Source organism: Nyctibius grandis, chromosome W, assembly GCF_013368605.1.
Source record: "Nyctibius grandis isolate bNycGra1 chromosome W, bNycGra1.pri, whole genome shotgun sequence".
Lineage (NCBI taxonomy): Eukaryota > Metazoa > Chordata > Aves > Nyctibiiformes > Nyctibiidae > Nyctibius > Nyctibius grandis.
This window is the reverse complement of record NC_090694.1, coordinates 15,021,222-15,309,579: the sequence shown is the minus strand read 5'-3', so window position 1 is coordinate 15,309,579 and position 288,358 is coordinate 15,021,222. Positions and strand designations below refer to the sequence as shown.

The 288,358-nt window shown below is 46.8% G+C and overlaps 2 protein-coding genes and 2 pseudogenes across 5 annotated transcripts; 1 reads left to right on the top strand and 3 right to left on the bottom strand.

Annotated features, from left to right (window-relative positions):
- Positions 1–35,294: 35,294 nt before the first annotated feature.
- On the top strand, positions 35,295–36,781 carry LOC137675679 (myogenesis-regulating glycosidase-like; annotated as a pseudogene).
- A 31,566-nt stretch (positions 36,782–68,347) lies between these two features.
- LOC137675678 (myogenesis-regulating glycosidase-like) lies at positions 68,348–71,149 on the bottom strand (annotated as a pseudogene).
- A 15,583-nt stretch (positions 71,150–86,732) lies between these two features.
- LOC137675677 (sperm microtubule inner protein 6-like) lies at positions 86,733–89,144 on the bottom strand. Its single transcript, XM_068421848.1, is given in 6 exon segments — positions 86,733–87,025; positions 88,255–88,329; positions 88,455–88,584; positions 88,587–88,671; positions 88,794–88,865; positions 88,965–89,144. Coding segments are annotated over 6 exon segments (648 nt in total). The 3' UTR covers positions 86,733–86,919.
- A 23,873-nt stretch (positions 89,145–113,017) lies between these two features.
- LOC137675689 (protein FAM219A) lies at positions 113,018–245,431 on the bottom strand. Of its 4 annotated transcripts, none has more exons than XM_068421859.1 (6): positions 245,273–245,431; positions 162,606–162,705; positions 119,079–119,181; positions 114,819–114,899; positions 114,394–114,448; positions 113,018–113,176 (listed from the first exon to the last, which is right to left on the bottom strand). In XM_068421859.1, exons 1-6 carry the CDS (start codon positions 245,330–245,332, stop codon positions 113,018–113,020), a joined length of 558 nt encoding a protein of 185 aa, XP_068277960.1. In that variant the 5' UTR covers positions 245,333–245,431. The 4 variants fall into 4 exon arrangements, with proteins under 4 accessions (XP_068277960.1, XP_068277961.1, XP_068277962.1 ...); XM_068421860.1 differs by having other exon boundaries at positions 113,018–113,173; XM_068421861.1 differs by having other exon boundaries at positions 119,079–119,176; positions 162,649–162,705.
- Positions 245,432–288,358: the final 42,927 nt, after the last annotated feature.

The window sequence follows — 288,358 nt, the reverse complement described above, 5'->3', positions numbered from 1 at the left end:
ACGATCACTTCCCTAGACCGGCTGGCTACACTATTCCTAATAGAGGCCAGGATGCCATTGGCCTTCTTGGCCACCTGGGCACACTGCTGGCTCATGTTTAGCCGGCTGTCGATCAGCACCCCCAGGTCTCTTTCCGCTGGGCCGCTTTCTAACCACTCTTCCCCCAGCCTGTAGCGCTGCATGGGGTTGTTGTGGCCCAAGTGCAAGACCCGGCACTTGTTCTTGTTGAACCTCATGCCGTTGGTCTTGGCCCATCTATCTAACCTGTCCAGATCCCTCTGTAGGGCCTTCCTACCCTCCAGCAGATCGACACTCCCACCCAGCTTGGTGTCATCTGCAAATTTGCTGAGGGTGCACTCGATCCCTACATCTAGATCATCTATAAAGATATTGAACAGCACCGGCCCCAGAACTGAGCCCTGGGGAACACCGCTAGTGACCGGCCGCCAGCTGGACTTTGCCCCATTCACCACCACTCTCTGGGCTCGGCCATCCAGCCAGTTTTTAACCCATCGAAGAGTCCACCCATCCAAGCCCCGGGCAGCTAGTTTGTCTAGGAGGATGCTGTGGGAGACAGTGTCAAATGCCTTACTGAAGTCTAGATAGACTACGTCCATAGCCCTGCCCTCATCTACTAAGCGGGTCACTTGGTCATAGAAGGAGACCAGGTTGGTCAAGCAGGACCTGCCTTTCCTGAATCCATGTTGGCTGGCCCCGATGCCCCGATTGTCCTGCATGTGCCGTGTAATGGCACTCAGGATGATCTGTTCCATCACCTTGCCTGGCACCGAGGTCAGGCTGACAGGCCTATAGTTCCCTGGATCATCCTTCCGGCCCTTCTTGTAGATGGGCGTTACATTTGCTAATTTCCAGTCAGCTGGAACTTCTCCAGTTAACCAGGACTGCCGGTAGATAATAGAGAGTGGTTTGGCAAGTTCATTTGCCAGTTCCTTCATTACTCTGGGGTGAATCCCATCCGGGCCCATAGCCTTGTGGGTGTCCAACTGGCACAGCAGGTCACTAACCGTCTCCTCCTGGATTACGGGGAGTTCACACAGCCCCCCCGTCCCTAACTTCAGGCTCTGGGGGCCGAGTCTCCTGAGGACAACCAGTCTTGACATTAAAGACCGAGGCAAAGAAGGCATTGAGCACCTCTGCCTTTTCCTCATCCCCTGACACTACACTACCCTCCTCATTCAGCAAGTGGTGGAGGCTCTCCTTGACCCTCCTTTTGCTGTTGATGTATTTGTAAAAGCTTTTTTTGTTATCTTTGACTGTAGCAGCCAAATCAAGCTCTAATTGAGCTTTGGCCCTTCTAATCTTCTCCCTACATGACCTGGCAACATCCCTATAGACCTCCCAAGTTACCCGACCCTTCTTCCAGAGCAAGTAGGCTCATTCAGAGCAAGAAGAAGAAGGTCATTCTTCTTTACTTTCTTGTGCTGCTACAGAATCCCACATAAATAAATAATAGTGATTTCTTCTTTAAAGAACCCAAGGAACTTACAGAATAAAAGTCTGGAACTGCTCTGACTTCTCTTATAGGCATATTTTGGGATCTTTTCCCCACTCCAGCTCCACCTCACTTTCAGTAACAAAAAAAAAAAAATAAAGCACACATGCCACACCTACATAACCACATCCACTTCTATCTCTAAGCCTGCCTGTTCTGCCTTTTCCTCTCTCCACTATTTGTGGCTCTTCCATTTTGCCTTGTATTTAAAACAAGATCCTGGGAAGCAAGACTGCATTGTTGTTGCTGGAAGGGTGTGTAAGCATTTTTTTTGACACTCAGTAGTAATGTAGAGACCTAGACCTCATTAATGTAGAGACCTAGACCTCTTTCCTCAGACCTATTTCTTGGGGTTGTTTAGTCTGGAGAAAAGATGACTGAGAAGAGGCACAATTACAACCTTCATATATGTTAAATAGCTGCTACAAGAGGAAGTAAACTGCTCTTTTTGTCTACTGCAGATAGCATCACAGTCACACTCAAATTATCAGCGAGGTTTAGGTGAGGTACTAGGATTCCTCTGAGCAAAGGCAAACAACTCGAATGGAATCATCTCTACCTGGGCTAGTCATCCCAGGCTCCCTTTGTAGTCAATTACAGGACAGAAGTGCTTTGAGGGGCAAATCCATCTGACCTAATTTAGGTGACTCTGCAGAATGGCATGAATTGGATCCCAAAAATGACTATTTCTTTCTAATGACTTCAAAGATGACAAGCTCACCTGTGGATACGTCCATTGCAGACATCTACCTTTGCCCAGATTAACACCAGACAAGAAAAGCTTTCTAACACTGAAGGGATGTATTTGATTGCCAAACTCTTTCACTGGAAATTTTTACAAACAAATTTGACAAACCTCTCACAGACATGGCTTAAGCGCTCTCCCTGGGAACAGAGAAAGGACTGCGAAACTTCTCAAAGTCCCTTTGAACCCTATCTTCTGATTTAATTCACAGCCACCCACTAACTCAACATCTGTTTGCCTCCTGAATGTCCCTGAGCTCGACTTCCTCATCAGCCCTGAGTACTCTCGCTTCTAGTCTTACCTTCCAAATGTCCTGTTGGCTGTGTCTTTAATTTGGATTTGGACGATAGCATGAGATTGAGAGGAATCCGAATTGACTCCAGTAGCTCCTGTGCTATGTGTCACGACTGGGTCAGGGATGCAGCAGAATAATATGGACACCTCTCTGCACTGACTCGGAGTCAGGCAATTAGTCCACTTAGTAACTTTACTGTTACTAGATACCCCGCTTCACTGACTCAACACCAGGCGGTTAATTCATTTAAAGAGCTTTATTATCACACTTGTCATTGTCCTTAAGCAAAACAACCTTAAACAGTCTCGCGAGCTCAACACACAATAATGCAAATAATAGCAACACACAATAACACAAATAACAGTGGGGTAAAATACAAAGCTCTAGCAGGGAAGGGGACCATACGACCTGTCCAGTAGTCCGATGCAGCTGTTGATATGGCAGAAGCGAGGTTCGGCGTAACGGGGTCTCAGATCAGCTGAGAGGGAGCTCCAAAGAGTGGTTCCCTCGGTCAGATTTTATACCCTCAAGTTACATAACTACATATGTGATGTGGTGATAATCCCTTAGACTTTTCAAATGCCCACCAAGGTCTGGGTGGTAAAACAGGGTTGGTCCTTACAGATAAACGGGTAGTGAAAGGGGAAGAAAAAGTCCTTGTGGTTCAGCAAAACCACACACACACTGCTATATTCATAGTAAAGTCCGAGGAGGAGAGACAAGAAACACTACTACCCACTCGCAACCACACTATCATATTTGTGTAATGTAGTTACAAGTAGGCAGCAGTGGCTCGACCTCAGAGCACTTATTTTCTGGTATATGTTTCAAATGTGACAGGCTCTTGACATGAGTTGAGGCCGCAACTTCTGGTTACAGATAAGCGACGGAGGAGTGGTGGAGGCATCCTTATCGTGGTCTGCACAGTAAGGGTGGTTGTGCTAGGCAGGGAGAGGCTACCCAGCCTACGCCCGGTCCCACTTTCCACCTGCACAATTACGGCATTCCCTGTCTTCAGCAGGCCTTTAGCATAAGTACAGACCACAGCTTTGAGGTCTGGGTCTCACACTATGTTCTTTTCCCCCTTCAAAAATCACCTTTAAAATAAGTGGGACAAAATCCAAGCAAATTGTAAATAAAACCATAATCTCTCAGAAAGATCTTGTCCTCCTAAGATGAGGTTACATTAGGAGGAATGAATCATTATGGCCTTGAAATTTGGTGCAAGACAGATGTTAGACTGGATCCTTTCCAATGTTTCTTTCAGAAAGTTAAGAACTTAAGAAGTTGTTGCATCACACATGCACTCTGATTTGCAAAATATACAAACTATAAAATTAAAAACAAATCTATGGCGGAAATGAAAGAAAGTAAGACTGAAGACATAACCTAAGAGACTCATGGGATTGACTATTTGTTGTGTTCTTTTAAAATTTCACTTTCTCATATAATAGATGGGTACTGTTATCCAGGAAGTTACACACAACATACAAAGTGCCAAAACCTTTCTCCATCACTAAAAGAAATTATGCCAGAGTAAGGAACAACGTTAAAAGATCAATTATACTCAATACATCTATAAAATAAGAAAACAAGGAAGAGAGGCAAGGCAGAAGGGCAAAGGCTCCTTCAAGATACAAATCTGAATAATTCTCTTTTGCAAACTTTTAAGGACTATCGCAGGAAGTCTAGCAGCAACTGCAGCAGGACGTTCATAACAGTCATTAATTTCGTTTCTGGTTGTAAGAACAAATTAAAATATTATCTAGCAAAATCAATATGTTCTCAGTTGACAGCTGTGCATTATTCATGCCTTTCAGTGGCCAGTTCTCAACCAGCAACCTAAGCTGCAGCTCCTGAGCATTATATTAGTGCTAAATGCAGATAATTTCTGAACCAAAGCCAACATCAATGAATACTGAATAACTAGGGATGTATTCAAGACTCTTCCCATATATCTGTTGCAGACTATTCAGAAGCTCTGATCCAAGCTAGTGACATTTCTGTGTTCAAAAGGGCCTGTGGACAATATAAAATTAGTTTTTGCCGAGATACCTGTGAGAATGAAGTCATTTAATAGCTCTTCCACATGTGGAATGTGATAATCAACCAGAGAAAAGGAGGGAGACTCATGGGTTGAAACTTAAACAGATTTAATAAAATATTAAAACTCATATCAATACTAATGTGGCACTTAGTGCCATGGTCTAGTTGACACAGAGGTGTTAGGTCAAGGGTTGGACTTGATGATCCCAGAGGTCTCTTCTAACCTAGTTGATTCTGTAATACAAAAGACACAAAGTTACACTCAGCCCATATAGTGGTAGCAAGTCACTCCAGTGATCACAACCATTAAGAATAAGCAAAGAGCCCCCAGCAAGCTTTCCCATTTACAGTGAATGTGACATTAATGTTATAGAATACACCTGTGGGCCAGCCTGAGTCAGCTGCCCTGGCTTTCACTGCTAATGGCATTGATTACCATACCACAGCTGGCCACAAACTGAAACAAAATGTAACAGAAAATTGATTCTATAAATTTTATCCCTGCGAAACCAGGACAGCTACTTACTGGGGAGAGGCACCACTGTCATTCATTTATTTTCAGAGCTGAAGAAGTATTTAATTTATAATATGCACCACTAACATTTCACTGTTAAAGTGACATTAGCAGTGCATTTCTGCTAATTCAGGAATATAATAATGCAGGGAAGTAAATTATCATGTTTACATTTTAGAGTTCCTGTCTCTCTTTAATCTGCATCTAGGAAGTTCAGACTGTAAGTTATATTCTGTTCAACTTCCCAAGATTTTTGCACAGGATTTTAAAGCAGCTCCCATAGCCAGAGTCAGAGTCCAGAGCAACTCTGCTATGAATAACACAGAAGTAGTAAGCATTACAGTATATAGGAAGAATACAGACATGATGCACGCAGGAGGAAGTTTAATCTTCCCCTTCAATGACATGTAAGATAGTTAATGGACATGCAGATAATATAAGGACACTCTTTCTTCCTTAGTAAATTGGTTCCTTACATAGCAGGTTACACTACCTGCTCCTTAAAGACTGTTTTGGAGAAAGGGAACACACATGCACAGAAATAGGTGCTTCCTTTGTGAACAGATGTTCACTTCCCAAGGCAGAAAGCCTCCCTCTTGAGCCCTCCAGTGTGTTCTCAGGATAGTGCTCTCAAGGCTGCTAAAGGCCTCCAGCTGACAGGTAATGTTCCTTCAAGATCACTCTGAAAAGATTTCACTGCTGAGACCTTAACTGATCGTTATTTTATTTAGAGATTGCAGACCACAGTGATTTTTTTTATACCAAGTATGTACTGAGTTGTGTCCTGGTTTGGCCTAAACCAGACCAATTTTCCTTTCAGTGATTTTTAGTTTCAGCTAAGTCTCTTCTAAGTAACTGCACTTTCTGATACTAACTGCATGTTTTGCAGACAGTGTCTGCTTCTAGGACTGATAACGCTCAAAGTTTATAGTTATCACTGAGGCACCGGTAGGGATGTTATGCAGAAAGGCTCTTGCTGTACTTAGTCTTAGAGAAACCAAGGTCACTGCTAAATTCCTCACTGCTTACGAGTGAGGAGCCGAAGGGGGGTCGCACCTGCAGGGAGGAGCGGACAGGACACGTGACCCAAAATTGACCAACGAAGGTATTCCATCCCATACACGTCATTCTCAGTATAAAGCGGGGGGATCACGAGGGTCTCGCCCTTCTCTTTCTGCTACGGCCGGTGTCCGAAAAGGACTCTGTCTGTTTTCCTGCTGCTCCCGATCCCGATCCATGCATTCCCGAATCCAGCTCTCGACTGTCACTAGGCCCAGCCTGGGCCTTCTCAGAGCCTGCTCTGCAGTGCCGGTGGTGACATGGCCGACATCGGGGGAGCTCGATCTTGGTTTTGTATATATTTATATATATATTTGATTATTCAAATATTATTATTATACTCTTTTTCATTATTATAGTTTATTAAAACTGTTTTAACTTTCCAACATGGAAGTCTCTCTCCCTTTTCCCTTTCCCTTTCCCTTCGGGTGGGGGGGGAGGGTTAACAGAGAGCATCTGCCACAGGTTTAATAGCTGGCCCAGCTTTAAACTGCGACAGTTGTCCTGATTGCCATTCCAGATGGAGCTCCTGTAGGCGTATACATCCATCCGAATGAGTCTGGGGCTGAGGTGCTACTACTGAGGCTGATGGCAGCATCACCTGCAGAGGTGCACTCCAGTTGAGTCACTGGGCTGCCAGGCAAAGGAGCTCAGGGAGGGGGTGAGCAGACTGCCCAAACTGGCTTCACATAACCTATGGGAATGTGTCTAGTGGGGGGTAAGAGGATCACCCCCTTTCAGTGGCAGAGAGCTGTTTGGTTCACTCACTCCAGCTAGTGAAACCATAGTCTTGGCTTATTCCAGATTGCTCCATCTTTGTCGTCATATCACCTTAAGATTATAACAGCAATGAACATAAAATGCCAAAGAGGTCTCAGGATACAGCTCCACTGCCCTTCAAGCCCATCTAAGTTGAGGTTACTGCGTGCCTACTTCTCCTTCCCCATCCTTGCTTATACAAGCACTGAACCCACAAGTACGATGTGAACAGATTCAGGGAACTGAATCCGCCAAAAAAGAAATACTACAGAACAAATTATTTATTCCCCGCTACCTTAAAAGACTTTTTAGCTGGCTCAGTACCCCCTGGTTGAAGAGAAATGGGTAAAAATATAGGACTGTAGTGAGCATAGTGAACAACTTCTTGCCAGTTTAGATTGCAGAATTAGCTCACCATAGTGTCAGATTAGACCAATGCCAGTGGAGGGGACGCAGCAGGAGGGACAGAAAAGTTAGGGAAAGCTGAGAAAAAACAGTGGTATCTCTTGGTGCCACTACTGGATTAGCTATAATGTGAATTGTACCTTTAGTGATTATTACACAGCAAGCTACAAGCTTCATTCTTTTTCACTTTCCTTTTCTTAAGAGCATGGTACTCTCCGTCTCTGCTAACGATACTTGGAGATTTTCAGTAACAGAATGTGTCCTGGTTTGGACTAAAACAGAACCAATTTTCCTTTCAGTGTTTTTTCTTTTCAGTTAATTTTCTTCTAAGTAACTGCGCTTTCTGAAACCAACTGCATGTTTTGAAGAGAGTGTCTGCTTCTAGGACTGATAACACTCGAAGTTTATAGTTATTACTAAGGTAACGGTAGGAATGGTATGCAGAAAGGCTCTTGCTGTACTTATTCCTAGAGAAACCAAGGTCACTGCTAAATTCCTCACTAATTACGAGTGAAGAGCCCTAGACGGGTTGCACATCTGGGGAGAAGCGGACAGGACAGGTGACCCAAAATTGACCAGCGAGGTATTCCATCCCATACACATCATCCTCAGTATAAAGCGGGGGGATCACAAGGGTCACGCTCTCTTTCTGGTGTGGCCGGCATGCAAAGAGGACTCTGTCCGTTTTTCTTCTGCCCCTGATCCTAATCCGTGCGTTCCTGAATTGAGCTTCCATCTGTCACTGCGTCCAGTCCGGGACTTCCTGGAGCCTGCCCTGCAGCACCAGTGGTGACCTGATCGTCATCGGGGAGCTCGATCTTGGTTTTGTATACATTTGTATATAATTAATTATTTCCATTATTATTATTATACTCTTTTTCATTGTTATAGTTTATTAAAACTGTTTTAACTTTCCAACCCATAAGTCTCTCTCCCTTTTCTCTTTTCCTTCCCCTTCTGGGGGGAGGAAAGGGTTAATAGAGAGAATCTGCCATAGGTTTAATAGCCAGCCCAGCTTTAAACCATGACAGAATGCTCCATTTTGATAATTTTCAGCATGGATATGTAATCCTTTCCTTCAAAGATTCAAAAGTGTAATTATATTAAAGCTTGTTACTTTGCGTGAAAATAAGATCACTCATGTAAAGCCACCATCAATTTCCCATTAATCAGGAAGTATGTAATTATGATTAAACTGCTAAGCAAATATAAATCAATAAAATAAAAAAAAATCACCAGGTTATTAATAATTTCTATTGCCCTGTGAACTGTTGTCCTGGTTTTGTGGGGATAAAATTTATAGGATCAATTTTCTGTTACATTTTGTTTCAGTTTGTGGCCAGCTGTGGTATGGTGATCAAGGCCATTAGCAGTGAAAGCCAGGGCAGCTGACTCAGGCTGGCCCACTGGTGTATTCTATATCATTAACAATCAAGTTCACTATAAAAGGGAAAGCTTGTGGGGGAGGGGTGGGGTAGGGTTCTTTGGGCTCTGTTCTCTTCTTGACAATTGTTATATTTGGAGCAACTTGCTACCACTTTGTGGGCAAAGTATAATTCTGTGTGTTTTGTATTACCATTGATATTGGTTTCCTTATTTTATTAAATCTGTTTAAATTTGAACCCATGAGTCTCCCTCCTTTTCCCAATTTCCTTTCTCAGTTGGGGAAGGGAAATGGGGTGTGAGGGATTGGACTGGGCTGCTGGCGGCCCTGACCTTGAAGGAATCAGCCTGAACCGCAGGGAGCACCGGACTGGATGTTACCACAGCAACCGCAATCACAATAGAGAATTGCAGAGTGCATAAGGTTCCACTGAATGCCGCGGGACCCATTGGAAACGGGTTAAGTGCACTATTACTCGGACGTTCTAGTGTAACCTTGCAAGGTCTATTTGTTTTACCAGGATTTATTGATGCAGACTATATGGGTCAAATTTGTGTGATGGTATGGACTCCTCCCCCCCGTGTCAATTTCCGAAGGTAGCCGGATCGCGCAGTTGATTCCTTTCCGAGCGCAAGTCACTTGTAAACAGAATAAGATCAGAGGGGAGGGGGGGGGTCGGTTCGACAGGAATGCCACAGATCTTTTGGGCTCAGAGCATACAGAATACCCGCCCAACTTTAACTTGTATACTCACCTTCACCAAAGGAACCCCCTCGACAATACAGGTGACCAGGATGATTGATATGGGAGCAGATGTGACTATCATATCTGCACGTATATGGCCTCGATCCTGGCTCACCTGCTCGGCTGGGTCCATGCTGGCAGGAGTAGGTGGTGCGACACAGAGTGTCCAGAGCTGATTTATGGTGCAAGTTCGGAGCCCTGAGGGTCAGACGGCAACAGTGCGACCCTACGTGATTGATGTCCCCTTGAATTTGTGGGGATAGGATGTTCTGGGACAATGGGGAGTGGTCATTGGTACACAAAAGGATTTTTAATAGGGACCACTGTTGTGGAGGGTGCACAGAGACCAACTCTGCCTCTAACTTGGCTAACAAAGACCCCCGTTAGGGTGGAGCAGTGGCCCCTTCCTGAAGAAAAGTGTGTAGCCCTCCAACAATTAGTGGAAGAACAAGTAGCACAAGGTCACTTAGAACCTTCCCATAGCCCCTGGAACACCCCTGTGTTTGTGATTAAGAAAAAGTCAGGTAAATGGCAACTACTGCAGGATCTGCGGAAAGTAAATGACGTGATGGAGGGGATGGGAGCCTTACAACCAGGCACGCCCTCTCCGACTATGATCCCACGAAACTGGGGCATTTTGGTTATTGATCTGAAGGACTGTTTTTTCACCATCCCTTTACATGAAATTGACAAATGCAAATTGGCTTTTTCAATACCTAGTAGGAACAACATGGCGCCCTGTCAACGATATCAGTGGACGGTATTACCGCAAGGCATGAAAAACAGTCCCACAATATGTCAATGGTATGTAGCAAAGGCGTTGACACCACCACGGGAGCGATTTCCACAGGTATACTGCTATCATTACATGGATGATATTCTTGTGTCAGCTGCAGATAAAGCAGAACTTCAACAAGTATATCCAGTTCTGCGGCAATCATTGGCCACTTTCGGGCTGTATATAGCACCGGAAAAAGTTCAGCGGCAGGCCCCATGGAAGTACTTGGGAGTTAAGGTCTTGGATCAGACAATTGAGCCACAATCCATCCAATTCTGAGTAAACGTAAAAACCCTGAATGATGTGCAGAAATTATTAGGGACCATCAATTGGGTAAGGCCGTACTTGGGCCTCCTGACTGCTCAATTGAAGCCGCTCTTTGACCTGTTGAAAGGAGACACTGATTTGATGTCTCCCCGGTCACTGACAGTGGAAGCCACCTTGGCTTTAGAGGAAGTGGCCAATGGTATGCGGCAGAAAAAGGTACATCGTGTGGATTTAGAGACGCCAGTAAGTTTATATGCAGCCATTGCCAACTATCATCCCATGGGATTACTGGGCCAGTGGAATGAGCGCTGGCAGGATCCGCTACGCGTTCTAGAGTGGCTGTTTTTATCCGTTCAACCATGAAAAACAGTGAGCGCTCGGATTGAGCTGATATCGAAAATAATCACGAAAAGGACGCACACGATGCGTTCAACTCAAGGGCCGAGACCCTGGTCAACTGATAATTCCCATTGAACGCGATTATGTAAGCTGGTGTATGGCAAACAGTTTACCATTTCAATTGGCCCTGGAAGGATTTGAAGGGCAGGTATCTTATCATCTTCCCAGTCACAAATTATTACAAGCTCATTCAGAGTTACAAGTGATTCAAAAGCCGCTAGCAGCGGATAGCCCAGTACAAGGCCCCACGGTCTTTACTGACGGCTCTGGAAAATCGGGAAAAGCAGTAGGTACCTGGTATGACGGAAGGCAATGGCAGGAATTGGTGCATTTAGTACAGGGATCACCTCAATTGGTTGAACTTAGTGCTGCCATTGTTGCTTTTAAAACATTTTCGCATTGTGCTGTAAACATTGTTACGGACTCTGCTTATGTAGCAGATATTGTGCAGCGTGTTGATCGCGTGCTACTCAAAGAGGTAAACTCCGAACAATTATTTTTGTTACTAAAAATGCTATGGACTGTAGTGCACCGATGTATGCATAGGTATTATATCTTGCATATTCGCAGCCACACCGGTCTGCCAGGATTCATATGTGAAGGGGACGTGCGTGCCGACGCTCTCGCAGCCCCCGCTTGGACCCCTCCAGTGCCAGACCCAGTTCATCAAGCGTTTCTGTCTCACCAGTTTTCACCAAGGGGATCGGGGGCAGCAGGAAAATGGATGGAGTCCTCTTCGGACACCGGCCATAGCAGAAAGAGACCGAGACCCTCGTGATCCCCTCGCTTTATACTGAGAATGACGTGTATGGGATGGAATACCTTCGTTGGTCAATTTTGGGTCACCTGCCCTGTCCGCTCCTCCCTGCAGGTGCGACCCCCCTTCGGCTCTTCACTCATAAGCAGTGAGGAATTCAGCAGTGACCTTGGTTTCTCTAAGAACAAGTACAGCAAGAGCCTCTCTGCATAACATCCCTACCGGTGCCTCAGCGATAACTACAAACTTCGAGCGTTATCAGTCCTGGAAGCAGACACTGTCTGCAAACGTGCAGTTAGTTTCAGAAAGTGCAGTTACTTAGAAGAGACTTAGCTGAAAGTAAAAATCACTGAAAGGAAAATTGGCCTGGTTTAGGCCAAACCAGGACACCCCATTTCTGCATAAACTCTGCAAACTATTCAGAGCAATAGGCAGGGCTATTATCAGTCTTAATTTGTTCTGGCTGGCCCATTACTGCAATAGCTCGCAACAGATGTTTTTTAACAGCCTTAGCCATCATGGAGGTCAGGGCTGTAGCCCACATGTGACCAGAGCAGGTGTCAATTGATACATGGATATATTTGAGTCGGCCAAAGGCAGCATATTCGGTGATGTCTGTTTGCCAAATCTGTCTGGGTTGGAGTCCCCTGGGATTTGCTCCCGCAATCTGTAACACAGGTATTCTAGCACAATTAGGGCAAGAAGCTATAATCGCCCTTGCATCAGTCTTTGTCAATTGGAATTGCGATTGCAATGCTGCTGCAGATTGGTGAAAAAACTGGTGAGATTGCTGAGCCTCTGTTAATTTTGCCTGCGGGGATCTGTCCACCGGAAACGTGGATACCAACTGATCGGCTCAGGAGTTTCCTTCCACCAAACCTCTGGGTAAACTGGTATGGCTTCTAATGTGGGTGACAAATACTGGGTGTAGACGGTGTTGCATTTCATGCCATAGGTCGAAAAAGGCTTTGAACAACAGTTCATTGGCGATATGGCGAAGCAACGATCGGTGTATGCGTTTCACAACCCCTACCACGTATAGGGAATCCACTACCAAATTTAAGGGTGCTTCGTGCCACTTTTGTAAGGCCAGGAGTACAGCTTGTAATTCTAAAACCTGAGCAGATCCTTCTGCTACGATGACATGTTTTCTCTATTCTCCCTGTTCTTGCCAGACAAATCTGGCTTTTCCGGTGCGGCTACTTGCATCGGTAAACACCGTGCTTGCTTGCAACAGCTCACTGACGACAAGAGGCTGTTCTTCCAGCGATATGTGAATTTTAAAGATGGGGTGTGACGGATAGTGATTGTCAATCTGCATCGGCGTGTTCAATAGGGCTAAGGACATAAGTTTTTCTCGTTGACATACTTCTGGTAGGTAGTCGAGGCTGATTGGAATAACAAGCTTGTCAGGTGTTCGTCCAGCCACAGCTAATAGCCGTGCAGTCCCTTTGAGAATGACTTGAGCGATAGCTTCCCACCTTGTAGTGATAGTCTTTTTACCATGAGAGGGTAAAAACACCCATTCCAGTACTTGAAGTGGATTTGACTGAGATGGGTCCCATTGTCCTAATATGCCTGACACTTCAAGGTCCGTGTTATAAATGTACAAGTCCACGGGTAATTCAGGCACTACTCGTGAAGCACAAGACAAGGCAATCTTTTGAGTTATTACTTGCAGTGCAGATCGAGCTTCTTCTGTGAGCTCGCGGGATTCTTGAGGTGCAGAATCCTTCTGAAGCATTTCAAGGAAAGGTTGAAGGTCTGTATTAGTGATGCCGCAGACAGTCCTTATCCACTGAATGTCTCCCACTAATTTCTGTACATCGCTCAGGGTCTTTACATTTGCTCAAATCTCCAATTTCTGAGGTCGAACAGTGGATTCGGTAAGCGATATCCCTAGATATTTCCAAGGTGTTGACAGCTGCACCTTTTCCGGGGCTATGACCAAGCCCCACTTTTCCAGATCCGACTTCAATTCTTCTACCACTTCTCTGGCGATGGTTCCCTTTTGACAAAATAGCGAGTCATCCATATAACGATAAATCAGCATTCCCTCATGCGTCTTTCGAAATTTCTGTAGAGCCAGATCCACGTACCACTGACAAATTGTTGGAGAATTCTTCATACCTTGTGGCAGTACCACCCAATGATACCTCTTCGCTGGTGCTGCACGATTTATGGAGGGAACTGTAAATGCAAATTTTTCACAGTCGTCCAGATGTAAAGGTATCGTGAAGAAACAGTCTTTGAGGTCGATCACGACGATATCCCATCTTCGTGGTAACATAGTAGGTGTAGGGAGCCCTGGCTGTAACGGACCCATGTCTTGCATGACAGCATTAACAGCCCTTAAATTTTGCAGTAATCTCCACTTCCCTGACTTTTTAGGTATTGTAAATACAGGCATGTTCCATGGACTTGTTGAGGGTACTAGATGACCTGCATCAAATTGTTCTTGCACCAACTCCTGTAAGTGTGCGAGCTTTTCTTCGGGTAGCGGCCATTGGTCCACCCAGACGGGTGATGTTGTTAACCAAGTAAGCTTCAGTGTAGGTAAAACTTGCGGATGTAAAGCAGCTTGTGTCGCACCATCGGCGTACTGACCTCTCCCTAATAGTGCGTCAATCGATGCCAGTCTCAAGGGGTCCCCATCAGCTCGGCGTACGTTCTCAACAGCAGCTATCTCCAGCTTTTGCTGCCACTTTTCCAAAAATAACAGGTATGCGGTGGGTGGCAACATCAGTTCGCCAAGAGCGTGTATGTCCACTTGTGTTAATGTTTGTTTTTTAAAGAATGATGTTAGCAACTGCATCACATGTTTATTGTCCATTCCGTACTGCATCACCGCTTCTTGTAACTGCTTCACAGTTTTCCAATCAAACGGTGCCCATTGACGACGATCTCCTTGTGTGAAAACTGGCATTGCGGTGATGCTATGTGGCAACATTATTCCTTCGATGGTAGCCTCTCGAATGACGCCCCACCATCATTGCCCTGGATCATAACCGGGTAATGCTTCAGGCCGTGTATTCTGTTTGTCACCAGGATCGTCGGAATCTGGAGTCTGGCAGTGGCATAGATGGGGCTCGAGCTCCCCCTGCAGGTCTTTGAGTGCTATTCGCTTGTCGAGGAGGGTCAGTCAGCCGGCGCATGCCCGAATGAGAAGACGATGGCCCGCCCAGGCCACTCCCATATCTATCGCGTAGGTACGCGTCAGCTGCTGCCTCCTCCCACTCCCCGTCCTCGACACACCATTGCGCCCATTTCCGGATTCTTTCCTCTTTGTGCTTTAGCTCTGCCGGAGTTAGTTCCGCTTCCGCTGGCGGACCTTTCTGCTTCTCGATAGCCTGTCCAAGAGCCTCTAACCTACTAGATATCGCCTGCGAGGCTTTATTGTAAGTGAGTTGCCGTGATGTCTTACTAGCTCCTCCATCTAGCTTCTCCATTTTTTTTAATATTTCCTGCATTTGCTGTTCTTGTCGCTGCAGCAACTCTCGCAAAGGCGCATGACTGTCCGCTTCAGGAACGGCGTCTGACTCATTTGTTTCTACTTCCATGGGAAGGGGTACAGTTTCAGGATTCGCCGGCGGCTGTTTGCCCCCATCATCCTCCGGAGGGGGTGCCGAGACCCCAGATGTCGCCTCCGGCCCCATTTCATGAGGCATTAACGGGGCTGACGGGACTGTTGATTCTCCACCCCAAAACTCTACCTCAAGCGCAGGGTAAGTGGCGGGCACCGAGCCTGCGGGGGGGGTGGGAGGGGGAAAGGGTATCGGTGAGTCCTCATAGGGAGGGGCTGCCTCTACAGGGTCCGCCGGTGACCGCTCTTTTTCCTCTTGTTTTGTTAGTGCTTTTTTGAGAGCGGATTGCACTTTCGCCTCAGAGGACATAGCCTCCAGCATATCCCTCACTTTCTTCCAAGATGTAGCTAGCTTTCTAGCCTCTTTATTTCCCACCGTAATTGAACTCCAAAGTTCTTGCCCTAGATCGTCCCAGCAAGCTGCAGAAAACAATTGATCGGTGGTTTTTGGCAAGCCTCTTCGCTGGCCCCATCCCAGCAAAGTTTCTACTTCTTTTCTTTTTATCTCAGTCTCAGTTTGTGCGGCTATCTGCAGAATACATTCCACCGCCACCTTTTCCAGTGCAGATACTGCACCACCCATCCTGCCGTTAATCACGTAGGCCTACGATTCCCGTCTCTCTCGAACGGCCCGGCTTACCTCCGCCGGCACGGCAGTCACCCTTGCGTTTTCGTCTGGTCCCCCTTCTTCTCCATTGTGAAGATCACGTCGGGGTCACCACAATGTTGGGGTCCATGCGAGGAACGGACTACAGCACACCAATATGATGCTCTAATAGTCACTTTATTGTAGTTAACACAGCTCTTTTATAACGTACATACTTCCTTATCTCGCGATCACGCCTTAGGCTATTGGCTGCAAGCACTGTGCACGCTCTGTCCACATGCCACTTCTACTGTTCTGATTGGATACTTGCTATGAGCCTAAGCAAGGCCACATCCTTATGCTTTCTTGCTGATTCATGCTCTTACATAACAGTGTACTCGTATGTTCTCTCTATAGTTCTTCCACGATCCAGGCCCCAACACACATCTACAAACCAGGCAGTCTAGAAAGACATTGGATGAAGGCAGAAGGGACTCTCATGTGACTAGCCATAGCAACAGGTGCAATTTGCTGTGATGGCCTGAAGTTATCATATTCTGCCATGAGCAAAAAAGCAGCCAAATGTCTCTTCTGAACAGGAGGGGAAGCTGTTTCTGTGTTGGGCCTGGCAGGCTGTTTCCACCTCCTGCAGAGGGTCAGGACCAGATAGAAATGAGAAGATGCAGTGGCAAAAGGAGGAAAGCTCCCCATGCAGATGGAGCTTGTTGCAAGACGTTGTCCAGTAAGATCACTTGTAGGAACATTATATTGAATCTAACTAAAGCAAGCAGCTTGAGATGCTTTTGGGTATGGACAAACAAGACCCTGAATAAGTGAGCAGGAGCAGACTTGAATGCAGCCCAGCAATAACTCCTTCTTATGAAAAAATCATCTTCCATCCAAGGGAGCAAGTCCCTCTCTGCTGCCAGCACAGGAGACCAGCCCAGGGCCATGGGATGAGGAAATTAAAAACAGCTGGAAGACACTTGCTGTTGTAAGAGGGGTGTGATGACCCAGATGTGTTTGGTTAAAGGCAGGAAATCCAGATGTGCACAGAGAAGCAGTGAGATTGGCACTCTGTTGTCTATTTTGCCTGACTTCATGCCCAAGACCAGCATGGCAAGTGGTGAGATTCGGGTTTTTTTGCAAAACAAGCTGTTGACCGGAACCAAAATTAGCTTTATTTTGCCCTGGTCCTCCCTCAGGCTATGACCATGCTTACTTGGATGTAAAGTTCAGGGACACAAACTTCCATGACAGGTCAGTGGATGTGGCCAATCTACCTATGGAGAGGAGGGAGCAGAACAGGTAGAACTGGAGCTGAGTGAGAAGCTACTTGGCAACTGGGAGCTCTGGGTTTATGGGAGCACAATTTCCATCACTTTGGACAACAAATCAGCTCTTATCAAGCTGTGTCATTTTTATAGAGAAGTCAACAAAGCCTACTGGTAACTGCCAATAATTAGCTGGCGAACAACTTGTCAGTGCAAGTACTCAATTGCAAATACTTCTTGGTCTGCACTCAGATTACTTTCCAGTAGCATGGCTCTCCAAGAGTAGTTCCCAGCTGTTGCTTCTGGCAACCACATTGGCCTGTGTTTTTTTCCCAACCTTTGCTGGTTTTTTAAGAATATCTTGCTTTTGGCTGACCAACAAGGCTTCATAGGTTTCTACATTACTCCGAGGTCCACTTTTGACCAAGTATATCAGCAAAGGCCTCCAAGGGAGCAGAGCAGCCATAGGAGAAGGAAGGTTTTGGCATGGAAAAACACATGGGTAAATGGTGGGAAGCAGGGGAGGTTGGTGAGGTCAACACAAAGCTGATGCATGTGGGGAAAACCAGTCCCTGGGGGGATATGATGGAGGTCTATAAAATCCAGAGAGGCCTGGAGAGGATGGGCAGGGGCTGACTGGTCCCAGATGGGACACGAAGGGAAGGCTCACAGCATGCAGGAGGTGGCTCTGCACACAGGAGCCGTACAACCTTGCTGCCGGAAGAGCCTGCGCAAGCCAAGGGAGGAGATCTGATAGCCACTGAAGAGTTAAACACACCAGGGTCAGGAAATCCCCTGATCAGAAAATAGTTGGAGGCTGGAAAAGTATATAGAGGAGGAGAAGTATCAATGAGCTTGGCCTTTCTGCCTCTTCCATGTGAGATGCTTAGGGCTGCCTTAGGAGAGCAGAGCATGCGGGGTCAGGGAGCAGCCAGCAGCACACATGGGATCAGGGAGGGGGGAATCTAAGCAAGCACCTCTGTCCTGCTGGCAGCCTTAAAACTCAGCAGCTCCAGGCAGGACGGGATGGAGAGGCTGCTGCAGGGGGAGATCAGCCCCAAGCAAAGAACATGTTTGCTCTCCTCTCTTCGAGCTTGCTTTGGGCATTGCCAGGTATCGGGGAGATAAATTCCTTTCTTGCAAAACAGTTGTGTTTTTATTAGCTGTCTAGCTGAAATGCAGCAGCTGATTGTGCAATTGCACCAAATGCATTTCACTGGAAAGGAAAAGAAGTTTGCTGGGAAACATCCTATGATCCTCCTTAATTTACTAATAAAACATAGCCATGGAGCTCCTGCTGTGTGGCAGCAGTAAAGAACCACTTTCTTCTAACACTGAACAAGATCTTTATTAGAGCAAAGAGAAAGAGCAAGACCCCGAAGGCTGTCCTGCTCTGCTGGCATCCCACCATGGTGTCACCTCCAGGCCCTAACCAAACCTGCTAGGGAAGGAGCAGCTGGGGCAGGGAGCAAACAGCAGTTGGGAGGTGGCTTAGTGCCTGCCTCTCCCCCAGAGCAGATTTATTCACCCACTCCTCTTAGCAGTTTAAAAGCACTTTATAAAAGGGATTGGGATGATGCCACGGTGTCCCTGGCCAAGCATCCCAGCACCTTGCCAGCCTGTCCCTCACTCTCCTGTACCCCTGCATTTAACCCTATTTTAAATGCTGCCTTGAAATGTGCCTGCAAGCACTTTTTTTACAGCTGAGGGGTTCAGAGCTTTGCAGCCCAAGCAACACTTCAGCAGGAAACTGGGTTAAAACCCAGGAGGCAGTTTGCTTCCCAATTTCCAGCTACCCCAAAGGAGAAGAAACTTACCCTCAAGCCAGGGAAGGAGGAAAATACAGCCCAGCCTCAGCCTGAAAAGCTCTATTGTCTACCAGCACGGGGCGGGGGGGGGGGGGGGGGGGGGAGGAGGAGAGAGGAGCCCCCCAAGCCTCTTTCCCTCGAGGAGTGAAAGGAAGCTCGCTTTTCCCCCTTCCTCTGTCATTCGCAGCAGAAAAACCTGCTGGGAAGAGAAAAACTTTTGTCTTAGCTCTGGAGACTTGGCAACGGGATTATCAGCAAAGGATCAGCTTGGAGACGTGGTCCGGCTCAGCGGCTATCCCTTAGGAGAAATCATATGACGAGCCAAGATGTGGGGGGGACACTGGACCGAGATGCTCACAGCCACCAAGCTTGGCTCCTTAGCAGCTCCCAGCAATGAGCACCAAATGCTAAGCAGGCCAGCGGGCTGCCTTCACCAGGGCTGGGAGTGGAGGAGGATGCAGGGCTGGCCTGGCAAGAAAAGGCAAAATTCTGCAGGATTGCCCGGAGGGGCATGGGATGCGTCTGATGAAACCCTGCACTTGGCCGTGCCATCACAGGCTCGTTTTCTCTTTAGGGAGAACTATCCCCGCCAAGATGAGTTTAAGCACTATTACAGGTCATGGCAAAGATAAAACCCTGCAAACCAGCTGCGGGGGCCCCAGAGCCAGAGCTTGGATGGGTGATGAAGTGGGGGGAGCTGAGCTCCTGGCCCGCTGTGGGGGTCCCGCTGCAGGTCTGCCCTGACGTTCACCCTGAGCGTTGCCCAGGGCAGGTTTGGTTTATTCAGACATCAGTTTGGGCTCTGCACAGCGGGAAAACCACGCATCCCTCCCCAAGGGACAGCAGCAAAGGCTGTCAGGTGAAACAGCAGCAGGGGAAGCCAGAGATATAATTTTGCTAGCAAGGTGCTCCCATTCAGCCACATCCTCTCTGTGCTTGTCTGTTCTTCCTGCTTGCTGGGGTTATTCTCACATGGATATATCATTGTGGTGGGTTGACCCTGTCTGGACACCAGGTACCCACCAAAGCCACTCTATCACTCCCCCTCTTCAGCTGGACAGAGGAGAGAAAATATAATGAAAGGCTCGTGGGTCAAGATAAGGACAGGGAGATCACTCAGCAATTACCATCACAGGCAAAACAGACTCGACTTGGGGAAATTAATTTAATTTATTACCAATCAAATCAGAATAGGGTAATAAGAAATAAAACCAAATCTTAAAACACCTTGCCTCCCACCCCTCCCTTCTTCCCAGGCTCAACTTCACTCCCAATTTTCTCTTATTCCAAGTCTCCTCTGCTCCTATTGGGGCCTTTTTAATTCTGTCTTTAGGAAATCCAAGTGTACTATTTTAGCTGGACCATCCTTAATCCCATACTTTTAGACTCTTTCAAAGAAGTGCAAAGAAGGAGACTCGCTAGCGCGCATCTCAGTCCCCAAAGAGAGACATGCACAGAGCGCATGGTCTCCCTCAGCATCTTCCACTGGGAATGCAGCTGAGTTCACTTCATTTTTCTACATTTATGTTTACCTGCCAGCATGGGTGGGCCTCTCTGTTTCCTTCACCAGGGTAGTGATTCCAGCTTTTTGAAGGGTATCCTCTTCCTTCAAATAACCTATTCCACCTGCTGTTAAGCCACACTGACTTCCTTGCCCTAAGGAAAGGAAGGAAAGGAAGGAAAAGTCTCTAACTTTTCTTCTAGAGGGCATGTGCTGATGCTCCCCTTCCAATGTGGTGTCCTGAAGCAGCTCCGCTCAGCTATCCCCTGGGTCCAGTGCTATCACCTCCAGCTGGCTTCAAGGGTGACGAGGGGTGCCGCAGCGCAGAGTCCTCCCTTGGGGCACTGGACAGGAGGTCTGCTCCATCCAGAGGTCTGCTTTATCTGAAGATGCAACATAACACTGTATCCAAAGGCAAATCCCTTTTTTCTGGCTTGGACAATCCCTTAATAAGAAACAGGATGTTCAAGCTGCCACTGAACTCCCCACTAGTGCTGGATTGAGGAGAGCCTAACCCAGAAACCAATGCTGTTTTTAAGCCCTGGAGAAAAATGGTCAGTCTAAAAGTGATGTGTCAGCACAGACCAAAATTAATTAGCTTAACATCAGCACCTGAGATTTTTAGGGTTTCAGGACACCACTTTGGTCTTATTTCTTATACATGCAGGAAAGTATTTGCATATAAAATTGCTCTGTAGCCATTAGAGCCCATTCTTCCACAGTGCATTGGCTTGCTTACAGCATGGCGTAGCCTCATGTGTAGGGATACTTTCTCCAAATTGTTTCCACAGTTTTTCCCAGGCTGCCCCTAGGAGAGAGCAAACTATTTTCCAGCTGTGGTCTCTCCCACGTGGAGCAAGATAGTCCCATAATTGTTGGCTCTTGGTCACATAATTTCCATGTCTGATTAGTCCTTGCTTGCTCCCGTGGAGCATCCTTGTTCTTGGCTCCATTGTCAGTTTGATGGGTGCATTGCTTTTTCCTCTTCATTTTGCAGCTCATGGTGAATTTAATCATAGTGAAGTGATGAGCAAGTGAAACTTCATCTCCTGATGGGGACATGGTATTATCCACCACATCTTCAAACACAGGGATCACTCGCCAGACACCAAAATGCAGCCCTGTCTGGTGTGGGACAGGTGCTGCTTTCTGGCATGCAGCATCTGGAAGAGCAAGCAAAGCTGAATATTTCGCTAGCCTAAAACCCGAGGGATTCTGAGGAACAGCACAGTCATCCATTAGGCTTTCACCCCAGCCTTAGAGCCAGCAAGACTCTTTACAAGACTAGGGACATCAGCGAGCAGCTTAAAATCTGAGCTCAATCCTGTACCCTCAGTGTTGTCCCAGGAAAACTTGCACTGAGTCCCTGGGGTGAGGAGGGTTGGGGCTCGGGGGGGTGTCTCTGTTCAGTATTTTAGGGATGAAATCTTCCTCTCTCCTTGGGCAACCTCCTTTGGGCATAAGCGCAAATGCTCATTAGCTTTCTTTTCATCTGCCTGGCCTTTTGCAGGTTTTTCCATCTGGGTGCCTGGTTCAAAGTGCTTGTGAAAGGATTGTCTTCTGCCATCCTGGGTAATTTCGGAAAAACTCAGGGAAGTCTCTCTTGCTTATGACTGGGCTGAGTTTCAGTGGTAAGACCCCTAGCACATACCTCTTTCTGCTGGCTGGCACTAATCACGATTCATTCCTCCATCCACATCCGCTTTGAAGGTGGGCTTTCATTGCCCTGGTTGAAGGCGGATAAGTGCCGAGGCAAGCTGAGGGGTCTGGCTGTCATGGGGTTGTCTCTGCAGTGAAACCTTTGATTGCAGCGAAGCCCTTGTATAGGAAAATAACCACAGCAAAGATCCTGTATCTTCAAGAAGGGATACAGAAGGCAGAAGGGATTTTTACATACCAAGACTCTCCTGTGGCTGGGAAGTGGAGACAGTTTGGGATAAAGTAGCATCTTCAGAGATGCCTGGGTTAGATGTGGTCCTCACAGCCCTGCTCCCATGTGAGCAGCAGGCTGAGACTGTGGAGAGCCCAGAGCAGATGCCCTCAGCCTGCCTGAGAGGCTCATCTGCTATGGGTGGATTGATGCTGTAAGAAGTCCCATGGGGACAGGTATGAGATAACTTGCCCAGGACCCATTGCCCTGGCAGGGAAGTTGGCTTAACCCATGCCTGAAGCATCCCTCAAGGACCTACCTGCAGTGTTTGATGCTCACAGTAGGTCTCTGGCTTATTCTCACAAGCAAATAGCAACCGAGAGTGGTTTCCCCTCCTAGGTGAAGGTCTTCAAGCTATTGAGCCTCTTTATCTTGCTGCTGTTGCAGGCAGCTCCCAAGGGCTCCCTCTCCAAGCAGAGCCTCTAAGTGGGGCAAAGCCCAGCTCAGACCCAAGTCACTCCCTGGCTTAATCCTTCACCTGGCACGAGCCTAGCTCACTGACTTCATTCAGAGCAGCATGAGATGAGAGCACCTTCCCCCCCCCCCCCCCCCGTTTCCTGTATTTCCACTGTCCCCCAGCCCACTCAGCAGCTGCAGCATATGATGACCTTTTCTCCTGTTGCCTGTGCTTTGCTTATTGCTCTCTGGTTTGCTTCTTCATCAGGGGAAGTCATCTCCAAAGCTCCCTGGAGCTCCTCACAAGCACTGATCCTGACCCGACAGGTCAGGGGACACCCAATGACTAGTCACCCTGCAGCCCTGGGACCAGCCTGGCAGCACTCCCTGGGTTTCAGCCCAGGCCACTGGCTCGGCAGATAGAGCTCCTTCCCAAGGATGCATGCAGAGCAGCTCTTGGCGTGCAGTGGGATGCTGTGCCAAAATGCTGCTCACGTCATCTAAATACACAGAAAAAAACAGTGAGCAAACCTCCCCAGGGCCCCATTTAGCAATAAATTCCCCATACAATGCCTGCGTGTGCCAGGCTGCTATGGGAAATGAGAGCTGACGGGAAGTGCTTTGGGTGTGTTTTCTGTTAAAAAGGTCCCATTTGAAACAGTTGAAAAGGGCTCGGTAAATGGTTAATCAGTTCTTGCAGAGTTTGACAGAGCAATAGTTTGTTTATGACCATGACTTATAGCTTCCTATGGCGCTTTCTGCTAGAATGTGTTGCATACTCCACCTGTGAGAGCCTGATAGTGACTCCTAAGTGTTTGATAACCCTTTATAAAAGGAATCTTAATATAGAAAACAATCCCTTTATTTAACAATAGAATTGTTTTCTGATGGGTTGTTTGACAAATGATGCTGTCCCTGCACCAGCAGGCAGGTAAACGCATTGGAAAGGCAAAAGTCTGAGGATTCAGGTATCACATATCTGGGACACAGACTGAGGCCTGACAAACTTGTGCCACATGTGCCAAGAGATCAGCAGGTTTGCTGGGGATAGATTTGGTCTGGAGGAGGCTCCGTGGGTAGGTGCACGATGGGGTTTAGGCATGTAGCTTCCCTTCAAGCTGGCTGACATGCGTTTCATCCCTTGAAGTCCTTGCTTAGCTCTCATTTAACTCTAAGAGGGTCTAAAGTCACAGCTCATTTTCTGCATGTCACGGTGCCAGGTATATCAATGTTTAAGCCGTGCATGCTAAGGGCTGCTCAGATCTAGGAACAACTAGGGGAATGATGGGGCTGGACCTGTACCAGATCAGCATCTGATAAACCAGCCCAAATATAACACAAGAGTGCCCGTGTCCCTGGGGCATCTGGCTTTCAGGGCACTCCGGGAGCATTCGGCCTATCCTTGGTTGGATGTGGTTGCACTTTGCATGGGTTAATTAAATATTCACTGGAGCAGAGAGGCTTTGTGAGGACCACTTAAATATTGATGGAAAAGGGATGCTGTGATGCCATAACCCCGTGGACAGAGCAAGGAAAAGGCTGGATCCAGGCTCTGGGTCACTGATGTGCGCCCCTTGGCAGGACTCCTTCTCATCGCTCCAGGGCAGCTCTCAGGTTGCCAGATTGGCCAGCAGATGTTTGACGTTTTCTTGAGACATAAGCCTTGAAGGGCAGGAGCTCGCAGACTCAGAGACCCCCTTACCCTGGTGGGATCCATCCTGGGAATCCCAATTTCATCCTGCTCTGCCTCCAGATGTGCCAGTGCCTGCTCGGCCCACCGATCTCATCTCCCACGTCGTACCTCTCCTCTGCAAGGGGCAGGGCTGGGGTACCAACATCATGCAGCATCCCACCGTGAAGGAGGGAGAAAACCCCAAAAAGCACTGGGGACATGACAACTTGGCCCAGGAGCCCTGACTTCCTTGTATACCATCTTTCTAGCACTGATCTTCTGCCCTCAGGGTAAACTGAAGAATTCAAAGTGATTGCCAGGGAGAGAAATCACATGTGTGTGCATAGAAATCTGGGAAACTTCCTGCACATCCTTTATTCTTGTAGGGTTTTTGGAGTCCTGATGTCCATGTGTTTGTTTGGGTTTTTTTTATGGTGCTGTTGTTTAATATTTAAAAAAAAAAAAGAAAAAAGCAGAAGTCCTGAAAAACCTATTTCCCTCTCCTTTTCCCTTCCTTTTTTTTCACTCTGGAAAATGGTGGGACTCATCTTAAAGGAGAGTCCTGTCTCCAGGCTGGCTGGGAGGGTGAAAGGCAGAAGGAAGAAGGAGGAGGGAAGCTCCAAGGGTGGCAACCGAAGACTGATCCAGCACATAAAAACATCTTCAAAGTGAAGAGGTTGTTTTGCAAAAACACCAGGGTTTTGCTGGAAATCACCTGAGCTGGAGCTGCAAAGCCGTGTCAGGAGCCAGGCCAGCACCAGGGAGGCTGCCAGTTCTGAGCACTTTGCAGCTGGCAGAGCACTCCCAGTGCACATGCAACCCAACCTGCTCCCCAAAACTGTCCCTGTCCCAGATCACCATCTCTTTGGGGCAGCAACCACCTTCCTTCTTTCACCCCCCACCCCAGCCAGGGCTTGCCCAGGAACACTTTTCTCCGACTCTTTTTCATGGCAAAGCCTCGCTCACCCCAAGAGCGCATTAAAAAAACTAACCGATCAGCTCCTTTGGGTGGTTGGGAGGCTGCTGCGATTGATCCCAAACACAGTGACCTCTGGTATTTTTAATGGCTCCCTGGGCAATTCATCATCTCTGTATATTTAGATACTGATGTTAAGGTGGCACGGGTAAATATGCCCGGCATGTATTGCTGGGCATGACTCAGATGAGCAAGCTGGCTCTTTTTCCTCCTCTCCATACAGGCTGCTTCTGCAAATTTTTACCCCATCACATCACACAGACCCCCAGGATGGGGCCGGGAAGCCTGGTTGCATGGAGCATGTTGACTCGTGCTGCCTGCCTCAGTTTGCTCCACCTGTCGCTTTTGTTGGCAGCTGTGAGCTGCACTGTGCCAGCTTGGTGACGCTTGATGCAGCTGGGATGTGTGTCATCTACTTGTGCATTTCTCAGCAAAACAAGGTTTTCATGTGGTCCTGGTCTTGCAACAATTTCAATTTAACATCCCAATCCCAAAACTCTGTGCCTAAATATCTTCCACCCCCTGCCATTGCACTGTAGCCTCTTGCCTGGCATAAGGCAGATGCGTGTCCTGGGAGTTACAGGATCTGAATTAGGATTAAAAAATGCAGATGCAGGGAAACATCTCTTTTTCCCCTGACAAGGCAAGAGGGGCTGTCTCAGGGTGATGGCTCCAGGATGGGCAGCAGGGCAAGCAGCTGAAGGGCTCTGCTGAGCTGCCCTGGAGCAGCTCAGCGCCAGCCACAACATGTGTGCGTCCTGATGTCCCCACGTCCCCATGTCCCCACTGCAGCTGAAGGTGTAAAGTGCAGGGAGATAAAACATGATTCACCGGTTGGGTCCCGGAGCGGGGGTGGGGAATGGCAGACAGAGGCTGGACACTTCAGCGCAGCATTTCCCTGCCTGCATCCGATGCAGAGAAGTCATGGACAGGTGGGGAAATCCAGCAGGGAGTATATTTAATACAAAAACAGATCAGCTTGTGACGTCCCACTTGACTGTTCAGGTACCAGTCCTGTTCCCTGGCCCCATTCTCCTCTGGTCTCCTGCCTGACTTTCATCCCCTCAACCTGGTTCAGCAGGATGCAGTGGGGCTGCAGCCAAGAGATGGTCACGGGAATCCTGGCACAGCCCCGCTCCAAAAAAAGCTCAGCCCAGCTGCCCATGAACAGGCTGCCACCGCACAGAGCAAAGCAAGACAGAGCTGCAGAGCCAGGGAGGCTGCCAGGCTGCAAATGGGAGGAGAAGAGCTATAACTACTAGGAAGATTTAATTAGTTTTTGCTGTTTATAACCCACTGTTTCATAAAATAACACTGCAGAAGTGAGTGTCCAGGCTTTGGAAAGGAGACTCTGACCACCTTCATGCAGCATCTTGGATTTTCTGTCCACCGGTTGGAGAAAAAAAATTCAGCAGCAAAGTGTCTAACCAGGCATTGATGCTGCCAAGGAGTCATGGAAATTCTGTTTACTCACTGCATAGGAAAACATGGAAATGCTCAAAAGGGAGATGATAAAGAAACCTGTTTGCCCAAAAATGTCATGCTGGTGAAGCAGAAGCCTTCCAAGGAGCTGAGACCCATGCTCAGGGCCATCGTGCTGGGCCTCATCCTGTTCATTGCCACAGTGGTGGCCTGGTGCTACTACATGGTGACCCTGCAGAAGGTGGAGCAGTTAAAGACGGAGCTGATGGACCTGGGAGCGGATGGCTTCATCATCGGGGGGTGGGGGAGGTGGTCTTCAGGGGGGTGGTCTTCAGGTATTCATCATCAGGGGGGTGCACAGGGAGGTGGTCTTCCGTCTGGCCTTCCGCTAGGGCAACCTCAACCCAAAGTTGTGCTCACACAGAATCACAGAATGGTTAGGGCTGGAAGGGACCTCTGGCGATCATCTAGACCAACCCCCTGCCGAAGCAGGTTCACCTAGAGCATTGTCCTGGTTTGGCCTAAAACAGACCAATTTTCCTTTCAGTGATTTTTACTTTCAGCTAAGTCTCTTCTAAGTAACTGCACTTTCTGAAACTAACTGCATGTTTTGCAGACAGTGTCTGCTTCTAGGACTGATAGCGCTCCAAGTTTGTAGTTATCACTGAGGCACCGGTAGGCATGTTATGCAGAAAGGCTCTTGCTGTACTTATTCTTAGAGAAACCAAGGTCACTGCTAAATTCCTCACTGCTTACGAGTGAAGATCAGTAGAAGGGTCGCACCTCCAAGGAGGAGCAGACAGGACAGGTGACCCAAAATTGACCAACGAAGGTATTCCATCCCATACACGTCATTCTCAGTATAAAGCGGGGGGATCACGAAGGTCTCGCCCTTCTCGCCCCCTTCTGCTATGGCCGGCGTCCAAAGAGGACTCTGTCCATTTTCCTGCTGCCCCCGATCCTGTTCCGTGTATCCCTGAATCCAGTTCCTGTCCGTCGCTGGGCCCAGTCTGGACCTTCCCGGAGCCTGCCCTGCAGTGCCGGTGGTGACGTGACCGACATCGGGGGAGCTCAGTCTTGGTTTTATATATTATTTGTATATATTTAATTATTTCCATTATTATTATTATACTCTTTTTCATTATTATAGTTTATTAAAACTGTTTTAACTTTCCAACCTGTAAGTCTCTCTCCCTTTTCCCTTTCCCTTCTTGTGGGGGGGGAGGGGGGTTAACAGAGAATGTCTGCCACCGGTTTAATAGCTGGCCTAGTTTAAACTGTGACAGATTTATTGGCGCTCAATGTGGGGCTCAAGAGAAGCTCCCACAGGTTGCTCTGCTAAGTCGAATCCCAGATCCGGCGGGAGGAGACCCGGATAGCTTAGTCGAGAGAGTATCAGATTTCTTCCTTTGAGATTCACGAGGGGTTGGAAATTCAAACAGATAGCTAACATGATAATGTCGTTTTTGAGCACAGTGTTATCTTGTCTCTTTATAGAGTTTCCTTCACAGCTGACTATTGCAATGCTGCCTTACCTGCCGTATGCACTGTGTTATTGCTTGCTTCTTATTAATGTTTACGTGCGGTTTAGCAGTGGGCGCTGGTCGAAAGGCATCATTTTGGTATGGGGTTTGATACTGATTTATGCCGTGATAAACTGGGCTGTTACTATTCCGATCTCTTATCTCTATGACACAATGATGGGCAGCTTTAATCGCGAATCAGTAGCAGTGACTTCATCTGCGTACTCCAGGCGTCGTTTAGCTGATTTTGTTAATAACAGCACTTCCAATTTTACTTTGGGAAATGGTACTCTTTTCTGCCACACTGATGCCGCTAGATTTTGAGAATTTCAGATGTGTTTTGGGCTATCTAAATGGCATGTTCCTATTTTTGATTTTTCTGAATGTGTTTCAGGTGTGGTATATAATTAATTATTGGTGCAGGTGTAGGTGTTACTTAGCCATCTCAGCCACTACATCTACTCAAAACCCGGCAATACGCACCACAGCTGCTACACCCCCCAAGACAGCCACTGCATCTACTCAGACCTCTGCAGCGTGCACTGCAGCCACTACAGCCCCCAAGATGGCCAATGCATCTACTCAAACTCTGACAACAGGCACTGCAGCCACTGCAGCTCCAACAGCAGGCATTGCAGCTACTCCAATTCCAATGACAGATCCTGCAGTCACTGCAACTCCGACAACGGGCACTGTAGTTACTTTAACCTCAACGATGGGCACTGCAGCTACACCAACTCTGATGTCTGCCACGGTGATTCTACCCCCATCTGCTCCTGGTGCTCAGTGCAGATGCAAGTGCTCTGTGCCTACTTCAGGACCAGAGGACCAATCCGTGCCAGTACTAATCGCCCCTGTAACCAGGAAGAAATACCAAAAGAAATAAGCTCATGAAGTGAAGGATGATGACGCAGAGACTTCTAAGGCAGAGCCATCACCTGACATAGGTGAGGGCCCTTCTCAGGCAGAGTCAGGGCCTGACACAGATGAGGGCCTTCGTGGTTGTCTTTTTAAAGCAGATCCATCACAGAAGAAAGGTCCTTCTAAAGCAGAACTATCACAGGAGGAGGACTCGGACGTAGAGGTAACCTACCACTCCTTATCCCCGAAAGAACTGCAAAATATAAGGAAAGACTTTAGTCGTTATGACGGTGAGCCAATTATTACCTAGTTGCTCAGATGCTGGGATAATGGGGCGGATAGCATGACTTGGATGGTAGAGAAGCCAGACAGTTGGGATCCCTGTCCAGAGACGCTGGTATTGATAAGGCGCTTGCGAAAAAGTCAAACACTATCAGTCTCTGGAGGCGACTCTTGTCAGCTGTAAAGAGCAGGTATCCCTATAAAGATGATGTTATGAGCCACCTAAGCAAATGGATCACTATAGAAAAAGGTATTAACTACCTTAGAGAACTATCTGTGCAAGAGATCATTTATAGACACCCACAGGACATTGTAGATCCTGTAAATCCTGATGAAGTGGAATGCAACCGATCCATGTTCCGGAAGGTTGTGAAGAGTGCTCCACCGACATATACCCATACATTGTCAATATTGGTCTGGGGAGAAGATGCTATGGCACGACCTAGTGTGGGTAAAATGGCTAACTGTATGCGACAGTATGAAGATAGTATTTCTTCCCCACTGCAGGCCCACATCTCGGCTGTGGAAAAACTGACTAAGGAAGACAAGGACTCATTTAAACAACTGTCAGACAAACTGTCCAGGATCGAGAATAAACTTGACTCTCTACCTGCACAGGCCCGCATTGCAGCCATCAGGAGAAAACGCCCTCCTACTGGACCGGCTCAAAGGAAACGGAACACATCACGAGGTATCCTGTGGTTTACCCTGCGTGATTATGGGGAGGACATGAGCAGATGGCATGGACAACCTACCAGTGCCCTACAGGCACGAGTACGTGAGTTGCAAGCTAAAAGAAATAACAGAGAGAACTTTCCTAGGAGGACGGCTGCTCCAGTTACCAGTGAGCAGGACTCCAGTCACAGTAGATGGGCCTCAGGTCCCTATTTTCCAAATGTGAATTAGGGGAATGAAGGTCCAATCCCCATGAGCAGCACGAATCCATTCCTTAATTAGGGGGGCCCTGCCTCCAGCCAGGTGGAGGAGAGGGATAACCGAGTTTATTGGACTGTGTGGATTCAATGGCCTGGCACATTAAAACCACAAAGGTATCGAGCCCTGGTAGACACTGGTGCAGAGTGCACCCTAATGCCATCGGATCATAAAGGGACAGAATCCATCAGTATTTCTGGAGTAACAGAGGGTTCTCAAAGGTTATCTGTATTGGAGGCAGAAGTGAGCCTAAATAGGAATGAATGGAAAAAGCATCCCATTGTAAATGGCCCAGATGCTCCATTGTCCTGGTTTGGCCTAAACCAGGCCAATTTTCCTTTCAGTGATTTTTACTTTCAGCTAAGTCTCTTCTAAGTAACTGCACTTTCTGAAACTAACTGCATGTTTTGCAGACAGTGTCTGCTTCTAGGACTGATAGCGCTCCAAGTTTGTAGTTATCACTGAGGCACCGGTAGGCATGTTATGCAGAAAGGCTCTTGCTGTACTTATTCTTAGAGAAACCAAGGTCACTGCTAAATTCCTCACTGCTTACGAGTGAAGAGCCGCGGGGGGGGGTTCGCAACTGCAGGGAGGAGCGGACAGGGCAGGTGACCCAAAATTGACCAACGAAGGTATTCCATCCCATACACGTCATTCTCAGTATAAAGCGGGGGGATCACGAAGGTCTCGCCCTTCTCGCCCCCTTCTGCTATGGCCGGCGTCCAAAGAGGACTCTGTCCATTTTCCTGCTGCCCCCGATCCTGTTCCGTGTATCCCTGAATCCAGTTCCTGTCCGTCGCTGGGCCCAGTCTGGACCTTCCCGGAGCCTGCCCTGCAGTGCCGGTGGTGACGTGACCGACATCGGGGGAGCTCAGTCTTGGTTTTATATATTATTTGTATATATTTAATTATTTCCATTATTATTATTATACTCTTTTTCATTATTATAGTTTATTAAAACTGTTTTAACTTTCCAACCTGTAAGTCTCTCTCCCTTTTCCCTTTCCCTTCTTGTGGGGGGGAGGGGGGTTAACAGAGAATGTCTGCCACCGGTTTAATAGCTGGCCTAGTTTAAACTGTGACAGATTTATTGGCGCTCAATGTGGGGCTCAAGAGAAGCTCCCACAGGTTGCTCTGCTAAGTCGAATCCCAGATCCGGCGGGAGGAGACCCGGATAGCTTGGTCGAGAGAGTATCAGATTTCTTCCTTTGAGATTCACGAGGGGTTGGAAATTCAAACAGATAGCTAACATGATAATGTCGTTTTTGAGCACAGTGTTATCTTGTCTCTTTATAGAGTTTCCTTCACAGCTGACTATTGCAATGCTGCCTTACCTGCCGTATGCACTGTGTTATTGCTTGCTTCTTATTAATGTTTACGTGCGGTTTAGCAGTGGGCGCTGGTCGAAAGGCATCATTTTGGTATGGGGTTTGATACTGATTTATGCCGTGATAAACTGGGCTGTTACTATTCCGATCTCTTATCTCTATGACACAATGATGGGCAGCTTTAATCGCGAATCAGTAGCAGTGACTTCATCTGCGTACTCCAGGCGTCGTTTAGCTGATTTTGTTAATAACAGCACTTCCAATTTTACTTTGGGAAATGGTACTCTTTTCTGCCACACTGATGCCGCTAGATTTTGAGAATTTCAGATGTGTTTTGGGCTATCTAAATGGCATGTTCCTATTTTTGATTTTTCTGAACGTGTTTCAGGTGTGGTATATAATTAATTATTGGTGCAGGTGTAGGTGTTACTTAGCCATCTCAGCCACTACATCTACTCAAAACCCGGCAATACGCACCACAGCTGCTACACCCCCCAAGACAGCCACTGCATCTACTCAGACCTCTGCAGCGTGCACTGCAGCCACTACAGCCCCCAAGATGGCCAATGCATCTACTCAAACTCTGACAACAGGCACTGCAGCCACTGCAGCTCCAACAGCAGGCATTGCAGCTACTCCAATTCCAATGACAGATCCTGCAGTCACTGCAACTCCGACAACGGGCACTGTAGTTACTTTAACCTCAACGATGGGCACTGCAGCTACACCAACTCTGATGTCTGCCACGGTGATTCTACCCCCATCTGCTCCTGGTGCTCAGTGCAGATGCAAGTGCTCTGTGCCTACTTCAGGACCAGAGGACCAATCCGTGCCAGTACTAATCGCCCCTGTAACCAGGAAGAAATACCAAAAGAAATAAGCTCATGAAGTGAAGGATGATGACGCAGAGACTTCTAAGGCAGAGCCATCACCTGACATAGGTGAGGGCCCTTCTCAGGCAGAGTCAGGGCCTGACACAGATGAGGGCCTTCGTGGTTGTCTTTTTAAAGCAGATCCATCACAGAAGAAAGGTCCTTCTAAAGCAGAACTATCACAGGAGGAGGACTCGGACGTAGAGGTAACCTACCACTCCTTATCCCCGAAAGAACTGCAAAATATAAGGAAAGACTTTAGTCGTTATGACGGTGAGCCAATTATTACCTAGTTGCTCAGATGCTGGGATAATGGGGCGGATAGCATGACTTGGATGGTAGAGAAGCCAGACAGTTGGGATCCCTGTCCAGAGACGCTGGTATTGATAAGGCGCTTGCGAAAAAGTCAAACACTATCAGTCTCTGGAGGCGACTCTTGTCAGCTGTAAAGAGCAGGTATCCCTATAAAGATGATGTTATGAGCCACCTAAGCAAATGGATCACTATAGAAAAAGGTATTAACTACCTTAGAGAACTAGCTGTGCAAGAGATCATTTATAGACACCCACAGGACATTGTAGATCCTGTAAATCCTGATGAAGTGGAATGCAACCGATCCATGTTCCGGAAGGTTGTGAAGAGTGCTCCACCGACATATACCCATACATTGTCAATATTGGTCTGGGGAGAAGATGCTATGGCACGACCTAGTGTGGGTAAAATGGCTAACTGTATGCGACAGTATGAAGATAGTATTTCTTCCCCACTGCAGGCCCACATCTCGGCTGTGGAAAAACTGACTAAGGAAGACAAGGACTCATTTAAACAACTGTCGGACAAACTGTCCAGGATCGAGAATAAACTTGACTCTCTACCTGCACAGGCCCGCATTGCAGCCATCAGGAGAAAACGCCCTCCTACTGGACCGGCTCAAAGGAAACGGAACACATCACGAGGTATCCTGTGGTTTACCCTGCGTGATTATGGGGAGGACATGAGCAGATGGCATGGACAACCTACCAGTGCCCTACAGGCACGAGTACGTGAGTTGCAAGCTAAAAGAAATAACAGAGAGAACTTTCCTAGGAGGACGGCTGCTCCAGTTACCAGTGAGCAGGACTCCAGTCACAGTAGATGGGCCTCAGGTCCCTATTTTCCAAATGTGAATTAGGGGAATGAAGGTCCAATCCCCATGAGCAGCACGAATCCATTCCTTAATTAGGGGGGCCCTGCCTCCAGCCAGGTGGAGGAGAGGGATAACCGAGTTTATTGGACTGTGTGGATTCAATGGCCTGGCACATTAAAACCACAAAGGTATCGAGCCCTGGTAGACACTGGTGCAGAGTGCACCCTAATGCCATCGGATCATAAAGGGACAGAATCCATCAGTATTTCTGGAGTAACAGAGGGTTCTCAAAGGTTATCTGTATTGGAGGCAGAAGTGAGCCTAAATAGGAATGAATGGAAAAAGCATCCCATTGTAAATGGCCCAGATGCTCCATTGTCCTGGTTTGGCCTAAACCAGGCCAATTTTCCTTTCAGTGATTTTTACTTTCAGCTAAGTCTCTTCTAAGTAACTGCACTTTCTGAAACTAACTGCATGTTTTGCAGACAGTGTCTGCTTCTAGGACTGATAGCGCTCCATTTGTAGTTATCACTGAGGCACCGGTAGGCATGTTATGCAGAAAGGCTCTTGCTGTACTTATTCTTAGAGAAACCAAGGTCACTGCTAAATTCCTCACTGCTTACGAGTGAAGAGCCGCGGGGGGGGGTTCGCAACTGCAGGGAGGAGCGGACAGGGCAGGTGACCCAAAATTGACCAACGAAGGTATTCCATCCCATACACGTCATTCTCAGTATAAAGCGGGGGGATCATGAGGGTCTCACCCTTCTCGCCCCCTTCTGCTATGGCCGGCGTCCAAAGAGGACTCTGTCCATTTTCCTGCTGCCCCCGATCCTGTTCCGTGTATCCCTGAATCCAGTTCCTGTCCGTCGCTGGGCCCAGTCTGGACCTTCCCGGAGCCTGCCCTGCAGTGCCGGTGGTGACGTGACCGACATCGGGGGAGCTCAATCTTGGTTTTGTATATTATTTGTATATATTTAATTATTTCCATTATTATTATTATACTCTTTTTCATTATTATAGTTTATTAAAACTGTTTTAACTTTCCAACCTGTAAGTCTCTCTCCCTTTTCCCTTTTCCTTCCCCTTCTGGTGGGGGGAGGAGTGTTAATAGAGAGCATCTGCCATCGGTTTAATAGCCGGCCCAGCTTTAAACCGTTACAAGCATGTTGCACAGGATCGCATCTAGGCGGGTTTTGAATATCTCTGGAGAAGGAGGCTCCACAACCTCCCTGGGCAGCCTGTTCCAGTGCTCTGTCACCCTCAAAGTAAAGAAGTTCCTCCTCATATTCAGATGGAACTTCCCATGTTTCAGCTTGTGCCCATTGCCCCTTGTCCTGTCACTGGGCACCACTGAGAAGAGTCTGGCCTCATCCTCTTGACACCCACCCCTAAGGTATTTTTATTGATGAGATTCCCCTCTCAGTCTTCTCCAGGCTAAACAGACCCAGCTCCCTCAGCCTCTCCTCATAAGAGAGATGCTCCAGTCCTCTAATCATCTTTGAAGCCCTCTGCTGGACTCTCTCCAGTAGTTCCTTATCTTTCTTGAACTGGGGGGTCCAGAACTGCACACAGTACTCCAGGTGTGGCCTCACTAGGGCAGTGTAGAGGGGGAGGAGAACCTCCCTCGAGCTGCTGGCCACACTCTTCCTAATGCACCCCAGGATACCATTGGCCTTCTTGGCCACAAGGGCACATTGTTGACTCATGGTGAACTTGTTGTCCACCAGGACTCCCAGGTCTTTCTCTGCAGAGCTGCTTTCCAGCAGGTCAACCCCCAACCTGTACTGGTGCTCCAAGGAGGGTGAGATTTTGAGCTGCACGTGATCGGGCAGGGAGGCACTGAACTTCATCCAGACGGTGAAGCCCAAAGACACAGTGATGTAGTACCATGCGCGCTGGGAGGAGCTGGCAGCTGGCCTGGTTGTGGAACACACCATGTTCTGGGAGGATGCCCACTGGTATGGGGGCTCGGAGATGAGCACCCAGCACTGGCCCATCCACCTGGCCAGTTACCAGGAGCCCATGCCCTATGTGATGAGCATCCTGGAGCGCTACTGGCTCTCCTCCAAGGCAGCGGCCATCAAGATCAATGACTTCATGCCCTTCTGTCCAGGCTTCAATGCCACTGAGCGTGCCCTGTTCTTCCAGGCTCGCTACAAGGACTTGCCCTACAAGCCCCTGCTGGGGCAGCAGCCCTTCCCCAAGCTCAGCTACCGGGTGTGCGTGGGCTCTGACATCACCTCCATCCACAAGTACATGATGCACAGGTACTTCAACAAGCCCTCCAAGATCCCTGCAGAGAATGCCTTCCACTACCCCATCTGGTCCACCTGGGCCCTCTACAAGAACAATAGCGACCAGGATAAACTCTTGCAGTTTGCTGAAAACATTAAGAAGTACCGTTTTAACTGCAGCCACATTGAAATCAATGACATGTACATGCAAGGCTATGGGGACTTTGACTTTGACCCCATCAAGTTTCCCAACGTGACAGAGATGTTTGCAAAACTGAGGGAGGATGGGTTTAAGGTCACCCTATGGATTCAGTCCTTCATACACACAGATTCCTCAAATTTTGGGGTGGGGATTGAGCATCAGCTGTTTGTCAAGGAGCTGTCGGGGTGGCTGCTGGCCATGGTGGAGTGGTGGAACGGCATCAGGGCCATCCTGGACTTCACCGGCCTGGGACTGGTTCCAGAGCTACCTGCGCCAGCTCTGCCACAGGTACGGCATCTCGTCCTTCAAGTTCAACTCAGGTGAGACCAGCTACCTGCCTAAGCAGTTCAGCACCTTCCAGCAGCTCTAGGACCCCAGCATATGGTTGCAGCACTACACTGAGATGACCATCCCCTTCTATGAGCTGGCCAATGTGCGGGTGGGCTACCAGTCACAGAACATCTCCTGCTTCATGATGGCAGATGTTATTGCCCAGCCACTCTACATGATCTTTGAAAGGTCATGGAGAACAGGAGAGGTGCGCAGAGCACTTGTGGTCTGCGAAGTCCTAGAGGTCCTCCAGCCGGGCTGCAAGGCTACAGTGTAGTGTTAGAAATAGTGTTTTTGGTAAAAAGGTGGATGGAAAGGTGACCTGGTTTGGACTAGGACAGACTTTTCAGTTAAGTTTCTTTTAAGCGACTACTTTCTGAAGTTGACTACGTGTGCCTGTTGCCATGGGAACTAGGGTCCCTGTTGGGTCTCTTTGTTCGACAAAGGAAGGGATCATAAAGTGTCCCATCTGTGGAGAGGGGTGGACAGGACAGGTGACCCGAACTGACCAACGGGGTATTCCATCCCACCCATGTCATACTCAGTTTAAAGCTGAGGGACCACGAGGGTCGCGCTTTCTTCCCCTATGGCTGACATCCTGGGAAGACTCTGCCCGCCCTCCTGCCTTCGCTCCTGAACCCTGTTCCTGCTGCTGCCATGTCTGGTTCAGGACTCCCCAGTGCCTGCCCTGCAGCATCAGCAGTGATGTGATCATCATCGGGGGGAGCTCAGTAGTGGTTTTGTATACAGCTCATTATTTATGATACTTTCTTTTCCTTGTTTTTGTTTATTAAAACTGTTTTAACTTTCCAACCTGTAAGCCTCTCTCCCTTTTCTCTTTTCCTTTTCCCCTCTGGGTAAGGAGGAGGTTAATAGAGACCATCTGCTGTCCATTTAACCACCTGCCCAGCCTTAAACGGTGACAATATTATCGGCGCCCAATGTGGGACACGAGAGGAGCAGCCCCAACCTACCGGTCCCCCGAATAATTTGCATTTCGGCTCCGGTGTGGGGAGACCCGGACAGCTCAGCCAAGGGTGCATCCAGATTTCTTCCTTTTCGAGGGCTTGGAAGTTAAAACAGTTTGCAACATGCTGATGTCTTGTCTTTGTTGCTGGGCACAGTTCTTGATCATGTTTTCATACAGTTTTGTTCTGAGTTAAGTGTCCTAATATTGCCTTACCTGCCCTACGCATTGTTTACTAGCATTTACATGTGGGTTTGTCAGTGCTGGGGGCTGGGTGAAAGGCATTGCTTTGCTTTGTTATGTGTTTTAGTGTCTATCTATCTACTCTGTGCTAAAGTGGGCCATTATCACCCTGATCCCTTATCTGTATGCTACAATTGCAGCTGGAAATGCGAGTCAATAGCAGCAGCTTTAGTGCGGCACTTTGGGCACCTCCTGTCCACCATTGTTAATCACTACACTTCTAATTTTACCTTGGGGAATCATACTTATGATATTCTTAGCTTCTGGAGATGACTCCTGTCAGTCATAAAGACCAGATATCCCTTTAGGGATGATATCGTATGCCGCCCGAGGAAATGGACCACCATGGAAAAAGGTATCAAGTACCTAAAAGAACTGGCTGTGCGGGAGATGATCTATAGTGACCCACAAACAGTTGTAGACCCTGATGAAATCCCATGCAACTGACCTATGTTGCGGAAGTTGGAGCAGACTGCCCCATCAAATTATGCCCACACATTGTCAATATTGGTCTGGGGAAGAGAGGGAGAGATACCAACTGTGGGTGATATGGCTAACCAAATACGACAGTATGAAGACAGTCTCTCCCCTCCCCTACAGGCTTGTGTCTCAGCTGTGGAAAAGCTAACTAACCAGTCTGAGAATTTATTTGATAGATTGTTTGACAGGTTGTCTGAGATGGAGAATAGATACTACTCGCCACCTGCTTGGACCCGTGTCGCAGCAATCAAGAGAAGACGCCCTCCCACAAGACCAGCCTAAGAGAAAAAGAACACGCCTCAAGGTGATCTGTGGCGTACCCTATGTGAATATGGAGAAGACATAAGCAGATGGGATGGAAAACCCACTGCTGCCCTACGGGCACGAGTACGTGACTTGCAAGGTAATAAAAATACACAAGGGTTTTTTTCTAGGAAGGTGGCTGCTCCAGTTTCTAGTGGGTGGATCTCCAGGCAGAGTAGATAGGATTCTAATCCCTCCCTACCAGGCACGAGTAAAGAGGATTAGAGGGGCCCTGCCTCCAGCCAGGTGGAGGAGAGGGATAACTGAGTTTACTGGACTGTGTGGATCTGATGGCCTGGCACATCAGAGCCACAGGAGTATAAAGCCCTGGTAGACACCGGCGCACAGTGCACCCTAATGCCGTCGAATTATACAGGGACAGAATCCATCAGCATTTCTGGAGTGACACGGGGATCTCAAGAGTTATCTGTATTGGAGGCCAAAGTGAGCCTAACCGGTAATGAATGGAAAAAGCACCCCATTGTGACAGGCCTAGATGCTCCATGCATCCTTGGCATGGACTGCCTCAAGAGAGGGTATTTTAAGGGCCCAAAAGGGTATTGATGGGCCTTTGGTATAGCAGATGTAGAGACTGAGGACATTAAACAGCTGTCTACCTTGCCTGGCCTCTCAGAGGATCCTTCTGTTGTTGGGTTGCTGAAGGTTGAAGAACAACAGGTGCCAATCGCTAACACAGCGATATACCAACGAAAATGTCACACCAACCAAGACTTCCTGATCCTCATTCACACACTGACTCGGCAGCTAGAAAATCAAGGAGTGATTAGCAAGACTCACTCACCCTTAACTATATGGCCAGTGCAGAAGCCTAATGGAGAATGGAGACTAACTGTAGACTATCGTGGCCTAAATGAAGTTACGCCACCGCTGAGTGCTGCCGTGCCAGACATGCTAGAACTTCAATACGAACTGGAGTCAAAGGCAGCCAAGTGGTACGCCACCATAGACATTGCTAACGCATTTTTCTCTATTCCTTTGGCACCAAAGTGGAGGCCACAGTTTGCTTTTACCTGGAGAGGTATCCAGTACACCTGGAATCAATTGCTCCAGGGGTGGAATCACAGTCCTACTATTTGTCATGGTCTGATCCAGAATGCACTGGAAAAGGGTGGAGCTTCAGAACATTTGCAATACGTTGATTATATCATTATATGGGGTGACACAGAAGCAGAAGTTTTTGACAAAGGGGAGAAAATAATCCAAATTCTTCTGAAAGCTGGTTTTGCCATAAAAAGAGGCAAGGTCAAGGGACCTGCCTGGAAGATACAGTTTTTGGGAATTAAGTGGCAAGATGGGCGTCGCCAGATCCCGATAGAGGTGATCAACAAAATAACAGCTATGTCCCCACCAACTAACAAAAAGGAAACACAAGCCTTCTTAGGCGTTGTGGGTTTCTGGAGAATGCATATTCCAGATTACAGCCAGATTGTACACCCTCTTTATCAAGTGACCAGAAAGAAAACTGATTTTCAGTGGGGCCCTGAACAACAACAGGCTTTTGAACAGATTAAACAAGAGATTGTGCATGCAGTAGTCCGTACGGGACAAGATGTTAAAAATGTGCTCTACACCGCAGCTGGGGACAATGGTCCTACCTGGAGCCTCTGGCAGAAAGTGCCGGGGGAGACTCGAGGTCGACCCCTAGGATTTTGGAGTCGAGGATACAAGGGCTCCGAGGCCAATTACACTCCAACTGAAAAAGAGATACTGGCAGCATAAGAAGGAGTTAGAGCTGCTTCAGAGGTAATTGGTACTGAAGCACAGCTCCTCCTGGCACCCCGTTTACCAGTCCTAGGCTGGATGTTCAAGGGTAAGGTTCCTACTACTCGTCATGCAACTGATGCTACATGGAGTAAATGGATTGCATTAATTACACAGAGGGCTCGAATAGGAAACCCTAATTGCCCAGGAATCTTAGAAGTGATCATGGCCTGGCCAGAAGGCAAAGACTTCGGAATGCCACCAGAAAAGGAGGTGACACGTGCTGAAGAAGCCCCACCATATAATGAACTAACAGAGGATGAGAAGCAGTACGTCCTGTTCACCGATGGATCCTGCCGTCTTGTAGGAAAGCATCGGAAGTGGAAAGCTGCTGTATGGAGTCCTATACGACGAGTCACAGAAGCCACAGAAGGACAAGGTGAATCGAGTCAATTCGCAGAGGTAAAAGCCATCCAGCTGGCTTTAGACATTGCTGAACGAGAAAAGTGGCCAAGGCTGTATCTTTATACTGACTCATGGATGGTAGCAAATGCCTTGTGGGGGTGGTTAAAGCAGTGGAAGCGATGCAACTGGCAGCGCAAAGGTAAACCTATTTGGGCTGCTGAACTGTGGCAAGATATTGCTGCTCGGCTAGAGAAACTAGTCGTGAAGGTACGTCATGTAGATGCTCACGTACCTAAAAGTCGGGCAACTGAGGAACATCGAAACAACCAACAAGCAGATCAGGCTGCTAAAGTGTTCAAAATAGATTTGGACTGGGAACATAAAGGTGAACTATTTTTAGCTCGGTGGGCTCATGACACTTCAGGTCATCAAGGGAGAGATGCAACGTACAGATGGGCTCGTGACCGAGGGGTGGACTTAACCATGGACTCTATTGCACAGGTTATCCATGATTGTGAAACATGCGCCGCAATTAAGCAAGCCAAGCGGTTAAAAACTGTGTGGTATGGGGGGCGGTGGTTGAAATATAAATATGGGGAGGCCTGGCAAATTGACTGTATCACACTCCCTCAGACCCGCCAGGGTAAATGTTATGTGCTTACCATGGTGGAGGCGACCACTGGATGGCTGGAAACATACTCTGTGCCCCATGCCACTGCCCGGAACACTATTCTGGGCCTCGAAAAGCAGATCTTGTGGCGACATGGCACACCAGAGAGAATTGAGTCGGACAATGGGACTCATTTCAAAAACAGTCTCATAGACAACTGGGCCAAAGAGCATGGCATTGAATGGGTATATCACATCCCCTATCATGCACCAGCCTCTGGGAAAATTGAACGATACAATGGGCTGTTAAAAACTACCCTAAAAGCAATGGGGGGTGGAACCTTTAAAAACTGGGATAAGCATTTGGCACAAGCTACCTGGTTAGTTAACACCAGGGGATCTATCAATCGAGCTGGCCCTGCTCAGTCAGACCTTTTACATACAGTAGAAGAGGATAAAGTCCCTGTGGTGCATGAAAGGAATCTGTTGGGAAAAACTGTCTGGGTTCTTCCTGCTACGGGCAAAGGTAAACCCATTCATGGGATTGCTTTTGCTCAAGGACCTGGATGTACTTGGTGGGTGATGCTGCAGGATGGTGAAGTCCGATGTGTCCCTGAAGGTGATCTAATCCTGGGTGAGAATACTTAATTCTGAACTGCATGATGTTAATTGCTGCATAATACTAACAGTGTTCATAAGTGTCTTTCAGGTTGAAGCAGTGGTGATGAGACTGGAGCTAGCTGCAATTGGCATCCAGTAACCTCCTCGAGACTGACATCTTTAACCTGCAACCCGTGGGCACGAACTGTGACAAAGCTCATACCATCTCTCCTACCCTGGGAGACTCCTAGCCAGATGGAAACCCACAATCCTGAACTAAATGAACTTGATGAACTTTTTGCATAAAGATGAATCATAAACTAGTGATATCTGTATATATTTAAAAATGAAAAGGTAGTGGTGATCTCAGTATGACGTGAATGGGGTGGAATGTCCTGGTTTGGCCTAAACCAGGCCAATCTTCCTTTCAGTGATTTTTACTTTCAGCTAAGTCTCTTCTAAGTAACTGCACTTTCTGAAAGTAACTGCATGTTTTGCATACAGTGTCTGCTTCCAGGACTGATAACGCTCTAAGTTTGTAGTTATCGCTGAGGCACTGGTAGGGATGTTGTGCAGTAAGGCTCTTGCTGTACTTATTCTTAGAGAAACCAAGGTCACTGCTAAATTCCTCACTGCTTACGAGTAAAGAGCCGAAGGGGGGGGTCGCACCTGCAGGGAGGAGCGGACAGGGCAGGTGACCCAAAATTGACCAACGAAGGTATTCCATCCCATACATGTCATTCTCGGTATAAAGCGGGGGGATCACGAGGGTCTCGCCCTCTTTCTGCTATGGCCGGTGTCCGAAGAGGACTCCGTCTGTTTTCCTGCTGCTCCCGATCCCGATCCGTGCATTCCTGAATCCAGCTCTCGACCATCGCTAGGCCCAGCCTGGGCCTTCCTGGAGCCTGCCCTGCAGTGCCGATGGTGACGTGGCTGACTTCAGGGGAGCTCGATCTTGGTTTTATATATATATTTGTATATATTTGTATATATTTGATTATTTCTATTATTATTATTATTATACTCTTTTTCATTATTATAGTTTATTAAAACGGTTTTAACTTTCCAACCCGGAAGTCTCTCTCCCTTTTCCCTTTCCCTTTGGGGTGGTGGGGGAGGGTTAACAGAGAGCATCTGCCACAGGTTTAATAGCCAGCCCAGCTTTAAACCGTGACAAGGGGCGACCCTGGCTAGATGCCAAGTGTCCACCAAAGCTGGTCTATCGCTCCCCCTCTTCAGCTGGACAGGGGAGAAAAAATATAGTGATAGGCTCATGGGTCAAGATAAGGACAGGGAGATCACTCAGCAATTACTGTCATGGGCAAAACAGACTCAACTTGGGGAAATTAATTTAATTTATTACCAATGAAATCAGAGTAGAATAATGAGAAATAGAAACCAAATCTTAAAACACCTTTCCCCACCCCTCCCCTCCTTCCTGGGCTCAACTTTACTCCCAATTTCTCTACCTCCTCCCCCCGAGCGGCACAGGGGGACGGGGAATGGGGTTGCGGTCAGTTCATCGCACAGTGTTTCTGCTGCTCCTTCCTCCTCGGGGGAGGACTCCTCACTCTCTTCGCCTGCTCCAACATGGGGTCCCTCCCACAGGAGACAGTCCTCCATGAACTTCTCCACTGTGAGTCCTTCCCATGTGCTAATTCTTCACAAACTGCTCCAGTGTGGGTCCCTTCCGTGGGGTGCAGTCCTTGAGGAATGGACTGCTCCAGTGTGGCTTCCCCATGTGGTCACAAGTCCTGCCATCAAACCTGCTCCAGCATGGGCTCCTTTCTCCACGGGTCCATAGGTCCTGCCAGGAGCCTGCTCCAGCATGTGCTTCCCACGGGGCCACAGCCTCCTTTGGGTGCATCCACCTGCTCCAGCGTGGGGTCCTCCACAGGCGGCAGGTGGGTATTTGCTCCACCATTAACCTCCATGGGCTGTGGGGGAACAGCCTGCCTCACCGTGGTCTTCACCATGGGCTGCAGGGGAATCCCTGTTCCGGTGCCTGGAGCACCCCTCCCCCTCCTTCGTCACTGACCTTGGTGTCTGCAGAGTTGTTTCTCTCACATATTCTCACACCTCTCTCCAGCTGCAGTTGCCGTTGCACAGTAACTTTTTCCCTTTCTTAAATATGTTATCACAGAGTGCTACGCTGTTTGGCGCAGCCTTGGCCAACGGTGGATCCATCTTGGAGCCAGCTGGCATTGGCTCTATCTGACACAGAGGAAGCTTCTAGCAGCTTCTCACAGAAGCCACCCCTGTAGCCCCCCCACTACCAAAAGCTTGCCATGCAAACTGAATACAACCACGACAGTCATTTTTGGTGCCCAACATGGGGCATGAAGGATTCAAGATAACGACATAGTTGATTGGAATGTGCTAGATCAAATTTATAGTTGTTTTTGCTGTTTAGCTATTAATCAGTCGGCTTCTGTGCTTGCCATGGGGCTTGTTTGCTTTACTGTATGTTAGAGTCTAGTGCTCATTAGCGGCTGCTTTTTGCTTTTGCTGCTTGCTGTGCTGCTTATCATCTTACTCTGCTGTGCCTGGGAACATTTTGATAACAGCAATGCCTCATGCGTTGATTATGGGATTCAATCCGGACAGGGTAGCAGTAACGAGAAGTATCAAAATGCAGCTTTTGAGAGGAGCACCTGCCTCACTAAAACCCTTGATTATATCAGCAGTCACAAATACTACTGGTAATGTAGGTGCCCTAGCAAATACCTTGGGGGAAACTGGGGCTGTAATTTCAGGACCATCTGTGTGGGTGGTGAATAAAGGAAAGCCACCAAAGCCGAAAGGAGTTACGTCATGGGTGACGAGTAAACAAATGTGGAATGATCTTGTATAAGCCAGTGTACCGCAATCAGAAATAATTGGGATTACAACATCAGAAATGTTTTGCCGATGGCAAAATTTAGCGCCTACGCAAAAAAGCCAACTGCCCCGGCCCCACCACCAACTCCATACCCACTTTCCACCCTGCCTGCCACCTCAAGGCAAGGCACTACCTGGCAAATGCCAAAACAGCAGAAATGAAGGTTTGGCAGATCCCCCAAAATTGCTGCCACTGTAGTCTCTTACTGTGAGGGGGACCGATGCCCCTATGTTCCTTTAACTATAAAGTGGTGGTCTGGCGAGATTTTACATGTATTAGCTCTGCTGGATACTGGAGCTGAAGTTACTGTATTACATAGTAATATTAATAATAAAGAAGCCACATCACAGATCTGTGGACTGGGGGGAAATCTGACCCCTGCCCTCTGAGCTAAGTTTACCTTAACAATAGGAAATGCCACTCCATTTACCACGACAGTGTTAATTGTCCCAACTAAAGAATATATCTTGGGTATTGATGTGTTGGCAGGATGAACAGTTGAAACTTTAAATGGTCGCTTCTGCTTCAGAACTTTGCAAGCAGGATTTGCTATTTGATCTATAACTGTCTTGCGTGGATTCCCGAAGTGGGATCCTGTTGTGCTGCCTGTGCCTGCCAAGGTGGTAACTGTAAAACAATATTGTATTCCAGGGGGGGAGGAGGAAATTACTCAAACCATTCAGGCACTTCAACAAGTGGGAATTGTTAAGGAAACCATGACTGCTTTTAATAATCCTATTTGGCCTGTTCGAAAACCAGACAGCACTTGGAGAATGACTGTAGATTATAGAGAATTGAATAAAGTCACCCCCCCTCACTTGCAGTTACAGTACCAGACATGGTTACTCTTAAAGAAAAAAATCAGCAAAAATTTACAACCCTGGAAGGTGGTGATAGATCTTGCTAATGCTTTCTTTTTGATAGCCATTACATATTTATAAAGCATGTGCATATATTTGTACGCAGCTACATTTAAGGGCATTATATAGGCCATGGGGAAAGATAAAACAGGGTCAATGGGCCTTGAATACCTGGCAGGTCGATTACATGGGCCCCCTGCCCTTGTCGAGAGGGTAGCAATATGTATTCACTGCTGTGGATACAGTGTCAGGACTGTTTTTTGCTAAACCCACCAACTATGCTAATCAACATAACACAACTGAAGCACTAGAACAACTCATTCATCAATACAGACCTCCTCACCAAATACAAAGTGACCAAGGAACACACTTTAGTGGACATAATGTCCAAGACTGGGCTCAAGGGCTAGGCATAGATTGGATATTCCACATTGCCCACCATCCCCAAGCTAATGGCTTGATTGAAAGAATGAATGGGATGCTGAAGGAGCAACCAGTACTAAGACTTTACAACACTGGAGTTCACATCTTACTAAAGCAGTTTTTTTGTTAAACAGCTGGAATATTCATAATCAAACACCCTATGAGCATATCACAACACCTCCAGTACAAAACATGGTGAGGATTGAAATTCTTCCAGATGGTATCTCTCCCAAAATACTAACTACAGGGGAAATGGAATTGTTTACACTGCCAGATTGCATGATGGGACCACGACCTATTAATCTAGATGTGAAGATTTATATAATAACCCCTGAGAATGCTGTATGGTTCTGTACCCCAACTTCTCCTCTTATTTTATATCCTTTGTTGATATCAGATTCTCGAGTTCTTATATTTCAGGTATCTTCGACAAACACCTGTACCTTATCTAGAGGAGATAGCATTGGAACAGTGTTATTGGTGTCACAAACTCAACATAGAATTGAAGTTCAATCTGAAAAAGCACAAGCCGTAGCTCTTCAATCTGTGGGCAATTACCCCACATCAGGTTATCAAACCCGGAGTGATATTAGCTGAAGGAGCTGGAGCAATGGCGTATGTATTACTGGAAGGAGATGACACTCCTGTTTTCCTACCTTATCACAGGTTGACTCATCATGCTGTCCTGGTTTGGACTAGGACAGACTTTTCAGTTAAGTTTCTTTTAAGTGACTACTTCCTGAAGTTGACTACACGCGCTTGTTGCCATGGAAACTAGGGTCCCTGTTGGGTGTATTTGTCCCACAGAGGAAGGGACTGTAGAGTGTCGCACCTGCAGGGAGGGGCGGACAGGACAGGTGACCCAAATCTGACCAAGGGAGTATTCCATCTCACCCACGTCATATTCAGTTTAAAGCTGAGGGACCACGAGGGTCGCGCTCTCTTCCCCTATGGCCGACATCCTGGGAGGACTCTGCCCATGCTCCTGCCTTCACTCCTGAATCTGGTGCCCGCCTGCTGCCGCGCCTGGTTCAGAACTCCCCAGCGCCTGCCCTGCAGCATCAGCGGTGACGTTGTCGTCATCAGGGGGAGCTCAGTAGCGGTTTTGTATATAGTTCATTATTTATTATACTCTTTCTTTTCCTTGTTATTGTTTATTAAAACTGTTTTAACTTTCCAACCCATAAGTCTCTCTCCCTTTTCTCTTTTCCTTTTCCCCTCTGGGGAAGGAGAAGTTTAACAGAGAGCGTCTGCCGTCCGTTTAACCGCCCTCCCAGCCTTAAACAGTGACAAAAGGGCACCTAGAAGCCTGTGAGATAGCTTTAGGCAGCACTGTTGAGCCTGTCCCGGACATGCAGGGAAGGCTTGGACCCATGGAGAGCCACCCACGTAGATCTGCTCTTCAGCATCATCCCTTACATCCTCCCAACAGTTTTACCTTTCTCTTAGCTGGAGCATTGAATAACCACGGCCATTTATGCCCTAACTACAGCATTTAGAAAAATAAGGGCACTCTATAATCTTACTCTTTTATTCATATAGTTAAATAAAAAAAAAAAACTTTGATAATAAAATCCTTTCTTTTGAGGGGAGGGGAAGGAGGACCATGTGTCTAACAGGGAATTTCCTCCATGACCTTCCTGACAGTGCCTGAAACTACTATGAGGGGATTGAAGGCACTCCTCTGGTTGCTCCCATCATTTTCATAATAAAGGGATACTAATGGGAATGTGGGGCTTCTCTTCATGCAGCCTCAGCCCTTACTAGCAAGGGATGCAGCAAGTGGCACAGCGAAAACAGGGAAGAGAAGACACACAACATCCCCTGGTCGCACTAGGATCCAGAAGAGGGAGTGGGGCCATGGGAGGGAACTGAACCAAGTTCTTGCCCACCTCAGCTGCTGTGGACTTGAGGCACAGGACCATGTCACCCTGTGTCCCCTCCAGAAGCCTCCAACAGCAACCCCACCTCCACCACCGCAAATGATGCCTGAGGAAGGCCCTTAAATCTCCCAGGGAGAGAGGAGGGCTGCTTCAGAAAAACCCTCAACAAAATCATCACCTCTAACTGTGACCTGAGACAGAGATGGATATTAGCTTAATTTCATGGTAGATGAGAACATTTCTGCGGGTGCAGTGAGAACACCCGCTAGTACAGACCCATCAGTGCAAAAAACAGTGTTTTCCACCCACTGGCAAGCCAGCTAGCAGCAAACATCACTGTCAGTCCAAGACATGTGCCACTTGCAGGAACCTGCTATTCCCGGGGAAGCGCCGCATGTACTTTTTGAGAACTGCTTTGCTTCAGGCAGTCTTTCTGCCAGCAACAAACCTGAAAGCTCATCTGTCCTTAAAAACCAAAAGGGTTGATATCAACAGGATAATCATGTAACGAAATGGGGCCATAAAGGCTTTAAAAAGACTAATTGGGCACACTGGTATGGATGGCATGCTGCTCTAGGAAAGGCAACATTGACACCCAAGGCAAAACACACAGGCAAGAGCCTTGCAGTGGACGTTAGGTGGGCGAGAAGGTGGGATGCAGCTGCCCCAGCAAGCGATACGCAACCCATACAGTTAAAATATCTGGACATCACTCGAGTAACCTGGCCAGCCTAGTACCTGGGAAAGTGGGAACATGGGGCAAGTGTTAGTCCAGTGCCACACTAGACCAAAGGGGGAAAAAAATATATGTGTTTATATATATGTATTTCTAGTTTGTTTTCTCCTCTTAAAAAAGTCCTTTTAAATATATTTGCCATATTATAAAACTTAAGGCAGACTGTGCTGTAGCAACCCTCCCATGTCACACAACCCCATGTCCAGCACTGGGTGCTCCCACGAGACTGGAAACGCTCCCACTGGCACTAACCAACCTTCACCTCTGTGACGGACAGAGTATGTATGCCCTAAACGACTTGTTTTACAACTCTGGCCAGAGGAAGAGATTAAGTCCTGCGGAGGCAGAACAGTATCTTTTCTTTGGGGCCAACATACATGTGCAATATCTTTGCAACATAAAGGCATCAACCACGCTTGTGCAGAAGTGGGGTCATACAGTGGACAGCACAACTATGGGGGATCACGACCACCAGAGACCCCTGGGGGACCACCGACTCATTTTGAGAACAATCTAAGACTACAAATGTGCAGGCATCCCAATTAGCATGAGAAGCGAAGGGAGGGGGGAGACAAGAGGGATGTTCCCACCCTCTCCTATCACATGCAAATGAACTAAAGTATTTAGAACTTCCCGCCCACCTGCCATCTGAGGACTGATCCTGCAAGCAATTTACTGGAGGATCAACTCTATAAACAACTTACGTCGCTGGATCCAAGTGTTACCAAAAATAGTAACCAAGAAAACTCTCCAAACCAAACTTAAACACTTAAGTTACACAAAGGGGGCCTGTCCTTTACTAAATCGTTTAAGTCTTTGGTATCAATCCCCGATCTGGAAGTAGTTAATATTCTTACTACTTCCATATATTTTTCTCAGTGGTTCTCTTAACACAACCCATGCAGATTCCTATAACTATAATTATAACTACATAAATTATTCCTTCTAACAATGTGGCTAACCATCCTTTTAGAGACCATCCATCTAACTCTTGAAGGATTTTGTTGAGCCAATTATTTTCTGCTGCATCCCTGATTGCTCTACTGTCTTCTGCTACTTTTCTCATTTTATCTAACTGTTCTTGCAGATTATCAGTGATGTTTGGGATGTGGATACAGCAGTGTTCTTTGTCTAACTTAATATATCCACACAACCCTTGTTCTTTAACTAATAGCAAGTCTAAGGCTAGCCTATTTTGTAAAGTCGTTTTAGTATTAGCTTGGACCTGTTTATTAAGAATTTGGAATCCCTTTTGAGTGGCTCTTGACAAAGTTTCCACTTGCCAAGTCAAATTTTCTACTAACATTTGATTTTCTAAAGCCATTAGTCCTGGTAATAGGAAACTTTGAAATCTCCGTTCAAGTTGTACTGCTGCGGAATGCCCTGTCCAAGTATCAAGGTCTTTTTCTGGTTTAGTATCTCTTTTAATTTGTCCCCAATATCAGGCTTTGATTGGTCTCTCTTTCCATGTAGGACATAGGGTCAACAATCCTAAAGTTACTTGCCTAGTTACTGTACTAAGCCGTAGTCGGCTAGTCGAATATGCATCCGATGTGACCCATGTCATGTAACCTGGGGACAGAATTTCCTGTCTACAATTTCCATTTGAAAAATTTTGTTTCTTGCAATGTTCCATTATCATCAAAGTAGAATTTAGGATTGATATTTTACTATGATTTAAGACATTGAGGCACCTCCAATTGGCTCTGCTAATGTTATAAATAGGCTTCGTGCACCAATTAAAGCACCAATCTATATTTCCTGTATACTTCCAATATCCTTACAAAGGTCTGGTCCAAGTTTTGAGTTTTTTACCAAGGTAAGCACATTCCGGAGCAGTGGTCACATTAGGTGTTGTATTATTACAAACACAGAATTCTGGAAATGTTGCTCCTAATGATGGAAAACTTATATATCCCAGGTTAAGTTGTCAACAAAGACCACAATCTCCCCTTCCTTTAGGCATTATAGTTACATTATTAATTTGCAGAGTCCTGTAAAACATCACTACCTCTTTGTCTTCACTTATTTTCTTTATCTAAATAATAGGAAGCGTTAACCCATTTAAAGGCTTCTGTGATGTTATCACATGCTTCCAATAAAGATGAATTTATCAGTATAATACCCCATGGGATAGGTTGACTAGCTGAATGAGGAATTGGGATACATGCTGTAACACTGGTAAGATTGCTCATTCTACTGAACCCTTGTATCAAAGTTAGAATTAAGTTTTCATCTACGTCTGTGTTGGCCTCTCCATCAACTTCTGCACTTCCTGACATCACTGCAAGAGATACAACCCAGAATTTTGCGATTCCCGAGTTAATTTTAAGCTTAAAGGTCCTTCTTGTTTGACAGTCCATTCTGGTGATGTAGCTGGTTTGATCCTGTTGTGATGTATCCATGGAGTGACTCCTTCGAGCTTGACAGCTGTGTAGGTGATGAGTAAAACCTGGAAAGGTCCTTTCCACTTCTCCTTTAACGGTTCGCCTGACCACGTCCTCAGATACACCCAGTCTCCAGGTTGGTATTGATGCACAGGCACGTCCAGGGATAATGGTGCGCTCACAGTGACGTACCTGTGGAGAGAGGACAGAACCTTTCCTAGAGAGATAACATATTCTTTCAGGTAATGCTTCCCTACGATTTCAGGATTAACTCCTATTTCTGTCACCTGATAGGGTTTACCATAAATGATTTCAAAAGGACTAACCTTTTCTGTAGTTTTAGGATTCGTAGCAAAGCTAAGGGTAAATCATCTGGCCGCTTTATCTGAGCCTCTTGGCAAATTTTACTCATCTGTTTCTTTAAGCTTTGATTCATTCTTTCTACTTTCCCACTTGATTGAGGTCTCCATGGGGTATGGAGGTCCCATTTTACTCCTAACACTTCAGGTAAATTTTGAACAGCCTCTGCTATGAAGTGTGGGCCCCTATCTGAAGATAGTCCTATAGATGCCCCAAATCTCAGTATTATTTGCTTAAGTAATACTTTTGCTACTTCTTTTGCCTTATTGGTGCGACAAGGGAAAGCTTCCAGCCAGCCTGAAAAAGTATCTATCATTACTAAAAGATACTGATACCCATTTTGCCACAGTAATTCGGAGAAGTCTATTTGCTGATAGTCTCCTGGACTGCTTCCTCTCTTTGTCACCCCTAGAAAAGGTCTTCAGGGTAAGTGAGGATTGTTCTTCAAGCATAATTCGCATATCTTCACTATGCTTTTGGCTATCCCAGTCCGCATTGTCTATTGGCATGTCTTTCAAGTCTGCTCTGCTGGAGTACGTCTGCTCCATCATTTGCAAACAGTCATGAATTAATTCTTCTCCACCAGGATCAGTACTTAGAAAGGTTGCTGGATTCAGGATCATGGTTACTTTCAGCTCCACATCATCTTGCCCAGAAGAATGGCTTGATATTTCAACATCCTCCTTGGTGACAACCAGTGTCCTCCTTTTTGTTCTAGAACAGTTGTAACTGTATGGGGCACAAACACAGTTAGCTTTTGCCCGAGCATCAATTTTTGGGCCTCTTGGATCAGTAATACTGTAGCTGCCACTGCTCGGAGACATGCTGGCCATCCTTTGCTGACATTGTCTTGTATTTTTGAAAAGTACCCCATAGGTCTTTTCAATGATCCTAGTCTCTGGGCCAATGCTCCTAAGGCAATATATAGTCTTTCATGTACAAATAGTTCAAATGTTTTTTCTAAATTCGGGAGGCCTAGAGCTGGAGCACTCATTAAGGTCTCTTTCAATTTTGCAAATGCATTTCTGCACTCCTGAGTGCAAACAAGGAGGTTTCCTTCCCTTTGGACAGCTTCATATAAGGGTTTGGCAATGAGTCCAAAATTCATTATCCACAGACAACACCATCCAGCCATCCCAAGAAATGCTCTAAGCTCTTGTTTCAATTTGGGTTCTGGGATTTGACAAATAGCCTCTTTTCTTTCGGTTCCAAGACTATGCTCGCCCTGGGAAATTGTGAACCCCAAATATGTTACTTCCTGCCGGGCGATCTGTGCTTTTTCTTGCTTCTAGTTTAATTGGGTACTGCTTTCGTCTTACTCGTCTGGCGTCTGGTTTCAACTGAATGATTACTGTTTCTGCCGCTCGGGATTGTCCTGGTGTTCCTGAAGCCCATACAAGAGGTGTTACAGCATTTTCAACTTCTGGTATCTCCTGTAACTTGGCTTCCTTCTGTAACATAAAAACTTGGACATCCAAAGCTTTATTTTCAGGAACACGGATTTGGATTTTCCCTTTTGTAAAAGTAATTTGTGCATTCAATTTACTTAATATATCCCATCCTAATAGCAATCTGGTATATAGAGAAATTGATGGGTTAACACCCTTTTCCCAATTCCAAAATTCAAAGGCTGGAAAAATGGCCAATTTTCTTTCTGCCCTGTGGCACCAATAATTGACGTGCTTTGATTACTCAAATTACCCTTGCATGTTTCCAGGCATTTTCTAATATTTTATCCCATGAGTGGGCACCTGCCCCCTCTAACTTCTGTAATTTCCATTTTATGTCTGCACTAGATTGTCCCATAAAAATGTGGACCAACAAGACAGCATCCACCTCATCTTCTGGGTTCAAATCGGTATATTTTCTTGCAGCCTCCATTAGTCTTTCAAAGAAAGAAGAGGGATCCTCATTCTTTCCTTGAATGACCTGATATAATTTAGACCAGTTCTTTGACTTTGGAATAGCATTCTGGATACCATACAAAATCAATCATTGGTATTCAGTTAATAATAATCTTCGAGCAGGGACATTGGGATCCCAATTAGGGTTATTGGGAGGAAAATGATCCTCTATCCGCCCTGCTTGTGTAGCTTGAACATGCACTCATTCTGCCTCCTCTTTAGCCTTGGCCATAATAATTCTTTCCTCGTAAGACACTAAGTTGTTTAAGATAACCTGCAGATCTTTCCAATCTGGATCCTGATTTTCAACTATAGTTTCCATAACCTTTGCTACCCATTCGGGGTTCTCCCTATATATGCTTGCCATCTCTTTCCAAGCCTTTAAATCCGATACTGAAAATGGCACCTTTACCCAAACTGGTTCATCCAGTCCTACTGCTTGCCCGAGAGGGGCTTGTATGTTAATTATCCGAATCACTATCCCTTTATTCTCTTTGCCTTCTGTTCCCGCCCACAGCATCTCCACCAGGCAGCACCTGGCTGGCGAAGCCCACCCGCTTGCCCTGCGCCGCCATTTCCTGCTCATTTCTCCTTGCATCGCCTGCAGATGCTATGTGCCAAACAACAACGCTTAGGCGCTTTCTTATTCTCTGCCTCTAGTGCCAATACACCACTTTAACTTGCAATCAAACCACATTCCTTATGTACATGATAATTATCCCGTAATGCAAAGAACAAATTCACATACGGCATCTCATCCCACTTTCCTCTGTGTCTACAGAACAACATTAATTGCAATACTGTATTATAACTTATACATGCACACGTTCCACCTCCTCTCTAGCCTTGGCCAAAATAAGTCGTATTTCCTCGTAAAACACAAAGTTGTTCAAGATAATCTGCAGATCTTTCCAATCTAGATCATGATTTTCAGCTATAGTTTCCATACCCTTTGCTACCGGCCCAGGGTCCTCCCTATATACCTCTGCCATCTCCTTCCAGGACTTTAAAACCGATACTGAAAACAGCACCTTTACCCAAACTGGTCCCTCTGGTCCTACTAGTTGCCTGAGAGGGGCTTGTATATTCTGAGCATTTCTCTGCCTAGTCCTACCTGCCACTGGACTGAAACCTTCCTCGTTGGAACTATCCGAATCACTATTCCTTTGTTCTCTCTGCCCTCTGTTCGCCTCCCTTTCACCCTGTGCTGCCATTTCTTGTTCACTTCTTCTTGCCCCATTGCCCCTTCTCGGTCCGACCTGCATCTGAGGCGCTTTCTTATTCCCTGCCTCTAACACTAATATATCACTTTCACTTGCCATCAAACCGCATTCCTTACGCACATCATAATCATCCCGTAATGCAAAGAACAAATTCACATACGGCATCTCATCCCAATTCCCCTCTCGTCTACAGAACAACATTAATTGCAAAAATGTGTTATAGCTTATACACCCGTTCTTTGGACATTTCTCCTTATCATCTAGGATATACAAAGGCCACCGCTGATTTCAATATTCTACAAGCTGCCTCTGGGTGAGAGAATCTCCCCCCCACCACCTTTTTCCAATGTTTCAATATACATCCTAGAGAAGATTTTTCAGAATCCCCCTTCCACCGAGGGTTTTTTACCCGTTGTAAAATAATATCAGAACACAAAAGCAGTGTTAAAGCACACAAAGAGACAAAAACAATGACTTAACACAGACACAAAAGCAATGACTTAACACAGACACAAAAGCAACGACTTAACACAAAATAACAAGACGCTGGGGACAGCCGCAACAGCGGCGGCAGCGACTGAGGTCAGTGCGGGGCGAGGCGAGATCGGGCTGTACTGGGCGGTTTTCATACTTTGGGCCCCCCGAGCAGCAGCCCCGAGCTGCTTTCCCCTGGACCCAGAAGTTCCCAGCAACGAATCGGGGGGGGGGGGGCGTAACACCACCCCCTGTCGATTGGGTGATAAAGAGCCTCTGGGAGGAGAGAGACTAGTCCCTGCCCAGAGGGGAGAGGGAGAGTCAGCAGTGACTGGGTGTGTCCCAGGGCGGGGGAGGCCACAGCCGTTTGCAGCTCGTTAGGGAGGGCGCTGACTCCCTCCCAGCGCACAAGGCGAGGAAGGTGCCAAGGAGCTGTGAACCAGCTAAGCTGTGAAGGTGCCAAGGAGCTGTGAAGCAGGGGTGTCACCAACAGGTATTTCCCAGCTCAGTGAAAGAACAATGGTCTCCACCCGGCGGAAGAAGATCAAAATGGATGTGGGAACCCAGACAGAACTCCCACGGAAGGAGGCAATTGTGCAGGTCACAGGCTGCAGGGAATGCTACAGTGTCTCTGTGGTGACAGGGGGCTGTGTGCGCTGTGAGCAGGTAGATGATCTGCTCGGCCGAGCGTCACAGCTGCAAAGCCAGGTTGAAAGGCTTCAAGCAGAAGTGGAAAGGCTTAGGAGCATTGGGGAGGCTGAAATGGAGATAGACTGGTGGAGCCAGGCTCTGCCCTCCCTGCAACAAAAATGGGAGCACCTGCCAGAGAGCTCCCAGGATCGAGGGACCCCTGTACTCTGCCCCTCTCAGGTGGAAAACAATAACCTAGAGGAGAGGAGTGAGTGGAGGCAAGTCTATGGCTGTGGCAAAAGGCGAGTGCCCTCCTTGCCTACCTCGCCTCCACAGGTGCCTCTGAGAAATAGATATGAAGCCCTAGTGGAATACAGCCAGTCCAATGGGGATGTGGTGGAGAGGCAACCTATATCAGAGGTCCCACCACAGTCAGAAAAACCTGACAGGCGTATAGCTACCTCCTCCACAAGGAAGAAGAGAAGAGTTTTAGTGGTTGGAGACTCCTTCCTAAAGGGATCTGAGGGCCCAATATGCAGAGCTGACCCCCATCACAGGGAGGTCTGCAGCCTGCCTGGAGCCCGAATCAGGGATATCACCAGGCAACTCCCCAACCTGGTGAAGGCCACAGACTGCTACCCCCTGCTGATCTTCCAGACAGGTGGGGAAGAAGCTGCATCCCGTAGTCTGAGGGGGATGAAGAAAGACTACAAGGCCCTAGGACAGTTGGTGAAAGAGTCTGGGGCACAAGTTGTTTTCTCCTCCCTACTTCCATTTTCAGGTGATGACGTGGGATGGAATAGTAGGATTCTCTCTATAAATGCCTGGCTACGAGACTGGTGCTACAGGCAGGGCTTTGGGTTCTTTGATAATGGCTGGTTTTATAAGACACCAGGCGTGACCGTAATACATGGGAAAGGTTTATGTCGTAAGGGCAAAACGGTTCAGGGACAGGAATTAGCAGGGCTCATTCGGAGAGCTTTAAACTAGATTCGAAGGGGGATGGGGTAGTAGCTGGGCTTGCACCACTGGGGCAACGCTCTAGTGTTGAGGTAGACCAGGAGGCCTCCCATCCCCCTGGGGTGAAATCGGTGTGCTCAGCTCGCTCCCTGAAATGCCTGTACACCAATGCACGCAGCATGGGGAATAAAGAGGAGGAGTTGGAAATCCGTGTTCGGTCGGGGGGCTATGATCTAGTGGCAATTACAGAGACTTGGTGGGACACCTCGCATGACTGGAATGTGGTCATGGATGGCTATGTCCTGTTCAGGAAAGACAGGCCGCTAAGGAGAGGTGGTGGAGTTGCTCTTTATGTGAGTGAGCAGCTAGAATGTATTGAGTTCTGTCCAGGGGCGGATCAGGAGCGAGTTGAGAGTTTGTGGGTGCGAATTAAGGGGCAGGCTGTCAGGGGTGATACTGTTGTGGGTGTCTATTACAGGCCACCGGATCAGGATGAGGAAGGTGATGAGGCCTTCTACAGGCAGCTGAGAGCAGTCTCTCAATTACAGGGCCTGGTTGTCAGGGGGGATTTCAACTACCCTGATATTTGCTGGGAGGCCTACTCAGCCAGCCATCCTCAGTCCAGGAGGTTCCTCCAGTGCATTGATGATAACTTTCTGATGCAAATGGTGGATGAGCCAACTAGGAGAGGAGCGCTGCTGGATCTTATCCTCACTAACAAGGAGGGTCTGGTTGAAGCGGTGAAGGTTGAGGGCAGCCTTGGTTGTAGTGACCATGAGATGGTAGAGTTCAGGATCTCATGTGGCAGGAACAGAATAGCTAGCAGAATCACAACCCTGGACTTCAGTAGAGCCAACTTTGGTCTTTTCAAGCAATTGCTAGGGGAAATCCCATGGGACAGGGTACTAGAAGGTAAGGGGGCTCAAGATAGTTGGTTAGCATTCAAGGACTGCTTCTTCCGAGCTCAAGATCAGAGCATCCCAGCAGGTAGGAAGTCAAGGAAGGGTACCAGGAGACCTGCATGGTTAAACAGGGAACTGCTGGGCAAACTCAAGTGGAAGAAGAGGGTGTACAGATCATGGAAGGAGGGGCTGGCCACTTGGGAGGAATATAAGTCTGTTGTGAGAGGATGTAGGGAGGCAACTAGGAAAGCTAAGGCCTCCTTGGAATTAAACCTTGCAAGAGAGGTCAAGGACAACAGAAAGGGCTTCTTCAAATACATTGCAGGTAAAGCCAACACTAGAGGCAATGTAGGCCCACTGATGAATGAGGTGGGGGCCCTGGAGACAGAGGATAAAAAGAAGGCAGAGTTACTGAATGCCTTCTTTGCCTCTGTCTATACTGCTGGAGGCTGTCCTGAGGAGCCCCGCACCCCTGAGGCCCCAGAAGAAGTCAGGATAGAGGAGGAATCTGTCTTGGTTGATGAGGGCTGGGTCAGGGACCAATTAAGCAACCTGGACGTCCATAAATCCATGGGCCCTGATGGGATGCACCCGCGGGTGCTGAGGGAGCTGGCGGAAGTCATTGCTAGGCCACTCTCCATCATCTTTGCTAAGTCGTGGGCAACGGGAGAGGTGCCTGAGGACTGGAGGAAAGCGAATGTCACTCCAGTCTTCAAAAAGGGCAAGAAGGAGGACCCGGGTAACTATAGATCGGTCAGCCTCACCTCCATCCCCGGAAAGGTGATGGAACAACTTGTTCTTGGTGCTGTCTCTAGGCACATCAAGGATAGGGGGATCATTAGGGGCAGTCAACATGGCTTCACCAAGGGGAAGTCATGCTTAACCAACTTGATAGCCTTTTATGAGGATGTTACCCGGTGGATAGATAATGGTAAAGCTGTGGATGTGGTCTATCTTGGTTCCAGTAAAGCGTTTGACACGGTCTCCCACAGCATCCTCGCAGCTAAACTGAGGAAGTGTGGTCTGGATGATCGGGTAGTGAGGTGGATTGTGAACTGGCTGAAGGAAAGAAGCCAGAGAGTGGTGGTCAATGGGACAGAGTCCAGTTGGAGCCCTGTGTCTAGCGGAGTCCCTCAAGGGTCGGTACTGGGACCAGTTCTATTCAATATATTCATTAATGACTTGGATGAGGGAATAGAGTGCACTGTCAGCAAGTTCGCTGATGACACAAAACTGGGAGGAGTGGCTGACGCGCCGGAAGGCTGCTCAGCCATTCAGAGGGACCTAGACAGGCTGGAGAGTTGGGCGGGGAGAAATTTAATGAAATATAACAAGGGCAAGTGTAGAGTCCTGCATCTGGGCAAGAACAACCCCATGTACCAGTACAAGTTGGGGACAGACCTGTTGGAGAGCAGCGTAGGGGAAAGGGACCTGGGGGTCCTAGTGGACAGCAGGATGACCATGAGCTAGCAGTGTGCCCTTGTGGCCAAGAAGGCCAATGGCATCCTGGGGTGTATTAGAAGGGGTGTGGTTAGCAGGTCAAGAGAGGTTCTCCTCCCCCTCTACTCTGCCCTGGTGAGGCCACATCTGGAATATTGTGTCCAGTTCTGGGCCCCTCAGTTCAAGAAGGACAGGGAACTGCTAGAGAGAGTCCAGCGCAGAGCCACGAAGATGATTAAGGGGGTGGAACATCTCCCTTATGAGGAGAGGCTGAGGGAGCTGGGTCTCTTTAGCTTAGAGAAGAGGAGACTGAGGGGTGACCTCATTAATGTTTATAAATATGTAAAGGGCAAGTGTCATGAGGATGGAGCCAGGCTCTTCTCAGTGACATCCCTTGACAGGACAAGGGGCAATGGGTGCAAGCTGGAACACAGGAGGTTCCGCATAAATATGAGGAAAAACTTCTTTACGGTGAGGGTGACCGAACACTGGAACAGGCTGCCCAGAGAGGTCGTGGAGTCTCCTTCTCTGGAGACATTCAAAACCTGCCTGGACGCGTTCCTGTGTGATATGGTCTAGGCAATCCTGCTCCGGCAGGGGGATTGGACTAGATGATCTTTCGAGGTCCCTTCCAATCCCTAACATTCTGTGATTCTGTGTGATTCTGTGACTTGAACCCCTTATACCATTTTCAGTGGGACTCTAACCCACCCCTTCAGTAGACTGACTGTTTCCCATTTTACAAAGTTTCAAAATTAACACAAATACCCAAACAAAGTTTCACAGTTATCACGACTACAAATAAATCTGTCACGGTTCAAAGCCGGACTGGCTATTAAACCGGTGGCAGATGGCAAACGCTGTTCGCCCCCCACTTCCCCCCTCTGAAGAGGAAGGAACCGAGCAAAGGGAGAGAGACTCACAAGCTGGAAAGTTAAAACAGTTTCTCTTAGCAACAATGAACATATGAATATATGTACAAATACATACAAAATCAATATCCAACCAAAATCCAGACTCCGGGTGTCCCCGTAGTAGCGTACGGATTACCACAATTGTGCACACAAAGTTCCAATACCAATAGCTTAACAACACGTACTTAATTCAGATACGACTTATTTGTAAGCAACCAATGTTTATGACCAAGTTCAAATACTGGTACCCATACTTACAACCAATGTCTTTAATCTCCCAGATAGCTGTCACGGAAACTCACCCGACCAGGGAATCGGAGGGCCTCCCCGAAAATACTCCGGTGCATGCTGGAGTCTTCACGATTCCTCTGGTCCGCCGAGACTCCCGAGAGCTGGTCCCTTTGTGGTCGTCAAATTCTGTTACCGGAAAAAAGTAACCAAGAAAACTCTCTAAACCAAACGATAGTTTAGAAAGCCGACATTGGTTTATTGCAGCGCTGGGTGCATGGGGGATCTCTCCTCCTAGCATGCACACCCAGGGACAAAAGCACACTCATTATATACATTATAGAAAAATGAATATTCATACAATTCCAAGAAAAGCCCACCTATTCCAAGTAATCTTTTGCATATGCTAATATATTATATATTTGTCTTTGCGCATGCTTACTAAATTGGGGAAGGGGTCTTGGGTGGGCTCTGGGGGTCGCTAGTGGTTGTAATCCCCCCATAGTGATGCTGTCCGCTGCATAAACCCGCTTCTGCACAAGTGTGGTCGAGGCCTTTTTGTTGACACATGCAGGTGGCTCCAAGGAGAAGATCCTGTTCTGGTTCCTACAGGATTTATCTCTACTCCTGGCGCCAGAGCTATGAATCAAGTCATTTAAGACACTACAAAGATGTTGTTCACAGTCTTGCTTATCTCTGGCCCTTCTTTGTAATTAGTGAGGAATTTAACAGAGACCTTGGATTCTCTAAGACTAAGCGCAAGCAAGAATCAGCGATGACTATAAGTGTTATCAGTCCCAGAAGCAGACCCTGTCTTCAAAACATACCGTTAGCTTCAGAATGTACCGTTGTTATAGCTGAAAGGAAAATTGCTGAAAGAAAAGTTGATTCTGTCTAAAGGTTACACAGAGTAGGCCTTTTAGGACTTACTTTGAGGCTTGCTTTTACTAAACAGTGTGGTATCATCTTCAGAAGGGAGGAAGATATTAACCCTCAGAGGGATAATGATGAATTCAAAAAATAGGACCCCCTTGGGGGAGTCTGACATGGGTGATTCAAAAAATAGGACCACCCTGGGGGAGTTCCCTGTGGATGATTCAAAAAATAGGACCACCCTGGGGGAGTCCAATGTGGATTGTATTCCTCTCCTAGAGAAACTGGGGAGTTACAACGCTTGCCCTTCTCCTCCCGGTATGACCTGGGCACATAATAATTGGCACGATCCCCAGGCTGTAGCGGACCAGATTACAGTCTTGAAGGAATGCAAAAACTCAAGCCTGAAACAGGGAAAGCGCTGGTCTATGGTGTTTTGGGTGCTGCTCTAATGGTTGCCCAGAAGGAAAGGCAAACAAATCAGCCAATGGAGCGTGAAACAATAAAATCTTCACAAGACCTGGTTAAAGCCATACAGGAACAGCTAGAAAGTGAAGGAGAGCAATTAGCTGCCGAAAGGGCAATTAACTGCCGGCTCCACACCGCATTAGCCGAATCCTTTGAACTAAAGGGGCGGGTTTATCCATAAAAAAGGGAAGCACAATTGCGCCCCTTGATTAAAACTGAGACAATGAATGATGGGTAGGGGGGAGCCCAAGAAGTCACCACTCGTATGGTCCCCTACTCCCCTACAGATTTGGCAAAAAAAATCAGGAAAAATATTCCTGGAGACCCCAAGAAACAGAAACTGAAGATGTCTGGAGAGTGTCCCTCACAAGGGGAGACCGCATCTTGCTGAGGGAGGATGAGGCAGGAGGGCCGCAACAACCCTCTCTCATACAATATGCAGCAGACCCCCATAGGTTCCGTTCTTTAATTAGGGGACTGCCCGATGTCTTGATATGTAACTGGGATAGGGTTAAGGGACTGGGGCCACCCCCAAAAGGTAATCCCCCTGAGAGACCCAGCTGCCCAGCCCCTTCAGCCCCTCCCAAACTGAAACTGACCGGTTTGAGCAGTTTGGAATTGGGAAACCTGTCAACATGTATGCATGAGTGGCCACCTACACCCATGGCAAAGAGCACAAGATCAATATGTAGTAGATTGTTCCTTCTTTTTAACACCTGGGCCACAGTGGACAGAGTTTCTTTTTCCCCTTTTCTTCCAGATTCCTTGATAAAAGGCAAAGTGCTTCCTGAGGAAGATCTATCACAAATGCTGATATTAGGCCTATTAATCACTTGTGTAATCATTTGTTCATGTATCTTTATAAGATGCATTTATCATTATTGCACAAGGTGTTTTGGAGAGGGATCTTATGTATCTTGCTAATCTTGTTTATTAGTTATGTAGATGGTGGAGAAAAAAATTTTAACCTGGTGTAGGACTTAATCAGAAGGGGGGGGGGGGGGGGCAAATCAAGATCTGTGTATCTTCTTGTCTCAATTGCCTGAAGAAGGATTGCAATTCTTCCTAATACCAGTAATGTTGTATTACCATACACAACACTACTACTTCGAAGGAGGAAGCTCATGCGAAGATGAAGAACACTGCAGACCAAATGGCTGAATTATTCCAATCAATGCAACTGAAAGACTGGTTTGATGGACTAGCTCCTGGATCACATCCATATTAAAATTTCTGGGACTCAGGGGGTGGGGAAAATGGTTGACACACATTGGAATCACTTTCTTGAGTGGGATTGTATTGATGATGACAGGCAGGGCTCTTGTGCAATGCATGATCATCCGATTATTGTCTTCTATCTCCTCTCTTTCCTCTCCCTCTATCCGCTATGTAAAGATCACCACTATTGACAAGGACCTAGAACTACCAACCAGCCCAGGTGACCTAAGGGACATAAAAACAAGTGTTTAAGTCACAGGGTGGTGTGACAGACAGAGTATGTATGCCTTAAACAACTGGTCTTGCAATGCTGGCTGGAGGAGGGAATGGGTGCTGCAGAGGCAGAGCAGTACTTTTGTTATGCCTTGAAGAACTTTTCTCACAACTCTGGCCAGAGAAAAAGACAAGGCCTGTGGAGGCAGAATGGTATCTTTTCCTTGGGGCCAACCTACATGGGCAACATCTTTGCAACATAAAGTTATCAACCACATTTACACAGAAGCAGGGCATCTTAGCTTAGCCCGCACGCAAGGCTAAACAATAGCAGTTTTTCTCTCACCCAATGTCGCTTCCCCAACTGAGGAAGGGAATTGGGAAAAAGAGAGGGAGACTCATGGGATGAAGTTAACCAGATTTAATAAAGTGAAGAAAATCAGTAAAAATGACAACACAAAACAGACAAAAATATACTCATCCACAAATCACTGGCCAGTTGTTCCATGAATCACAACAACGAACAAGGACAAAGGGAGGAGAAGCAAGGAGAGCAGGAAAACCCCCACCTCTTACCCACTTACTCCATGTATCATCAGTTGCATGATGTGCAGAGGGGGTCTGTCCTTGAAACATCCAGTTCAACACTGGCAATCAGGGCGCCAGGAGGAGCTGTGTCTCAGTGCCAATTACTTCTGAGGCAGCTCAAACTCCTTCATAGGCTGCCAGTATCTCTTTCTGTTGGAGCATATCCTCTGTATCCCTGGCTCCAAAACCCCAGGGGTCGACCTAGAGTCTCCCCTGGTGCCTTTTGCCAGAGGCTCCAGGTAGGGCCATTCTCCCCAGCTGCGGTATAGAGGACATTCTTTACATCTGGTCCTGTCCGGACTGGTCCAAGGGCCGCTGCATGGACTATCTCTTGTTTAATTTGCTCAAAAGCCTGTTGTTGCTCAGGGCCCCATTTAAAGTCATTCTTCTTCTGAGATGCTTCATAGAGAGGGCTCACAATCTGACTGTAACGGGGAATGTGCATCCTCCAGAAGCCTACTACGCCTAGGAAAGCTTGTGTCTCCTTTTTGTTAGTTAGCAGTGACATGGCTGTTATTTTGTTAATTGCGTCCATTGGGATCTGGCAGCAGCCATCTTGCCACTTGATCCCTAAAAACTGGATCTCTTTTGCAGGTCCCTTGACCTTTCCACTTTTGATGGCAAAACCAGCTTCTAGAAGGATTTGAATGACTTTTTCCCCTTTCTCAAAAACTTCTCCTGCTGTATCACCCCATACAATGATGTCATCAATGTACTGCAGGTGTTCCAGAACTCCATCCTTCTCCAGTGCAGTCTGGACCAGTCCATGGCAAATGGTGGGGCTATGCTTCCACCCCTGGGGCAGTCGATTCCACATGCACTGGATGCCCCTCCAGGTGAAAGCAAACTGTTGCCTACACTCCACTGCCAAAGGAATGGAGAAAAATGCATTTGCAATGTCAATAGCGGCATACCACTTTGCTGCCTTTGACTACAGTTCATAACGGAATTCTAACATGTCCAGTACTGCAGCACTCAGCAGTGGTGTTACTTCATTCAGGCCACGATAGTCCACAGTTAGTCTCCATTCCCCACTGGAATTTCGCACCAGCCATATGGGACTGTTGAAGGGGGAGCGCATTTTGCTGATCACTCCTTGGCTCTCCAGTTGACGGATCAGCTCGTGGATGGGGATCAGTGAGTCTCTGTTAGATATTGCCGCCATCGGACCATTGTAGTAGCCATGGGCACCTTTTGCTCCTCAACCCTCAGCAGCCCCACAATAGAAGGGTCCTCTGATAGACCAGGCAGGGTAGACAGCTGTTTAATTTCTTCCGTCTCCACGGCCGCTACACCAAATGCCCACCAGTACCCCCTCGGGTCCTTGAAATACCCTCTTCTCAGGTAATCTATGCCAAGAATGAATGGGGCATCTGGGCCAGTCACAATAGGGTGCACCTGCCACTCAGTCCCAGTCAGACTCACTTCAGCTTCCAGTACAGTCAGCTCTTGGGAGCCCCCTGTCACGCCAGAGATACAAATCAGTTCTGTCCCGTTATAGTTTGACAGTATGGTGCATTATGCACTGGTGTCCACTATAGCCCTATACTGCTGTATCTCTGATGTGCCAGGCCATTGAACCCACACAGTCCAAAAAACACAGTTGTCCCTATCCTCCACCTGGCTGGAGGCAGGGTCCCTCTAATCCTGAACATAGTGTTCATTATCAACATCTCGGTTCAAGCGGCTCACATAGATTCGATCCCCATTATTCACATCTGGTAAATGGGGATCCAAAGCCCATCTACGCTGTCTGGAAAGCTTCCCATTGGAAACTGGAGCAACAAATCTCCTGGAAGAAGCCCCATTCCTAATCGGTTCACCTTGCAACTCACGTACACGTGCCTGTAGAGCCGAGGTAAGTTTTTCCATCCCATTTCCTCATGTCTTCTCCATGGTCGCACAGGAAAAACCACAGGGTGCCTTGTGATGCATACCATCTCTCCCGAGTAGGTCTTGCAGGGAGACCCTGTCTCCTGATGGCTGAGACATTCTTCGGTGCAGGTGGGGAATGGGGTCTGTTCTCCATCTGGGACAATTTGTCCAACACCTTACCGAGCATTTCTGGGGATTCGGTAGATGGTTTTTCCACAGCAGAGATGCTGGTCCACATGTAGGAAACGAGAGTGTCTGCGTATTGCTGCATACAATTATCTATATCACCCACCGCTGGTGCATCGGCATCTGCCCAGCTAAATAACACTAATGAGCTGCCATATGATGGTGGCACGGTCTGTACCCACTTGCGCCACATGGGTCCGGTAACTCGGAGCGCATCTGGATCTACTGGTATCTGTGGGTCATCCAGGTCAGCAAAAATCAGCTCTCGCACAGCTATTTCCCTCAGATTCTTAACTCCTCTCTCAATGGTTGTCCACTTGCCTGGGTGGTATATGACATCATCCCTAAAGGGATACCTGTCCCTTACGCTTTGCAGGAGTCACCGCCAGAGAGCGAGGGGCTCTGCACCACTTGCAAGACCCCTATCAATACCTGCTTCTCTAGCCATTGGTCCCAGCTGCTTGGCTTCTCTACCATCTAACTTGAGACCATCAGCTCCGTTATGCCAGCAGCAGAGCAACCAAGTAACAAGTTGCTCGCCTTCATGATGGCTGTAATCTCTATATATGTCTCACAGCTCACTCAAGGATAGGGATCAAGTTGTTACCTCTGGCTCGGCCTCCTGTGATGTCCCTGGTTGGCCATCACAACTTGCTCTTTTTGTGGTTTTCGCCTTCTGTACAGGGGCAACTGATACCAGCACTGGTCGAGTCCCTAGGTTAGCTGCATCACCCATCACTGGGGGCTGATTAGCTGCAGCCCTTGTTGCCAAGGTCTAGGTCATCGCAGCAAGTGCTTCCTGGAGTTGGGTAATCGCAGTGCCCAGTGCAAAGATCTGAAGAGCCTCTGAGGTAGCCAGGGTGCCTGCTGTACAGACTGGCAAGGTCCAAGTATCTGCAATTCCAGTTGTGGGGACCAGGGCAGCTGTGGTGTCTGTTACAGTGGTTGCAGCAGCCGTGCTATATCTGCCTTTGTACCAATGTTCAAGTGAGAGCAGGAACTGAACAACATTCAAAAGGCCTGACAATATGAGCATGGTGGTCAAGACATCCCACAGGTATTCAGAATTTTCAAAAGCCAGTGAGATCTGCTTTGAGGGAAAAAGAACATACAGGTTGCTCATTCCCATTCCATAGAAATCAGAAACAGTCCCACTTCCAAACAAATTTATAATACCATAAACCAACGCCAAAACACATAGCAGACTAATACCTTTAAGTCCATGCCCAGAAGTGACAAACCACACAAAACCAGTAACAAACAACAGCCAAACCACACATTTGATTAGCCATCCCAGAAGTGACTGTAAAACCAAACACCAGAGAATTCCACCCAGTGGCCCTGCTACTGACACCAACATGATGAAGACTCATGCCAAACACAGTCAAATCTGTGAAAACTTCAACCCTCCAAGCTCTTAGATCAGAAGTCTATGGTTCTCCCAGGTGATCTATTTACATTGGGCACCAAATAAACTGTCCACATTTAGCCCACACCCAGGGCTAAACAATAGCAGTTTTTCTCTCACCCAGTGTCCCTTCCCCAAATGAGGAAGGGCATTGGGAAAAAGAGAGGGAAACTCATGGGATGAAATTAACCAGATTTAATGAAATGAAGAAAATCTATAAAAATGACAACACAAAACAGACAAAAATATACTCTTCCACAAATCACAGGCAAGTTGCTCCAGGAACCAACGACACGACACGACACGACACGACACGACACGACACGACACGACACGACACGACACGACACGACACGACACGACACGACACGACACGACACGACACGACACGACACGACACGACACGACACGACACGACACGACACGACACGACACGACCAAGAAAACCCCCCCACCTCTTTCCCAGCAAACTCTCTCTTTTATAGTGAGCTTGATGTCAATGATATAGAATACACCTGTGGGCCAGCCAGGGTCAGCTGCCCCGGATTTAACTGCTGAGGGCCTTGATCACCATGGCTGGCCACAAACTGAAACCAAATCCCAGTGAAACCAGGACACAGGGTCATATAGCTGACACTGCAACGATGGGGGACCACCAGAGACCCCTGGGGGACCACAGACTCATTTCGAGAACTATCTAAGATTACAAATGTGCAGACATCCCAATTAGCATGAGAAACGAGCAGATGGGGGAGACAAGAGGTACATCACCATCCTCTCCTATCTTGCATGCAAATGAACTAAAGTATTTAGAACTTCCCGCTTGGGACACCAGTGCCCTCTGCCCGCCACCTGAGGACTGATCTTGCAAGCAATTTACTGGAGGAGTGACTCTGCAAGCAATTTACCAGAGGACCAACTCTACAAATAACTTATATCGCTGGATCCAAGGGTGGTGATATCTCTTTCTCTCTTTCTCATATTCTCTATCCTCTTTCTCTTTTCCCTTTCTCTCTTTCCTCAGTGCCTTAAGAAACCTGAGACACTTATGACCATGGCGTTTTCCCTGTAGTAATAAATTGTTCTTATTTGCATCCCAGTTATTTGGTGTCGTTTCACCTTAATTTGCTCCAAGAGTTTCACGAACTAGTTGCAACCAGGTCATAACAACCTCTTGAAATCCTTGGGAACTGAAAAGGTATTAGGTTTACTATGTGTCTGCAGACAGACTGACAACTCTTTCCTGACCTATACAGAGAAAATTCTGCCTACCGTAATACAACTGGAGTGTTCCACCTGCCTGGAATTCAAAAAAAAAAAAAGATCACTCCCCTCCAAAAAAAAAAATATTACCCCAAGGACAGTGAAGTCTAATTTCCTTCCTCAACACCAGACCCAAACAAAATGTGCAATTAGAATTATTATTTGTTACAAAGTCCTAGGTAAGGCATGATTATCCCAAAGCTGATGGAGGAGCCTGTTACGAAACCCAGAGGAAATAGGTGACATCATCCAGGTCGATGGGATAGTCCATGAGCAGCACTGGAGTCTTCTCAAACAACTCCCCCTTGTAGCTGCGCCACTTACCTGCTGGTAGGTAGACATCACATTCCTGCTTGCCCATCTCCAGGACAGATGCCACCATGAGGGTGTCCCTGATGAGGAACTGGGAGTCGATTCTGTGAGCAGCCTCGTCGCGGGGTGAGATCCACCAGATGGACTGGATGATGGGGTTGCCTGTGTCGGTGACCTCCCTGGCCAGCGCCAGCAACAGCAGGGCCACCAGTGACTCGTGGAGCTCCATGAACTTCTACACAATTTCCACCACCTCCTTGTTGTAGATCCAGGGCAGGATGGAGAACTGCGTGGAGGGCATAAAACCCGACATCTCCAGCCAGTGCACATATAGCTCCCGGTCCAAGATCTCCACCGCCCCATCTGTCTTATTGGGGAAAAAATTCCCCCCAATCATGTCAGCGGATATGAAGGATTACCCCAGCATGCTGATGGTGAGCACTGTGGGGATGAGGGACTTGAGGTCAAGCTCGTAGCCCCAGAAGGAGTTGCGGTCAATGATGCGGAAGAAGCAGGAGATGTTCTGCGAATGGTAGCCCACCTGCACCTTGGCCAGCTCATAGAAGGGGATGGCCATCTCAGTGTAGTGCTGCAACCAGATGCTGGGGTCCTAGAGCTGCTGGAAGGTACTGAACTGCTTAGGCAGGTAGCTGGTCTCGCCTGCGTTGAACTTGAAGGATGAGATGTCGTACCTGTGGCAGAGCTGGCGCAGGTAGCTCTGGAACCAGTCCCAGGCCGGTGAAGTCCAGGATGGCCCTGATGCCGTTCCACCACTCCACCATGGCCAGCAGCCACCCCGACAGCTCCTTGACGAACAGCTGATGCTCAATCCCCACCCCAAAATTTGAGGAATCTGTGTGTATGAAGGACTGAATCCATAGGGTGACCTTAAACCCATCCTCCCTCAGTTTTGCAAACATCTCTGTCACGTTGGGAAACTTGATGGGGTCAAAGTCAAAGTCCCCATAGCCTTGCATGTACATGTCATTGATTTCAATGTGGCTGCAGTTAAAACGGTACTTCTTAATGTTTTCAGCAAACTGCAAGAGTTTATCCTGGTCGCTATTGTTCTTGTAGAGGGCCCAGGTGGACCAGATGGGGTAGTGGAAGGCATTCTCTGCAGGGATCTTGGAGGGCTTGTTGAAGTACCTGTGCATCATGTACTTGTGGATGGAGGTGATGTCAGAGCCCACGCACACCCGGTAGCTGAGCTTGGGGAAGGGCTGCTGCCCCAGCAGGGGCTTGTAGGGCAAGTCCTTGTAGCGAGCCTGGAAGAACAGGGCACGCTCAGTGGCATTGAAGCCTGGACAGAAGGGCATGGAGTCATTGATCTTGATGGCCGCTGCCTTGGAGGAGAGCCAGTAGCGCTCCAGGATGCTCATCACATAGGGCATGGGCTCCTGGTAACTGGCCAGGTGGATGGGCCAGTGCTGGGTGCTCATCTCCGAGCCCCCATACCAGTGGGCATCCTCCCAGAACATGGTGTGTTCCACAACCAGGCCAGCTGCCAGCTCCTCCCAGTGCGCATGGTACTACATCACTGTGTCTTTGGGCTTCACCATCTGTTACGACCTGGTCGCAACTAGTTCATAAATCCCTTGGAGTAAATTAAGGTGAAACGACACCAAATAACTGGTATGAAATTAAGAACAATTTATTAATACAGGGAAAGTGGCATGGTTGTAAGTGTCTTGGGTTTCTAAAGATGCTGCCAAAAGATAGAGGGAAAAGGGAAAAGAGAAAGAGGATAGAGATTATGAGAGAGAAGGAAAGAGATATCACCACCCTGGGATCCAGCGATGTAAGTTGTCTGTAGAGTTGGTAAGCTGCTTGCAGAGTTGCTCCTTCGGTAAACCGCTTGCAGGATTGGTCCTCAGGTGGCGGGCGGGAGCACGCACCAGCATCCCAAGTGAGAAGGTCTAAATACTTTAGGTCATTTGCATGCGAGATAGGAGAGGGTGGTAACATCTCCCCTCTCTTCTCGCTTCTCATGCTAATTGGGACGCCTGCGCTTTGTAGTCTTAGATTGCTCTCGAAATGAGTCAGTGGTCCCCCAAGGGGTGTCTGGTGGTCGTGATCCCCCCTAGTTGTGGTGTCTGCTGTATGACCCCGCTTCTGCACAAGCGTGGTTGAGGCCTTGCAAAGTTGTTGCACATGTAGGCTGGTCCCAAGGAAAAGATACCATCCTGCCTCCGCAGGACTTATCTCTTCCTCCAGCCAGAGTTGTAAATCACAACAATTAAGGCACAGCAGGGGTATTGTTCTGTTCCCAAGACCCTTATCTCTTGCCAGACTTGCAGGCCTCTGTAGTACACATACCCTCCTCCAGCCAGAGTTGTCAAACAAGTTGTTTAAGGCATACAAACTCTGTCCGTCACACCATCTGGATGAAGAAGTTCAGCGCCCCCCTGCCTGACCGCGTGCAGCTCCAAATCTCACCCTCCTTGGAGCACGACTCCAGGTTGAGGTTGCCCAAGTGGAAGGCCAGATGGAAGACCACCTCCCCATGCTGGTTCCTGATGATGAAGCCATCATCAGTATGGCTTCAGTGGTGTCTCTGCGCCTCCTGCTAAGCAACAGCCGCCTGCCGTTGGGGATGCTGCCTTTGTGGCAAGATGGCAGTAAATTCCCTGTAGCGTCTGGCTGTTGGATATGGACAGCCCCGGCCAGGAGGCAGCTCATCCTGTGCCAGTACTTACCTGTCCATTGCCTCCCGGGAATCCCCACCTGTCACCCAGCTCTGCCACAGATGGATGTTTAAGCACATAAACAATAAGCGCTTCTACATCTCCACATCCCCGGCAGCTTCGTCCTCTCCATCGTGCAGGGGTGTTTCGGGGCTATGAGCTGGCTGTGCCCCAAGCAGCATGTGTCTGCAGGCAGGAGGAGGGGACCCAGCGCGTCACTGGCATGTTTTTTCAGGCACCATGACGTAAGCATGTGCAGCCAATCCTCCAGTCGGGGCATGACAAGGCAGCGGGGCCCAGACAAGAGGCAGCTGCTGCAGGCATCGCAGTGGCATGAAGGGCACGAGCTTCGCTGAGCCTCGGCTCCTGGAGTCACGGGATTCGGGCTCACATCTTGTCTCCCTGCCAGGGGGAGCAGGAAGGGATGGCGAAGACTTGTCCCCACCTGCATTCACAGCCTCTCCAGAATTGGAAAGCAAAATAAAAACCAACCCAGGATTTTTTTTTTCCTCCCCTAGTCTTGTGATTTTAAGCAGAGTCATGATTTAGCAGAGTAATGAGGCTGTCTTGAGAGAAAGGAAACAAGCAGCCCTACTGCTGACGGCTGGTTCATAAGCCAGGATTAAACAGCACTGAGCACCCAGAGGATAAACCCCAAATGCAGGGGGTGGGGCATGTGAATACAGAGCTCATCTGCAGAGCGCAGACACACTGCCAGGACCTCACTCCATCTGCAAGACGGGACAGGATATTTGAAGCTGCAGTATTAGCTTTGCCCAGCCTTAAATACTTTCACCTATATTGTAGGAATTGGCACTTTACAGCCCAGTTATGTCTCTTAAAGCTGCCAGTGTCAAGTGATGCTCCAAACCCATTTAGACACCTCATCCAGTGTCTGACCATAAATACAAAAAAGCTGCAGGGAATCAATTCTGGCAGCAGATGACTTAATATTTAACACACCTGACAATTCCCCCTTTACAACATCATCTTTCTTTGTTCTTCACCCTGTGCTAATTAACAAGATGAAGTTTTAATAAGCTAGGTTTTCACTTTAACCCTGCACACTGCTTGCAGTGATGCCAGGTCATGACTAAACCATGACCAAGGGCTCTTGCTTTCCCCTGCACAGAGGCACATCACGGCACCTGAGTTTGTCCGAGCCACTAAGATTTGCAAAGACTTTAAAAAAAAGTGAGCTCTCCTGGTCCACCCATATTAAAGCACATTGGACACAAGGGAGAGAAAGCTCCGGTGCTCTCCCTTACAGGACATCTCTCTATCCACCTCAGCCATGTTCTACAGCCCCTGGGGGAGCAGGAGGCAGCCTGGCCCTGAAGCTGTGGTCCATGGGGTAACCCAGAGCCCAGCAGCTGTTGCCGCTTGTCTGCAGCAAGCTCCGTTCGGTTGCTGGCTGGCCTGAGGCTATCCGCACCCCAGGGCCATTGAGCACTGACACCAATGTGAGGATGCAACAAATGGCGTTTATTTAACTGCGTAACAGCCTTATATAGTCGTCTTGTCCCGTACGAACTCGCGTGATACTTGCACTTCTTGCTCCTTTCACCACACCTACCTTTCCGTTACAACGCGAGATTTTCCGGTCGCCGTACCCTAATCTACCTACATTTCCCCCTCCCCATGCTTCAAGTCATGCGAAGTAAAGCGTACTGCTGATTCTGGTGCCTTGCGTCAAAGCGTAAGCGTAACTAGCGGTGAAAACATCCTAAAATAGAAAAACCAAAACATGTTAGGAGAATAACTCTAACAACAACAGTAACAACTATTATGAGTTTGTCCCAAGAAAACCAAGACATTAGCCATCCCCAGACACTAGCTCCGATATCAGCTAGCCATTGCCATTTAACTGGATCCTCCTTAGCTATTTCTACCAAGCTATGCGCTGCCTCCTGGAGGATTACATTACGTTCCTGGATCTGTTAAAGCTAACGTAAAGACTCCACAGCGCCTTTCCAGACAGGGAAAGACAAGAACTCCCCTGCATAACAGTTCTCATCAGTTATTACCTCGCCATCATCCAGTTCCACTCTCAATGTCCCTACGTCCCTCTTCCTTCATTGAGACAATCAACTGCCTCGTCTCTCAGGTTTCAGGAAGATGCCCATGGGTTCTAGAGTGCCGAATATGCACCACCCATATGGCTTTCTTGGGTAGATACATTTGTGAACAGTACCATTACATAATAATAATACTAACGGGTGCTGCAGACAAAAAGGGAGTATCCCTTATATCTATTTCATCCACAACGAGGGAACTATTTACAGTAGTGTTCCGCCCTGGCTGGAAACGTTCCCCCCAGAGCTTTGGTCCTCGACAGTACCATGTCTGATTATGTACCCGAGCCCAGGTTCTCCAGTAAGATTCCCCTGCAACTCCTGAGATGCAAAGCAAAAGCAAGCTAATCATGAGCACATTGTTCAAAGCTTTTGTTTCACTCAGCAACGGTCGCCGTTCCTCATCTTTCTTGGCGCCCCGCTGCTTCACCAGACCCTCTGTGCTGTCAGGACACCTCCTTTCCGAAGGTAGAGGCTGATGTTGCTTCGGCTTCCCCCACAGGTACTCCTGCAAAACATAAAGCTCGGACAGCGTACATATCACTTCGGGTTAGGATTTTGTTTTAAATCAGGATGCAAACAGCGTGTAGGGACCCACTGTATAACATCATCCCGTTTGATGGCGGCATACCCCCTCCCGTGATGTAGCAGCTCCCAACCTGTTTCCCACTCCGCTGTCCCAGGGAACCGAACCTTGACTGGGGGGCCCACTTCTGGCACCCCTGGACCCCAGTGTCGCTCAATTGGGGCACGCTCTTGGTCTCCCCGGGCAAAATGATTTAAAGAATAAAGAGCGCGATGTAAAATGTGAGATTGGTAGTTGACAGGAATTACGTCTGGGAATCCTTCCCCCTCCCCAAGAATCTTAATTCTGTGTTTTTGTTTCTTACTCAAACCTGGTTCCCTGTGTCTCGCAGAGCCCAGTCAGAGAATCCCAGCCTTGGTTACCCATAAATCCTGCTCTCTGTTGTTGAGCCACAAAGGTTGTATTGACCATTTGTTGCACAGTTTTCTGCAAACATGCAAACAAACAGGGTAACACAAGTAGGATAATGCCTATTATAAACATTCCCATAAGCAGACTCTATCTACAAAACATGCAGTTTACTTCAGAACATACTGTTATTCTCTATTATTCTAGCTGAAAGGAAAATTACTGACAGGAAAGCTGATTCTGTTTAAAGGTAACACAGATCAGGCCTTGTAGAGCCTACTCTGAGGCCTACTCTTGCTAAACCGTTGCTAAACCATCCGGTATCAATTTCCCCCTTTTGGAAGTAGTTAGATTTATTATCTCACTACTTCCATATACTATTCTCAATGATTGCCTCAACACAACCCACGCAGATCCCTATGATAATTATAATCACAACTACATAAACTATTCCCTCTAATAATGTGGCTAACCATCCTTTTAGAAACAATCCACCGTACTCCTGCGCCTGTAGAGACAGAAACATAACCTCGACCCATTAGTAATAGTTCCCCTGGTCCCAACCACTCGTTAGTACCTGGTTCCCTATACCACACTTTGCCTTTGTTTTGCACATAGCTTGCTCCCTGTCGAACTGCCTCCCAATGTATTACAATTGGGGGTCGCTCCTTATCTCCTGCTAAAGTTAAATGGTTAAGTACATAAACAGCTTTTGCAAGTCTCTCAGAAGGTTCAGTTTCCTCTCCCCCTTTTTGTTTTTGCAGAAGCTGTTTCAATGTACTATGAACACGTTCCACAATCGCCTGACCCATAGGCGAATGAGGAATCCTGGTGACATGTGTAATACCCCATAGTTGACAAAATTGACGAAAAATTTATGAACAGTATGCTGGTCCATTATCAGTCTTAAGTTGTTGTGGAACCCCAAGACTTGTAAAGCAAGCAAGTAAATGTCGTTTGACATGACGACCTGTTTCCCCAGTTTGTGCTGTTGCCCATATTATATGTGAAAACGTATCAACAGATACATGAACATATTTGAGCCTTCCAAATTCTGCAATGTGAGTAACGTCCATTTGCCATAGTTGCAACGCACTCAGTCCTCGAGGATTTACCCCTATTCCAATTCCCATGCCAATTTTCTGACAACTAGGACAAACACTAACTAATTCATGTGCTTGTGCCATGGTGAGGTGAAATTGTTTCGCTAACATTTTCTCTGATTGATGAAAGAATTGATGGGATAGGTGTACTTGTTCAAATAAATTTGGTGATATTTGCGTATAGGATACAAGTGTGTCTGCTTTATTATTTCCAATGCTCAAATCTTGATCAAATTGATGACTACGAATGTGGGTGACAAAATAAGGTATCTCTCTGAGGTTTATTGCTTGATGCAACTGTAGCAAAATGGTGTAAAGTCGCATATTTCTTATTGGTCGTATAAAAGCTCTTTCAATTCGATTTACAATGCCTGTTGCATAAAGAGAGTCTGTTACAATATTTACAGGTAAATCCTTCCATTTTACAAAAACCTGATATATCGCAAAAAATTCAAGTGTCTGCAATGAGTCCTCAGTAAATTCCTGAGAATTTACAATGTTTCCATTGTCCATCCTCTTGCCAGGTAATAACTGCTGAATGTGATCGCTTTCCTGCATCAGTAAAAACAGTTAGTCCAGTCATAGGTATCTCTGATCTGATAGGTTTTTCTTCCCAATCCTGTTTGCAAATAAACTGTAGCTTTTTATCTCTTGGCAAATGTGTTAACAATTGTCCAGTAAAGTCCTGTAAGGCCATTTGAAAAAGAGTTGACTGATTTGTTAACCACTGTAGATATTCCTTTCTGATAGGTAAATAGATAGCATCTGAGTCTAGTCCGGTAATGTCTGTAATCCTTTTATGCACTTTGACAAGCAATTGTGCTATTGCTTCCACTCTGGTACAAATTGTTGTTTTAGGATGAAAAAACAAAGAGTCCACTCGAGCATTGCCTTCTGCAATAAACCCAGGCAAATTAGTATGATTTCTTACATGTAAAACATAAAACAATGCAGTTCGGATTTGAATTTCTTGCCACAGAGCTCGCAGCAATTCAAAAACACACTGATTACATATATGCTCTATAACAGATCTATCCAATTGTTTTATAATGCCAGCTACATGTGCTGAATCAGTAATCAAATTAAAGGGAATGGGAAAATTCTGAAATATTTTTAATACAGCTCGTAATTCTACCACCTGAGGTGAACCCTTTTGTTGTACTACCATAGATTCCCACTTGCCATCAGAATACCAGACAAGGCCCACCTTGCCTGTGTTCCCAGATCCATCCGTAAAAATGGTAATTCCATCCACAGGAGTGTCTGCGCACCACACTCCTGTGGCAATTGGAAGTTCCACACTCAATTTTATAACAGGATGGGAGGGCAAGTGGTAAACAACCTGTCCCGAGAAATTCTCCATAGCTGTTTGCAAAGCAAAGCTATTAGCCATACACCACTCAAAATATTGAGCTGCAATAGGAACGGTCAGTGATGCAGGGATCTCTGGCCATAAGCTCCCGACATCGCATCCGTCCTTTGATGAATAATCTGTGCCAATAGCTCTGTAACGAATTTGATCATTCTGAATTCCATTGACCAATTATTGCATACAGAATTTGCCTATCAAACAAAGTGATAATTTGTATTTCCTGATTCAAATCAATATGATGTACAAATTTGGAATGTAGCCTGCTTTCTATTTCTGTAATCAGTTGCTGTATCTCTGAAGTAGTGTGTCGTGGTGCTGTTAAAGTTGTGTCCCCTGTTAATAACTGGAATAGAGACTGCAATTGTGACAACGTAAGCCCCAAGTACGGCCGCAGCCATAACTTGAGCCTTATGTTCCACAGTACCCACTTTTGCACATGCCTTTATCATAGCATTCAAATCTGTTTTTCCAGGTAAAGCTTCAATGATCTTTTGACAATCAGCATTAGCATTATCCCTGTTTGCCACAGGTCCAAGGCTTGGCAGCCGCACAGGTTAACCCCGTGTGGAAACACCAGTCCTGCGCTCCCTGCGGTTTGGGCTGCGAGTTAACTGCATAGGCCTGGAACTGGTTGGGAAGATTCATTTGTGTCAGCACACAGTTCCCCCGCCCTGCATTCTGCAGCTGGTTGTTATCAGCTGACCTTGAGCATTATACTGAGACCTGCACAGCTTCACAAGATGCCCCAGCTTCCCACAGCAATGACACATCAAAACAGTTATCTCTCCCACTCAGCTTCAACTTCTTAAGGCAGTTTTTCTTAAAGTGACCTTCCTGTTAGCATGTATAACAACGATGAACTACCTTAACTGCCGCCGCAAAAGTTTTTGCTAAATGCTCCATCTGAAATGTGGTGGTTCCTACTTTCTCACAAGCATCCATTAGCTCAGTTAAGGTGGGGTTACGATTTGCCATCCCCGCAGCAACCCCTCTGCAGTCCTCACCTGTGTTGTCCCTCGCCAACTATAGTGGCAATGCTTCTCCCACAACCCTCCAATCCAACAGTTGCCAAATATTTCCTCCCTCAGGACCCGCACCCACAATCACCGGATATGCCCGTGGAATTATAACTACTAATAACACATCTCGAATGACCCCTTTCCATTTTACTCCTCTCCCCCGTATACGCGGGCGGACGCTGATTCTCTCCCTCACCTCCCACATTACCAGATGGACGCAGACCTCCCCCCCAGCCCTGATCTAAAGGTGGAGTAGGGAGTTGCAAAGGAGGTTGAGGTGGCCCTAATATTTGTCCCGAACACAGAGGGGGGTTTTGGGGAGACATAGTCACGTGTCCCGAGGCGTTGGCTGTACGATGCTGCTGCAATTCCGTCTTTAATTCTTCCAGTCGTCTACCAAGCTCTGTCATGTCAATTTCGTGTCCATTTCGTGATGGTAACAGTCCTTTAAGTCCTTGTGACTCTGGTACTGCTGACTCTGTAAATGGCTAATCCGGTAAAGGTGGGTACAAAGCATGTTTACCCTCCTTCTTGTCCTCCTGCTCAGCCTCATCCGTAGAGAGATCAATGAGAGGAGGAGGGGGTTTCGGAGGGGGTTTCGGCCAAGTCTCCTGTTCAGCGTCTGAATCAATTAGTCCAAATCGAGCTCGTGTTTTAGGGCGCACTATCAGTCCTGATGGACCTGTATCTATTTTACTCGCTCCCCACTCCTCAGCTTTTTTCGGAGCCGTCCGTACAGACGGCGATAAAGGAGCTGCCACCGGTACAGCCACCGGGGCCGTGGGAGGTGTTGGTCCTGCAAACAGTGAGGGGGTAGTAGACGTCTGCGGTCCTAAAGCCATAAAAGCTGAATGTGTGACTTCTCTCTCTGCTTTTATTCCTTTTAACACTTCACTAACCAGCTTCCATGTAGCAGACAATTTAAAGGCTTCCTTATCACCACTTGACACCGCATTCCAGAGAGTCACCAATCTTCTCCCATAAAGGCACTTCAAAGACATCATTAAAGGTTGTAAAATGTCCTTTATCTTTTGCCCAAAACAGTAACTGCTTTAACGCAGCTTCGTCATATTTAATTCCTCTCTCAGAGAGTATATGTTGGAGGAGTTTCACCACTGCCACTTCTGTCTTGGTCAGGGTAGACCCCATGTAAACACGTCCGAGCCGCATCCCATGTCGCCCAGTCCTCCCGCGCAGCCCGTAGCAGCCACAAGATAACTCCCCATGTTTTTAATTCTTTGGCAGAACCCGCTGCCATAGCTCGCTCAGCGAGCTGCATCGAGCACCGCTCCCAGGTATTCGGCTGTAAACAATCAGCCGGTCCTGCCACCGCCCCCCCCCTTTAACGAGACGGTCCACACACTGGGCTACGTCTTTCGATTTCACAGAAATCTTAAATTCCCCGCCCAGTAACGAAATCACCTTTATCAAGGTTTCCATGGTTCGCGAACCCACTCCGACCGCCTGCGGTCCGCCAGCCCAGCAATCACGTCGGGATCACCACTTGTTGCCACTTGTCTGCAGCAAGCTCCGTTCGGTTGCTGGCTGGCCTGAGGCTATCCGCACCCCAGGGCCATTGAGCACTGACACCAATGTGAGGATGCAACAAATGGCGTTTATTTAACTGCGTAACAGCCTTATATAGTCGTCTTGTCCCGTACGAACTCGCGTGATACTTGCACTTCTTGCTCCTTTCACCACACCTACCTTTCCGTTACAACGCGAGATTTTCCGGTCGCCGTACCCTAATCTACCTACAGCAGCCAGCTCCTCAGCACCTGTGGTGGCCCCTGTGGCTCTCAGAGAAGCATCCTCTAAAACCACCCAGCTTGTGCCCAACCGTGGTGAAAGCAAAACACCAAATACAAGCAGTTCCACGTGCCAGCACACTGGGACAATATAAATCTCTGACAAAAAAAAGAAACGAGAGCGATGACTACAATTTCATCACTCCCACCGAAGGAGTCAGCATCAGGCAGGGATGCGGCCCAGTGAGGCTGGTCCAGTGGGCGGGCGTATGAAACCCCAGGATGAGGCATCAGTCCATGAACAGCTTATTTCACTTGCCACATGTGATATATAAGATCACAGAATCACAGAATCAACCAGGTTGGAAGAGACCTCTGGGATCATCGAGTCCAACCGTTGCCCTTACACCACCATGTCAACTAGACCATGGCACTAAGTGTCATGTCCAGTCTTTTTTTAAACACATCCAGAGATGGTGACTCCACCACCTCCCTGGGCAGCCCATTCCAATGTCTAATAACCCTTTCTGTAAAGAAATTCTTCCTGATGTCCAACCTGAACCTCCCCTGGCGAAGCTTGAGGCTGTGTCCTCTTGTCCTATCGCTAGTTGCCCGGGAGAAGAGGCCGAATCCCACTTCACTACAACCTCCCTTCAGGTAGTTGTAGACTGCAATAAGGTCACCTCGGAGCCTCCTCTTCTCCAGGCTAAACAACCCCAGCTCCCTCAGCCGTTCCTCGTAGGTCAGACCCTGCAGACCCTTCACCAGCTTGGTCGCCCTCCTCTGGACTCACTCCAACACCTCAACATCTTTCTTGAAGTGCGGGGCCCAGAACTGGACACAGTACTCAAGGTGCGGCCTCACCAGTGCCGAGTAGAGAGGGACGATCACTTCCCTAGACCGGCTGGCTACACTATTCCTAATAGAGGCCAGGATGCCACTGGCCTTCTTGGCCACCTGGGCACACTGCTGGCTCATGTTTAGCCAGCTGTCGATCAGCACCCCCAGGTCTCTTTCCACCGGGCCGCTTTCTAACCACTCTTCCCCCAGCCTGTAGAGCTGCATGGGGTTGTTGTGGCCAAAGTGTAAGACCCGGCACTTGTTCTTGTTGAACCTCATGCCGTTGGTCTCTGCCCATCTATCTAACCTGTCCAAATCCCTCTGTAGGGCCTTCCTACCCTCCAGCAGATCGACACTCCCACCCAGCTTGGTGTCATAGAATCAAAGAACACAGAATCACAGAATGTTAGGGATTGGAAGGGACCTCGAAAGATCATCTAGTCCAATCCCCCTGCCGGAGCAGGATTACCTAGACCATATCACACAGGAACGCGTCCAGGCGGGTTTTGAATGTCTCCAGAGGAGGAGACTCCACAACCTCTCTGGGCAGCCTGTTCCAGTGTTCGGTCACCCTCACCGTAAAGAAGTTTTTCCTCATATTTATGCGGAACCTCCTGTGTTCCAGCTTGCACCCATTGCCCCTTGTCCTGTCAAGGGATGTCACTGAGAAGAGCCTGGCTCCATCCTCATGACACTTGCCCTTTACATATTTATAAACATTAATGAGGTCACCCCTCAGTCTCCTCTTCTCTAAGCTAAAGAGACCCAGCTCCCTCAGCCTCTCCTCATAAGGGAGATGTTCCACCCCCTTAATCATCTTCGTGGCTCTGCGCTGGACTCTCTCTAGCAGTTCCCTGTCCTTCTTGTACTGAGGGGCCCAGAACTGGACACAATATTCCAGATGCGGCCTCACCAGGGCAGAGTAGAGGGGGAGGAGAACCTCTCTTGACCTGCTAACCACACCCCTTCTAATACACCCCAGGATGCCATTGGCCTTCTTGGCCACAAGGGCACACTGCTAGCTCATGGTCATCCTGCTGTCCACTAGGACCCCCAGGTCCCTTTCCCCTACGCTGCTCTCCAACAGGTCTGTCCCCAACTTGTACTCATACCTGGGGTTGTTCTTGCCCAGATGCAGGACTCTACACTTGCCCTTGTTATATTTCATTAAATTTCTCCCCGCCCAACTCTCCAGCCTGTCTAGGTCCCTCTGAATGGCTGAGCAGCCTTCCGGCGCGTCAGCCACTCCTCCCAGTTTTGTGTCATCAGCGAACTTGCTGACAGTGCACTCTATTCCCTCATCCAAGTCATTAATGAATATATTGAATAGAACTGGTCCCAGTGCCGACCCTTGAGGGACTCCGCTAGACACAGGGCTCCAACTGGACTCTGTCCCATTGACCACCACTCTCTGGCTTCTTTCCTTCAGCCAGTTCACAATCCACCTCACTACCCGATCATCCAGACCACACTTCCTCAGTTTAGCTGCGAGGATGCTGTGGGAGACAGTGTCAAACGCTTTACTGGAACCAAGATAGACCACATCCACAGCTTTACCATCATCTATCCACCGGGTTATGTCCTCATAAAAGGCTATCAAGTTGGTTAAGCATGACTTCCCCTTGGTGAAGCCATGTTGACTGCCCCTAATGATCCCCCTATCCTTGATGTGCCTAGAGACAGCACCAAGAACAAGTTGTTCCATCACCTTTCCGGGGATGGAGGTGAGGCTGACCGGTCTATAGTTACCCGGGTCCTCCTTCTTGCCCTTTTTGAAGACTGGAGTGACATTCGCTTTCCTCCAGTCCTCAGGCACCTCTCCCGTTGCCCACGACTTAGCAAAGATGATGGAGAGTGGCCTAGCAATGACTTCCGCCAGCTCCCTCAGCACCCGCGGGTGCATCCCATCAGGGCCCATGGATTTATGGACGTCCAGGTTGCTTAATTGGTCCCTGACCCAGCCCTCATCAACCAAGACAGATTCCTCCTCTATCCTGACTTCTTCTGGGGCCTCAGGGGTGCGGGGCTCCTCAGGACAGCCTCCAGCAGTATAGACAGAGGCAAAGAAGGCATTCAGTAACTCTGCCTTCTTTTTATCCTCTGTCTCCAGGGCCCCCACCTCATTCATCAGTGGGCCTACATTGCCTCTAGTGTTGGCTTTACCTGCAATGTATTTGAAGAAGCCCTTTCTGTTGTCCTTGACCTCTCTTGCAAGGTTTAATTCCAAGGAGGCCTTAGCTTTCCTAGTTGCCTCCCTACATCCTCTGACAACAGACTTATATTCCTCCCAAGGGGCCAGCCCCTCCTTCCATGATCTGTACACCCTCTTCTTCCACTTGAGTTTGCCCAGAAGTTCCCTGTTTAACCATGCAGGTCTCCTGGTACCCTTTCTTGACTTCCTACCTGCTGGGATGCTCTGATCTTGAGCTTGGAAGAAGCAGTCCTTGAATGCTAACCAACTATCTTGGCCCCCCTTACCTTCTAGTACCCTGTCCCATGGGATTTCCCCTAGCAATTGCTTGAAAAGACCAAAGTTGGCCCTCCTGAAGTTCAGGGTTGTGATTCTGCTAGCTATTCTGTTCCCGCCACATGAGATCCTGAACTCTACCATCTCATGGTTACTACAACCAAGGCTGCCCTCAACCTTCACCGCTTCAACCAGACCCTCCTTGTTAGTGAGGATAAGATCCAGCAGCGCTCCTCTCCTAGTTGGCTCATCCACCATTTGCATCAGAAAGTTATCATCAATGCACTGGAGGAACCTCCTGGACTGAGGATGGCTGGCTGAGTAGGCCTCCCAGCAAATATCAGGGTAGTTGAAATCCCCCCTGACAACCAGGCCCTGTAATTGAGAGACTGCTCTCAGCTGCCTGTAGAAGGCCTCATCACCTTCCTCATCCTGATCCGGTGGCCTGTAATAGACACCCACAACAGTATCACCCCTGACAGCCTGCCCCTTAATTCGCACCCACAAACTCTCAACTCGCTCCTGATCCGCCCCTGGACAGAACTCAATACATTCTAGCTGCTCACTCACATAAAGAGCAACTCCACCACCTCTCCTTAGCGGCCTGTCTTTCCTGAACAGGACATAGCCATCCATGACCACATTCCAGTCATGCGAGGTGTCCCACCAAGTCTCTGTAATTGCCACTAGATCATAGCCCCCCGACCGAACACGGATTTCCAACTCCTCCTGTTTATTCCCCATGCTGCGTGCATTGGTGTACAGGCATTTCAGGGAGCGAGCTGAGCACACCGATTTCACCCCAGGGGGATGGGAGGCCTCCTGGTCTACCTCAACACTAGAGCGTTGCCCCAGTGGTGCAAGCCCAGCTACTACCCCATCCCCCTTCGAATCTAGTTTAAAGCTCTCCGAATGAGCCCTGCTAATTCCTGTCCCTGAACCGTTTTGCCCTTACGACATAAACCTTTCCCATGTATTACGGTCACGCCTGGTGTCTTATAAAACCAGCCATTATCAAAGAACCCAAAGCCCTGCCTGTAGCACCAGTCTCGTAGCCAGGCATTTATAGAGAGAATCCTACTATTCCATCCCACGTCATCACCTGAAAATGGAAGTAGGGAGGAGAAAACAACTTGTGCCCCAGACTCTTTCACCAACTGTCCTAGGGCCTTGTAGTCTTTCTTCATCCCCCTCAGACTACGGGATGCAGCTTCTTCCCCACCTGTCTGGAAGATCAGCAGGGGGTAGTAGTCTGTGGCCTTCACCAGGTTGGGGAGTTTCCTGGTGATATCCCTGATTCGGGCTCCAGGCAGGCTGCAGACCTCCCTGTGATGGGGGTCAGCTCTGCATATTGGGCCCTCAGATCCCTTTAGGAAGGAGTCTCCAACCACTAAAACTCTTCTCTTCTTCCTTGTGGAGGAGGTAGCTATACGCCTGTCAGGTTTTTCTGACTGTGGTGGGACCTCTGATATAGGTTGCCTCTCCACCACATCCCCATTGGACTGGCTGTATTCCACTAGGGCTTCATATCTATTTCTCAGAGGCACCTGTGGAGGCGAGGTAGGCAAGGAGGGCACTCGCCTTTTGCCACAGCCATAGACTTGCCTCCACTCACTCCTCTCCTCTAGGTTATTGTTTTCCACCTGAGAGGGGCAGAGTACAGGGGTCCCTCGATCCTGGGAGCTCTCTGGCAGGTGCTCCCATTTTTGTTGCAGGGAGGGCAGAGCCTGGCTCCACCAGTCTATCTCCATTTCAGCCTCCCCAATGCTCCTAAGCCTTTCCACTTCTGCTTGAAGCCTTTCAACCTGGCTTTGCAGCTGTGACGCTCGGCCGAGCAGATCATCTACCTGCTCACAGCGCACACAGCCCCCTGTCACCACAGAGACGCTGTAGCATTCCCTGCAGCCTGCGACCTGCACCATTGCCTCCTTCCGTGGGAGTTCTGTCTGGGTTCCCACATCCATTTTGATCTTCTTCCGCCGGGTGGAGACCATTGTTCTTTCACTGAGCTGGGAAATACCTGTTGGTGACACCCCTGCTTCACAGCTCCTTGGCACCTTCACAGCTTAGCTGGTTCACAGCTCCTTGGCACCTTCCTCGCCTTGTGCGCTGGGAGGGAGTCAGCGCCCTCCCTAACGAGCTGCAAACGGCTGTGGCCTCCCCCGCCCTGGGACACACCCAGTCACTGCTGACTCTCCCTCTCCCCTCTGGGCAGGGACTAGTCTCTCTCCTCCCAGAGGCTCTTTATCACCCAATCGACAGGGGGTGGTGTTACGCCCCCCCCCTCTCCTGATTCGTTGCTGGGAACTTCCGGGTCCAGGGGAAAGCAGCTCGGGGCTGCTGCTCAGGGGGCCCAAAGTATGAAAACCGCCCGGTACAGCCCGATCTCGCCTCGCCCCGCACTGACCTCAGTCGCTGCCGCTGCTGCTGCCGCTGCTGCAAATTTACTGAGGGTGCACTCAATCCCTACGTCTAGATCATCTATAAAGATATTGAACAGCACCGGCCCCAGAACTGAGCCCTGGGGAACACCGCTAGTGACCGGCCACCAGTTGGACTTTGCCCCATTCACCACCACTCTCTGGGCTCGGCCATCCAGCCAGTTTTTAACCCATTTAAGAGTCCACCCATCCAAGCCCCGGGCAGCCAGTTTGTCTAGGAGGATGCTGTGGGAGACAGTGTCGAATGCCTTACTGAAGTCTAGATAGACTACATCCACAGCGCTGCCCTCAGCCCTTAAAGATACACAGCCATTAAAGATTTTGGCATCTTTGCCACTGTCTTTTGGTCCCACAGCCCAACTCCTGCTGGTACAAGACGTGCTTCATCTACCACCCTATCAACCCAAGCTCCATGGGTGTTAATCTCAGTCCTGCTCATCTCCATCCTCCAAGACAAACCTCCCTACAGCAGGACCCAGCGTCCCATTTTGCCCCCCTCCCTCCTCTCTTAAAAGAACCAATTCAGTGCTTTGGGAGCACTCAGCATTTCGGATGCTGATGCAAGCTGAAACCTGAGCCCACCCCAACACCCAAGTGCTACAATGTGATATGGGGAAGAAGTCGGAAGAAACTTAAGCACAGCCCTCCGGCATGGCCCCTGTGATTTTCCAGCCATTGAGTCACCATGAAATTCCAGGTACTGTCAGCTCCAGAGAGCAGCGGATGGCTCATGGAGCAGGGCTGGTGACTCAGGACCCCAAATTTCCATCTGTATCCAACAGTGCCAGTGATGCTGGACACGCTTGAGCCAAACACAACCATCAATCCCTTAAAATGCTTGCTGGCAGCTCTTCCATGTACGCATCTGGCCATGCAGACACAATCCCCCCACCCTTGCTGGGCTGCGGGTGCCTGCTCTGCCAGGTCTTGCCCTTTGGGGATCACAGGTATCCCAAGAGGGAGAAGGAAAGAAGGATTTGTGCCTTCTCAAACAGCTCTGGCCGCTGGCTGCTGCTGCCAGCACTTGCTGATGGAGAGACTGTCCCAGAAACCACTCCAAACCCAGCCCGGCACATTGCACAATGTGCTGCGTAAACCCATCTGCTTAAGTTTTCACTGCCAAACATCTGTCTAGCTGTAAAATCTGAAGCTGCACTTTGCAAGCAGAGCCAGGGACACATTCTCCGGGCGGCAAGACCCTTACCCATCACAAGAAAAACTTGCGCGGCCCTTAAATCGCAGAACGTGAAAGGCTTGCGCTCCAAAGGTCAGGGTGCAGGTTTGCACTGACACCCCCCCTCCCCACGGGCCTTTGCGAGCAGGCAGGCACTTGCCTGCTCCTGCTGCCGGCTGCAGCCTGGGGTCTGCAGGACGGGGCACCCGCCTCCAGCCCCCACGCCCCTCCGGAAGCCCGATCATCCCCCTCATGCTGGGGGATGCACACCCCAAACCTGCCCCGGAGGTTAGCTATATCCAGCTATTCCTGGATAATTCGGTAAAAGCAATCACACCCTAAGCAGCCCAGAGTGAAGCTGACAAACACAGGTATCAACAACTGCTTTTATTTCTGGCTCTGTTCCTATGCTCTGAAAGCTTTTCCTTGCATGCTTTCTTGGTCTCCAGCTTGCAGGTGGTAGCAGGACACCAGCCACTGAGGATTGTTAAAGTGCACACTAAGCCAGCAGTCGCTAAAGTTTATCCCCCTTCCCTGGGGACTTCCCCAGACTGTAGGAAAGGGTCCGAGGGAAACGGTTGCTCAAGCCAATTTTAATGAGAGCCCATCTTTTCTCTTCACCAGCGCCATGGGGCAGAGTAAGCCTTAGAGGCAAACTCGGAGTGGATGGTGTAGCTGCCTCTCTGGACTCCTCCTGTCTTCTTGAAGTGGCTTGTGTCCCACCTAAGAGAGGAGATAAAGTTATCAGCCATGGGAGGATGAAACTCCGGTGAGGAAGAGCAGAAAACCTGCTTCTGGCTGCCAGCATCGCTTAGGGGCAAGCAGCAGACACACAGCTGCCCCCATCCACTTTGGGGTGTGTCTTTGGGTGCTGAGACCAAAGAAAAGCCTGGGCAGAAGAGCTGAAGCTCCCTGGCACTGCCATCTCAGCAAGCTGCTTCCAGCAGGTCTCCCACCCTACAAACACTCATCCTTGCACTGTCATTTTCCTAAAACCTTCGTTCACAGAGCCATGCAAGTCCAAGCAAATCTGCCTGTTTCTCAATGGAGAAGACCTTGAGAAGCATCTCACTGAGGCTCGGGCATAGGGACGTCTATGGGGAACCCAGTGCTCCCTGTTTGTTCTCGTTGTTTGGTTTTATTTTCTGGGCTCAGGAATTTAAAGCCAATTGCACGTTTCCTGCAAGCCTGAAGCCTAATTTTGGACCGTGGGGGTTGATGCAGTAGCAGAGTGATGACTAAGCTGGTTGAACAGCCTTTCCCAGGGCTGTTCCAGGAAAAGAGCTGCCTCAGCAATGGAGACATCCTACAGGTAAACACATGGGGATTAAAAGATGCTGCCAGACCTGCAGCAGGTGAAGGACAGGGCTGATTACTGTGGGAAGAACAGTGTGACCAGAGAACAGGTTCTTGGATAAGAAGAGCAAGCAACGATGATGATAGAAAATACAAGAGCAGCACAGGAGACACTGATATGGCCCCAAAATCTGAGAGATGCTAAGCTACATGCACTCAGGCTTAGGGGTGCCAGCAAGATTTCAGGTGCTATACAGTCCCAAGGACTGCAGGATAAGACCAAGCATAGAAACACCTGCCCTGGGAGTAAATTTGGTGACTGCTTCTCCGCGGGTGGCAACACCACGCGCCAGAGCCCAGCATCATAATGGCATCCTGCCCTCACCAGTCATGTCCACTTAGCCTGCGAGATGCCGGTGCAGTGGCTGCATCACTGCCTGCATGGGCACCATGATGGAACCCGTTACTCCTCGGGGTCTGCAGTCCATACCATCGCCCCCAGAATAACCCTCTGAGCAATTTTGCGTGAAAACCTAATGGAAAGAGACCTAGTGGCTGGCTGGTGTTAGGAAAAAATAATAGACTTTTCCTCCCCCGGGGCACCCTGCCTGGAGCGCTCCCCCCACTGAACCTGTCTGCACCTAGGGCTTGCGTACAGGGAGTATGGCTTGGGGTGATATGTAGATGCACAGACCATTGCTCTGGGGCTGTAACTACAGCACAGGATACTCCTGTAAGAGATAGAGGAGGTAGGGTGAGTGGTGGCCCCAAGGACGAGGGGGGGTGTCATGTCCATCCCAGCCCAACCCATCCCATCCCATGGCAAGCCACCCCAAGCAAGGCAAGCCATCCCAACCTTACAGCCCTCTCTGCTAGCGTGTGAAGATGCCTTCTGATGGCGGGGGCCCCATTGATGTAGTAGTCCATCCCTCACAGGCAGTAGTGGCACCCAGAGCAGGGGCTGTAGTAGCCCTGGAAGGGTCCTCACCCATCACGGTGTACACAGGCTGCAGGGACAGTGGCAAGAGTTGCGACAGCCTGCGCAGCATGTCGGTGGCCACCTCCCTCTGCAAGCAGAGGGATGGAGAGGGTAAGGATGAGGAGGAGCAACCAGCCTGTCACCTGGACAGCTGCTGGCACGGCACAGGCACAGCTATAGCTGACGCACAGGGGCAGGGTGAGGGTAGTTACCAGATTGATTGAGGCAGGAGAGTTTTGGGTGTCACGGCATGGGTATGCTGCGCAGGAAGGTCTCCATCCTTGTCTCCTGCAAGGAGTGATGGCAAACCTTTGCAGGATTGCCACCCTTTCACTGTGGAGCCTGAGGTGCCAGCAGTTTGGGGGGGCAGGAGGGGCTGGACCCTACCTTGGGCAGGAGGGGGAGGTAGGAGGAGTGCTTATTCCAGGCTGTGCTGTTGTAGGGACCTGTTCTCCAGGTGATGTATTTGTCCTCGTTGACAAAAACTGTGTTGTACTTCTCTGCAACACAAAAGTGACAGGCAGGGGTGTCCTGTGGTGCCAGGGTTGCGGGGGATGGCTGGAGCATCCCGACTGTTCCCCCTCTTCCTGAAATGCAATGCTGTAGGGGCCTGGACCGTGGGAAAGTTATAGAGAGAACATACCAGTACACTGTTATGTAACAGCATGAGATAGCAAGAAAGTATAGGGATGTGGCTTGCTTAAGTTTATAGTAAGTATCCAATTAGAACAGTAGAGGTGGCACGCAGCCAGATTATGGACAATACTTGTAGCCAATAGCTTAGTGTGTGACCGTTACATAAGAGAGTATGTAGGTTATAAAAGTGTGTGTTAACCAAAATAAAGAAGCTACTAGAGCACCATATTGGTGTGCTGTAGTTCTTTCCTCACGCGGACCCCAACATTATGGTGACCCCGACGTGATCATTGCATCGGAGAAGGGGGACCAGACGAAAGACGCGAGGGTGACTGCTGTGCCGGCGGAGGTAAGCCGGGCCGTCCGAGAGAGGCGGGGAAGCTGTCCGAGAGAGACGGGAATCCGTCCGAGAGAGGCGGGGAAGCTGTCCGAGAGAGGCAGGAGGCCGTCCGAGAGAGACGGGAATCCGTCCGAGAGAGGCGGGGAAGTCGTCCGAGAGAGACGGGGAATTGTAGGTCTACGTGATTAACGGCAGGATGGAGGGTGCAGTATCTGCACTGGAAAAGGCGGAGGTGGAATGTATTCTGCAGATAGCTGCGCAAACTGAGATTAAGATAAAAAGAAAAGAAGTAGAAACTTTGCTGGAATGGGGCCAGCAAAGAGGTTTTCTAAAAACCACCGATCAGTTGTTTTCTGCAGCTTGCTGGGACGACCTAGGGCAAGAACTTTCGCAATTAGTCACGGTGGGAAATAAAAAGGCTAAAAAGCTAGTTAAATCTTGGAAGAAAGTGAGGGATATGCTGGAGGCTATGTCCTCTGAGGCGAAAGTGCGATCCGCTCTCAAAAAAGCACTAACAGAACCAGAAGAAAAAGAGCAGTTACCGGCGTACCCTGTAGAGGCAGCCCCTCCCTACGAGAACTTTCCGATACTCCCCCCCACACTCCCCCCGCGGGTTCGGCGCCTTCCACCGCCCCCCCCTCCCCGCCCCGCGGGCTCAGCGCCTTCCGCCCCCCCTCTCCCCCCCGCAGGCTCGGTGCCAGCTGTTTATCCTGCGCTTGAGGTAGAGTTTTGGGGTGGAGAATCAACAGTCCCGTTAGCCCCGTTAATGCCTTATGAAGTGGGGCCGGAGATGACATCTGGGGTCTCAGTACCCGCTCCGGAGGCTGCCGGAGGCAAACAGCCAACGGTGAATCCTGAAACTGTACCCCTCCCCATGGAAGTAGAAACAAATGAGTCAGACGCCGCTCCCGAAGCGGACAGTAACGCGCCTTTGCGAGAGTTGCTGCAGCGACAAGAACAGAAAATGCAGGAACTATTAAAAAAAATGGAGAAGCTAGATGGAGGAGCTAGTAAAACATCGCGGCAACTCGCTTACAATAAAGCCTCGCAGGCGATATCTGGCGGGTTAGAGGCTCTCGAACAGGCTATCGAGAAGCAGTTAGCTCCGCCAGCAGAACCGGAACTTACTCCGGCAGAGCTAAAGCACAAAGAGGAAAGAATCCGGAAGTGGGCGCGAATTTGTGTGGAGAACGGAGACTGGGAGGAGGCAGAAGCTGACGCGTACCTACGCGGCAGATTTGGGAGTGGCCTGGACGGGCCGTCGCCTCCCCAGGGCGGGACGTCGTCTTCTCGTTCACGCATGCGCCGACTGACTGACCCGCCACGGAAAGAGCATAGCACTCACAGACCAGCAGGTGGAGCTCGAGCTCCATCTACGCCAATGTCAGACCCTTCAGATTCCGATGATCCTGGTGATGAACAGAATACACGGCCTGCAGCATTACCCGGTTATGATCCAGGGCAACGATGGCGGGGCGTCATTCGAGAGGCTACCATCGAAGGAGTAATGTTACCGTCTAGCATCACTGCAATGCCAGTTTTCACACAGGGAGATCATCGTCAATGGGCGCCGTTTGATTGGAAAACTGTGAAGCAGTTACAAGAAGCAGTGATGCAGTACGGAATGGAAAATAAACATGTGATGCAGTTGCTAACATCATTCTTTAAAAACCAAATATTAACACAAGTGGACATACGTGCTCTTGGCGAACTGATGTTGCCGCCCACTGCATATCTGTTATTTATGGACAAGTGGCGGCAAAAACTGGAGCTAGCCGCTCTTGATAACATACAACGGGAGGAGGGGGATCCCTTGAGAATGGCATCGCTTGACGCACTGTTAGGAAAAGGTCAGTACGCTGATGGTGCGACACAAGCTGCTTTACATCCGCACGTGTTACAACAAACACAGGCCTTAGCATTGGCTGCATTGAAGGAGCTGCCAAATATAGGGACACCTAAGCCCCCTTACATGACGATCAAACAGAAGGCGGGTGAACCTTATATGCAATTTGTTGATCGCTTAAAAGACGCCATTGATGCATCGCCGAATTTATCCTCTGAAGCTAAGGCCGCGGTCGGGAGGGATTTAGCAGTCATGAATGCAAACACACAATGTCGGCAGATTCTTGCCACCTTGGGAAAGACGGCCACATTGGCAGAGATGGTTGAGGCTTGTAGCAGAGTTCCAATACTGCAAGAGGAGGTGGAAAAGACGCGGATTCTTGCTCAAGTCCATACTGATGCCTTAGCCGCAGTTTTCAAGCCACCATGGAAAACAGGGAAAGAAAACTGAGGTTTATCCGGGACAAGATGCTACCAGTGTGGAGAACAGGGACACATGAAGCGGAATTGCCCCAAGAAAAACATCTTAAACCAAAGGGGCAACCCCAGAGGATCTGCTGGGCTTGCAGATGTGTGCGAGCGCTGCGACAAAATTGGGCACCAGGCAAAGGACTGCCGATCAAGTTTTAGAAAAGATGGAACCCCGTTGCAGGGAAACTGGAGAAACAGCGCCTGGGGACGGGGCGCGATGACACCACAATACCGTCCAGCAGCCTACCCCACTCAGGCTGTCTCTCAGAGCTCTCAGCTTCCACCAGAGGAAGTCGATTTGGAGTCGAAGGAGTCGATTTGGCCGTGGGATCAGATGTAACAATCACAGATGGCGCCGTACATGTAATTCCCTCAACCGTTAGTGGACCTTTAGGCTATGGACTCAGTGGGTTGTTATTAGGAAGATCATCAGCTACCAAACAAGGTCTTCTGGTACTACCAGGCGTCATCGACGCGGACTATACCGGACAAATTGGAATCATGTTGCGAGTATTAAACCCACCTGTGACGTTGAAACAAGGAACTAGAATCGCTCAATTAGTTCCGTTCCGTTCCAGCGTTCCTAGAGCCGTTGACAACGCCAGAGGGGACCAAGGTTTTGGTTCCACTGGAGCTCCCACAGTCGCATTTGTGCATGAAATAACTGCTGCCAAACCCTGTCGAACAGTTAATATCAGAGGACCCAGACACATAACGTTAACCGAGAAGCAGATGTTGTTGGACTCTGGAGCTGATGTTACCATAGTTCCTCGTGCGGCCTGGCCAGAAGCATAGCCTCTTGAATCAGTTAATACCGCTGTGGTCGGAATCGGAGGTGCTTCACCCACACATGTAAGCACTTGTTTTGTAACAATTGAGGACTGTCAGGAGAAAATTACAGCTCGAGTTCGACCGTATGTGTTACATACCACTATTTGGATTCTGGGGCGAGATGTGCTTTCGCAATGGGGATGCTTTCTCCAAACGCCTTTTTAGAAGCGGCCATTGTGGCGAGCAGCACCCGACCTACACTGAAGCTTACTTGGTTAACAACATCACCCGTCTGGGTGAACCAATGGCCGCTACCCAAAGAAAAGTTCGCACACTTACAGGACTTGGTGCAAGAACAACTTGATGCAGGTCACCTAGTACCATCAACAAGTCCATGGAATACACCTGTATTTACAATACCTAAAAAGTCAGGGAAATGGAGATTACTGCAAGATTTAAGGACTGTTAATGCTATCATACAAGACATGGGCCCGTTACAGCCAGGGCTCCCTACACCTACCATGTTACCACGAGGATGGGATATTGTCGTGATCGACCTCAAAGACTATTTCTTCACAATACCTTTGCATCCGGACGACTGTGAAAAATTTGCATTTACAGTTCCCTCCATAAATCGTGCAGCACCAGCGAAGAGATATCATTGGGTGGTATTGCCACAAGGTATGAAGAATTCTCCAACAATTTGTCAGTGGTACGTGGATCTGGCTCTACAGAAATTTCGAAAGACGCATGAGGGAATGCTGATTTACCATTATATGGATGACTTGCTACTTTGTCAAAAGGAAACCATTGCCAACGAAGTGGTAGAAGAATTGAAGTCGGATCTGGAAAAGTGGGGCCTGGTCATAGCCCCGGAAAAGGTACAGCTGTCAACACCTTGGAAATATCTAGGGATATCGATTACCGAATCCACTGTTCGACCTCAGAAATTGGAGATTCGAGCAAATGTAAAGACCCTGAGCGATGTACAGAAATTAGTGGGAGACATTCAGTGGATAAGGACTGTCTGCGGCATCACTAATGCAGACCTTCAACCTTTCCTTGAAATGCTTCAGAAGGGTTCCGCACCTCAAGAATCCCGCGAGCTCACAGAAGAAGCTCGATCTGCACTGCAAGTAATAACTCAAAAGATTGCCTTGTCTTGTGCTTCACGAGTAGTGCCTGAATTACCCGTGGACTTGTACATTTATAACATGGACCTTGAAGTGTCAGGCATATTAGGACAATGGGACCCATCTCAGTCAAATCCACTTCAAGTGCTGGAATGGGTGTTTTTGCCCTCTCATGGTAAAAAGACTATCACTACAAGATGGGAAGCCATCGCTCAAGTCATTCTCAAAGGGACTGCACGGCTATTAGCTGTGGCTGGACGACCACCTGATAAGCTTGTTATTCCAATCAGCCTCGACTACCTACCAGATGTATGTCAACGAGAAAAACTCATGTCCTTAGCCCTATTGAACACGACGATGCAGGTTGACAACCACTATCCGTCACACCCCATCTTTAAAACTCACATATCGTTGGAAGAACGGCCTCTTGTCGTCAGTGAGCCGTTGCAAGCAATCACGGTGTTTACCGATGCAAGTAGCCGCACCGGAAAAGCCGGATTTGTCTGGCAAGAACAGGGAGAATGGAGAAAACATACCATCGTAGCAGAAGGATCTGTTCAGGTTTTAGAATTACAAGCTGTACTCCTGGCCTTACAAAAGTGGCGCAAAGCACCCTTAAATTTGGTAGTGGATTCCCTATACGTGGTAGGGGTTGTGAAACGCATACATCGATCGTTGCTTCGCCATGTCACCAATGAACTGTTGTTCAAAGCCTTTCTCGACCTATGGCATGAAATGCAACACCGTCTACACCCGGTATTTGTCACCCACATTAGAAGCCATACCAGTTTACCCGGAGGTTTGGTGGAAGGAAACTCCCGAGCCGATCAGTTGGTATCCACGTTCCCGGTAGACAGATCCCCACAGGCAAAATTAACAGAGGCTCGACAATCTCATCAATTTTTTCACCAATCTGCAGCAGCATTGCGATTGCAATTCCAATTGACAAAGACTGATGCAAGGGCGATTATAGCTTCTTGCCCCGATTGTGCTAGAATACCTGTGTTACAGATTGCGGGAGCAAATCCCAGGGGACTCCAACCCAGACAGATTTGGCAAACAGACATCACCGAATATGCTGCCTTTGGCCGACTCAAATATATCCATGTATCAATTGACACCTGCTCCGGTCACATGTGGGCTACAGCCCTGACCTCCATGACAGCTAAGGCTGTTAAAAAACATCTGTTGCAAGCTATTGCAGTAATGGGCCAGCCAGAACAAATTAAGACTGATAATGGCCCTGCCTATCGATCTGAATCGCTTGCAGAGTTTATGCAGAAATGGGGTATTACACATGTACGCGGTATTCCATATAATTCTACAGGGCAGGCAATTGTGGAACGTGCGCATCGCACATTAAAAGAGCATTTAGAAATTATTCGAAAACAGGGGGAGATGGGACCACAGGATGTGCTACGTAAAACATTGTTTGTATTAAATTGCCTAAACCCTAAGCAGAATTCGCAAACACCACCTGCCATAGCTCACGGGCAGGGAAATCAAAAAGACTTCAGTAATACAAATGTACCAGTAAGGGTATTCATCCCAGAATCAGGCACTTGGGAAGGGCCAAAGCAATTAATAACCTGGGGCAGAGGGTATGCTTGTGTCTCCACAGGAAATAACTGCCAATGGATTCCAGCCAAATGGGTGAAGCCGTGGCTAGATGAACCAGCCGACGCTACAGGACCAGACAACTCTAACACCAGAGGCCTTGAGGAGGTGTGATCGCCGCCTTGCACGTATCATCTGGCCGTGACTCCAGAATCTGAATCCAGAACGGAAGATGCGGGAACATCATGGGTTTTTTGGACGAACTGGTTGGGTGGTCTGGGAATTGGAGGGTGGATAGCCAGCCTAGCGAAAGGCTTGGCGCAAGTATTGCTATTCATTTTGTATTGGTATTCTGTACTATAAAAGGTTTTGCAGGGAATGATATCAAGAACCATTGCCATTTATATTAAGAAAGAAAGGGGGAGATGTAGGGGCCTGGACCGTGGGAAAGTTATAGAGAGAACATACCAGTACACTGTTATGTAACAGCATGAGATAGCAAGAAAGTATAGGGATGTGGCTTGCTTAAGTTTATAGTAAGTATCCAATTAGAACAGTAGAGGTGGCACGCAGCCAGATTATGGACAATACTTGTAGCCAATAGCTTAGTGTGTGACCGTTACATAAGAGAGTATGTAGGTTATAAAAGTGTGTGTTAACCAAAATAAAGAAGCTACTAGAGCACCATATTGGTGTGCTGTAGTTCTTTCCTCGCGCGGACCCCAACACAATGCCATGGGGCCAGAGGGCATGTCAGAGGTGCTGCTCCCAGAGTCCTTGTTAAGGATCTGTGATGGAGGTGACACCCACTGCTTCCAGCCCCTAGGTCACTCATCCCTGCCCACGAAGCCTTGGTCCCTGGAGGCTATGTTGTGGAAGCCCATCAGCCTGCAAACAGCTGTGCTTTACTTAAAGAGCAAAGGATTCACTTAAGAACACTGCATTGAGAATAGTTCTTGCTTGCTTTTAAGATAACGGAGCTGTGACCAGTTCACAGGGCCCTTTGAGGCATGAAACAAGTAAACATGTGTTGAAGGTCAGTTCTGAACACAGAACTGAAAACAAGGAATGGTTGTTGATGTTTTGAGCCCAGAACACTGTGGCTCTTGCCAGGATGGGTGATGGGTGCTTAGCGTGTGAATGTTGATGTTATCTTGAACTGCATAGTCCGGCTCCTGCTTGTAGCATTTAAATAGGGTAGTAGAATAACAATAAAGGTCTTTGGTCTTTGCTTCCTTGAGCAGCAGAGTCAGTGCCTTCTTTTCAGTTCGCCGCACTATGGTGTACCAGGAGGGTGTCCCCCAGGCAGCACCTACCACCGGGGGTATTTAGGGGCCACTGGGAGAGTGAGCCCTGGGGACCTGCAGACATCCCTGGGACCCGGACAGTCTCAGTGCAGGGATGGGGACGGGCGGCCATGGCAAAGACATGAGTGCAGATGCTGAGGGAGCGTCCCTTCACCACTGGGGGGGGAACACAGGATGCAAAAGGGGGGATGAACAGAGCCGCTCCCACTAGCCTCAGCCCCCCATTCCCATGGCCCATGGGGACATGCCCTGTGTGATGCTCGGGGGGGGGGGGGTGGTTGTGACCTCAGCAGTACCTTCGGACCTGGACAGCCAGCAGGGTTGATGGTATTCCTGTAGTACTCTTGCATTGCTGCCTTAATCAGCTACTTGGGCTGACCTTGGCTCACCAGATTTTGCACGGGGGGCATCGTTAATCCCTAGTGACAGCAGCGAGTGGGGAGAGATGCCTGGGCCATGTGGCAGTGCCTGCCTTTGCGGGTGTTGGGGCACATGGTGACGCTGATTACTGGGCAGGGTCTAATGCTGGAGACCCGCCACAAGTGCCAAGCCCCCCTTCTCTACAATGGGTGGTCATGGGGGTTGTAGCAGCACTGTGATTCCCTCCCCCGCCCAAAGCTTCCCACTCACCCAAAACTGGGGGATGGAGGATGGCCAGGCATCGCCGGCTCCTTCCCCCTGCACCCAGGTATCTGTAGGCATCTGGGCGCTTTGCAGAGCGGGAGATGGGGTGGGTGCACCGGGGCTGCCAGGTATGGGGCCAGCAGAGGTTGGGAAGGGAGTTACAGGATGAAGCCAATCTCCTACAGCTGACAAAGCCCAAGAGGGCTGGGGTCTTGCAGGGCAGACAGGTGCCCTGGTTGCATGAGCCATTTCTGTCCCTGCACAGTGGTGTCATCCCTCTCCATGCTCTCTGCCGTCTCCCTCATTGTAATGCACAGGCTAACGAGGCTGCAAGAGATGAGCTGCTTTGCAGTGTGCTTCGCATCAGAGCCTGCATGCTTGTTAGCCCATGTGGGGAGAGCTGCATGTCCACAGCATACATGCAATGTCCCACGGACACCACCACGGACCCCCCCCCAATGAGGCCACGGCTCAGGGATTCCTCCAGGACCAGGGCTGGGAGAGGTGTTGCAGTGCTCAGATTTCTCCCTGAGCAGCCTGTTCCAGTGCTCTGTCACCCTCAAAGTAAAGAAGTTCCTCCTCATATTCAGATGGAACTTCCCATGTTTCAGCTTGTGCCCATTGCCCCTTGTCTTGTCACTGGGCACCACTGAGAAGAGTCTGGCCCCATCCTCTTGATACCTGCCTCTAAGGTATTTGTATTGATGAGATTCCCCTCTCAGTCTTCTCCAAGCTGAACAGACCCAGCTCTCTCAGCCCCTCCTCATAAGAGAGATGCTCCAGTCCTCTGATCATCTTCGTAGCCCTCTGCTGGACTCTCTCCAGTAGTTCCTTGTCTTTCTTGAACTGGGGGGGGGCCAGAACTGGACACAGTACTCCAGGTGTGGCTTCACTAGGGCAGTGTAGAGGGGGAGGAGAACCTCCTTCGAGCTGCTGGCCACACTCTTCCTAATACACCCCAGGATACCATTGGCCTTCTTGGCCACAAGGGCACATTGCTGGCTCATGGTGAACTTGCCCACCAGGACTCCCAGGTCTTTCTCTGCAGAGACGCTTTCCAGCAGGTCAACCCCCAACCTGTACTGGTGCATGGGGTTATTCCTCTTAAGGTGCAGGACCCTACACTTGCCTTTGTTGAACTTCATGAGATTCCTCTCCGCCCAGCTCTCCAGCCTGTCCAGGTCTCGCTGAATGGCAGCACAGCCTTCTGGTGTATCGGCCATCCCTCCCAGTTTTGTGTCATCAGCAAACTTGCTGAGTGTATACTCTGTTCCTTCATCCAGGTCATTGATGAATAAGTTGAACAAGACTGGACCCAGTACTGACCCCTGGGGAACACCACTAGCTACAGGCCTCCAACTAGACTCAGCACTGCTGATCACAACCATCTGGGCTCTGCCATTCAGCCAGTTCTCAATCCACCTCACTGTGCACTCATCTAAGCCACACTTCTTGAGCTTTCCTATGAGGATGCTATGGGAGACAGTGTCAAAAGCCTTGCTTAAGTCAAGGTAGACAACATCCACTGCTCTCCCCTCATCAACCCAGCCAGTCATGTCATCATAGAAGGCTATCAGATTGGTCAAGCATGATTTCCCCTTGGTGAATTCATGTTGACTACTCCTGATAACTTTCTTTTCCTCCACATGCTTAGAGATGGCATCCAGGATGAGCTGTTCCATCACCTTTCCAGGGATGGAGGTGAGGCTGACTGGCCTGTAATTGCCTGAGTCCTCCTTCTTGCCCTTTTTGAAGACTGGAGTGACATTGGCCTTCCTCCAGTCCTCAGGCACCTCTCTTGTTCTCCATGACCTTTCAAAGATGATGGAGAGTGGCTTGGCAATAACATCTGCCAGCTCCCTCAGCACTCGTGGATGCATCCCATTGGGGCCCATGGATTTGTGGGTGTCCAGTTTGTCTAAGTGATCTCTAACTTGATCCTCCTCAATCAAGGGAAAGTCTTCCTTTCTCCAGACTTTCTCACTTACCTCCAGGGCCTGGGACTCCTGAGGGCTGGTCCTAGCAGTAAAGACTGTGGCAAAGAAGGCATTCAGCAACTCTGTCTTCTCTGTATCCTCCATCATCAGGGCACCTTTCTCATTCAGCAGTGAGCCCCCATTTTCCCTTGTCTTCCTTTTGCTGCTGCTGTACTTGAAGAAGCCCTTCTTCTTGTCTTTGGTGTCCCTTGCCAGATTTAATTCCATGTGGACTTTAGCCTTCCTCGTCACATCCCTGCATACTCTGACAACCTTCCTATATTCCTCCCAAGTGGCCTGTCCCTTTTTTCCACATTCTGTAGATTTCCTTCTTCCATTTGAGTTTTGCCAGAAGCTCCTTGCTCATCCATGCAGGTCTCCTGCCCCCCTTGCTTGATTTCTTTCTTACTCATAGGGATGCACTGATCTTGAGCTTGGAGGAAGTGATGCTTGAATATTGACCAGCTCTCATGGACCCCCCTACCTTCTAAAAGTCATCTCTCCTGAAGTCCAGGGCTGTGATCCTACTTATTGCCCTGCTTCCTCCACGCAGGATCCTGAACGCCACCAGCTCGTGGTCACTGCAGCCAAGGCTACCCCCCACCTTCACATCCCCAACAAGACCTTCGTTATTAGCACGAGGTCTAGCAGCGCACCTCTCCATGTTGGCTCCTCCACCACCTGTGTTAAAAGGTTATCATCAATGCTCTGCAGGAACCTCCTGGACTGTGGGTGCCTGGCTGTGTTGTCTTTCCAGACTTCCTCTTCCTGATCAGGTGGCCTGTAGTAAACACCCACAACAGTGTCACCCCTATTAGCCTGCCCCTTAATTCTTACCCATAGGCTCTCTACTCGTTCTTCATCCACCCCTAGGCAGAGCTCAATACATTCCAGTTGCTCTCTCACATAAAGGGCAACTCCACCTCCTCGCCTTGCTGGCCTGTCCTTCCTAAAAAGTACGTAGCCATTCATGACAGCATTCCAGTCATGCGAGATATCCCACCATGTCTCTGTGATTGCAATAAGATCATGGCCCTGCGACCGCACATAGATCTCCAGTTCTTCCTGTTTATTCCCCATGCTGCGTGCATTGGTATACAGGCATTTCAGAGAGGTAGTCGAGCATGAAGGTTTCCCAGGAGAGGTGAAAGAGGATCCACCACATCTATACATACCCTTGAGGTGTTTGGCCTTCTGGTTCCCATCTTGGGAGGCAGCTAAGGAACATTTCTCACTGTTCTGATTGGCCTGGCTTATTCCCCCATTGGAAGCAATGGCATGAGCGTTGCCACTCTGGACCCCACCCCTTGAGTCCTTCAGTTTAAAGCCTGCCTCACCAAGTTGGCCAGCCTGCTGCCAAAGATTCCCTTGCCTCTTCTAGACAGGTGGATCCCATCCCTCCCTAACAGGTTATAGTTGTCAAAGAGTGTCCCATTGTCATAAAAGCCAAAAACCTTCACGACAGCACCAGCCATGAAGCCAGAAGTTGATTTCCACTATACATCTATTTCTGGCTGCCCCCTTTCCTCTAACTGGTAAAATGGAGGAAAAGATAACTTGGGCACCAGTATTTTTCACTTGCACCCCCAGGGTTTTGTAGTCTTCCTTGATTCTGCCCAGGTTCCAGCTCATGGTGTCATTCGTGCCCACATGAAAGAGTAGCAGTGGATAGTAGTCCGTTCTCTTGACAAGTTGTGACACCCTCTTGGCAACATCTTGGACCTTAGCACCCAGAAGGCAGCATACCTCTCGTGACTCTCTGTCAGGTCGGCAGATGGGTGCCTCAGTGCCCCTTAACAGAGAGTCACCCACCACGAGCACTCATCGTTTCTTTTTACGGTATCCACTGTGTGCTGCTGGTACGGTTTCTCTTTGTGGATCTTGATCATGGGTATCTATAGCTGTTAATGCTTCATATCTGTTTTTAGTCGTGATACTGGAGGGTGGAGACTGAAGCAGAGTCCTGCTTTTGTGGGTCACCAGGGTCCAAGGTGCCTCTTTCTCAGTGGTGTCCTCTAATGGGGCATGGTACTGATACCACCCATCTCTGCCTCAGCTCCTCTAATACTGCGCAGCCTTCTAACTGTTTCCTGCAACTCAGCCACTTCACGTAATAGAACATCAACCCATGCACACCTTAAGCAGATACTTACCTTTTCACCAGGGGAAGGGTTGGGGCACTCATTGCAGCCTACCGCCTGTACTGAAGTCTCTTTCCTTACTGGTTCCATCTGGGTGGAAGCATCAGACTTCACAGAGGCTTTCTCTGCAGAAATGCTGGTTTTGGCTCTGAGGCGAGTGCTCACCATTATGGCAGGGACCTAGCGCACTTCCCTGGGCTGTGGACCTACAGGTGGTTTGCAGGGCCCTCCCTGCGCGGCCTTCTGCACAAACTGCCATGCAAACTGCCGCGCCACGCCCTGGCTGACACACCATGCTCTGGTGGCTGGTGCTCCCTAGGCCGCCTTTTGTAGGAGTGGCCACACTTGTCTGGCAACGCCCACGCCTTGTCAGCGACTCTCCACGAGAGCTGCTGGCTTCTGGCGGGTCTCTCCGCTGCCCTGGCGTTTCCCTGCCTCAGGAAAACCCCCTGTGCACCAAGATCTGCCACTCTGCTGCAGGACGGGCCGGCTCCGGAGCAGCTCCCCTCGGCAACTGACTGCTAGTTTCTGTTCATACCCTCTCACCACGGTTCGCTTCAATGACAGTCTGGCAGGCTGGTTTTCATATGTATGCTTTTTAATATTAATTCTGTTATACTACACACAACCATTAACAATGATAAATATTGCAATGGGAATGTTAAAAAAATATTATACGTTTCATGTTTTTCAAAAAGCCCCACATTTTAAAATAAATTAATGCATAAAACTGATGGTAGAAAAAAAACACAAAACAAAACAAAACAAACACAACTGATCTGTTTAAGGCAATACTCTACGTGGACTGGAACAGAAGTACAACAGTGTGCTACATGTTCTGAACAGGAAAAAAGAATGGAAAAAAAAAAACCATACAAGATGCAGATTGATGCTTCGGGAGTGAAAAAACTCCCAAACCCAGATAATAAAACCAATGGCCAAGTTAAGTGCAGCATTAATACGCTCTGCGTGTCAAATGATTATCAGGTTCCTAACATGGACTAAAGTCAAGCTACAACAAATTTATCTTCCTAATTAAAAGGTTATTCAGGTCAAACCCTACATTTAACTCTACTTTGCATTTGGCTGTTTCACTATATGCAAGGACAGCTGGAAACTCATCTCCTGCTCCGAGATTAATGCAAAGGTTGGGAGGTCTCTCCTTCTGAAAGATATTTCCATTAAATACATCCAAAAAGGATCTCGCTTTCAGTGACCCCCAAATGCCTCCTGCCATCCCCTCCCCTGGGGCACCAGGCACCACACGAGGAAAGGAGACCTGGGAAGTATTTGCTTGGGTTGAGTTTTTTCCAAGCTGAGGACATGAAATGGAAGTGCAGTTTTGATCCAGACTCTGAGGAGTGCTGTTTCCTTGTCTGCCAGAAATGGCTATCTGGAGCCTGCTGAAAGCACTTTGCCAGCATGGGAGAAACCTAGCTTGTATCCAGGCTCTGGATACAGCCACGGTGTTTGCTGTTAAGGTTGGTGTGAAGCTCCATACCTGCCTGGACAGCCAATTAACCTCAATTATTAATGCAGCCCAGAATTTGGCCACTGGAAGGTGGACAATAATCATAATGCCAAAAAAATCCCCTTCTCCCTCAAAAAAGAAAAGAAAAGGAACAGTACCCACTTCCTGCCAGCTTTTCCTGGTGGATCCCCATTAGCTGCCACCTACGCAAGATCGGCAGCACCAGATCTCACCAGCATTGACCCAGTACATTCCCAGTAAGGTGCATGTCTGCAAGGTGCTGCCAGGGGGCAAAGAAGTTTCTTGGGACATGGTTGGAGCCTCTTGTACTGCCCTGCTAAAGCACGTGGGGAGGCAGCTATGGTACACGAGGAAAGAAATCCAAGTGGAGTTACTAAAAATTAAGACTTGTTATGGCCAACAACTGTCCAGACTGCCTTAGGTTCAGGTGGGAGAGAGGGATGCAGAACTGGGCTGAGAGTCACTTTGGTGCAACTGCCTCTGATGCTCATCAATAGTGCATGGGGGGGGTGTGAAGACAATAGCTGCTTTGAGAAAAGAGGAGTGGAAGGAGGACGTGTGCAATATAACAAGGCTTGTGATTCTAGAACTAGCCACTGGACATGGATACCGATGTTTACCTGTGACAACTAGCTATCCTTCTATCATCACTGCTGCTTCCCCCCCTTCCTGGTCTGATTCTTCTTCAGTTTGGGAAGCTGTGGCAGTTTGACATGATGGTCAGCACTGACTCTCCCATCCCAGTCCCCACAGCACACATGGTGATTCAACTACAGGATGTACAATGAGGTCTAGAAGTTGCATGTTAGGCACAGATCAGCTCTGCATGCAAGTGGTGCCTGCTTTCAGAACCCTTCAGAAAGCTATTTAATGGTGGCTCATTTCCTTCTTTATCAAACTGAAGGTTCAATAACCCCCGTGGAAGGGGTAAAAATGGTTAAAAATGTGCAAAAAGGGGGAGAAAAAAACCTTTCTGAATTTTCTCCCCTGCAAAGACTTCATCCTCTGCAAGAGTCTTTCTCCCTGCACAACTACAGCCCTACCAGCACATCTCACAGTGCCCTGCCCCAGCATGGCAAGGGCACAGCTGACAGGCTTCCCACCTGTGCCTCTGCTGCGGGTCTCCAGTCTATTTGCACATGGGCTGGCAGGCCTGAGACCTGGTGTTTGGGTCCCAGATCTCCTGCAGTGCTGAGGGTGAAGGCGGCTGGCTTGGCTTGCTGGATCACACCAAGGTTTTACACTAGCCTGGCTAACCCTCAGCCCCACTGCCTTCAGGTGAGTGAAGAGAAATCCCAGCCTCTGTCTCACCCACCATCACAGTTGGATCTCCTGTTGGTCTGATGTTTGCCTTGAGTTTGTCTCAGGAGAGAGCTGCTATCCCAGCTTTTCCGTGCAAAAAAACTGAGCAGAGAAATCAGTGAGCTGGGGATGGAGATGAAGGTGATAAAAAACAGAAGGGTTGTTGTGAAGAGAGCTTGTCCAAGTTTTCCAGCTCTCTCCATGGGTCTGTGTTACATCTCCCAACAAACTTTATGTCTCCCAAATCACGGGGACTTGAGGAAGGTGGGTAACAAATGGAGTCGCAGCTCTTTTGTGATCAGTGCAGAAGGGAGAAGGCAGCCCAGGTGGAGAGCAGTTCTTCCCAGTGAGCTCATCTGGGGCAGCTGGATGGGCAACTAGGGGAGAAATGCTGCTCTGGGAGGGCAAACATCTCGGCATATAATGGGACTTATCTCAGCATGGCCTTTTGGTGGCCTTTTCCTGGTGCCTACTGTGCTGGTTTCCAGTGACATGTCTGAGACAGTCACATTTTAATGAGGCTTCTTTTGTACCTTCCACTCCCTGATGCAATCCTACCACCTGTATCACCATTTGTTACTATGGAATGGATCCACAGACCAGGCACAACCAGTGAGATGGGCTCCTTCCAGGAGCAAATCCATCTTTTGCTGGAGCAGCTTTTTACAGAAAGAGGAAGGCTCGGTGCCACAACCAGTTTCTGCTGGCAACTGGGTCTGGGAAGCAATGGGAAGAGCTGCTCTCTGCAGGCACCATGGAAAGCTGCAGCCTGTCCTGCTGGTGCCCATGCCACTCTGCGACATGGCTTGCTGCACAGTTGTGTGGGCCATGGTGCTCTGCTCCATGTAATCTCAATTGGTCCTCGGCTTTTGCCTTCTCAGTAAACTGTCAGAGGAGTGCTCAGTCAGGCAGCATTTAGCTGCTGTCATCCTGGGATTGCCACCAATGTCAAGGGGGCCAAAGGAGGGGATGTAGCTGTAATTTTTTTGGAAGCGATGTAGCAGCTCAGCTGCACAATACAGGGACTTAAAATATGGGTCCCAGCCCCTGTGAGAAACCTGCACCTGGTTAGTCTGGCATTAATCTTCTGTAGGTAATCCCAGGTCACAACCTCTTCCTCTATGCTAAGTTGCTGGCCCTTCTGCTTCAGGGCTTCTGTGGCCCTGTAACAGAGGTGGGTTTGTCTGATGAGATGTGGTTCAAGGTTTGGAGCAATCCCTCACACAGGAAAGCCTTGAAAGGAAGTGACAAGGATGCCATGTTCTCCTAGAGGTGAAAAGCACCTTAAAATGAACACCTTCCCGTGCCTTCCCCTTAGGCTCAACCTAGTCCAGCTTGCCCTGTGGCACTGCCCGTCTATGCAGATGTTTCTTTTGAGCCATGAGAAGTAGAAATAGGAGGGTGATGTGAAAAGTCATCTCTGAAGGGTGGTAGAGGTCAAAGCCAGGGAATATTTACAGTGGCACATGTAGCCTGTGCTTGCTGAGCCAAGCAGCAGCCAGGTGACAAAGCCTGCTTCATTCTAGGTAAGAGGACATACCCCGTGTGAGCTTTAAGGGAGAATGATAAAGTAAAGGAAAAGCCCAGGCAAAAGTGCCAGTTTATACCCTCAGATCATTACATGGATGCTAAAAGTAAGAGTACGAAACTGTTGTGGGAATATCCCAAAGGAGCCCTTCAATGCTCTCTTCCCTCCCATCAGCACTCACTATCCCAGTTGCACTCCTAAGTTCCTTAACTCCACTAGTAGGGGATGGTGCTGTTGGGCCACCAAATCTTCTTACATATTCTCTGTGGCAGCATGCAGATTGAGAAGCCAGTTGTGCAAGAGCCAGCTGCCAAATAACTGGGAAACACATCCTTGCCAAACATCTGCCCCCAAAGATGTTTAATCTCTCTACTAACCTCCACCCCACAGCCTTCTGGCACATGCAAGCAACATCAGAAGGTGGTAAACAGAGGGAAAGCAGAGTTGTGTTGCTGTTCTTTGTAGCACTTTGAAAATACGCGTAAAACTTCTATAGCATGCTTTTTGCATCCTGTGCTGCAGAAGGGAATGGACATCAAGGGGGGATGTGGCTTGCCTGAGGTTAGAGCAAACATGTAGCATGTGCCAACAGCAGCAAGGGACCCCAGTTCTCATTTCTGCCCAGCAGACTCTCTGCAGTAGTATTCGGCTGTGGTGCCAGCTCGGGGACACGGTGTTTCTGGTGTGTGCATCTGAAAGTGAGCTTTGCTTCCTGCTAGTATCAGCACTGTACTGAGATAGATTAACTCAGACAACTGGGATCTGCCCTAGGCCAAGACAGCACTTGGCAATCTTTCTAGTTACTGCTTGTTTTCCTTTTCCTGTTGTTCCATTTGGTGCCCAGCTGAGTCCTTCCTTACTTCAAAAGCATCTTCATGTTTCTGTTGAGCCACATACAGAGTGCTGTACTTTTCAAGCCTCCTGCATGCCATTGTACAGCTTGCAGGCCAGCCCGAGGACTCATGGAGAGGAAAGGATTCTGCTCAGGATCACAGACCAATGTGTCAGCCAGCACACAGCTGAGCAGAGCAGGTGCCTCCTTTTGAGAAAGGAGCCAGAGAGCCAAACCAGAAGCAGCCGAGTCCATCCTGTCCATGGGGGAGCACAGCATCCTGAAGTCCCTTTTGAAGCCTGCACAGCAGGCTTGGCTGCCTGCTTTTGCAGTCGCAAGGCATCTGCAGGCAAGACAGACAGAACAGAATAGCAGACCCAATGGCCAAGTGTACATGTTGGGGATAGACATGCAGCAATGTCAGATATGATCCAGTGGCTCTTCCAAGGGTTGGCTTCAAGATATGTCTGATAAGACATCAAATGAGCCTTTGGAATGGTTGCCTGGACATCAGCCTTCTTTCAGCCAAAGGTTATTATACAACCACCAGAAAAGCAGACTAGATCATCCTCTCTAGAGATCTTCCTCAACACTAGGAGGATATTCCCCCTCACACAGACATCTGGAAATAGGGAGTTTGCAGACTGCAGAGAGAGAGTTGAGTGCTGAGACCCTGGAGTCCAAAGTCAGCTCACATTAAAGGGCAAAATTAACACCTGATAAAAGGAAAGGATTTGCTTAAACTCAGGTAATTTGATGACTAACATTACATAAAATCCTAACAAAAAGCCACTCTGGCTTTAGGAAGCATCAAATGTGAATTCCTTTGTGGAGGCACCAGCATCAATATAAAGAAGCTATCCTATTTGCATGGTAATTTAGATGGACAGCAGTGCAGCCTTTCATACTCTGTGGCGCTCCTCCCCTTGGTATTCTGTACGACTTTGGACTGAAAATGGGGCCTGAGAAGATCATCTGGTTTGGTGCAAAGACTGGAACAAGGAACGATTTGCTTTATTGCAAGCAATCTGCAGTTAGGAGAGTGCCCAGCAGCTCTGCAGATTTTAGGGCTTTATAATGCTGCGACACAGAGTCAGGGTCCATGTTCTTTGCTTTTGCCTTCTCTGGGCCATGGCAGCAGAGACTGGTTTAAGGAGAGCAGTGCCAGAATGGCCACGTATCTATACACCTTCCTGGGAAGTCACCACAGCATAACCTCCGATGAGGGCACAAGGAAAACCTTCTGGCTGAAGCAAAGGTCTGAACATGAGACCAGATAGGGAGAGCCAGCCCAATTTGCGGTTAATACATACCGCCAGGCCATCCATCATATTCCATAACAAGCCAACAAACATGCCCCATGGTCATAACCTGCTTAAGGGACTACAGTTCAGAAGGGTTAGTGGTCAATTTTCTATGATAGCCACGCGTGCATTGCCTTAATCCATTCAGCCTTCCTGATAATGACCCTACACAGGTAACTACTTTTCCCCACCCTTTCTACTTTATTCCCCTAATAAAGTATATGAACACAAAGCATAGAGAGGAGAAGCCAAAAAAATTGCCATTTTATGGTCCTGTACTGTCATGCCAAAACAGCTATTTGTGCTACTAACTCCTTCTGTGTGCAGTGAAAAACACTTGGCTTGTGCTTCTGTCTGTATTTGGAGGAAGCACTGGGTGTAGTTAACATTTAAATTCATCTCCTTCCCTCCCAGGGACCCTAAAGGGTTGTGCTGGAAGCAGGTGCACATCACACAATGCAAAGGGCTGAGGGCAGTTACAGGGTTGCAGGGTTGGGGAATGCTTCAGGGCACATGGCAGGCAAAAACCAGCAATAGGGGCAATAAAAGGACTTGGTCGTGGTGCCATGGGGCAGTGGTTATCAGGGAAGGGCTGTCCTTCAGAGGGGAGGCGTTAGCCCTGGGAGGTACAGTCTCAGCAAGCTTCATTCTGTCTTTGAACATGATAGCAGCATGACAGAGACCTGTGGGACTTGCAGTCTCCCAAGGCTGACCCATGTAAACAGATGCCTCGTTGCTCTAGCAGGCACACCGAAATGCTCTGATCTGAGCAAGGGCTGTGGAAAAGGCTGAGTGTGTGCAGCCCAGCTGGAAGGCACAGAGACTGACCCAGGAGGATAAATGCGATGAAGATGTTGCATGGTACCAATGCTGAACTGCAAAGTCCTGCTTTAGAAGAGTGAACATTTAAAGAGACTTGGCCATGTCCTATAGGATTAGGTCTGACTATGGGGTTTCTGTTAGATTTTGACTACATTCTCCATTTTAAAAAAGACTCCTTAAGGAATGCTTTTTCCCTTTTATCTTTTCTCCCTACACAGTGTTGTTAGAGCTCTTCCCCCCCGCCTCCAGACAAGTTGCTAACCCCACACCTGAGTTAGCACTGGAGAGGAAAGCAGGCACACGAAGGAAGAAGTGAAGACTTGGGGACCTGATGCTTTGTGCTTCTTTAGAAACATTTTGGAAATATTCCCTCTCAGCATTACTAGGTGATGAGAAGGGGAGAGGAATTCAACTGAGAAACACAGAATCACAGAATCACAGAATGGTTAAGGGTTGGAAGGGACCTCTGGAGATCATCTAGTCCAACCCCCTGCCAAAGCAGGATCACCTAGAGCATGTTGCACAGGGTTGCGTCCAGGCAGGTTTTGAATATCTCCAGAGAAGGAGACTCCACAACCTCCCTGAGCAGCCTGTTCCAGTGCTCTGTCACCCTCAAAGTAAAGAAGTTCTTCCTCATATTCAGATGGAACTTCCCATGTTTCAGCTTGTGCCCATTGCCCCTTGTCCTGTCACTGGGCACCACTGAGAAGAGTCTGGTCCCCTCCTCTTGACACCCACCCCTAAGGTATTTGTAAGTGTTGATAAGATCCCCTCTCAGTCTTCTCTTCTCCAAGCTGAACAGACCCAGCTCTCTCAGCCCCTCCTCATAAGAGAGATGCTCCAGTCCTCTGATCATCTTCGTAGCCCTCTGCTGGACTCTCTCCAGTAGTTCCTTGTCTTTCTTGAACTGGGGGGCCCAGAACTGGACACAGTACTCCAGGTGTGGCTTCACTAGGGCAGTGTAGAGGGGGAGGAGAACCTCCCTCGAGCTGCTGGCCACACTCTTCCTAATGCACCCCAGGATACCATTGGCCTTCTTGGCCACAAGGGCACATTGTTGGCTCATGGTGAACTTGTCCACCAGGACTCCCAGGTCCTTCTCTGCAGAGACGCTTTCCAGTAGATCAGCCCCCAACCTGTACCGGTGCATGGGCTTATTCCTCTTAAGGTGCAGGACCCTACACTTGCCTTTGTTGAACTTCATGAGATTCCTCTCCGCCCAGCTCTCCAGCCTGTCCAGGTCTCGCTGAATGGCAGCACAGCCTTCTGGTGTATCGGCCATCCCTCCCAGTTTTGTGTCATCAGCAAACTTGCTGAGTGTACACTCTTTTCCTTCATCCAGGTCATTGATGAATAAGTTAAACAGGACCGGTCCCGGTACTGACCCTGGGGAACACCACTAGCCACAGGCCTCCAACTAGACTCAGCACCGCTGATCACAACCCTCTGGGCTCTGTCATTCAGCCAGTTCTCGATCCACCTCACTGTGCACTCATCTAAGCCACACTTCTTGAGCTTTCCTATGAGGATGTTATGGGAGACAGTGTCAAAAGCCTTGCTGAAGTCAAGGTAGATAACATCCACTGCTCTCCCCTCATCAACCCAGCCAGTCATGTCATCATAGAAGGCCATCGATTGGTCAAGCATGATTTCCCCTTGGTGAATTCATGTTGACTACTCCTGATAACTTTCTTTTCCTCCACATGCTTAGAGATGGCATCCAGAATGAGCTGTTCCATCACCTTTCCAGGGATGGAGGTGAGGCTGACCAGCCTGTAATTGCCTGAGTCCTCCTTCTTACCCTTTTTAAAGACTGGAGTGACATTGGCCTTCCTCCAGTCCTCAGGAACCTCTCCTGTTCTCCATGACCTTTCAAAAATGATAGAGAGTGGCTTGGCAATAACATCTTCCAGCTCCCTCAACACTCGTGGATGCATCCCATTGGGGCCCATAGATTTGTGGGTGTCCCGTTTGTCTAAATGATCTCTAACTTGATCCTCCTAAACCAAGGGAAAGTCTTCCTTTCTCCAGACTTTCTCTTGTACCTCCAGTGTCTGGTATTCTTGAGGGCAGGCCTTAGTAGTAAAGACTGTGGCAAAGGTGGCATTCAGTAACTCTGTCTTCTCTGCATCCTCCGTCACCAGGGCACCCTCCTCATTCAGCAGTGGGCCCACGTTTTCCCTAGTCTTCCTTTTGCTACTGCTGTACTTGAAGAAGCCCTTCTTGTTGTCTTTGATGTCCCTTGCCAGATTTATTTCTAAGCGGGCCTTGGCCTTCTTTGTCGCCTCCCTGCATACTCTGACAACCTTCCTGTATTCCTCCCAAGTAGCCTGTCCCTTTTTCCACATTTCTGTAGACTTCCTTCTTCCATTTCAGTTTTGTCAGAAGCTCTTTGCTCGTACACTCAGGTCTCCTGCCCCCTTTGCTTGATTTCTTTCTTACTCATAGGGATGCACTGATCTTGAGCTCTCTTCTTAGAGGAGTTGGCAAGTTAACCAGCACTTCTGCACGAGAAGGCAGGGATGCTCAGGAAACAGCACTGCTCAGTCCTCTTTCTGTGGCCTGGAGCCAGGGTGGCAGTGCCCTGTTTTAGGGAGGGGGGGCAAACACAGCTTTAATGGTTGCCCACAGACAGCTAGTGAATAATAAAGTCCAGGAGTCCTGTGTGCCTGCTCTTTTGCTCATGCTGTGGATGACAGTGGGCCTTGCACTGAACAGAGTGAAAACCCATGATGTTAAATAAGTATCCTCCTGATCATGAAGAGGACTTCCTAAAGACTCAGCTCACTACGTGAAGATTTCAGACAGGGAATCTGTCCTTTGGGGTGGAGCTCAGGCTCTGTCTTGTGACTCAGGGGAATTCTGATGGGAAGCTCAGAATTTCCTTTCGCTTTCTCCTTTTCCCAGGCTCTAAAGCAAGCACTGCCACAAGGCAGGCGGTCCTTCCTCCTGGCAGAGCAGGAAAACACACAGACATGCCTGTGGCAAAAGATTTCATCTCCGAGAAAAATGCCAGCCCATCCGTCACCTGAGTCCTGCATATGCTGAAGCCAGCAGTGTAAGACTGGCTAGGGAGAGGACGTTTACTAATTCCAGAAATAATTTTGCATTCAAAACAATCTGCTGGTGAACTGGCAATTCAGTACAGCCACCTAATGTAATGCCAGGTTTCCCGACTCTTCCAGCACCAAATAAACACAATTGCTCCTGACATGGGACATCTCTAACACAGACCAAGCCTGGTTCACAAGTGGGCAGAGATGGGATAAACAGTAGTTTCCTCTCATGGGTTTTTTTCAGCTGAAGCTGTTCATAATCCTGCTGTTGCTGAAAACCCCCCTAAAGTCTGACACCAGCACAGAGATGCCTTCAGCGTTAACAAATCTCTCCCACAGGCACCAAGAGACGCAGTGTCGAGAATATCAACAGCCAAGCTCTGTAAAAATGTGCTTTCTTCGACTAGCTTTTCTGGCACTGACCTTCAGACTGCACAGCTCTAGTCCTGTCTTGTGCAGGACTCATTTTTTCTTAGTTGAACAAACTTTAAGATTTTTGGAAGCAGATGGGTCTCACAGGAATGAAGTATAGGCTTAAGTCAGTATACATGACTGGCCTGAACTCAGAAGTATGATATTCTCAGGCAAGGACTGAATCCCTGAAGAGCATGGATGGATTGCAGATTGAATCTGATGTGTTTGGTGATAATTTAATGTAGAGCTAAGGACAGATTGCATTGGATATGTGACACAACAGCTCTAGCTAGTACTGACTCACAGCGAAATGCCACCTATTTGTTCTCTTCGCAAGTGAATGAATTGTGTCATGCTAGTCCTGGCTAGCCTTGCCATAAGAAAAGATGCCCTGCTCCATTCCCATTCCTGTGCCCCGGTTATGGTTAATTTTGGTTATGCAAATGAATCAGGTTTAGTGAATGAATTAAGAACTGACCTCCTCCCACAGGTAAAACCCCTTGACACCTCAGACTCACCCCTGATCTTGTAGATGGATTGTTTTTGGTGGGCAGGAGTAACTGCAGCCCCATCTGACCCTTCCCATTCTGGAACAGACACTTTACAAAACATCTCCAGTGCCTACGCAAACCAAGGAGTTATCTCTGGACCCTCCTGCATTTGCTCTCCAGACCAGTCAGTTCTGCCAGGAACTGCCTGCCACTTTGAGCAACTTCTCTTTTGTTTAAACATAGTTTACAATAACTTATTAACCAATCATAAAATGAATTTTTTGGTTTCTCCTGGCTCCATGAACACAAAGAGGTGCATGTCCTACCATAGGAGGAAGCAATGGCTGTTAAGTTTTACAGTTATAGTGGAAAGCACTGATCACAGCCTGCTGGCCTCACTACTGGATGTGACAGGTGGTGGAGGAGGTGGCTTGGCAACACATGCAGGTAGGGTTGACCGATTTAGGGGGGATTAGGTCGAGGTCCTCATCATCTGGGATCTCATCTAACCGGTACCCATCCTTTAGCAGTTGGATGTTCAAGTCTTGGTTGATCTGCTACAGACAGAGAGACAAACAGTCAAACACTTGAGACTTCTTTCTGATGGTTGGAAGAGGAAGGAGGTCCCTTATTCTGGAATATATTTCCCTATGATTAGCAGCTGTCCCATCAATGAAAGAGTCCCAGTTTTTGACCACAGGTGAGGATTGCCTTCTGTTGTTCTAACTTCTTCCAGAATAGGAATATCTAGAGTGAGATATTCCAGAGTAGCAAGTCGATACACTATTTTATTCTGGAATAATCTTTCCATGAAGACAAGTCCTCATTTAAAGTAATGGAATAATAATTATAATAAACTGACTGGCAACTGGGCAGTCCCTCCTCTCAGTCTGGGGAACTATAGAAGTTGAAAGGTGGTAAAGCCTCTTGGCTTTTTGTAATCTTGGATTCAAGTGCTGTCTAGCCAGATCTGTGTGAACAACACTTTATCAGGGCCCAGAGGTGGCCCAGATAATTTGATCTGGTCCCTGCTCTTGGCCGTTTTTCTGCATTTCAGAGGTGTTTTGCCCAAAGAAGGGATACAAGGGGGAAGAGTTCCCAGCGGCTTGTGTGCAGAATGGCTGCTCAGCACCCTGGATGTAAAGTCAAATCCCACAGAAGCAGTAGCCAGAGTCTGAACAACTAATTCACAAAACAGCTTGGGAATATATTCAGAAGCAATGCAGAGGGATTAACAAGCCTGAGCTTCCCTGCCTTTTCTCTTTGAAACAGCAAGAGCTTATATCTGCAAGTCCTCCCTGGAATTTCTGGTGCTCCAAGGAAACACACAGTGGGTGACCCTGACCCCCACAAGAACTGGAAATCACAGCACACCCTCAGATCCTTTATTTGTGTCCTTGGCAAGCAGACAGTTGCTGAGCTGCTGTGATAGATGAGTTGAAGCTTTTTCATCACATGGGCCAACATGTGATGTTCTGCAGGACTGAGCAGAACTGGGAAAAGCTTGAGTAAAGCCAAAGGTATCTGTGAAAACAGCTGATGGGCAGATCTGTGTCTGTGCCATGGAAGTGTGGGGACAGAGCCAACTGGATCACCAGGGAAGAAAGAAACATGACACAGTTTCTGCCATGGCCCCTTCCAGGATCACAGAATCTACACCACTGGTAAATTCCTTGCAGAGCTGTTTCTGGCAGCACAAGGCCACCCTAAGTAGTTTCTGGCTGCTCTACTATTAGCATTCATGGCAAGGATGGCAGGAAAGAGTATAACTCACCTCAGCTGATGAGTATCCCGAGGAGGAATATCTGGACATGTCAAAGTCATCATCACTGCAGGGAAGGACAAGATACAGCAAAGAAGGAAACAACAGTTAGAGAGATCTGTATTCCCTGGTTAGCCCTATCTTTCTCATGCTGTGAAGTTGTACTTTAGGCACAGAGAAGTTACATCAAGGGAGTCTGGAGAGCAACTTTCATCTGCGACCCTCAGACCTTTCCATCAAAGTGCTCTTTACTCACGTCTCTTCCTACTTGTTTACACACACAAACTCATTACGGCATACGCCGAAGGGCACAGCAAGGAAGAGCGCAAGTGGCCTGCAAGAGCAGTTTCAGCAGGAATTAGCTTCAGTGCTGCACTCTGGCATGAAAACTTGCTTGCACCGTAATATATATATCATCTTATTAATGCTTTGCATACCTGTCCGTATCCAGAGCTACCAGTGGCTTTTCATCTGGACTCTGATCTAATGACGAATAGACCTTATTGGGAACGACGAGCCTGAAATAATTAAATGTTGTCCATTAACCACACAGTAAAGCTCAGTACCACACATAGTCTAGAGCAAAGCCATATGATAGTTAGGCTTTCCCCGTTTCACTTCCTTGCAAGTCCTCCCTTATTGGTGAAGACATTTAAATTGGTGCAATTCAGAGGAAGTGGGATGTGTCTCTGGGTAGCTCAGAGCAGTTTCACAGGGATGAACACTGGACATGCCTTGGGAACACACTCCTCCCTGGAAGAAAAAACAGTTGGGACACTCCACACTTCAATCTGGTGAACCTGTTCAGCTAGCACTGCTTGTCGTATCAGATTGCTCATTTTTGTGTTGCTTTTTTTTCCCTAGCAATGTGTACATGACACTAGCAATAAGTAAATGGGAGAAGGAGGCTAGGGGAAGGCAGAGGCTTGGTGCTCCTACTATTCTACTATTGGAAATCAGGGATTTGGTCTTTCTGCATGAGTCCCTACCCAGCCCCCACAACACATCACTTCTGAGGTCTCGCTCCTAAATTTAGTAATATGAGAAATATGAGCTGGTGGGTGCAGCGTAAGAGCCCAGTCAGACAGAACTTTTAAAATCCCATTACTTTATGATGACTTTCACTTCATCAGAAGTATTGCAAAGGCTGATGACGACTTTGCACCTTTAATTGCCTGAGAGAGTTTGTGTAATGGAATACAGGCTTCAGAGCTTCTAGGATAAGGAAAATACATTAATTCAATGGTATCCAGTTCACAACAGAGTTCTTTCATCCGCAAAACTGCACAAAGACTTTGGTTCATATTTAAAATAAGATCAACCAAACCAAGCAAATGGAAGGAGATTCTACATTCAGCAGGTGGGAACAGTAAGACTGATGAAAATCTCCTTGTTCAGTGGGTTAACTCAGGTTGTCTCCCAAATGAAGAACTGGTCTTTAACAACACACAATGATGCACAATGATGCTTTACTAAGAGTTTAGAAAATATAAATCTAAAGATGATAATCCATCTCATGCATGCTCCAACTGCACTCTAACCACCTGCAATGTTCTTCTGCTTCTGCTTAGAAAATTTCAGGAAGCCATTACAATTTTAGCAATACAGAGGCCTGCAGGCTCAGGGAGAGTAAAATATATCAAATGTTATCACAAAGCAGATGTATAGGCTCACGACTAGTTGTATTTTCTTATTGTGTTCATTGAAACGCAAGATTAAATAAATGAATTTTAAAACTGATGCAGAATTTCCAACCTGCAACACCAGGGAACTGGAGAAAATGGGATCCATATGCAAAATTCAGTACCTCTTCCCATAGCACTGAGACACTGCTCCTAAAGCATGTAGGAAGGAAGTCAAGAAGCAAGATGTCTGGAACTAAAACTGAAGCTGTGATCTGGCAACAGCAGCTTGCTCACACACATAAGTACTGACTTCCATGCTTGCTCTCCATTTTTCAAGTCAGTGCTCCATATATACTCACTGACAATTGTTACTGTATCATGAGTGAAAAAAGCACTATCAGGGGATCTAGGAGAAGAGCCCTTTGTGGTGCTATTTAATTGATTAAAAAAAATTCACATCATCTTTTTCTTGAGAAATGTCTTTTTTCTTAATAACACAGAACTTCAATTGTTCTGCAACAGACAAAAACTGTGATAATATTTTTGCCCCTGATCTAAATCTTTCCCTCGCATCCTGATTGTCCTTATTTTTGCTTCCCACTGTCCTTGGAACAAAGACAGATTGCAGTCATAGCTGCTTTCATCTGCAGGTGTCCTAGTATGAGCTTCTTGTCTTGGTGTTTTTGCTCACTTAACATGAAATATGTTATGACAAAAATCTGAGTTTAGGTTCTCCTCAGAGTGGGCTACAATATCTGGCTGTGTGGAAGTGGTGCGAATGGTGTTGTAGGCTCTGCCTGTGCTCATAGTGAGTATGCCAGCATCACCCCAACCTTGTTCACATTTTATTTGCTATTAGGGAGACTGAGCGTGTTATGGATTCAGATCCTTTCACCTCTAAGGCTGGCTGTGCCCCTGCCCCAGGAGAAGACCGAATAGTGAAGGCAACCTGGTACTAGAGGCTGCATGTCAGAAATTCATACAGATAATACAGAAGAACAGAAGCCTTGGGGAAGGAGGAGGAGGAGGTGGAGTAGAGACTAGGAGAGGCAATGTGGTTTGCCTGAACTAAGGAAAACATATTTGATGAGAAGAGCAGAACTGTTAAAAAAGTGGAAATGGCTTTAGCTTATTCTCCTGCTGCAGAGACCAGAGGAAGCCAACAGTTCAGACTTAAAGAACTACCATAACCTGGACGTTTTGCAGCGTATCCCACTGGAGTATTTCTCATTGTACTGCAGCCATTATTTTGTGAAAAGAAGCTGCTTGAACAAGCTTGTGGCATTTCTGCCTTCCCGGGGTTGCCCTGTCTATGGCAAGACAGACCAAACCATTCTGAGGTATTACTAGGGCTGTGCTTGTGGTGATGCTTGGTTCCCAGAAAGCCAAGGGAGCTGGGAGATGAAGAGACATGGGCCAGCGAGAACCTGTGCCAGACACCTCCCAGCCATATGGGAACAATGGAGCTTGGCTACATCTTCTATTAAAGCAATGGCTGCAAACCTCTGTTTTGCAGATCCCAAGGGATGCTTCTAAAAGCTGTGTGGAAAGTAACTAAGAAAAGCAAGTCTACTGCCAGCAGGCTTCGCTTGGCTGTGGAGGCATCCACATGTCCTCTGAACAGTGCTCAGGTCTCCATAAATGGAATAAAACTGAGATGGCTGTTCAAAAGCTTTTGTCAATGGGTGTCACTGCTCTGCCTTTCCCCACCCAAATCACTCCATCGGCAGCTTGGAAACAGCAGCCTCTCCAAGCAGAAGTCACTAAATTTACAGGCAGGCACCTGTACTTATCCCATCTTCTCTCCCTTACCATGTTCCTTCACTAATTTCAGTGTTTCTAAATTTCTCAAGCAGCAAATCTGCTACCATTCCTCTTGGGAAGCTAGCGTGCAGCCTATTGCCAAAAGAAACCAAGTTTTTCCAGCTTGTATTTGGAAGACAAGGAGAAGCATGGAAAAGCCAGCTGAGGGCATCTGCTGAATTTCTTGCTGCCACTAAGGGCCTGGCTCCTTTATATGGTCTCAACAACCAAACACAGAGCAGTGAGCAGTGTATTCCAACAACATCACAGGGGCTTACAAATAAAACTTGACAAAGTCCTGGCATGATTTATGACTATTATTGTGAGTTTTGGGAATTAATGTGAACAAGGAACCTCATCTGTCAGTTGTGTTGCATATAGAGAGGCTCTGACCTGCAGCTTCTGTTCTACTTAATATATGGTAATCCATGCAACTTTCTCATTCATCAATAAACACCCAGCATTCATGCAGATTCTGCTGTCATTCTAAGTGAGATCCTCCAGTAAAAACTGACACCTTTCTAGTAGCATGCAAAGTGTGCAATCCCATGGACTCAGGGGGGTTCCTTCCTCCTGAATGCAGGTAAGTGATACACTGTTGTACTGAAGCTTGCATGGAAAAAATAGAAATACTCTAAAAGAAAGTATTCAGCCAAGAACATATTTTTTTTTTTACAGCAGTTTGTAGCACTGTCTGATACTGTCATACAGACATGTGCCAAAGCAGCTCCAGCAAAGTATGACCATGCTGTTCAAAGTGCAGAGAAGGTGTATAGCAAAGCACACAGAGATGGATTATTCACAAGCCTTTATTAAGTCAATCAGTATGGAGAAGGGGTCATCATCAAAAAGGAACAGGGGAACTACTGGGATAAAAGCAGCCAAGGCAGAACTAAGTTCTAAACCAGTTTGCATTACATGAAGCAGCATCGTACACTCTCCTGCTGGCAGGATTATGTGCTACGTGAGGCTACCCAGAACATGCAAGACAGCCATATCAAACCCCTGATTTCGACCAGGCTGGGCTGCCTCTGCCTTCTTCAGGCTGCACTGTCACCAGTCCTGGGCCCAGCTGTCCCTGCATCTCCCCAGGGGATGGGATGCAACACAGCACAGAGCATCTGGGCCTGCCAGCTCTGGGAAGGGCCATCACTGCTCTCGCAGCGTGTTTGGCAGTAGGCAAATAGCAATGAACATCATCTTTGTCCATCCTAAGGTCATTAGGGATTGCAGCTTAGAGCACAGCTGAGTGCTTTTCCAGTCCTTTACCTTGTTCGTGCCATCACGTTGTTCTTCTTGGGCTGCTGATTAACTGGGCTTCCCATGTTGCCATTCTTCAGGGAGCCCTTCCGAGCCAGCTCCCTCTGCTTCTCTGCATATGCGATACAAAGGGGAAAAGCAAAATTAGGGCAACAGCCTGGCTGGCCACCATACAGCTGCAGAAACCCAGATTTGATAGCAGCAAAAGCATAGCAGAATTAATAGCAAAGGACATGAGCTCTCCATCTCCCAAGCAGGGACACTGCAAAGGCCAGATGAGCTGTGTCCCATTGCCTACAAGGTCACCAGGGACTAAAGCTAACATACCCTGACTCACAGCAACTTCTTGACAACGCCTCACTAAGATGGTCATGAAGCTTCTGGATGAGAACCAGCTGGGGCAGAGAAAGGGCAGAGACCTTGCCTCTATCTGCATCTGGTTGCTACATGGACACTAAAACTGTGCTTTGTGTTGGGCAAGGGAATTGATCCTTTTACTTTTTCTCCTCCTACTGAGGCCACCACTGAGGGGCCCAGTGGGGACAGAAAAGTGTCTCCATCAAAGCAACACCAACATTTAGTGTTACTCCAGCCTAGCTTGACACTAGGCCCAAGTTATTACCGTTTCCCTGGATGGCAACTCAACAGACTAACACATCTCACACCAGAAAAGGTTGCTGCCTCCCTTCTTCTCTTCCTGGCAAACTGTGATGTCCCCCGTGTGTCTCTCTCTTTTATCTCACGTTGATTCTTGAGAGCTTGCTTTCTTTATTTAAAAAAAAAAAGTGAAACATTTTGCAGCTGTATTTTTAAATAGCATATTGTTTGCTTAAATTTTCAGAGCTTGTTCTACTTGCTGCTGAAATGTACCTTAAAACTTGGACAGTACATCGAGCTTTCTTTGCGTATCCAGTGCAAGAGGAGATTTAAATTAGCTTCTCATTTAGGAGAGACTATTTCTCTTAATAACTTCTCACCTCACCACAGGATCACAACTAGAATTCAGGTCCAAAAGCTAAGCCTTCTGCAGATATGCAGTGTTTGTGCTGTATTAATACGTCCCTGCCTCCAGCAGGGATAGGAGCCCATGTATGATGTGTTATCATATAAACTGATATTCAGTTTTCTGATTCAAAGTCCTTCCTTGTTTCTTGTGGGAAATCAACCGGGTTGAGTTAGCAATTAGCCACAAAAGTTGAGCTAACTGCCCCAATCTCATTCTGCAACGCCAGGCAAGACTTGCAGGGAAAAGCCAGTAAGGCAGGAAAGGGCCCGGTTAAAAATGTTCTCCAGAGTGTGAGAAAATGTTGGGAACTATTTTTGTGCCATGCCTGAATAATAGGGGTTTACCAGACTGCCGCCTGTGAAACCTGAATAGTAAATTCACACCTGTGGTGTGTGAAATGTGCTGATATATTTTTTTTCTCTTGGAGAGAAAAGCACCTTTTCCCACTTGTCTTGGGAAAGTGGTGTGCCTACCAGGGTGTGTAAGTGCAAGATGGGCCAACTCTGTCCTTTCCACACAGGTAAGAGCAGGGGGACACATGTCCAAGGCCGCCTTTTTTGAGGGACAAATAAGTAGCAGAAATGCTTAGAGATTGTGGTGATGAGCGTGGCTGAGGAACCTGCAGAGAAGAGTACGTACTCATACAAACCATGCCTGGTCCTGCTCCTGCTGACGGCAGAGGTGAATAAATGCTCATTGAACTTGGCGGGAAAAGGACTAATAACTCTCTCTGGCATGAGCAACAGAGAGACTGATACAGGATCAAAGTCAAAACCTTAAATCAGAGCAATTTCTCAGGAATGGAACTTGCAAATGCATTGGTTATCTTCGTCTCCAGAAAAAAAGGCTGGTATTTTGCAGGCCACATTAATTTCGCTATTCAGACACAGAGGGATAAAGCAGGGTTTAATGGAGGCAAATGTTTACAGCCCTAAATACAAACCGACTTCCATTCATCTACACCAGAAAGTCCAGTGCTGACCACAAATACACAGCACTGAGAAGCTGCCAATACTTTAAGAGGCTGTATACACAAAAGGTACCTGACTCAGAAATAAGGTTACAGGTTTCATTTTCTGTCAAGACAGTTAAGGCCTGCCTGAGCCTTTTAAATGGACAGGCGCTCTCTGCTCAGTACAAGAACTAATGCTCTTCTTCAACTCAGATTACTCATTCAGCCAATGAATCTGGACTTTTGCTAATTGTCTTTTTCCTCCAATAGGTCTCCCCATGACTATTTCTATGCTCTTACTGAGGGCTATTGCAATGTGTGGGCCTGAACAATGCAATATTTCCTATTTAACTCCTTCTTTCTCTTATTTAGTGGCTTGGAGTGAACATTCCCAAAGCAATGTAAGTGCGGTAGGAACATCCATGCCTATGTCCCCAGCCAAATTCCTTAAGCATGAATCAACAGTTCAGCTCCCTCTTGGATGCTATGAATCCTGAGTCCCTGGTAGCCAAAAAGTGAGGGCTAGCAGGAGGAATGGGAAGTCTACCCCTGGGGTGTTCGGACAAGCTCCTAGAAGGTGGTGGAGATGCGCATGAGTCACTTCAGGCTCTGAGGCAAGGAAAGCTGCTTTCTGAGCTGTACAAGTATTATGAACTACTGTTACTTCCACCATCACCCAAAGGATCTGTTTGGGTGCCAATCTCCTGAAGTAATTCTGGGCTATAAAATCCAGCACACCAACCATCAGGTCCATCAGAATGGAGGAATGAAGTTTTCAGTACCCATTTTCTGCTCAATGCTTCCTCCTGGCATAGCAGGTGGAGTTTGTGAACTCCATTTCTAGGTAGCGAGCTCTTTCCCAGGCTTCCAGCTCTTTTGGTTTTGGCCCCCAGATGTTTCTTTGAAGGCCAGGGCCCCAAACTCTAAGTACCTAAGTTCCTTCTAGAAATGTGACTGATTTAGGCACTTCTAAAGATGTTACTTTTGGGGTCTAACATTTTAACAAAAATATGTAATTTCACAAATTAAAATAGTTATAGAAGCTGCGATCACACACATCAACCAGCACAGTAAAGAGAAGGTGAGAGAAGGAACCACAACCTACCCTCAATAAGTAAATGGCATTTTTTCTTTAAAGTCTGTCTCATATTGGCTGATGCTACACCCAAATGAGCATGAATCCCAAGATCACAACCCTCCACTGACTCAACTGTGCTAACCTTTGTGTGAAACCTGGGAACTATGCAACTGGGAAATTCTCAGGGCATAAAAAGCTAAGATGCTCTTTCCTTCTGAGTCATCCCAGACTCTCCAGTACAGTAGTCAAGTATTCCCCACTGGACTTAGACGAGACCTGCATTCCCGCATGTCTCCCCCAGCCTCAAGGCCACTGCTTAGCTTGAGACATTGTGGGCATGGCCCCACCAGAGAGGATAGGCATAGTTTGTCCTCAGCACTTAGCAGTTTCTGGCACTGGCTATGAAAAGGCTCTCCATGTCCAGGACTGCCTGTGCTGCCTGCAGCGTTCCAGTACGTGCAGTGAACTTCCAGGAAGGCAATGCAGCTTGATGGAAAATCAATGTTGACCCTATGAAACTACCTAATTCTGGGCAACTCTCAGGCACCAGAAGAATAAGGAAGGGTTGTTAACAGGCACTCCTGGCAAATACAGAGAAAATGGAACATACAAGAACAAATGAAGAAATGGAAGACTGTTATTTCCAGCCATTGGTTATTTTGTGTCTGGTGAGTTTGCTGTTTGATGATCAACAAAAAGCTAATACAGCAGAGATACAAGGTGAAGGATAGAGACTTGAAGATGGGGAAGCCAGAACGAAACAAGACTGCTCTCCAGCTACTTCAGAGAAATCACTAACTGCTGGCAGTAAAAGATCAGTATAATAGCAGAGCTCCAATGATACTCTTTACATGGCATTTGCAAGTATTTGAAATAAGTTGTTTAGCTTTCATTTCACTTGGCCGTTCTACTTTTTATCATTGTAAGTTCCGCGGCTGAGCGAGTGTGGAGGAGACTAGGGGGGTTCCCGGAGCCAGGGCAACCGGCGGACGGGCACAGAGACCCTGCGGAGAGCGGGCAGCTCTCGCGATCGGGGCCGACGAGGCGGAGGCGTTGCCAGGAGCAACCGCGGGAGATTTAAACGCCCCCTGGGGAGCACGAGCGACTAGGAGCAGCGTGTCAGGAAGCGTGCGTGCGTGCGTGCGTGCGTGCGTGCGTGCGTGCGTGCGTGCGTGCGTGCGTGCGTGCGTGCGTGCGTGCGTGCGTGCGTGCGTTAGTTAGTTTGCGCGGCAGTTCGAGCAGGGAGGGCTTTGCCACTTCGAACGGGGGTTGCAACCCACTGGAGAGGAGCTGAGAATAGCAGGAGTTATGGTATCCACCCGGCAAAAAAGCTGCACCCTCAGGGTCCCTTGCGGCCCCTCGAGCTGCAAGACTTGATGCAGCCACCCGGACAGAGCCTTCAAGAGAACATGCAGCCATCCAGGTCCTGGGCTGCAGGGAGTGCCCGAGTTTCAGGTCAGTATCTGACAGCAGCAGCAGTGAGCACACCTGTGGGAGATGTACCCAGGTAAAGGAGCTGCTCAGCCTGGTGATGGAGCTTCAGGAGGAGGTGTCCAGGCTGAGGAGTATCAGGGAGTCAGAAAGGGAGATTGACTGGTGGAATCAAACTCTACCATCTCTGAGACAGATGCACCAGCTGACCACAGCGCAAGGGACAAAGGATCCCCTATCCCCTTGTCACCAGGCAAAGGGAGGACACCCAGCAGACAGGGGAGAATGGAAGCAGGTTACTGCTTGGGGGGGCAGGCAATCTGCTCTCAGCCTGCCTCACCTTCCCAGGTGCCCTTACACAACAGATATGAGGCCCTGGAATTGGTTGGGCAGACAACTGATGATGTGAATGTAGGTCCTTCTGGGGTGGAGGGGTCATCTAGGCAGCCTATCCCCTGCATCACAACCACTCATGCTAAGAAAAAAAGAAGGGTACTTATAGGTGATTCCCTCCTGAGGGGAACAGAGGGCCCCATATGCTGACCAGACCCAACCCACAGGGAAGTCTGCTGCCTCCCTGGGGCCCGGGTAAGAGATGTCACCAGAAAACTCCCTAGTCTGGTGAAGTCCTCAGACTATTACCTGCTATTGGTTCTCCATGTCAGCAGTGAGGAGGTAAAGAGAAGTCCTAAGGCAATCAAAAGAGACTTCAGAGCTTTGGGGAGGGTGATTGAAGGATCGGGTGCTCAGGTAGTGTTTTCTTCGATCCTTCCAGTAGGAGGGAAGAATATTGAACGGTTTAGGCAGACCCAGCTGATCAACATGTGGCTCCAAGGTTGGTGTCATTGGGGAACTTTGGGTTTTTCAATCATGGGATGGTCTGTTTGTCGACAGGTCTACAGACTTCCGATGGGATGCACCTTTCCCAGAAAGGGAAATGGGTATTTGCTTGGGAACTAGCAGGGCTGATGATTGACAGGGCTTTAAACTAGATTGGAAGGGGGAAAGGGGCAACACCAGGCCAGTCAGTGACAAGACACGGGATGGCACGACACAGTTCGAAGAGCTGAGTGCTAGTGAAATTCTTCAAACTGCTCCACGAGGTGATGGGAACAATGAACTGCATTTGAAGTGTTTCTACACAAATATGTGCAGTATGAGGAACAAGCAAGAGGAGTTAGAAGCATTGGCCCAGTCCCAGGGATACGATATTATTGGCATAAGCGAAACCTGGTGGGAATGAGTCCTGTGACTGGTGTGCCATGATGGATGGTTACAGACTCTTCAGGAGGGATAGGCAGGGCAGGCGAGGCGGGGGGGTGGCACTGTATGTAGTGGAGGGGCTGGAACGTATGGAGCTTACAGTCGGCGATGGCACAGTTGAGAGCCTCTGGGTAAGGATTAAAGGACAGACAAACAAAGCGGATGTTGTTGTGGGAGTCTACTATAGGCCACCCAGCCAGGATGATGGTGCAGATGAGTTATTCTTTAAGGAACTAAGGGATGCATCTAAGTCATCTGCCCTTGTCCTTATGGGGGACTTCAACTTGCCAGATGTTAATTGGGGATACCACACAGCTGGTACAAACAGGTCCAGAAGATTTCTAAACCATCTGGATGATAATTTCTTGGTTCAGGTGCTAAGGGAACTGACCAGGAAAGGGGCCTTCCTCGATCTGTTGCTTGTTAATAGAGAGGGTCTTGTGGGTGAAGTGGAGATTGGTGGCTGCCTTGGCCACAGCGACCACGAAGCTGTCAAGTTTAAAATTTATGGTAACGGGAGGAAGACTGCCAGCAAGACCTCTACTCTGGATATGAGGAGAGCAGACTTCAGGCTGCTCAGGGAACTACTTAATAAGGTTCCCTGGGAAAAAGCTTTTGAAGGGGCTGGGGTCCATCAGTGCTGGTTACTTTTTAAGTACCACCTCCTAAGAGCACAGGAACAAGCAATTTCAAAATGTCGAAAGTCAAGCAGACGAGGCAGAAGGCCGGCCTGGCTGAGCAGGGATCTTCTGCTTGAACTACAGCAAAAAAAGAAAGCATACAACCACTGGAAGCAGGGTCAGGCGACATGGGAGGATTACAGAGATGCTGTTCACCACTGTAGGAAGGAAATTCGTGCGGTCAAAGCTCAATTAGCGTTGAAGCTGGCCAGTACTGTGAAGGACAATAAAAAGGGCTTTTTAAAATATATTGGTAGCAAAAGGCAGGCTAGAAATAATATTGGCCCGTTACTCGACAAGCATGGTCACCTCACATATAGGGACATAGATAAAGCAGAGACGTTTAATGCTTTCTTCGCCTCGTTTTTCAACACTGATGATGGGCGCTGGGACCCCCAGAGCCCTGTGCCTGAGATCCATGACTGTGAGACTGATACACTCCCAATCAACCCCGAACTTGTGCGGGATTTGCTGCTCCAGCTGGATCCCTACAAGTCAATGGGGCCCGACGGGATTCATCCAAGGGTACTTAAAAGAGCTGGCTGACATCATAGCGAGACCTCTCCCAATGATTTTTCAATGCTCTTGGGAATCTGTAGAGGTCCCAGTTGACTGGAAGTTGGCAAACGTTGTCCCAGTCTTCAAGAAGGGCAACAGGGATGACCCCGGTAACTACAGGCCTGTTAGTCTCACCTCGGTGCCTGGCAAAATTATGGAGAAAATTATTCTGGGAGTTATTGAAACACACCTAAAAGACAATGCAGTCATCGGTCCCAGCCAGCATGGGTTCATGAGGGGAAAGTCCTGTTTGACAAATTTGATTTCTTTCTATGACAAGGTTACCCACCTAGTTGACAAAGGGAAGCCAGTTGATGTAATCTTTTTGGATTTCAGTAAAGCTTTTGATACTGTCTTTCACAGTATCCTCCTGGGCAAAATGTCCAGCATACAGATGGATAAACACATAATGCAATGGGTGAACAATTGGCTGATGGGTAGGGCTCAAAGAGTTATAGTAAATGGAGCTACATTGGGCTGGTGACCGCTCACTAGTGGTGTTCCTCAGGGATCCATCTTGGGGCCAGTGCTCTTCAATATCTTCATTAATGATTTGGACATAGGACTTGAAGGACTACTATGCAAGTTCGCCGATGACACAAAATTGGGAGGAGCTGTTGACACTCCCAAGGGCAGAGAGGCCCTGCAGAGAGACCTAGATAAATTAGAAAGGTGGGTGATCACCAACTGCATGAAGTTTAACAAGGGAAAGTGCTAGATTTTGCACCTGGGACATGGCAACCCTAGATGTACGTACAGACTGGGGAATGAGAGGCTGGAGAGCAGCCCTGCAGAAAGGGATCTGGGGGTTCTGGTTGACGGCAAGTTGAACATGAGCCAACAGTGTGCCCTGGCAGCCAAGAGGGCCAACGGTGTCCTGGGGTGCATCAAGCATAGTATTGCTATCCGGTTGAGGGAGGTGATTGTCTCGCTCTACTCTGCACTGGTGCGGCCTCACCTTGAGTACTGTGTGCAGTTTTGGGTGCCACAGTATAAAAAGGATATGAAGATACTAGAGAGTGTCCAGAGGAGAGCCACAAAGATGGTGAAGGGTTTAGAGGGGAAGCTATATGAGGAGCAGCTGAAGTCACTAGGTCTGTTCAGCTTGGAGAAGACTGAGGGGAGACCTCATTGCAGTCTACAACTTCCTCACAAGGGGAAGTGGAGGAGTAGGCGTTGACCTCTTCACCCTGGCAACCAGTGACAGAACTCGAGGGAATGGCAGGAAGATATGCCAGGGGAGATTTAGGTTGGGTATTAGGAAAAGGTTCTTCACCCAGAGGGTGGTGGAGCACTGGAACAGGCTCCCCAAGGAAGCAGTCATGGCGCCAAGCCTGACAGCATTCAAGAAGCTTTTGGACAATGCCCTCAGACACATGGTGTGAATTCTGGGGTTGTCCTATGCTGGGACAGGAATTGGACTTGATGATCCTTGCGGGTCCTTTCCAACTCAGGACATTCTATGAATCTATGATTCTATAAGCCATGAGCAGCCAGTTTCTCCAGAAGAATGCTGTGGGAAATGGTGTCAAAGGCTTTACTAAAGTCTAGGTAGACAACATCCACAGCCTCTCCCTCATCCACTAAGCAGGTCACCTTGTCATAGAAGGAGATCAGGTTAGTCAAGCAGGACCTGCCTTTCATAAACCCATGCTGACTGGGCCTGATCACCTGGTTGTCCTGTACGTGCCATGTGATGGCACTCAAGATGATCTGCTCCATAACCTTCCCCGGCACCGAGGTCAGACTGACAGGCCTGTAGTTCCCTGGATCCTCCTTCCAGCCCTTCTTGTAGATGGGTGTCACATTTGCTAACGTCTAGTCAACTGGGACCTCCCCAGTTAGCCAGGACTGCTGGTAAATGATGGAAAGTGGCTCGCTGAGCACTTCTGCCAGCTCCCTTAGTACCCTTGGGTGGATCCCATCTGGCCCCATAGACTTGTGTGTATCTATCTAAGTGGCATAGCAGGTTGCTAAACATTTCCCCCTTCATTTAAAGAAAGAAGATAAATCCACTCAAGAAGCAATCTGCTACCTTTGTGCTAGCCTCACACTAGCCTGTTCTGCTTGCTGTCCCTGTCTGGGCCATTCAGCATCTCCAAATGCTGCTTCAAGGTAAGCTCTATGGGTGACAAGACAACAGCCAAAGCATCCCACAGAGCTTTCAATAAGGCTGGAATAACACTGAAGTATAAAGGACCAAAGGAAATACATGCTGCAGACATGATCAGGACCATAATCGGCCCAGCCTTGCATCCTGTCTGGCAATGGTCTCATGTTATAGCTGCATGCAAAGGTCCTCAATAAGATGGTGCCCCAGCATGCTAAGCACTCAGCAAACCATTCCTGCCCTGGTGTGCTTTCACCTGCCTGATTTAGGATTTGTCAGAGGATGGGCAAATTACATGTTGACAAATGGCAAGCACACACCCAATGGGGAACCTCAGTTAGAGAAAGTCGCATGTAAGACGAGGGGCTGAATTCCCCCCTTACTACTGAGAACAGCTACAGACCTAATGAATTATTTCAGGCAATACTGTATTACTCAGTGCAATTTAAAATGGCTACCTATTCAGCTGGCTGGATGTGTCTAGCTGCTTTATGACAAGGGAAGATAGTAATGGAGCATGTGAAGCAGAATGGACTTAACGTGAATGTGTCTATGTTAAAAATCAGATTTGAATATATCCTTACAATTATTCCTCTGGTTTCAGTCTTTAAATGAAATCATAACCAGTTTTAATAATGTTTTCCTGTTTTTTAAAAATGAAATGCTGAACAGCTTCTTTGGTACATGTTGCTATGCGTGGCATTGGTTTTGCCTACATGCTGCCCAAAACCAGAAATGGCAAAAGTAGCCATACGCTTTGGTCTCCTGCAGAACTGCTCCTTTTGTGATTTCAGGCAAAGCAGACAAGCCAGGAATTTGGTGAACATCACTCTGTGCTATGCTGAAGAGCTATTTGGAGGGTCAGACTGCCCCCAAATCCACAGTTTCCATTTGTCCCAAGATAGTGAGTGATTCTGGCTGTGGTCAGACAGTGGTGGGTGGAGAGTGGTTTAGGATGCAATCACTGCCACTGTGCTTGACCAAGTGCATCCCCCTCATTTGAGGCAGCCTGATTGGCACAAATGCTGTTTGGTGGCAGACTAGGCTGATTTGCTTCCTTTGCACCGTGGGTTGGAATCACGCAGACGCTGACTGCTCCTGTCTCTTTGCTGAGAGCCACTGGCTGAACCTCACTAACTCAATTGCTTTTGAACCCACCAGACGAGGAGGAGATGGAGCTTCCTGCTATGGGGACATTGCGGTGTGGGTCCAGGGGATTTGCTGCAGTGGGAAGACAAATCTGGTGTGACATAGTTGTATTTTTCCATCTTCAAGGTCTAGGAGATGAGATTTTTGGGATGTATTTGCCTCTTTGGCCCCCACTGCCAGCCAAGACCGTTTCAGAGGCTGAGGACACTGAAGACGTGTAGATGTGGCGCTTAGGGACATGGTTTAGTGGTGGACTTGGCAGTGCTGGGTTAACGGTTGGACTTGATGATCTTAAAGGTCCTTTCTAACCAAAATGATTCTATGACCGCAGCAATTCCCTGCTGAATTCTACCTTCTCAAGCAAGCTGAGAATTTAAATTACACAGTAAATAAAATTAATCTGTCTGTTCACATCCTGCTGCGTGATCAACAGTCTTGAGCAAATGGAGGGAGAAAAAACAAAGTGCTGACTACAACTTCTAATTCGAGTCCAAGTCCCAATTTCAGCTCACTTGCATCATTTTGCTCGGGGAAATTAGCATGCTTCTAGTTAACACTGAAACCTTCACTACCTTTCACCTCTGACAGAGAGTATTTGTCAGTGAGGACTGTGTCACTTTGAGAGATTTCAGGGTATGTACATCAATAGGGGCTTTGCCTGCAGGCTGTATAGAAAGGGAGGTATAAGAATGCTGCGTGCTGTGGCCATGCTGATCCTGATGAGGGCTGCACTCCCCAGAGAGATTTGGAGAGCGTAAGCGTGACCATGCAGGTGGCATTAGCACAGCTGATGGCTGTGCCTCCCTCCATCAGAAAGAAAGGCAAAAGAAAAGCGATTTTTACTAAACAGGGGTAGCAGAAATGAAAAGGATCTGTCTGCGGCCAGCCCCCTGCTCTGAATACAGGAAATATGGTTTAAAGCCGATATGCACTGGGTGCCAACATTGATTATTCAGGACAGGCCATCTGAACCAGGATTGTTTCACTCAGCTTCAGAAAAGACTCTTCAGATAAGCAAGGGTCAGATAGCTAAGTCATCCAACTACCAACTTGAGCAAGTTGTGCAAGACACAGTATTTTTAGCTGAAGTATGTTGTTTTTGCTGACCCAGTCAAGCTTGGCAGAATTAGTGAACTACATCTAATTGTGAGAACTGGCTAGCAAAAGCAGGTGTATAAATCTGTCTTCCAAGGTTATAAGCATCCAAGTAGCTGCATTTTCTTATGTTTTGCTGATCTGGCTGCTGCTCTGTCCCTTTGGCATGGCTGAGAGCTGTCACAAACACCGATGGGCTTTGAGTGGTTTTAAGCTCACCTGAAGGCCTGACCAGACACAGAACTGGTAAATGACCTAGGGAGTACAAAGACAGTGTTTGCATCTCTTTTCCGAGGATACATCTCTTAACTTCTCATATAGGAGCTACTGCAACAAGCAGTCAGTGCATTGCATGCAGAGCAACGCAGGACTCATTCTGGGGTAACGCTCACCAAGAGCGCTGGCTGCACAAGTTACAGAGAGGTTTCTGATGGCCAGGATGATGTTACTATTTGCATTTCCCTTCAGAAAGCACACCAAACCGAAGCGCCAAGCTATTCCTTAGCACAGAAGAGGACAAGTAAATGACTACTCTGGGCCTGATCAAAGCTATCATCCGCTTATGCCACAAGTGTTTCCAAAAGTGGCTTTATGTCCCAGCAGCATGCCCCCATCCCCTAGACACACTGTCTCAGCCCCAAAGATCATTTATCTGACCTTCATGTGATTATAGGAAGGAATGACTTCTCTGTTTATATCCACTATTGGGCTTTGACACGTAGGAGAGGAGGGCATCCAGTGTAGTTAGCCAGCTAGCAAAGAAAACCTTATGGATGTAAAGTTTAGGGAAAAAATTTACTATTTTGAACACAGCATTTTACCTCTTCATGGCATGGTATAATCGCAAATCATCTTTGTGAAACAGTAAGCTATATTTTACTGATGGGAGAAACTATTTAACTATAGCCACGTAAAGCATCTGTGGCAGCAGGGGAGGAGAGAACCGTGATTCCCGGCTCCCAGTCCTCTGCCTGAACTGTCTCTGCAGACATTTTATTTAGACAGGTTGCGACTACGTAGCATCAGGCGGCAATTCATCTCTCTTCATCTTTGAACATCTTTCTGTACTGATTTCAAAGGCATCTATTGTTTCAGTTCCCAGATCACAAGGGCATTGTGCTGTGATTCAGCCTGGGCTTTTTCACTTAATTTTAAGGATTGAGCCTAATGGCTGCAAAATACTGAATATAAAGATTTCATTCATCACTGTCAAAACTGTAATATATGAACAAAATCAATTTTATTTAAATGTGGGGTTTTTTCATCTTTCCCATTTCCCTTCAGAAAGGGATTTATTTGGTATTTTCATGTACTTTTCAAAGAATGTTTTTCCTGCCAGCCAGAAGAACAAAGTTAGATATCTGGGGAAGTGTTTGCAACCTAACAAGCCCAGCTAAAAAGTTTCAGTTTATAAACTGAACTCTACAAAATATAATCCATAGAACTGAGCTATTCTCTCCCTTAACATATTTTAAAGGTGTCCTGGTTTGGCCTAAAACAGAACCAATTTTCCTTTCAGTGATTTTGACTTACAGCTAAGTCTCTTCCAAGTAACTGCACTTTCTGAAACTAACTGCATGTTTTGCAGACAGTGTCTGCTTCTAGGACTGATAACGCTCAAAGTTTATAGTTGTCATTGAGGTACTAGTAGGAATGTTATGCAGAAAGGCTCTTGCTGTACTTATTCTTAGAGAAACCAAGGTCACTGCTAAATTCCTCACTAATTACAAGTGAAGAGCTGTAGAAGGGTTGCACCTGCAGGGAGGAGTGGACAGGACAGGTGACCCAAAATTGACCAAAGAAGGCATTCCATCCCATACATGTCATTCTCAGTAAAAAGGCGGGGGGATGACGAGGGACTCGCCCCCTTCTGCTATGGCTGGTGTCCCAAGAGGACTCTGTCCATTTTCCTGCTGCCCCCGATCCGTGCATCACTGAATCCAGTTCGTGTCCATCGCTGGGCCCAGCCTGGGCCTTCCCGGAGCCTGCCCTGCAGCGCTGGTGGCGACGTGACCGTCATCAGGGAAGCTCGATCTTGGTTTTGTATATATCTAATTATTTCCATTATTATTATTATACTCTTTTTCATTATTACAGTTTATTAAAACTGTTTTAATTTTCCGACCCATAAATGTCTCTCCCTTTTCTCTTTTCCTTCCCCTTCTGGTGGGGGAAGGAGGGTTAATAGAGAGCATCTGCCATCGGTTTAATAGCCAGCCCAGCTTTAAACTATGACAAAAGGGACAGAGAAAAATAAGTTATTTCACCTGGAAACAACTTCTGCAAATGTCCCCTCATAAATTCTACTCAACTGAACACAGGTTTAAGACAAAGCCATTTGCTTGACCCTGCTGTATGGTGCATCAGACAAACATAAAGAGAAAAAAAAAATGAGTCGATTAAATGGAATTTAACTCTCATCACTTAAATAGTTCCCTTCATTTAAAGCATCACTTATGCTAAAGGCATAATCTACCAGATAAACAGAGTTAATATTAGTGCCCACATCACATTTTTTATGGGTCCTCATGTTCTGTGAAGAAACATTAAGGTCAACGAGGCACGTAGTGTGATGTGTATTTAGGAGAGTGTCTTGGTTTCACTGGGATTTGGTTTCAGTTTGTAGCCAGCCATGGTGATCAAGGCCCTTAGCAGTTAAATCCAGGGCAGCTGACCCTGGCTGGCCCACAGGTGTATTCTATATCATTGCCATCAAGCTCACTATAAAAGAGAGGGTTTTGGAGAAAGAGGTGAGGCTCTTTTCCTTCCTAATTATGATTATTGGAGCAACTTGCCAGTTGTTAGATAAGTATAATTTTGTCTGTTTTATGTTGTAATTTATATTGATTTCTTCATTTCATTAAATCTGGTTAACTTCAACCTACAGGTCTCCCTCCTTTTCCCAATTCCCTTCCTCATTTGGGGAAGGGACATTGGGTGAGAGAAAAACTGCTTATTGTTTAGCCATGGGTGCGGGCTAAATGTGGACAGTTTATTTGGTGCCTAATGTAAATAGATCACCTGGGAGAACCATAGACTTCTGATCTAAGAGCTTGGAGGGTTGAAGTTTTCACAGATTTGACTGTTCTTGGTACAAACATTCATCATGTTGGTGTCGGTAGCAAGGCCACTGGGTGGAATTCTCTGGGGTTTGGTTTTACAGTTCCTTTTAGGATGGCTAATCAAATGTGTGGTTTTGCTGTTGTTTGTTATTGGTTTTGTGCGGTTTGTCACTTCTGGGCATGGACTTAAAGGTATTAGTCTGCTATGTGGTTTAGCATTGGTTTATGGTATTATAAATTTATTTGGAGCTGTGCCCATTTCTGATTTCTATAGAATGGGAATGAGTGACCTGTATGTTCTTTTTCCCTCGAAGCTGATCTCACTGGCTTTTGAAAATTCTGAATACCCGTGGGATGTTTCGACCACCATGCTCATATTGTTAGGCCTTTTGAATGTTTTTCAGTTTCTGCTCTCGCTTCATCATTGGTATAAGGGCAGATATGGCACAGCTGCTGCAACCACTGTAACAGACACCATAGCTGCCCTGGTCCCCACAACTGGAATTGCAGATACTTGGACCTTGCCAGTCCATACAGCAGGCACCCTGGCTACCCCAGAGGCTCTTCAGATCTTTGCACTGGGTACTGTGATTGCTCGACTCCAGGAAGCACTTGCTGTGATGACCCAGACTTTGGCAAGATGGGCTGCAGCTAATCAGGCCCCAGTGATGGGTGATGTGGCTAACCTAGGGCCTCGATGAGTGGAAGTATCAGTTGCCTCTGTACAGAAGATGAAAATCATGAAAAAAGCAGGTCGTGCTGGCCTACCAGGGAAATTAAAGGAGGATAAGCCAGAGGTAACCACTCGATCCCTATCCCTGAGTGAGCTGTGAGATATACGTAGAGATTACAGCCATCATGAAGGCGAGCAACTTGTTACTTGGCTACTCCTCTGCTGGGATAACGGAGCTGATGGTCTAGAGTTACATGGTAGTGAAGCCAAGCAGCTGGGACCAATGGCTAGAGAAGCAGGTATTGATAGGGGTCTTGTGACAGGTGTAGAGCCCCTCACTCTCTGGTGGCGACTCCTACAAAGCGTGAAGAACAGGTATTCCTTTAGGGATGATGTCATATACCACCCAGGCAAGTGGACAACCATTGAGAGAGGTGTTAAGAATCTGAGGGAAATAGCTGTGCGAGAGCCGATTTTTGCTGACCTGGATGACCCACAGATACCAGTAGATCCAGATGCGCTCCGAGTTACCGGACCCATGTGGTGCAAGTGGGTACAAACCACGCCACCGTCATATGGCAACTCATTAGTGTTATTTAGCTGGGCAGATGCCGATGCACCAACAGTGGGCAACATAGATAATTGGATGCAGCAATATGCAGACACTCTCGTTTCCTCCATGTGGACCAGTGTCTCCGCTGTGGAAAAACCATCTTACAAATCCACAGAACTGCTCAGTAAGGTGTTGGAAAAATTGTCCCAGATGGAGGACAGACCCCATTCCCCACCTGCACTGATGGATGTCTCAGCCATAAGGAGACAGTGTTCCCCTGCAAGACCTACTCGGGAGAGACTGTACACATCACGAGGCGCCGTGTGTTTTTTTCTGCGTGACCATGAAGAAGACATGATGGAAAACCTACCTCGGCTTTACAGGCACGTGTACATGAGTTGCAAGGTGAACCGATTAGGAATGGGGCTTCTTCCAGGAGACTTGTTGCTCCAGTTTCCAATGGGAAGCTCTCCAGACAGCATAGATGGGCTTCGGATCCCCATTTACCAGATGTTAATAATGGGGATCGAATCTACGTGAGCCGCTCGAACAGAGATGTTTAGGATTAGAGGGGTCCTGCCTCCAGCCAGGTGGAGGATAGGGACAACCGTGTTTTTTGGACTGGTGTGGGTTTGGCCTGGCACATCAGAGATACAGCAGTATAGGGCTATAGTGGACAGTGGTGCACAATGTACCATAATACCGTCAAATTATAAAGGGACAGAATCGATTTGTACCTCTGGCGTGACAGGGGGCTCCCAAGAGCTGACTATACTTGAAGCTGAAGTGAGTCTGACTGGGACTGAGTGGCAGATGCACCCTATTGTGACTGGCCCAGATGCCCCGTTCATTCTTGGCATAGATTACCTAAGAGGATATTTCAAGGACCCGAGGGGGTACTGGTGGGCATTTGGTGTAGCGGCTGTGGAGACGGAAGAAATTAGACAGCTGTCTACCCTGCCTGGTCTATCAGAGGACCCTTCTATTGTGGGGCTGCTGAGGGTCGAGGAGCAAAAGGTGCCCATGGCTACTACAACGGTCCGATGGTGGCAATATCTGACTAACAGAGACTCACTGATCCCCATCCACGACCTGATCCGTCAACTGGAGAGCCAAGGTGTGATCAGCAAAACGCGTTCACCCTTCAACAGTCCCATATGGCCAGTGTGAAAGTCCAGTGGGGAATGGAGACTAACTGTGGACTATCGTGGCCTGAACGAAGTAACACCACTGCTGAGTGCTGCTGTACTGGACATGTTAGAACTCCATTATGGACTGTAGTCAAAGGCAGCCAAGTGGTATGCCATGATTGATATCGCAAATGATTTTTTCTCCATTCCTTTGGCAGTGGAGTGTAGGCAACAGTTCCCTTCACCTGGAGGGGCATCCAGTACACCTGGAATCGATTGCCCCAGGGGTGGAAACATAGCCCCACCATTTGCCATGGACTGATCCAGACTGCACTGGAGAAGGGTGGAGTTCTGGAACACCTGCAGTACATTGATGACATCATTGTATGGGGTAATACAGCAGGGGAAGTTTTTGAGAAAGGGGAAAAAGTCATTCAAATCCTTATAGAAGCTGGTTTTGCCATCAAAAGTGGAAAGGTCAAGGGACCTGCAAAAGAGATCCAGTTTTTAGGGATCAAGTGGCAGGATGGCTGTTGTCAGATCCCAATGGATGTGATCAACAAAATAACAGCCATGTCTCTGCCAACTAACAAAAAGGAAACACAAGCTTTCCTAGATGTAGTAGGCTTCTGGAGGATGCATGTTACCCGTTACAGTCACTTTGTAGAGTGGGCTCACAGTCTAACTCGAAAGAAGAATGACTTTAAATGGGGCCCTGAGCAACAACAGGCTTTCAAGCAAATTAAACAAGAGATAGTCCATGCAGTGGCCCTTGGACCAGTCCGGACAGGACCAGATGTAAAGAATGTCCTCTATACTGCAGCTGGGGAGAATGGTCCTACCTGGAGCCTCTGGCAATAGGCACTGGGGGAGACTCGAGGTTGACCCCTGGGGTTTTGGAGCCAGGGATACAGAGGATCAGAGGACTGTTATGCTCCAACAGAAAGAGATACTGGCACGCCTATGAAGGAGCATCTGGATTATGGCAGGATATTGCTACCTGATTAGAGAAGCTGGTTGTGAATGTAGGTCATGTAGATACTCACGTACCACTGAGGAACAACAAAACAACTAGCAGGTGGATCAAGCTGCTAAGATCAAAGTGGCTCAAGTAGATCTGGACTGGCAGCATAAAGGTTGAATTATTTTTAGCTCGGTGGGCCCATAATACATCAGGCCATCAAGGCAGAGATGCCACATATAGATGGGCCTGTGGCCGAGGGGTGGATTTGACCATGGACACCATTGCACAGGTCATCCACGAATGTGAAACATGTGCTGCAATTAAACAAGCCATATGACTAAACCCCCTGTGGTATGGAGGACGATAGCTGAAATATAAATATGGAGAGGCCTGTCAGATTGATTACATCTCGCTTCCACGTACCTGCTAAGGCAAGTGCCATGTGCTCACAATGGTGGAAGAAAGTACCGGCTGGTTGGAAACATACCCTGTGCCTCATGCCACTGCCTGTAACACTATTGTGGGCCTTGAAAAGCAGATTTTTGTGGTGACATGGCACTCTGGAAAGAATAGAGTCAGACAATGGGACTCCTTTCTGAAATAGCCTCATAGACACCTTGGCTAAAGAGCATGGTATTGAATGGATATATCACATCCCCTACCATGCACCAGCTGCTGGGAAAGTTGAATGATGTAATGGACTGTTGAAGACTACCCTGAAAGCAATGGGTGATGGGACTTTCAAAAATTGGGATGAACACTTAGCAAAGGCCACCTGGTTAGTTAATACCAGGGGATCTATCAACCTGGCTGGTCCTGCTCAATCCGAGCTGTTGCGCACCATAGAGGGGGATAAAGTCCCTGTGGTTCATGCAAGAAATATGTTGGGGAAAACAGTTTGGATTCCTCCTGCCTCAAGCAAAGGCAAACCCATTTGTGGTATTGCTTTTGCTCAAGGACCTGGGTGCAACTGGTGGATGATGCAGGAGGATGGGGGAGTTAAATGTGTACCCCAAGGAGATTTAATTCTGGGTGAGAATAGCCCATAACTGTATGATGCTAAATGTCATTTGTTATAGTAAGAATCACCCCAGACCCTGGATATGGGCTGCAGTAGATACATGCGCTGCAAGATCCAGATGCAATACACCATCCTGCTGTGCCCTACTTCAACAGTCCATAACACCATACTGAGGCCTGGTCCCAAGCTGCTAACTGAGTGGATCCCACACTAATGTCTTTCCTGCCCTGAGAAATACTATGAGAAATGGAACCCACAGATTTGGACTGAACTGATTGAATGGACTTCTTGGAAAGATGACCCATGGACTGGAGAGCGTATCTCTGTGGATGTGTATGTATGTTGAGGGATGGGGAAAATAGTAGTGACTTGCTGTAAATGATGGGTGGAATCCTGTCCTGGTTTCATTGGGATTTGGTTTCAGTTTGTGGCCAGCCATGGTGATGAAGGCCTTTAACAGTTAAATCCAGGGCAGCTGACCCAGGCTGGCCCACAGGTGTATTCTATATCATTGACATCAAGCTTGCTATAAAAGAGAGGGTTTGCTGGGAAGAGGTGGGGCTTTTCCTGCTTTCCTTGCCTCTTTAGAAGCTGCATGGTCACTGGCCCTTGTATTCATGGGTGACTTCAACTTGCCAGATGTCTGCTGGAAATACAACATGGCAGAGAGGAAGCAATATAGGAGGTTCCTAGAATGTGTGGAGGACAACTTCCTCATGCAAGTGGTAAATGAGCCCACTAGAGGAGGGGCCCTGCTTGACCTGTTGTTTGTGAACAGAGAAGGACTAGTGGGAGATGTGAGGGTCAGTGGCCGTCTTAGGAATAGTGACCATGAAATGTTAGAGTTTTCAATAGTGGGGGAAGTAAGGAGGGGCAAGAGCAGAAATTCCACCTTAGTTTTCCGGCATGCTGAATTTAGCCTAAGAGGTTGGTGGACAGGGTCCCTTGTGAGTCGGTCCTGAAGGGCAAAGGAGTCCAGGAAGGCTGGACGTGCTTTAAAAAGGAATTGCTAAACATTCAAGAGCAGGCTGTCCCGGTGTGTAGGAAGACAAGCCGTCGGGGAAAAAGACCGGCCTGGTTAAACAGAGAACTTAGGCTAGAACTTAAGGAAAAAAAGAGAGCCTATTTGCTCTGGAAGAAGGATCAGGTAACTTGGGAGGTCTATAGGGACGTGGCCAGGTCGTGTAGGGAAAAGATTAGAAGGGCCAAAGCTCAATTAGAGCTTAATTTGGCTGCTACAGTCAAAGATAGCAAAAAAAGTTTCTACAAATACATTAACAGCAAAAGGAGGGTCAAGGAGAGTCTCCACCACTTGCTGAATGAGGAGGGTAGTGTAGTGTCAGGGGATGAGGAAAAGGCAGAGGTGCTTAATGCCTTCTTTGCCTCGGTCTTTAATGTCAAGACCGAGGAAAAGGCAGAGGTGCTCATTGCCTTCTTTGCCTCGGTCTTTAATGTCAAGACCGGTTGTCCTCAGGAGACTCAGCCCCCAGAGCCTGAAGTTAGGGACGGGGAGCTGTGTGAACCCCCTGTAATCCAGGAAGAGACGGTCAGTGACCTGCTGTGCCAGTTGGACACCCACAAGGCTATAGGCCTGGATGGGATTCACCCCAGAGTAATGAAGGAACTGGCAAATGAACTTGCCAAACCACTCTCTATTATCTACCGGCAGTCCTGGTTAACTGGAGAAGTTCCAGTTGACTGAAAATTAGCAAATGTAACGCCCATCTACAAGAAGGGCCAGAAGGATGATCCTTCTATGACCAAGTGACCCGCTTAGTAGATGAGGGCAGGGCTGTGGATGTAGTCTATCTATACTTCAGTAAGGCATTCGACACTGTCTCCCACAGCATCCTCCTAGACAAACTGGCTGCCTGGGGCTTGGATGGGTGGACTCTTCGATGGGTTAAAAACTGGCTGGATGGCTGAGCCCAGAGTGGTGGTGAATGGGGCAAAGTCCAACTGGCGGCCGGTCACCAGCGGTGTTCCCCAGGGCTCAGTTCTGGGGCCGGTGCTGTTCAATATAGATGATCTAGATGTAGGGATTGAGTGCACCCTCGGCAAATTTGCAGATGACACCAAGCTGGGTGGGAGTGTTGAGCTGCTGGAGGGTAGGAAGGCCCTACAGAGGGATCTGGACAGGTTAGATAGATGGGCTGAGACCAACGGCATGAGGTTCAACAAGAACAAGTGCCGGGTCTTACACTTTGGCCACAACAACCCTATGCAGCGCTACAGGCTGGGGGAAGAGTGGTTAGAAAGCGGCCCAGCGGAAAGAGACCTGGGGGTGCTGATCGACAGCTGGCTAAACATGAGCCAGCAGTGTGCCCAGGTGGCCAAGAAGGCCAATGGCATCCTGGCCTCTATTAAGAATAGTGTAGCCAGCCGGTCTAGGGAAGTGATCGTCCCCCTGTACTCAGCACTGGTGAGGCCGCACCTTGAATACTGTGTCCAGTTCTGGGCCCCGCACTTCAAGAAAGATGTTGAGGTGTTGGAGCAAGTCCAGAGGAGGGCGACCAAGCTGGTGAAGGGTCTGGAGGGTCTGACCTATGAGGAACGGCTGAGGGAGCTGGGGTTGTTTAGCCTGGAGAAGAGGAGGCTCAGAGGTGACCTTATTGCAGTCTACAACTACCTGAAGGGAGGTTGTAGTGGAGTGGGAGTTGGCCTCTTCTCCCGGGCAACTAGCAATAGGACAAGAGGACATAGCCTCAAGCTTCGCCAGGGGAGGTTCAGGTTGGACATTAGGATTAGACATTGGAATGGGCTGCCCAGGGAGGTGGTGGAGTCACCATCTCTGGATGTGTTTAAGAAAAGACTGGACATGGCACTTAGTGCCATGGTCTAGTTGACATGGTGGTGTCAGGGCAATGGTTGGACTCAATGATCCCAGAGGCCTCTTCCAACCTGGTTGATTCTGTGATTCTCCCTCTTCCTTATTGTGATTCCTGGAGCAACTTGTCAGTTATTAGATAAGTATACTTTTGTCTGTTTTGTCATTTTTATTGTTTTCTTTATTTCATTGAATCTGGTTAACTTCAACCTACAGGTCTCCCTTCATTTCCCAATTCCCTTCCTCATTTGGGGAAGGGACAGTGGGTGATAGCAAAAACTGCTTATTGTTTAGCCCTGGGTGCAGGCTCAATGTGGACAGAGAGTAACGGTTCTAACATTCTTAGCTGAATACTCACAGCCCTCAGTTACACAGTAGGGCTGCTATCTAGCAGTGTTAGGCAGTAGAGGAATGGCAGAGGGGATGGTAGGCTGCCGTTGCCAGCTATTTCATGTTTCTTAGTGTCTTCCTCCTTCCAGCGATGTGGTGCAGGGCTGAGGGTTTGGCAGCTGCCTTTTCCTTCCACCTCTCAAGCGGACTGTTGGCAAAACACAGCCATGCCTTGAATGTCAGAGGAAAACAGGACTGGCCAGAGAAAGTTTATGTCCCTGTTGAAACCCCTGAGAAAGGGGCTTGAAAGACAAGATGAAAGGGTCTTTCTGGGCCCCAGGTTGCTGGCTGTAGCTGCTTTGAGTGCTGAAGAAGGAGAAGCAGGGCTGCAGGATGAGAGATGTCATTCCAAACCACAGAGCCCTGCAGCTGGAAATCAGATATGTGCACTGCTGAGCTGAAGCCTCTCTGTGGTGGGTTGACCCTGGCTGGATGTCAGGTGCTCGCCAAAGCCACTCTATCACTCCCCTCCTCAGCTGGACAGGGGAAAGAAAATATAACAAAAGGCTCATGGGTTGAGATAAGGACATGGAGAGATGGTTCACCAATTACTGTCACAGGCAAAACAGACTTGACTTGGGGAAATTAGTTTAATGTGTTACCAATTAAATCAGAGTAGGGTAATGAGAAATAAAAACCAAATCTTAAAACACCTTCCCCCCACCCCTCCCTTCTTCCCAGGCTCAGCTTTGCTCTCAATTTTCTCTACTTCCTCCCCCTCAAGCGGCACAGGGGGATGGGGAATGGGGGTTGTGGTCAGTTCATCACACATCTCTCCTGCCCCTTCCTCTTCAGTGGGAGGACTCTTCACACTTCCCCTGCTCCAGCGTGGGGGTCCCTCCCATGGGAGAGAGTCCTCCATGAACTGCTCCAGCATGGGCCCTTTCCACGGGGTGCAGTCCTTCAGGAACAGACTGCTCCAGCATGGGTCCCCCATGGGGCCACAGCCTTCTTTGGGCACATCCACCTGCTCCAGTGTGGGCTCCTCCATGGGCTGCAGGTGGATATCTGCTCCATCGTTAACCTCCATGAGCTACAGGGGGACAACTTGCCTCACCATGGTCTTCACCATGGGCTGCAGGGGAATCTCTGCTCTGGTGCCTGGAGCACCTCCTCCCCTTCCTTCTTCAGGGACCTTGGTCTCTGCAGAGTTGTTTCTCTCACATATTCTCACTCCTCTCTCCTCTTGATGCCATTTTTTGCACAGCAGTGTTTTTCCCCCTTCTTAAAGATGTTATCACAGAGGCACTACCACCGTCATGCTCTTCCACGCTGAAGATAGTAACGTACAGGTAAAGATGATGACAGTTCTTAATATACAACTCTGATGTCAGTGAAATATGATTTAGTATTTTCATGCTGATGTATTTTACATCTTTCTTACCCTTTGTCAGGACAGCGCATGGGGCAGTGATGCTCAGAAGCAGTTTGCTAACACATAGTTATGTGCTGGCATGCCCATTCAGGGCTGTGGTTATGGCAGTGCCATCCCAGTGCTGGACCACAGACAGCCTTGATGGAGAGAGAGAGGATGAGTGCTTAAGCACTGTTGGCCTGAGCAAGGTGTAACACTGCCTTTTGGGGGGACTGTAAAAGGGAGTCTGGGCAAAGAGGAAGCAGGTATAACCTAGACTCTGAATATTAGACCCCACATCTCACTCCACACGTTACTAATCTTTTTGCAAATACTTGTGCTTTTCTGTCTTGCTGCAGCTAAAGGCCTGATGAGATCCCATTGATTGGCAAATGAGCCCACCTCCCCCAAACAGCAGGCAGGGGAGATTTCTGACTGCCTCCCAGCTGCCTGCTCTCACCACCGTAGCATTAAATGAGATTGCTGGCAATGCTGCAGCTGCCAAGTCCCTACTATCTGACCCACTCTCCTAAATGACCCAGTGAAGAAGAAATTCTGGCAGACCAACATTTTTACTTCCTTCCTGATGGCCAGCTGTATGCACTGAAGGGAGGAAAAAATCCTAGCTTGGATTTGCTTATCAAAAGACCATTAGCTAAGGATTTTTCTACAGCATTTCTAAGACAAAAGGGAGGAGACAAGCAAAAGCAATACAAGAATTATTGTAATTTCTGTGCCCTGTGCATGCCTGGGTCAGGTTTGTGTTGGGCCACAGCGCATGCATATTCATCTTCACTTGGCACATACATTTTTGTGAACTAAAATCACCAACTGCATACAAACATAAGGTTTATTGTGGTATAGTTACCTGTTTGGCTGCCTGACTGGAGCTGGAGGTGAGATGAGAGGAACAGAAGAGTTGTAAGAGTAGAAGAAAAGAGGAGAGAAACAGCCTGAGGGTCTCAGCAAGCAAGGCTTTATTGCAGTAGCGCTAAGGGACTAGTGAGTGTGTATAGAAGACGTAGTTTCTTGCCTGAGGAAATTAAGACAGCAAACAGACTGTGCATATACAGGCAGATAAAATGGTAGGTGTTTCAGTGATGTACAGTTCCTTGTGGTTCCAACTTCAGTTTGAATTATCTTTCAATAATTAAGACTTACAACAGGCTTTAACTTCTACACACAGATACTTAAGCACAGCGAAAGCGGGTTGAATTTAATGATGAAAAAGTGGAGTGAGAAGGGTCAGGTTTTTTTCCCTGATAAAAACTTTGCCAAAGTCTGTGCTAATTCTAATCCCTTTTAAGGGACTTTATAAGAAATGACCTGCCTGCCCTTCAGCCAGGTGTTGCTGCCGGGTGGACAGGCAGAGGTGAAGGGGAGGGAAGAGGAGCTGGCAGTGAGGAGATGCTGGCTGAGTACTGCACATTTGCCACTGGAGCGGGCAGCGGGATGTGCAAGAAACAAAACCCCACAGACTGCAATTTAGAGCAAAAGATGTGAGGAGCTAGGGGTTGTTATCTTAAGGCATGGTGGGATTTCAGAGAGCCTTTGCAGAGATACAAGCCTGCTTTGTTTTTCTTTTTTCTACGCATTTTTGTAAAGAAATTAATTTTCCTGTTCGTAATCTATTTTGAATCAAGAACACAGATTACCATTGCCAACCAACTGCATGCGGGGCTAGTAGTATCAACTGTCATTTTTTTTTTTTTTGCCTCATTATCTCTCTCCGTACAAGCATCAGCAACTTTAAGTCATACCGAATCTCAAATTACCCCAGGGACAGAAAGTAAGGGTAATGGAATTATCTGTCCTGGAGACAACTTCAGTGTGAAGCAACATCAGAAACTCTCTGAACACATGGGCTGGGGTGTCTGCAGGAGATGGGGAGCAGGAATGAAGTACCAGTTCCCCCAAGGCAAGAAGTTCAAGCAAGTGCAGGGAGGATGAAGGAACCATGGTGTGTAAACACACACGTTCAATAACGCTCTCAAGCCTGGAATCTCTTTTTCTCATGCACAATATGGTGGAAAGAACCTGGCTTTTGCCAAGACCCAAACAGAAACAGTTTTAACACTCAGATTTTCTGACAGGCTCTCCACCCCACTGATGGTGGCACATGCAGTGCTCAAAGAGGACCGGGAAAAGCTATGAGCAGAGCGAAAGGGTGGCAGAAAATACTCTCTGATTTCAACAGGCCTTTGTGGCTGCGAACAGCTGCACTTGCAAGGTGAACGGAAGGGCAATGCCAAGCTTTGGGGAATAAAAAAACCTCCAGGTCAGCACCAGTAGAGATGTGGAGGAAGCCCGGGGACTGACAGCCTTGTCCTTTCCAGGGATGGCACTTAAGCCAAAATTTGGGGGCACTGGGATCTGCTGAGCTGTCTTCAAGAGTCTCTCCTCGGGCAGCATGTGCATTGGGGGAACGAGAGGAAGAATCATCATTTTCCGATCACCCAATACACAACCCAGCAAAACCAGCTGAGTGAGGAGACATGCCCTGACTTGGAGCCCAGAGGGATAAAAAATGAGGAGAGCCAGAAACACAACTCAAGCTGGCATTTTTCTATCCTCTTCATCTGTTCCCTGAGTGCATTAAGTCACATTGGCTCAGCCCAATGACAGGAACAAGGTTTCTTCGTACCAGCTCTTCAGGGGCCAGTAACATAAGGTAGAGCAAGCTGCATCTCCTCTCCCGATTGTGCTGTGACAAAGCTGTCAGAGCAGCTCTGACGGCGTCACATCTGCAGCAATGTCTGGTGGGAAAGGCATGGAGACCCATTGCTCTTCCACGTCCCTCTGGAGAGGATGGTATCAGAAACCAGGGACAGAAAGTCTTTCCTTCTGTAAATTGCATCAATTTAATGCTTAAAGGCAGCAAACTGGAATAAACAGGAACCCCAACAAAGTGCCTCTGCTCTTTCTGTGCTAGTGAGGATGCTTTGCAACAGCAAACTCCATTAACAGAGAGAGGTAAATTTGGGGGTTAAACCTACCACACTGCTCACCAGAAAGGCCTTGGTGCCTGGGACAGTGACTGTACCGTTTTCTTACTTTACCCACAGTTTTAGATGCACTTTGCTTACTGTGGTTGACCTTGTGAAAAACCATACTTAGGATTCACTGCGAGCTCCATAATATGGTCATCTGCACAGATCTCAGGAAGGTCAACAGACATCTGCCAATGGCAGTGCAAGGCATCATCCTGAGAGTTTGTGTTTACTGGGTATGTCTGACATTCTCCAAGTTAAGCTACCATCTGGCCAGGGATGTCAAGGGTAACAAGAAATGCTTCTATAGGTATGTCAGTGATAAAAGGAAGACTAGGCAAAACGTGGGCCCTCTCCGGAAGGAAATGGGAGACCTGGTTACCCGGGATATGGAGAAGGCTGAGGTACTCAATGACTTTTTTGCCTCACTCTTCACCAACAAGTGCTCTAGCCACACCGCCCAAGTCGCAGAAGGCAGAGGCAGGGACTGGAAGGATGAAGAACCTCCCACTGTAGGAGAAGATCAGGTTCGAGACCATCTAGGGAACTTGAAGGTGCACAAGTCCATGGGACCTGATGAGGTGCATCCACGGGTCCTGAGGGAACAGGTGGATGAAGTTGCTAAGCCGCTATCCATCATTTTTGAGAAGTCGTGGCAGTCTGGTGAAGTTCCCACTGACTGGAAAAGGGGAAAACATAACCCCCATTTTCAAGAAGGGAAAAAAGGAAGACCCGGGGAACTACAGGCCAGTCAGCCTCACCTCTGTGCCTGGCAAGATCATGGAGCAGATCCTCCTGGAAATTATACTAAGGCACATGGAAATCAAGGAGATGATTGGTGACAGCCAACATGGCTTCACTAAGGGCAAATCATGCCTGACAAATTTGGTGGCCTTCTACAATGGGGTTACAGTGCTGGTGGATAAGGGAAGAGCGACTGATGTCATCTACCTGGACTTGTGCAAAGCATTTAACACTGTCCCACATGACATCCTTGTCTCTAAATTGGAGAGACAAGGACTTGACAGATGGACCACTCAGTGGATAAGGAATTGGCTGGATGGTCGCACTCAAAGAGTTACGATTAACGGTTCGATGTCCAAGTGGAGACCAGTGATGAGTGGCATTCCTCAGGAGTCGGTATTGGGACCGGTGCTGGGGGATATTGTTACAGCTAACAGAAAGAATCAAGAGCTGAATTCAACAAGCTCTCCAAGCAAGGCCACAGGCCAATCTCCTGTGTGCTTCCCACAGAGCCTCTGCATACTTGACCACAAACATCACTGTGAACAGTGCTGGACTTGGCAGCTGCAGGATCATGTTACAGCACAGGGGGATGGTGAAAGGACTGACCAATGGGAGGTTGCAGGGGGGGTGCGTGGACAGCGAGTGGCAGAAGCGGGGCGACCAGTCGGGTTTTGCATGGACAGTGCCTGGCTGCATGTACGGAAGCAAATATGTTATAAAAAGGGGCTTTTTTTTTGTAATAAAGGGCTTATGCTTGATTCATATTGAATCATGTGCTGAGTCCTTTTCTCTGCTGACCAGTCCTGTTTAACATCTTTGTCGGCAACATGGACAGTGGGATTGAATGCACCCTCAGGAGGTTTGTCGATGAAACCAAGCTGTGTGGTACGGTCGACATGCTGGAGGGAAGGGATGCTATCCAGAGGGACCTTGACAGGCTTGAGAGCCTGGCCTGTGTGAACTGCATCAAGTTTAACAAGGCCAAGTGCAAGGTCCTGCATGTGGATCAGGGCAATCCCAAGCACAAATACAGGCTGGGTGGAGAATGGATTGAGAGCAGCCCTGAGGAGAAGGACTTGGGGGTGATGGTTGATGAGAATCTCAACATGAGCCGGCAATGTGCCCTTGCAGCCCAGAAGGCCAACCACATCCTGGGCTGCATCAAAAGCAGCATGGCCAGCAGGTCAAGGGAGGTGATTCTGCCCCTCTCCTCCACTCTCCTGAGACCCCTCCTGGAATACTGCGTCCAGCTCTGGGGCCCCCAACATAAGAATGACATGGAGCTGCTGGAACGAGTCCAGAGGAGGGCCACGAAGATGATCAGGGGGATGGAGCACCTCTCCTATGAAGACAGGCTGAGAGAGTTGGGGCTGTTCAGCCTGGAGAAGAGAAGGCTCCAGGGAGACCTCATAGCAGCCTTCCAGTACCTGAAGGGGACCTACAGGAAAGCTGGAGAGGGGCTTTTTACAAGGGCAAGTAGTGACAGGATGAGGGGGAACGGTTTTAAACTGAAAGAGGGTAGATTTAGATTAGATCTTAGGAAGAAATTCTTTACTGTGAGGGTAGTGAGACAGTGGACCAGGTTGCCCAGAGAAGTTGTGGCTGCCCCCTCCCTGGCAGTGTTTAAGGCCAGATTGGATGAGGCTTTGAGCTACCTGGTCTAGTGGAAAGGTGTCCCTGCCTGTGGCAGGGGGGTTGGAAATAGATGATCTTTAAGGTCCCTTCCAACCCAAACCATTCTATGATTCTATGATTTGCAACTCGGATCAGACAGCTAAAATGATCTCCCTAACTTGCTGTCTCAGAGAGCGTTTTGGTACCTAAAAATGTCTCAACATTGTTGGACCAAAGGAACAAAGCAAAAGTCAGTGCTTGGGCAGATGGTGCCCACAGGGCACTTTCCCTCGGGAAATCTCTGAGGACCAAGGCCACCAGACTTGGGTGACTTCAACACTGATGGACAGGCAGAGGGTTCCATATGTAGCAAACCCTAGAGGCTTTAAAGGACTGCCCCAAAGAACAGGTTTTACAGTAGTGGCCATTTACAAATAATGACATATCACTACTTACCCTTTTCTTCCACCTAAAATATCGTGTTTCCTTCACAGAGCACAGCTCAAGAGTACTCAGCCTTTCAACAACCCTGTTTGTTAACCACTGCTAAGGGCCCTCTTGAGTGCTATCTACATGATGAGTACTCAGGAAGCAAGAGTAAATAATTTGTTGAGATGAAGGACCACAAGAAATGTACTCACAAATCTTCATTTTTAGATCTCCAAATATTCTCTGCTTAATTTTTCACAATTCTGTGATTCTGCCTCTGGATTATAGAGCTGGTCAGTGAGGTCTGACAAGTTGCTTTTTTGTTGTATCCCACGTTTGAAAAATTTTAGTATTGTTCTGTAACCTTGTTAGATGTCACAATCAGCTTTTCATAAGCATCTCTTTGTTCCAAACTCCAAGACCACGAAAGATAATTTCTTTCTTTTGGGCTACAGGCAACACATCTGTTTGCTCCAGACCAGCATTCATTTTTTCCCAAGGTAACCTCCACACTTTTAACAGTCTTGAACATTTGCCTACTGCCTCCACCCCTCTCCTAAATTCCTCATAAGAAGATCAAACCAGAGTTTTTTCAAGTTATTAAAATAGTATACCTCATTCTTCAGGATGGATTTTAACTTTCTCCTCTTAAAAACCATTTCCCTGTTTTCCTACAGAAAAAATGCATGGGATGCAAATGGAAAAATGGAATGGGAGGATTCACCCGCTTTTTCTTTTTTTCTTCTGTCCTTTCTCTTAATTATTTATGGCATGCAGCAGGTAGGGATCTGTGTGTGACAGCCAGCCTCTGGGTCATTATCTTTTCCTGCAAAGTCCCCTTAAAAATCCAAATTACAGCAGGAAAAAAAATCCCTCTGTCAATCTGAGACTTAACTGCCTTTTCCAATGGCTGCCTGAGACATCACCAATGCCAAGAAGAGCTCAAATTGGTTTACGAAATGGAGCTATTATACAGCTGTCTTAGTGAATGTTTGTTTGTCACCTGTGCCACACCTCACATGAACAATTGCACAATCATCTTGAATTTGGTTCTGCTTTGTAATATTCCATTGCTACATTCCGTGAATGCCCTTGTTTTGCTAGGACATCATGAGTGGGTACAAGAAATCAGCTGCTTGCTGGTATTAAAAGATCACTCAGCATTGAGAACCATGGATAAAATCTAAGTCAGGAAACATATCTGTAAAAGAACAAATTTCCCTGTCTGTGCACTGGAATCAGTAAGAGGTACAAGCAAAGGAGAAAATTAGTTTTAATATGTTCTTAAATTCAATCACTGTACAATCGAGGAGGTTTGGTGAATTAAAGAAAAAGAACAGAGAGCAATAATTAAAATTTAAAAAGAAAAAAATTTGTAATGGAGTGAAAATCAAATAGCAGTTTGGTTTCTCTTGTTTACCAATAGATATACCAGTGCTTATGGAAGAGGACTGCTCTGTGCCAGTGCACGCAAGTTACCTAAGTCTACCTCTGCAAATCCTACTGTGTTTGTGTTGGGATCACAAGAGAATAACAAGATAGGACTTAGATAAGATTTTTCAGCAATGAGTAGAAAGTATATGACATCTAAAAAAATAACTGGAGTCTTAACTAGGAATAGGATCATAGGATACTTCAAGTTGGAAGGGATCTGAGGAGCTTTCTAGCCCAACGTCCTGCTCAAAGCAGGATCAGCTTTGGGATCAGACTGGGCTGCTTAGAGCTTTATTCAGTCAGGTTTTGAAAACCTCCAAGGATGAAAAATTTTCTAGTGCTTGACTGTCCTCATGGTGAAAAAGGTTTTCCTTAAGGTGATTAAGGTGAGAAAAGAAACAGGTTGGGAATGAAGTACCCACTAGATGCTACAGGCAATTTACTGCCAACTCAGCCATGTTGATATCATTCCTCACTAGCACAGAGGAAGTTTCATATGAAGCCTTTCCACTCCTCTTACAACTCCAGATTATCCTTGTCATCTCCAGTCTGATGGTCATTACCAGGTAAATGCAGACAGCTGGCACTGTCTTTTTCCCCTTTATTCCTGCCCTTTTCCCTTTCTCTCTTCCCTGCCCTGAAGCAGAGGAGATTACAGCCTGATTCTAGGTCAGATGAATGGAGACCCCTTGGAGATGCTTCAATTCATCTAGTCAATGAGACCCAAAGCAGCCTTTTCTAATGTGATCATGAGACCGCTTTCTAGGGAGGTGGAAACTCCCGGGTACTCATGAATGTTTAATTGCAGTTAGAAAGAACAACATTGGCAACAAAGGAGCTAAGATCACCTCCTTGTGTTACTGATCATCCCCTTTCAATGAAGTATAGCAAAACCCAAAGGTCTCAAGCCAAATCCAAGGACTGTAGTGTATCGTAGCTCTTCTGCGCATAGGCAGAAGTGAGTCAGCTATGTGAGCTGGAAGGCACTAAAAACGTAACATCTGCCTGCACAGAAATATCTATGTCAAAGTTTTGTTTTCACATTTTGCAATTGCTTCATGCCCTGCCCCACAGATCGGAGGCCGCATAAAGCCACGTTTCAGCCTGGTAGTTAAAGCATTCAGGCAGAGAAAGAAATTGAACTTGAGTCTTCCATGTTCTGGCTGAAAGTCTGTAGCTAAAAAAGGCACAGCTGTTTTGTGACTTGAGCCTCCCAAACTTTTTATAGCCGAAAACACCTTGTAAATTACACATGAATTTGTGAATAGTTTTGGAATGACCAATTACATATTCTTTTAGTGAACTTAAAAAAAATAGTGCTAGGGTTTACTAGAGACTTTAAGGCCAAGATACCTGTTTTTTTTTTTTTTAAATTGTAAGCAAAACCTGAAAATCTTCATTTTAAAAAGTGGCCTCTCTTCTGGACTCAAACTACCCATGCCTGACAGCATCACTTTAAAAATTAAATATGCTAGCCTTGTTCAAGACATATTTTTAGCACAGTGTCATTTAATATGTCAAACACTGTTTCTCAGATCAACTTATACAAAGTACAATTGTCTCACTTGTACTATTCATCTTTTCTCCCAAATTGCTAGTCCTACAACCAATATTTAAAATAAATCATATCAAATCTTTCTTTTTTGAAAATCTGCTCTTACTTTCAGGCTGGGTAGTGACAGGGGAACTGAGAGAGGCTGTTTTCTGGCATGGAGCAGCCGGCGTTACTTGGGAGCTCCATTGCGGCGAAGGGGCTGCCAGCAGCCTACAGCTCTGAAACACCTGGTGTGATTAAACTCTCTTCTTATCGCCAGCTCCCCATTTACTCATGGCAGAAAGCACTTTTAAGCTCGTGAACTTCAGACTATTGAGCTAGACAGAACTGCATCATTCCTCCAAGAGACATCAACACCTGCTGTCTTGATTGTACCAGTTTCATAGCAGAGAGCAAAGAAGAGGGTATGTAGGTTGTTTGGAAAAAGCAGGGATTATCTTGCATTTAGAGCAGAAGGTAGAAAAATTCAAAGTTACAGCAAACATACCATGATGAGTTTGGATTTACAGTAGAATTGCCTTAAAATCCTGATTCTGTCTTGATAGTTTTGAATCATTGTTATATCCTTTGTGCAGTAATAGAGTGAACCTTGCCACTGAACTTTGTTAAGTCGTACTTTTACCACATCATATTTCAATAAAACCACTTTTGCTGATACCTTTGACAGTGGTTCTTTAAGTGGTCTAAATCACCCATTCGTGACAAATTGGCGTAGTCAGCAGGATCCTAAATCAGGATTCGCGACAAAACCAAAACTGATGGACATGATGAAGTCTGACTATGCTAACTGGGCAAAACAATGCGCTTTGTTGCTGCTGCTGCTGCTTCTATCCTACTTCTCCACCATTTCATGTGGTACATCTCCCTAACTGTCACATTAAGAGCTTGGCCACACAGGTGGTGCTTTAGCTGCATCACTTACTGTGCCTGGCACACTGGGGATCTGCTGTGCACAGCTAGGTGTAACACTGGCTGCTATACTTGGACCCAAGACCGTCCCCAGGTTCAGAGGAAAAAGGCTCTTTGGATGTTCCTCTGTTCATGCTTGGCTGAGGTCTGAGTCCAAGACTACCAGGGTATCCTCGCCTAACAAGGACCCTGCTATTGCCAGGACACACGATATTAATGGCATCCTCATCTATTCTGCTCTCCTGCTGTGGCACACCAAAGTTTATGTATTTTTCTGAGCTCTAAGTCTCCAAAGGATCTTTTAAGATCTCAGAGAAGCAACAAGAAGTTTTCAGGGTGCTGTGAGCATCCTCTGTGCATAAGGATAGCAGTTAAAAAAAAAGAATCGCAGTGAACTTCCTATACCAGCACAAATTCCTTCCCTTTAAGAAGCATGTGTTATTTCTACACATTATGTCTTTAACAGAGCCCTGATCTGCTGACAGAGCATTTTAGCCCCAACACTTAATAAGCATACAGTAACCTTTCCCGGTTAAGAGCCGAGTGTGCAGCACAGAGAAGACAAAGGGGGAGCCTACATCACTGAATAGTCAGAACAAATTCAATTAACCATCAGGTGCAGTTTAAGGCTCATAATTAATAAAACAAACAGAAAAAAATGCATTATCCAATATTGTCTACGGATGCTGTGGTCTGTTCTGGAGCCAGTTTACATTAATTACACTGGGCTCTACTTGCTTCCCTTGAGTGATACACAGAAACTCATCTACCTATGGAGACATTAGAAGGAATTACAGAAATAGTAACACTGGGGTAAATCAGAACTGGGGAAATGTTCCCCTGCAGTGGGCCAGAGGAACAGGTGGAATCTACGTTTAAGTACACAGGGCTCTGAGAAGCCAGAAAACTTAGTACTATTGCCCTTTTCTGTGTCGATTTTGTCAAATATGCCAACACCTGAGCAGGCAGCCTTGTCAACTCAGCCGGTGTTAGTCTTTTAAATGTCAGGAACAAGGTGTAAATCACCTTTGGGGACATCACTCTCTTAAACCATCTCTCTAAGTACTTCATAGAAAACAGAGATGAGAGTAATACATACCGTGTAATGAGACCTCTGAACAGGCCACCAGCTTATCACTGCTGTGGTGCTGCCTGCTGGGGTTAGGCTTTGCTAGACCAGGTAGTTTTTATTCTAATCACTAATTCAATTATTGAATTTTTCCCTCCTTCTATCAGAGAATCTCAATATTTTGCTTAATTTGTTTTGCCTCACAACCTTCTGCTAGTGAAATAAGCAGGAGATATCTGAGCTGCTTCTCATATTTGAGGTGACAGATTATGGTGGGTCAGGGCAGTGCAAAGAAGAGAACCTGTAATTTGCAGCTCTGGTCTCCTGCTTCAGGCACAAACCCCCCCATTCAGACTCCAGATGCTTTGGCCCATTCTCATTACAAAGTAAAATAATTTGTGTAGAAGCAGATCTTCAGGATTAGCTGTAGATACCTGTAGGTACTGTTGAAATTTGGAGTGGCCAAAGGATGGCCAGATAATACCCATCAAAATGATTTGGCTACCTCCCTTCCCTCCATCTCACCCACTTACATACTCCCTCCTGCCCAGAGCTCTCTGCTCAACTCCAGTGAATCACTCTGTTCCAGTTTCTCTTAATGGCTTTACTGTTTACCAGAGCCTGTGTCAGCTACAGCATTTCACACACCTCTTCCCTTCTGCCCCTCTATTTCTCCTCTAACTAATTTGCAATAATATGCCTGTCACAACTGCTTTTCTGCCCTCATCTTTGCTGCTCTGTCTGCAGACAGCCCTACTGCCCTTAACATGATCCATCTGTTCAATATCTCATCTCCTCCAAAAAAGAGCCTGGAGATATCCTACAGGAAGGATGCTACAATAAACGTGCGTACGCAATTTCTCTTATAAATGGAAAAAGTAATAACACATGAAATAATGTTTAAATAAATTTTTCCCAAGCCCCAAGAGACCTCCGAGTGGTAGGCTGCACTTCTATCTTCATGAAGAAAATCAATAGCAGTGCTATATTGCCACTGCGCTCTGGCTTCCACATTACTCATTCCACCTGTACAAAGCACAGACTGTGTTCAAGGAAATGGGTGCTCCCAGGGGAGTAAAATGGCTTCGTACACTTAAGGTAATGATGTCACTTGAGGTCTCCATGCAAACAGTTATGGATATAGAAATCTGCAGTTTTGTTAATAGAGCTGGAACCTGGGGACCTAGCTTAAGAGTTACAGCTTTTTAATAAAATGTTTCCCTAATTTACCTACAGAGCTTCTTCCCAGAAACAACAGTTGCTGTACCTAATTAGCATTAATCGCCTTGTTACAGAAGAGCAACTGGGAATAGTACAGGACTTGAGGTACTGACAAAAAGATACACTAACGGCATTGATTTGTCCAGTCTACTTCAATCTTCCCTTATTATTCTGTTTTCTGTATGAAACACTTAGAAGTCACAAGCTGTGAAGCAGACTGGGAAGAGATGATGCAGAAAAGGAGCCATGGATACAGGCAGGTACCAAGCCATTCAGCCTATGCAAGACGCTTGCTGCCTGCTCTGTTTGGGACTGCATCTCCCAGCGTCAGTTTGTCATCTTGACCCGTGGCAAGAGCAGCCCTGGAAGGGGATCTCTGAGTGAGGCATCCTTTTGAACAGCATTGGGATAGGTTGCTCCACTGCGTGCTTTGTGGCTCTTTGATGGAGATGCTTTAAAACAAGCTCTGAACCCACACCCAACCCCAGGAGAGGGGGGTTAAATAACTACACAAACTGAAAGATCAGTTTCAGGAGCAACATGGGGAGATAAAGGCAGTCTGTTCTTTACTGGGATTAGAGACCATCTGTAAAGTTTCAACCACAAATGTACCAATTTTGTTCTGTTGAACCCTGAGGGCTTTGTAGTTCTCAGCTCACTGACTGATATTCCCAGTACTACTCCCTGACTGTATGGCAGTTTAATATCTGCCATGAATGCGCAGCAGCAGGCTGGAAGGCAGGAGCTAACACCACAGCTTGTGCTGTCAGCCTCTGTCCCCAAATGGATTATCTCCTCTGTTCACTCCAGTCTCCACCAAGATGGGGCCCAGCCATAAATTAGATCCTCAGTTTTGTCCAAGTCAAGCACACCAGGGAACAACATGCTATATTTCTTTGTGATAGGGTTTCTGCTGCTGTTTTACCCCTATCAGAGTTGCTTGCTCTAAGTGAACATCATTCCAGTTACTTGCTTGAGGTTTTTGAGAATCTTGTTTGTTAACAAGCAGGAATTAATCCAATAGCACAAGTAATTTGGTGCTTGGAAGTGGACGCACCTAATTGGTGTCCCCAGGAAGAATCCCCATCCCCAGCTAGAGACTGTGGAAGCCAGAGATATGAACTCCTCTGCTGTCACCACATAAAATCTGAAGATGTTTGTACATAGAGGAGCACAGTGATGGAGTGATGAGCAAAAGGTAGGGATTGGGCCATTCCCTCAGGGCATGGCTTTACACTGCCACCATTCATGTCTCCACATGCTACTCTCCAGCTCTGGGTACCAAAGGGTTCCCTTCTACTGATCAACAGCAAGCCTCTTAGCTTATGCAGAACCAGCAACAGCATCTTGCAAAATTCAAGGACAATCCCTGTCAACATCTCACATGGAAAGGTGGGACTGATACAGGAAGAAGCGGAAGCAGACAAGAAGCCTTGGTGGTCTCAGATGAGATCTCTCCTTGAAGAGTGAGCGCTATGGTTATTTGTCAGAGAACAGCTTTTTCTACCAAGACTTCCTTCACCTCTCCCTGAGCCATCTGCTTGGCTCAGGCCCCGCTATAGCCATTCAGTTGCTCTCATCTCCTTCTTGTCACACAGAAAGCCAAAAGGCCGGGCTGGGATGACTCAAGAGGCTTTTATGCCTACCCTAGCAATAGGTCCAGGCTCCCAGCGAGCAGAATTTCCTTCCCAGCAGTAGCTGGGCTGTGGCTGACCTGCTCTAAGAGCGATCTGTGCTGTGTCTCCTAGAGAAAAAAAAAGCAACATCCTACAATGCAGCTGGCAGGGGGAAAGTGTTAGTACCCTATTAATTAATGAAACAGCTCTGCTCTGTTAGTGTTATGACAGCTTCCTGCCTCTCGAAGCAAGGAAAGTTTCTGGTTAGGCTGGTAGATTATATAATTGAGCTACAGCAGCTTACACCAAAGGCAACTTTGTGACACACACTTCTCCTTATGGGGCTGACTGGAATCAGCCACTATGTTTTTCAATATTAAGATAAATACCAGCATGAGATCTAAGCTGGAAGGGGAACAAAACAGTAGCTAGGAAAGCAGGAAAACTATCTATCATCTGCTACATTTGTAATTCAGGTCATTTGTTTACAAGAAGCTTTGCAAAGAAAATCTAAACCAAAAACAATAAACACTTTCAAGCCTGCATCAATATGAACTAGGCTTCCTCTTGGTCATATGGCAGGAGACCTCATCTGCATGTAGTTCACTCAGTCTTAAAGTGGGATCCAGTTTGCCTAACTTAGACACTCTCTTTTCACATACATTTAGGCACCCCACTGAACAATCTTCCAAAAACGGTGCCTTGTTCTCTATCTAGTCCAAGGAGAGGAGGTGCTTACATCAGAGGGATGAAGGCTGCCTCTCTCCCGTACGTTCATCTGCAGATGGGGATGCGGGAGATTTACTGCCAAGCTCCCAGTGTGGTGGATATGCTGATGAAGATGCCACTGCCACAGTCCCTCATCACCATAGTAGCCTGTTCTGCAACAGTCCAACCAATTGCCATGTTGCCCATTCTGTTTTAACGCCATCACATCATTGACTGCTAGGTAAGACAGAAAGACTGCCTGGATGGGGATTTCAGCACAGAGAAGGGAAATTAAAAACGCAAAATAGAAAAACAGATGGCATAAGCTTCATTAAAATAATATCTCATCTCCTGGGGATCCCATGAAGATCTGTTGCCTTCCAGTGGATACAGAGCCCCTGAGATTTAAATTTGAGGATTATTCTGTTTCTCCCTCTTTCCTTATCACAACTCTCTTCTGTTTTCAAAAGGCTTGCTCCATCTGGATATGCCTCCTAATAAGATGTGCTGGAGACATCTCCTAAGCACTAATGGACACCCAGCCCCCCCATAGTGCTGTCAGGAGCCTCCTTATCAAGTGATTTGCAAGAAAGCAAGCAGCATGGCTGAGCTCTGCAGTTCCTGACAGAAAGACAAAGCGTGAGTGTTAGAAAAGTAAGAAATACATAATTAATATGGATATAATATCAATAAGGGTTTAAGATTTTGAACTGCATGAACTAGGAGATGTTATTTCCCCTTGGTGTGAGGTTCTCCACTGTGTTGATGTGTTCCAAGCAGCAAGCTAAATGTTTGTCCTGGTTTCATTGGGATTTGGTTTCAGTTTGTGGCCAGCCATGGTGATCAAGGCCCTCAGCAGTTAAATCCAGGGCAGCTGACCCTGGCTGGCCCACAGGTGTATTCTATATCATTGACATCAAGCTCACTATAAAAGAAAGGGTTTGGTAGGAAGAGGGGGTGTGGGTGTGCTGCCTCTTCCTGCTCTTCTTGTTACTCCTCCCTTCTCTCTCTTCCTCATTATGATTGCTGGAGCAACTTGCCAGTGATCTGTGGATAAGTATACTTTTGTCTGTTTTCTGTTGTCATTTATGTTGATTTCTTCACTTTGTTAAATCTGGTTAACTTCAACGTACAAGTCTCCCTCCTTTTCCCAATTCCTCATTTGGGGAAGGGACACTGGGTGAGAGAAAAACTGCTATAGTTTAGCCCTGGATGTGGGCTTAAGGAAGACAATGTTTTACTATTTCACTTACAAACCAGGTGTAACCTTTAGGAAGTCACTAGAAATATAAAACACGTGATTAGTTTTTCTTGTATCTAACTGACCCCCAAGCAAACAGAATCATAGAATGGTTTGGGTTGGAAGGGACCTTAAAGATCATCTATTTCCAACCCCCCTGCCACAGGCAGGGACACCTTTCCACTAGATCAGGTTGCTCAAAGTCACATCCAATCTGGCCTTAAACACTTCCAGGGAGGGGGCAGCCACAACTTCTCTGGGCAACCTGGTCCAGTGTCTCACCACCCTCACAGTAAAGAATTTCTTCCTAATATATAGTCTAAATATACCTTCTTTCAGTTTAAAAACATTCCCCCTTGTCCTATCACTACATGCCCTTGTAAAAAGTCCCTCTCCAGCTTTCCTGTAGGTCCCCTTCAGGTACTGGAAGGCTGATATAAGGTCTCTCTGGAGTCTTCTCTTCTCCAGGCTGAACAACCCCAACTCTCTCAGCCTGTCTTCATAGGAGAGGTGCTCCATCCCCCTGATCATCTTCGTGGCCCCCCTCTGGACTCGCTCCAACAGCTCTATGTCGTTCTTATGTTGGGGGCTCCAGAGCTGGATGCAGTACTCCAGGTGGGGTCTCAGGAGAGTGGAGGAGAGGGGCAGAATCACCTCCCTTGACCTGATGGTCACACCACTTTTGATGCAGCCCAGGATACGGTTGGTCTTCTGGGCTGCAAGCACGCACTGCCAGCTCATGTTGAGCTTCTCGTCAACCATCACCCCCGAGTCCTTCTCCTCAGGGCTGCTCTCAATCCATTCTCCGCCCAGCCTGTATTTGTGCTTGGGATTGCCCTGACCCACATGCAGGACCTTGCACTTGGCCTTGTTGAATTTCATGCAGTTCACACAGGCCAAGCTCTCAAGCCTGTCAAGGTCCCTCTGGATAGCATCCCTTCCCTCCAGCGTGTCAACTGCACCACACAGCTTGGTGTCATTGGCAAACCTGCTGAGGGCGCACTCAATCCCACTGTCCATGTTGCCGACAAAGATGTTAAACAGGACCAGTCCCAATACCGACCCCTGAGGAACGCCACTCATCACTGGTCTCCACTTGGACATTGAGCTGTTGACCGTAACTCTTTGAGTGCGACCATCCAGCCAATTCCTTATCCACCGAGTGGTCCATCCGTCAAGTCCATGTCTCTCCAATTTAGAGAAAAGGATGTCATGTGGGACAGTGTCAAATGCTTTGCACAAGTCCAGATAGATGACATCAGTTGCTCTTCCCTTATCCACCAGTGCTGTAACCCCATTGTAGAAGGCCGCCAAATTTGTCAGGCACGATTTGCCCTTAGTGAAGCCATGTTGGCTGTCACCAATCATCTCCTTGATTTCCATGTGCCTTAGTATAGTTTCCAGGAGGATCTGCTCCATGATCTTGCCAGGCACAGAGGTGAGGCTGACTGGCCTGTAGTTCCCCAGGTCTTCCTTTTTTCCCTTCCTGAAGATGGGGGTTATGTTTCCCCTTTTCCAGTCAGTGGGAACTTCACCAGACTGCCACGACTTCTCAAAAATGATGGATTGCGGCTTAGCATCTTCATCTGCCATTTCCCTCAGGACCTGTGGATGTACCTCATCAGGTCCCATGGACTTGTGCACCTTCAAGTTCCCTAGATGGTCTCGAACCTGATCTTCTCCTACAGTGGGAGGTTCTTCATTCTCCCAGTCCCTGCCTCTGCCTTCTGCGACTTGGGCGGTGTGGCTAGAGCACTTGTTGGTGAAGAGTGAGGCAAAAAAATCGTTGAGTACCTCAGAGTTCTCCATATCCCGGGTAACCAGGTCTCCCATTTCACTCTTTTGGGCCTGGCCATCCAGCTAGTTTTTTACCCAGCGAAGAGTGTGCCCATTCAAGCCATGAGCAGCCAGTTCCTCCAGGAGAATGCTGAGGGAAACGGTGTCAAAGGCTTTACTAAAGTCTAGGTAAACATCCACAGCCTTTTCCTCATCCACTAAGTGGGTCACCTTGTCATAGAAGGAGATCAGGTTAGTCACACAGAATCAATCAGGTTGGAAGAGACCTCTGGGATCATCGAGTCCAACCATTGCCCTGACGCCACCATGTCAACTAGACCATGGCACTAAGTGCCATGTCCAGTCTTTTCTTAAACACATCCAGAGATGGTGACTCCACCACCTCCCTGGGCAGCCCGTTCCAATGTCTAATGGCCCTTTCTGAGAAGAAATTCTTCCTAATGTCCAACCTGAACCTCCCCTGGCGAAGCTTGAGGCTATGTCCTCTTGTCCTATCACTAGTTGCCTGGGAGAAGAGGCCAACTCCCACTCCACTACAACCTCCCTTCAGGTAGTTGTAGACTGCAATAAGGTCACCTCTGAGCCTCCTCTTCTCCAGGCTAAACAACCCCAGCTCCCTCAGCCGTTCTTCATAGGTCATACCCTCCAGATCCTTCACCAGCTTGGTCGCCCTCCTCTGGACTCGCTCCAACACCTCAACATCTTTCTTGAAGTGCGGGGCCCAGAACTGGATACAGTATTCAAGGTGCGGCCTCACCAGTGCCGAGTACAGAGGGACGATCGCTTCCCTAGACCGGCTGGCTACGCTATTCCTAATAGAGGCCAGGATGCCATTGGCCTTCTTGGCCACCTGGGCACACTGCTGGCTCATGTTTAGCCAGCTGTCGATCAGCACCCCCAGGTCTCTTTCCGCTGGGCCGCTTTCTAACCACTCTTCCCCCAGCCTGTAGCGCTGCATAGGGTTGTTGTGGCCAAAGTGTAAGACCCGGCACTTGTTCTTGTTGAACCTCATGCCGTTGGTCTCGGCCCATCTATCTAACCTGTCCAGATCCCTCTGTAGGGCCTTCCTACCCTCCAGCAGATCGACACTCCCACCCAGCTTGGTGTCATCTGCAAATTTGCTGAGGGTGCACTCAATCCCTACGTCTAGATCATCTATAAAGATATTGAACAGCACCGGCCCCAGAACTGAGCCCTGGGGAACACCGCTAGTGACCGGCCGCCAGCTGGACTTTGTCCCATTCACCAGCACTCTCTGGGCTCGGCCATCCAGCCAGTTTTTAACCCATCGAAGAGTCTACCCATCAAAGCCCCGGGCAGCCAGTTTGTCTAGGAGGATGCTGTGGGAGACAGTGTCGAATGCCTTACTGAAGTCTAGATAGACTACATCCACAGCCCTGCCCTCATCTACTAAGCGGGTCACTTGGTCATAGAAGGAGACCAGGTTGGTCAAGCAGGGCCTGCCTTTCATGAATCCATGTTGGCTGGCCCCGATGCATCTGCCATGTAATGGCCACTCAGGATGATCTATTCCATCACCTTGCCTGGCACTGAGGTCAGGCTGACAGGCCTATAGTTCCCTGGATCATCCTTCCGGCCCTTCTTGTAGATGGGAGTTACATTTGCTAATTTCCAGTCAGCTGGAACTTCTCCAGTTAACCAGGACTGCCGGTAGATAATAGTCAAGCAGGACCTGCCTTGCATAAACCCATGCTGAGTGGGCCTGATCGCCTGCTTGTCCTGTACGTGCCCCGTGATGGTACTCAAGATGATCAGCTCCATATCCTTCCCCGGCACCGAGGTCAGAGTGACAGGCCTATAGTTCCCCAGATCCTCCTTCTGGCCCTTCTTGTAGATGGGTGTCACATTTGCTAACCTCCAGTCCCCTGGGACCTCCCTGGTTAGCCAGGACTGCTGATAAATGATGGAAAGTGGCTTGGTGAGCACTTCCGCCAGCTCCCTCAGTGCCCTTGGGTGGATCCCATCTGGCCCCATAGACTTGTGTGTGTCTAAGTGGTGTAGCAGGTCGCTAACCATTTCCCCGTGGATTATGGGGGCTTCACTCTGCTCCCCATCTCTGTCTTCCAGCTCAGGGGGCTGGGAACCTTGAGAACAACTGATCTTACTACTAAAGACTGAGGCAAAGAAGGCATTAAGCACCTCAGCCTTTTCCTCATCCTTTGTCATCCTGTTTCCCCCTTCATCCAATAAAGGATGGAGATTCTCCTTAGTCCTCCTCTTGTTGCTAATGTATTTATAGAAACATTTGTTATTGTATTTTACTGCAGTAGCCAGATTATGTTCTAGTTGGGCTTTGGCCCTCCTAATTTTCTCTCTGCAGAACCTCACAACATCTTTGTAGTCCTCCTGAGTCACCTGTCCCTTCTTCTAAAGGTCATAAAACTCTCTTTTTTCTTTTTCCTGAGTTCCAGCCAAAGCTCTCTGTTCAGCCAGGCCAGTCGTATTCCGTGTCGGCTCGTCTTTCAGCACATGGGAACGTCCAACCTGACCTTGAATGTTTTCAGGGATGGGGTATTTACCACCTCTCTGGGCAACCTGTTCCAGTGGTTCACCACTCTCATCGTAAAAAGAATTCTTCCTTATGTCTAGTCTGAATCTATCCTCTTTTAGTTTAAAATCATTACCCCTTGTCCTATCGCTACAGGCCCTATTAAAAAGTCTGTCCCCATCTTTCTTATAAGCCCCCTTTAAGTACTGAAAGGCCGCAATAAGGTCTCCCTGGAGCCTTCTCTTCTCCAGGCTAAACAACCCCAACTCTCTCAGCCTTTCCTCATGGGAGAGCTGGCATGCTCAGCCACATACATGGAGATCTACATATGATCCCACGAACACCTCACCATATTTCAGACCTTGGATTCAGCCTTTTCACTCTCCATCAGCAAAGACTCACCTAATTTCACTTGAAGTGGGGATGGCTTATAGTTCATGGCTACAGTCTCTCCCTCTCTCGTATCACAATCTCTGTCCGAAATAGATGCAGCTGTTGGATCCTGTTGAGAAAGAAAATGAAACAAAACAGAATGGTTTAGCTAAAAGTTATGCAGTCTGTTCTCTAACTGGCTGTTAGGTGAGCCCATTTCCACTTGCCTTCAGAGGGAACAGAGAACATGCTGGTGTTTTGAACAGCTGAAACCTAGGGGCAAAACACAGAACTTTGTAAGCAAGTTTAGTATGCTAAAAGTACCTCTGGAAACACCAGATTTCAACATCTGACTTATATGACGAATGATACTGGGAATATAATATGGAGGGTGGGTCACCAGTTCAAATTCAGCCTGGGCTGGCAGTAATCTGAAACCATTTTCATGTGATGACTCTTCGGGGTGTTGTATGAAATGCGTTGTCCTGGTTTGGACTACAACAGAACCAATTTTCCTTTCAGTGATTTTTACTTACAGCTAAGTCTCTTCTAAGTAACTGCACTTTCTGAAACTAACTGCATGTTTTGCAGTGTCTGCTTCTAGGACTGCTAACACTCAAAGTTTGTAGTTATCACTGAGGCACTGGTAGGAATGTTATGCAGAAAGGCTCTTGCTGTACTTATTCTTAGAGAAACCAAGGTCACTGCTACATTCCTTACTAATTACAAGTGAAGAGCTGTAGAAGGGTCGCACCTCCAGGGAGAAGCAGACAGGACAGGTGACCCAAAATTGACCAACGAGGTATTCCATCCCATACACGTCATTCTCAGTATAAAGCAGGGGGATCACGAGGGTCTTGCCTCTTCTGCTATGGCTGGTGTCTGAAGAGGACTCTGTCCATTTTTCTCCTGCCCCCAATCCCGATCCGTGTGTTCCTGAATCCAGTTCCTGTCTGTCGCTGGGCCCAGTCTGGGCCTTCCTGAAGCCTGTCTGCAGTGCCGGTGGTGACGTGACCGACATCGGGGGAGCTCAATCTTGGTTTTGCATATATTGGTATATATTTAATTATTTCCGTTATTATTAGTATACTCTTTTTCATTATTATATCTTATTAAAACTGTTTTAATTTTCCAACACATAAGTCTCTCTCCCTTTTCTCTTTTCCTTCCCTTCTGGTGGGGGAGGAGCGTTAATAGAGAGCATCTGCCATCGGTTTAATAGCTGGCCCAGCTTTAAACCGTGACACCGTGACATGCATTTACAGTTTCAGCTGAGTTCCAAGTGGACAAGTCATCCTCATGATTAAAACTAAAAAGCTCATGACCAGCTGTGTGAAAGTCCAGCTCAGAAGAAATGAGGACTGAATGAATAGGAGAATTCCATCTCCGGTCCCTCTTGGAGAGGAATGAAGAAGTCTGTACTTCCCAAATCTATTTTGTGGCTAACTGGAAATATTTAATTTCAATATCTGTCAGCACAGCACCTTTCACTGTCACTGAAATCCCCCCGAAAACCAAAGCTCCCCAAACACGGAGTCTGCCCCATCACGCCTACTTGCAGACAAGCTAATCCAGGTAGTGGTGTACTCTGTGGTACAGCACATCAAAGGATTGAGATAGACAAGCTACCAATTCAGGCAGCTCCAGCAGTGATGAAAATATTTAAAGTCCTTTCATGGCAAACTTCAAACCTGTTGGAATTGTCTCTATTTAGCACCATAGTGAAAATTAAAATTGGTTTTCAAACACAATCACTTCTTCCCACCTAGAAACTAGAAACCAAATTGAACATGCATATATATATACATGGGATATGTAAGGTGGTAAGTGGCAGGGCACCACCGGGGTCCAGGCTTCCCAGATGAGAACCTTTTCTCTGACAGTCTGGGAAAAGGCAGGATACAGCCATTTTTAAAGAGCATGACTCCAAGAGCTGGATGCTTCCTAGTGCTACTGAACACAACCAAGTCCTTGGAGCCCCAATCTGCTGGCTGCAGGAATGCATGGGAGTAGACATGTTATGGTAAAGGACATGGTGCGATGGCCAGATACTGCCTCCTGTGCTGGTGCAGTCCAGCACTTGAACATGTGAGCTCCCACGTGGAAGGAACCCACAGCCAGCAGTTCACATGGCAGGGAAAGGGCCTGGCCACCTGGACTAGCTCAGGTTCAAACTGTTAAAATTATACTTAAACCCTTTAAATCAAAACCAGCCCCTACTTTTCTTGGAAGCTGATGTGCTGACAATAGCTTCTCCTTGTGGGTAACCTGCCAGCGACATTAGACATCCATTTTCATGAACAGTGGGAGGGGAGAAATGTTCTGAGGTGCCTCTGAGGATCTGGACTCTGGTCCTGGACCAGAGGACTCAGCTAGAGCAATCTCAAAGCTGGGCTCTAGACCAAAGAAATAAAAATTCTTCCTAGATCACCAGAGAAGAGAAAGATGATTTTCAAAGAGCGATTCATTCCATCCTGTCTTAGACACTCGTCTTAAAAGGAGACAAGTCCGTCCCTGGAGATGTGTCTTCCTTTCCCCCTACTGACTACAGAAGAGGCCTGGCAACTGGTGGAGACTGCACTTCTTAACACTGGAGGTGGGGATGATGAAGGACACACCAGCAGAGTCCATAACAATGCCAGTCCACACCAGGAATTCATCTCCAAGGTTTGGAATGATGCTCTTTGCCTCAGCAGCACTGCACCTCTACAGCAGACCCACAGGGGAACAAGTTACCACCAAACAGATTCACAACTAGTGCAGAGGGATCACAAAGCACCAGCAGAGTCTGGGCAACCACTGCTGCGTGCACGGGCCAGGCCCGCTCCCTCCAAAGAGTAAAATGGAACCAAAAGGAAACCGAGCTGGGCCAGAGACAGTGTCCCCAGTGCCAGCATGCATCTATCCCTGGCCCAGGAGCGTCAAGGCACTGTCATATTTCTCATCCATCACTTCATATACATTCTGCAGCAATGTACAGGACTTCATAGTAACAAACCCCAGCTGCGAAGAGACAGCATTCCCACGGCAGCTCGGCTGGAGCATCCTATTTGCACGAACATGCTTTGCTTCTGTGCATACTGAATGGGTGCATTTCTCTCTATATAGCTCATCCACCCAGAAAAACATTTACTTGACTAATCAGCCTTTTTCTTGTGAATGCCTACAAGTACAGTGAGATTCACCATGGGCTTTCGCTACTGGAATTCACTTGGCGATTTTGTCCTTTTTTACAAGCCTCCCTAGACTGATGCATTCAGCTCTGACCCCGACATCAAAATCTCAGCTATGCACTGTGACCAGTCCCAGGCCAGATGATGTGAATAGAACAGAACAGAATAGACTAGACTAGACTATTTCAGTTGGAAGGGACCTACAATGATCAGCTAGTCCAACTGCCTGACCAATTCAGGGCTGACCAAAAGTTAAAGCACGGTATTAAGGGCATTGTCCAAATGCCTCTTAAACACTGACAGGCATGGAACATCGACCACCTCTCTAGGAAGCCTGTTCCAGTGTTTGACCACCATCTCGGTAAAGAAATGCTTCCTAACATCCGGTCTAAACCTCCTCTGGTGCAGCTTTGAACCATTCCCATGTGTCCTGTCACTGGATACCAGGGAGGAGACATCAGCACCTCCCTCTCCACTTCTCCTCCTCAGGAAGCTGTAGAGAGCAATGAGATTGCCCCTCAGCCTCCTTTTCTCCAAACTAGACAAACCCAGAGTCCTTAGCCTCTCCTCATAGGACATGCTTTCCAGCCCTTTCACCAGCTTTGTTGCACCTCTCTGGATGCATTCAAGGACCTCAACATTCTTCTTAAATTGTAAGGCCCAGAACTGCACAAAATACTCAAGGTGAGGCTGCACCAATGCTAGATACAGAGGGATAATCACCTCTTTTGAACAGCTGGTTATGCTGTGTTTGATGCACCCCAGGATGCAGTTTGCCCTCTTGGCTGCCAGGGCACACTGCTGACTCATGTTGAGCCTGCTGTCAACCAGCACCCCCAGATCCCTTTCTGCAGGGCTGCTCTCCAGCCACTCCTCTCCCAATTTATACTTGTGCCTGGCATTACTCCACCCTAGGTGCAGAATACGGCATTTCGACTTGTTAAATTTCATCCCATTGATGATTGTTCAATGCTCCAATCTATCTAGATCCCTCTGCAAGGCCTCTTGTCCCTCAAGAGAGTCAGCAGCACCTCCCAGTTTGGTATCATCAGCAAACTTGCTAATGGTGCATTCAACTCCTCCATCCAGATCATTGATTAAAATATTCAACAGAACTGGCCCTAGAATTGAACCCTGAGGAACACCGCTGGTCCCTAGCCAGATGTAGCCCCATTCACTGTAACCCTTTGAGCCCTGCCATTCAGCCAGTTCTTCACCCAGCACACCGTGAACCCGCTCATCCTACAGTTGGACAACTTGTCCAGAAGGATGATGTGAGGGACAGTATCAAAAGCCTTACTAAAATCCAGAAAAACTACATCCACGACCTTCCCTTCATCCACCAGGCAGGTGACCTTATGACAGAAGGATGTCAGATTAGTTAAACAGGACATTCCCTTTGTGAACCCATGTTGACTGTGCCTGATGATTGCATTGTCCTTTAAATGCCTTTCAGTAGCACCCATTATGATCTTCTCCATAATTTTTCCAGGTACTGAGTCTAGACTAACTGGTCTGTAGTTTCCTGGGTTTTCCCTCACACCCTTCTTGTAAATTGGAATAACATTGGCTAGCTTCCAGTCAGCAGGGACCTCCCCAGACTCCCAAGACCTTTGGTAGATGATTCAGAGGGGTCCTGCTGTAACATCCACTAGCTCCTTCAGTACTCTGGGATGAATCGCATCAGGCCCCATGGACTTGTGAACATTCAGCTGATACAGCTGGTCCCTTACAATTTCAGTGTCCACAAATGGAAAGTCACTGTTCCCATACTCATCGTCCTCCAACTCAGAGGACCAGGCAGCCCAAGGTCTATCAGTATTATTAAAGACTGAGGCAAAAAAAAGCATTGAATGCCTCCGCTTTTTCTTCATCCCTGTTAGTCAGGTGACCATCTTCAACAAGTATCGGTCCAATGTTTTCTTTAGACCTCCTCTTGCTATTAACATACTTAAAAAAGTCCTTCTTGTTGTCAGATACAGCAGTAGCCAGTTTCAACTCTAGTTGAGCTTTGGCCTTTCATGTCTTCTCCCTGCATATACAAACCAGAGCTCTCTACTCCTCCTGCAAAGCCTGACCTTGCTTCCAGAGATCATACAATTTCTTTTTCCTCCTGAGCTCCATGAGGACTTCCCTGTTCAGTCAAGCTGGTCTTCTGCCCCGCTTGCTTGACTTAGGACACGATGGCATTGCCTGCTCCTGTGCTTCTAAAAGGTGGTTCTTAAAGACTGACCAGCACTCGTGGATTCCTAAGCCCTCGAAAGCAGTTTCCCAGGGTACTCTGCTAAGTAGCTCCCTGAATAGATTAAAGTTTGCTCTCCTGAACTCCAGGGTAGCAACTCTGCTGACCCTTTTTCTCATTACACTGAAAATTTTAAACTCAACCATTTCGTGATCACCGTGGCCAAGACAGCCACCTACCATCACATCTCCCATGAGTCCTTCTCTATTCACAAACAACAAGTCTAGGAGGGCATCTTTCCTAGTTGGCTCACTGGGTACTTGTGACAAGAAGTTATCTATCTATCATCTTCCACAAACTTCAGGAATTTCCAAGACCTGCTCGTCACAGCAGTATGATATTCCCAGTTGATGCCTGGGAAGTTGAAATCTCCCATAAGGGCAAGGACTACCAATCCACAGATTCCTCCTAGTTGCCTACAGAATAACTCATCAGCGCTTACATCCTGTCTGGGCGATCGATAGTAGACACCCACTATGACATCTCCTTTGTTTTCCATCCCCCCTAATCCTCACCCAGAGGCTCTCACCCACATCATCCCTAACTGTAAGGGCTGCACAGTCACATCTCTACAGTGCAACTCCTCCACCTTGCCTGCCCTGCCTATCCCTCCTGAACAGCCTGTAGCCCTCCATCCCAGCACTCCAATCGTGGGACTCATTCCACCAAGTCTCACTAATACCAATGACATCATAGCTCTGGGAACTGACCAACGCTTCCAGTTCATCCTGTTTGTTTCTCATACTGCATGCATTGGTGTACAAGCATTTCAGATGTGCTCCTGAGCCCTCCGTGTTCCCAGGAGCAGCATAAATGTTCCCATTAGCATTGCCACCCTCAGGCTATGCCATGCCAATCCCTGGCTTACCTTCATCTCTCCTGTTGGTATCCCCTTCCCCCATCAATTCTAGTTTAAAGCTCCCTCGATCAGTCCTGCCAGCTTACACCCAAAGATGCATTTCCTCCATCGGGACAGGTGGATCCTGTCAGGCCCCAGCACACCTTGTCTCTTCAAGGCTCTTCCATGGTTTAAAACCCCAAAGTTTTGGCGCAGGCACCAGTCCTGGAGCCAGGTACTGATATCCTGGGCTCACCTGTTTCTTCTGAAGTCTCCCCCCATTACTGGAAGGATTGAGGAAAACACGACCTGTGCTCACGAATTTTTCAGCATTCTTCCCAGTGCTCTGAAGTCTCTTTTGATTGACCTCAGACTTTTTGTTGTGACATTGTTATAAATATTTGAAATTAAATGAAATTTAATATAAAATTATAAGAACCACAGAATCACAGAATCAACCAGGTTGGAAGAGACCTCTGGGATCATCGAGTCCAACCATTGCCCTGACACCACCATGTCAACTAGACCATGGCACTAAGTGCCATGTCCAGTCTTTTCTTAAACACATCCAGAGATGGTGACTCCACCACCTCCCTGGGCAGCCAGTTCCAATGTCTAATGGCCCTTTCTGAGAAGAAATTCTTCCTAATGTCCAACCTGAACCTCCCCTGGCGAAGCTTGAGGCTATGTCCTCTTGTCCTATTGCTAGTTGCCTGGGAGAAGAGGCCAACTCCCACTCCACTACAACCTCCCTTCAGGTAGTTGTAGACTGCAATAAGGTCCCCTCTGAGCCTCCTCTTCTCCAGGCTAAACAACCCCAGCTCCCTCAGCCGTTCCTCGTAGGTCAGACCCTCCAGACCCTTCAACAGCTTGGTCGCCCTCCTCTGGACTTGCTCCAACACCTCAACATCTTTCTTGAAGTGCGGGGCCCAGAAGTGGACACAGTATTCAAGGTGCGGCCTCACCAGTGCCGAGTACAGGGGGACGATCACTTCCCTAGACCGGCTGGCTACACTATTCTTAACAGAGGCCAGGATGCCATTGGCCTTCTTGGCCACCTGGGCACACTGCTGGCTCATGTTTAGCCGGCTGTCGATCAGCACCCCGAGGTCTCTTTCCGCCGGGCTGCTTTCTAACCACTCTTCCCCCAGCCTGTAGAGCTGCATGGGGTTGTTGTGGCCGAAGTGTAAGACCCGGCACTTGTTCTTGTTGAACCTCATGCCGTTGGTCTTGGCCCATCTATCTAACCTGTCCAGATCCCTCTGTAGGGCCTTCCTACCCTCCAGCAGCTCAACACTCCCACCCAGCTTGGTGTCATCTGCAAATCTGCTGAGGGTGCACTCAATCCCTACGTCTAGATCATCTATAAAGAAAGATATTGAACAGCACCGGCCCCAGAACTGAGCCCTGGGGAACACCACTAGTGACCGGCCGCCAGCTGGACTTTGCCCCATTCACCACCACTCTCTGGGCTCGGCCATCCAGCCAGTTTTTAACCCATTGAAGAGTCCACCCATCCAAGCCCCGGGCAGCTATTTTGTCTAGGAGGATGCTGTGGGAGACAGTGTCAAATGCCTTACTCAAGTCTAGATAGACTACATCCACAGCCCTGCCCTCATCTACTAAGCGGGTCACTTTGTCATAGAAGGAGACCAGGTTGGTCAAGCAGGACCTGCCTTTCATGAATCCATGTTGGCTGGCCCCGATGCCCTGATTGGCCTGCATGTGTCATGTAATGGCACTCAGGATGATCTGTTCCATCACCTTGCCTGGCACCGAGGTCAGGCTGACAGGCCTATAGTTCCCTGGATCATCCTTCCGACCCTTCTTGTAGATGGGCGTTACATTTGCTAATTTCCAGTCAGCTGGAACTTCTCCAGTTAACCAGGACTGCCAGTAGATAATAGAGATTGGTTTGGCAAGTTCATTTGCCAGTTCCTTCGCCAGTTCCTTCATTACTCTGGGGTGAATCCCATCCGGGCCCATAGCCTTGTGGGTGTCCAACTGGCACAGCAGGTCACTAACCATCTCCTCCTGGATTACGGGGGGTTCACACAGCTCCCTGTCCCTAACTTCAGGCTCTGGGGGCTGAGTCTCCTGAGGACAACCAGTCTTGACATTAAAGACCGAGGCAAAGAAGGCATTGAGCACCTCTGCCTTTTCCTCATCCCCTGACACTACATTACCCTCCTCATTCAGGAAGTGGTGGAGGCTCTCCTTGACCCTCCTTTTGCTGTTAATGTATTTGTAGAAGCTTTTTTTGTTATCTTTGACTGTAGCAGCCAAATCAAGCTCTAATTGAGCTTTGGCCCTTCTAATCTTCTCCCTACACGACCATGCAACATCCCTATAGACCTCCCAAGTTACCCGACCCTTCTTCCAGAGCAAATAGGCTCTCTTTTTTTCCTTAAGTTCTAGCCTAAGTTCTCTGTTTAACCAGGCCGGTCTTTTTCCCCAATGGCTTGTCTTCCTACACACCGGGACAGCCTGCTCCTGAATATTTAGCAATTCCTTTTTAAAGCACGTCCAGCCTTCCTGGACTCCTTTGCCCTTCAGGACCGACTCACAAGGGACTCTATCCACCAACCTCTTACACAGGCTAAAGTCTGCCCTGTGGAAATCTAAGGCAGAAGTTCTGCTCTTGCCCCTCCTTACTTCCCCCACTATCAAAAACTCTAACATTTCATGGTCACTATTCCCAAGACGGCCACCGACCCTCACATCTCCCACTAGTCCTTCTCTGTTCACAAACAACAGGTCAAGCAGGGCCCCTCCTCTAGTGGGCTCATTTACCACTTGCATGAGGAAGTTGTCCTCTACACATTCTAGGAACCTCCTAGATTGCTTCCTCTCTGCCATGTTGTATTTCCAGCAGACATCCAGCAACTTGAAGTCGCCCACGAGTACAAGGGCCGGCGACCGGGCGGCTTCTGTCAGCTGCTTGTAAAACACCTCGTCCTCCTGCTCATCCTGGTTGGGTGGTCTATAACAGACTCCCACCGTAATGTCCGCCCTGCCGACCTTCCCCCTGATCTTTACCCATAGACATTCAACCTTGTCATCCTCATCATCTTCCTCAATTTCGACACAGTCCAAGCACTCCCTAACATACAGCGCTACCCCACCGCCTCTCCTGCTTCGCCTGTCCCTCTTAAAGAGCTTATAGCCATCCATAGCAGCACTCCAGTCATGAGAGTCATCCCACCATGTTTCTGTGATGGCAACCACATCATAACCTTCCTGCTCTACAGTGGCTTCTAGCTCTTCCTGTTTGTTTCCCATACTGTGTGCATTGGTGTAAACGCACTTCAGCTGGGCTAATGGTCTTGCCCCCAACGCAGGCCTGTCGCCCCTAGGTTCATTTGTGGTTGCCCTGGTCTTATCCCCCTCCCCCATCAAACCTAGTTTAAAGACCTCTTGATCAGCCCTGCCAACTTCTGGGCCATAACCCCTTCTGACTCAGGTGTTCCCCATCCGGCATAAGCAGGCCCAGTGCCATGAAAGCCACCCCATGGTCAAAGAACCCAAAATCCCACCTACGGCACCAGTCTCTTAGCCACATATTAATCTGTTGTATTTTCATAGTCCTTTCCCTATTTTCACCTAACACCGAAGGAATTGAAGAGAATATAACCTGTGCACCTACCCCCTTTACCAAACGCCCCAGGGCCCTGAAGTCCCTTTTGATTGCCCTGGGACTTCTCCCTTCAATCTCATCCCTACCCACCTGGAATACTAATAGTGGGTAGTAGTCAGAGGGCCTCACCAGTTCAGGAATCCTCCTGGCAACATCCCTTACCCGAGCCCCAGGGAGGCAGCAGACTTCCCTGTGAGTCGGGTCTGGCCTGCATATGGGGCCCTCCATTCCCCTTAGCAGGGAGTCACCTACAACAATTACTTTTCTTTTCTCCTTTTTGGAGCTGTTTGCAACCCTTTTAGTTGGTTGCTTCTGTTTACGTAGCCCCTTAGAAGGTCCTTCACCTAGATTCGTGTCTTCCTGACGCTCAGGAAGACGCTCAGGCTCCAGCACCTCATACCTATTTTTCAGGGGGATGTGGGGAGGGGAGGAAGGTCGGGATGGGATTCGCCTGCCACCCCGAGCAGGGACCTGCCTCCATTCCCCCCCATCCCCTAGGTCTCCTCCTGCTCCTTGTGGAGGAGGAAGAGGATCCTCCACTACCCGGGGAGCATTAGGCCCGTCCGTTTTCCCCAGGGCAGGCAGGTAACAGCACTGCCCGCCAACCTCTTCCTGGGATGCTCTTGTGCTCCTTAACCTTTTCACCTCCTTCTTGAGTCGTGCCACCAAGGAGATCAGGTCTGGTTAACTTAATTAGAACTCGAGTTCTGTTTTTTCTGTCGGGTGATTGTGTAACTGTGAATTTTATTGAGTGTGTGAGTGTGTGACTGAGACGTGCATATAAGCACGTCCCAATCCGCAGTTCCAGAGTCCCGCGAGGGGCTTGGGCTTGGTTGGAGAAGGACAAAGCGTTTGATTTGGGTGTTAAAAAAAAAAAAAGGATTCAAGATAATTATCTTTTAAATATCATTGGTAACATGGCATCAGGATTTGTAAAATTGTTTAAGAGTAAAAGTGCAGGGAATTTAACATTGGATGAAAAGATACCAAAAACCTCACCATTAGGATGTTTGCTAGCACACTGGGGAGAGTTACATGAGGACTTGGGTAAAAGCCAAATGATAGAATATTGTAAAAATTGGTGGCCATTGTATGTCTTGGAAGATCAGGAAAAGTGGCCAAGGAATGGAACATTGAAATATAACACTATACTACAATTAATGCTGTTTTGCAGGAGGGAAGGAAAGTGGAATGAAGTACCATATGTAGATTTGTTCTTTTATTTGAGACAACGAACTGATTGGCAAAATGAATGTAAATTAATTAGTCGGGACAATCTAGTAATGACATTAGCCTCAGAAAGTAGGAAAATTAAAAGTTGTTGTTCTGCTTGTGGTATTGGCAAGAGATGTATTAGGTGTACTGTACCGAGAGAAGATGAAGTGGAATTAGAATTAGAAATAGCACCCACAGGGAGGAATGCAGACGGACTAGAACAAAGGGTAATTGAACCCGATAGTACAGGGAGAGAGAAGGAAGATCCTGGAGAAGGTTCGTCAGGAATTTATTCAACAATAGCCCGAAGAACTAGGCAACAATCCCAATTAATAGCTCCTTTAAGACAGGGAGTAGGGCAGCAGAGGCCAGTGTATGTGAAAGTGCCGTTTTCTGTTATGTATTTGATGGCATGGAAACAGGCAGCAGGAATGTATAGGGAGGATCCAGAAAGGGTAGGAAGAGTCGTAGAAACAATTATTAAGACACAGGATCCTGATTGGAATGATATACAAGTGATATTGGATAATTTATTAGATAGTACAGAAAAACAGATGGTGTTAAAAACTGGAAAGGCACAGGCAGAAGCTGCACACACAAATGGTTTACTTACCGGAACACTGGAGCAAAATTTTCCTACAGGAGACCCTCAATGGGATCCGAAAGTAACAGAGAACAGGAGGAAGTTAAGTCAGTACCAAAAGTGGGTGCTGTATGGGGTGAAACATGCAATGCCAATGTTATAAATATTTGAAATTAAATGAAATTTAATTTAAAATCATAAGAAGATAAGTTTAATAGAATAGGTATAATAATAGAAGAAGTCACAGAATCACAGAATCACAGAATCACAGAATGTTAGGGATTGGAAGGGACCTCGAAAGATCATCTAGTCCAATCCCCCCGCTGGAGCAAGATTGCCTAGACCATATCACACAGGAACGCGTCCAGGCGGGTTTTGAATGTCTCCAGAGAAGGAGACTCCACAACCTCTCTGGGCAGCCTGTTCCAGTGTTCGGTCACCCTCACCGTAAAGAAGTTTTTCCTCATATTTATGTGGAACCTCCTGTGTTCCAGCTTGCACCCATTGCCCCTTGTCCTGTCAAGGGATGTCACTGAGAAGAGCCTGGCTCCATCCTCATGACACTTGCCCTTTACATATTTATAAACATTAATGAGGTCACCCCTCAGTCTCCTCTTCTCTAAGCTAAAGAGACCCAGCTCCCTCAGCCTCTCCTCATAAGGGAGATGTTCCACTCCCTTAATCATCTTCGTGGCTCTGCGCTGGACTCTCTCTAGCAGTTCCCTGTCCTTCTTGTACTGAGGGGCCTAGAACTGGACACAATATTCCAGATGCGGCCTCACCAGGGCAGAGTAGAGGGGGAGGAGAACCTCTCTTGACCTGCTAACCACACCCCTTCTAATACACCCCAGGATGCCATTGGCCTTCTTGGCCACAAGGGCACACTGCTGGCTCATGGTCATCCTGCTGTCCACTAGGACCCCCAGGTCCCTTTCCCCTACGCTGCTCTCCAACAGGTCTGTCCCCAACTTGTACTCATACCTGGGGTTGTTCTTGCCCAGATGCAGGACTCTACACTTGCCCTTGTTATATTTCATTAAATTTCTCCCCGCCCAACTCTCCAGCCTGTCTAGGTCCCTCTGAATGGCTGAGCAGCCTTCCGGCACGTCAGCCACTCCTCCCAGTTTTGTGTCATCAGCGAACTTGCTGACAGTGCACTCTATTCCCTCATCCAAGTCATTAATGAATATATTGAATAGTACTGGTCCCAGTACCGACCCTTGAGGGACTCCGCTAGACACAGGGCTCCAACTGGACTCTGTCCCATTGACCACCACTCTCTGGCTTCTTTCCTTCAGCCAGTTCACAATCCACCTCACTACCCGATCATCCAGACCACACTTCCTCAGTTTAGCTGCGAGGATGCTGTGGGAGACAGTGTCAAACGCTTTACTGAAATCAAGATAGACCACATCCACAGCTTTACCATCATCTATCCACCGGGTAACATCCTCATAAAAGGCTATCAAGTTGGTTAAGCATGACTTCCCCTTGGTGAAGCCATGCTGAGTGCCCCTAATGATCCCCCTATCCTTGATGTGCCTAGAGACAGCACCAAGAACAAGTTGTTCCATCACCTTTCTGGGGATGGAGGTGAGGCTGACAAAGTGCTGTGTTCTTCTTTAGAATCTATAGAGTTAGCTATAGGATTGTTAAATTTTAAACAGGTAACCATAGAAACCCCACTAGGTAAGTTACTGGACTTTTTGTTTTGTTAGGAGACCGTCATGGATACTAGTTAAATACAATGGACACCAGTAATGCTACTTGGAAATCCCCTTACCCTTCCTATCTTGATTTAAATATTAAGGATATCGGTCAGTAGAGCTAACCAATGATTATAATAAAATTAAAATATTGACGTGATCATGTGATGGAGAGCTAACCAATGTTTATAGTAAGATTGGAATATTGATGTGATCATATGATGGGTGAAACCAATCAATGTAGAGGTTATGTAACAATGACTTGACTGAAAAAGTGTATAAAAATCCTTAAATTTTGATGCTAAGGTGGACATGTAAGGTGGAGCTATACCCCGTGTCCCCAGCGCTGCAATAAAGGTGTGTCTGCTTCTTAATACTACATTGGTGTTAAGAGGTTTTATTCCCGATTTCGGTTACACCAAGAGCTTTAAATTGGTCTAAATTACATGAGGTGAAACAAGACAAAAATGAATCACCCTTATTGTTTTTAGAGAGACTGAAAGAAATGGCCAGGAAGTTTACTGATTTGAAATTAGAGACAGAAGCAGAACAACAACAATTGGCTTTAATATTCATGGGACAATCAGCGCCAGATATAAAGAGGAAACTGCAAAAATTAGAGGGAGAGGATTCAAGGAATTTAAATAAAATGCTTGAAACAGCTTGGAAGGTATATAATAACCGAGAAAAGGAGGAAGAACAGAGAAAGGAAAGAAAGAAAGGATTAAAGAGAGCAGACTGATAGCTGCCTTGACAGAAAATGTTACAAGAGGCAGAGGCTGAGCTAGGGGAAGAGGAGGCTTTAGAAACCTTGGAGAACGAGGGTCAAATACCCTCGGGATTAATCAGTGTGCATACTGCAAAGAGGAGGGGCACTGGAAAAGAGAATGTCCCAGACAAGATCAAGGAGCAAATCAAAGAGAGGCAAGGAGAATGATGACTTTAGATGAATGAGGAGGACTGGAGGGGAACCCAGCTGAACCTCTGGTTACAATTAAGCAGGGAAATGAAGGAGTCAAATTTCTGGTTGACACTGAGGCAACATATTCTGTTCTAAATATTTGTAAAGGAAAGTTGGGAAATAAATCTGCTAAAATAATTGGAGCCACAGGGAAAGAAGAAAACAGGCCATTCCTACAACCCCTAGACTTAAAATTCGGAAGTAAAATAATCACACATGAATTCTTGTATATACCAGATTGTCCGATACCTTTGCTAGGATGAGATTTGTTATCTAAATTAAATGCACAAATAGTTTCTGAGGAAGGTGAAGTTTTTCTGAAAATTCCAGAATCAAAGACAGGAGAAATATTGATGATACAAGAAAGGGTAAAAGAATCAGAAATACCCCAGGAAATAGATGAGGCTGTTATACCGACAGTCTGGAATACAGACATACCTGGGAAGTCTAAGGAAGCGCAGCTTGTAAAAATAGAATTAAAGGATCAAGCAAAACCAGTAAGGATCAAACAATATCCAATTAAACCAGAGGTGAAACAGGGAGCTAAAAGAATAATTGGCAAGTTTTTAAGGTATGGAATTCTAGAAGAATGTGAATCAGAATATAACACTCCAATCTTACCAGTAAAGAAACCTTCAGGTGAATACAGGTTAGTTCAGGATTTGAGAGCTATAAACCAGCTAGTTAAAGACATACATTCTGTTGTTGCAAACCCGTACACACTCTTAACGGCATTAAGAGAAAATTATCGGTGGTTTACAGTGCTTAATTTAAAAGATGCTATCTTTTGCATACCCTTGGAGAAGGAAAGTCAAAAACTGTTTGCTTTTAATGGGAAAATCCGCAGACAGGAGGGAAGATGCAACTGACATGGACAAGGTTACCCCAAGGATTCAAAAACAGTCTGACAATCTTTGGTAACCAGTTAGCAAAGGAGCTTGAACAGTGGAAACAAAATGATTCAGAACCAAAACCTGGACATTTACTTCTACAATATGTGGATGACATCCTGATTGCTACAGAAACAAGATCCGCCTGTGTAAAGGTAACCATAGACCTTTTAAACTTTCTTGGACTAAGTGGGTACAAAGTATCTAGAAATAAAGCTCAAATAGCGAGCCAGACTGTAATCTATTTAGGATTGCCTCAAGGACAGAGGCAATTAGGAACGGACCGTAAAGAGGCAATTTGTGGTATCCCTGAACCTAGAAATGTGCATGAACTGAGAGCTTTTCTAGGAATGATGGGGTGGTGTCGACTTTGGATAATGAATTACGGTCTGTTAGCAAAACTGTTATATGAAGCTCAGAAAATTGTACCCTTTGTGTGGGGCCCAGAACAACAAAGAGCCTTTTGGGATTTAAAATGGGCCCTGATAACTGCACCGGCACTAGGACCTCCAGATTTGACTAAGGACTTCCAACTGTTTGTTCATGAGAGACAACATCTCGCACTTGGAGTGTTAACTCAGAGGATGGGAAGCTGGAAGAGACCGGTAGGATACTCCTCCAAACAGCTGGATACTGTAAGTAAAGGATGGCCAAGTTGCCTTTGAGCAGTTGCAGCCACGGTAATGCTAATACAAGAGGCACGAAAATTGACTTTGGGGAGAATGATAACAGTATATGTACCACATATGGTAATCACTGTTCTGGAACAAAAGGGGGGTCACTGGCTGTCCCCTAGCAGAATGATGAAATACCAAGTGATTTTAACAGAACAGGATGATGTGATTCTGAAAACTACTAACCTTGTCAATCCTGCAGTCTTTTTGAGTTCTGTACAGGAAGAAGGGCAACTAAAACATGACTGTCTAACGACCATAGAACATGCGTACTCCAGTTGGGAGGATCTAAAGGATACACCGTTGGAGGATCCTGACTGGGAACTGTATACAGATGGCAGCAGCTTTGTGGAAAATGGAATTTGATATGCAGGATATGTGGTGACAACTGAAAACTCTGTCATAGAAGCAAATTCTTTACCTTGCACAACCTCAGCTCAAAAGGCAGAATTGATAGCCTTGACAAGGGCGTTAGAATTGAGCAAAGAAAAAAGAGTAAATATCTGGACTGATTCAAAATACGCCTTTGGTGTAGTACATGTCCATGGAATTCTGTGGAAAGAAAGAGGATTACTATCTTCCCAGGGAACAAGTATAAAATACAAAGAAGAAATTTTGAAAGTAATACAAGCAGAAGCCAGCTAATGTAGCAATCATGCACTGTAAAGCCCACCAGACAGGAAACTCAAAAGAAATAATAGGAAATAAACTAGCTGACAGGATAGCTAAAAGAGTAGCAAAGAAAGATGCCTTTCAAATGGCATTAATTCCTACTAAGACTATTACCCTACCTAGAGAAGAACCTAAATATTCACAAGAAGATGAGAAGTTAGCAAATTTATTGAATGCAAGGAAAAATTTAGCTGGATGGTGGGTGACAGCAACAGGTCAAGTGGTGATTCCACCACTTTTGATGAGGGAAATAATACAGACAAAACATAGGGAATGTCATTGGGGAGCAGAAGCATTAATAACTTCCCCGAAGAGACAAATTGTATCAGTAAAGATGCTAGAAATGGCAAAGACGACTATTGCTAAATGTGAGATTTGTTTAAAGAACAATCCATTAGTGAAAAAGAAACTTCCAATGGGAGTGTTAAAATCAGGAATGGAACCAGGAGACTATTGGCAGATAGATTTTTCGGAATTACCCAGACAAAATGGGTATCGATACATTCTGGTAGGGGTTGATACTTTTTTAGGATGGCCAGAAGCCTTTCCCTGTCGGACAAATCAAGCAAAAGAAGTTATTAAATGGTTGTTACAAGAAATCATTCCGAGATTTGGAGTGCCTATTGGAATTTCCTCAGATAGAGGTCCACATTTTATTGCAGAGGTAGTGCAAAATATCAGTAAGGTGTTGGGAATTAAGATTTACATACACCTTGGAGACCACAATCTAGTGGAAAGAACGAATCAAACATTAAAGAGACAAATTAGTAAAATATGTCAAGAAACCAATTTGAAATGGCCTCAGGCTCTTCCATCAGCCCTTTTATGGATACGGGTTCAACCAAAAAGTGAGACATCAATTAATCCTTATGAACTATTGTATGGAAAACCTTATGAATCTCCTGAACCAAATGTAAATATGCATTTAAAAGGGAAACAAGATGTATATAACTATCTACTTTCTCTAGGAAAAACTCTAACTGTGCTTCGGAGTGTTATTGTGTGGAACAGACCTCTGTCTTTAGAAAATCCTCTTCATGATTTTCAACCGGGAGATTACGTTTATATAAAGACCTGGACTTCTGAACCTCTTCAAGAACAGTGGAAAGGACCTTTCCAGGTGTTGCTGACTACATTCACTGCCATAAAAATAGCTGAATCAAATGCGTGGATACATTATAACTAGAGTGAAGAAAGCTCCGCCAGCATGGAGGATTGTTAAAAGGGATGCTGAAACTTCAAAATTGACTCTGAAATATGTCTAACTTTGGATATCAGTTTGTAATACTTGTGGAATTAATATTGATTCGGGAATTGTTAGTGGGAGCCTGGTTTGAGACAAAAATTGGACAACATGGTGTAACAAAAGGGTATGGGGACACAGACCTTCAAACAGAAACAGATCAATTGTTATATCTCCCAAGGAAAACTCAGGAAGAAAATTTGATGTTAGGATTAATCAAGGAGTTTGCCAATTTACAAAATGTGTCACAGATTACAGCTTGTTTACCAATACCGAGGGCAGTGGGTGAACCAATTCCATGGGGAATTTTAACTATGAATTTGACTAACTTAGAATATAAAAATGGGACAATGACTTGTAAACAGGAACCTAAGGAGACTTGGGAATTACAAAAGGTTAAAATTGGGGAAGAAACACCAGTATATTCAACCATTTGGGAATGTAAAGGACGATTTGTAGCAAAACCCGGATTATATGGAGATTTAGCAAATAAGGGATGGTGTTATTACCCTAAGATGGGTACAAGAAACACCAGTGTATGGATATCAGAAACAAAATGTGAAAAGAATAATCAAACTCAACAAAGAAAAGGAATAGTTTGGGATTCAGTCTGGTCTATGACCATACTATCCCAACTCCAATATATGGCAAATGCTTCCTGGTGCTTTGTTCGGGACGGATTGATTTTTACAGTATGGCCATCAGTAGATGATAAAGGAAGTTCAATTCGAGAAAAGGAAAGTTTTGTACCCTGGTGGAATTGCAAAAAGGTTTACAACTGTAGCACAATAGACTGGGCGATCCAGGGGATTCCCCCTTTAGCAGCAGTTTTAAAATATGGGTGTCTATGTCTTAAGACTATTCTTAAGAATAACCTCCTATTGACTGATGCATATACTCCCATAAGGGGAAAGAGATTTAGTTGTAGAAAAGATACAATTCAGAGCCCAGGACATTTAGTTTGGGTGATGAGCGATGGAACTTGGACAACCCACTTACCTATAGATGGGAAAGTAAAACAACATTAGGCATGCCAACATTATGTCCAATTTGGAAAAAGTCTCCCTTTAAGGGAGCACTTGAAAATTTGAAATTAAAATGTGTAAAAAGGTCAGAAGAAGAAGATAAATGGAATGAACCATCAACTGGGGTAAAAGTGAGCTGGTTTTTGGAATCCCTATTAACTCCTTTATCAATGTACAGGAATAGAGAATGGATATATCAGTTAACAGGACAGGTAGAGAAATTGGCAAATGTGACCAGAAACGGATTTAAAGACTTAAATTTACAATTACAGGCAACATCTAGAATGACTTTACAAAATAGAATGGCATTGGATATGCTCTTACTTAAAGAACATGGGGTTTGTGGATATCTGAAAGATAGAATTGACCACTGCTGCATACATATCCCAAATGTGACTCAAGATGTGGAATATGATTTAGATATATTGGAGAAAATAAAAACTGATACCCAAAAACTTCAACAGGTCATGCAAGAAAATTGGATAGACAAAATTTTCAGTGGATTGGGATGGAAATTGAGTTCATGGGCTAAATCATTGATTAGCACTGCATTAGTTTTGCTAATAGTCTTTATGACTATTTTTCTGATCTATTATTGTCTAAAGAAACAAATAAACAGCAAGACTGCCTTTAATCGGATGATTATCCAAGCAGTGACCAGACCACAAGATGAAAGATAAATGATTTTAAAGCTCCCACTAACAAAATTGAATGAAAATGTATTAATAGATAAAATTTAGAAATAAAGGTGAAAGTCTTGAAATTATTTTCAAAACTTTCAAAGGGGAGAAATGTTATAAATATTTGAAATTAAATGAAATTTAATATAAAATTATAAGAAGATAAGTTTAATAGAATAGGTATTATAATAATAGAAGGAGTGCTGTGTTCTGCTTTAGAATCTATAGAGTTAACTATAGGATTGTTAAGTTTTAAACAGGTAACCATAGACACCCCACTAGGTAAGTTACTGGACTTTTTGTTTTGTTAGGAGACCGTCATGGATACTAGTTAAATACAATGGACACCAGTAATGCTACTTGGAAATCCCCTTACCCTTCCCATCTTGTTTTGAATATCAAGGATATCGGTCAGTAGAGCTAACCAATGATTATAGTAAGATTAGAATATTGATGTGACCGTGTGATGGATGAAACCAATCAACGTAAAGGTTAAAATTAAGAGCGAGCATAGTATGCATTTTTATGTAAAAGAACTTATGTAAGAATGACTTGACTGAGAAAGTGTATAAAAAAACCCTTAAATTTTGATGCTAAGGTGGACGTGTAGGCGGAGCCATTCCCCCATACCTCCAGCGCTGCAATAAAGGAGTGCCTGCTTCTTAATACTACATTGGTGTTAAGAGGTTTTATTCCCGATTTCAGTGACAACATCATTTGTACCCAGGTGAAAGAGCAGAAATGGATAGTAAGTAGTCTGTGATTTCTCTCTGTTCACTGGGAGGGGAACACAACACTCCCAATCAAAAGGCAAGTGCCAAGATGTGGCTGCAGGGGCTCTAAATGGCTCTGGGAATTTAATACATTTAAGGGTTTTTTTTTTTGTTCCTGAAGCCTCCTTATGTCTTCATTCCTAGGGAAAAAATACATTCAATCAGGCCACTGTGTGAACATTTGGCTGAGGCCAGGGTTTAATCAAAGTTTTCTCCCCGCATGCTCAGAGCTTAATTGGGCATGGGCAACCGCAGCATTCGAACAGTGGGGCAGTTTCTTATTAGTTTGTTTTTTTCTATAGGCTCGACACAATGGACCTTGAAAACTCTGCCCTCCTGCTAGGTACAGCCATGTCCTACAGTTTGTACAATGTGCCATTTCTGAACATCAGAAATTAGTTCCAGTGAACCTTCATGGAGCAGGAGTGCTGTGAATTCTCAGTATGCAGGGGCACAGAGAGAAGCTGAAACCACTTTAAACTGAAATCAGGGGTTTAAGGAACATGGCATGCTCAGTAGGGTTTTTAGTCTTTCTCTGTTTTTTTTTTAAAAAAAAAGAGAAAATCCCCCCTTTCCTTTTTGCAGTACTTAGCAAGAAACACAAGATCTGCCATAATGCACCAGGTCAACAGCCTTTTTACTGTTATTGCCTGCCCCTCCAAGCAGCCCACACTCACTATGGTGGGAAATAATAGCCCCAAACAGCCAGCAAACTCTGCAGTTACACCCTGAGCAATGGAGCTGGGTGCTGGGTACAAACACACCCTTGTAGCACCTTGGAAAATGCAGCTTCCTTTGCCTTCCTTCACAGTGAACACCTCTGACATCTTGCAAGCTTAAGAAGCCTCTGCTTTCCACCCCGTAACTCCTCTGGGACCCCGGTGCACATGGAAGGGAATGGGCACGCACAGTTTCGGTGGCCTTCAGCCACCCCTTAAAAACATAGCTGGGAACTGAGATGTCTCTATCTGCCCACCCTTCCCAATCCTAAAAATCGGTCATTTTTACATCCCTAAGAAAATGTTCTCCACTCTGCTGTCTGTGGGAAATTCTACAATCATTAAAACAGCTCTGCTTTTTGATAAAGCAGAAGAGGAAGATTGCCCTTACCCTCCAATCTCAAGGAAATACAGAATGTACAGGGCTTTACCCACCACTTCTCTCCAAAGTTCAGAGGCTTTGGCCTGATTATCATCAGCTGAATCATTATGAGCTGACTGCTCAGGATTATCATCCAGCTACCTTTGTCTCTCTCTAGTACCAACCAATGATGTGCTTGCTGTCTTCTGCCTAACTTAAAGATGCTGGAAGTCTCAGTACCAACACGTGTATGACAGCCTACAGCAAGCACTCGCAGCCCAGCAGACTCCTGCTTTCTGAAGCTGCCCATATGGATCACACGCTGCAAACATGCTAACAAGAAAGGACAAGCCCAAGTGTTTTGCTTCTTTTCCACACCAAACATTGAGTTTGAAAATTTGATAGATGTTCTGTGCATGAGAGACTGACTTAGTGAGCAGAAAAACAAGTGAGAAACCACATGCACCCCAAATACAGGGGGTACATTCGGGTCACCAAGAAGTTTCTATCATTCCCATGTTGTCATCCCAGAATCTCGGGCTAGAATATTGCTCCTACTAATAAATATTGATGCCTTCAGTCTCTCTGCCCTAGGAACAGAAAATTATATGCTGTTTGCAGATTCACTCTGCCTCAAGCTGTACTGCACTAGGTTATCCTGAGAAATGCAGCTGTAGGCGGTAGGCTTCTGGGGAGGGGACTCTGATGTGCACAGGTGGGTATGTAAAAACATGATCTCACAGTGTTTTGGACAACAGACCTCTGCAGCCTCTAGGTACCACTACAATATAAACCTGAAATATCTATAAACATACAGTGCTTAAAAAAAACCACTGGGAACCAAGATGTGCATAGCCTGTCTATCTACGTATCAGAAACAGTGTGGCCAGTAGGACTAGGGAAGTGATCGTCCCCCTGTACTTGACACTGGTGAGGCCGCACCTCAAATACTGTGTTCAGTTTTGGGCCCCTCACTACAAGAAAGACATTGAGGTGCTGGAGCGAGTTCAAAGAGCAACAACAAAGCTGGTGAAGGGTATGGAGAACAAGTCTTATGAGGATCGGCTGAGGGAACTGGGGTGGTTTAGTCTGGAGAAAAGGAGGCTGAGGGGAGACCTTATTGCTCTCTACAACTACCTGAAAGGAGGTTGTAGGGAGGTGGGCGTCGGTCTCTTCTCCCAAGTAACAAATGATAGGATGAGAAGAAACGACCTCAAGTTGCACCAGGGGAGTTATAGATTACAGAATCACAGAATCACAGAATCAACCAGGTTGGAAGAGACCTCTGGGATCATCGAGTCCAACCATTGCCCTGACACCACCATGTCAACTAGACCATGGCACTAAGTGCCATGTCCAGTCTTTTCTTAAACACATCCAGAGATGGTGACTCCACCACCTCCCTGGGCAGCCAGTTCCAATGTCTAATGGCCCTTTCTGAGAAGAAATTCTTCCTAATGTCCAACCTGAACCTCCCCTGGCGAAGCTTGAGGCTATGTCCTCTTGTCCTATCACTAGTTGCCTGGGAGAAGAGGCCAACTCCCACTCCACTACAACCTCCCTTCAGGTAGTTGTAGACTGCAATAAGGTCCCCTCTGAGCCTCCTCTTCTCCAGGCTAAACAACCCCAGCTCCCTCAGCCGTTCCTCGTAGGACAGACCCTCCAGACCCCTCACCAGCTTGGTCACCTCTGGACTCGCTCCAAGACCTCAACATCTTTCTTGAAGTGTGGAGCCCAGAACTGGATACAGTACTCAAGGTGCGGCCTCACCAGTGCCGAGTACAGAGGGACGATCGCTTCCCTAGACCGGCTGGCTACACTATTCCTAATAGAGGCCAGGATGCCATTGGCCTTCTTGGCCACCTGGGCACACTGCTGGCTCATGTTTAGCCGGCTGTCGATCAGCACCCCCAGGTCTCTTTCCGCCGGGCTGCTTTCTAACCACTCTTCCCCCAGCCTGTAGCGCTGCATGGGGTTGTTGTGGCCGAAGTGTAAGACCCGGCACTTGTTCTTGTTGAACCTCATGCCGTTGGTCTCGGCCCATCTATCTAACCTGTCCAGATCCCTCTGTAGGGCCTTCCTACCCTCCAGCAGATCGACACTCCCACCCAGCTTGGTGTCATCTGCAAATTTGCTGAGGGTGCACTCAATCCCTACGTCTTGATATTCTATAAAGATATTGAACAGCATGGATTGGATATTAGGAAAAATTTTTTCACCGAAGGGGTTATCAAGCATTGGAACAGGCTGCCCAGGGAAGTGGTGGAGTCACCATCCCTGGAGGTATTTAAAAGACCATAGTAGATGTGGTGCTTAGGGACATGGTTTAGTGGTGGACTTGGCAGTGTTAGGTTAACGGTTGGACTCAATGATCTTAAAGGTCTTTTGCAACCTAAATGATTCTATGATTCTATGTGAGAAACAACATCCACCATATAGCTGAACAATGGTCAGTAATGGCATGTTTGGCAAGAGAAAGGAAAGCATCACACGTGCGGTAGGAATGGAACCTGCAAAGCTCACAAAAGTCTCTCTCATGCTCTCCTCCACATCCCTCAGGCTCCAGCTTAAACATTCAGTTTTGGAGCCCATTATTTCAAGGAAGATGTAATCCCCTCAGCAGTCCTATAGATAAAAGGTAGAAGCTATAATATCTAGGACCACTGGAAGAATGGATTTGTTCAGAGAAGAAAGGGGAAGACTAAGGAGGGAGAGCTGTCTTCAGATACAGAAAGGGCTGCTAGAAAGAAAAAGGGATTAATTTTTTTTTCAATGTTTCACAGAACAAGAAACGATCACCTTAAATTGTACAGGGTTGAAAGGAAATATCAGGGAAAACTCTAGAGGTAAGGCTAAGGAGCTGTGCATTTGCCCGATGAAGTTATGGAATTGCTGTTGCTGGAGGATTTTAAGCCAGGGCTAGAAACTGATTTGTCACATAGAAAGTCAACAGAGCTGATCTGGTTTTGGGGCAGCCTGATCTGGATTTGGTGCAAGCTGATAAGATCCCTGATCTTTATAGGTCCCTCTCCCCCATCTGTCTTAATAAGAGAGGAGCCTGCTTCTAAGCCAGACTCATTTAGGCAGAACATCAGTTTATCCCGGGAATGGGAGGTTCTCCAAACTCCCCTACCCACTTCCAAGGACCATAGCTGGCCTTCACCTTCTCTCTGGGTAAGCTGAAGAAAAACATCTTTTTTCTAAGTCTCACATGTTGAAGGAACTCCAGAATCATATGGTGACCAGAGCAGAAGGCTCCCCAAGAAGATGTGGTCGGCACTTTTCATCAATGTGTGCAAGCTGCTGGATCCAAAGCACTAACTGCTCATCTCAGCATCGCCACCACATACCAAAGTGAAAATAAATGGCATTTTGGTGACACAGCAACTGATGCACTGAAACATACTCTGATAGCTACTGACTCAGTTTCAAAAAAGCAATAAACAACAACTGTTTATTGACTTTCTACTAGCTCTGCCAATGCACCAGTTACATCATCGTTATTTTTCTTTTCTGAGCAAATGCTGAACAGATCTTATTTAACAGTAACAAATCAGGCCTGCAATATCCACTACAGGATCCAGATTTTGAACCAGATTAATTTATAATTGTAAGACAAACCAGTATTTGAAGCCATTTTTTCAGCAACTGAAAAGCCAGCAGTGTTAATATTGCTGCATGATTAAAACCTCAAGTCTTATTAATTAAATTGAACCAGAACTGCACTGAGATGACTTTCTACTGTGTACACCTGCAGTCGGTGTAGCTCAACTCACTGGCAGATAGTGAGGAATTTGGATCTTTGCTTTGTTTCAAATTGGGGCAGAAGAGAAGTGCCAGTCTGCTTTTGCATGCCACAGTGCTTGCGCTGAAACACTCCCTTGGAGCCAAGGCTGCAAAGGGTCTGCCCAACTGCCACGTTCATGCTGAACAAAATGCAGCCAACAGAAAGGTGTAAGCTGTGGAAAGGGAACAAGATGTTTCAGAGGTCTGTTTTCCTAATAAAAAATGACATTTGCAGCTCAGGGAAGAAAGTTCCTTTTTTTAGATGATGATGTATGACTAATCCTGGGAGTCTACAGTAACAGAGGAAGCACAAACTCAGTAAGTAGACCAAATACTTTGGGAGAGCAACTGAGGGACAAGGAAGAAAAATGGGAGTAATTACATGATTTCTGTTAAGATTTCCCTCCAAGAAACCAGCAGCACAAGCAGCCCCTGGCCCTTTCCTTTCAATCATGATAGAGTATATTTAACATCCTCTTTCCCTTCAGGCTCTTCTCACGCACATAAGCACCAGCCATCACTATTATCTCATGCATTTATAGGTTTGGTATCTTGTGCTAACTTTACATGACTTAAATTGGATCATTAACATTGCAAATTAGAGAAATGCCACACTGCACTCCCCACTGCTTGCAGCACTTGCCAAGCAGCTGGCATGCAATAACTATTTAAAACCAGCTATTAACTGAGGTATGTTTTCAGTATGCTCCAATACCAAAACATTTCCTTCCTTATAAAGGACATATACACGAGGGCATTACACCTTTCCTTTTGTACACACAGCTCTGAGGTTCAACATGAGACATATGAGTATTTAAGGCAATAAAGCATCACAAGTTCCTTGGTAGCTGTTGCAAGAGTCAGTTTAGCAACCAGCATCTGGCTAAACCAGGATCTCAAAACCCCCCAAACAACTTTACAACTGCTCTTTAAACCTCAACTCATGAGGGAGGATATCCTCAAAATGATTAAAAACTGAGACACATGTCAGAGCCAAGGTCACAGTGTGTTTGGAGGATGGAGGCAGGAACAGGAGCCCGGGCTCTTGGCTACATGCTGTAACTGCATCCTATAGAAAATTGCAGTGCTCTGCACAGCCCTAGTGCTGCTCGTAAGGGACCACAGCAGGATCTTGTAGTGTCTGAATTCATGCCCATGGGTTAGTGTTTAGAGCTTCTTTCAAAGGTGTGTCCCATCTTTACTCCTTCAAAGCTTTAAAGGAGCATCACAAAGATGAAAAGTCTATTTTCAAAGAGAGAGTTGAGTTTTCCACCTGAAATGAAGACAAGCAGAGACTCTCCCGAATGGCAGAGAGGAACTGTGCTTCCTTCCCATGGACATCCCCAACACCTGGAGAAACCGGCTGGGAAAGTGCAAGACAAGTGGTGCCATCACTGCTGAAATGCCACGGTCATGGGCATATACAGAATGGTTTACAGATCCTCTCTGCACACAGCTAGGCTATTCCAGCTGTACGTGAAAGATGAGATCAAAGCTTGCCTGAAAAAAACACTAAAAATGTTGGCTGCTTCTGGCAGATACTGCAGAGATTATATATTCTGACAAAAATGTCCCGGCACAATACAAATGACAGTAGGAGAGTCCTGTTCCATTGATGTAAGTTCCCTCCAACATCCTGGAGATTGGATAATCACTTTCATAGGCCATGGACTGGATCCAGCATGGCAAATCTGACATTGCTAAGCTTTCAGAGCCTCTGGCTGTAAGAACAATAGCAGAGAAGGCTGGGACAGCTCCCCATCCATACCTTTCAACAGACCAAGGGCTCCAATCAGTGGTTCAATGTCACAGCTATTACTAGCATACCTCTGGGGCCACTCGTTCTTTTCCAGTTAGCAGTTAGGACTCTTTTTTTTTTAAAAAAGGCTGCTGATTTTTACATGTTCAACTCATATACATGTAAGATGAATGAGGTCTTGCTTTTTGCTCCTGGAATACCCCTGGCACCTTTAATCCAATCCCTCAGATCCTTTTCTGAGCTGTCTGATTGCTCCTCCTGTTCACTACTCTATTGATCATTCTTCATCCTGCCTTTCTCCTGCACCTGATACCAGACGGTTTAGTAAAAGTAAGCCTCAAAGTAGGCCCTAAAAGGCCTACTCTGTGTAACCTTTAGACAGAATCAACTTTTCTTTCAGCAATTTTCATTTCAGCTAAAATAACAGTACGTTCTGAAGCGTTCTGAAGCATGTTTTGAAGACAGGATCTGCTTCTGGGACTGATAACACTTAGAGTTATAGTCATCCCTGACTCTTGCTTGCGCTTAGTCTTAGAGAATCCAAGGTCTCTGTTAAATTCCTCACTAATTACAAAGAAGGACCAAAGATAAGCAAGACTGTGAACAACATCTTTGTAGTGTCTTAACTGACTTGATTCATAGCTCTGGCGCCAGGAGTAGAGATAAATCCTGGAAGAATCAGAACAGGATCTTCTCCTTGGAGCCACCTGCATGTGTCAACAAAAAGGCCTCGACCATGCTTGTGCAGAAGCAGGGTTATACAGCGGACAGCATAACTATGGGGGGATTACGACCACTAGAGACCCCCAGAGACCACCCAAGACCCCTTCCCCAATTTAGTAAGCATGCGCAAAGACAATTACAGAATATATTAGCATATGTTTCTTGGAATAGGTGGGCTTTACTTGGAATTGTATGAATATTCATTTTTCTATTGATCTCAAGTCGCTCTCTACCTTGGCATGGCTTTCCAGCCCTGTGTGAGAAATTATGAGTGCACAAATCATTTTGGCTTCTAAAATAAGAGCTCGCCTCGCCCCCGCAACTAATTAGCATCCAGGGGAATACAGATTCTCCTCTGATAAAGCACTGTTTGGCTCCCATTCTCCCCTGACAGGTTTGTATTAGAAATATCCTCATTATGTGACTAATCAGGGAAGCTGAGATGAAGGCACAGGAGCTGACAAAGGGAAATCACCGGTTTTTATAAATGTGGCTTAGAAATTATTTTGTCTCCAAAGGGCAGGGACGCTTCTTCCCCTCCCAATCCTGAAAAAAAAGTGCAAAATTGAGGTCCCTAAAGAAAAAACTATTTTTATTCCCAGAAGTAGCAGCTCTCGTCTTCTCCCCTATTCACTAGGCTCGCTCCCGATTCCCTCAGTTATTGCAGTGCTGCAGTTTATGCACTGCAAAGGGCCTGGAGAGCCTGCCAGACCCATACCGCCCGCCGGGGCTTGGCTCAGCAAGGTGTCCAACAGCTGCATCACTGCCAGATGCTGTGGATAGGAAGTGATAAGCATGGTTAGCGTTTTACCACATTGAGCTTAAAGTCAGCAGCACACAAAATGCCAGCCACATTCCTGGCTGTCCCTCAAGAGCGTCTGAAGATATTTAGCACTGTTATCTTTCACATAGCGCAGTGGACTGAACAAAGACCAGAGCATACCTTAAATATTGAGGTAAACTGGGCTGGGCAGAAGCTGTTTGAAATAAAGGCAAGCAGACACCGTGTAACAGCATGAGGAGAGCGTTTTTAAAGGAGAATTTGTTTCCCCTCCATGTTCCCTGCAATGGAGCTGGTCTCCATCCGGCTCCAGCTTGTCTCCTCGGCCTCCAGTTGACAGCGCCAGAAAGAGATATCAGGCCAGACTAGACGGCTTCTGCCTCGCTTCTCCTTTGAAGGCAGACTCTTTATCAGCTGAAATCAAGCCATCTGTCCCTGACCCCCTTTGAGGAGCCAAAGCAGACTGCGGAGCACAGGAGGAAGCACTGCACGAGGTGGGAACAGGAGGTCGAGGGAGCTCACTGCACGCACAAAAAACCAAACTAGACCCCTGGATGAGCTGGGAAGGGAGATGAAAGGGTGACCGCAGCATCAGTGCTCCCCAGGACAGGCTCAGGCATGTACTCGCCAGCTCTTGCTCTTTATTCAGCTCCCTCCAGGCTGCTGTTCCTTCTACTGTGGAGACATAGACCAGCCCCAAAGCCCTGGGCCAGGGCTCCCGAAGGCCTTGCTGGAAGGCAGACTGCTGCGAGCCATGGAGGGTTTTGCCTGCTTTGCTCACTGAGTGTGACTGCCTAAATCTTTGCATTTTGACAGTTTTTTTCAATTGCCAAATATCTACTCTTTGAGATGAAATTTTGTGCTCTGGACATTTCTCTTAGCCGGATTTAAAAAATATATATATAAAAAATTTAATATATATATAAAAATACATTTTTTTTTTTGTTGGGGTGGGGTGCTGGGAACACATTTAGTCACCCTGAGCCCTCCCCTCTAAGTGATATCCCTCTCAGCAACTGCAGTCTGAGGCTGATGAGGGCAGGAGACTGGCAGGGGATGAGCAGTGAGGGAAGGCAAGGTCTACCAGGAGGACTAGAGCTGGCTGGAGAAGGGGATGGGGGAAACAGACTGGATGGGTAGCCAGAAGGGGAAATAGGAATGGCTGAAGGATGTTCCTAGAAGAACAGATCCAAGACATGGAAGAGACAGGACAGGGACAGTGAAAGGCAGTCAGGGTTAAAAGCACTAGAGGACACAGCTGTCAAGACATCTGTGATATGATGCACTCTGTGCTCTTCCAGGGCTTGCGCACATAAAAGACAACAACTGACCGTTGCTGTTGCTCCCCTGGCTGGTCCCAGACTACCTTTGAAGTGAAGCTCCAGAAGCCTTCTTGCAATGAAGAGAAATCAATGGGATTTAGGAACCTAACTGTCTCTGTGGTCTGAACGTAGCTAAGGTTGGTGGCATGGAGCTGTGTGCTCAGCGGGCCCTGAACCATGATGGTGCTGCTGTACCAGGCCACACTGGGGTTTCTTTATAGTCCATTTTCCTCTGTTAAAACTGCAGGGAACTGACATTAGAAAAAAACAGCCGGGCTGGTTTGCTAAGCACACAAATACAGCTACTGCAGCCTAATTTGAGCCCCTGCAACCTATGTGCTACAAAACAGTCTTTAATGACCTACTCATGTAAACCCTTTTGCTTGGTAATTCAGGGGCCAGCATGGACCTATGCTGGAGATGAATCAGAGTTACGCAATGAAGGAACATGTTTTCTTGCAGAAATTGCAAGCCATGTAGGGACCAGGGGAGTATAGTGCACAGGAGAAAAGATGATCTTGTGCTTATACAACATGGGGCTGTCCTAGAGAACTGAGACCTTTACACTCTAATGTGAAATGTGCCAAGTCTCTAAAACCAGAACACAGAATCACAGAATGGTTAGGGTTGGAAGGGACCTCTGGAGATCATCTAGTCCAATCCCCTGCCAAAGCAGGTTCGCCTAGAGCACATTGCACAGGGTTGCGTCCAGGCGGGTTTTGAATATCTCCAGAGAAGGAGACTCCACAACCTCCCTGGGCAGCCTGTTCCAATGCTCTGTCACCCTCAAAGTAAAGAAGTTTTTTTCTCATATTCGGATGGAACTTCCCGTGTTTCAGTTTGTGCCCATTGCCCCTTGTCCTGTCACTGGGCACCACTGAGAAGAGTCTGGCACCATCCTCTTGACACCTGCCCCTAAGGTATCTGTAAGCATTGATAAGATCCCCTCTCAGTGTTCTCCAGGCTAAACAGACCCAGCTCTCTCAGCCTCTCCTCATAAGAGAGATGCTCTAGTCCTCTAATCATCTTTGTAGACTTCCATTGGACTCTCTCCAGTAGTTCCTTGTCTTCAACTGGGGAGCCCAGAACCGGACACGGTACTCCAGGTGTAGCCTCACTAGGTGTCTTGGTTTGGCCTAAACCAGACCAATTTTCCTTTCAGTTATTTTTACTTTCAGCTAAGTCTCTTCTAAGTAACTGCACTTTCTGAAACTAACTGCATGTTTTGCAGTGTCTGCTTCCAGGACTGATAACGCTCAAAGTTTATAGTTATCACTGAGGCACCGGTAGGAATGTTATGCAGAAAGGCTCTTGCTGTACTTCTTATTCTTAGAGAAACCAAGGTCACTGCTAAATTCCTCACTAATTACAAGTGAGGAGCCGCAGAAGGGTCGCACCTCCAGGGAGGAGCAGACAGGACAGATGACCCAAAATTGACCAACGAAGGTATTCCATCCTATACACTTCATTCTCAGTATAAAGCAGGGTCTCACCCCCTTCTTCTATGGCCGGTGTCCAAAGAGGACTCTGTCCGTTTTCCTGCTGCCCCCGATCCTGATCCATGCATCCCTGAATCCAGTTCCTGTCTGTTGCTGGGCCCAGCCTGGGCCTTCCTGGAGCCTGCCCTGCAGTGCCAGTGGTGACGTGACCGTCATCAGGGGAGCTCGATCTTGGTTTTGTAAATATTTTTATATATTTAATTATTTCCATTATTATTATTATACTCTTTTTCATTGTTATAGTTTATTAAAACTGGTTTAACTTTCCAACCTGTAAGTCTCTCTCCCTTTTCTCTTTTCCTTCCCCTTCTGGCAGGGGAGGAAGGTTAATAGAGAGCGTCTGCCACAGGTTTAATAGCCAGCCCAGCCTTAAACCGTGACACTAGGGCAGTGTAGAGGGGGAGGTAACCTCCCTCGACCTGCTGGCCACACTCTTCCTAATGCACCCCAGGATACCATTTGCCTTCCTGGCCACAAGGGCACACTGCTGGCTCATGGTGAACTACTTGTCCACCAGAACTTCCAAGTCCTTCTGCACAGAGCTGCTTTCCAGCAGGTCAACCCCCAGCCTGTACTGGTGCATGGGGTTATTCCTCCCTAGGTGCAGGACCCTACACTTGCCTTTGTTGAACTTCATTAAGTAAGTTCCTCTCTGCCCAACTCTCCAGCCTGTCCAGGTCTCGCTGAATGGCAGCACAGCCTTCTGGTGTATCAGCCACTCCTCCCAGTTTTGTGTCATCAGCAAACTTGCTGTACACTCAGATTTCCCACAAAGGGTCACTAATAAGGTCTCCCTCCTTTGCTGGGCTCCTGGATCACAGCCCTGGAGTGTGATATGCTGAGTGCTTACAAATGCTACCAAAGTGAGCGGGAGCTGCGCTTTGAGTAGGTGAAAAGCTATGAATCAGGAGGGGAAAAAAAAAATCATCAGGTGATAGGTACGTTGCGCTGAAAACCCCAAATGACATTCTGGCTTTAATCAGTCTCTGTCTCAAGCCTTATCTGTCCAGCCACAAGATCATGAGGGAGAGGGAAGGGATTTTGAAAGGGCTGGGGGGATCTGGTGAGGCTGTCTAATCCATCCTCTCACCTAGCAGGAGCGCTGCAGAGATGAACAAGGACTTTGTGAAGTGCTCAGATACTATCTGTCATGCCAAATGCCATGGAGTAGCCCACAAAATGACTGACTGCGTCGTCATAGGGAATTTTGGTTTTATGCTTTTTTTCATCTTGTGTGTGGCTCTGCCATGTCTTTCTGTAGCAGTAGGCCTATCTTTCCCTCCCGGTGCACTGGTGTTTACTGGTGCACTGGCATGTCTTGCAACCCTGTTTGCAACCCTGCCAGGTTCCTTACCAGTGTCATCCCACTGCCTGTACAGCTGTTATCCACTGAGATCTGGGAGAGCAGGAGCACTCAGTGAAGTAAGAACAAAGGAACTATTATAACAAATCAGAGCAGCAGCCTTGATCTTTACCTCGATTTTACCAAAGCCCTGCACTCATTCACCCCAAACAAGGTAAGAAATCTCTTTCAGGATGACCTGGCGCTTGGGAAAGTTCCCTTTTAAGCTCCATTAATTAGAGGGCTGCCAGAGATGCTGAAACATGAATGTCTATTCCTTCTCAGACTGTTTATTTTTACTCTGGTGTAGATCTGGGCCTTCTCCTTATCCATTAACTGGTGTCTTGTGCCAGTGGGTCCATAAGCTGTAGGAATGAATTTGTATCCCAGTCTCTCCCCCTCATCCCACTGACTCAGCTTTGGGATTGGAGTCTTTCAGTATCACTAAGTTCTTAAAATCTCGGGTTTTGAAGTAGGAGTTTGGGTATCTACTAACCCATTCTTTTTTTCTAGCTCCTTGTTTATTTTCCTCCTCCTAGCATGCCTCCTAGCATGAGGACAATACATTCAGATATAGGAGAGATGGTTCACATAAAGTTTCTATAAGAAAAGTCCCTTGAGCCTGGTTCTACCCCTTTGTCTTCACAGCTTTCAATTAACACTGCGGGTGGGCACAGAAACACTTTGAGCTCATTATTCTCTTTTCAAATACAGGCAGACACAAAATATTTAGCTGAAATAGCCCTTTGTAGATATTTTAAATTCCATTATCATTAAGAAGACGAGCATGGGAAAGAGATACTGTTTTCCTTATCTATTAGTTCCATCTTTTGCAGGGTAAAAGCAGCTTTGTGCATTAAGGTCTGCAATATCTGCACTGGTGGAAAAAGCTATCTATCTATCTGAAATGTAAATCTTAAGAGCAATGATAGCTTGAAGCTGAACTCAAGCACTTGACTTATGGAGGCACAAATCAGGAACATTACTGGCTCAAATATCCAGAAGCCTGTCAATGAAATAAAAAATGGTAAATAAATTGGAGTGTCTGGGTGATCATTCTCATTATCTGGCTATACAAGATAACGAGAGAAGTACTGAAGAAAGCTTGTCATTAGCTGTTAATTGAAGGCACTTTCAGAAAGTGCTGATTAAACCTTGAAAGACAGGCTGTCTTTCCAACCGCTATCTAATATGTATGTTAGAGCTGTATCAAAGCAGTCTCATTAGGTCCCTGCCCCCAGCACCACAGCTCAGAGAGAGCTTCTGATGCTTCAGATGAAATTCGTGTTTTAAAAAGCTCATCTGCATATAGCCTAACCCCTGGGCATATCTTCAGCATACTTTACTGCATACAGATCTATCTAAGCTGATGCTGTCATGTACAAACATAAGATATCTAAGTGCATTGTTATGACCTTCAAAAGAGGCAGCAGATTCCTGTCTCATTACAATGTATAATCACATAATGTACCGACGACACAAAACATAACAATTATCCTGTAAGCTAAGTGCAGCTATCTCAAGACATGATTTTAGGTTCCTTTGCTCTTTACTGCTCTTACACATACCTTCTTTTGCTCTTACCATCTCCCTTCTTATTCACAGACTTTTTATTTTCACCCATAAGTAGCTCATTGCCCATAGATGGGAGCCCATTAGAAGAGGGTCTCCTGTTGAGATGATAGATAATAAATCCTGGGTGAGACATCTCACTTCTTATGAATAAGCCAGCCTCTACCCTACCTGTAACCTGTGCTCTAACCTGACAAAACTTGGAGGCTTTCAGTTTGTTTTAAACTGGTTACATTTCCATTTAAACTCTTCTCTGTCTCTACAATTGCTGAAGTAAAAATCCATCTCCTAACTACTTTACCTCCAAAGCAACATTTTCAATCTAAGTTATAGGACCACGTGATCAGTATCATGTCTGGAAACTGGGCACCATCATGAGAGCTTGTGTAAAATGCCTGCAGAAGCATAGTGGTGGTGAATGGGGCAAAGTCCAACTGGCGGCCGGTCACTAGCGGTGTTCCCCAGGGCTCAGTTCTGGGGCCGGTGCTGTTCAATATCTTTATAGATGATCTAGACGTAGGGATTGAGTGCACCCTCAGCAAATTTGCAGATGACACCAAGCTGGGTGGGAGTGTCGATCTGCTGGAGGGTAGGAAGGCCCTACAGAGGGATCTGGACAGGTTAGATAGATGGGCCGAGACCAACGGCATGAGGTTCAACAAGAACAAGTGCCGGGTCTTGCGCTTCGGCCACAACAACCCCATGCAGCTCTACAGGCTGGGGGAAGAGTGGTTAGAAAGCGGCCCGGCGGAAAGAGACCTGGGGGTGCTGATCGACAGCCGGCTAAACATGAGCCAGCAGTGTGCCCAGGTGGCCAAGAAGGCCAATGGCATCCTGGCCTCTATTAGGAATAGTGTAGCCAGCCGGTCTAGGGAAGTGATCGTCCCTCTGTACTCAGCACTGGTGAGGCCGCACCTTGAGTACTGTGTCCAGTTCTGGGCCCCGCACTTCAAGAAAGATGTTGAGGTGTTGGAGCGAGTCCAGAGGAGGGCGACCAAGCTGGTGAAGGGTCTGGAGGGTCTGACCTACGAGGAACGGCTGAGGGAGCTGGGGTTGTTTAGCCTGGAGAAGAGGAGGCTCCGAGGTGACCTTATTGCAGTCTACAACTACCTGAAGGGAGGTTGTAGTGAAGTGGGAGTTGGCCTCTTCTCCCAGGCAACTAGTGATAGGACAAGAGGACACAGCCTCAAGCTTCGCCAGGGGAGGTTCAGGTTGGACATTAGGAAGAATTTCTTTTCAGAAAGGGTTATTAGACATTGGAATGGGCTACCCAGGGAGGTGGTGGATGTGTTTAAGAAAAGACTGGACATAGCACTTAGTCTAGTCGACAGGGTGGTGTCAGGGCAACGGTTGGACTCGATGATCCCTGAGATTCTGTGATTTTAGTTGAGGGGTGTGATGTGGGGTAATCCCAAGACAGCGCACAGAGGTGGCCTGAGCCCAACAGAACAGGGTCACAGCCAGAAAACGCCCAAAACAACTCATGTGGTTCACCTATACCAGAGAGATCAACAATTTAATTGTAATCTGCGTTTCACCCAGTTTGCACAGCCACTAGGATAAATATCACAGACGAAGAATGACATTAAGATTGCGTTATGTTTAATCACAGGATAGCTCATGTACATCTACCCTGTCTCTATCTGTTTTTTATGCTTCTACTTCTGCAGTATTTGCAAACATTTGAAGCAGAACAATGTAGTCAACACTGAGTATACACCTGTGCTTATACAGGGAAATGTAATTCACTCGAATTTCCCACCTCAGTCATTTCAGAGTTATCAAGCAGCTGTGAACTATTTCCTGTTTGCAGAAGAGCTAATAGAGTTTAACATAGCAACATTGTATTCTACTCTTACACTATGTAAAATCTCTGCAGAAATGCTTTGAGCAGAAATGGATATTAAATTGCACAAACAGTACAGTTTAGGGCCATTTACTCCAACTGCTCCAAGGGCTTTTCAGATACAACTACTCCCCCAGCTATAATGGGGCAGGGTTCAAGGAATTTGTGACTGCTTTTGAAGTTTCCAAAAACACCTGTATGGCTGAACTCCAGTTTGAGCTGCTAGTTCTCAGGCCCAGCTTTTATATCAAGCAAATTACGGCGGTAGCTGCCTGCAGCCATCATGCCCACGATAATCCTGAGGTGCTAACAGTGACCCGTGCACAAAGAGACAATATGTGGCATCTTAATTATACAGGAGCCATGCCAAACAGATTTTCATTTACAACCATGCCCAGCACCTTGAACACAGACACTCCTGCTCATTCTGCATAAACATTTCAGTAATTGTTCTATATTTCCATAACACCAGTGGGTATCCAATTGCATTAACCTGACATGTTTTAAATCCAGAAATAAAAAGTATACCAAGTAGAACAGGAGCAAGCATTGTGGTTCATACAGAATCAAGACATATCTCACAAAAGCGTGGCCATGCTAGAACACAAATGCTGAAGTTGCATTCTCCCCCCACTTCAGTTTAACTCCTCACTGTCTCCACTCCCTGCCGCATCCGGCAACAGCTGTACTGTATGGCTTCTCCTGAGGAACCATCATTTCACAAAGGCCTCCAGAAACAGTCTAGGTCTCATACCATCAATGTAGAATTACTGGAGCAACACTATACTTGCACTGCAATGAAAACAGCAAAGACTTACTTGAGCCCTGTCAAGATATCAGGATTTAAGAACAACAAACAAGCCATAAAAGGATGGAAGAGGCTGCTTTCGTCCCAGCTAGTGCGAAAGCCATCTGTTAAGAGATTCACTTATGTTGTTGGAGTAACATTTCCACAGCTGTTCTACATGAATTAAACAGAAAGTACAAATCTAAAATAATCATGTGTGTTTCAGAAGATGGTTAGAGACTATTTCTTTTTGCTGCGTTTGCAAAAAAAATCCAAGAAGGGAGATGCCTATAGACAGATTGGAGTAGTCTCACGTTCACAGGCCCTGGACCTCATGGGGGAGTTAAACCACCCCGATATCTGTTGGAAGGACAACACAGCAGGGCACAAACAATCCAGGAGGTTCCTGGAATGTGTGGATGACAACTTCCTTCTCCAAGTGACAGAGGAGCTGACGAAGAAAGGTGACATGCTGGACCTTGTTCTCACCAACAAGGAGGGGCTAGTGGGGGACGTGAAGCTCAAGGGCACCCTTGGCTGCAGCGACCATGAAATGGTGGAGTTCAAGATCCATAGGGCAGCACAGCAAGCTCACCACCCTAGACTTCAGGAGAGCAGACTTTGGCCTCTTCAGGGACCTGCTTGGGAGGGTCCCTTGGGATAAAGCCCTGGAGGGAAGAGGGGCCCAAGAAAGCTGGTTAGTATTCAAGGACCACCTCCTCCAGGCTCAGGAGTTATGCATCCCGACAAAGAGGAAGGCGGGCAAAAACACCAGGAGGTCTGCATGGATGAACAAGGAGCTCCTGGATAAACTCAGGCACAAGAAGGAAGCCTACAGAGGGTGGAAGCAAGGGTAGGTAGCCTGGGAGGAATACAGAGGAATTGTCCAAGCAGCCAGGGATCAGGTTAGGAAAACTAAAGCCCTGATTGACAGAATTAAATCTGGCCAGGGATGTCAGGGGCAACAAGAAAAGCTTCTATATGTATGTCAGTGACAAAAGGAAGACTAGGGAAAATGTGGGCCCTCTCCAGAAGGAAACAGGAGACCTGGTTACCCAGGATATGGAGAACTCTGAGGTACTCAATGACTTTTTTGCCTCAGTCTTCACCAGCAAGTGCTCTAGACTCACCACCCAAGTCACAGAAGGCAGAGGCAGGGCCTGGGAGAATGAAGAATCTCCCACTGTAGGAGAAGATCAGGTTTGAGACCATCTAAGGAACCTGAAGGGGCACAAGTCCATGGGACCTCATGAGGTACATCCACAGGTCCTGAGGGAAATGGCAGATGAAGATGCTAAGCCGCAATCCATCATTTTTGAGAAGTCGTGGCAGTCTGGTGAAGTTCCCACTGACTGGAAAAGGGGAAACATAACCCCCATCTTCAAGAAGGGAACAAAGGAAGACCCGGGGAACTACAGGCCAGTCAGCCTCACCTCTGTGCCTGGCAAGATCATGGAGCAGATCCTCCTGGAAACTATACTAAGGCACATGGAAATCAAGGAGGTGGTTAGTGACAGCCAACATGGCTTCACTAAGGGCAAATCATGCCTGACAGATTTGGTGGCCTTCTATGACGGGGTTACAGTGCTGGTGGATAGGGGAAGAGCGACTGATGTCATCTACCTGGACTTGTGCAAAGCATTTGACACTGTCCCACATGACATCCTTGTCTCTAAATTGGAGAGACATGGACTTGATAGATGGACCACTCGGTGGATAAGGAATTGGCTAGATGATCATACTCAAAGAGTTACGGTCAACAGCTCAATGTCCAAGTGGAGACCAGTGACAAGTGGCATTCCTCAGGGGTTGGTATTGGGACCGGTCCTGTTTAACATCTTTGTTGGGGACATGGACAGTGGGATTGAGTGCGTCCTCAGCAAGTTTGCTGACGACGCCAAGCTGTGTGGTGCGGTTGACATGCTGGAGGGAAGGGATGCCATCCAGAGGGACCTTGACAGGCTTGAGAAGTGGGCCTGTGTGAACTGCATGAAGTTCAACAAGGCCAAGTGCAAGGTCCTGCACGTAGGTCGGGGCAATCCCAAGCACAAATACAGGCTGGGCGGAGAATGGATTGAGAGCAGCCCTGAGGAGAAGGACTTGGGGGTGATGGTTGACAAGAAGCTCAACATGAGCCGGCAGTGTGCACTTGCAGCCCAGAAGGCCAACCGTATCCTGGGCTGCATGAAAAGTAGCGTGGCCAGCAGGTCGAGGGAGGTGATTCTGCCCCTCTACTCCACTCTCCTGAGACCCCACCCCACTGCGTTCAGCTCTGGGGCCCCCAACATAAGAAGGATACGGAGCTGTTGGAACGAGCCCAGAGGAGGGCCACGAAGATGATCAGAGGGCTGGAGCACCTCTCCTATGAAGACAGGCTGAGAGAGTTGGGGCTGTTCAGCCTGGAGAAGAGAAGGCTCCAGGGAGACCTTATAGCAGCCTTCCAGTACCCGAGAGGGGCCTACAGGAAAGCCGGAGAGGGACTTCTTGCAAGGGCATGTAATGAGAGGATGAGGGGGAACAGTTTTAAACTGAAAGAAGGTATATTTAGATTAGATATTAGGAAGAAATTCTTTACTGTGAGGGTGGTGAGACACTGGACCAGGTTGCCCAGAGAAGTTGTGGCTGCCCCCTCCCTGGAAGCATTCAAGGCCAGATTGGATGGGGCTTTGAGCAACCTGGTCTAGTGGAAAGGTGTCCCTGCCCGTGGCAGGGGGGTTGGAACTAGATGATCTTTACTGTCCCTTCCAACGCAAACCATTCTGTGATTCTATGATGATTTTATGCCACTGACAAACTCCTTTCTCAGGAGAAAACAGGAAAATACATCAGTCTAATTCAAAACACACCAGTGGTCTTCTACATCTTATAACTCAAGCAATTTCATTTAGCACATATTATATCCTGTAACAGATCATTTGAGAACCGTATTAAGGTATTGATCCCTCTCTATATATACCTCACAAACTAACTACAGATATATTCAGAATTGAAGACCTTGAATATTATGTGTTACCTGCAAACAGAGATGCAAGTAAGAGAAACGAAGCAGAAGAAGGATCTCCAACCTCTTCCCAAGCAAAAGAACTGCTTATCTAGAGCTCTTCTTTTTAGTCAAGTGAAAGCTCCTCTCCTTTTTCTGTTTATTTTAATGACTAGGGCAAGTCTCATGCAAACTGGCACCCATTCAAATCCTGCAGAAGGACAAGATGTCAGTTTTTATGTCTTGTGCCCAAGCCAACTAACGTAATTAATGAAGACCCTACTCAAACCATCTCCAACAGCATCTGAAATGCCCTTGGCTCCCAGTGCAGCAAGCAGATGGAGAAGGGGCTATATTCAGACTGCTGGCTCCAGATGTCAATCTCAGCCAGTGTAATGACTTCTTTTCAGGAACCAGGACATGACAGCTTCAGATAGTGAGTGCCCTGAATTGTTCACTGCTTTCTTGAACCTAGATGCATGTGGTCCCAGTCCCTACTGGCTTCTGTGTAGCTTTAGCTCATTTCTTCCTGTGCCAGCTGTGACATTGCTGCTGTCGTTTCTCTGTGAACACTGTGACGAATCAGTGATGGCTAAAGGTGTGCACCACAGCCTTTAATTAGTACAGTCAGTAAAGCATTTTGATAAAGCAGCAAACCTGGACCATCAGCATGCAACTTCGCATAAGGAAAGGGATTAAAATCCACGCACAGTTGTGGAACACACAGACTTTAAATTACAATTACTATTATTCATCCATGTACAGAAATTTACATTTATTTATTTATTTTACCCTGCAGGTACCAAAACCATGACTGAAACTAATTAAATGTAGCCCTTTCAGGAACATTGCCTAATATATCTTGGTAAGGCAAAGATAAATTACTTTCCATTTAAACCAGACTAATGTGGAAAAGCCTGGGAATGTTAAAAAATAATAAACATAAAAGAATGTACTAATTAAATGACTTTAATTTTTTCAAAAAACTAAACTGTTCTGCTTTTAAGAGACTGTCCTCTCAACTTTATGGACTCACAGAATATTACTGAATGTGTAGGCTGTGCAGCACCATAAACTGTAAAGATCAGGGCTACTGCTCCAGGCTAATAGTGTAATTTTCCATTGGATGGGTTTCATTTACAATTCACCTATTGTATCTAGAAGTCTAGTTGTAGCCAAGTACATTTTCAGGTTGCTCAAGGTATAATAAAGAACCAAATAGCTTAGAAAGGCAGCTTTAACTTTATAATTAAAAACATTTGCTATTTTAGGTGGCTTCTCCCCAGCATGCTTATAAGTTCCCTATTATACTTTTCAGCATGTTGTAAAAATAAATTATGACAGGCTGCAGAGTGATTCACAGATACAATAAGAAACAGGGAAGAGAGAAACTATGCAGGAGTCGTCTGGATAAACCTGAGACAGCAGAGTATCTGGATGTTCATAAGCAAAGTGTTTTCCCATAGAAGTAAGGATAGAAGAAGAGTATGCATTCAATTTCCAGGAGGCCCATTAAACACAAAGTAACAATGGAAATCGGTCCCCATTTCCCCACATATGAGGTGTGAATAGGTTTATCAGTAGAGTTCAGAGGCACATGCAAATGCTGTGCATTGGTAGCTACCATCTCAGTGTAACCTGGCAGCTACTACCTGCTGGAACAGCTAGAGATGCTCCTCCAACCACTCCACAGCCCCAGTTAATCCTAACTCTCCAGACCCTTCAGTGCTGCTGGCAACAACCCAACCTCTCCTAGGAAATGTGACTGAAAGCAGCCTGTAGTGCTGGGGGCAAGATAGGCCATCCTGAAGAGCCATACAGTCCCTCCAAGTTAAATATTAACATATGAAAATAGGATAGCCAACATTGCTTTCCTTTGCAGATAGTTTTGTAAGATCAAGAGCGAGATTAGTACAAAGTGTGTTTCATAAATCATTTTTTATATGGGCTCTGGTATAGCAGAATTTAGTCTTCATGAAAATATGTGGGTTTCTGTCCAAATAACAATTGCATTGTAATGACTCTTGGTTATTGTCTTTGCTGGACTGGAACGGGCAGTTCAAATGTGAAAGGTTTTCTACTATCTCATCAGTTCTCTGACTCCATCATTTGCCTCCTTGAGGAGGACTATGAAAATCCTGTTATGGAAGACACAGAAAACAGAAGCTTTAATTTAAAAGGCCCAGAGTCATTTGTTCCAAGATTAGTGGAAGGGGCATAAATAGGTGGTTGAATGAAAAGATGAATTTTCTTAAGCTTTATGAATTTTAAAACTTAACTCTTTTCTACTGTTGCCCCTAAACTGGATGTTAAGGAGCAATACGGAGCAGCAAACATTTCAGATTGCTGTATTTTCTGCCCTGTATCAATGCAAGTTATTTTTTCTTTAAAATTTACAAGGTTATGATTGCCATTCCAGAATATTCAAGCAACCACCACACATCAACTCTTCTAAAGACTCTCTCTCCCTCTTCCCCTGCTAGCATGGTTTGGATGTTGCTACAAGCATCCCGAATGACAGGGGTGATACAGATAAACTCTCCTTAAGGCCATGTTTCACAAATATACCTGTGAACAGTCACAAAAAGGAGGTCAGGAATCTACTAAAAAAAGAAAGCAGAGCTGACATAAATACAAGATTGGATACCACCTCTTCTGAGAAGTTCTGCACAGCTGCAGAATCCTCCTGCTGCATCACTGCAAGCCGTACCAACGACTAATGTCCTCCTGTCCACCCTGTGCACACAGGGGGTGCCAGCCAGCCACACACAGACAGCACTGGGAGCGCAGCTCTGGATGCCAGCAGTACATGGGTCACGCTGGTCAGGCTGCACAAAAGTTCAGTAAGCACAAGGGCGTGGGGCTTGGGGGGGGGGGGTTTCCTTCCCTTTCGCTGCTATTTTTCAGGTGTTCTGTATAAGTAGACACAATGCTGATGGATGGTTTTCCTGTTTTGTAGCTTGTATCAGTACAGAGATTTCCATGCTTAAGACGCAACACAAGATTGCAGACCACACACTGCTCCCAGTTCACTAAGGAAACCTGAAAAAAACACTTTTATTTTAATGGCATTGCTTGAGTTTTACATTAGCATAACAGAGTGCTTCTGCAGCCCTCACTGCCTTGTCAAGCACTCTCATCCTTGTTACATTCTCTTCTCTCATAATTTGTTTTGACATCTAAGATGATTTTCTCTTCTTTCAGTATATAAGAACATGAACATTTCTATACAATCAACATTTAAAAGGCATGTTTGCATTTAATATATTTTGTATTAAACTCCCATTAGGATGCCTAGCCATGTAATCTGTTTAAACATGCAGAATACTGAAAAGATGACACAAGCCAGTTATCTTGGCTCTTATACCTAGAAAATGAGAAATCCTGAATCCTAAAACTGAAGTATTTACATTTATTACAGAGAAGAAAGGAAATGTCTGACTTCTTTTCAACCTGAGTTAATATTAGCTCTAGTCTAATGTAGAGGGGTTTTTGGAGCAGAATGGTCATGTAATGAGCCAGAAGTATGAGAGTATGGAGTGAAGGCCTAGCTGTGTGAGAAGATTCATGTAGCTAGTGTCAACAAGCCGACCTTGGAGAGATGAGGAAAAACAGCAGCTGAGCAAACAAGAATTGAGGGAGTAGCCGGTGGGAGCCGAACACAGAGGAGAAGAAACAAGAACTGATGGAGCCAATTAAGGAAGGACCAGTGGCAGAGCAGTGACCAATCAACACATCAAAGAAGAGTATGTTTAGTAATATTAACGAATAGCAATGCACATGCTTACAGCCAGGGAAAGTACAAAATGTATAAAAGGGACAGCTTATGCTTAATAAACGTCTTCACTTTGATTCACATTGGATTTTGTGGAGGCGTGTTCCTTCTCCTCAGATGGTGACCCTGATGAGACGCTGATCGACGGCAAGTTCGGGGAATAGCCCAGAAGGAGGTACACCGGCTGGAGTACGGCTCAGCAGGTCTGAAGACCGGGGTGAGACGGAGGACGACTCGCAAGAAAAGAAAAGAACGTTGCAACGGGACACTTAGTGAGGTGAGCAGCCGGGGAAAAAGGAGATGGGCCAAAATATTTCTAAAGAAGAAAGTGCGATAGTAAGGCTTCTCCTACATATCCTCTCTAAGAGAGGAGTGAAACATGATGAGCATTTGCTCCGGAGACTGTTAGTTTGGTGTCGAGAGCATGGGTTCCCTTCGGACCCCCAGAGCGCTTTTAAGGTGGACACTTGGGAAGATATTGGAAAGGGTTTATGGGACGCGATAAGCAGTGGGGAAAAGGAGGCAATAGAACTGGCAACTGCATGGAGGGCTGTTCTTACTGCTCTTCAAGAAATGAAAGCAGAGAGGGCTGTTGCAGCAGGGGCTTTTACGGCTCTGCGTCCAACAGAGGTTAACCCTGGGGCGAGAGGTCTTCGTGTTTTTGGTCAGCCGCCAATACCGGTTTTTTCAAACCCCTCCGCACCACCAGAAGAGCAGGAGAAAATTGAAATACCCCCTAAACCAACAGGGGAGCCCCCTAAACTGGAGGAAATGGAGGTTGATGAGCATCAGCCCGAGCCCACCCCCCCACCCTTCAAGCCTCCGCGAGCCGCCAATCTCGCAAATCGCGCCGAATACGAATATCCCCCTCTGCCCCCCCCCGTCGTCTCCCCCATCGCCTGCCGGCGGTCCAGGGAAATTTAAGGATCCGGTGGCTTGGGCGGAAAAATTGTTAGCAAAATTACAAGACCTGGAAAGACAGACGACCTTAACTGAGCGACAACATAAGGAGGAGCGAAGAAGAAAGGGAACGCCTACGCGGGGGGGCCAGGGGGGCCGGGGGGGGTGCTGAGGCGGCTGGGACTAGCCGCATGAGAAACATGGATGGGAATGTTGGTATGCACTCTGTCATGGGGGACGGGGGAGGAGACGATCCGCGATTACGGTGGCGAGGAGTTATACAGAATGCGCTAGTGGAGGGGGAGATTCTGCCCACAGCTTTCCCAGTTATTTTGGGAAATCAGAGAGAACCACCGCGCTGGGTAGGATTACAGTGGGAGATTGTTAAGGAGGCACGGAAAGCAGTACAACAAAATGGGTTGCATGCACCTTATACCCAAGCATTTATAAATAGTATCTTTATGTCTACGCTTTTAACACCTTTTGATTTTAAGCAATTGATGGCGATGATTTTAACCCCGATGCAGGAACTCTTGTGGCGGACGAGGTGGCATGACGCAGCACAGGCTGCAGCGGTGGAAAACCTGGGGAGGGGAGATAATGATCCACTTTTAGGGATAACATTTGACCAACTGGTGGGAGAAGGGCAGTTTAGTGATCCACAACGACAGGCACGACTTAGACCAGAAGCCTTGGCACTTACTGCCACCTTAGCCCGAGAGGCTTTTAAAACCCTCCCAGAAGATGGGAAAGTAATTCCTGCCTATACAAAAATAAGGCAAGGTCCATCTGAGCCTTATATGACATTTTTAGAAAGATTGCGTGAAGCATTGGAAAGGGCATCGCTGACCGATGTAGCTCGAGAGGCGTTGCTAATGTCGTTGGCAGTCGACAATGCTAATCCTACTTGTAAGCGCATTTTACAGACATTACCCAAAAATTCTAGCCTGGCAGAAATGATGGATGCGTGTGAGCGCGTAGGAACAACGGAAGAAACAGCAGGATACATGGCGTCAGCCTTTGCGGCTGCGGTGAAACCTCTAGTACGATCAGGGAGAGGCGATCAGGGACCAAAATGTTACAACTGTGGCAAACCGGGACACCTTAAGGCTCAATGCCGAGTAAAAAGTCACGAGTTTGCAGGGACCTGCAATCGCTGCCGGAAATACGGTCACCGTGCAGATGAATGCCGATCTAGATTCACTAAGCAGGGAACTCGGCTGGGAAACGGGGGGGCGAGCGCGAGGAGACCCAGCGCGATGACACAAAACAGGTCTTCCACCCCGGCTGCCTGGATGGCGTCGCCGCCGCCACAAGAGGGAGTGCTGGGGTGGACATTGCCACAGCAGTAGAGGTGACTCTGATAGACCCGCAAGTACAATGTATACCCACCGATATGAAAGGCCCACTGGGTCACGGGTTGAGTGCCTTACTTATCGGGCGATCCTCTACGACCCGAAAAGGTCTTTTCGTTTTACCCGGTATAATCGATGCCGATTTTACAGGGGTCATATCTATTATGGTATGGACCCCCCTGCCACCAATTCATATACCCAAAGGAGAAAAAATTGGACAACTGGTCCCCTTTAAATCAGCTGTGCCCACAGCTGGGAATCAGATAAGAGGGGCTGGGGGTTTTGGATCAACAGGCCAGGCTGACATTTATCTGGCAATGGATATCAGCAAGGCAAAACCAACAGAACGGGTAACACTAAAAGAACCTGGTGGGAAAACTTGCGTGGTCATTATGCTGATTGACACTGGAGCAGACGTTACAATAATCAGTCAAGCAGCGTGGCCTCATTCGTGGCCATTGGAGATCCCCCCTACGCCCATTTTGGGGGTCGGGGGAATACAGACCACTAAAATCAGTACAAATGTGATTTGTTGCAAATTGCAGGATGGGAGTACCTGTACAGTGAGACCATATGTGATGCCTGTCCCCATTTGTTTACTGGGGAGAGATGCATTAAGTCAATTAGGGGCACGTTTGGTAACTAACAGTGAGGGTTTTTAGAGGCGGCCATTGATGAAGGGCGACCAATCCTAAAACTAACCTGGAAAACAGAAACCCCAGTTTGGGTTGATCAATGGCCGCTGTCTGCAGAAAAAATCGCCCACCTTGAAAGCTTGGTACAGGAGCAACTGGAAAAAGGTCATATTGAGCCCACAACAAGCCCATGGAACACCCCAATATTTACTATTCCGAAAAAAAGTGGCAAATGGCGTTTGTTACATGACCTTCGAAAAATCAATGAGGTCATGGATGATATGGGAACCCTACAACCAGGGCTCCCATCCCCCAATACGATCCCTAAAGATTGGGACATTTTAATCATTGACTTAAAAGATTGTTTCTTCACCATCCCTTTGCACCCTGATGACTATCAGAAATTTGCTTTTTCGGTGCCATCAGTGAACAAAGCCGCACCTATGAAACGCTATCATTGGGTTGTGTTACCACAGGAAATGAAAAATTCACCGACAATGTGCCAAATGTATGTGGCCTGGGCACTTGCTCCTGTGCGAAGGAATTTTCCAAATTTGATTATATACCATTATATGGATGACATTCTAATAGCAGGGAAACAATTGGATAAAAAACAATTGATTAATACACTGCAGACTGAACTAGCAAAAGGTGGATTGCAAATAGCCCCAGAAAAGGTACAACAGGAGGAAAATTGGAAGTACCTTGGGTGGGAAATTACCAAAACAACTGTTAGACCCCAAAAACTAGAAATTCGTGTGAATATCAGTACTTTAAATGATGTACAAAAACTGCTGGGAGACCTCAACTGGGTGCGAACCCTGTGTGGTCTCACCAATGCTGAATTGGCACCTTTGATGCAATTGCTAAAGGGAGGAGGCGGTGCAGATGCCCCCCGCACATTGACACAGGAAGCTGAGCAGGCATTGAAACACCTGAGTACCAAAATAGCTATGGCATACACTCACCGTTGGGACCCAGATTACAGTATTGGAGTATTGGTTATCAATCACGATCGCCACCCCCTGGCATTAATTATGCAGTGGGTGACTGACAAGGATCCTCTACATGTGCTGGAATGGACCTTTTTGCCTATGCAACCAAAACGTACCATCACTACGAAAGTAGAGGCCATAGCGCAACTTGTAATGAAAGGAAGGCAGAGGGTTGTAGAGATAGCAGGCGTCGAACCTGCTTTTTTGGTTATTCCACTGGTTGCAGAGTATCTACAATGGGCATTACAAAATTCCATACCATTACAAGTTGCGTTATTGGATTATAGGGGTGAGTTGAAGGTACATCTACCCCCTCACAAATACTTCTCTGTGCTGCAATTGGGTCAATGGGAAGAATTACCAAAAAGGTCAGAATGTCCGGTCAGTGGTGTCACCGTTTTTACAGATGCTGGAGGCAAAGCTCAAAAAGCAGCACTAACATGGTTAGACAATGGGAAGTGGCATGATGTAATTTTATCTGACATTCAAGGGTCTACACAACAATTAGAATTGCGAGCTGTGGTGGAGGTCTTCCGGCGATGGAACACAGCACCTGTTAATGTGGTATGTGACTCTTTATATGTCGTAGGGATTGTCCAGAGGATGGAGCGTGCTCTGCTCAAAGAGATAGCTAATGAACAACTATACCAACTTTTTCATGAATTATGGCTTTTGCTGACAGAGCGACTGCATCCATATTTCATCACACATATCCGTAGTCACACAGGACTCCTGGAAGGCTTAGCTGAAGGCAATGCTCGGGCAGACAAACTTGTCGCACCTGCCTGGGCTGCGCCTTCAATTGATCGCTTCGCTCAAGCACAACGATCCCATGCCTTTTTCCATCAATCTGCTAAGGTACTGCGGCGTCAGTTTGGGCTACGCAGTGCAGATGCACGTGGGATAGTCTAGTCCTGTCCAGACTGTCAACATCTTGGGGGTGGTTTAGCACCTGGTGTCAACCCCCGCGGTACTGGACCGTTGGAGATATGGCAAATGGATGTAACACACATCCCCGAATTTGGACGGCTGAAATATGTCCACGTGAGTGTTGACTGTTTCTCCCTTGCTACCTGGGCTACAGCACAAACAGGCGAATCCAGCAAACACGTTCAACGACACAGGCGTTCTGCTATTGCAGCCCTGGGCATTCCACAGACGATTAAAACGGACAACGGCCCAGGCTATGTGGCACGTGCCACACAGGACTTTTTCCAACTGTGGGGTATAACACATGTAACAGGCGTCCCACATTCACCAACGGGACAAGCTATTGTGGAGCGCATGAATCAAACTCTGAAACACCTTTTACAAAAACAAAAAGGGGGAGAGCCAGGGCTATCTCCTCCTGACAGGTTGTGTAAAGCGCTTTATGTACTAAACTTTTTACGCTTGCCACAGGACTACTCTGTACCTCCAGCGGTAAAACATGATGCAGGGTTAAAGGGAGGTATGAAGGATTTTCAGAAAGAACAGGAACAAGCCAAAGTGATGGTAAAAAATGGGGTGACTGGTGTGTGGGAAGGTCCAATGAAATTAATAACGTTGGGTCGAGGGTATGCATGTGTCGTTACAGATACAGGAGCCAAATGGGTACCAGCTAAGTGGGTGAAGCCGTGGCTACAAAAACAACCTGAACTACAGGAGCCAACTCAGGATCTGCCTCGGAACACTGACCTCTCGAGAGATCCAGTGCCCTGACTGCGGGAAGTGTGACAAAAGGTTTGCGTGGGAGGTATAGAAAAGGGAGCAAAAGGCGCAGTCATGATGAAGCAAGGGGTTGTTTTTTCTGTGTTAAGCCTGCTTTGGATCCTGGACCTGACAAGAGGTCATCAACTGATAGTCCTTCCACCGACACCGTGGAAGGGGAGTCACAACGTTTGGGTGACTCTGATGCGGAGCTTGAACCAGACGCAGTTTTGTGCCTCCTTAGCTCAGCCTGAACAACCCTTTCATACATTTCTATCAGTGTTCGCGAGAGGGCACGGAGACACCGCACGCAGACCAATATGATCGTTAAGCAGATCTCATTTATTTACATATCTGAGGGTACATTTATACTATTCCATTGAGGGTGCATTTATACTATTCTATTTTTGTACACACTCTGTGTACATGTCATTTCTATTATGACTGGTTAGTATGCTTTGTTCACACGCCTCTATATTAGTTCTGATTGGCTTATGCTAAAAAGTTATATCTTGCAGGTGCAGCATTCTTTCTTATTTTTCAACTTCCCTACATATCTTGTTGGTCTCATAGCCAAGGCCCTTGTTCTGTATTATGATTGGTCAGTTCATTACCACCCCATTACCACCCCCTGGACATGCCTGGACATAGCTCGTTCAGTACCTCGTTCCCACCATTGTCCCGTGGGAACCCCACAAATCCCCCTTTTTGTTTTTGAACGAGCTATGTCCTGTCCTGTCCTTTTTGTCTTTGTTTCTTACTTCAACCTGGTTCCCTGCGTCTCGCAGAGCCCGGTCAGAGAATCCCAGCCTTGGTTACCCATAAATCCTGCTCTCTGTTGTTGTGCCAAAAAGGCTGTATTGACAATTTGTTGCACAGTTTTCTGCAAACATGCAAACAAACAGGGTAACACAAGTAGGATAATGCCTATTATAAACATTCCCATAAGCAGACTCTATCTACAAAACATGCAGTTTGCTTCAGAACACACTGTTATTCTCTATTATTCTAGCTGAAAGGAAAATTACTGACAGGAAAGCTGATTCTCTGTAAAGGTAACACAGATCAGGCCTTTTAGAGCCTACTCTGAGGCCTACTCTTGCTAAATCGTTGCTAAACCATCCGGTATCAATTTCCCCCTTTGGAAGTAGTTAGATTTATTATCTCACTACTTCCATATACTCTTCTCAATGATTGTCTTAACACAACCCACGCAGATCCCTATGATAACTATAATCACAACTACATAAACTATTTCCTCTAACAATGCGGCTAACTATCCTTTTAGAGACAATCCACCTAATTCTTGCAGGATTTTGTTGAGCCAATTATTTTCTGCTGCATCCCTGATTGCCCTGCTGTCTTCTGCTACTCTCTGTCGAACTGCCTCCCAATGTATTACAATCGGGGGTCGCTCCTTATCTCCTGCTAAAGTTAAATGGTTAAGTACATAAACAGCTTTTGCAAGTCTCTCAGAAGGTTCAGTCACCTCTCCCCCTTTTTGTTTTTGCAGAAGCTGTTTTAATGTACCATGAGCACGTTCCACAATCGCCTGACCTGTAGGCGAATGAGGAATCCCAGTGACATGTGTAATACCCCATAGTTGACAAAATTGACGAAAAATCTGTGAACAATATGCTGGTCCATTATCAGTCTTAAGTTGTTGTGGAATCCCAAGACTTGCAAAGCACGCAAGTAAATGTCGTTTGACATGACGACCTGTTTCCCCAGTTTGTGTTGTTGCCCATATTACATGTGAAAACATATCAACAGATACATGAACATATTTGAGCCTTCCAAATTCTGCAATGTGAGTAACATCCATTTGCCACAGTTGCAACGCACTCAGTCCTCGAGGATTTACCCCTATTCCAATTCCCATGCCAATTTTCTGACAACTAGGACAAGCACTAACTAATTCGCGTGCTTGTGCCATGGTGAGGTGAAATTGTTTTGCTAACATTTTCGCTGATTGATGAAAGAATTGATGGGATAGGCGCACTTGTTCAAATAAATTTGGTGATATTTGCGTATAGGACACAAGTGTGTCTGCTTTATTATTGCCAATGCTCAAACCTTGATCAAATTGATGACTACGAATGTGGGTAACAAAATAAGGTACCTCTCTGAGGTTTATTGCTTGATGCAACTGTAGCAAAATGGTGTAAAGTCGTATATTCTTCACTGGTCGTATAAAAGCTCTTTCAATTCAATTTACAATGCCTGCTGCATAAAGAGAGTCTGTTACAATATTTACAGGTAAGTCCTTCCATTTTATAAAGACCTGGTATATCACAAAAAATTCAAGTGTCTGCAATGAGTCCTCAGTTTGTCCTGAGAATTTGCAATGTTTCCATTGTCCATCCTCTTGCCAGGTAATAACTGCTGAGTGTGATCGCTTTCCTGCATCAGTAAAAACAGTTAGTCCAGTCACAGGTATCTCTGATCTGATAGGTTTTTCTTCCCAATCCTGTTTGCAAATAAACTGTAGCTTTTTATCTTTTGGTAAATGTGTTAACAATTGTCCAGTAAAGTCCTGTAAGGCTATTTGAAAAATAGTTGACTGATTTGTTAACCCCTGTAGATATTCCTTCTTGATAGGTAAATAGATATAATCTGGGTCTAGTCCAGTAATGTCTAGTCCGGTAATGTCTAGTCTGGTCGAGCATTGCCTTCTGCAATAAACCCAGGCAAATTAGTATGATTTCTTACATGTAAAACATAAAACAATGCAGTTCAGATTTGAATTTCTTGTCACAGAGCTCGCAGCAATTCAAAAACACACTGATTACATGTATGCTCTAAAACAGATCTATCCAATTGCTTTACAATGCCAGCTACATATGCTGAATCAGTAACCAAATTAAAGGGAATGGGAAAATTCTGAAATACTTCTAATACAGCTCGTAATTCTACCACCTGAGGTGAACCCTTTTTTTTTATACTACCATAGATTCCCACTTGCCGTCAGAATACCAGACAAGGCCCGCCTTGCCTGTTTTCCCAGATCCATCCGTAAAAATGGTAATTCCATCCATGGGAGTGTCTGTACACCACACTCCCGTGGCAATTGGAAGTTCCGCACTCAACAACCTGTCCCGAGAAATTCTCCATGGCTGTTTGCAAAGCAAAGCTATTAGCCATACACCACTCAAAATATTGAGCTGCAATAGGAACGGTTAGTGATGCAGGGATCTCTGGCCACAAGCTCCCGACATCGCATCCGTCCTTTGATGATAATCTGTGCCAATAGCTCTGTAACGAATCTGATCATTCTGAATTCCATTGACCAATTATTGCATACAGAATTTGCCTATCAAACAAAGTGATAATTTGTATTTCCTAATTCAAATCAATACGATGTACAAATTTGGAATGTAGCCTGCTTTCTATTTCTGTAATCAGTTGCTGTATCTCTGAAGTAGTGTGTCATGGTGCTGTTAAAGTTGTGTCCCCTGCTAACAATTGGAATAGAGACTGCAATTGTGACGACGTAAGCCCCAAGTACGGCCGCAGCCATAACTTGAGCCTTATGTTCCACAGTACCCACTTTTGCACATGCCTTTATCATAGCATTCAAATCTGTTTTTCCAGGTAAAGCTTCAATGATCTTTTGATAATCAGCATTAGCATTATCCCTGTTTGCCACAGGTCCAAGGCTTGGCAGCCGCACAGGTTAACCCCGTGTGGAAACACCAGTCCTGCGCTCCCTGCGGTTCGGGCTGTGAGTTAACTGCTTAGGCCTGGAACTGGTTGGGAAGATTCATTTGTGTCAGTATACAGTTTCTCCCTGTGTTTTTTCTCCAGTTTCCCTGTACTCTGCAGCTGGTTGTTATCAGCTGACCTTGAGCATTATACTTAGACCTGCACAGCTTCACAAGATGCCCCAGCTTCCCACAGCAATGACACATCAAAACAGAGTTATCTCTCCCACTCAGCTTCGACTTCTTAAGGCAGTTTTTCTTAAAGTGACCTTCCTGTTCGCATGTATAACAACGAAGAACTACCTTAACTGCTGCCGCAAAAGTTTTTGCTAAATGCTCCATCTGAAATTTAGTGGTTCCTACTTTCCCGCAAGCATCCATTAGTTCAGTTAAGGTGGCATTTGCCATCCCTGCAACAACTTTTCTGCAGTCCTCACCTGTGTTGTCTTTCGCTAAGTATAGTGGTAATGCTTCTTTTACAATTTTCCAATCTAACGGTTGCCAAATATTTCTTCCCTCAGGACCCGCACCCACAATCACCGGATATGCTTGTGGAATTATAACTCCTTCTAATAACGCATCTCGACACATCTCGAATGATCCCTTTTCCATTTTACTCCTCCCCCCCCTTCCCCCGTATACGCGGGCGGACGCTGATTCTCTCCCTCACCTCCCACATTACCAGATGGACGCAGACCTCCCCCCCAGCCCTGATCTAAAGGCGGAGTAGGGAATTGTAAAGGAGGTTGAGGTGGCCCTAATACTTGTCCCGAACACAGAGGGGGGTTTTGGGGAGACATAGTCACGTGTCCCGAGGCGTTGGCTGAACGATGCTGCTGCAATTCCGTCTTTAATTCTTCCAGTCGTCTACCAAGCTCTGTAACGTCAATTTCGTGTCCATTTCGTGATGGTAACAGTCCTTTAAGTCCTTGTGACTCTGGTACTGCTGACTCTGTAACTGGAGACTTTAACGGTGGTTGTTTAGCGCCGGAATGTAAACTTTGTTCAACAGACTCAGGAAACAGCGAATCCGGTAAAGGTGGATATGAAACAGTTTTACCCTCCTTCTTGTCCTCCTGCTCAGCCTCATCCATAGAGAGATCAATGAGAGGGAGGGGGTTTCGGAGGGGGTTTCGGCCAAGTCTCCTGTTCAGCGTCTGAATCAATTAGTCCAAATCGAGCTCGTGTTTTAGGGCGCACTATCAGTCCTGATGGATCTGTATCTATTTTACTCGCTCCCCACTCCTCAGCTTTTTTCGGAGCCGTCCGTACCGACGGCGATAAAGGAGCTGCCACCGGTACAGCCACCGGGGCCGTGGGAGGTGTTGGTCCCGCAAACAGTGAGGGGGTAGTAGAGGTCTGCGGTCCTAAAGCCATAAAAGCTGAATGTGTGACTTCTCTCTCTGCTTTTATTCCTTTTAACGCTTCACTAACCAGCTTCCATGTAGCAGACAATTTAAAGGCTTCCTTATCACCACTTGACACCGCATTCCAGAGAGAGTCACCAATCTTCTCCCATAAAGGCACTTCAAAGACATCATTAAAGGTTGTAAAATGTCCTTTGTCTTTTGCCCAAAGCAGTAACTGCTTTAACGCAGCTTCATCGTATTTAATTCCTCTCTCAGAGAGTATATGTTGGAGGAGTTTCACCACTGCCACTTCTGTCTTGGTCAGGGTAGACCCCATTCCTCCCCCAGCTGCCTGGGAAGCCCTACCCAGGTTTTCCTTTGCTAGCAAAACTCGGGCTTACCGCATCCGTTCCTGCCGGTGCGAAAATCCAGTGCCGGGGCAGCGCTCTACAGCTGGCTTCCTCTCATCCCCCTTTCGGTCCGCTGTCCGCTGCTTCTCCGCAGTCTCCGGGCCGAAGAGTCCCTGTTCGGGCGCCACTTATCAGTGTTCGCGAGAGGGCACGGAGACACCGCACGCAGACCAATATGATCGTTAAGCAGATCTCATTTATTTACATATCTGAGGGTACATTTATACTATTCCATTGAGGGTGCATTTATACTATTCTATTTTTGTACACACTCTGTGTACGTGTCATTTCTATTATGATTGGTTATTATGCTTTGTTCACACGCCTCTATATTAGTTCTGATTGGCTTATGCTAAAAAGCTATATCTTGCAGGTGCAGCATTATTTCTTATTTTTCAACTTCCCTACATATCTTGTTGGTCTCATAGCCAAGGCCCTTGTTCTGTATTATGATTGGTCAGTTCATTACCACCCCATTACCACCCCCTGGACATGCCTGAACATAGCTCGTTCAGTACCTCGTTCCCACCATTGTCTCGTGGGAACCCCACACATTTCTAGTGGGGGTCCCCTTAAACAGACCTGAAAGTAAGGAGATAGTGGCAGGGTTGAATGTGCTGAAACAGAGCCTCTGTGAGAATGCAATGAAATGTGGCGAACATTGGGATTTATGGGACAATAGCTTGCCTGTCAGTCCCTTAGAGCCCCAAGAACTTGACATCCTAGGAACTTTAGAGGCAGAATCCTGTGTGTTTTTCAATTACACAGAGGGATCAAACATTTAGCAGAACAACATAAAGAGATTACAAAATGTCACACCCAGTAATCCATTGTGGCAAAATGAATCTATCTGGTGTGCAAACGTAGGGCGCAGTCGAACAGAGCCAGCACCGGATTTGGCCATGCCTAGAAAATTACCAGAAGGTTTATTCCTAATTTGCGGAGATAGGGCTTGGCCAGGGCTGCCCAGTAAAAAACTGGGAGGTCTGTGTACCATAGGTAAATTAAGCTTAGTAATGCCTACACAAAAGGTCATATTAAACCACACTAACCTACACAAGATTAAAAGAAGTGTCACTACCTTAGGGAAAGAATGTAAAGATGAGGTAGAACTATGGTCTAGGTCCAAAGTAGTTCTTTCTTCTATTTTTGCACCGGGTGTTGCTGCTGCACAAGGACTAACACAATTGCGAAATTTAGCTTGCTGGGTTGCAAAAAGAGCTGATCAAACTTCTAGAATTTTAGGAACATTAGCCAATGATGTAGATAGTATCCGACATGCTACCTTACAAAATAGAGCTGCTATAGATTTTTTATTATTAGTGCACGGTCACGGATGTCAGGAGTTTGATGGGATGTGTTGCATGGATCTGAACGATCATTCCAGGTCAATTCATAAGCAGATCAAAGAGCTCATGGATGCCACACAGAAAATACGGGAACAGCATGGGTTCCTGGATGACTGGTTGGGTAATTTGGGAATTGGAGGGTGGCTGGTCGGATTGATTAAAATGCTATTGATGGGATTGTTCGTGATTTGTATTATCATCCTTGTATTACCGTGTTTATTCTCCTGCTTGCAAAGGGCCCTGCAGCGGACAATAAACACGGCCTTTCTGGCTCAAGAAAAGAAAGGGGGAATTGTAGAGGGGTTTTTGGAGCAGAATGGTCATGTAATGAGCCAGAAGTATGAGAGTATGGAGTGAAGGCCTAGCTGCGTGAGAAGATTCATGTAGCTAGTGTCAACAAGCCGACCTTGGAGAGATGAGGAAAAACAGCAGCTGAGCAAACAAGAATTGAGGGAGTAGCCGGTGGGAGCTGAACACAGAGGAGAAGAAACAAGAACTGATGGAGCCAATTAAGGAAGGACCAGTGGCAGAGCAGTGACCAATCAACACATCAAAGAAGAGTATGTTTAGTAATATTAACCAGTAGCAATGCACATGCTTACAGCCAGGGAAAGTACAAAATGTATAAAAGGGACAGCTTATGCTTAATAAACGTCTTCACTTTGATTCACATTGGATTGTGTGGAGGCGTGTTCCTTCTCCTCAGTCTAAGGAAGTAAGCTAGGAGGTGGTGGAGTCACCATCTCTGCATGTGTTTAAGAAAAGACTGGACATGGCACTTCGTGCCATGGTCTAGTTGACATGGTGGTTTCAGGGCAATGGTTGGACTCAATGATCCCAGAGGTCTCTTCCAACCTGATTGATTCTGTGATTCTGTGTAATTAGACGATTTGATAAATTCTGTGACTCTGTTGATCAGGAATGTTTAACAAGAGATTAAAATTAAAATTCTCACAAATTTTAACATAAACAAGAGGATCAGAGAAGCTAAACATATTAATACCTGTCCCACTAAATAGGCCACAGCAGATGGACAGGCTGGAGAAAAAGGGAAGATGCCTGGGGCTTTTGCAAAGAAGTGTTGTCAGCTCTCCCTCCTGCTATGTCCATGTCCACAGTGCTCCCTGGATGCAGGACATTCCAGATCACATTCTCCCAACAACAAGGGCTTTAAAAAGTGAGACTTTATTATAAAATACTCTCTTGTTATGATATTACATAGCTGTGTGATTAAAACTATGTCACATATGCCTTGCTGTGTTCGTACCTGCTTTAAGACAGCTCTACCCACAGCAGGTACCAGTAGCGTGTGCAGAGCAGAGAGATCCACCTACAGAATGGAGGTGCCTAGACCTCACCTTAGGCTTAGATACACAATACTCACACACTCAGAACAGTAACTGACTGGCCATCTATTACCTGCAATGTGTATCAGACTAACTAGCATCTCCCCAGTAATATTCTGCAGAGAGGAGGATTTGGTTTATTATACCTACACAGCACAATTGGCTCTCAGTGTTCAAACTCACTCGAATGTGACAAGTTCCTCCTGCGTTATCAGCTGGCCACGGTCTTTCTAAGAATCACCACCTCTCCGCCATACAAATTACCTCTGCAGGATCAGCCACATGTCCCAAGATAGGTGTGTCTGCTCTGAAGTAGTTTATTTTATACAGCTGTCAAAAACTTTCTGCAAGATCCCCTAAAGCAGGAGCAGGTACTCTCTGGAGTTATGTTCTTCAGGAGTTAGCATTGCCTTGCATGTCAGCTAACACAGGTGCAGTTTTATGCCTGCGGTGATGTTGTCCTCCTTTCTGTCCAAGGCTCCGAAAATTTTCTCGCCTCCAGACTGGCCATGGTGCTGCATCATCATACCAGTGGCTCTCAGCTCATCAGCAAAAATAAACTGAGGGTTTTCTGAGGCCATTATCCAGATTCTCCCTGAGCTTATCTCTGAGTCTAAGAGATAAAAGAGAAGACTTTTTAAAAGTCACCGTAAAATGATTACAGATAACATGGTTGTGCTAGCAGACTCTGGCCAATGGGGAGGCAAGGATAACTCTAAGCCATTTGAGAGTTAAAATCATGTCATTGTGCCTGTGGAAAGAGTTTTAGGGCCATAACACCCTGGCCATAATGGTAGGCAACAGACACCTAGCTATGTCAACTGCAGCAGTTTACAAAAGTTTACAGAGAAAAAAAAAAAAAGAATTAATTTTCTTTCAAGCCTGTGGTGTCTTTAATAGGATTCCCAGGCTTAAGGTAGAGAACAAGAAATGCAGGGAAGAGAAATGGAAATACTAGAGATTAACTAATTTTAGAATCAACCACACCCTGTTTGCTTGCAGCTGGTGAGTGACCTTTGCATCATTCTGTGAGAAGTGAAATATGACTCGTGTCAGAATAAAGGGGAAAAAGTAGAGACTTCTTGGCAATGTATAAGTAAGTGACCGCAAAATACTAAGCCGCTGTGATGAGGAGAAACTGACACTTAAGGGTTAATAACAGGACCATCAGGACCATTGTTTAGCTTAAGCTATATATCTATAATCTTAGCCCCTAAATAGGAACTAACTACTAACCACAGGAAAAACATAAGATAGAGTAGAATGTATAGGAGGAAGGGACTCGTCAAGGAAATCACATAACTGCTGTCAAAAGAAAGCTGGTCTCAGCAGGTTTTGCAGTTGGAGTAAAAAGTGCACAGCGAGGAAGACATACGGCCTTCATCCCTGAGACCCTGGCCCACGACCACCAGGAGAAACTGCGCATGCGCAACCACAAGGAATTAAAGGCAGAGACTATGGAAATTATTTCTCGGGGCTCACTATAATAAAGACCGCCTTTTCGGGACAGTCATGAATATGTATAGGCATCCTTAAAATTATGATGAATATGTAACACTTTACCACATAAATACAAAATGAATTACTGTGAAAGGTGCGCACGATTTTGGTGGGATTACCCCCCGTGCTGCCCAGCGCTGTTTTGCCTTTGCTTTGCAATAAACCAAAATTATGATTGGCGTTTCAGACTGAGGCTCGTTTCTCACAATTCTCAGCTAGCAGGAAATTCTAATCTACATTAATAAGCAAAATATTTTTCATTCTTCCAACAGCATTTGCTTTAAAGGTTTTCTTGCACACACAGTCCTCAGTCATTTTCTACCCAGTTCTTCACCCTGTCTGCTCATCTCAATACATCTGAATCAGTGCAGTGGTTTGCAACAGTGGTAACCGCCATGTGGCTGTTCTCTAACATGAGATGCTCTGCTTAAGTGTTTTATACAGGAATGGAGAAAGAGGGCTTCTTCACCCTTCATAGCTATGCTGCAACAGGCATCCCCAGATGGCCACTGCTACAAGACAGTTACTTTCAACCAGGGATTCACCCCAAATTTGCTGAGATGATTTTAGCAGTGGAGGGTTTTATGGACGATTAGATGAAGACAAACGGGGTGCCATTTGTTGCAGACATACAGTTCTCATTAAATTCAAAAATGGCTGTACACAGACGTGACTGGATTTCCGGATTTTGGCTTTAACCTGTCGAAATATGAATTCAAGCTTCTGACTATTTTCAGCCACAACAAAGTATTTAAAAAGGAAGCTGCAGTGCAGTGACAAATCACTCCCTTCAAAATATTATTGGACAAAGGTTCTAAATTACTTTTAGAGAAATATTCTTCTGATCATCTTCAGTACTGAAAAAATCGTGCCTGTGCTAGGTATTGAAGTGTTTTCCACTTGAGTAGGAAAGCCCTGTCCCAACTAACAAAGTGATGGCAATGATCCTGCCCACACAGTGCCTTCCTCCCTCCTTTGCCCCACATGCCCAAGGGGTACTACCGTCTCCAGAGGTGGCTGCATTTCTGCAGATGGGAAAGTGGGTGTCACTAAGAAGCACTCAATGAGTGCTTCAGACTATCTAACCAAAGTTATACGGGCATTTAATTGCAAACAAACAAGTGGAATTAAGCACAGCATACACTAATTCAATGGGATTTCTAGCAGCTAGCAGGAAACGCTGTTTGGATGCTGGAAATCCAGTCAAGGTTATGTGAAGGCATTCCCATTTGGCAACAGACCCAGCCCACATTTCAGTTCCACACACAATCTCTAGTCACCCTCATCTCATTTGGGAACATCAAGCACCATCTTTCATGCCTTGGTGTGGTTGGTTGACCCTGGCTGGATGCCAGGTGCCCACCAAAGCTGCTCTATCACTCCCTCTTCAGCTTGACAGGGGAGAGAAAATATAACAAAAGGCTTCTGGGTAGAGATAAGGACAGGGAGAGATCATTCACTAATTCTTGTCACAGGCAAAACAGACTCAACTTGGGGAAAATTGATTTAATTTATTGCAAATCAAACAGAATCATAGAATAGTTTGGGTTGGAAGGGACCTTTAAAGGTCATCTAGTCCAACCCTCCTGCAGTGAGCAGGGACATCTTCAACTAGACCAGGTTGCTCATAGCCCCGTCCAACCTGACTGTGAATGTTTCCAGGGATGGGGCATCTACCACCTCTCTAGGCAACCTGTTCCAGTGTTTCACCACCCTCATTGTAAAAAAATTCTTCCTTAAATCTCTTAAAATTTCTACTCTTAAATCAGAGTAGGATAATGAGAAATAAAACCAAACCTTAAAACACCTTCCCCCCACTCCTCCCTTCTTCCCAGGCTCAACTGCACTCCCAATTTTCTCTACCTCTTCCCCCTTGAGCAGCACAGGGGAATGGGGAATGGGGGTTGCGGTCAGTTCATCATACATTATTTCTGCCACTCCTTCCTCCTCAGGGGGAGGACACTCTTCCTCTGCTCCAGTGTGGGGTCCCTCCCACGGGAAACAGTCCTCCATGAACTTCTCCAATGTGAGTCCTTCACGAACTGCTCCAGTGTGGGTCCTTTCCACGGGGTGCAGTCCTTCAGGAACAGACTGTTCCAGTGTGGGTCCCCCACAGAGTCACAAGTCCTGCCAGCAAACCTGCTCCAGCATGGGCTCCTCTCTTCACGGGGTCACAGGTCCTGCCAGGAGCCTGCTCCAGCATGGACTTCCCATGGGGTCACAGCCTCCTTCAGGGGCATCCACCTGCTCTGATGCAGGCTCCTTCATGGGCTGCAGGTGGATATCTGCCCCACCATTAACCTCCACAGGCTGCAGGGGGACAGCCTGCCTCACCATGGTCTTCACCACAGGATGCAGGGGAATCTCTGCTCTGGTGCCTGGAGCACCTCCTCCCCCTCCTTCTTCACTGACCTTGGTGTCTGCAGAGTTGTTTCTCTCACATATTCTCACTCCTTTCTCCCATTGCAATTGCTGTTGCACAGGTTTTTTTTTTTCCCCCTTCTTAAATATGTTATCCCAGAGGCGCTACCACCATCGCTGATTGGCTCAGCCTTGGCCAGCGTTGGGTCAGTCTGGCAGCTGGCTGGCATTGGCTCTATCAGACATAGGGGAAGCTTCTAGCAGCTTCTCACAGAAGCCACCCCTGTAGCCCCCCCGCTACCAAAACCTTGCCACGCAAACCCAATACACTTGGCCATCCTTCTTCCAAACACAGGCTGGTGGCTGCAAATGCCCCACTACTCCTCTCTGGCCTGCTGCACCTCTGCTAGCTGCTGACTCACAGTATGCCTTACTGCAACGGTCCATCCCTACACAGAATCACAGAATGTTAGGGATTGGAAGGGACCTTGAAAGATCATCTAGTCCAATCCCCCCGCCGGAGCAAGATTGCCTAGACCATATCACACAGGAACGCGTCCAGGCGGGCCATGAACGTCTCCAGAGAAGGAGACTCCACAACCTCTCTGGGCAGCCTGTTCCAGTGTTCAGTTACCCTCACCGTAAAGAAGTTTTTCCTCATATTTATGCGGAAACTCCTGTGTTCCAGCTTGCACCCATTGCCCCTTGTCCTGTCAAGGGATGTCACTGAGAAGAGCCTGGCTCCATCCTCATGACACTTGCCCTTTACATATTTATAAACATTAATGAGGTCACCCCTCAGTCTCCTCTTCTCTAAGCTAAAGAGACCCAGCTCCCTCAGCCTCTCCTCATAAGGGAGATGTTCCACCCCCTTAATCATCTCCGTGGCTCTGCGCTGGACTCTCTCTAGCAGTTCCCTGTCCTTCTTGAACTGAGGGGCCCAGAACTGGACACAATATTCCAGATGCAGCCTCACCAGGGCAGAGTAGAGGGGGAGGAGAACCTCTCTTGACCTGCTAACCACACCCCTTCTAATACACCCCAGGATGCCATTGGCCTTCTTGGCCACAAGGGCACACTGCTGGCTCATGGTCATCCTGCTGTCCACTAGGACCCCCAGGTCCCTTTCCCCTACGCTGCTCTCCAACAGGTCTGCCCCCAACTTGTACTCATACATGGGGTTGTTCTTGCCCAGATGCAGGACTCTACACTTGCCCTTGTTATATTTCATTAAATTTCTCCCCGCCCAACTCTCCAGCCTGTCTAGGTCTCTCTGAATTGCTGCTCAGCCTTCCGTAGTGTCAGCCACTCCTCCCAGTTTGGTGTCATCAGCGAACTTGCTGACAGTGCACTCTATTCCCTCATCCAAGTCATTAATGAATATATTGAATAGTACTGGTCCCAGTACCGACCCTTGAGGGACTCCGCTAGACACAGGCCTCCAACTGGACTCTGTCCCATTGACCACCACTCTCTGGCTTCTTTTCTTCAGCCAGTTCACAATCCACCTCACTACCCGATCATCCAGACCACACTTCCCCAGTTTAGCTGCAAGGATGCTGTGGGAGACCGTGTCAAACGCTTTACTGAAATCGAGATAGACCACATCCACAGCTTTACCATCATCTATCCACCGGGTTACGTCCTCATAAAAGGCTATCAAGTTGGTTAAGCATGACTTCCCCTTGGTGAAGCCATGTTGACTGCCCCTAATGATCCCCCTATCCTTGATGTGCCTAGAGACAGCACCAAGAACAAGTTGTTCCATCACCTTTCTGGGGATGGAGGTGAGGCTGACTGGTCTATAGTTACCCAGGTCCTCCTTCTTGCCCTTTTTGAAGACTGGAGTGACATTCGCTTTCCTCCAGTCCTCAGGCACCTCTCCCGTTGCCCACGACTTAGCAAAGATGATGGAGAGTGGCCTAGCAATGACTTCCGCCAGCTCCCTCAGCACCCGCGGGTGCATCCCATCAGGGCCCATGGATTTATGGACGTCCAGGTTGCTTAATTGGTCCCTGACCCAGCCCTCATCAACCAAGGCAGATTCTTCCTCTATCGTGACTTCCTCTGGGGCCTCAGGGGTCCGGGGCTCCTCAGGACAGCCTCCAGCAGTATAGACAGAGGCAAAGAAGGCATTCAGTAACTCTGCCTTCTTTTTATCCTCTGTCTCCAGGGCCCCCACCTCATTTATCAGTGGGCCTACATTGCCTCCAGTGTTGGCTTTACCTGCAATGTATTTGAAGAAGCCCTTTCTGTTGTCCTTGACCTCTCTTGCAAGGTTTAATTCCAAGGAGGCCTTAGCTTTCCTAGTTGCCTCCCTACATCCTCTCACAACAGACTTATATTCCTCCCAAGGGGCCAGCCCCTCCTTCCATGATCTGTACACCCTCTTCTTCCACTTGAGTTTGCCCAGCAGTTCCCTGTTTAACCATGCAGGTCTCCTGGTACCCTTCCTTGACTTCCTACCTGCTGGGATGCTCTGATCTTGAGCTCGGAAGAAGCAGTCCTTGAATGCTAACCAACTATCTTGGGCCCCCTTACCTTCTAGTACCCTGTCCCATGGGATTTCCCCTAGCAATTGCTTGAAAAGGCCAAAGTTGGCCCTACTGAAGTCCAGGGTTGTAATTCTGCTAGCTATTCTGTTCCTGCCACATGAGATCCTGAACTCCACCATCTCATGGTCGCTACAACCAAGGCTGCCCTCAACCTTCACCGCTTCAACCAGACCCTCCTTGTTAGCGAGAACAAGATCCAGCAACGCTCCTCTCCTAGTTGGCTCATCCACCATTTGCATCAGAAAGTTATCATCAATGCACTGGAGGAACCTCCTGGACTGAGGATGGCTGGCTGAGTAGGCCTCCCAGCAAATATCAGGGTAGTTGAAATCCCCCATGACAACCAGGCCCTGTAATTGAGAGACTGCTGTCAGCTGCCTGTAGAAGGCCTCATCACCCTCCTCATCCTGATCTGGTGGCCTGTAATAGACACCCACAACAGTATCACCCCTGACAGCCTGCCCCTTAATTCGCACCCACAAACTCTCAACTCGCTCCTGATCCGCCCCTGGACAGAACTCAATACATTCTAGCTGCTCACTCACATAAAGAGCAACTCCACCACCTCTCCTTAGCGGCCTGTCTTTCCTGAACAGGACATAGCCATCCATGACCACATTCCAGTCATGCGAGGTGTCCCACCAAGTCTCTGTAATTGCCACTAGATCATAGCCCCCCGACCGAACATGGATTTCTAACTCCTCTTGTTTATTCCCCATGCTGCGTGCATTGGTGTACAGGCATTTCAGGGAGCGAGCTGGGCACACCGATTTCACCCCAGGGGGATGGGAGGCCTCCTGGTCTACCTCAACACTAGAGCACTGCCCCAGTGGTACAAGCCCAGCTACTACCCCATCCCCCTTCGAATCTAGTTTAAAGCTCTCCGAATGAGCCCTGCTAATTCCTGTCCCAGAACCCTTTTGCCCCTACGACATAAACCTTTCCCATGTATTACAGTCACGCCTGGTGTCTTATAAAACCAGCCATTATCAAAGAACCCAAAGCCCTGCCTGTAGCACCAGTCTCGTAGCCAGGCATTAATGGAGAGAATCCTACTATTCCATCCCACGTCATCCCCTGAAAATGGAAGGAGGGAGGAGAAAACAACTTGTGCCCCAGACTCTTTCACCAACCGTAGTAGTCTTTCTTCATCCCCCTCAGACTACGGGATGCAGCTTCTTCCCCACCTGTCTGGAAGATCAGCAGGGGGTAGTAGTCTGTGGCCTTCACCAGGTTGGGGAGTTTCCTGGTGATATCCCTGATTCGGGCTCCAGGCAGGCTGCAGACCTCCCTGTGATGGGGGTCAGCTCTGCATATTGGGCCCTCAGATCCCTTTAGGAAGGAGTCTCCAACCACTAAAACTCTTCTCTTCTTCCTTGTGGAGGAGGTAGCTATATGCCTGTCAGGTTTTTCTGACTGTGGTGGGACCTCTGATATAGGTTGCCTCTCCACCACATCCCCATTGGACTGGCTGTATTCCACTAGAGCTTCATATCTATTTCTCAGAGGCACCTGTGGAGGCGAGGTAGGCAAGGAGGGCACTCGCCTTTTGCCACGGCCATAGACTTGCCTCCACTCACTCCTCTCCTCTAGGTTATTGTTTTCCACCTGAGAGGGGCAGAGTACAGGGGTCCCTCGATCCTGGGAGCTCTCTGGCAGGTGCTCCCATTTTTGTTGCAGGGAAGGCAGAGCCTGGCTCCACCAGTCTATCTCCATTTCAGCCTCCCCAATGCTCCTAAGCCTTTCTACTTCTGCTTGAAGCCTTTCAACCTGGCTTTGCAGCTGTGACGCTCAGTCGAGCAGATCATCTACCTGCTCACATTGCACACAGCCCCCTGTCACCACGGAGACGCTGTGGCATTCCCTGCAGCCTGTGACCTGCACAATTGCCTCCTTCCGTGAGAGCTCTGTCTGGGTTCCCACATCCATTTTGGTCTTCTTCTGCCGGGTGGAAACCATTGTTCTTTCACTGAGCTGGGAAATACCTGTTGGTGACACCCCTGGTTCACAGCTCCTTGGCGCCTTCCTCGCCTTGTGCACTGGGAGAGAGTCAGCGCCCTTCCCAACGAGCTGCAAACGGCTGTGGCCTCCCCACCCCGGGACTCACACAATCACTGTTTACTCACCCTGTACCCTGCCCTCCCAGAGGCTCTTTATCACCCGATCAACGGGGGGTGGTGCTACGCCCCCTCCTCTCCTGATTCGTTGCCGGGAACTTCCGGGTCCAGACGGGACTCGGGGCTGCTGCTTTGGGGGGGCCCAGAGTACGGAAACTGCCCGGTACAGCCCGATCTCGCCCTCGCCCTGCACTCACCTCAGTCGCTGCCGCTGCTGTTGCTGCTGCCGACTGACTGTTTGTTATGGTTTCACCGCATTTAAATTGCCTGCGGTGCCTCCGGCTACGCCCCCTCCTCTCCTGATTCGTTGCCGGGAACTTTCCGGGTCCAGACGGGACTCGGGGCTGCTGCTCGGGGGGGCCCAGAGTACGGAAACCGTCCGGTACAGCCCGATCTCGCCCTCGCCCTGCACTCACCTCAGTCGCTGCCGCCGCCACTGCCGCTGCTGCCGACTGACTCAAGTCCTCTCTCTTTTTCTGGCTGAGAAGAATCACAGGCTGGCTGAGGTTTGCAGAAACCTCTGGAGATCATCTGGTCTAACCCCCTCCGCTAAAACAAGGCCACCTAGAGCCATTTGCCCAGGACCATGACCAGACAGCATTTCAATATCTCCAAGGATAGAGACTCCACAACCTCTATGGGAAACCTATGGCCCATGCTCCATCAGAGCAGAGTATGTTTCTGTTGCCTCCCACTGCCTGCATCCATCTCCAAGGTAAGAGCAAATCGAGGCAGGCAAGCGAGCGCTTGCTCTGTTGTGCTGAAGTGGAGAGTTGCCTTGCAGATGCCACCTGTGAAAATTTCTGTGACACTGTTAGGCACAGGAATCCTGGCTTACAGTAGGTTTGAGGCATTCAAATCCCATAAGCATACACTGTTCTTTTCTTGTAAGAAGACATTTAACCAGCTAGGGAAAACAGCCAATTAAACATTTCCCTGCAGGTCATAACCATAGCTAGAAATTCTTAATTAACAAGTTAAAACTCATTTACAAAAGGCTTATTAACATCTTTAGGACCAGTATACTCAGCTTGCCAATCAGAAAATAGCCTGAAACACTGCACCAGAGTCACCAGATTAGAAGAATGTCAGCAATTTACCTCTTTTACATTTGACTGCTTTTCCTTTTGTATTGGTCTCAGCTCACATATAGCAAGTTTCAGGAGGAAGCATCTAACTTGCTGAAGGTGAATTTTTTTTTTTAATAATTAAAAGAACTTTTACAGCTGTAGTCTATCATTGTATTTGGAAACTATGTCAAGGTGTTTACTGTCCAAGACAGATTTGAAGGTTTTGACTCATTTAAGGGTCAGTGGCTCCAACTGATCATCAAAATCCAAGGTCAATTAAATTTTAAAAAATTGACTTGTCAATTTGTCAATTCCTTTTATAAGATTAACTCTGGTGTCTCAACGTCACAAGGCACCGATGAAGGATAACAGAGCTTTTCACCTCAGTGCCCTGGTTTAAATTGTAGATTTTATTAGCAATCACTTATGTAGGCTGATAAAAAAAGAAATAGCAGCCAGGACTCAGTCCCTAACAGACAGATGACCACACCTGCTGGAAAAGCTAACTTTCCACATGTCCTGGTTTGGACTAGGACAGACTTTTCAGTTAAGTTTCTTGTAAGTGACTGTACTTTCTGAAGTTGACTACACATGCTTGTTGCTGTGGAAACTAGGGTCCCTGTTGGGTCTCTGTTCCACAAGTAAAAGGCCATAAAGGTGTTGCACCTGTGGGGAGTAGTGGACAGGAGATCCAAACCTGACCAACAAAGTATTCCATCCCACACACACGATACTCAGTTTAAAGCTGATGGACCACGAGGGTCACACTCTCTTCCCCTGTGGCCAACATCCTGGGAGGAATCTACCTGCGCTTCTGCCTTTAATCCTGAATCCAGTTCCTGCCTGCTGCTGCATCTGGTTCAGGACTCCCCAGTGCCTGCCCTGCAGCACCAGCAGTGATGTGATCATCATTGGGGGGAGCTCAATAGTGGTTTTGTATATAGTTCATTGTTTATTATACTCTTTTTTCATTGTTATTGTTTATTAAAACTGTTTTAACTTTCCAACCCATAAGTCTCTCTCCCTTTTCCTTTTCCCCCCTGGGGAAGGAAAGGGTTAACAGAGAGCATCTGTCATCTGCTTAACAGCCTGCCCAGCCTTAAACGGTGACACCACCTGAAAGCAGTGAAGCCCTGAGCCCTCTGCTTCCACACCTGAGGCAATGCAATGCTGTCCTAACTCTGCAGAGGGACAGGACTTCTCCAGCTGCTTGTGCTCTGCCCATCAGCAGCACAGTGAGAACAGATGTTCTGGATAGTTCTGTTAGGGTGGAGAAAAGGATCGTGAGCAGGAAAACTTAACAAAACTAGCTCTGTTTTACTCTGATGATTTTGGAATAGCCTGATTAGCAGCTATCAGTTATTGAAAAAGATAGATCAAAAAAAGGACAGGGTAAAAGACAATGGAAAATCTCTCTTGTTCACAGCCCAATCAACATGGCTTCAAAGAGATAATGCTCCTCCGTTCCAGCAATGAAACCAATTGGAAGATCCAACTCAGATACCTTTTCTGCAGGTACTAAATGGGACTCCAGCATACTAAAGAGCAGGATCACTTTAGCAGGAATCCCAACATCTTTTAATTCCAGCAGCAGCCATGGCACACAATGCAATGCCTCTCCCCGAGTCTTCTGTCCCAGCTCTGAGATGAGTGACATGATCTAGGTAATCCTGCTCCGGCAGGGGGATTGGACTAGATGATCGTTCAAGGTCCCTTCCAATCCCTAACATTATGTGATTCTGTGAGATATCAGGAGTGTGTGTTTCTTGAGCCCTATATATGAGCTCCAGAACACCTGTGCTACTCCACCTATTCCAGCACTCTGCCTCATGGAAAACAAGTGTCCAAGTTTCCTGAAGCTTGTGCCCTTTCTTGAAGACCAGGTCAGTGTGGAGAAAGGAGAAACAGGTTTATGGGAGAATGAACCTACTCTGTTGTCCTCAAGCACTGTCCCTCCTCTCCCTTTCCCACCATTCTCAGCCAGCTAAGAGGATGCTGCCCCACTCTGGCTGCACACAGCCAGCAAGAGGGACCCCAGGAGGGTGAGGGTTTACAGATCACAACTTATGTTTCACAGCTCTATCTGAACACAATAAGATGAGCCTCTCCTGCACTGCAGTGTTACAGAGAGCAGCTCTGAAATCTAAGATAATGGGTAAAAAGCTACATCCACCAAGACCCTTCCTTCCCTGTTTGAATGAAATGGGCAATTAGTGGTTAGCAAAACCATCCCTAGAGCTGCAGCCTGGTGGCAGAGACAGGGGAGTGCTAGGAGGGACACCTTGGGCTGTGCAGAGAGAACAGCTTATCTCCACAGGGACAAGCACAGCACAGTGAACTGCCTTCCCTGCAGAAGTGGCTGAGCGAGCGCATCTCAGCATTCCAGGGCTCAATCTATCAGTGCCATGTGTGGTGGAGTGACCCTTTTTAGTCCACAGCATCACCATCTCTGCTGACTGCCTGCATTTGACCCACCCCTGCTTTGGCTACTGCTTTCACAGCTACTCTTTAGGCTGGAAACATTTAGGACTTCCTTGTTAACCACCATATGCGAATGTGTTTGCACAAAGTTCCCAGGGCATGAAACACACAGAGATCATTACCCAGCACTGCTGTGAGAAGGAGATGGTTTGCACTGAATCTGGCTGGTAGGCTGCTAATCACAACCGTCCCTGCCCACACCAGGTGAGGGGCCTGAAGAGGGACTACTCTCAAAGCCAGGCTGCCAAGGCACCACTCTCCTGTGGGATGCCCACATACTACAAAAGTTGAGTGACAGATTACTTTGTCAAAGGCACAGTCACTGCACTTTGCCCCAGAACATTGGGGCTGCAAGAGAGGAATGAATTTTTGTTTTGACTTAAATTTTGAAGCAAGCCCGTACAAAGAAAAGAAGGAACTCTGAAAACTGAGCACATCAGGACTTGAGTGGCTATACTCTGTTACGATGTGATGGACAGCTAATTCATTTAAAGGATCTGAAACACTAGTGGAGGTTTCTCCAATATGGTTCTTCTCCCAAACACAGCTTTGATTCAATCTAAATCTGTGTGGGAGAGGGAAAAGCCAGCATTATTTTAACTGAGGCTTTTCACAGAGCAATTTAATCACAGAATGGTAAGAGTTGGAAGGGACCTCTGGAGATCATTTAGTCCAATCCCCTGCCAAAGCAGGTTCACCTAGAGCACGTTGCACAGGGTTGCATCCAGACAGGTTTTGAATATCTCCAGAGAAGGAGACTCCACAACCTCCCTGGGCAGCCTGTTCCAGTGCTCTGTCACCCTCAAAGTAAAGAAGTTCCTCCTCATATTCAGATGGAACTTCCCATGTTTCAGTTTGTTTATTTTGCCCTTTAACCATCATCTCCCCAGCTCGCTGCAACATCCCTCCAAGATCACCACTGACAGGAAGCAGCACCCGGACCAGGCTGGCTTGCGAGCAGCTGCCATGTGTACCCCAGCCTGCCTGAATTCTGTCTGTCCTTCCGACAGTGGGGCACTTGTTTGGGTCTCTCTATCCTACTGCTGATTTTCAGTGAACCTGAAATATGGGATCCTAATTGTATTTGGAGGAGAGCATAAGCCTCCTCTCCTTCTGAAACCAAACTATGTTATGGAGGCAGGATCTTCAAGAATTATCTTGATACACCTTCATGTATAGACGAAATATTCTATAAGCAGCTTGGAGAAGTCGCACAATCAGTTGCCCTTGTTCTCGTGGGGGACTTCAACTTACCGAATGTCTGTTGGACATACAATACAGTGGAGAGGAAACAGTCTAGGACGTTCCTGGAGTGTGTGGGAGATAACTTCCTGACACAGCTGGTGAATGAGCCAACTAGGGAAGGTGCCCCGCTGGACCTGTTGTTTGTGAACAGGGAAGGACTTGTGGGTGACATGATGGTTGGAGGCCGTCTTGGGCATAGCGATCATGAAATGGTAGAGTTGTTGATTCTTGGAGGAGTAAGGAAGGGAGTCAGCAGAACTGCTACCTTAGATTTCCAGAGGGCAGACTGTGGCCTGTTTAGAAGCCTGGTTGACAGAGTCCCTTGGGAGGCAGTCCTGAAGGGCAAAGGGGTCCAGGAAGGCTGGACACTCTTCAAGAAGGAAATCTTAAAGGTGCAGGAGTGTAGGGGCCTGGACCGTGGGAAAGTTATAGAGAGAACATACCAGTACACTGTTATGTAACAGCATGAGCTAGCAAGAAAGCATAGGGATGTGGCTTGCTTAAGTTTATAGTAAGTATCCAATTAGAACAGTAGAAGTGGCACGCAGCCAGATTGTGTACAATACTTGTAGCCAATAGCTTAGTGTGTAACCATTACATAAGAGAGTACGTAGGTTATAAAAGAGTGTGTTAACCAAAATAAAGTGGACTATTAGAGCATCATATTGGTGTGCTGTAGTTCGTTCTTCGCGTGGACCCCAACATTGTGGTGACCCCGACGTGATCTTCGCATCGGAAAAGAAGGGGGACCAGACGAAAGATGCGAGGGTGGCTGCCGTATCGGCGGAGGTGAGCCGGGCCGTTCGAGAGAGACGGGAAGCCGTAGGTCTACGTGATTAACGGCAAGATGGGGGGTGCAGTATCTGCACTGGAAAAGGCGGCGGTGGAATGTATTCTGCAGATAGCCACGCAAACTGAGATTAAGATAAAAAGAAAAGAAGTAGAAGCTTTGCTGGAATGGGGCCAGCAAAGAGGTTTCCTGCAGCTTGCTGGGACGATCTAGGGCAAGAACTTTGGAAATTAGTCACGGTGGGAAATAAAAAGGCTAGAAAGCTAGCTAAATCTTGGAAGAAAGTGAGGGATATGCTGGAGGCTATGTCCTCGGAGGCGAAAGTGCGATCTGCTCTCAAAAAAGCACTAACAAAACCAGAAGAAAAAGAGCAGTTACCAGCGTACCCTGTAGAGGTAGCCCCTCCCTACGAGAACTTTCGGATACTTTTTCCCCCACCCCCCCCCCCCCGCCGCGGGCTCGGTGCCTCCCGCTCCCCCCACCGCCGCAGCCTCGGCACCTGCCACTTACCCCGCGCTTGAGGTAGAGTTTTGGGGTGGAGAATCAACAGTCCCGTTAGCCCCGTTAATGCCTTATGAAATGGGGCCAGAGGTGACATCTGGGGTCTCGGTACCCCCTCCGGAGGCTGCCGGAGGCAAACAGCCACCGGTGAATCCTGAAACTGTACCCCTCCCCATGGAAGTAGAAACAAATGAGTCAGACACCGCTCCCGAAGCGGACAGTTACGCGCCTTTGCGAGAGTTACTGCAGGGACAAGAACAGCAAATGCAGGAACTATTAAAAAAAAATGGAGAAGCTAGTAAAACATCGCGGCAACTCGCTTACAATAAAGCCTCGCAGGCGATATCTAGTGGGTTAGAGGCTCTCGGACAGGCTACCGAGAAGCAGTTAGCTCCGCCAGCAGAACCGGAACTTACTCCGGCAGAGCTAAAGCACAAAGAGGAAAGAATCCGGAAGTGGGCGAAAATTTGTGTGGAGAGCGGAGACTGGGAGGAGGCAGCAGCTGACGCGTACCTACGCGACAGATTTGGGAGTGGCCTGGACGGGCCGTCGCCTCCCCAGGGCGGGACGTCGTCTTCTCGTTCGCGCATGCGCCGACTGACTGACCCGCCGCGGCAAGAGCATAGCACTCGAAGACCAGCAGGGGGAGCTCGAGCTCCATCTACACCACTGCCAGACTCTTCAGATTCCGATGATCCTGGTGATGAACAGAATACACGGCCTGCAGCATTACCCGGTTATGATCCAGGGCAACGATGGCGGGGAGTCATTCGAGAGGCTACCATCGAAGGAGTAATGTTACCGCCTAGTATCACCGCAATGCCAGTTTTCACACAGGGAGATCGTCGTCAATGGGCACCGTTTGATTGGAAAACTGTGAAGCAGTTACAAGAAGCGGTAATGCAGTACGGAATGGACAATAAACATGTGATGCAGTTGCTAACATCATTCTCTAAAAACCAAACATTAACACAAGTGGACATACGTGCTCTTGGCGAACTGATGTTGCCACCCACTGCATACCTGTTATTTTTGGAAAAGTGGCAGCAAAAACTGGAGATAGCCGCTATTGATAACGTACGCCGAGAGGAAGGGGATCCCTTGAGACTGGCATCGCTTGACGCACTATTAGGGAAAGGTCAGTACGCCGATGGTGCGACACAAGCTGCTTTACATCCGCAAGTGTTACAACAATCACAGGCCTTAGCATTGGCTGCATTGAAGGAGCTGCCAAATATAGGGACACCTAAGCCCCCTTACATGACGATCAAACAGAAGGCGGGTGAACCTTATATGCAATTTGTTGATAGCTTAAAAGATGCCATTGATGCATCGCCAAATTTAACTCCTGAAGCTAAGGCCGCAATCAGAAAGGATTTAGCAGTCATGAATGCAAACCCACAACGTTGGCAGATTCTTGCCAGTTTGGGAAAGACGGCCACATTGGCAGAGATGGTTGAGGCTTGTAGCAGAGTTCCAATACTGCAAGAGGAGGTGGAAAAGGCGCGGATTCTTGCTCAAGTCCATGCTGATGCCTTAGCCGCAATTTTCAAGCCACCATGGAAAACAGGGAAAGAAAACCGAGGCCCATCCGGGACAGGACGTTATCGGTGTGGAGAAAAGGGACACATGAAGCGGTATTGCCCCAAGAAAAATACCCCAAACAAAGGGAGCAACCCCGGAGGATCCGCTGGGCTTGCAAGTGTGTGCAATCGCTGCAATAAAATTGGGCACCAGGCAAAGGACTGCCAATCAAGATTTAGAAAAGATAGAACCCCGTTGCAGGGAAACTGGAGAAACAGCACCTGGGGACGGGGCGCGATGACACCACAATACCGTCCAGCAGCCTACCCCATTCAGGCTGTCTCTCAGAGCTCTCAGCTTCCACCAGAGGAAGCGCAGGCGTCGATTTGGCCGTGGGATCAGATGTAACAATTACAGATAGCGCCGTACATGTAATTCCCTCAACCGTTAGCGGACCTTTAGGCTGTGGACTCAGTGGATTGTTGTTAGGAAGATCATCAGCTACCAAACAAGGTCTTCTGGTACTACCAGGCATCATCGACGCGGACTACACTGGACAAATTGGAATCATGTTGCGAGCATTAAACCCACCTGTGACGTTGAAACAAGGAACTAGAATCGCTCAATTAGTTCCATTCCGATCCAGCGTTCCTAGAACCATTGACAACGCCAGAGGGGATCAAGGTTTTGGTTCCACTGGAGCCCCCACAATCGCATTTGTGCATGAAATAACTGCTGCCAAACCCCGTCGAACAGTTAATATCAGAGGACCCAGAAACATAACGTTAACCGAGAAGCAGATGTTGTTGGACTCTGGAGCTGATGTTACCATAGTTCCTCGTGCGGCCTGGCCAGAAGCATGGCCTCTTGAATCAGTTAATACCACTGTGGTCGGAATCGGAGGTGCTTCACCCACACATGTAAGCACTTGTTTTGTGACAATCGAGGACTGTCAGGAGAAAATAACAGCTCGAGTTTGACCGTATGTGTTACATACCACTATTTGGATTCTGGGGCGAGATGTGCTTTCGCAATGGGGATGCTTTCTCCAAACGCCTTTTTAGAAGCGGCCATTGTGGCGAGCAGCACCCGACCTACACTGAAGCTTACTTGGTTAACAACATCACCCGTCTGGGTGGACCAATGGCCGCTACCCGAAGAAAAGCTCGCACACTTACAGGAGTTGGTGCAAGAACAACTTGATGCAGGTCACCTAGTACCCTCAACAAGTCCATGGAACACACCTGTATTTACAATACCTAAAAAGTCAGGGAAATGGAGATTACTGCAAGATTTAAGGGCTGTTAATGCTGTCATATAAGACATGGGCCCATTACAGCCAGGGCTCCCTACACCTACTATGTTACCACGAGGATGGGATATCGTTGTGATCGACCTCAAAGACTGTTTCTTCACGATACCCTTGCATCCGGATGACTGTGAAAAATTTGCATTTACAGTTCCCTCCATAAATCGTGCAGCACCAGCGAAGAGATATCATTGGGTAGCATTGCCACAAGGTATGAAGAATTCTCCAACAATTTGTCAGTGGTACGTGGATCTGGCTCTACAGAAATTTCGAAAGACGCATGAGGGAATGCTGATTTACCATTATATGGATGACTTGCTACTTTGTCAAAAGGGAACCATCGCCAGCGAAGCGGTAGAAGAATTGAAGTCGGATCTGGAAAAGTGGGGCGTGGTCACAGCCCCGGAAAAGGTGCAGCTGTCAACACCTTGGAAATATCTAGGGATATCGCTTACCGAATCCACTGTTCGACCTCAGAAATTGGAGATTCGAGCAAATGTAAAGACCCTGAGCGATGTACAGAAATTAGTGGGAGACATTCAGTGGATAAGGACTGTCTGCGGCATCACTAATGCAGACCTTCAACCTTTCCTTGAAATGCTTCAGAAGGGTTCCGCACCTCAAGAATCCCGCGAGCTCACAGAAGCAGCTCGATCTGCACTGCAAGTAATAACTCAAAATATTACCTTGTCTTGTGCTTCACGAGTAGTGCCTGAATTACCCGTGGACTTGTACATTTATAACACGGACCTTGAAGTGTCAGGCATATTAGGACAATGCGACCCATCTCAGTCAAATCCACTTCAAGTGCTGGAATGGGTGTTTTTACCCTCTCATGGTAAAAAGACTATCACCACAAGGTGGGAAGCTATCGCTCAAGTCATTCTCAAAGGGACTGCACGGCTATTAGCTGTGGCTGGACGAACACCTGATAAGCTTGTTATTCCAATCAGCCTCGACTACCTACCAGATGTATGTCAACGAGAAAAACTTATGTCCTTAGCCCTATTGAACACAACGATGCAGATTGTCAATCACTATCTGTCACACCCCATCTTTAAAACTCACATATCGCTGGAAGAACGGCCTCTTGTCGTCAGTGAACCGTTGCAAGCAATCACGGTGTTTACCAATGCAAGTAGCCGCACCGGAAAAGCCGTATTTGTCTGGCAAGAACAGGGAGAATGAAGAAAACATGTCATCGTAGCAGAAGGATCTGCTCAGGTTTTAGAATTACAAGCTGTACTCCTAGCCTTACAAAAGTGGCGCGAAGCACCCTTAAATTTGGTAGTGGATTCCCTATACGTGGTAGGGGTTGTGAAACGCATACACCGATCGTTGCTTCGCCATATCGCCAATGAACTGTTGTTCAAAGCCTTTCTCGACCTATGGCATGAAATGCAACACCGTCTACACCCGGTATTTGTCACCCACATTAGAAGCCATACCAGTTTACCCGGAGGTTTGGTGGAAGGAAACTCCCGAGCCGATCAGTTGGTATTCACGTTTCCAGTGGACAGATCCCCACAGGCAAAATTAACAGAGGCTCGGCAATCTCATCAATTTTTTCACCAATCTGCAGCAGCATTACGATCGCAATTCCAATTGACAAAGACTGATGCAAGGGTGATTATAGCTTCTTGCCCTGATTGTGCTAGAATACCTGTGTTACAGATTGCAGGAGCAAATCCCAGACAGATTTGGCAAACAGACATCACCGAATATGCTGCCTTTGGCCGACTCAAATATATCCATGTATCAATTGACACCTGCTCCGGTCACATGTGGGCTACAGCCCTGACCTCCATGACAGCTAAGGCTGTTAAAAAACATCTGTTGCAAGCTATTGCAGTAACGGGCCAGCCAGAACAAATTAAGACTGATAATGGCCCTGCCTATTGCTCTGAATCGTTTGCAGAGTTTATGCAGAAATGGGGTATTACACATGTACGCGGTATTCCATATAATTCTACAGGGCAGGCAATTGTGGAACGTGCGCATCGCACATTAAAAGAGCATTTAGAAATTATTCGAAAACAGGGGGAGATGGGACCACAGGATGTGCTACGTAAAACATTGTTTGTATTAAATTGGCTAAACCCTAAGCAGAACTCGCAAACACCACCTGCCATAGCTCACGGGCAGGGAAATCAAAAAGACTTCAGTAATACAAACGTACCAGTAAGGGTATTCATCCCAGAATCAGGCACTTGCGAAGGGCCAAAGCAATTAATAACCTGGGGCAGAGGGTATGCTTGTGTCTCCACAGGAAATAACTGCCAATGGGTTCCGGCCAAATGGGTGAAGCCGTGGCTAGATGAACCAGCCGACGCTACAGGACCAGACAACTCTAACACCAGAGGCCTTGAGGAGGTGTGATCGCCGCCTTGCACCTATCATCTGGCCGTGACTCCAGAATCTGAATCCAGAACGGAAGATGCGGGAACATCATGGGTTTTTGGACGAACTGGTTGGGTGGTCTGGGAATTGGAGGGTGGATAGCCAGCCTAGTGAAAGGCCTGGCACAAGTATTGCTATTCATTCTTGTCTTGGTACTCTGTATCATAGAAGGTTTGCAGGGAATGATATCAAGAACCATTGCCATTTATATTAAGAAAGAAAGGGGGAGATGTAGGGGCCTGGACCGTGGGAAAGTTATAGAGAGAACATACCAGTACACTGTTATGTAACAGCATGAGTTAGCCAGAAAGCATAAGGATGTGGCTTGCTTAAGTTTATAGTAAGTATCCAATTAGAACAGTAGAGGTGGCACGCAGCCAGATTATGGACAATACTCGTAGCCAATAGCTTAGTGTGTAACCGTTACATAAGAGAGTATGTAGCTTATAAAAGAGTATGTTAACCAAAATAAAGTGGACTATTAGAGCATCATATTGGTATGCTGTAGTTCGTTCCTCGCGTGGACCCCAACACAGGAGCAGGCTGTCCCCATATGCCAGAAGACTAGCCGGCAGAGAAGATGACTGGCCTGGCTGAACAGAGAGCTTTAGCTGGAACTTGAGAAAAAAAGGAGAGTTTATGATCTTTGGAAGAAGGGGCAGGCCACTCAGGAGGACTACAAGGATGATGTGAGGCTATGCAGGGAAAAAATTAGAAGGGCCAAAGCCCAGCTAGAACTTCATCTGGCCACTGCTGTAAAAGGCAATAAAAATGCTTTTACAAATACATTAGCCACAAGAGGAGAGCCAAAGAGAATCTCCATCCTTTACTGGATTCTGGAGAAAACATAGTGACAAAGGCTGAGGAAAAGGCTGAGGTGCTTAATGCCTTCTTTGCCTCAGTCTTTAGTAGTAAGACAAGTTGTTCTCCAGGTACCCAGCCTCGTGAGCTGGAAGACTGGGACGGGGAGCAGAGTGAAGCCCCCATAATCCAAGGGGAAATGGTTAGAGACCTACTACACCACTTAGACACACACAAGTCTACGGGGCCAGATGGGATCCACCCAAGGGTACTGAGGGAGCTGGTGGAAGTGCTCACCAAGCCACTTTCCATCATTTATCAGCAGTCCTGGCTAACCAGGGAGGTCCCAGGGGACTGGAAATTAGCAAATGTGACTCCCATCTACAAGAAGGGCCAGAAGGAGGATCTGGGGAACTACAGGCCTGTCAGTCTGACCTCAGGGCCAGGGAAGGTTATAGAGCAGATCATCTTAAGTGCCATCATGGGGCACGTACAGGACAAGCAGGCGATTGGGCCCAGTCAGCATGGGTTTATGAAAGGCAGGTCCTGCTTGACTAACCTGATCTACTTCTATGACAAGATGACCCACTTAGTAGATGAGGGAAAGGCTGTGGATGTTGTCTACCTGGACTTTAGTAAAGCCTTTGACACTGTCTCCCACAGCATTCTCCTGGAGAAACTGACTGCTCATGGCTTGGATGGGTGTACACTTTGCTGGGTAAAAAAACTGGCTGGATGGCTGGGCCCAAAGAGTTGTGGTGAATGGAGTTTAATCCAGCTGGCGGCCAGTCACAAGTGGTGTTCCCCAGGGCTCAATACTAGGGCCAGTTCTGTTCAATATCTTTATCAATGATCTGGATGAGGGGATCAAGTGCACCCTCAGTAAGTTTGCAGATAACACTAAGTTGGGTGGGAGTGTTGATCTCCTGGAGTGTAGGAAGGCTTTGCAGAGGGATCTGGACAGGTTGGATCGATGGGCTGAGGCCAACTGTATGAGATTCAACAAGGCTAAGTGTCAGGTCCTGCACTTGGGGCACAACAACTCTGACTTTGAAAAAGATTTGACTACCTTCCCATCAGAAGTCTTGCTAAAGGTCACTGGCCTCTGGCATTTCTTTATCAGCCCTATTGCTGCCTAATTACAGCTTAATTCTTGGCAGAAATTCCAACCCACTGAACACCCAACAAGCCTGTGGCTCACTCCTCTGTGTGTAGGGCTGATGGGTGGGTTGTTGTTTTGAAGTTCTCCAGGGGCTCTTTTCCTCTCCTCTGGTACAACTTGTCATAGATGCGACAGCCTGCGTCACATCTTAGGTGGTCCCATGACCTGTGTGCTGGTGCCTGCTGTCACCCCCTTGCCAACATCTATACCTTGTCACACAGAAAGCACCTTACAAGCCTCCGCTGGGCGTTTGCAAGACATCTTTCCTCAGCTGCTTCATCTGCAGTCTCTTTGCAGGCACACACAAAGCTCAGTGGCTCTCACACTAAGGACAGAAACCTGCAATTGCACACAAACATACTTGGCTGTGCCCCAGTATTTAAAGTAGGATCTGACCCCGCAGCAACCTGAAGTAACATGGGGGGACAGCAGCAGGAGGGCTAGCAGCAAGGAAGACTGTTTAAGAAATGCATGTTCAGTGATATCTTAGAAAGCAAACTAGCTGATTTGCAGATCTATGTCATGCAAAATACCAACACGTTAATCAAGAAAAAGTCTCAGCCAAAACAACTCCCTGTGCAGGAAAGCCTCAAATCTCTGCTGAACACAACTGTATGGATGTTTGTGAATAAAAGGGCTGTGTCTAAGTTTGCTCAGAGCCTCGAATGCCTTACAGATCGGCCAGGAAATAACACTGTATGTTCAGTCCTTTGAGGCTATTTGCCCTGAGAGACAAAACCCTGCAGAGCAGCTCAAAGCCAGAACCAAGGCACAGCAATGCTACAATCAATCAGCACCAACTTTTTACATCAGTTTTTTTCCACACAACACGCTGACCCAGCAATGGTCTAGCAGAAGCTTCTATTTTAACTCACACATTTACTATATTTGATGTGACTGTCCTGAAACAAATACTTATTTTCTAATAAGTCCTGTTGTCCTGGTTTCATTGGGATTTGGTTTCAGTTTGTGGCCAGCCATGGTGATCAAGGCCCTCAGCAGTTAAATGCAGGGCAGCTGACCCTGGCTGGCCCACAAGTGTATTCTATATCATTGACATCAAGCTCACTATAAAAGAGAGGGTTTGCTGCAAAGAGGTGGGGTTTTTCATGCTCTCCTTGTCTCTTCTTTGTTGTGATTCCTGGAACAACTTGCCAGTGATCTGTGGATAAGTATACTTTTGTCTGTTTTTGTGTGGTCATTTATATTGATTTCTTCATTTCGTTAAAATCTGGTTAACTTCAACCTACAAGTCTCCCTCCTTTTCCCAATTCCCTTCCTCATTTGGGGAAGGGACATTGGGTGAGAGAAAAACTGCTACTGTTTAGCCCTGGGTGCCAGTTAAATGAAGACACCTGTGTAGTTGCTCCTTTAGACATAGCCCTCTAAAAGCATGTAGAGGCTTCTTCACATAAGTCTCCATTTGCCCAACCATTCACTTACTTATTTTATAGGCACAGCCAAGGCATACAGATAATTTAAAAAAAGGAAAAAGGGGGGGGAGGGAAGAGTCCCAAGATGCTAAGGTTATTTTATACTTGAAAGTGTGGGATGGGGGGGGAAGAGAGAAGGGACAAATGGTAACTGTAATAGAACAAAGCAGCAGTATTGGACAGAATTGTGTTATCCAAGCAAACTACTATGATAAACCTCAGCCAGCTTCTGAACTGCAAGTATTCTTGCAAGCACCCAGTCCCTACTTGCAAGATACACACCAGGAGCTACAAAGCAGACAAAGCCACTGGAAATACTGTACCAGACTTGTTCTGTCCCACTTATGAGCACGATGCCAGCATTTCCAGGCACACGGAAGAATCTCACACATCCAGTCACAGCAACAGCCCCTCACATACACAAGGTTTCACTATGAACTCCATTAGTTAAAAATCATCTGAAACCCTGAAGCACAGGTTCAGAGTATTCTTTTAATGAAAGCATTAACTCCCTTTGTGAAAGTTTCCTAAATCTTAGCTGCTCAAGAGGGGAAGGAAACCTACTTCCTAAGCTTACTATCACAGCTGCATAATATACCATCCTACCCTGCAACAGCAAGGCTGGACCAGACAACCTCTTCAGGTTCTGGTCGCTCCATGGCCATGCAAACATGCATGCATATGCCAATTCCACTCCTCTACTATTATCATGGGGTTTCTAGAAAATACTTATGTGTATTTTTTTTGTCTGCCAACAGCTTTTCCAAACTTGCTAATCTCACTACCATGCCTACTGCCCTCAACATGAATAAAGAGGACCAGCTTTATCTGCTGCCTCTGCTTGACAAAAAACATACAAGTAGTAGGATGGGAAATATAAACAGATAAACACACTCAAGTGTTCTGCAGAATGCAGCTGGGGCACAACACACACAAGCAAGCCTGTAGCATCAAAGCAAAGCAGCTGCACGCTCATAAGAAGTCTTGGACTACTTGGTGCTGATCTAGCATCTCCCATGGCTGCCAGCCAGCTGGCCTTCCTTCATAAGTGTCATTTCAGAAGCTACCAAAAGCCCAGGACCTGCCCATTTATGCATCCACAAAGTCCCACAAGCCTGTATACTTCCTTCTCTGGCAAGATTCCCCAGGGTCCCATGTAGTAGCGTAACCATTATGTCAACTTCTTCAGAGCTCATTAACCGAGTATAATTGCACCTCCTGAAATGAAAAACACATGCTCTAGCATGGGGAAAAAAAAATCCCAAAACACAACCCCCTCACAGATTGCTTTTTTACACAAATAATTTTATGTGAGCAAAACTAATCTGACAGAGATGTTTCTTTGTAAAACACCTGGATTTTTCACACGAGTATCTAATAGCAGTTTTGCACTAAGCGCAACGGCTATAAAATCAGTCATGGAGAGCATCCTGCAGCTTCATACCACAACTCACGCCAGACACACGTATTTTAACACCCATCCCGTGCAGGTATCCCGTCCCTGGGGAGCATCTCTCAGACCGGACTGCGCACAAACACTGCCTAATTCTTCCCCCAAATCTCACGTATATTGTAAGAGTCAATTAAAACCCCACCAGTCCTCTGCGCCTCTAGCTGCTCAGATGCTCTAGCTGCCCGTCCTTCCGCAGACAGACTCCTCGGTCTTACCGCCGCTTCCCACTCTCCCGGGGCACTCCCCTCCCCGGCGCTGGAGCCCACCGGCCGAGGCGGCGGGAAACACCCGCCCCATGCGCCAGCCAGGCCGGGGCACTCCGGGACGCCGCTGCGTTTGGAGAGCGACGTTTCAACCGAGGCAGAAGCAGAGCCGCTGCCGCCCGCCTACCTGCCCCCGCCCTCCCCGCGGGCGGCTTCTGCCGTTGTTACCGACAGCACCCAGGAAGATGCCGGGGGAGAAGAGCACGACGGAAAGGCCGAACGGGCAGCCGTGACCACGGGGCGCCCCGAGATGACACAGCAACCGCCGCTAAACACAGCCCCGAGGCCCAGCAGGGGCGTTAAGGGGACGACCATTACACAACGACCTCGGCGCGCGAGCCCCAACCTCAGCGCCACCACCCCTATAGCACCAACGCCCCAGCCCCCTAGCGAGACAGGGGCTCCCGGGAACAGCGCGGCCCCACCCGCCCCTCACCAGCGGCTGCATCTTGGTGTGAACGGCGGGCACCTGGAACCTGTCTATCTCCTCCATCATGGTGGTAGAGGTGAGACGAGAAGAAAGAATAGCGAATCCAGGGAGACTCCTTAAGCGCCGAAAGACAACAATGACAACGACACCACCACCCGCAGATGCTATCTCATCACCGCCGAAGTGACTCAGCCGCGCCGCTTCCGGGTCCGGCCGCCACCGCCCCGCCCCACATTTGCATATTCATGAAGAGGGCGGAACCTCTGACAATATTCCGGGGCCTGGATGCTCGGTTCCCTGTGGCCTCCGCCCCGCTGCTACCGGGACGTACCATTCCCTCCCTCGGAGGGAGCGAGGAGACTTGGAGGGGGAGGGAGGGGGGGGGGGAAGGAATAGCCAGCGCCGACGGTGTTCTGCGGCCGGATTGGCCGCACGCCGCTACCGGCGTGTTGCCATGGTTACCGCTATCAACTTCCGGCCGATGATTGGCCGGGAGGGCGCGGGGCTGTCGTGAGGAGCGGTCGGTGGCGGGGAGTCGCTGCGGCAGCCGCCATGTCAGCCAAGGTGGGCGACAGGTACCGGCAGGTAAGGGTCTGTCCCGAGCGGGCATCGTAGCAGGGCAGCGCCGCGCTGCCGTGTGATAGCGTCGTGGTGACGTCACCCCACCAATGGCATCACTGCAGTGCCTCGTGCTGCGGGGGGGTAGAGGTTCACACCAGGGAGCGTACTCTGCGGCCCTGCTCTGGCTCTGCTGCCCTCAGCTCCTGCTCTGAGTGGGTGCCACAGTGTCACTGGTATGACACCAGGCCCACAATGACATCACTATTCCCAACGCCACCACATGTTACATCACCATGCGTAGCCAGCTCGTTTCCCTCCAGGGTGCCCCGCAGAGCTGTAACCCCGCAGGGTTGGGTGGGACACGGGGGCTCAGCACAGCCCCTCCTTAGCACTGCTTGCTGTGTGGTTACATCATGTTGCATCACTCTGTCCCTGCACTGAGGTATGTCATCACCCTGCCAGTGACACCCTGTATGTTCTGTGGCACTTCTATGCATTGCCACCTTACTCAGGCAAACCAGCATGTCCCAAAGCTGCAGCACCCTACACTGTGTCACTATACTGTTGCATCCCTGTGAGACTACAAAGGATTTTGGACATCATTATGTCACACCATTTTGTCACTGTTACAGCATGTGACACTTCCAGGGCAGGTTTTAATGCACTTAAGATGTCCCCAGTCTGTCAGAGAATCTTTAAGGGACACTGAATTGACAGGTTGAAATCCCTGTTTTTAAAAAGTTTAAAAAAATGCTTTCAATTATACTTAGCTGTAACTTTTATCACTTTCCTTTTGTTTTACTATTTGGTCTCTCTCAATTCAGACAATGAAGTGAGGTAATCTGCTAACCTTGGTGGCCCTAACCTTACTCTGGGAGCAGCAGTGTGGGTGGATGTGTGTCTGTGAGACCTCAGTCTCTGCCTTTTGGGCTCTGCGTGGGCATGTCTGCATGCATCTTCTCACAGGATGAAGGGCTCAGTCAGATTCATTCCTGGATCTCATCTATTACTGGAGTATCAAAGTGTGTGATTTAAAAGCAGAAGCTGACCTGGCAGATAAAACCTTTTTCATAAGAGGTTTAGGTCAATCCCAACGTATTTGATTTTTGAGGTGGGGAAAGAGGGTTAGCATAGGTGGCCCAGAAGTGACTGAGAACAAGCAGCCTGATTCCTCAGTCCAGAACACATGCCAGAAAGCCATAACTGGCCAATGAAAGCAGAAGGAAAAAAAGAGGGACCGACGTGATGGTTCAGAGCTGTGAGGTGATAGCTGAAATCCCTGGACAATCCCAGTGGTCTGTGACAGGGTCCAGACAGCAGGAGCTTTTTCAACAACGAGGGAACAGCAACCCTTGCTGATCATCTGATTCCCATCTAGTTACCCAAGGGTGATTCATCTGGACTCTGGTTTATCCACACTAGGGCTGTATAGACTCTGTACAGACCTATGCAACCTCTGAAGCCTGAGCTAATAAACCCCACTAAGTGTGAGCTGACTCTGCAGAGCCAGACCAGATCTCCCTGCTCCTGCAACCAAGGGTTGGAGCCTGAAAACCAGAAGTACTGAAATGGTTCTGCATGGGCCTGATGTCTCTGGGAGCCATCTGGGTATTTCTGCACACGTGGTATAAGGGCTTGTGGACTTTAGAGTTGGCAAGAATAAGAGAGAGGATCACTGTGACATTCCTAATGCTTCTCCTAAGAAGTACTAGTAATTATCAAGTTGCAAAAGGCTTTATAAAGTTTGCAAAGGGCACAAATTCAGAACCAAAGACCACATCCAGTCCTAGATATTGAAGATGTTTATGCTAAAATTGTAAAACCCATTAATAATAATAATATAAACTAAACCTGGGATGAAATGTTTGCACTGAATTTCAGTTTCTTTTATTTTTGGAATTTCCGCATAAATATTTTCAATCATTTTCAGTAGCCATTATCTCAAATATTCTGAAAAGGAGAGGCTTTGATTCACATGTTATTTGAAAAACTTAATTAATGTGCTGTAAAGGTATTAATTTTATTTTAAAGCTCTTGAAACATCATAAACTGTTTAAACTCTTTGGATTTTTGGCTTTTCACATAACTTTCATTACAATAACTTAAAAGAAAATAATTTTAACTTGTCCTGTATTGCCTTTCCTATATTTGCCTTGAGCTTGTTAAATCTGATTGCTGTTTCATGTCCTTTTATCTACTAGAATATTCTTGCAGTGGAGGAATTGTGTTGATGACTAGCTGGCTCTGGAGTCCAGAGGCTTTTGCCTCATTTTCCCTGACTCAAAATATAGCCCTCATCTCAGTGGTTTTGAGAGTTCAGGGAGTGGATGGCTGTGCCTTTGCACTACTCACCACCCGATCAGGGCCTGATGATTAGTATTTACTGAGCCCTGATGACCACTATAAAATTAATTTGTGAGTCAAGGTCTAGATCACAGTTCTTGACAAGAAAATCTCCTTTGAAAATAAGTGAGTAAGCTCCTGCACTTCTGTCAAATACGTTCCTCTTCTCTGCCAGTGTTCATAGTGAGGCAGGAAACAAGCCTGCTACTTGCCAGGGAGGCTTTTTACTGCTGAGCATCATTTCCATAGGCTTTCCATCCTTCTCCCTTTCATTGCAAATTCTCCTCTAGCACTATGCTCTTTTCACCTGTCCCTGTGCTTTTCATTCCTCTATTTCCTATGTATTGCTTTGTTCTGCTCTGCTTCCTTGTCTTTTTGTTGCTGACTGCTTTCCCTTTGAAAATTTTCTTCCTGAGATTGTTCTCAAAGCCAAGATAGTTACTATCAGGTCCTTCCCTTTTAGCGTGTGTCACTTCCAGCCCCTCTTTCGCTTTCATGGCTGTGCGTTCTTCAAGTGCTTTGTGATCAATTCTTTTTTTCTTCTTCTTTTCCCTTACAGGTGGTGGTTGCCTGCCGTTCTTCTGTGCCTGTCTTGTATCTGCCTTCTCCTCTGGCATCAGTTTCTTGCTTTATTTAACTCTTTATTTCTTCATCTGGGTGACTTCAGCCTCCAGTTCAATCTCCAGCCACCTGATGTCTTTTTCTTTTTCTTTGAATGGAATCTCCTATATTCTTGGGTGAAAATATGTCAAAAGCTGGTTGGCCATCAGAGATAAAGGTAGTGGCCTTCTGGATGAATCATTAATTAGAAGCATCTTTAGGCTCTTGTATGTTTGTGTACATTAACAAGAAATGTATTTCAGTGTTCAGTCTGTTAAAATAATTGGATGTGCCTGGATCTTTGTGTTCCCAATGCAGCTTTGTAAATAATAATACTTATGTATGCTCTGTACTTCAATAACATACTTCCTTTCAGGTCTGAAATGTGTTATGCCCCACAGCATTTTGGGAATATGCAGAATTATGTAAAGGCATAAGCCAACATCCCTAAATCAGACTGAAGGGAATGGAAGAATTAGATTCTCAGCTCTCCTAAAAATGAGATCTTGAGTATGACAAGCAGGACACCCAGAAGTGTAGTATTCTTTAAAAACACTGATCTGTGTGGCATGTACAAGAACATGCAGGAAGTTGATAGGACAGGGAACAGCACCCCATGAGCCCCATGTCAGTCCCATGCGTGGTCCTGGGTGGTGAGAGGAAGTGGCCAACAATTTTGAGATTTATAAAAGCAGTTATTTTAAACATGGTTATCAGGTATGCTGTTGGTTCCAGACTTCCATGTCTTTGCTTTGTGGCTCAAGGAAAAGCCTTGTCTGAGCAGTGGAGAGCACCCTGTGCCACTGTATACCTCTGCAGCTGAAGCCACCCCAAGGAGAAGCAAGATTTGGCTATGGTTTCTTAACTGACATTGCATACACTTCTTTGCATTTACAGTGCATAAAACCAGACTGACTGGACTTATCACTTAGGGTCAACTCCACTGTCAGCAACAGGTAACTTATGCAGTTTTAAGAAAGCATCGGAATTTGGACAGTGAGGCATTTCTCGTTACACTTGACATGCACCCACTGACATGTAAGCAGCTGCTTTGCTGTTCAGCAAGTTGTCAAAGAGAAACAAAGAGACCCCCTCCCCGAATGCAGTCTACAATCAGCCACATTTTACTTTTTTGCCAGCAAAGGCTTTTAAGGTGTTTGTTGGCTCTTAAACATGCATTAAACCATCCATGGAATATAAAATAAACACTCAGTTTAGTGTCTCTCAGAAAACAGATTATAAAATGTGTTGGCAAATAGCTCTTAAATTGGCCTCCCTAGTGTGTGTAAATGGATGTCTGCTGGTAATGTCCTGGTTTTGTGGGGATAAAATTTATAGAATCAAGTTTCTGTTAGATTTTGTTTCAGTTTGTAGCCAGCCATGGTGATCAAGGCCATTAGCAGTTAAACCCAGGGCAGCTGACCCAAGCTGGCCCACAAGTGTATTCTATATCATTGACATCAAGTTCACTAAAAGGGAGGGCTTGCTGGGGAGATGTGGGGCTGGTTTTGCTCTCCTGTCTTCTAGCCCCCCCCCCCCCCCCCCAAGTTACATGTTAACTGCTGTGCTCTAGAGGAAGCAGGAATGATAATGTCTCTGCTTGGGAAGGATAAAGTAAAATTAGCAGGAGCATTCTGTGATTGCTTAGCCTTGTAGTCTGATTGTCTTATGGTGACAGGTAGTATGGGGAGCAGAAAGGCTGTGGGAATGTCTAATGATCTTAAAAAAAACACAAACATAGTCTGGGTTTGTCATTGCCCTTTGGGTGTTTCATTAATATGTAATCAATTTTCAGCCCTTGGAAAATTTGCTTAATATGAACTGACAGCTCAGCTTTGCAGAGTAATCAACCTGCATCATTCCTGCCTCTGGGTTTTCTGGTATTTTAAGCTGGATCTGCAAATCCAGATCTGCTCAGCCCACCTTATGCTTTAAGCATAGGTAGAAATTTCACTTTACTCAAGGAGTTATTGTATAGTGGTATGTCTGGCTCCTCACCTTGTAGTGACCAGTTGCAAGAGCTAATCTGGAAGGGGTAGTCTATTCTGACAGTATAGTAGAAGGATGTACCACCCAGCTGTCTACATTTAGCCCACACCCAGGGCTAAACAATAAAAGTTTTTCTCTCACTCCATGTCCCTTCCCCAAATGAGGAAGGGAATTGGGAAAAGGAGGGAGGCTCATGGGTTAAAATTAAACAGATTTAATAAAATAAAGAAACAAATAAATAATAATATAAAACACACAAAATTATACTTGGCTACAAAGTTGCAGCAAGTTGCTCCAGGAATAGTAATTGCTGGGAATGAGAAAGAAGAAGGCTAGAGGAGAGAAGAACAAAAACAGCCCCACCTCTCCCCAGCAAGCTTTCCCTTTTATAGTGAACTTGATGTTAATGATATAGAATACACCTGTGGGCCAGCCTGAGTCAGCTGCCCTGCATTTAACTGCTAATGGCCTTGATCACCATGGCTGGCCACAAAGTGAAACCAAATCCCAATGAAACCAGGACACCAGCAAAGGCCATAGTGAGGAGCCTCATCCTGTCTGGCAGGACAGCAGATGTGGTAGCATCATTGCATCTCTTATTTGATTAGTCAGGGCAGGCCTTGGATCTGAACGTGAGAGATAGACACATTTCTTCCTGAAGGATTTCTGCGGTCACAAATTGAGGATTTGACCTGGTTCTTAAATGGACACTTGCTCTTGGGAGTAAACCTCTGCTTCCTAGGATACCAAGATGATTTATGTACCATCAGCATTGCTACTGACAATTCAGAGGTTTTCTGCAGTGGAGGGTGAAACAGTTGAAAAGTAGGGCCGTAGAAAATAGCTGTCACAAAAGAACCAGATGTGATTGTTCTAGGACTTGGAAAAAGCTTCCGAGCTTTTGCTATTTAGTCAAGAAGGCAGGTACTGATAGTCCTGTCTATTTTGTATAAAATCGGTTAATGAGTCTCAGATCAGTAATTAGTAGCTGTTACATCACCAACAAAAAGAGAGTGTGATTTCTTTCTATCACTGTGGACAGAGTAAGCAAGAAGGACAAGACTTGAATGGATGGTTGAGTACGATGCTTTATTTTCCTCATTTCAGGCCAAGCTGGAAGCACTTTACTAGGGTGTTGAGGGCAAAACTTCCACCAGACATTGCATCTCTGATGCTTGCCCTCCAATTACATGTTTCTGGGATGCAGAAATAAGATGCTCTTCCTAAATAGCAGCCTGGTAGTCCCTTTTTCTTTTACAGCAATATCCTTTGGAAAGTAGCCAGTAGTTTATTCTTATTTTAATTTTCCTGTTTTATAACTCAAAAAAATATTTAGAGAAATTTCATTGGGAGACAACCCAAGCATCCTACCTAAAAATACAATTAGAAATGCTTGTGGGATAGGCCAGCAACAGGAAAACTTCCTGCTGAAGGACTTGATTTTGCAGCTATTTGCATCTCCTGATGGCTTGTCTGCATGAGAGGGAGCTGTGGCAAGGGAAAGGAAAATTAAATGGCATTTAAAACATCACTGTTCAGCTGTTTCCTCTCTTCATCTGTATCATCCTGTTGGATTACTGTATCTTTGCTGTAGTCAATAGTCAATTTGTCTTGTATCATAGTCGATGCCTGGCCCAGGGAGGAATTTCTAAGTGCTGCTATCATAAACACATCCTGGAAAAAAGGTCCAGAAAAGAACAGTTGCTTGAGTTTTCTATAGCCTTAATTTAGGTATTATGGCTGTTATGGGCTTCTAATGTCTTTTCACTGTGGGAACTATGATAATCTGGTCATTTAATGTATGACGGTCATCAGAGTAAAACATTTTTAGCATGCATAACTTCACTTTGGCATTTCTTGCTGTAGCAGTGGAGCACCTCCAAGGGTGGTCAGAGTTATGATGATGACCTGGAGGTGAGAAACTCCTTATAATTCTTTAATGCCTCCTACCTGTTCCTTAGTTCCCTAGCAACAATGTCTCTTTTTGCCTAATATAAATTCCTCATAATTATTCACACTCCTCTTCTTGTTTATTATTATTAAAGGCAGGGACAGTAGCACCGTTATTAGGAAGATTTACGAAGACTGTTGATTCTTTATCTAGCAAGACCATCTTCAGTTTATATAGAATTTGCCAAAATTTTACTGTTTGGATTGAAATGTTCTTTCCTGAGTGACTTAGGCTACATCAGGGGAAAAAAAAAAAGATTCTAGATGCTGAATAACATAAACCAAAATACTAGTAGCAGCTTGTTGTCTGAACTCTGTCCATGCTTGTAAGCCTGGGAGAGCTTAAGTAAGGCAGGGAACCTACAAAAAACAAGGTATATGATTATGGAATTAAGCTGTGTATCATAATGCCTGTGCCCAATGGGATGAACTGAAGGTTGCATCAGCAACCTTAATTCTCACATTTTCCAACTTCTGAGTGCTTCTTTGAGATGCTAATAATAGTCTGTTAACTTTTTTTTTTTCTGTAGCTAATTATGTAACAGCAAAAATGTGCTTGAATTTTAGAGATGTGTATGAAGGCCAGTCCTTGTCATGAGCATCTTGCTAGTGCATATACAATTATGATGTTGATTCACAGTTATAGTTTATTTATTATTTGTATTGTGGATGCATTTGTGACCCCTTCCCTGTTGTACAAATGTTGAGAGGGCACGGAGTAAATGCACGCAGACCAATGTGATCGTTAAGCAGATCTCATTTATTTACGTATCTGAGGGTACATTTATACTATTCTATTGAGGGTACATTTATACTATTCTATTTTTGTACACACTCTGTGTACATGTCATTTCTATTATGATTGGTTAGTATGCTTTGTTCACACACCTCTATATTAGTTCTGATTGGCTTATGCTAAAAAGTTATATCTTGCAGGTGCTGCATTCTTTCTTATTTTTCAGCTTCCCCATATCTTATTTTTCTCATAGCCAAGATCCTCAACTTCCCCCATATCTTGTTGGTCTCATAGCCAAGGCCCTTGTTCTGTATTATGATTGGCTAGTTCATCACCACCCCATTACCACCCCCTGGACATGCCTGGACATAGCTCGTTCAGTACCTCGTTCCCACCATTGTCCCGTGGGAACCCCACAAATCCCCCTTTTTGTTTTTGAACGAGCTATGTCCTGTCCTGTCCTTTTTTTGTCTTTGTTTTTTACTTAACCCTGATTCCCTGTGTCTCGCAGAGCCCGGTCAAAGAATCCCAGCCTTGGTTACCCATAAATCCTGCTTTTTGTTTTTGAACAAGCCAGGTCTGATGGAACATTTTCAGCAACGCCTGCTTGATACAACTCATCATACATCCCATTATTAGCAAGACAATTATTACAACAACCAACACAGTCATTCCTTGTACTAGCAAGTCCTGTATCCATCCTGTGATGCCAATAGACTGTAGACAGTCCAGGAAAGGTGATGTTGATACAGTAAGTTTGCGCATGTTATCCTTCAGTTGACGAAGATGCTGGTGAACAGAAACAGAATGATCTGAAAGATTCATGCAACACATTCCTTCCACATCCTCACATCCATGCCCTTGAGCTAAAAGCAAAAAATCAATTGCAGCCCTATTTTGTAATACTGCATGTCTAATGCTATCAACATCAGTAGCTAAAGTTGAAAGTATCTCAGAAGTTAGATTTAATTGCTTTGCTGTCCAGCACCCTAATGTTTTTGTTAGTTGTAATGCTTTTGCAATTCCTACTGGCGCAAACAAAGCAGCAATAAAATTAGTAGGTTTGTTCCAGAACCGTACATGATCGTCGCATTCTGGTCCTAGCGGTAATACGGCACGCTTTTTTCGAGAGGCCATGTAATTCCATAATGTTTTGTTTAGCAATTCCCCCACTGAAGGTCGAAACAAGGTAAGTTTCCCTAGGTAACATGGACCTCCAATTGGCCTACTAGGAATCCCTGGCCAGGCCCGATCACCACAAATTAAAAACAAGCCTCCTGGTAACTTCCGGCCTAGTATGTTGTTTCCCTTCGTGTCAGAATATCGACACCCTAATGGACAAAAGTCATTTTCCCTTATTCCTGTATACAATTCATTTTTTGGAGATACATCTTGTACAGCATATAGTAGTGTATTGTCATTAATGAGGGCGTGATCAGTTGCTTTGTCACTTTTAAACATAACTGCCCCATAGGTAGGTCCTAAGGCACCTAACAAATCTAGCTCCTGTGGTTCTATCATAGTGTGATTAAGTGACATGATTATCTGTCCCTGCCACCATGCAGTATAGTTGACACCTGGATTCATGGAATTTGCACATTGACTAGCTGTTGTTGCACTCATTGTGGCAAGGGCAGGGTTTTGTATGTAACCTTGAAAACTAATTGGATCGAAAACAGGAACTCCTATCAGGCAAGTATGAAAAGGATCTCCAGGGGTTGCCATGGACAAGCAAAATGATTCTTGTCCGGTCGCATTTGCGATGGTAACCCAGATATTTTGTCTGATATCTATCACTGCCTGCCCAATGGTTGTGATACATAAGACCATTGCGATTGCTGTCGCTCCCAATCCTCGGGAGAAACTTCCCATGATCGTGGTATGTTAATTTGCTCCCCACACTGTACCTTCACCACACTGCCTGCCAATATAATTTGCTGCTCCAGCACACGTCTTTGTAATGAACTAGCTATTTCAGCTATATGAATTTGTTGACAGTCACCAATTCTATTTGCCACATTAAGTGCTGGAATATCAAATCTCCCAAGCGAGTTAGCCTCTCTCCCTAATAATTGAATTGCCTGTCTCTCTAGCGAATTTTCTGTTACCCACTGTCTTACACACGGTACACACCCGACATGTCTCCACCACGGCTCAGATTGTCGAATAACCCGCCATTTACTTTCCCCACATACATTACAGTTTTTTAGAAACCATGGTTCGCAACAATGTCCATGTCCATCACAACCACGTGCCAATTTTTCTTCTACTTCAGCTGTTGCATGTAAAGGTGGTAATGACGTAAAAGGATCCTCAAGGTGGCTTATCGATGGCGTTGCAATCCCCAGAGCCTTTAGGTACGGAGCCAAGATCCTCAGTGCTCGGTACTGCTCTCTCTGTCGGATCTCCGGATCTAGATTCCACCTCCACATATGGTTTAATACACTTGATCGGAAACCACCGTACTCCTGTGCCTGTAGAGACAGAAGCATAACCTCGACCCATTAGTAATAGTTCCCCTGGTCCTAACCACTCATTAGTACCTGGTTCCCTATACCACACTTTGCCTTTGTTTTTCACATAGCTTGCTCCCTGTCGAACTGCCTCCCAATGTATTACAATTGGGGGTCGCTCCTTATCTCCTGCTAAAGTTAAATGGTTAAGTACATAAACAGCTTTTGCAAGTCTCTCAGAAGGTTCAGTCACCTCTCCCCCTTTTTGTTTTTGCAGAAGCTGTTTCAATGTACTATGAGCACGTTCCACAATCGCCTGACCCGTAGGCGAATGAGGAATCCCAGTGACATGTGTAATACCCCATAGTTGACAAAATTGACGAAAAATCTAGTGAACAATATGCTGGTCCATTATCAGTCTTAAGTTGTTGTGGAACCCCAAGACTTGCAAAGCAAGCAAGTAAATGTCGTTTGACATGACGACCTGTTTCCCCAGTTTGTGCTGTTGCCCATATTACATGTGAAAACGTATCAACAGATACATGAACATATTTGAGCCTTCCAAATTCTGCAATGTGAGTAACATCCATTTGCCACAGTTGCAACGCACTCAATCCTCGAGGATTTACCCCTATTCCAATTCCCATGCCAATTTTCTGACAACTAGGACAAGCTCTAACTAATTCACGTGCTTGTGCCATGGTGAGGTGAAATTGTTTCGCTAACATTTCCGCTGATTGATGAAAGAATTGATGGGATAGGTGTATTTTGTTCAAATAAATTTGGTGATATTTGTGTATAGGACACAAGTGTGTCTGCTTTATTATTGCCAATGCTCAAATCTTGATAAAATTGATGACTACGAATGTGGGTGACAAAATAAGGTATCTCTCTGAGGTTTATTGCTTGATGCAACTGTAGCAAAATGGTGTAAAGTCGCATATTTCTTATTGGTCGTATAAAAGCTTTTTCAATTCGATTTACAATGCCTGCTGCATAAAGAGAGTCTGTTACAATATTGACAGGTAAATCCTTCCATTTTACAAAAACCTGATATATTGCAAAAAATTCAAGTGTCTGCAATGAGTCCTCAGTTTGTCCTGAGAATTTACAATGTTTCCATTGTCCATCCTCTTGTCAGGTAATAACTGCTGAATGTGATCGCTTTCCTGCATCAGTAAAAACAGTTAGTCCAGTCACAGGTATCTCTGATCTGATAGGTTTTTCTTCCCAATCCTGTTTGCAAATAAACTGTAGCTTTTTATCTTTTGGCAAATGTGTTAACAATTGTCCAGTAAAGTCCTGTAAGGCCATTTGAAAAAGAGTTGACTGATTTGTTAACCACTGTAGATATTCCTTTCTGATAGGTAAATAGATAGCATCTGAGTCTAGTCCGGTAATGTCTGTAATTCTTTTATGCACTTTGACAAGCAATTGTGCTATTGCTTCCACTCTGGTACAAATTGTTGTTTTAGGATGAAAACCAAAGAGTCCACTCGAGCATTGCCTTCTGCAATAAACCCAGGCAAATTAGTATGATTTCTTACATATAAAACATAAAACAATGCAGTTCGGATTTGAATTTCTTGCCACAGAGCTCGCAGCAATTCAAAAACACACTGATTACGTGTATGCTCTATAACAGATCTATCCAATTGCTTTATAATGCCAGCTACATATGCTGAATCAGTAATCAAATTAAAGGGAATGGGAAAATTCTAAAATACTTTTAATACAGCTCGTAATTCTACCCCCTGAGGTGAACCCTTTTGTTGTACTACCATAGATTCCCACTTGCCTTCAGAATACCAGACAAGGCCTGTCTTGCCTGTGTTCCCAGATCCATCTGTAAAAATGGTAATTCCATCCACAGGAGTGTCTGTGCACAACGCTCCTGTGGCAATTGGAAGTTCCACACTCAATTTTACAACAGGATGGGAGGGCAAGTGGTAAACAACCTGTCCCGAGAAATTCTCCATAGCTGTTTGCAAAGCAAAGCTATTAGCCATACACCACTCAAAATACTGAGCTGCAATAGGAACGGTTAGTGATGCAGGGATCTCTGGCCACAAGCTCCCGACATCGCATCCGTCCTTTGATGAATAATCTGTGCCAATAGCTCTGTAATGAATCTGATCATTCTGAATTCCATTGACCAATTATTGCATACGGAATTTGCCTATCAAACAAAGTGATAATTTGTATTTCCTGATTCAAATCAATACGATGTACAAATTTGGAATGTAGCCTGCTTTCTATTTCTGTAATCAGTTGCTGTACCTCTGAAGTAGCGTGTCGTGGTGCTGTTAAAGTTGTGTCCCCTGCTAATAATTGGAATAGAGGCTGCAATTGTGACGACGTAAGCCCCAAGTACGGCCGCAGCCATAACTTGAGCCTTATGTTCCACAGTACCCACTTTTGCACATGCCTTTATCATAGCATTCAAATCCATTTTTCCAGGTAAAGCTTCAATGATCTTTTGACAATCAGCATTAGCATTATCCCTGTTTGCCACAGGTCCAAGGCTTGGCAGCCGCACAGGTTAACCCTGCATGGAAACACCAGTCCTGCGCTCCCTGCGGTTTGGGCTGCGAGTTAACTGCATAGGCCTGGAACTGGTTGGGAAGATTCATTTGTGTCAGCATACGATTCCCCCGCCCTGCATTCTGCAGCTGGTTGTTATCAGCTGACCTTGAGCATTATACTGAGACCTGCACTGCTTCACAAAATGCCCTAGCTTCCCACAGCAATGACACATCAAAACAGAGTTATCTCTCCCACTCAGCTTCAACTTCTTAAGGCAGTTTTTCTTAAAGTGACCTTCCTGCTCGCATGTATAACAACGATGAACTACCTTAATTGCCGCCGCAAAAGTTTTTGCTAAATGCTCCATCTGAAATGTGGTGGTTCCTACTTTCTCACAAGCATCCATTAGCTCAGTTAAGGTGGGGTTACGATTTGCCATCCCTGCAACAACTCCTCTGCAGTCCTCACCTGTGTTGTCCCTCGCCAACTATAGTAACAATGCTTCTTTTACAATTTTCCAATCTAATGGTTGCCAAATATTTCTTCCCTCAGGACCCGCACCCACAATCACCGGATATGCTTGTGGAATTATAACTACTAATAACACATCTCGAATGACCCCTTTCCATTTTACTCCTCCCCCCTCTTCCCCTGTATACGCGGGCGGACGCTGATTCTCTCCCTCACCTCCCACATTACCAGATGGACGCAGACCTCCCCCCCAGCCCTGATCTAAAGGTGGAGTAGGGAATTGTAAAGGAGGTTGAGGTGGCCCTAATACTTGTCCCGAACACAGAGGGGGGTTTTTGGGGGAGACATAGTCATGTGTCCCGAGGCGTTGGCTGAACGATGCTGCTGCAATTCCGTCTTTAATTCTTCCAGTCGTCTACCAAGCTCTGTCATGTCAATTTCGTGTCCATTTCGTGATGGTAACAGTCCTTTAAGTCCTTGTGACTCTGGTACTGCTGACTCCGTAACTGGAGACTTTAAGGGTGGTCGTTTAGCACCGGAATGTAAACTTTGTTCAACAGACTCAGGAAACAGCGAATCCGGTAAAGGTGGATACAAAGCAGGTTTACCCTCCTTCTTGTCCTCCTGCTCAGCCTCATCCGTAGAGAGATCAATGAGAGGAGGGGGTTTCGGAGGGGGTTTCTGCCAAGTCTCCTGTTCAGCGTCTGAATCAATTAGTCCAAATCGAGCTCGTGTTTTAGGGCGCACTATCAGTCCTGATGGATCTGTATCTATTTTACTCGCTCCCCACTCCTCAGCTTTTTTCGGAGCCGTCCGTACCGACGGCGATAAAGGAGCTGCCACCGGTACAGCCACCGGGGCCGTGGGAGGTGTTGGTCCCGCAAACAGTGAGGGGGTAGTAGAGGTCTGCGGTCCTAAAGCCATAAAAGCTGAATGTGTGACTTCTCTCTCTGCTTTTATTCCTTTTAACGCTTCACTAACCAGCTTCCATGTAGCAGACAATTTAAAGGCTTCCTTATCACCACTTGACACCGCATTCCAGAGAGAGTCACCAATCTTCTCCCATAAAGGCACTTCAAAGACATCATTAAAGGTTGTCAAATGTCCTTTGTCTTTTGCCCAAAGCAGTAACTGCTTTAACGCAGCTTCGTCATATTTAATTCCTCTCTCAGAGAGTATATGTTGGAGGAGTTTCACCACTGCCACTTCTGTCTTGGTCAGGGTAGACCCCATTCCTCCCCCAGCTGCCTGGGAAGCCCTACCCAGGTTTTCCTTTGCTAGCAACACTCAGGCTTACCGCATCCGTTCCTGCCGGTGCGAAAATCCAGTGCCGGGGCAGCGCTCTACAGCTGGCTTCCTCTCACCCTTTCCTTTCGTGCCGTTGTCCGCTGCTTCTCCGCAGTCTCCGGCCGAAGGCCCCTGGTCCGGGGGAAAGTCCCTGTTCGGGCGCCACTTGTTGAGAGGGCACGGAGTAAATGCACGCAGACCAATGTGATCGTTAAGCAGATCTCATTTATTTACGTATCTGAGGGTACATTTATACTATTCTATTGAGGGTACATTTATACTATTCTATTTTTGTACACACTCTGTGTACATGTCATTTCTATTATGATTGGTTAGTATGCTTTGTTCACACACCTCTATATTAGTTCTGATTGATTGGCTTATGCTAAAAAGTTATATCTTGCAGGTGCTGCATTCTTTCTTATTTTTCAGCTTCCCCATATCTTATTTTTCTCATAGCCAAGGTCCTCAACTTCCCCCATATCTTGTTGGTCTCATAGCTAAGGCCCTTGTTCTGTATTATGATTGGCTAGTTCATCACCACCCCATTACCACCCCCTGGACATGCCTGGACATAGCTCGTTCAGTAGCTCGTTCCCACCATTGTCCCGTGGGAACCCCACATACAAACACTGTGTGATGTGGAACAAAGAAATAGCTGTCAGAGCAAAAGGCTTACATCTTAAATAATAGTTTATGGATAACGCATTAATATAGTAAAAAAAAGAATAAGGAAGCAGTGGCCATCATTCTGAGCTGTGGTGGCAGGACATCCACTACCTGGGTGCTGTTGAGGACTCTTTACAGCTAATATGTGGCAGGGAAGAGTTTTAAGGAAAGGTATGAAGAAGGACAGTGTGGTGTCTTTGGAAAGATTTACAGGGAGCAGGAGCTTGCAAAAGAAATAGCAAAAGGACAAAGCGCAGACACACAAATAAAAAGGAATGTAAGGACTGCCTTTTTCAGCAAGTGGCACAGCAGTAGACTTTGTGCTATTATCTGAATTAGGAGGCAGTGTAAAAGGTTATTCTTGACTGACCCATGTTTGTTCCCCACCTTGCTGCTTTTAATAGTTTTAAACAGATCTACTAGTTTTGATGAGTGTTCCCTAGTGCTCATATTGCCAAAATATTAGCATCTCATCTCTTCATGTTTGTGTCACCTTCCAGCTGGATTCCAACAGTTTTATGTACTTTAGCATGAACCTTCCATCACCTCAGGCACTTTGCTAGCATAGGCTACAGCACATCCCCACAGGAATGATGCTTACATCCTAAAGATTGCCTTCTGCTTTTTATACTGGCTTCTGTAGAGTATCGAGCCAAGTAGAGTTGCAGTCTTTACATTCACTGGCCAGAGTCCAGGATATCCAACAAATATGATATTCAACTTTTGTCATTGTTGAAGTAGGTCTCTGTGCTGTGAGGGATGGTTTGTCTAGGCAGGAGATGAGAGTTTTGCTGAAGGACCCTGGAACAAACTAAGGACCAACATCCTCCTAGTCCCTACTACCACCTGCCAGACAAACCTGCACTCACTTGCTCCAGGTATGTCTGTCCTGTCTTTGTGAACCACATATGGAAGAAAGCCCAGGGACTACACCAGTCAGTGCACACTGGTTCCTGTCTTCCCTCCTCAGGTTTACCACCATTTTGGAGTGGGCTAACTTGGTCTGTACGATGCAGCACTTGGCCAAGGATCTGTGTGATAGCCATATAGCCCTAAGGCATAATTGTTAGCGTTGGAGGGGGGCCAGATGGAGTTTCTTTAGTTCAAAGTACTAGAGATGATAACTGCGGGGCCAGATCTGTTTAATATCTTTATCAATTATCTGGATGAGGGGATTAAGTGCACCCTCAGTAAGTTTGAAGACAACACTAAGTTGGGCAGGAACGTTGATCTGCTTAAGGGTAGGAAGGCTCTACAGAGGGATCTGGACAGGCTGGACTGATGGGCCAAGGCCAATTGCATGAGGTTCAACAAGGTCCTGCACTTGGGGCACCACAACCCCATGCAATGCTACAGGCTTGGGGAAGAGTGGCTGGAAAGCTGCCTGGTGAAAAATGACATGGGGGTGTTTGTAGAGGGGTTTTTGGAGGAGAATGGTCATGTAATGAGCCAGAAGTATGAGAGTATGGAGTGAGGGCCTAGCTGCGTGACAAGATTCATGTAGCTAGTGTCAACAAGCCGACCTTGGAGAGATGAGGAAAAACAGTAGCTGAGCAAACAAGAATTGAGGGAGCAGCCGGTGGGAGCCGAACACAGAGGAGAAGAAACAAGAACTGATGGAGCCAATTAAGAAAAGACCAGTGGCAGAGCAGTGACCAATCAACACATCAAAGAAGAGTATGTTTAGTAATATTAACCAGTAGCAATGCACATGCTTACAGCCAGGGAAAGTACAAAATGTATAAAAGGGACAGCTTATGCTTAATAAAGCGTCTTCACTTTGATTCACATTGGATTTTGTGGAGGCGTGTTCCTTCTCCTCAGATGGTGACCCCGATGAGACGCTGATCGACGGCAAGTTTGGGGAATAGCCCAGAAGGAGGTACACCGGCTGGAGTACAGCTCAGCGGGACTGAAGACCGGGGCGAGCCGGAGGACGACTCGCAAGAAAAGAAAAGTACGTTGCAACAGGACACCCAGTGAGGTGAGCAGCCGGGGAAAAGGAGATGGGCCAAAATATTTCTAAAGAAGAAAGTGCGATAGTAAGGCTTCTCCGACATATCCTCTCTGAGAGAGGGGTAAAATACGATGAGCATTTGCTCCGGAGACTATTGATGTAAATAATTGGTGTAAATAATTGTAAATAATGGTGTAAAAAGAATAATTTGCCAGCTACGGCGCAGACTGCTTTCGAAGTTAGTACGTGGCAAAGCGCTGGAACTTCTCTGTTTGAGGCTGCCTCAAGGAGGGACAAGATCGCCACTGTGTCGTTTGACGATGTGGAGATTAGTTATAGACTCACTGGAGCAATTGAAGGAGGACAGAGAGGCAAAGGCGGCGGCTGAGGCGGCTACAGCTCCTTTCACAGTGACTTTGCCCTCCGCGCCGCCAGACTTCCCCCCCTCCCTGCCCTCCGTGCCGCCAGAGCTCCCCCCCCACCACGTCGCCAGAGCCCCCCCGCTTCACCCTCCGCGCCGCCAGAGCCCCCCCCACCGCCCAGGGAACAGCAGCGGAACATTGATCCTTCTACCCTCCCGTTACCAGAATCTGAGACTGAGCCACCCTTAATAGACCTTTCTGAAGAGGTAGAAGCGGGACATAATTGCTGCAGAGCCCAAGGGTCGGGAAAGTGAGGCAGTAGCGTGGAGGAGTTATTCACGCTGCAGCCAGTCCAGGTTACTGTGTCTGGCCCGGACCCGGCCAGGTTCTGGAGAAAATTAAGAGAGCACGCACTTGCGGACGGTGATTTCGGGGCTGCGTCTGCTATGGGTGGCGGGGTATTGGCTTGCTCGGTATATCGAGGGGATGGAAGCAGCCCACCCGAATGGGAGCCATTCAGTTGAGGAGTGATTTGCCTTAGACAAACAAATACAAAACGGGGCTGCTAAAGAAGCGTTGTTGTTACGGTTAGCGAAGGACAACGCAAAGGAGGACTGCAGGAAAGTTATTGCAGGGATGGCAATCGTAACCCCACCTTAACCGAGCTAATGGATGCTTGTGGGAAAGTAGGAACCACCACATTTCAGATGGAGCATTTAGCAAAAACTTTTGCGGCAGCAGTTAAGGTAGTTCATTGTTATACATGCGGGCAAGAAGGTCACTTTAAGAAAAACTGCCTTAAGAAGTCGAAGCTGAGTGGAAGAGATAACTCTGTTTTGATGTGTCATTGCTGTGGGAAGCTGGGGCATCTTGTGAAGCAGTGCAGGTCTAAAGTATAATGCTCAAGGTCAGCTGATAACAACCAGCTGCAGAGTAAAGGGAAACTGGAGAAAGAACGCGGGGAGGAACCGTGTGCTGACACAAATGAATCTTCCCAACCAGTTCCAGGCCTAAGCAGTTAACTCCCAGCCCGAACCGCAGGGAGCGCCGGACTGGATGTTACCACAGCAACCGCAATCACAACAGAGAATAGCAGAGTGCATAAGGTACCAATGAATGCCGTGGGACCCACTGGAAATGGGCTAAGTGCACTATTACTCGGATGTTCTAGTGTAACCTTGCAAGGTCTATTTGTTTTACCAGGAGTTATTGATGCAGACTATACATTTTGGTTATTGATCTGAAAGATTGTTTTTTCACTATCCCTTTACATGAAATTGACAAATGCTAATTTGCTTTTTCAATACCTAGTAGGAACAACATGGTGCCTTGTCAACGATATCAGTGGACAGTATTACCCCAAGGCATGAAAAACAGTCCCACAATATGTCAATGGTATGCAACAGAAAAAGGTACATCGTGTGGATTTAGAGACATCAGTAAGTTTATATGTAGCCATTGCCAACTATCATCCCATGGGATTACTGGGCCAGGGGAAGGAGCCCTGGCAGGATCCGCTACACGTTATAGAGTGGCTGTTTTTATCCGTTCAGTCACAAAAAAAAAAAAAGCAAAAAAAAAAAAAGCGAGCAAGCAGCGCTGGGTCTGAATGCAATTATATACTACTGTAAGACAAGGACCCAAGGAGCTCTTTTTATCCTTTGTTGAGAGGCTACAAGAAGCAGTTGAAAAGCAAGTTTTTGATGTTGGTTTACGAGATACTCTAGTTATACAATTAGCTAGGGATAATGCTAATGCTGATTGTCAAAAGTTCATTGAAGCTTTACCTGGAAAACCAGATTTGAATGCTATGATAAAGGCATGTGCAAAAGTGGGTACTGTGGAACATAAGACTCAGGAGATGCAATGTTTTGGATGTGGAAAGAAGGGACACACTAAAGCGCAGAGGTACAGCAACTGATTACAGAAGTAGAAAGCAGGCTACATTCCAAATTTGTACATCGTATTGATTTGAATCAGGAAATACAAATTATCACTTTGTTTGATAGGCATATACCGTATGCAATAACTGGTCAATGGAATTCAGAATGGTCAGATTTATTATATGTATTGGAATTGTTTGTTTCTACCTTTAAGAACAAAGAAAACTGTCCCCATGATTGCAGAGCTATTGGCACAGATTATTCATCAAAGGATGGATGCGATGTCGGGAGCTTGTGGCCAGAGATCCTGCATCACTAACCGTTCCTATTGCAGCTCAATATTTTGAGTGGTGTATGGCCAATAGCTTTGCTTTGCAAACAGCTATGGAGAATTTCTCGGGACAGGTTGTTTACCACTTGCCCTCCCATCCTGTTATAAAAATGAGTGCAGAACTTCCAATTGCCACAGGAGTGTTGTGCGCAGACACTCCTGTGGATGGAATTACCATTTTTACAGATGGATCTGGAAAAACAGGCAAGGTGGGCCTTGTCTGGTATTCTGACGGCAAGTGGGAATCTATGGTAGTACAACAAAAGGGTTCACCTCAGGTGGTAGAATTACGAGCTGTATTAGAATTATTTCAGAATTTTCCCATTCCCTTTAATTTGGTTACTGATTCAGCATATGTGGCTGTCATTATAAAGCAATTGGATAGATCTGTTATAGAGCATACATGTAATCAGTGTGTTTTTGAATTGCTGCGAGCTCTGTGGCAAGAAATTCAAGTCCGAACTGCATTGTTTTATGTTTTACATGTAAGAAGTCATACTAATTTGCCTGGGTTTATTGCAGAAGGCAATGCTCGAGTGGACTCTTTGGTTTCTGACCCCACAAATTCTACTACAATGACTGTACAGGTGCCGGACATTAAACAGCAGGCACGTATATCACATGAGTTTTTTCATCAAGGACATCGGGCACTGCGACGAAAATTTCATTTGTCACACAGTGATGCTCGGAATATCGTGGCCATGTGTCCTGATTGTCAGCAACTGCCGCAACCTACGCCGATACAAGGAACCAATCCTCGAGGACTGCAGGCCTTGGGCATTTGGCAAACAGATGTAACTCACATTGCTGAATTTGGCAGGTTAAAATATGTTCATGTAACAATTGACACTTTTTCTTCTTTGATTATAGCTACAGCGCAAACAAGCGAATCCAGCAAACACGTTCAACGACACAGGCGTTCTGCTGTTGCGGCCCTGGGCATTCCACAGACGATTAAAACGGACAATGGCCCAGGCTATGTGGCACGTGCCACACAGGACTTTTTCCAACTGTGGGGTATAACACATGTAACGGGCGTCCCACATTCACCAACGAGACAAGCTATTGTGGAGCGCATGAATCAAACTCTGAAACACCTTTTACAAAAACAAAAAGGGGGAGAGCCAGGGCTATCTCCTCCTGACAGGTTGTGTAAAGCGCTTTATGTACTAAACTTTTTACGCTTGCCACAGGACTACTCTGTACCTCCAGCGGTAAAACATGATGCAGGGTTAAAGGGAGGTATGAAGGATTTTCAGAAAGAACAGGAACAAGCCAAAGTGATGGTAAAAAATGGGGTGACTGGTGTGTGGGAAGGTCCAATGAAATTAATAACGTTGGGTCGAGGGTATGCATGTGTCGTTACAGATACAGGAGCCAAATGGGTACCAGCTAAGTGGGTGAAGCCGTGGCTACAAAAACAACCCGAACTACAGGAGCCAACTCTGGATCCACCTCAGAACACTGACCTCTCGAGAGATCCAGTGCCCTGACTGCGGGAAGTGTGAAAAAAGGTTTGCGTGGGAGGTATAGAAAAGGGAGCAAAAGGCGCAGTCATGATGAAGCCAGGGGTTGTTTTTTCTGTGTTAAGCCTGCTTTGGATCCTGGACCTGACAAAAGGTCATCAACTGATAGTCCTTCCACCGACACCGTGGAAGGGGAGTCACAACGTTTGGGTGACTCTGATGCGGAGCTTGAACCAGACGCAGTTTTGTGCCTCCTTAGCTCAGCCTGAACAACCCTTTCATACATGTCTAGTGGGGGTCCCCTTAAAGGGATCTGAAAGCAAAAATTACCAAAGGGTTTATTCCTAATTTGTGGGGATAGGGCTTGGCCAAAGTTGCCCAGTAAGAAACTGGGAGGTCCGTGTACCATAGGTAAATTAAGTCTACTAATGCCTATGTGAAAAGTCATACTAACCATGCTAACCTACATAAGGCCAGGTAAAAAAGAAGTGTCACTAACATAGGGATAGAATGTAACGATGCTGACCAAGGGTTAACACAATTGTGAAATTTAGCTTGCTCGGTTGCAAAAAGAGCTGATCAAACTTCTAGAATTTTAGGAACATTAGCCAATGATGTAGATAGTATCCGACATGCTACCTTACAAAATAGAGCTGCTATAGATTTTTTATTATTAGTGCACGGTCACGGATGTCAGGAGTTTGATGGGATGTGTTGCATGGATCTGAATGATCACTCCAAGTCAATTCATAAGCAGATCAAAAAGCTCATGGATACCACACAGAAAATATGGGAACAGCATGGATTTCTGGATGACTGATTGGGTAATCTGGGAATTGGAGGGTGGCTGGTCAGATTGATTAAAATGCTATTGATGGGATTGTTCGTGATTTGTATTATCATGCTTGTATTACCGTGTTTATTTTCCTGCTTGCAAAGGGCCCTGCAGTGGATGATAAACACGGCCTTTCTGGCTCAAGAAAAGAAAGGGGGAATTGTAGAGGGGTTTTTGGAGGAGAATGGTCATGTAATGAGCCAGAAGTATGAGAGTATGGAGTGAGGGCCTAGCTGCGTGACAAGATTCATGTAGCTAGTGTCAACAAGCCGACCTTGGAGAGATGAGGAAAAACAGTAGCTGAGCAAACAAGAATTGAGGGAGTAGCCGGTGGGAGCCGAACACAGAGGAGAAGAAACAAGAACTGATGGAGCCAATTAAGAAAAGACCAGTGGCAGAGCAGTGACCAATCAACACATCAAAGAAGAGTGTGTTTAGTAATATTAACCAGTAGCAATGCACATGCTTACAGCCAGGGAAAGTACAAAATGTATAAAAGGGACAGCTTATGCTTAATAAAGCATCTTCACTTTGATTCACATTGGATTGTGTGGAGGTGTGTTCCTTCTCCTCAGGTGTTGCTCAATAGCCAGCTGAATATGAGCCAGCAGTATGCCCAGGTGGCCAAGAAGGCCAACAGCATCCTGGCTTGTATCAGAAATATTGTGGCCAGCAGGACTAGGGAAGTGATCGTCCCCCTATACTCAGCACTGGTGAGGCCGCACCTCGAATACTGTGTTTAGTTTTGGGCCCCTCACTACAAGAAAGACATTGAGGTGCTGGAGAGAGTCCAAAGAAGGGCAACGAAGCTGGTGAAGGGTCTAGAGCACAAGTCTTATGAGGAGCGGCTGAGGGAACTGGGGTGGTTTAGTCTGGAGAAAAGGAGGCTGAGGGGAGACCTTATTGCTGTCTACAACTACCTGAAAGGAGGTTGTAGGGAGGTGGGTGTCAGTCTCTTCTCCCAGGTAACAAGCGATAGGATGAGAGGAAACGGCCTCAAGTTGCACTAGGGGAGGTTTATATTGGATATTAGGAAAAATTTTTTCACCGAAGGGGTTATCAAGCACTGGAACAGGCTGCCCAGGGAAGTGGTGGAGTCACCATCCCTGGAGGTATTTAAAAGACATGTAGATGTGGTGCTTAGGGACATGGTTTAGTGGTGGACTCGTTAGTGTTAGGTTAATGGTTGGACTCTGTCTCCTTAAGTTTCTTTTCCAACCTAAATGATTCTATGATTCTGTAACTGTCCTGTCAGTTGTGTCCTTGCTCCCTGCCGTAGGGAACTATGTTGCTTAGCTCCCAGGGAGCCCCGGAGCAAGCTGCCACATGCTCCATGTAGACAGTCAGGGAGCTGGGTCTGTCTGTAAGGTAGGCGTGACACAGAGCGGGGAGTAAATCCCACCAACTGATGCAATGAGACCCATCCCTTGAACAGTCTCTTCCAGTTGTACACAACTGGATGTGTTACTCTCAGCTACCCTTTGATAAAGAGTAAAAACATGCATGGGATAAAACTTAAGGCTTTCAGAGACTGGTTCTTTGTTGAAATAGTCTGTAAACTTTGTTATGCTCAGAATCTTGTTTATGAGCAAAGAGGAGGCACACCTTTTAGATAAAACTAAGAATTTATTGTTACTATGACTGAAATCTTAGTCTAAGAACAAATTATTAGAGAAAATCACACAACGGTTAGGGTTGGAAGGGACCTCTGGAGATCATCTAGTTCAACCCCCTGCTAAAGCAGGTTCACCTAGAGCATGTTTCACAGGGTCATATCCAGGTGGGTTTTGAATATCTCCAGAGAAGGAGACTCCACAACCTCCCTGGGCAGACTGTTCCAGTGCTCTGTCACCCTCAAAATAAAGTTGGTTTTCCTCATATTCAGATGGAACTTCCTGTCTTTCAGTTTGTGCCCGTTGCCCCTTGTCCTGTTGCTAGGCACCACTGAAAAGAGTCTGGCCCCATCCTCTTGACACCTGCCTCTAAGGTATTTGTAAGCATTGATAAGATCCCCTCTCAGTCTTCTCCAGGCTAAACAGACCCAGCTCCCTTAGCCTTTCCTATTAAGAGAGATGCTCCAGTCCTCTGATCATCTTCGTAGCCCTCTGCTGGACTCTCTCCAGTAGTTCCTTGTCTTTCTTGAACTGGGGGGCCCAGAACTGGACACAGTACTCCAGGTGTGGCCTCACTAGGGCAGTGTAGAGGGGGAGGATAACCTCCCTCGACCTGCTGGCCACACTCTTCCTAATGCACCCCAGGATACCATTGGCCGCCTTGGCCACAGGAGCACATTGCTGGCTCATGGTGAACTTGTCTACTAGAACTCCCAGGTCCTTCTCCGCAGGGCTGCTTTCCAGCAGGTCAACCCCCAACCTGTACTGGTGCATGGGGTTATTCCTCTTAAGGTGCAGGACCCTACACTTGCCTTTGTTGAACTTCATGAGGTTCCTCTCCAACCAGCTCTCCAGCCTGTCTAGGTCTCACTGAATGGCAGCAGAGCCTTCTGGTATATCGGCCACTCCTCCCAGTTTTGTGTCATCAGCAAACTTGCTGAGGGTACACTCTGTCCCTTCGTCCAGGTAACTGATGAATAAGTGTCCTGGTTTTGCTTGGATAGAATCAATTTTCTGTTACATTTTGTTTTAGTTCATGGCCAGCCATGGTATGCAGGTTTCCAGGGTGATCAAGGCTGTTAGCAGTTTTGAGCTAGCCAGGTGCTTAAGCTATGAGGAGTGAAAGCCAGGGCACCTGACCCAGACTGGACCCCACAGGTGGTATTCTATACCATAAACATCACTTTCACTATAAACTGGAAAGTTTGGGGGGGATGGCCTCTCCTCCCCTCCCACCTCCAGAGGGTCTTGCCACCACTATATATAACTTTGTGTATTTTGTATTAACATTATATTGATATTGGTTTTCTTATTTTACTAAATCTGTTTAAATTTCAACCCATGAGTCTCCCTCCTTTTCCCAATTCCTTTTCCTGGCTGGGGAGGGGTCTTGGGTGATAGCCCTGCATGTGAGCTAAATGCAGACAGTTTATTTGGCACCCAGCTTACATAGCTCACTTGGGAAAACTGTAGACTTTTAATCTGAGAGTCTCGGAAGTTGAAGTTTTAACAGATTTGACTGTATTTGTTACAAGCATTCATTATGTTGGTGTGGGTAGGAAGGTTGCTGGGCAGAGTTCTCTAGTATTTGTTTTTAGAGTTGTTTTTGGAGTGGCTAATCAAATTTGTGGATTTACCACTGTTTGTTATTGGTTTTGTGTGGTTTATTGTTTCTGGGCATGGAATTAGAGGTATCTTGCTGCTACGTGGTTTGTCATTGGTTTATGGTATTGTGAATACTTTTGTAACTGTGTCCATTTCTGATCCCTATGGAATGGGAGTGGGTGAAGTGTGCTTTCCTTTTCCATCGAGGCTGATTTCAACAGCTTTTGGGATTTTTGAATACCCTTGGGATGCTTCCACCACCATACTTATACTGTCAGGCCTTTTGAATGTCTTTCAGTTCTTTGTCTTGTTTAGAGTAAAACATCAGTATAGGGGTGGGTACAGCACAGCTGCTGCAACCACTGTCATGGGCCCTGCAGCAGCTTCAACCCCTACAACAGGCACCACAGCAGCTCCACCCCCTATGACAGACACCGCAGCTGCCCTGGCCCCCATGACTGGCATCGCAGATGCTCAGACCCTGCCAGCCCCTACAGCAGACATCCCAGCTACCCCAGAGGCTATTCAGATTTCTGCACTGGGTACTGTGATTGCTCAACTCCAGGTGATACTTGCTGCAATTACCCAGACTTTGGCAACAAGCACTGCAGCTAATCAGCCCCTGGTGATGGGTGATGCAGCTGACCTAGGGATTCAACCAGTGCCAATATCGGTCACCCCTGTACAGAAGAAGAAATACACAAAAAGAGCAGGTTGTAATGGCCTAGCAGGGACATCGCAGGAGGAGGAACCAGAGGTAACCACTTGATCTCTATCCCTGAGTGAGTTGCGAGATATATGTAAAGATGACAGCGGTCATGAAGGTGAGCAGCTTGTTACTTGGCTGCTCTGCTGCTGGGATAATGGAGCTGATGGTGATACCAGACAGTTTAGTAAAAGTAGGCCTCAAAGTAGGCCCTAAAAGGCCTACTCTGTGTAACCTTTAAACAGAATCAATTTTCCTTTCAGTAATTTTCCTTTCAGCTAAAATAACTGCACTTTATGAAGCTAACTGCATGTTTTGCAGACAGCATCTGCTTCTAGAACTGATAACGCTTTAAGTTATATTCATCACTGACTCTTGCTTGTGCTTATTCTTAGAGAATCCAAGGTCTCTGTTAAATTCCTCACTAATTACAAAGAAGGGCCAAAGGTAAACAAGACTGCGAACAACATCTTTGTAGTGTCTAAAAATGACTTCAATGATGCTTGAATATTGACCAGCTCTCATGGACCCGCCTACCTTCTAGAGCCCAATCCCATGGGATACCCCCAAGTAGGTCCTTGAAGAGGCCAAAGTCAGCTCTCCTGAAGTCCTGGGTTGTGGTCCTATGTGAAGCATAGAAATCTATCAGTCTGGTCATTTTTCATCACTTTTAATATGTATCTTCTGGAATAAAAATAATCCCCGATGCCTTGTTAGTAACAGCAATTTTACATGGCTTAGCTTGTACAAAGGGAAACAACACTGAAAGTTGCAGCCTCACATCTCTGCTACAGTTTGTTCTTTGAAAATATTTATTTTCTGAATTCTTATTGTCAAGTCTTAACAAGTAATGGGGCTTTAGAAAAAAGACTTGGGCATGCTGGGTCAAAGTCATTATGGCTGCTTAATTGTTTAATACATCTGTTTAATACAGATGGTAGAAGTGACTAATTTTCGTAATGAAGGGGAATCATAAGAGGAGTCTAGGAATCTCTGTAGAGACTCATGCTCCTTAAGGTGTTCATAGAATCATTTAGGTTGCAAAAGACCCTTAAGATCATCAAGTCCAACCGTTAACCTAACACTGCCAAGTCCACCACTAAACCATGTCCCTAAGCGCCATGTCTACACATCCTTTAAATACTTCCAGGGATGGTGACTCAACCACTTCCCTGGGCAGCCTGTTCCAATGCCTGTCAACCCTTTTGCTGAAGAAATTTTTCCTGATATCCAATCTAAACCTCCCCTGGTGCAACTTGAGGCCGTTTCCTCTTGTCCTATCACTTGGTAGAAGAGACTGACACCCACCTCGCTACAACCTCCTTTCAGGTCTCCCCTGAGCCTCCTTTTCTCCAGACTAAACAACCCCAGTTCCCTCAGCCAATCCTCATAAGACTTGTGCTCTAGACCTTTCACCAGCTTCGTTGCCCTTCTTTGGACTCTCTCCAGCACCTCAATGCCTTTCTTGTAGTGAGGGGCCCAAAAGTGAACACAGTATTCGAGGTGCGGTCCCACCAGTGCCAAGTACAGGGGAACGATCACTTCCCTCGTCCTGCTGGCCACACTATTTCAGATACAAGCCAGGAAGCTGTTGGCCTTCTTGGCCACCTGGGCACACTGCTGGCTCATATTCAGCTGGCTGTCAATCAACACCCCCAGGTGCTTTTCCACCAGGCAGCTTTCCAGCCACTCTTCCCCAAGCCTGTAGCATTGCATGGGGTTGTTGTGCCCCAAGTGCAGGACCCAGCACTTAGCCTTGTTGAACCTCATACAGTTTGCCTTGGCCCATCAATCCAACCTGTCCAGACCCTTCTGCAGAGCCTTCCTACCCTCAAGTAGATCAATACTCCCGCCCAACTTGGTGTCGTCTGCGAACTTACTGAGGGTGCACTCGATCCCCTCGTCCAGATCATTGATAAAGCTATTAAACAGAACTGACCCTCATAAGAGGTATGGAAAAGGGGATGAACAACAGATAATGTGATAAAGCTGGGCTTTCCAGTAGAAGAACTAGGAAAACCACATGAAAACAGCAAGTGGCAGATTTAAAGCTTGTGGACTTGGCAGTGTTAGGTTTACAGTTGGTCTCTATGATCTTAAAGGTCTTTTCCAACCTAAATGATTCTGTGAAAAAGCAAGCAGCAGTTCTTTGCGTTAGCATGTAGTTGTACCATGGGAGTCCTTGCTGCACAAGTTGTGCATGCTAAAATTGAGCATGGATTCCAAAATGACTGAATAAATTTGTGGAGAAAATGTCCACTGATATGAAATAAAAAGAATAGCATTTTTGGTTCAAGTCCCTGTTGGAGGCTGAAAGGGCATCCTGGAGAAAGCTCCGTAGATATCTGCTTTTGAATACTGTTGAAGAGAGATATTTGGCTAGGCATACCTTTGATCTGAGCTGAAAGGCACAATCTAATGTTCTTCTGAAGAAAATCAATAAACCCATGGGAGCTCGCCCCCCACCTTTCTTTTTCTTCCTTCTTCTCCTCTAGTATCCCCTTCTTTACTGTCACAAAGTCAAACTTTTCCCAAGTAACTCCTCTGCTTTTTCCTTTCATCCCATCCAATGTTATCTGGGATCCATCCTGAGACTGTTCTTGCCAAGGTTTCTAACGGCATCTCCTTTGTTTGATTTATCAGCTCTCCTCTCGAAATATGGTACCTTCCTTCTTTGCTTTCTGTGTTCTTTGCCTTATGTTCCACAGTACCCACTTTTGCACATGCCTTTTTCATAGCATTCAAATCTGTTTTTCCAGGTAAAGCTTCAATGATCTTTTGACAATCAGCATTAGCGTTATCCCTAGCTAGCTGCGTTATCAATGTCTCTCGCAAATCCACGTCAAAAACTTGTTTCTCAACCGCCTCTTGTAATCTCTCGACAAAAGGTAAAAACGGCTCTTTTGGTCCCTGTCTCACAGTAGTATATCTGCGCACTGGAGATGCCAGTTGTGCAGTTTTTTGGGTTTTGGTTTTTTTTGTTTGTTTGTTTGTTTTGTTTTGTTTTTTGTTTTTTTTTTTCCAGGATAAGAGGGTCCCATTGAGCCTGATGGCTAGGAGTAGCAAATTGACCCTCTCCCATTAAGACATCTACTCCATTACCATACCGAGGATCATCTTGACTGTATCGCAAATTTACCATCACCTGAGCTTCAGAAGCACTTCTCCAATTTGACATAAACACCGTAAATTGCACAGGCTGGAAAATTATCCTTCCCAGCTGCTTAAAATCCCAAGGAGTCAAAGTCTCCATTGTCAACAACCTTAACATTTGCATACTTGGAGGAGAATTTATACCATACTGAGCTACACTCTTTTGCAAATCTTGTGCAACCTTCCACGAAAAAGGAGCATGCGTATGAGGCTCACCTGTGGCAGGATCATTAAAAATCACAGGATAAACAGAAGGACCAGACGCAGATCCACCCGCATCACCTCCCATGCCTCCCAGTTTCTCTACCATCTCCCACTTCCCCTCCTGAGCTGTCGATGATTTTATAGCCTCCCAAAATTTCACAGGGTCCTGAGGGAACACAGTAATTCCCGGCATGCTAAAGAGTTTATCTGGAGAGGGTGAGGGGGGGGGGCTCTGGCGGCGCGGAGGGGGGGGTGGGGTGGGGGGGGCTCTAACCCAACCGACCCCCCTCCCATCCCCGACCCCGGTACCACAGTCAGAGGCGGTTGCAGTTGTTGGTCCGGCTGCGAGGAGTCCAGAAGAAAAGGATTTCGTGGTCCAGTGTCCGGTGGTTTCGGAGCCTCAATCTTTGCCTCGAGCGCTTCCAATTTGTTTAGGAGCCCTTGTAGCTGGGAGTCTCCCAAGCCGTTCACACTAGCCTTGGTGCAGGGTGTTGGGGGAGTCGACGGAGGCAGAGGTGGGTACGGCCGTGGTGTCGGCGACGCCGAGCGGGACGGCACCTTCTCTATTTCTGGTGGTGGCGGTGGGAAGTCTTCCTCCTCTTCTTTTTGTGGAGGTAACGGGGGTGCCGTGGGCTGAGGGGAACATTCGACCCTCTCTCCCAATGGCAGCGCCCGTCCCCCAGGTACCACTTTCGTCGGGGCGGAGGGTGCAGAGGGCCCTGAGAAAAGAAGAGCAGTTGCCGAGGTGGCCTCTCTTGATTTTGATTCAGTTTGTTTCTCGGGCGTTAGGGCTGCAAAAGCTGACGAAGCAGCCAAATGCTCGGCTTTCATACTCTTTAAGGTTTCAGTAACTAGTCTCCACACAGTGGGGATTTTGCCTGCATCCTTGGAACCCAACGTAATTTCATCCCACAGCTTCGCACCCATGTTCTCCCAGGTGGCAGCTTCAAACGCTGCACTAACTGAGGGGATCAGTTCTCTTTCTTTTGCCCATAGCAAAAGAGCCTTCAAGGTAGCCAGGTCATATTTCAACCCTCTCGTAGAGAGTATATGTTGGAGGAGTTTCATGACTGCCTCTTCTTCCTTAGACAGCGTATTTCCCATTCCTTCCCGACCGCTCGCCTGGCAAGAGCGAGATTCCACACTCTTAGTTTGCCCCGGGGTCTCACCATCGGTCGGCTTTTCCGTACCCTCAAGTCCGTCGGCCTCGTTGATCCTCTCAACGCCGATCTGAGGGTCCCTGTTTGGGCGCCGCTTGTTGGCGCGGAAGTTACGGACACAGCCACACGATCAATATGATCAAGCAAATGCCATTTATTAGCCAATACACCCAGATTAATATAGCAATTCTATTTCCTTATCACACGCCTACTTTATTATGATTGGTGCTTAATAGCAATCACGCCGTAGCAACCCGCTTATGATACGTTAAGTCTTTTTGTCCACGCTCCCCCCTGCAACCTCCCATTGGTCAGTCCTTTCACCATCCCCCTGTGCTGTAACATGATCCTGCAGGTGCCAAGTCCAGCACTGTTCACAGTGATGTTTACTGTCAAGTATGCAGAGGCTCCGTGGGAAGCACACAGGAGATTGGCCTGTGACCTTGCAGGTGCTAAGTCTGGCAGAGGCTCTGTGGGAAGCACACAGGAGATAGGCCTGTGGCCTTGCTTGGAGAGCTTGTTGACTTCAGCTCTTGATTCTTTCCGTTAGCTGCAACAATATCCCCCAACAGATGGAAGGACAATTTCCAAGTCTTTAAACAGACATGGTGATAAACAGCTTTTCACTTTCTTAGGACAAATCACAGTCTTGTTAAACATTCTTCTTTTGACCCTTTAAAAATGGAAAAGTATTTACTTTTAAATGAAAAACATAAATAAAAAGGTTAAAACCACAACACTCTCTATCTGCTTCACTAGGGAAAACAGCACTGAACTAACTGGCATCGAATTGTGTATGATAAATGTCCTACAAGCAGGTGTTCATGTAGGGAGCGTTAAATCACAAACAACTGTTCTGCCGTCATAGATAGTCTCATATATATCAGAGCGCCTGACCTTCCTTACAGCTTGCCTCATTTCAGCTCCCTTGGGGAAAAAAAAGGCTGCAGCCTGTGACTTTCCCTGGGTGCCTGGCATATGCAGAATTCTCTGTTACTTTCAGCCACTGCATGTTTTTACACAGCATTATGCTTTTACCTTTGTGGTGCTCTGCAGATAGAAAAGCTTTGCTGGATCCAGTCTCTGTACCTGCAAATAGCCTGCACTTATACCCTGGACTCATCAGCAACTCCGTATGGCTATAAAGTTTAACAGACCTGAAAGAACTGTATTTAAAAGAATGACTGATTTATTTTAAATCAACTCATTACACATTTCAAACTGAGGAAGAAATTTTGCCCAGAGCAGTTAAACGCTTTAATCAGCAACTTCACATTCTGGCAGTTTATCAGTAATGACAATTAATTGAAATTCATCCCTGCAGTGATCCCTTTCCTGTTAATGATATCATATCATGACATCAACCCAATTCCAGCCCAAGGAGAGCAGCTCTCTGTGTTGGGAGAATGCAGACCCGCTGGCCTTAGCAAGAAAATGGTTAACATTCCTCCAGGAGCTGCATCCCTGAAGCTTTGTATCTTGAACTAATTTCTAAGTGTAGCTTATAGATTAGCACTTCAGAAGTAATTGCAGGTCCTTGACTTGTGCCCTTGAGTAGTCCTTCCTAAAGTATGCCTCATTTGGGTATTATATGGTCAAAAGAAACAGAATTGCCAACTTTTAAACTGAAATTGAAATGGAGTTACTTGAGTTTTGTTATTGGAGTTACTCGAGTTTTGTTATTGGAGTTACTCTGGTTTTGTTACAGGCCAGGAGTTATCTTCAGACAGCAGCTCTTCCAGCCCACTGAACTCTTGCTGGCAAGTGTAGCCATTCAACAATCTTCAGATTCGGGCCTGCCATTTGGGGTTATCTACTCTGCTCAAAATACAGATGGTCAGGGAAATGCTGTTTTGTCCTCCTTGCTCCATGCCTGGAGAAGTGCTGCTTTGGGAGGGAGCAAAACAATCACAGTCTTGGTGCACTAATGGGTTTGTTTTTGCTGTGCTAGGATGAAGACGTCTCCACTGAAGCAGGAGAGGGGGTAGATGAATGGGCAGCAGCAAAGACTCTAGTCAAACCCCTAGATCAACTGGAGTTGACTGAAACTGTGAGTAAAACAGTGCCTGTAGTTGTCATGAGATGTGTACGAAACTCCATAAGCCAAAGCCTACCTCTTACCTGTTTGTTTTAGAGGAAATTCTGTTAGAGTAAAACTCCAGTACTTGCTAATGTACAGCATCTGCAGTATAAACTAAACTGGCTGTCAGCAGGAAAACAGGGAGAATGTGCTTTGAAGCACAGCTCTGGACTTAAGGCAACATAACTGTAAGGAGTTGATCCAAGAATGGAATGGAGCCAGGGCTTCCCTCAGATAAGGAGGGCCCCAGAGCCAACCCTGAGCTTTTGAGTGGCCATCGGGAGTCTGATACACAGGACAGGGAGGTAGATATTGGTAAGGACGAACCTCAGTAAAGATTAACCTAACCCATTCTTTTATGGTATTGTAAAACAAAGGATCCTGTCTCCCAAGGTGAATGAGGGTCTACTCAGTTAACGGCCTGTGAAGAACTACTTAGTGTTGCCAAATTTAAGTGTCCTTAGAGGAAAGATAATTCCAGCAGGGGGAGATCACGACCACTGACTCAAGAAACCCACTGACCTAAAAGAAGGAGGAAATAAAATAGCAAAGAATTCTAATGTGCGTGCGTAGTCATTAGCATGATTGATAGGCAAGGAAATTTTACCCAATCAAATAATAGAATAGCAATGAATATGTATCAGATGATTAAATATGTTAATATTTTGTATATAAATAACTGTCAGTTTGTACCAACGGTGTGTGGGTTTATACCTGGCACTCATATCTGTGCATTTACCTAATAAAGGAAAATACCTCGACTCTGTGTGTAAATTGGGCGACGCACACTGGGTGAACGACCCACTTGTGGGACAACAGTTTTTGGCGACCCAGATGGGACTGCGCTGTGACAGCCTGTTGCCGCTTGTCTGCGGCAAGCTCCGTTCGGTTGCTGGCTGGCCTGAGGCTATCCGCACCCCAGGGCCATTGAGCACTGACACCAATGTGAGGATGCAACAAATGGCGTTTATTTAACTGCGCAACAGCCTTATATAGTCGTCTTGTCCCGTACGAACTCGCACGATACTTGCACATCCTGCTCCTTTCGCCACGCCTACCTTCCGTTACAGCCCGAGATTTTCCGGTCGCCGTACCCTAATCTACCTACATTTCCCCCTCCCCATGCTTCAAGTCATGCGAAGTAAAGCGTATCGCTGATTCTGGAGCCTTGCGTCAAAGCGTAAGCGTAGCTGGCGGATACAACATCCCGAGCCCAGGTTCTCCAGTAAGATTCCCCTGCAACTCCTGAGATGCAAAGCAAAAGCAAGCTAATCATGAGCGCATTGTTCAAAGCTTTTGTTTCACTCAGCAACGGTCGCCATTCCTCATCTTTCTTGGCGCCCCGCCGCTTTACCAGACTCTCTGTACTGTCATGACTCCTCACGTCTGAAGGTCGAGGCTGGTGCTGTTTCGGCTTCCCCCACAGGTACTCCTGCAAAACATAAAGCTCGGACAGCGTACATATTACTTCGGGTTAGGATTTTGTTTTAAATCAGGGCGCAAACAGCGTGTATGGACCCACTGTATAACATCATCCCGTTTGATGGCGGCATACCCCCTCCCGTGATGTAGCAGCTCCCAACCTGTTTCCCACGCCGCTGTCCCAGGGAACCAAACCTTGACTGGGGGGCCCACTTCTGGCACCCCTGGACCCCAATGTCGCTCAACTGGGGCACGCTCTTGGTCTCCCCGGGCAAAATGATTTAAAGAATAAAGAGCGCGATGTAAAATGTGAGATTGGTAGTTGACAGGAATTACGTCTGGGAATCCTTCCCCCTCCCCAAGAATCTTAATTCTGTGTTTTTGTTTCTTACTTAAACCTGGTTCCCTGTGTCTCGCAGAGCCCAGTCAGAGAATCCCAGCCTTGGTTACCCATAAATCCTGCTCTCTGTTGTTGAGCCACAAAGGTTGTATTGACCATTCGTTGCACAGTTTTCTGCAAACATGCAAACAAACAGGGTAACACAAGTAGGATAATGCCTATTATAAACATTCCCATAAGCAGACTCTATCTACAAAACATGCAGTTTACTTCAGAACATACTGTTATTCTCTATTATTCTAGCTGAAAGGAAAACTACTGACAGGAAAGCTGATTCTGTTTAAAGGTAACACAGATCAGGCCTTTTAGAGCCTACTCTGAGGCCTACTCTTGCTAAACCGTTGCTAAACCATCCGGTATCAATTTCCCCCTTTGGAAGTAGTTAGATTTATTATCTCACTACTTCCATATACTATTCTCAATGATTGCCTCAACACAACCCACGCAGATCCCTATGATAATTATAATCACAACTATATAAACTATTCCCTCTAATAATGTGGCTAACCATCCTTTTAGAGACAATCCACCGTACTCCTGCACCTGTAGAGACAGAAGCATAAACCTCGACCCATTAGTAATAGTTCCCCTGGTCCCAACCACTCGTTAGTACCTGGTTCCCTATACCACACTTCGCCTTTGTTTTGCACATAGCTTGCTCCCTGTCGAACTGCCTCCCAATGTATTACAATTGGGGGTCGCTCCTTATCTCCTGCTAAAGTTAAATGGTTAAGTACATAAACAGCTTTTGCAAGTCTCTCAGAAGGTTCAGTTTCCTCTCCCCCTTTTTGTTTTTGCAGAAGCTGTTTCAATGTACTATGAGCACGTTCCACAATCGCCTGACCCATAGGCGAATGAGGAATCCCGGTGACATGTGTAATACCCCATAGTTGACAAAATTGACGAAAAATTTATGAACAGTATGCTGGTCCATTATCAGTCTTAAGTTGTTGTGGAACCCCAAGACTTGTAAAGCAAGCAAGTAAATGTCATTTGACATGACGACCTGTTTCCCCAGTTTGTGCTGTTGCCCATATTATATGTGAAAATGTATCAACAGATACATGAACATATTTGAGCCTTCCAAATTCTGCAATGTGAGTAACGTCCATTTGCCACAGTTGCAACGCACTCAACTCTCGAGGATTTACCCCTATTCCAATTCCCATGCCAATTTTCTGACAACTAGGACAAACACTAACTAATTCACGTGCTTGTGCCATGGTGAGGTGAAATTGTTTCGCTAACATTTTTGCTGATTGATGAAAGAATTGATGGGATAGGTGTATTTGTTCAAATAAATTTGGTGATATTTGCGTATAGGATACAAGTGTGTCTGCTTTATTATTTCCAATGCTCAAATTTTGATCAAATTGATGACTACGAATGTGGGTGATAAAATAAGGTATCTCTCTGAGGTTTATTGCTTGATGCAACTGTAGCAAAATAGTGTAAAGTCGCATATTTCTTATTGGTCCATTTTACAAAAACCTGATATATCGCAAAAAATTCAAGTGTCTGCAATGAGTCCTCAGTTTGTCCTGAGAATTTACAATGTTTCTATTGTCCATCCTCTTGCCAGGTAATAACTGCTGAATGTGATCGCTTTCCTGCATCAGTAAAAACAGTTAGTCCAGTCATAGGTATCTCTGATCTGATAGGTTTTTCTTCCCAATCCTGTTTGCAAATAAACTGTAGCTTTTTATCTTTTGGCAAATGTGTTAACAATTGTCCAGTAAAGTCCTGTAAGGCCATTTGAAAAAGAGTTGACTGATTTGTTAACCACTGTAGATATTCCTTTCTGATAGGTAAATAGATAGCATCTGAGTCTAGTCCGGTAATGTCTGTAATTCTTTTATGCACTTTGACAAGCAATTGTGCTATTGCTTCCACTCTGGTACAAATGGTTGTTTTAGGATGAAAAACCAAAGAGTCCACTCGAGCATTGCCTTCTGCAATAAACCCAGGCAAATTAGTATGATTTCTTACATGTAAAACATAAAACAATGCAGTTCGGATTTGAATTTCTTGCCACAGAGCTCGCAGCAATTCAAAAACACATTGATTACATATATGCTCTATAACAGATCTATCCAATTGCTTTATAATGCCAGCTACATATGCTGAATCAGCAATCAAATTAAAGGGAATGGGAAAATTCTGAAATATTTTTAATACAGCTCGTAATTCTACCACCTGAGGTGAACCCTTTTGTTGTATTACCATAGATTCCCACTTGCCATCAGAATACCAGACAAGGCCCGCCTTGCCTCTGTTCCCAGATCCATCCGTAAAAATGGTAGTTCCATCCACAGGAGTGTCTGCGCACCACACTCCTGTGGCAATTGGAAGTTCCGCACTCAATTTTATAACAGGATGGGAGGGCAAGTGGTAAACAACCTGTCCCGAGAAATTCTCCATAGCTGTTTGCAAAGCAAAGCTATTAGCCATACACCACTCAAAATATTGAGCTTCAATAGGAACGGTCAGTGATGCAGGGATCTCTGGCCACAAGCTCCCGACATCGCATCCGTCCTTTGATGAATAATCTGTGCCAATAGCTCTGTAACGAATCTGATCATTCTGAATTCCATTGACCAATTATTGCATACGGAATTTGCCTATCAAACAAAGTGATAATTTGTATTTCCTGATTCAAATCAATACGATGTACAAATTTGGAATGTAGCCTGCTTTCTATTTCTGTAATCAGTTGCTGTATCTCTGAAGTAGTGTGTCATGGTGCTGTTAAAGTTGTGTCCCCTGCTAACAATTGGAATAGAGACTGCAATTGTGACGACGTAAGCCCCAAGTATGGCCGCAGCCATAACTTGAGCCTTATGTTCCACAGTACCCACTTTTGCACATGCCTTTATCATAGCATTCAAATCTGTTTTTCCAGGTAAAGCTTCAATGATCTTTTGACAATCAGCATTAGCATTATCCCTGTTTGCCACAGGTCCAAGGCTTGGCAGCCGCACAGGTTAACCCCGTGTGGAAACACCAGTCCTGCGCTCCCTGCGGTTTGGGCTGCGAGTTAACTGCATAGGCCTGGAACTGGTTGGGAAGATTCATTTGTGTCAGCATGCGGTTCCCCCCCCACGTTCTTTCTCCAGTTTCCCTGTATTCTGCAGCTGGTTGTTATCAGCTGACCTTGAGCATTATACTGAGACCTGCACAGCTTCACAAAATGCCCTAGCTTCCCACAGCAATGACACATCAAAACAGAGTTATCTCTCCCACTCAGCTTCGACTTCTTAAGGCAGTTTTTCTTAAAGTGACCTTCCTGTTCGCATGTATAACAACGATGAACTACCTTAATTGCCGCCGCAAAAGTTTTTGCTAAATGCTCCATCTGAAATGTGGTGGTTCCTACTTTCTCACAAGCATCCATTAGCTCAGTTAAGGTGGCATTACTATTTGCCATCCCTGCAACAACTTTTCTGCAGTCCTCACCTGTGTTGTCTTTCGCTAACTATAGTGGTAATGCTTCTTTTACAATTTTCCAATCTAACAGTTGCCAAATATTTCTCCCCTCAGGACACGCACCCACAATCACCGGATATGCCCGTGGAATCACAACTCCTTCTAATAACACATCTCGAATGACCCCTTTCCATTTCACTCCTCCCTCACCTCCCCCCCCTTCCCCTGTATACGCGGGCGGACGCTGACCCTCTCCCTCACCTCCCACATTACAGATGGACGCAAACCTCCCCCCTCGCCCTGATCTAAAGGTGGAGTAGGGAGTTGTAAAGGAGGTTGAGGTGGCCCTAATACTTGTCCCGAACACAGAGGGGGGTTTTTGGGGGAGACATAGTCACGTGTCCCGAGGCATTGGCTGAACGATGCTGCTGCAATTCCGTCTTTAATTCTTCCAGTCGTCTACCAAGCTCTGTCATGTCAAGTTCGTGTCCATTTCGTGATGGTAACAGTCCTTTAAGTCCTTGTGACTCTGGTACTGCTGACTCTGTAAATGGCGAATCCGGTAAAGGTTGGTACAAAGCATGTTTACCCTCCTTCTTGTCCTCCTGCTCAGCCTCATCCGTAGAGAGATCAATGAGAGGGAGGGGGTTTCGGAGGGGGTTTCTGCCAAGTCTCCTGTTCAGCGTCTGAATCAATTAGTTCAAATCGAGTTCGTGTTTTAGGGCGCACTACCGGTTCTGATGGATCTGTATCTATTTTTCTCACTCCCCGCTCCTCAGCTTTTTTCGGAGCCGTCCGTACCCACGGTGATAAAGGAGCTGCCACCGGTACAGCCACCGGGGCCGTGGGAGGTGTTGGTCCCGCAAACAGTGAGGGGGTAGTAGGCGCCTGTGGTCCTAAAGCCATAAAAGCTGTATGTGTGACTTCTCTCTCTGCTTTTATTCCTTTTAACGCTTCACTAACCAGCCTCCATGTAGCAGACAATGTAAAGGCTTCCTTATCACCACTTGACACCGCATTCCAGAGAGAGTCACCAATCTTCTCCCATAAAGGCACTTCAAAGACATCATTAAAGGTTGTAAAATGTCCTTTATCTTTTGCCCAAAACAGTAACTGCTTTAACGCAGCTTCGTCATATTTAATTCCTCTCTCAGAGAGTATATGTTGGAGGAGTTTCACCACTGCCACTTCTGTCTTGGTCAGGGTAGACCCCCTGTAAACACGTCCGAGCCGCATCCCATGTCGCCCAGTCCTCCCGCGCAGTCCGTAGCAGCCACAAGATAACTCCCCATGTTTTTAATTCTTTGGCAGAACCCGCTGCCATAGCTCGCTCAGCGAGCTGCATCGAGCACCGCTCCCAGGTATTCGGCTGTAAACAATCAGCCGGTCCTGCCACCCCACCCCCCTTTAACGAGACAGTCCACACACTGGGCTACGTCTTTCGATTACACAGAAATCTTAAATTCCCCGCCCAGTAACGAAATCACCTTTATCAAGGTTTCCATGGTTCGCGAACCCACTCCGACCGCCTGCGGTCCGCCAGCCCAGCAATCACGTCGGGGTCACCATTTGTTGCCGCTTGTCTGCGGCAAGCTCCGTTCGGTTGCTGGCTGGCCTGAGGCTATCCGCACCCCAGGGCCATTGAGCACTGACACCAATGTGAGGATGCAACAAATGGCGTTTATTTAACTGCGCAACAGCCTTATATAGTCGTCTTGTCCCGTACGAACTCGCACGATACTTGCACATCCTGCTCCTTTCGCCACACCTACCTTTCCGTTACAACGCGAGATTTTCCGGTCGCCGTACCCTAATCTACCTACACCTGGGAACAGCAGTGATTTTTTTCTCCTTCCTTGAGAAGCCAAAAATGATTGGTTCCAGGGAAATACTCAAAGTGATAAAGAGGATTTAAATATGCCTTGCATTTGCAAATGAAAAACCTCAATAAACCTTACAAAGGTTTCAGTGCAAGTACAGCTGTATATGCACATAAATAAAACACGTGTGCTGCAGTAACTTTTAGCGATGCATACAGAGGTCATATGGTATTTTTCCCCATAGTTTTGCACTTGACAGTGCAAAGTTGGGACTCTTGTCCCAAAGATAATATGTACTAGTAGATGAGATGTTAGAAAAAGCAATCCATAGTTATAGAGGATTTCAGGCAGTATTTCATCTTGAAATAGATGCTTGGTTTTGCAGTATCCTAAACATCTTTATTCTGTGTGAAATTCTTCCCTCACAGAAGAAAAGGGTGCCTACCATCTGTAATAGAAGCAGCATCTGCATGTCTTACACTGCATATTTCCATATAATTGTTAAGCAACTGGAGACAATAATTGCTACAGATCTTTTGCGTTCCAGAATTCTCACTACTGATGACAGAATAAATTTATAAGTTACACAGTACGTTTTTTGACAGCATGGCTGTCGTGGTTTAACCCCAGCTGGCAACTAAGCACCACATAGCCACTCCCTCACTTCCCCTGCAATGGGATGGGGGAGAGAATTGGAAGAGTAAAAGTGAGAAAACTCATGGGTTGAGATAAAGACAGTTTAATAGGTAAAGCAAAAGCCATGCATGCAAGTAAAGCAAAACAAGGAATTCATTCACTACTTCCCACTAGCAGGCAGGTATTCAGCCATTTCCAGGAAAGCAGGGCTCCATCACGCATAACAGTTACTTGGGAAGACAAACACCATCACTCCAAATGTCCCCTCTTCCTTCTTCCCACAGCTTTATGTGCTGAGCATGATGTCATATGGTATGGAATATCCCTTTAGTCACTTGGGGTCAGCTGTCCTAGCTGTGTCCCTTCCCAACTTCTTGTGCACCCCCAGCTTACTCACTGGTGGGGCAGAAAATGCCTTGACTCTATGTAAGCACTGCTCAGCAATAATGAAAACACCCCTGTACTATCAACAATGTTTTTGGCACAAATCCAAAACATAGCCCCATACCAGCTACTAGGAAGAAAATTAACTCTATTCCAGCCAAAACCAGCACAAATATACAAGATATACTAGAGAATTTTATCTAATTATTGTTTATGACACTATCACCTGTCCTGGTTTCATTGGGATTTTGTTTCAGTTTGTGGCCAGCCATGGTGATCAGGGCCATTAGCAGCTAAATCCAGAGCAGCTGACCCAGGCTGGCCCACAGGTGTATTCTATATCATTAACAATCAAGTTCACTATAAAAGGGAGGGCTTGGAAGAGGAGAGGAGAAGGTTGTTTTTGCTATCTTCTGTTCTTTCTTTTTCTTTATTGCTGATGATTGGTATTCTTGGACAGTCTGCTATAACCCTGTAGCTAAGTATACTTTTATGTGTTTTGTGTTATCATTTATATTGATTTCTTTATTTTATTAAATTTGTTTAATTTTAACCCACAAGTCTTCCTCTTTTTCCAATTTCCTTCTTTCCTTGATGGGGGAAGAGACATTGGGTGAGGAAAAAAAACCACTATTATTTAGTGCCAGGTGTGGGCTAAATAAAGACATACCTTAAGGTCATCTATCAAGAGTCTAGCAGAAAATTCATGACGATGAATACAATAGCCATTAATGCCTGAGATATCTAGCACATTAGTGTTTTGCAGCTCTTTAAAATAATGTAAGCCTAGATTCTGAAATATAGCTCTGTGTTAGTGCAAAAATAAGCTAATTTTTTTTTTCGGGGGGTGGGGGGGGGAAGTCTTATTTAACAAAGAACATGCTAATAAACAGATGAAAGTACTCTCATCATGAGTACTGATTACAGTTTTGAACTTGAAATTTGTTATAAACAAATCCAGCAATTGAGATTAAAAATTTAGTTTCTCTGAAATGCATTCATGTGAAGGAGCATAAGGATCAGACTTTTAAGTCTTAGAGTACTTTTTGTTACTTAAAATAATAGTAAAGCAAATGACCTCAAAAAGTAAATTTGAGAGTAATCAGTTTATTAGAAATTGCAATTATGTGGGAGTTTCCCAATCATTTGTCTGAAGAAATAATAATCATGCTTTTTGAAAGCTATGTGGTAAAATAAATGAAATTTATCACTTGTGCAAATCCACCAATATTTACTGATTTGTATGATGCACAAAATTTCAGACCAACAGTTAGATTAGTTTCTGAGAACTGATTTTAGGGACTGATGGAAATTTATTCTGATTTAAATTGAAAATGAACTAAGTGCTATAAAACAGATTCACAAAGAGCACAGTAGCATTTGTTGCCTCAAATAAAGGGAAAATCTTGCAACCTTTAAAGAAATCTCTAATTGTATAAAATGTTTCCTTTATGTTACTTCCTATTTGACTCTGATATAATTTTACCTCTTCATTGCTGGATTAGACATGAAGAACTGACTAGTCTGTAGATCTCTGCGTTTTTCTAGCACTTCACAAAAGCGAACTCATGTTATAAAGGGAAGTCCCTAACTCATTTGTAATCTTCTAATCTTTCTGTTTGCAACTTCCTGTAGTACTGTAAAATAATTATGTTAAATATCTAAATGGGCAGTTTAATTATTTAATCTTCAGTGCCCCCAGTTGTACTTGAAGCATCTCAATAAGGATTTTAATTTCATTTGATTTTGACATTTGACAAGTTTATTTCTTCTGAAAGAATTTTCTACAGAGACAAATATTTCTAGTCACATAGAATTTTTAGCTAAATTTGATTCTAAGATTACAAGCTATTCCTACCAGGTGTTGATGAAATAACTAGCCCTTCAGTAAGAAGCACAAAACTGTGAGTTTAGGTCATGGCAATTAACAATTTTGAATATATTGCAAAAATATTTGTATTAAAATACTAAATACTGCTATCCTTATTTAATGACTACTGAATCTTTATTCAGGCAAATTTGATAGAAAAAACAATGTCTGCTCATTCATCTATCTAGACAGAT

Bases quoted from the DNA above. Each gene is read 5' to 3' on its own strand.
- LOC137675689 (XM_068421859.1), bottom strand. From the start codon at position 245,332: ATGATGGAGGAGATAGACAGGTTCCAGGTGCCCGCCGTTCACACCAAG. The intron at 119,182-162,605 runs GTGAGTCTTTGC...TCGCATATGCAG, and splicing joins CCCACTTCAAGTGAAATTAG to AGAAGCAGAGGGAGCTGGCT. The intron at 113,177-114,393 runs GTGAGTTATACT...CTCTGTCTGTAG, and splicing joins CGGGATACTCATCAGCTGAG to CAGATCAACCAAGACTTGAA.